At 43.4% G+C, this 286,227-nt stretch overlaps 2 protein-coding genes across 3 annotated transcripts; one reads left to right on the forward strand and one right to left on the reverse strand.

The window, feature by feature from the left end:
- Window positions 1–50,234: 50,234 nt before the first annotated feature.
- On the reverse strand, window positions 50,235–54,823 carry LOC138655562 (uncharacterized). The gene is made up of 6 exons (XM_069743606.1): window positions 54,712–54,823; window positions 54,084–54,138; window positions 53,775–53,981; window positions 53,534–53,680; window positions 53,329–53,445; window positions 50,235–53,089 (listed from the first exon to the last, which is right to left on the reverse strand). The coding sequence occupies exons 2-6, from the start codon at window positions 54,136–54,138 to the stop codon at window positions 52,209–52,211; spliced, it is 1,407 nt and encodes a 468-aa protein (XP_069599707.1). The 5' UTR covers window positions 54,712–54,823; the 3' UTR covers window positions 50,235–52,208.
- Window positions 54,824–74,795: 19,972 nt separating this feature from the next.
- Window positions 74,796–243,489, forward strand: RAP1GDS1 (Rap1 GTPase-GDP dissociation stimulator 1). 2 transcript variants are annotated; one of them, XM_069743607.1, is made up of 15 exons: window positions 74,811–74,977; window positions 152,782–152,889; window positions 169,899–170,021; window positions 171,784–171,909; window positions 179,065–179,211; window positions 188,893–189,021; window positions 189,434–189,559; window positions 223,924–224,067; window positions 233,271–233,402; window positions 234,495–234,629; window positions 235,742–235,867; window positions 239,222–239,361; window positions 241,184–241,310; window positions 242,488–242,616; window positions 242,866–243,489. In XM_069743607.1, exons 1-15 carry the CDS (start codon window positions 74,974–74,976, stop codon window positions 242,991–242,993), a joined length of 1,824 nt encoding a protein of 607 aa, XP_069599708.1. In that variant the 5' UTR covers window positions 74,811–74,973; the 3' UTR covers window positions 242,994–243,489. The 2 variants fall into 2 exon arrangements, with proteins under 2 accessions (XP_069599709.1, XP_069599708.1); XM_069743608.1 differs by lacking the exon at window positions 179,065–179,211 and having other exon boundaries at window positions 74,796–74,977.
- Window positions 243,490–286,227: the final 42,738 nt, after the last annotated feature.

Here is a 286,227-nt window from a genome sequence, read left to right on the forward strand (position 1 = left end):
TTTTTTTTTTTATTATAAATAGGCCACACAGGGATCGTTAGGTTAATGCATTGAGGCGGTAGGCCAGTCTGAACAAATGAGTTTTTAGGGCACGCTTAAAACTGTGGGGATTGGGGATTAATCGTATTAACCTAGGTAGTGCATTCCAAAGAATCGGCGCAGCACGTGTAAAGTCTTGGAGACGGGAGTGGGAGGTTCTGATTATTGAGGATGCTAACCTGAGGTCATTAGCGGAGCGGAGGGCACGGGTAGGGTGGTAGACTGATACCAGGGAGGAGATGTAGGGTGGTGCTGAGCCATGGAGTGCTTTGTGGATGAGGGTAGTAGTTTTGTACTGGATTCTGGAGTGGATGGGTAGCCAGTGTAATGACTGGCACAGGGTAGAGGCATCGGTGTAACGGTTGGTGAGGAATATGATCCTGGCTGCAGCATTCAGGACAGATTGGAGCGGGGAGAGTTTTGCAAGAGGGAGACCGATTAGTAGAGAGTTACAATAGTCCAGACGAGAATGAATAAGTGAAACAGTAAGAGTTTTTGCAGAGTCGAAAGTAAGAAAAGGGCGAATTCTAGAAATGTTTTTGAGATGCAGGTAAGAAGAGCGAGCCAGTGATCGGATGTAGGGGGTGAATGAAAGGTCAGAATCAAGGATGACCCCAAGGCAGCGGGCATGTTGCTTTGGAGTAATGGTGGAACCGCACACGGAGATGGCAATGTCAGGCAAAGGTAGGTTAGTAGAGGGAGAGAACACGAGGAGTTCAGTTTTTGACAGGTTTAGTTTCAGATAGAGGGAGGACATGATGTTAGAGACAGCGGTAAGACAATCACTGGTGTTTTCTAAAAAGGTCGGTGTGATATCGGGAGCAGAAGTGTATAATTGGGTGTCGTCAGCATAGAGATGGTACTGGAAACCAAATCTACTGATTGTTTGTCCAATAGGGGCAGTATACAACGAGAAGAGTAGGGGGCCTAGGACTGATCCTTGAGGAACCCCAACAGTAAGGGGAAGGTGAGAGGAGGAGGAACCAGCAAAACATACAGTGAAGGATCGGTCAGAGAGATAGGAGGAGAACCAGGAGAGAACGGTGTCCTTGAGGCCGATGGAGCGGAGCATAGTGAGGAGGAGCTGATGATCCACAGTGTCGAATGCTGCAGAGAGATCCAAGAGAATTAGCATGGAGTAGTGACCATTAGATTTAGCTGTTAGTAGGTCATTAGAGACTTTAATGAGGGCAGTTTCAGTAGAGTGTAAAGAGCGGAAGCCAGATTGAAGAGGGTCGAGAAGAGAGTTATCTGAGAGATAGCGGGTAAGACGGGAGTGGACCAGGCGTTCGAGGAGTTTAGAGATGAAGGGAAGATTAGAGACAGGTCTATAATTAGCGGCACAGTTTTGGTCGAGGGATGGTTTTTTAAGTAATGGATGTATGATGGCATGCTTAAATGAGGAGGGAAAAATACCGGAAGTGAGGGAAAGGTTGAATATTTTTGTTAGGTCAGAGGTGACAGCCGGGGAAAGGGACTGGAGGAGATGTGACGGAATGGGGTCACTGGTGCAAGTGGTCGGGCGAGAAGATGCAAGGAGCCTGCTTACTTCTTCTTCTGTAACTGCTTCAAAGTCAGAGAGTGAACTAGATGCAGTGGGGGAGGGAGGACAGTGCATGGTATGAAGAGATTGGGAGATGATTTGGGTGTTAATGGCCTGTATGTTTCTATAGGTGTGGAAAGTGGGGGTGACCTGAGCGGGATGGCAGTTCTTGATAGAGAATGAAAGAAGGTTGTGGTCAGAGAGCGGGAGAGGGGAGTTTGTGAAATCATCCACTGAGCAAAGTCGGGAGAAGACCAAGTCAAGGGAGTTTCCATCTTCATGTGTTGGAGAGTTAGTATGCTGCGAGAGGCCATGTAGGTGTTTTAGAAATAGAACTTGGTTGTGCCATTTCTTAGCCTTTCTTGTACTGAATGGCTCAATTCACATTACTCTCTTGTTCTGCTGCTTTGCACAGTTTTAAAATGGTGGAGTCAGGAAAATGAAAGTGTCAAGTCAACGTATCCAGTCGGGCATGTATCTACCTAGAGATGTATTATTAAAGAGTAAATCACTGCAGTACTGGGCAGAAGCGTCTAAGGAAGATCGATCAATTTGAATACTGAAAGCAGGAGCCAGCTCGCTGGGATTTGTGAAAGGTGTGGTCTTCCAGGGGAACATAATGCACATTAGCAAGTTACACATTATTATTATTATTATTTATTGTTATAGCGCCATTTATTCCATGGCGCTTTACATGTGAGTATATAAAAATGGACAACTTTGTAAAGTCTCTATAACATGCATGGGAGGAATCATGGAGCATTTTAATGCCTCTCTGGAGACAAGGCTTTAATAATGAATGAGCATCCTGTCAACAGCGCTGCAATAGTTTAAAAAGAGTGTGTTAATCAGTCAGGGCTTTATAAATGATAAATGTGACTAGCACCTGCTTCTCACTCGCTGACCACGCAGCAATTGTGGGCAAAACCCATCAAACAGTATTTGTCTTGAAATGTTACTGTATTCAGGATTATTTCTTATTCTACTAAGTGTTAAAGTCTTGCTTTACGAAAAATAAAAAAAAAACACATTTTTCTTAAGGCCATGGATGACTCGTAATGCTTTTTTTTTTTTTCAAAGTGTAGATGACTGGAAAAGTGAATCAAGGACAACACAAGCTTAGCAGCCATACAAGGAGAAAAAAATAATAAAATCAAGCACTAGAACAGTGACACAGACAGGCAGTAAAATCGCCAGAGAGGAGCATAAAAATATTGCTGATAAGCCGCTCTTCTGTCCTGTAAGTGGGATGAGAAATTGAAGTGTCAGGAAGATGTAACACTACGGTGATACTTAGTAATGCGTCACATTAGCTTGAATGCCAAAAATCAGATTAAACGCAAAATGCTGCAAGGCCTAGGGTATGGAGGATTTAATAAAAAGAGCAATTCCTATATTATGTCTAAAATGAGAATATAATGATCAGGGCCCTGTAAGGAGCTGTAAGGCTGAGTTCGCATGGCAGTACTAAGACTCAGGCCTGGTATGTCACAGGCTCCATGTGCAGCTCCGGAGTATTGGATCAGCACCTTCAGCACATGGGCAATGCACTGCCCTGTCTACCTAGTACAGAGTCGGATACCATGCTCTGCCACGCGGTCATGAAGGTATGGGCCATTTACATCATCATTAATACGTCTAGACAGCCCCCTGTCCCTGTCATTTCAACTGACTTTTCATAATACTCCGTTGTGTGTGTAAGACCCCATTACTGGGCTTTATATGACTTCTATCCTGAATGTTTCACAGCTTCCCCTCTACAGGATCTGTCCATGGAAGGATCCTAGCTGATATGGTGCCTCCTATTCACTCCATACAGGGACTTGAGGGATTTCCGCTTTCCTATCACTTTATATAACATCTTCAAAAGCAAAAGAAGCATGACGGACATTGTTTAGAGGTATTCCACAGGGTAGCCATGAATCAAGCACAAGAGTGAGATAAAACACTTACTAGAAAACTGCAGGACTGTCTAACTGCCTCTCTCACACTCTGCTCTTCCTTCCTCCTCTGGCTCTTTTCTGCATAGACTTCAATGGGCAGCTGTGCTCAGACCCCTAGCAGTCCATATTTTGAGCATGATGGACTTCAGCTGTATTCAGTTTCTGAATAAGTATAGGAGGCAGGCGAATAATGTAAGAGCAAGATGCATATTTCTTTGAGATATCACAAGTTTCTTATTTTTGCTTGTACTGTTGATATACATAAAATCATTGAAAGGACAGAGGCCATTTAAAAGGAATTGGTCACCAGGTTTTTGCGCTAAACCATTTGACAGCAGCATAATGTAGGGACAGAGACGCTGAATCCAGCAATGTATCACTAACGGATTACGGATTTGGATAAAAATCAGTTTTATCTGCTGCAGATCTACCAGTTCTATGAATGCAGAGCTAAGGAATATGGAGGACTAAATGGCATGTTTTTTTAATTAAATCTAGAGCAAGCAGCCCAATAAGTGACACATCACTGGAATCAGGGTCTCTATATTATGCTCATCTCAGATTAGGTGGCAAAGACCTGGTGACAGATTCACTTCAGGCTAAAACGACTTTTATACCTGAGGTTCCCTATCCCCAGACTGCAGGAAACCACTTGTTATTTGATGTTATTTGCTTATGCTACTTATTTGTGAAACATTAGATTTTAGGCATGTACAATGTTGTACTATTGTTATGTGTTTCTTTACCTTATGCACCAACCCTAAAACACAACTTTGCATTTACCACCATCATTTACAGTTTATTTACCAATTTTTTTAAAGCTATTAAAAAAAATGGATAAAAAGAAGGTGCGATTTATAGGCCAAAGTGAGAGGCTCAACCAATGGCAGGTAGAGTGCTCATGAAGTTCTACACCTAATGAAGAGAATTGTGTGCTTATTCATTTTTCCAATAAAATCTATATAATGCTTTTTTTTCGTTTGTGTTGACGCTGCAGACACTTCCTGTCTGGACCCCTTACATATTACCGCTGATTGTGAAGGGTCCCAGCAGCACGGGGTACCTTTAAAGGGAAACCATATGTGATATTTGCGCTAAGTTCACCTATATGCAGCCATAAATAGTTAAAATACTGGGAAATGTCATAAACAAGGTTCCCCATACAGGACTGTGATTAACAAGATGTGTTTACCTTAATATCAAAGGTCCAGTGCTGACATGCGGGAAGGTCCTTCACTCATGTGCTGTAAGGTTGGTATCTGAAGCCTTCTCTGAATCTCTGTTCCGGAAATATCCAATATGTTGCAGAGGAAATAGTAGTATAGGAGACGCTGTCCCGGCCGGTGACCAGCGTACTCCCCCAGAGCTTGGTAACTGCCGTGCACAGGCAGTGGCAGCCGCGTGTATAGAGCTGAAGCCGACAAGGTGCAGGACCTTGTGTGACGTCACAGTCACGTGATGTGTACACGTGACCAGCTGCAAAGCTACGGAGCTACGAATAGCACACAGGTCCAACTAATCCTACGCGTTTCAGAGTCACTGACTCCTTCATCACTGTACTCTGGGGGAGTACGCTAGTCACCGGTCGGGACAGCGTCTCCTATACTACTATTTCCTCTGCAACATATTGGATATTTTCGGAACAGAGATGCAGAGAAGGCTTCAGATACCAACCTTACATCACATGAGTGAAGGACCTTCCCGCATGTCAGCACTGGACACAGATTTCCTTTTCTTTGATATTAAGGTAAACACATCTTGTTAATCACAGTCCTGTATGCGGAACCTTGTTTATGACATTTCCCAGTATTTTAACTATTTATGGCTTCATATAGGTGAACTTAGCGCAAATATCACATATAGTTTTCTTTGATTAACCACTTCTGGGATGATTGGGAGTGATTTCGTCCATATATTTGCTGCTTATTCACCTGGAGCAACTAAGCAGCGCCGTATGGTTCATTTTTAGACATATTTATTACCTTTAACCCCTTAGTGACAGAGCCAATTTGGTACTTAATGACCAGGCCAATTTTTGCAATTCTGACCACTGTCACTTTATGAGGTTATAACTCTGGAACGCTTCAACGGATCCAGCTGATTCTGAGATTGTTTTTTCGTGACATATTGTACTTCATGTTAGTGGTAACATTTCTTCGATATTACTTGCGATTATTTATGAAAAAAACGGAAATATGGCGAAAATTTTTAAAATTTTGCAATTTTCAAACTTTGTATTTTTATGCCCTTAAATCAGAGAGATATGTCACGAAAAATAGTTAATAAATAACATGTCCCACATGTCTACTTTACATCAGCACAATTTTGGAAACAAAAAGGTTAAAAGTTGACCAGCAATTTCTCATTTTTACAACACCATTTTTTTTTAGGGACCACATCACATTTGAAGTCATTTTGAGGGGTCTATATGATAGAAAATAATGAAGTGTGACACCATTCTAAAAACTACACCCCTCAAGGTTCTCAAAACCACATTCAAGAAGTTTATTAACCCTTTACGTGCTTCACAGGAACTGAAACAATGTGGAAGGAAAAAATGAACATTTAACTTTTTTTTGCAAACATCTTAATTCAGAACCATTTTTTTTATTTTCACAAATGTAAAAACAGAAATGTAACCATAAATTTTGTTATGCAATTTCTCCTGAATACGCCAATACCCCATATGTGGGGGTAAACCACTGTTAGGGCGCACCGCAGAACTTAGAAGTGAAGGAGCGCCGTTTGACTTTTTCAATGCAGAATTGGCTGGAATTGAGATCGGACGCCATGTCACGTTTAGAGAGCCCCTGATGTGCCTAAACAGTGGAAACTCCCCACAAGTGACACCATTTTGGAAACTAGACCCCTTAAGGAACTTATCTAGATGTGTGGTGAGCACTTTGAACCCCCAAGTGCTTCACAGAAGTTTATAACGTAGAGCCGTGAAAATAAAAAATCGCTTTTGTTTACACAAAAATGATCTTTTCGCCCACAAAGTCTTATTTTCACAAGGGTAACAGGAGAAATTAGACCACAAAGGTTGTTGTGCGATTTCTCCTGAATACGTCGATACCCCATATGTGAGGGTAAACCACTGTTTGGGCGCACCGCAGAGCTTGGAAGTGAAGGAGCGCCGTTTTACTTTTTCAATGTTGAATTGGCTGGAATTGAGATTGGACGCCATGTCGCGTTTGGAGAGCCCCTGATGTGCCTGAACAGTGGAAACCCCCCACAAGTGACACCATTTTGGAAACTAGACCCCTTAAGGAACTTATCTAGATGTGTGGCGAGCACTTTGAACCCCCATGTGCTTCACAGAAGTTTATAACGTAGAGCCGTGAAAAAAAAAATTGCATTTTTTCTACAAAAATGATCTTTTTGCCCACAAATTTTTATTTTCACAAGGGTAACAGGAGAAATTAGACCACTAAAGTTGTTGTGCAATTTCTCCTGAGTACGTCGATACCCAATATGTGGGGGTAAACCACTGTTTGGGCGCACCGCAGAGCTTGGAAGAGAAAGAGTGCCGTTTTACTTTTTCAATGTAGAATTGGCTGGAATTGAGATCGGACGCCATGTCGCGTTTGGAGAGCCCCTGATGTGCCTAAACAGTAGAAATCCCCCACAAGTGACCCCATTTTGGAAATTAGACCCCCCATGGAACTTATCTAGATGTGTGGTGAGAACTTTGAATGCCCAAGTGCTTCACAGAAGTTTAGAATGCAGAGTCGTGAAAATAAAAAATATTTTTTTTTCCACAAAAAAGATATTGTAGCCCCCAAGTTTTTATTTTCACAAGGGTAACAGGAGAAATTGGACTGCAATAGTTGTTGTCCAATTTATCCCGAGTACGCTGATGCGCCATATGTGGGGGTAAACCACTGTTTGGGCGCACGGCAGAGCTCGGAAGGGAAGGAGCGCCTTTTTGGAATGCAGACTTTGATAGAATGGTCTGTGGGCATTATGTTGCGATTGCAGAGCCCCTGATGTACCTAAACTGTAGTAACCCCCCACAAGTGACCCCATTTTGGAAACTAGACCCCCCAAGGAACTTATCTAGATGTGTGGTGAGAACTTTGAATGCCCAAGTGCTTCACAGAAGATTAGAATGCAGAGTCGTGAAAATAAAAAATATTTTTTTTTTCACAAAAAAGATTTTGTAGCCCCCAAGTTTTTATTTTCACAAGGGTAACAAGAGAAATTGGACCCCAGAAGTTGTTGTCCAATTTATCCCGAGTACGCTGATGCCCCATATGTGGGGGTAACCCACTGTTTGGGCGCATGGCAGAGCTCAGAAGGGAGGGAGCACCATTTGACTTTTTGAGCGCAAAATTGGCTGTCGTGTTTGGAGACCCCCTGATGTACCTAAACAGTGGAAACCCCCCAATTCTAGCTCCAACCCTAACCCCAACACACCCCTAACCCTAATCCCAACCTGATCCATAATCCTAATCACTAACCCTAACCATAATCACAACCCTTACCCCAAAACAACCCTAATGTCAACCCTAACCATAACCCTAATCAAAACCCTAAATCCAACACACCCCTAATCCTAATCTCAACCCTAACCTCAAACCTAACCCTAATCCCAAACCTAACCCTAATCCCAAGCGTAACCCTAATGCCAACCCTAACCCTAATACCAACCCTAATCCAAACCCTAACCCTAATCCCAGCTCTAACCCTAACTTTAGCCCCAACCCTAGCCCTAACTTTAGCCCCAACCCTAACCCTAGCCCTAGGGCTACTTTCACACTTGCGTCGTTTGGCATTCCGTCGTTTTGGACAAGAAACGGATCCTGCAAATGTGCCCGCAGGATGCGTTTTTTGCCCATAGACTTGTATTGCCGACGGATCGTGACGGATGGCCACACGTCGCGTCCGTCGTGCACTGGATCAGTTGTGTTTTGGCGGAGCGTCGGCACAAAAAAACATTCAATGAAACGTTTTTTTGTACGTCGCATCCGCCATTTCTGACCGCGCATGCGTGGCCGTAACTCCGCCCCCTCCTCCCCAGGACATAGATTGGGCAGCGGATGTGTTGAAAAACTACAGCTGCTGCCCACGTTGTGCACAATTTTCACAACGTGCGTCGGTATGTCGGGCCGACGCATTGCGACGGCCCCGTACCGACGTAAGTGTGAAAGAAGCCTAACCCTAAGTTTAGCCCCAACCCTAACCCTAAATTTAGCCCCAACCCTAACCCTAAATTTAGCCCCAACCCTAGCCCTAACCCTAGCCCTAACCCTACCCCTAACCCTACACCTAACCCTACCCCTAACCCTACCCCTAACCCTACCCCTAATTTTAGCCCCAACTGCTGTTCTCCTGCCGGCCGGCAGATGGAGACAGATGGCGGGCGCACTGGGCATGCGTCCGCCATGTTCTCCTGCCGGCGGCCAGGAGGAGCAGCAAGAGGATCCAGGGACCTAGGTGAGTATGCTAGGGTCCCCGAATCCCCCTATTTCTCTGTCCTCTGATGTGCGATCACATCAGAGGACAGAGAATTACACTTTACTTTTTTTTTTTTTTGCGGTCGCCGGTAAACAGTTCATTACCGGCGATCGCAAAACAGGGGGTCGGTAATACCGACCCCGATCATGCTCTTTGGGGTCTCGGCTACCCCCGGCAGCCGAGACCCCAAAGATTCTCCCGGTGCCGGCCGGCGGGTGCACTGCGCATGCGCCCGCCATTTTGAAGATGGCGGCGCCCACCGGGAGACACGAGGAGCATCGGGGGAGCTAGGTGAGTATTGGGGGGCCACCTGGGACCCCTTTTCTCTGTCCTCCGATGTGCGATCACATCGGAGGACAGAGAAATTAAAAAGAGATCGCTTTTTTTTTTTTTTTTTTTTTTTTTTTGCGATCGCCGGTCAACGGTTAATTACCGGCGATCGCAAATGCGGGGTGGGTTAAAAAAACCCCGAATCATGTTCTCTGGGGTCTCGGCTACCCTCGGCAGCCGAGACCCCGGAGAAAATCGGCCTCTGGGGGGCGCTATGGACTTTTTCCACAGCGCCGTTAATTAACGGCGCTGTGGTTTAAGTACCCTTAGCGGCCGCCGTTAAAAGGCGTATCGGCGGTCGCTAAGGGGTTAAAGGGAACCTGTCACCAGAAAAAAAAAAACTCTATTAACCTGCAGATATGAGGTTAATCTGCAGGTTAATAGCATTATTATCCTGACTGGTGCCCGCACTTAGTGGAACACTGTGGAAAGAAAATTCAGTGAAGGCAGACTTTCCCTTTACTGAGATAGAAGTATATCCAGAGAAACTGCTGTCTCCTATGTAGACGAGAGGAGGGAGGTGCGAGGCAGAGCTCCTCCCATGTTAAAAAACAAAATGTTAATAACCACCAAAAATAATGGAAATGTCAAAACAATTTGCTGTCCAAATGGTCAATCTTTGATAACTTTTATTACAACTGCTTCAGTCTTGGAAATACGAGAAATGGCTAAAAGAAGTGACCTGACACCACTTCTGGCATATTGCATGATCCGTCCCCCTTTTTTTTCCTCTTCCTTGGAGCAGCACTCCTCCCATTTGGCACAGGCATTTTAATTAGCACGAGACTGCAAGAGTTGTTCCACATACTTTTGCTCTCAGTTCACAGTCTGAGGACATGGGGAAGGTGAGTTTTCTAGTCCCTTTCATTTGGTGTTGGCCATTGTTGCATTTGTGTTGTGCTTTGTGGGGAGGTGTGGCCTGGAGTCTTGGCGGCACTAGAACGCCCATCCTTCTGGTGCACGGTTGCTGTGGCTATGGTTGGTGCATGACGTCGCACCTTTATGGCTATAATAAGTTAGGCACCCATTGAGAGGTTCACCGTTATTTGGTAGAGGGATTCATGCAGGCTGATCAGAATGTTACACTAAGAACCTTGTAGTCAGTTTTGTAAATTTTTGCCTGATGGCATTAGATCAACGTATGATTTTTGGATGTAAGGCCCTTATCTTTTTCTACATCAATTCATCATGACTGGCGATATTTTTGCTGGTCTGGAAGCAGGGGCATGGTGGAGTCAGACGCTCCTGATTCATGTAGAGGTGGCCACTTCTTCATAAGTGAGGAGCGTTTGACGAGCGGTGTGCACCACTGTGCGCTATGCCAGAAATCGTGTAATATTTCTGATGTAAATAACGCCACAGCCCCTGCCGTGCCTATGCCATGCCTCAGGTCCACCAATTTTGGCAGAAATGAGAGGAACTGGTGTGCAAATGTCAACTGCTAAAACAATTTTATGCAAATGAGTTTTGTCAAAATTTTGCATATTTTCATAGCAATTTACACCAGAATTCTAGTGAAATTTACTTTGACGATTCGGGGCTATTCTATCCCCACATGAGGCAAATGGAGGTGTGGTTGATTAGCTGGGGCTGGGAGAGATCCTACCTTCCGTTTCCTCAATGCAGAGCAGAGAGGACCAATGCTGTTCAGCATCTGGAGAGATGATGCATACCGGGACTTGTGCAACCCAGACTTGTTTATTTGGAAATCTGAACATACAGCGTATTATTGGCAGTACATAAATTCTCCAGGAATGCAGGTGAACAAGGTGCAATAAGGTGCAGAACCAAGTGTGGCTGCAAGAGTGAGCAGCAAGAGGTCAAAAGCTGATGCCTTCCACAGCTCAGTTCAGGGGTGACTCTCCCACAGAAAGTGAAACTAACAAATTAAATGGCTGCCAGGAGGAAAAGGTGACCTCTGAACCAGAAGTGAAAGGCACGCCCATAAGAATTATTAATTAATAAACTGCCATACGGAAAAAGGCCATTAGGTGGCAGCAGGTGTCTTAGGCTCTCCTTTCCTAAGGACCTTCAGCTCCACCTCTCGGACCATACCGTGTTGATTAGGGAAAGTCTTTGTAATGATTCCCATAGGCCAGTCAATCCTTTGAACTTGTTGTTCCTTTATTAACACAATGTCTCATTCTATCAAGTTCGGTTTACTCCATCGCCATTTTCTTCTTCCTTGCAGAACCACGAGATACTCCTTTCTCCATCGATTCCAGAAGTAATCAGCGAGATATTGTACACGTTTCCACTGCTTCTGGTAGATGTTTGCGTGAGTAAACTCTCCACTGACTGTTAGCGGGTTCCCGATCTTTTGGGTAAGAAGAGTAGCTGGCACGAGAATGGTCGGCATTTCGGAATCCACGGATACTTGGACAAGGGGTCTTGAATTGATTATGGTGGAATCTTCAGCCAGAAGAGTAACCAAGGTCTCATTTGTATGTCTTGAAGAGTTTATGTCCATAAGCATAGAGTTTAAGATGTTGCGAGAGATCGCGATCATCATTTCCCAGGAACCTCCCATGTGAGAAGTAATAATAATAATAATAATCTTTATTTTTATATAGCGCTAACATATTCCGCAGCGCTTTACAGTTTTCCACACATTATCATCACTGTCCCCAATGGGGCTCACAATCTAGAATCCCTATCAGTATGTCTTTTGTAATGTGGGAGGAAACCGGAGTGCCCGGAGGAAACCCACGCAAACACGGAGAGAACATACAAACTCTTTGCAGATGTTGTCTCCTGGGTGGGATTAGAACCCAGGACCCCAGCGCTGCAAGGCTGCTGCGCTAACCACTGCGCCACCGTGCTGCCCGATGCGGAAGATTAAAGATCCAGGTGCAACCTTTCTGCCACTTGATCTTGAATTGGCTTGATGTCAATATTCAACTTTCGACATGCACCAATGAAGTTACTTCCGTGTTGAGACCTCAGCCGTTTCGTCAGTCCATATCTAGAAACTGCTGAAGAGCGTTGATCAGGCTGGATGTGTCCATAGATTCTACCACCTCTATGTGAACAGCACGGACACTAATGCAAGTGAATAGTACGGCCCAACGTTTTCTGTTGGCGTGACCACCTCGAGTTCTGCATGCAGATACCTTCCATGGTCCAAAGACGTCTAGGCCAACAAAGGTGAAAGGTGGTTCAGCACTCAGTCTGTCAGAGGGCAGGTCAGCCATTTGTTGATGCACCTGTTTTCCCTGGTTTCGCGACATTGCACACAGCGATGCAGTGATCCCGCTAGATGTCTTTTTATACCTATGATCCAGAATCCTGCAGACCGCAACATGCCCTCTGTGATCTGCCTGCCTTGGTGTTCGGTGTTTTCATGAAAGTGCCAGATAAGTCGATCGGTGATGTGTTGTTTACTGGGAATGATGCAAGGATATTGCTCTGAAACCCCAAGTTTGGCTCGATCTAATCAACCACCGACCCTCAATAAACCGAAGCTGTCCATCACTGGATTCAAATTGGCAATAGGGCTTTTCTGAGGGATCTCTTGGTTATGGCTTAAGCATTCCCATTCAATACACTCTGCTGGACATAACATATTATAAGAGACTTACAGTGAGAAATGTCCTCGGCAGAGAGCGGTTTATGGCAAACGTGTCAACCGTGACAGTCTTTGTCTCCATGCGAGTTGTGATAAGATTTAGCAACGTTGACTAACCTTGCAATAGTCTTAACAAGTTTCATCCAATTGGAGAAGCGTTCGAAGTGCTGGCAACCAAGGCTGGAGGTTGGCTTTGTGTTCGTGGCCAGAGCGTCTGGCTAGTGCGTCTGTCCCAGCGTACATAGGTCTTAAAAGGAATCGACTCCTGTTTGGTCCAAGCATACATTTCCTATGACTACCCACCCCAAGTCGAGTCTCTGGGCATAGGCGTGTAGTCAGGACCATTACATTGTTGACGGGCCTTATGTATCCTCAAATTGTCTCTGCCGAGCAGAAGTAGGATTTCAGCATCTGTGTCCATAGGTGGGATAACACTGGCTAGGTGCCTTAACTGTGGTTGGTGGAATGTAGCTTCTGGGGTAGGGATCTCATCCCTTTGGTCTGGTATTTGATCAGATTTGATTAGAGTAGGTAGGAGTATTTCTACGTCTTTGTTGATAGGAGAAGCAATGAAACCCTGTGCCCTTCTGCCGCTAGTCTTTTTGCAGCCCGAGAAAGTATTCAGAGTGTAGGGCGTTGCTGGTCCCTTGATTCCAAAGGCTTCAAAGAACTTAGGTCCAGCTAGGGATCAATTGCTCTGATGTCAATGATGGCATTTTTACTGCCTTCTGTTTGCCCTTCTGGATAGACTCTGATTAGGCATATCCTGGCACAGCATTTAGCACTTTGATTCTCCTCACATACCTCTGAGCATGAGCACGAAACAGCCATGGTGGACTTGGTGTGATTCTGTGGCTCCCCGCCATGGCTTGTAGCTGGACTAGAGGTAACTGCGACTGCTGGATCACTGGTGGCTGTGATTGGGTGCAAGGCTGATGGGTGTCTGTTGCTATGACACTCTTCACACTTAATGGCAGATTTACAGTCCTTGGTCATGTGTTCTGATGAGGCGCAGCACTTGAAACATACCCCAAGTTCGCTGAGGATTTTCTTGCGCTCCTGCATGGGTTTGGACCTGAAGCCTCTACATTTGTTCGGTGAGTGTGATTTTTGTGAATGGGACACTCACGATTGAAACTTATCCCTCGACGGAATAGTGAACTGTTTATCGACAGGTACTGCAGGTGGTGGCAGGTTAGTTTTTCTGATGCTTATACTGTTTCTTAAGTCCTTGCATCTATGTGTATGTGTGATGCTTTCATACCTTGATGACGGTGTTGCTGGAGTTGCAGTGTTAGACTCCAGGAAGTTGAGGCTAGGGTCATTCCTTATTTGGGCCTGTTTATAGATGAATTTACAGAACTGAATGGAGGAAAGGTGACGTCATGTGACCTTTTATACCTGGAGAGGCACACTGCCCGCTTCTCTTGCAGACTATATGGCAGCTTTGAGATGACTGGGTTCACCCCATGGGCAGTGTCCAGGTAGCACAGTCCAGACAGAGGAGGGTCTCTTTTCGCAAATTCCAGCTCCATAAGCAGATCACTTAAGTCCAGAAGCTTGTGGGCTTCCTTAAGGTTGATCCTTGGAACGTTCTGCAGTCTCTTGGATAGGACTTTTCTATGGCTTCAGTACTGCCGTAGGTTCTTTTGAGTCTCTGCAAGGCAGCAGCGAGACCTGCTTCGACTTGTCCCATATAGACGGTCCTAAGACTCTTGATACGGTTTGTGGATTCTGGTCCCAACCATTTGACCAGGAGGTCGAGCTCCTGCTCTGCGGATAAGTTGAGGTCAGCAATGGCGGCCTTGAAGGTTGCTTTCCAGGCTCTGTAGTTGTCTGCACGGTCATCGAATTTCAAGAGACTGGTGGTGATTAGCTCTCTGCTCACCATGAACCTGGCAAACTCGGACATGTTTGGTCCTTCAATCCTTGTTACAGTATTAGCTTGTGGTGCTCTTCGGGCGCATAAGCTGTGTGGTGTGAATTGTTCCCAGATAGAATGAGGTTGCTGCAGGGTTGAGCTGTGGCTTAACTTCTGGAGATTCCGATGACTGCTGCTTGAACTGTGGAAGCAGGTTGGAGTGCGCCTTGTGGTCGTCTTGCGGTGATGCCTGCTCCTTAGGGGATGCATCATGGCGTTGGTCTTAGGTCTCTGTGGATGACACTGGCACCATAAGATGGGCTGACTTGGGCTTTTACGCATTATCGAGTTGAACGTCACTGGAGAAGGCGTGTGCTGCAGGAATCTGTTTCTGCACATAGTTGCTGGTTCGACCAGCTTGGTCGTCTTCTTCCAGTGGTGGTAGGCAAATCGGGTCGAGGTTTTGCTTCAATGCTTTCTCGAGTATTTTTACTTCGGCTAGCGTGATTTCTTCCTCCATTTCTGTTTGAAGAATCTTTGCCCGAGCCTCTGATTTCTTTACTTCTGTGTCTGCTTTCTTGGCTTCTGCTTTGTTTTCAGTGTAGGAAGATCTTAACTTGGACCGCTCTGCGTTTAAACGGGCCTCTAGGAATCTGTCGCTGAGGGCTGAAGTACTTGAGCAGAATGATTTGTATGACCGAGCAAAGTGTTTGTAGGAGACCAACCTTTGTGATCTAGTTTCTTGCAAATGAGCTATACGGAGCTCTGCACGGCGGCGTCCCTTTTTCTGTCTGTGGAATCTGTTTTGCTTAACTCTGATGAGGCTTCATTGATATTAGAGTCTTTTAGGAAGGCAGCGTACCTTGCGGACAGTCTCTTGTATCTTCCGTGGTCCATGTCTAGTCGTCTTATAGTGTCCTGTAAACTCACTGCATCGTCTTTGTGGCATTGGACGCTTGACATGAGGGAGGCGACTCATTCTCTTAGGTTGTCCAGGTTGTCATTGAACTCATCCCTTGTGGAACGATAGTTCTCGAAGACCTTTAACGTTGGCTCAAAGGAGCATACTGGTCGTTCGTCTTGGTCTGTTGCAGGAGCGGGCTCTGCTTCCCGGTCTTCATAATGGACAGTATCGGGTTGCATTTGCTCTGTTTCGGCAGTGGGAAACTGTGCAAGGTCTTTTTTGGCCATTTTTATTAAAAGTGTGCTGTCTCTTTAAGAAACTGAACTTTTGAATTGGGGCTGAAAATCACAGTGCAGCTTAGTTAAGACGCCCTGATAAGATTACCAAGGTGTTTTTAGAGAATAGTGGGGTTTTGCAGTCCGACAATCTGCAGCGATGTGGTGTAATATAGTCTCTATGCACGATGCGGTCTGAGGTGACACTGCTGACAGTTTCTTAGCAGAGCAAAGCTGCAGTATGTGAGCAGGCAGAGCGCGGGTAAGTCGGTAGGGATATAAGGGTGATTCTGGCCGGGCTTCAAGGCAGCTTTAACTATTCTGCCCCATGAGGTGAATGGAGGTGTGGTTGATTAACTGGGGCTGGGATAGATCCTACCTTCTGTTTCCTCAACGCAGAGCAGAGGACCAATGCTGTTCAGCGTCCGGAGAGATGATGCATACCAGGACTTGTGCAATCCAGACTTGTTTATTTGCAAATCTGATCATAAGGCGTATGACTGTTAGTACATAAATTCTCCAGGAATGCAGGTGAACAAGGTGCAGCACCAAGTGTGGCTGCAAGAGTGAGCAGCAAGAGGTCAAAAGCTGATGCCTTCCACAGCTCAGTTCAGGGGTGACTCTCCCACAGAAAGTGAAACTAACAAATTAAATGGCTACCAGGAGGAAAAGGTGACCTCTGAACCAGAAGTGAAAGTCACGCCCATAAAAATTAATTATTAACAAACTGCCATACGGAAAAAGGCCTTTAGGTGGCAACAGAGTAACATGGAAGAATGGTACTATGCATAGCATAAAAATTAGTGATGAGCGAATATACTCGTTACTCGAGATTTCTTGAGCACGCTCGGGGGTCCTCTGAGTATTTTTTAGTGCTCGGAGTTTTAGTTTTTCTTGCCGCAGCTGAATGATTCACATCTGATAGCCAGCATAAGTACATGTGGGGGTTGCCTGGTTGCTAGGGAATCCCCACATGTACTTTAGCTGGCTATCAGATGTAAATCATTCAGCTGCGGCAAGAAAAACTAAAACTCCGAGCAGTAAAAAATACTCCGAGGACCCCCCGAGCGTGCTTGAGAAATCTCGAACAATGAGTATATTCGCTCATCACTAATAAAAATACAACACATAGAAAACTGAAGAGCATAACTTACGTAACAGCACAGGGGCCTTATGCTGCGTTCACTTAATGATTATTGCTTAAAGGGTTGTTCCTATGTCAGTCTTACATGGCCAAGACAGGATCAACAGCTTTTATGTCCTGGGCGCTAGAGGTAGGTAACGAAAAAAACAAATGCTGCTGACCTATTCGGTTTGAGAACCTCCCCCAAAAGTGAATGGATGCTTTGGAAGCAGCAAACTGAACTACAGCGGAGTTATAACTCAAGTTACAGAAATAGCGTAGCTTGCTGGGCTATACTGTTTATTTAACTCCCATTCATTTCAATGTAAGATACACAAAAGCATAGCACCGTTATATTCAGTTTCTGAAACCCATCCTCTAGTTGTCAGGACTTGGAAGCAGTTAGTCCCATCTTGGCCATGAAAGGCAGACATGGGAATAACCCTTTAACCCCTTAACCCCCAAGGGTGGTTTGCACATTAATGACCGGGCCAATTTTTACAATTCTGACCACTGTCCCTTTATGAGATTATAACTCTGGAACGCTGCAACAGCTCCTAATGATTCTGACAATGTTTTTTCATGACATATTGTACTTCATGGTAGTGGTAAAATTTCTTTGATATTACTTGCGTTTATTTGGGAAAAAAATGGAAATTTGGCGAAAATTTAGAAAATGTTGTAATTTTCCAACTTTGAATTTTTATCACAGAGATATGTCTCAAAAAATACTTAAGTAACATTTCCCATATGTCTACTCTACATCAGCACAATTTTAGAACCAAAATTTTTTTTTGTTAGGGAGTTAAGGGTTAAAAGTTGACCAGCAATTTCTCATTTTTACAACACCATTTTTTTAGGGACCACATCACATTTGAAGTCATTTTGAGGGGTCTATATGATAGAAAATAACCAAGTGTGACACCATTCTAAAAACTGCACCCCTCAAGGTGCTCAAAACCACAATACAGAAGTTTATTAACCCTTCAGGTGTTTCACAGGAATTTTTGAAATATTAAAAAAAAACAAAAAACAACATTTAACTTTTTTCACTAAAAATTTGCTTCAGCTCCAATTTGTTTTATTTTACCAAGGGTTACATCAGAAAATGGACCCCAAAAGTTGTTGTACAATTTGTCCTGAGTACGCTGATACCCAATGTGTGGGGGTAAACCACTGTTTGGCTGCATGGCAGAGCTCGGAAGGGAAGGAGCGCCGTTTGACTTTTTCAATGCAAAATTAACTGGAATTGAGATGGGACACCATGTCGCGTTTGGAGAGCCCCTGATGTGCCTAAACATTGAAACCCCCCACAAGTGACACTATTTTGGAAAGTAGACCCTCTAAGGAACTTGTATAGATGTGTTGTGAGAGCTTTGAACCCCCAAGTGTTTCACTACAGTTTATAATGCAGAGCAGTGAAAATAAAAATACTTTTTTTTTTTCTTCACAAAAATTATTTTTTAGCCCCCAGTTTTGTATTTTTACAAGGGTAACAGGACAAATTGGGCAACAAATTTTGGCGTCCAATTTCTCCTGAGTATGCTGATACCCCATATGTGGGGGGGGGGGACCACCGTTTGGGCGCATGGTAGAGCTCGGAAGGGAAGGAGCGCCGTTTGGAATGCAGACTTAGATGGAATGGTCTGCAGGCATAACATTGCGTTTGCAGAGACCCTAATGTACCTAAACCGTAGAACCCCCCCAAGTGACCCCATACTAGAAACTAGACCACCCCAAGGAACTTATCTAGATGTGTTGTGGGAACTTTGCATTATAAACTGTAGTGAAACACTTGGAGGTTCAGAGCTGTGAAAATAAAAAATCATTTTTTTTCCACAAAAAAATGGCTATTTAGCCCCCAAATTTTCATTTTCGCAAGGGTAACAAGAGAAATTGGACTCCAATCGTTGCTGTCCAATTTGTCCTGAGTAAGCTGATAACCCATATGTGGGGGGGGGGGGGAACCAACGTTTGGGCACATGGCAGAGCTTGGAATGGAAGGAGTGCCTTTTGGAATGCAGACTTAGATGGATTGGTCTGCAGGTCATGTTGCATTTGCCTTGCCCCTGATGTACCTAAACAGTAGAAACCCCCCACAAGTGACCCCATATTGGAAACTAGACCCCCCAAGGAACTTATCTAGATGTGTTGTGAAAATTTTATAATTTTAAAGTGTTTCACTACAGTTTATAATGCAAAGCCGTGAAAATAAAAAAAAAAATTTCTACAAAAATTATTTTTTAGCCCTAAGTTTTGCATTTTCCCAAGGGTAACAAGAGAAATTGGACCCCAAACGTTGCTGTCCAATTTGTCCTGAGTACGCTGATACCCCATATGTTAGGGTAAACCCCTGTTTGGGCGCACGGGAGAGCTCGGAAGGGAAGGAGCACTGTTTTACTTTTTCAAAGAAGAATTGGCTGGAATTGAGATCGAACATCATGTCGTGTTTGGAGAGCCCTTGATGTGCCTAAACCGTGGAAGCCTCCAATTCTAACTGAAACCCTAACTCAAACACACCCCTAACCCTAATCCCAACTCTACCCATAACCTTAACCACACCCCTAACCCTGACACACCCCTAACCCTAATCGTAAATGTAATCCAAACACTAACCCTAACTTTAGCCCCAACCCTAACCCTAGCCCCAACGCTAACCCTAACCTTAGCCCCAACCCTAATGGGAAAATGGAAATAAATACATTTTTTTATTTTATTATTTTTCCCTAAGGGGGTGATGAAGGGGGGTTTGATTTACTTTTGTAGCGGGTTTTTTAGTGGATTTTTGTGATTGGCAGCTGTCACACACTAAAAGACGCTTTTTATTGCAAAAAATAGTTTTTGCGTCTCCACATTTTGAGAGCTATAATTTTTCCATATTTTGGTCCACAGAGTCATGTGAGGTCTTGTTTTTTGCGGGACGAGTTGACATTTTTATTAGTACCATTTTCGGGCATGTGACATTTTTTGATTGCTTTTATTCCGATTTATGTGAGGCAGAATGACCAAAAACCAGCTATTCTTCAATTTCTTTGGGCGGGGGGGGGAGTTTATACCGTCCCACGTTTGGTAAAATTGATAAAGCAGTTTTATTCTTCGGGTCAGTACGATTAAAGCGATACCTCATTTATATCATTTTTTTATGTTTTGGCGCTTTTATACGATAAAAACTATTTTATCGAAAATGGTAGTTACTTACCGATAACGGTATTTCTCTGATCCCATGATGGCACCACGGAGAGAGGGGTCCGCCCCCAGGGACAGGAAACCTACAGGTGAAAAAGGGCGTACCTCTCTCCCACATCAGTTGGATTACAGAGCCTTATACAGAACTTCAGCTGCAACTCAAGTTAAATAGGTTAAGTTTAATTTGTGCAAATATTAAGAGGCACCGTGACTAAAATTAATTACTAGTACATTACAAAGTGCACACCTGTGTGAAAAGGGAGGGAATATACGGGTGCCATCATGGGATCAGAGAAATACCGTTATCGGTAAGTAACTACCATTTCCTCTATCCCCATGATGGCACCACGGAGAGATTTGCATAGATAGAAGTCTTAGGGAGGGACCACTGCCTCTAGAACCCTTCGCCCAAAGGTAGGATCAGAGGAGGTCAAGTCTAAATGGTCATGTTTGAAAAATGTAGACTGGGAAGACCGAGTGGACGCTCTACATATCTGTTGTATTGAAGCGCCAGCTCTCTCCGCCCAGGATGATGCCACTGCTCTGGTCGAATGAGCCTTTATATTCTCCGGGATGGCTGTCCCGCAGAATGAGTAGGATAGGGCGATGGTGTCTATTATCCATCTCGCTAACGTGGCTTTCGATGCTTTTTGTCCCTTCCGCGGACCCTGGAAGCAGACAGAGCCCTATCCTTCCTGCACTCCCTAGTGGCTGATAGATATTGGACCAGACATCTTTTTACATCTAGGGTATGCAGTGTTTTTTCCCTTTCATTTTTAGGGTTGGGACAAAAGGAGGGTAAAGAAATCTCTTGCGTTCTGTGAAATTGTGACGCTATTTTAGGGAGGTAACATAGTAACATAGTAACATAGTTAGTAAGGCCGAAAAAAGACATTTGTCCATCCAGTTCAGCCTATATTCCATGATAATAAATACCCAGATCTACGTCCTTCTACAGAACCTAATAATTGTATGATACAATATTGTTCTGCTCCAGGAAGACATCCAGGCCTCTCTTGAACCCCTCGACTGAGTTCGCCATCACCACCTCCTCAGGCAAGCAATTCCAGATTCTCACTGCCCTAACAGTAAAGAATCCTCTTCTATGTTGGTGGAAAAACCTTCTCTCCTCCAGACGCAAAGAATGCCCCCTTGTGCCCGTCACCTTCCTTGGTATAAACAGATCCTCAGCGAGATATTTGTATTGTCCCCTTATATACTTATACATGGTTATTAGATCGCCCCTCAGTCGTCTTTTTTCTAGACTAAATAATCCTAATTTCGCTAATCTATCTGGGTATTGTAGTTCTCCCATCCCCTTTATTAATTTTGTTGCCCTCCTTTGTACTCTCTCTAGTTCCATTATATCCTTCCTGAGCACCGGTGCCCAAAACTGGACACAGTACTCCATGTGCGGTCTAACTAGGGATTTGTACAGAGGCAGTATAATGCTCTCATCATGTGTATCCAGACCTCTTTTAATGCACCCCATGATCCTGTTTGCCTTGGCAGCTGCTGCCTGGCACTGGCTGCTCCAGGTAAGTTTATCATTAACTAGGATCCCCAGAAACCCTTCAAATATTTTACCAACAATAGAGGTTAGACTTACTGGCCTATAATTTCCAGGTTCACTTTTAGAGCCCTTTTTGAATATTGGCACCACATTTGCTATGCGCCAGTCCTGCGGAACAGACCCTGTCGCTATAGAGTCACTAAAAATAAGAAATAATGGTTTATCTATTACATTACTTAGTTCTCTTAGTACTCGTGGGTGTATGCCATCCGGACCCGGAGATTTATCTATTTTAATCTTATTTAGCCGGTTTCGCACCTCTTCTTGGGTTAGATTGGTGACCCTTAATATAGGGTTTTCATTGTTTCTTGGGATTTCACCTAGCATTTCATTTTCCACCGTGAATACCGTGGAGAAGAAGGTGTTTAATATGTTAGCTTTTTCCTCGTCATCTACAACCATTCTTTCCTCACTATTTTTTAAGGGGCCTACATTTTCAGTTTTTATTCTTTTACTATTGATATAGTTGAAGAACAGTTTGGGATTAGTTTTACTCTCCTTAGCAATGTGCTTCTCTGTTTCCTTTTTGGCAGCTTTAATTAGTTTTTTAGATAAAGTATTTTTCTCCCTATAGTTTTTTAGAGCTTCAATGGTGCCATCCTGCTTTAGTAGTGCAAATGCTTTCTTTTTACTGTTAATTGCCTGTCTTACTTCTTTGTTTAGCCACATTGGGTTTTTCCTATTTCTAGTCCTTTTATTCCCACAAGGTATAAACCGCTTACACTGCCTATTTAGGATGTTCTTAAACATTTCCCATTTATTATCTGTATTCTTATTTCTGAGGATATTGTCCCAGTCTACCAGATTAAGGGCATCTCTAAGCTGTTCAAACTTTGCCTTCCTAAAGTTCAATGTTTTTGTGACTCCCTGACAAGTCCCCCTAATGAAAGACAGGTGAAACTGCACAATATTGTGGTCGCTATTTCCTAAATGCCCAACCACCTGCAGATTTGTTATTCTGTCAGGTCTATTAGATAGTATTAGGTCTAAAAGTGCTGCTCCTCTGGTTGGATTCTGCACCAATTGTGAAAGATAATTTTTCTTGGTTATTAGCAGAAACCTGTTGCCTTTATGGGTTTCACAGGTTTCTGTTTCCCAGTTAATATCCGGGTAGTTAAAGTCCCCCATAACCAGGACCTCATTATGGGTTGCAGCTTCATCTATCTGCTTTAGAAGTAGACTTTCCATGCTTTCTGTTATATTTGGGGGTTTGTAACAGACCCCAATGAGAATTTTGTTACCATTTTTCCCTCCATGAATTTCAACCCATATGGACTCGACATCCTCATTCCCTTCGCTAATATCCTCCCTTAAAGTGGACTTTAGACAAGACTTTACATAGAGTAAGCCGGGTCAGTTTTAAGAATGACTGTCCTCGAGTATCTGAGTAAAGGGTGGGCATGCAGATAACACTTGTATATCGCTGACACGACGAGCCGAGGTTAGGGCCACTAGGAGTGTGGTTTTTAGAGACAAGATCTTTAAGGGAACTTCTGCCAGGGGCTCAAAGGGAGGTTTGGTTAGAGCATTTAATACAAGGTTTAGATCCCACGGAGGAGAATTGTGGAGGGGAATAGGCCTGGACCTATTTGAGGCTTTAATAAATCGCATGACCCACCGATTTCTGGCCAAATCATAATTATACAGTGCTCCCAAGGCTGCTACCTGAACCTTTAGAGTCCTTGTATCCAAACCTCTTTCCAAACCTTTCTGTAGGAACTCAAGGATTTTCTCTATTGGGATCTCCCCGGACGGGTCTGCGCCCGACACCGACATGAATTTTTTCCACACTTTCCCATATATTTTAATGGTTACGAGTTTTCTACTCTGTAATAGAGTGGACACTAGATTGGGAGAGAACCCTTTATCCCTTAGAAGCCTCCTTTCAAAAGCCAGGCTGTCATGTGTAGATTCTTTACATTGGGGTGAAATACCGGGCCCTGGGATAGAAGTTTCGGAGTGTCTGGTAGAACCCATGGACTTGATATGGACATTTTTCTTAGCCAAGAAAACCATATTCTGCGGGGCCAGAATGGGGCTATTACTATCACTGTTGCTTCCTCCTCCCGAATTTTCCTCAACACTAAGGGGATGAGCGATATCGGAGGGAACGCATAGGCGAGGTGATAGTTCCAAGGAATTGTTAGGGTGTCTAGAGCTACTGGGCTCCCCCGGGGATCGATTGAGCAGAATGTTTTTACTATGCGGTTTTGACTGTTCGCGAATAGGTCTATTTCTGGCAGACCCCAGAGATTCACGATTTGGTTGAAGACCGACTGGTTTAGTTCCCACTCCCCCTGCTTTAAGCGTGTTCTGCTCAGGAAGTCTGCAGTTTGGTTTTCTGAGCCCTTTAAGTGGAGAGCTGTCAAGGATTTTAGACTGTGTTCCGCTATGTGGAAGATGGATTTGGTTACCTCCATCAATGCTCGACACCTGGTGCCCCCTTGGTGGTTTAGATATGCAACCACTACTTGGTTGTCCGAAAAGATTTTTATGTGATGGGAGTGAAGGAGATATAGAAAGTGCGTTAGGGCCAGTTTTACCGCTAATAGTTCTTTCATGTTTGAAGAAGCTAGCTCTTGACTTTTGCTCCAATTCCCCTGTGCCACTTGATCGTCTATATGTGCTCCCCACCCCCAGGGGCTTGCATCCGTCGTTAGGATTTTCTCCGCCGGTAGTGCCCAAGGGACCCCCTTGGTTAAATTCCCTGGGTCTGCCCACCATACTAGGGAGTGTATCGTGTTTGATGAGATACTTAATTGCCCGTCTAAATTTCCGTGCAGAGATATGCCTGAATCTAAAGTCTCCCATTGTAGGTCCCGGGAATGACATTGTGCCCACTGCACGGCCGGGATACAGGCAGTCATAGAGCCCAGCAGGGACATTGCTTTCCTCAGTGTAGTGACTGGGGATATCGTCAACTGTAACACTGCCTGTGTCATTTTTTGAATCTTCCCCTGAGGAAGGTAACACTTCTGCGTGATCGAGTCTAGAACTATCCCTAAGTACTCCTGTACCTGGGATGTCACTAATTTTGATTTGGGTATGTTTAGCAGCCACCCTAGACTCGACAGTGAAGCCATGACCAGATCCAACTGATGTTTGCAATGTTGGAATGAGGTCCCTACCACGAGGAGGTCGTCCAGATAGGGAAATATTAGAACATTATTATTATTTATTATTATTTATTTATATAGCACCATTGATTCCATGGTGCTGTACATGAGAAGGGGTTACATACAAGTTACAAATATCACATACAGTAAACAAACTAACAATGACGGACTGATACAGAGGGGCGAGGACCCTGCCCTTGCGGGCTTACATTCTACAGGATTATGGGGAAGGAGACAGTAGGTTGAGGGTTGCAGGAGCTCCGGTGTTGGTGAGGCGGTAGCTCCGGTGTTGGTGAGGCGGTAGCTCCGGTGTTGGTGAGGCGGTAGCTTCGATAGTGATGAGGCAGCAGCGGTGTCAGTGCAGGCTGTAGGCTTTCCTGAAGAGATGAGTTTTCAGGTTCCGTCTGAAGGATCCGACTGTGGTTGATAGTCGGACGTGTTGGGGCAGAGAGTTCCAGAGGATGGGGGATATTCGGGAGAAGTCTTGGAGGCGATTGTATGAGGAGCGAATAAGTGTGGAGGAGAGAAGGAGGTCTTGGGAGGACCGGAGATCACGTGAGGGAAGATATCGAGAGATTAGTTCAGAGATATATGGAGGAGACAGGTTGTGGATGGCTTTGTAGGTCAGTATTAGCAGTTTGAACTGGATACGCTGAGGGAATGGGAGCCAGTGAAGAGATTTGCAGAGGGGGGAAGCGGAGGAGTAGCGAGGAGAGAGATGGATTAGTCAGGCAGCAGAGTGAAGGATGGACTGGAGAGGTGCAAGGGTGTTAGCAGGGAGGCCACAGAAAAAGATGTTGCAGTAGTCAAGGCGGGAAATGATGAGGGCGTGCACAAGCATTTTAGTAGATTGGGGGTTGAGGAAAGGACGGATCCTGGAGATATTTTTGAGCTGGAGGCGACAGGAGGTGGAAAGAGCTTGGATGTGTGGTTTGAAGGACAGGGCAGAGTTGAAGGTTACTCTGCATTCTGTTCCCGTATGTGGGCCATCACTTCTGACATTATTTTTGTGAATACCCGAGGAGCGACGGCTATCCCGAAGGGGAGAGCTCGGAATTGGTAGTGTTTTACTTCCCCCTGGATATTCACTGCCAGTCTTAGATATTTTTGATAATCTCTGTGGATGGGCACATGGTAATATGCGTCTCGTAAGTATAGAACAGTCATGAAATACAACGGAAAGAGTATTTTCACACAAGATTTTATTGTCTCCATTTTGAAGTGTTGAATCTCTAGGAAACTGTTTAATCTTTTGAGATTTATGATCGCTCTGTACGATCCGTCCGGTTTCCTGCGGAGGAAGAGGGGAGAATAGAAGCCCGTGCCTCTTTCCCGGTATGGGACTTCTTGTAATACCCCTTTCTGGACTAAGTTCAGAATTTCCTCCTGGAGAGCTGACTGTTCGTGTGACTGTTTCTGAGGCGTTATCATGAAGGAGTTGCCGGGAGGGATACGAAATTTGAGTCTGAGACCTTCTCGTATTATACCTAAAAAATCCAAGGACTGTTTGAAATTTTTTCCCAGGCTGGAAGAAACTCGGCTAGTCTCCCTCCGACCCGGGGAGTACCTTCATTGTGATTTTTTATTATCCGGAGGGGGGGGGGTTGTTGAACAAGAAGCCTCTGTTTTTGTTCCTTCTGTCTTCCCATCCGTCTTTATTCCCTTTTGGGGGTCTTCTCCGCATGAATTTTCTGTTCCGAAAGGAACGCCTATAAGACTGGTTGGGAAACCCGGGGAAAGATTTCTTCTTATCCCCCGCTTTGTCAAGGATGTCGTCCAATGTTGACCCAAACAGAAATTCACCTTCGCAAGGTATTGAGCATAATTTGGTCTTCGTTTGCAAGTCCCCCGGCCAGCACTTTAGCCACAGGGCACGTCTTGCGGCGTTTGAGAAGGAAGCCGACCTGGCTGCTAATCTCGCCGAATCCACCGATGCGTCTGCCAAGAAGGCTGCCGCCCCTTTCATCATGGACACTGATTTTTGGATTGTCTCTCTTGAGACTTTTTCCTTTAATTGGGAATCCAAGTGCTCGAGCCATACAAGTGGCTGCGATGGCTGGTTTTAGACCACCTCCTGCTGATTCCCAGGAGTTTTTTAAGAAAGTGTCAGCTTTTTTGTCCATCGGGTCCTTTAGGGTACCCATGTCCTCGAAGGGCAGGGCAAATTTTTTAGAGGCCTTTGCTATGGCCACATCCAATTTTGGTGCCTTGCTCCAGGATGAGCAAGCTGGGTCATCAAACGGGTATTTTCTCTTAGGAGTCAAGAGAACTTTTTTGTCCGGTTTTTTCCATTCTTTTTGATCAAAGAGTGAATTTTTTCATTTATCGGGAATACTCTTCTTTTCTTTTGTTCCAATCCACTGAACATTATATCCTGTGCCGTTCTTTTAGGACGTTCATCTACCAGGCCCATGGTTGTTCTGATGGCCTTTATCAGTGCGTCTGTCTCTTCGATAGGGAAACAACGGCGTTCCCCCTCTGAGGATAGTGAAGAGGTGTCGGATGATGAAGAGTCACTAGAATCAGACGTTTCACTCTCTGACTCATCTATACTAGATTCGGGAGACTTGTGGCTTGATCTGCGTTTTTTCTTCGAAGTTTTAATGCCTTTGAGGGCACTTTCCACATGACTTTTAATTAATGATTTTAGGTCTGAGGCGAACGTCGGAGATTCCTCCTGAATGGTTTTCTCTATGCAAGACCCGCATAGCTTTTTCTCCCAGGAGGAAGGTAGCTCTTCTAGACATATCGCACACACTTTGTGCTTTGACTTGCCTGTACATTTTCTTCCCTAGGAGAAAGAGTAACCACGTATTACATTAGTACTTTCACGTAGATCACTCACCCCTTGTGAATAAGAGATACCGTCTCTGGCCTCGGGACTATATCCACTGGATTCGTCACCGGTCGCATAGTTTTTTCAGAGACCCGGCTGCGTTGTGACCCTGGGCGTCCACTGCTGCTGCGCTGCTGAGAGGAAGCGTTTCCCTTGCGCTGATGCTGTGAGCGCTGGTGCCGCTGTACCTGCACTTGCTCAGGAGACAATTGTACACACTCCTGTGCATCTTGCTGCTCTTTGTCACTCATAGTGGCCTCCACGCTGCGTTTTAGCAAAGAGGAGGTTTAATCCACATATCCCCCTTGGAAATGCTCCATTTTAAATTTGCCGCCGTCGGAAGTGGCGATCTGCGCATGCGCGCGCGCTACTTCCGGTCCAGAGCACGGCGCCCCATAGGGAGGATATAAATCGGGGACGCCCGCGCGCTCTAGCGATCCGCCCCTGTCCTGCCGCCCCGTACTTCCGGTTTAGGCGGCCGGCATCTAGCGGTGCCATGTGCGCTTTAGTGCGCTCCTGCGTCCCCTCATGATAGCGTAGCAGCCGCTACCTCCATGTACCGCCGTCACCTGCCTCCTTCCTCCCCCTTTTTTTTTTTTCTCTCGGGGAAGGCAGGCTCGATCCTCTTCACTGCCTCCCCCCTACCACACTCACCCATAGGGCCCACCGACCCCAGCGGTGGTGCTTCAGGGCCGGAGAAAAAGGGGGGGAGAAAAAACCTGCTGGATCCAGCCGTGACAGGGCGCCCCCTGTCAGGAACCGACCGGACCAGCTCCTGTTGTGAATTCTGTGGCAGTGCTCCCTCCTGTGGTCACAAGTGGTACTTCGGCTGGTTCTCTCTGTGAGCTTCCGTTGGTGGAGGAAAGTAACATAGTAACATAGTTAGTAAGGCCGAAAAAAGACATTTGTCCATCCAGTTCAGCCTATATTCCATCATAATAAATACCCAGATCTACGTCCTTCTACAGAACCTAATAATTGTATGATACAATATTGTTCTGCTCCAGGAAGACATCCAGGCCTCTCTTGAACCCCTCGACTGAGTTCGCCATCACCACCTCCTCAGGCAAGCAATTCCAGATTCTCACTGCCCTAACAGTAAAGAATCCTCTTCTATGTTGGTGGAAAAACCTTCTCTCCTCCAGACGCAAAGAATGCCCCCTTGTGCCCGTCACCTTCCTTGGTATAAACAGATCCTCAGCGAGATATTTGTATTGTCCCCTTATATACTTATACATGGTTATTAGATCGCCCCTCAGTCGTCTTTTTTCTAGACTAAATAATCCTAATTTCGCTAATCTATCTGGGTATTGTAGTTCTCCCATCCCCTTTATTAATTTTGTTGCCCTCCTTTGTACTCTCTCTCGTTCCATTATATCCTTCTTGAGCACCGGTGCCCAAAACTGGACACAGTACTCCATGTGCGGTCTAACTAGGGATTTGTACAGAGGCAGTATAATGCTCTCATCATGTGTATCCAGACCTCTTTTAATGCACCCCATGATCCTGTTTGCCTTGGCAGCTGCTGCCTGGCACTGGCTGCTCCAGGTAAGTTTATCATTAACTAGGATCCCCAAGTCCTTCTCCCTGTCAGATTTACCCAGTGGTTTCCCGTTCAGTGTGTAATGGTGATATTGATTTCCTCTTCCCATGTGTATAACCTTACATTTATCATTGTTAAACCTCATCTGCCACCTTTCAGCCCAAGTTTCCAACTTATCCAGATCCATCTGTAGCAGAATACTATCTTCTCTTGTATTAACTGCTTTACATAGTTTTGTATCATCTGCAAATATCGATATTTTACTGTGTAAACCTTTTACCAGATCATTAATGAATATGTTGAAGAGAACAGGTCCCAATACTGACCCCTGCGGTACCCCACTGGTCACAGCGACCCAGTTAGAGACTATACCATTTATAACCACCCTCTGCTTTCTATCACTAAGCCAGTTACTAACCCATTTACACATATTTTCCCCCAGACCAAGCATTCTCATTTTGTGTACCAACCTCTTGTGCGGCACGGTATCAAACGCTTTGGAAAAATCGAGATATACCACGTCCAATGACTCACCGTGGTCCAGTCTATAGCTTACCTCTTCATAAAAACTGATTAGATTGGTTTGACAGGAGCGATTTCTCATAAACCCATGCTGATATGGAGTTAAACAGTTATTCTCATTGAGATAATCCAGAATAACATCCCTCAGAAACCCTTCAAATATTTTACCAACAATAGAGGTTAGACTTACTGGCCTATAATTTCCAGGTTCACTTTTAGAGCCCTTTTTGAATATTGGCACCACATTTGCTATGCGCCAGTCCTGCGGAACAGACCCTGTTGCTATAGAGTCACTAAAAATAAGAAATAATGGTTTATCTATTACATTACTTAGTTCTCTTAGTACTCGTGGGTGTATGCCATCCGGACCCGGAGATTTATCTATTTTAATCTTATTTAGCCGGTTTCGCACCTCTTCTTGGGTTAGATTGGTGACCCTTAATATAGGGTTTTCATTGTTTCTTGGGATTTCACCTAGCATTTCATTTTCCACCGTGAATACCGTGGAGAAGAAGGTGTTTAATATGTTAGCTTTTTCCTCGTCATCTACAACCATTCTTTCCTCACTATTTTTTAAGGGGCCTACATTTTCAGTTTTTATTCTTTTACTATTGATATAGTTGAAGAACAGTTTGGGATTAGTTTTACTCTCCTTAGCAATGTACTTCTCTGTTTCCTTTTTGGCAGCTTTAATTAGTTTTTTAGATAAAGTATTTTTCTCCCTATAGTTTTTAGAGCTTCAATGGTGCCATCCTGCTTTAGTAGTGCAAATGCTTTCTTTTTACTGTTAATTGCCTGTCTTACTTCTTTGTTTAGCCACATTGGGTTTTTCCTATTTCTAGTCCTTTTATTCCCACAAGGTATAAACCGCTTACACTGCCTATTTAGGATGTTCTTAAACATTTCCCATTTATTATCTGTATTCCCATTTCTGGTATTGCGGCTTCTGAGTTTCCTTCCTCAGGTGATGTGGTGAAGTCGTTAGGTGCTGCTCTATTTAACTCCACCTAGTGCTTTGATCCTGGCCTTCAGTCAAAGTTCTAGTATTGGACCTGTTTCCTCCTGGATCGTTCCTGTGGCCTGCTGCTCTGCATAGCTAAGTTCCTGTTTGCTATTTGTTTGCTGTTTTTTTCTGTCCAGCTTGTCTATTTGTTTTTTACTGCTTGCTGGAAGCTCTGGGACGCAGAGGGTGTACCTCCGTGCCGTTAGTTCGGTACAGAGGGTCTTTTTGCCCCCTTTGCGTGGTTTTTGTAGGGTTTTGTGTTGACCGCAAAGTTACCTTTCCTATCCTCGCTCTGTTCAGAAAGTTGGGCCTCACTTTGCTAAATCTATTTCATCTCTACGTTGGTCTTTTCATCTTAACTCACAGTCATTATATGTGGGGGCTGCCTTTTCCTTTGGGGTATTTCTCTGAGGCAAGGTAGGCTTATTTTCTATCTTCAGGCTGGCTAGTTTCTCAGGCCGTGCCGAGTTGCATAGGGAGCGTTAGGCGCAATCCACGGCTGCCTTTAGTGTGGTTGGAGGGGATTAGGGATTGCGGTCAACAGAGTTCCCACGTCTCAGAGCTCGTTCTTGTTTTTTGGGTTATTGCCAGGTCACTGTATGTGCGCTGACCTCTATGTCCATTGTGGTACTGAATTACCTTTCATAACAAGCTCCCTGGAATCCCACGACGAATCCTCACGTACGTGCTGTAGGTTCCCCGTCAGGGACAGGAAACCAACTGATGTGGAAGAGAGGTACGCCCTTTTTCACCTGTAGGTTTCCTGTCCCTGGGGGCAGACCCCTCTCTCCGTGGTGCCATCATGGGGATAGAGAAAAAATAATTATTTTTGGATCACTTTATTCTGAGGACTATAACTTTATTTTTTCATTGATGATGCTGTATGGCCGGTCGTTTTTTGCGGGACAAGATGACGTTTTCAGCGGTACGATGGTTATTTATATCAGTATTTTTGATTGCGTTGCTCCGAGGGTCTCAGGGAAGCATGTAGGGAGCCCCCTCCCTGTGCGATGCTTCCCTATGCCACCGGAGCACTGCGATCATGTTTGATCGCAGTGTGCCGGGTGTTAATGTGCCAGAAGCGGTCCGTGACTGCTCCTGGCACATAGTGCCGGATGTCAGCTGCGATAGTCAGCATATGACGTACTATCCCGTCACTGGGAATTAAGTCCCAAGTCACCTTGACGGGATAGTACATCATATGGGATTAAGGGATTCATATTTTCTCCCTGGTAAACTTTCCACATAGGGTGATAATTTTCAGAATGACTTTGTGCAGAAGGTTGAGGCAAACGTTTGTGATGGAAATCATGTGATAAAAGTGAAGATGGGAGATGTCATTCATTGTTTTGTCTTAGAAAATTGAGGATAATAAGTGATACATCCAGAGAACTAAAAAGAGTGCCACATCAGTAATTGATATGAATAAAACCATTAATAACATCTCAGACTGAAAAATTCATTATCAAGATGTCATGTCTTCTTCATGCAGAACAGAGGACACATTTGTTATTAAGAAGGGTTGCTGCTGGTATTGTCCACATAATTTTTTTTTTTCCATGTACGCTTCTCATCTTCTATAACTGCTGAAAACATCAAAGGGTCTTGCATCGGAATACCCAAAGGGGATTACCTGACTGTTAGAATTTTAGAAATAAACTTTCTGATAGTTATTAAAATGCATTTTAAAAACAGGATGTAAAACTAAAAAGGTTCGTTATCAAAAGAGTTGTCCGGGACTTACATATTGATACGCAATCCATGGGATAAGTCATCAATATGTGATCAGTGAAGTCCAACTTCCAGCAGTATGCAAGCGATGTCCTAGGCAAAAAATCACAGCTCTGTACATTGGCTGGTGATGAATAGTACAGTTTACCCATTAATCTTGTGGGAGCAAATATTGGCTGATCATGGGGATGCCGAGGGTGTCCTATGGGTGGGTCAATAATATGTTAATCATGTGTAAGGAAGTGAAGCACAAGAAGAGTCTGGGGGCGGTTACCTTCTCGGCTCTATGCCTGGAACCATTGAGCTGTGCTACATGTTCCCCAGGGGGTAGACTTAGAGACTGGGACAGGAAGGAGGCCGGGCAGAGAGCGGGAAAGGCAAGCGCGCAAGGAACAGAGCAGCGGTCAGAGCAGGGTGCAGCTGCGCTCCAGGAGAGAGAGAGAGAGAGCTCCCGGTCAGAGGACAAATACAGGGAGATTGCCCAGAAAGACTGCATCTTGTGAGTACATGAAAGCGGACTCTGCTGTGACTGGAGAGGGGCGCTTTGAGACCCGTGTAGAGACATTGGCCCGTGTAGAGACTGCAACCCCCTGGAACCCGCGGTATCAGTACAGAGACTGTGATTCCTGGTGAGAGACTTAATAGACTGACCATCGTTTTCCCGGGACAGGCTAAAGACTCAGAGCCTGTGCATATCACATTAACTCCCGAAACCCCAGGCAGCGGGCTCCTAGACTACTCAGCCCACGGACAACAGAGGGACGACAAGTGCCGCTGTTTCTCGGCGCCTACGTTGGAGAAGACGACCCTTAAATCAAGTCCTCATCAGACTGATAAGTGTTCTTTTCTCACGAAATCTTGCTTATTTCTGTTACACTGTTTGACTCCCATATTTTTGCACTGTTTTATTGCTAGTTATTTTCCATTGCTTCCTCCCTGCGAGGAGAACCTGATTCCTGTTATTAAACCCCTCAACTGTTGGGCTGTCTGTTCCATGGTGACATACTCAGTACCTGCATACTATTACACATGGACAACTCTTAAGTAGAAGCTAGCTTGGGTAAGGGGGAAGATGTCACTATCAGGCTCTGATGACTTAGGCCTCATTCAGAAGCCCATGAATTACATGTATGTGTTCGATCACTGTTTTTTCCCTCCATTAGTGTTCTGACTCCATGACTAAGTTGCAAGCGTAGGGCATGGTGAGACACCATTTCTAGGCTGTCTTTTAATCCGATCTCACACGTAGTGATGTCCTCAGATAGTTTTAGCTCAACTGTAAGAGGCATGTATGAAGATTCCAGAAGGCTTATTTTCCAGCTGAAATCTTGTAAATATGAACACATACAGCAGGTAAAGACTTTTCAGAATCAGGACTGCATACACATGAACTTCTAAGATGGCTGACAGATGGTGAATGTGGAAGAAGGGAGGTGGTAGTTCTGATGTCAGTAACATCAGAATGAGGAAGGGTGTTATGTTTGCTAATGACAGGTGTTATGAAGGCAATCCAGAAACACAGTGTGCTTCGCGATCAGAGCGCACACAGTGATCTGACAAATACCCAAAAATACAAGAACGAGCTCTGAGACGTGGAAACTCTGTAGACTGCACACCTGATCCTATCCTAAACACAACTAAAAGCGGCTGTGGATTGCGCCTAACAACTACCTAGGCAACTCGGCACAGCCTAAGAAACTAGCTAGCCTGAAGATAGAAAAATAGGCCTGACTTGCCCCAGAGAAATTCCCCAAAGGAAAAGGCAGCCCCCCACATATAATGACTGTGAGTAAGATGAAAAGACAAAACGTAGGGATGAAATAGATTCAGCAAAGTGGGGCCCGATATTCTAGGACAGAGCGAGGACAGTAAAGCGAACTTTGCAGTCTACAAAAAACCCTAAAGCAAAACCACGCAAAGGGGGAAAAAAAAAACCCACCGTGCCGAACTAACGGCACGGCGGTACACCCTTTGCGTCTCAGAGCTTCCAGCAAAACAAAAGACAAGCTGGACAGAAAAAAAAGCAACAAAAAAAACAAAAAGCACTTAGCTATACAGAGCAGCAGGTCACAGGAACAATCAGGAGAAGCTCAGATCCAACACTGAAACATTGACAAGGAGCAAGGATAGCAGCATCAGGCGGAGTTAAGTAATGAAGCAGTTAACGAGCTCACCAGAACACCTGAGGGAGGAAGCTCAGAAGCTGCAGTACCACTTGTGACCACAGGAGTGAATTCAGCCACAGAATTCACAACAGTACCCCCCCCTTGAGGAGGGGTCACCGAACCCTCACCAGAGCCCCCAGGCCGACCAGGATGAGCCGCATGAAAGGCACGAACAAGATCGGAAGCATGAACATCAGAGGCAAAAACCCAGGAATTATCTTCCTGAGCATAACCCTTCCATTTAACCAGATACTGGAGTTTCCGTCTAGAAACACGAGAATCCAAAATCTTCTCCACAATATACTCCAATTCCCCCTCCACCAAAACCGGGGCAGGAGGCTCAACAGATGGAACCATAGGTGCCACGTATCTCCGCAACAACGACCTATGGAATACATTATGTATGGAAAAGGAGTCTGGGAGGGTCAAACGAAAAGACACAGGATTGAGAACCTCAGAAATCCTATACGGACCAATAAAACGAGGTTTAAATTTAGGAGAGGAAACCTTCATAGGAATATGATGAGAAGATAACCAAACCAGATCCCCAACACGAAGTCGGGGACCCACACGGCGTCTGCGATTAGCGAAAAGTTGAGCTTTCTCCTGGGACAAGATCAAATTGTCCACTACCTGAGTCCAGATCTGCTGCAACCTATCCACCACAGAATCCACACCAGGACAGTCCGAAGACTCAACCTGTCCTGAAGAGAAACGAGGATGGAACCCAGAATTGCAAAAAAATGGAGAAACCAAGGTAGCCGAGCTGGCCCGATTATTAAGGGCGAACTCAGCCAACGGCAAAAAGGACACCCAATCATCCTGGTCTGCAGAAACAAAACATCTCAGATATGTTTCCAAGGTCTGATTGGTTCGTTCGGTCTGGCCATTAGTCTGAGGATGGAAAGCCGAGGAAAAGGATAGGTCAATGCCCATCCTACCACAAAAGGCTCGCCAAAACCTTGAAACAAACTGGGAACCTCTGTCAGAAACAATATTCTCAGGAATGCCATGCAACCGAACCACATGCTGAAAGAACAAAGGTACCAAATCAGAGGAGGAAGGCAATTTAGCCAAGGGCACCAGATGGACCATTTTAGAAAAGCGATCACAGACCACCCAAATGACTGACATCTTTTGAGAAACAGGAAGGTCAGAAATGAAATCCATCGAAATATGTGTCCAAGGCCTCTTTGGGACCGGCAAGGGCAAAAGCAACCCACTGGCACGAGAACAGGAGGGCTTAGCCCTAGCACAAATCCCACAGGACTGCACAAAAGTACGTACATCCCGTGACAGAGATGGCCACCAGAAGGATCTAGCCACTAACTCTCTGGTACCAAAGATTCCAGGATGACCAGCCAACACCGAACAATGAAGTTCAGAGATAAGTTTATTAGTCCACCTATCAGGGACGAACAGTTTCTCCGCTGGACAACGATCAGGTTTATTCGCCTGAAATTTTTGCAGCACCCGCCGCAAATCAGGGGAGATGGCAGACACAATGACTCCTTCCTTGAGGATACCCGCTGGCTCAGATAAACCCGGAGAGTCGGGCACAAAACTCCTAGACAGAGCATCCGCCTTCACATTTTTAGAGCCCGGAAGGTACGAAATCACAAAATCGAAGCGGGCAAAAAATAACGACCAACGGGCCTGTTTAGGATTCAAGCGCTTGGCAGACTCGAGATAAGTCAAGTTCTTATGATCAGTCAATACCACCACGCGATGCTTAGCTCCTTCAAGCCAATGACGCCACTCCTCGAATGCCCACTTCATGGCCAGCAACTCTCGGTTGCCCACATCATAATTACGCTCAGCGGGCGAAAACTTCCTGGAAAAGAAGCACATGGTTTCATCACTGAGCAATCAGAACCTCTCTGTGACAAAACCGTCCCTGCTCCAATCTCAGAAGCATCAACCTCGACCTGGAACGGAAGAGAAACATCTGGCTGACACAACACAGGGGCAGAACAAAAACGACGCTTCAACTCTTGAAAAGCTTCCACAGCAGCAGAAGACCAATTAACCAAATCAGCACCCTTCTTGGTCAAATCGGTCAATGGTTTGGCAATGCTAGAAAAATTACAGATGAAGCGACGATAAAAATTAGCAAAGCCCAGGAACTTTTGCAGACTTTTCAGAGATGTCGGCTGAATCCAATCCTGGATGGCTTGGACCTTAACTGGATCCATCTCGATAGTAGAAGGAGTAAAGATGAACCCCAAAAATGAAACTTTCTGCACACCGAAGAGACACTTTGATCCCTTCACAAACAAAGAGTTAGCACGCAGGACCTGAAAAACCATTCTGACCTGCTTCACATGAGACTCCCAATCATCTGAGAAGATCAAAATGTCATCCAAGTAAACAATCAGGAATTTATCCAGATACTCACGGAAGATGTCATGCATAAAAGACTGAAACACAGATGGAGCATTGGCAAGTCCGAACGGCATCACTAGATATTCAAAATGACCCTCGGGCGTATTGAATGCAGTTTTCCATTCATCTCCTTGCCTGATTCTCACCAGATTATACGCACCACGAAGATCTATCTTAGTGAACCAACTAGCCCCCTTAATCCGAGCAAACAAGTCAGATAACAATGGCAAGGGATACTGAAATTTAACAGTGATCTTATTAAGAAGGCGGTAATCAATACACGGTCTCAGCGAACCATCCTTCTTGGCTACAAAGAAGAACCCTGCTCCCAGTGGTGATGACGATGGGCGAATATGTCCCTTCTCCAGGGATTCCTTCACATAACTGCGCATAGCGGCGTGTTCGGGCATGGATAAATTAAATAAACGACCTTTAGGGAATTTACTACCAGGAATCAAATTGATAGCACAATCACAATCCCTATGCGGAGGTAGAGCATCGGACTTGGGCTCTTCAAATACATCCTGATAATCAGACAAGAACTCTGGGACCTCAGAAGGGGTGGATGACGAAATCGACAAAAATGGAACATCACCATGTACCCCCTGACAACCCCAGCTGGATACCGACATGGAATTCCAATCCAATACTGGATTATGGGTTTGTAGCCATGGCAACCCCAACACGACCACATCATGCAGATTATGCAACACCAGAAAGCGAATAACTTCCTGATGTGCAGGAGCCATGCACATGGTCAGCTGGGCCCAGTATTGAGGTTTATTCTTGGCCAAAGGTGTAGCATCAATTCCTCTCAATGGAATAGGACACCGCAAAGGCTCCAAGAAAAACCCACAACGTTTAGCATAATCCAAATCCATCAGATTCAGGGCAGCGCCCGAATCCACAAACGCCATGACAGAAAACGACGACAAAGAGCATATCAAGGTAATGGACAGAAGGAATTTGGACTGTACAGTACCAATGACGGCAGACCTAGCGGACCGCTTAGTGCGCTTAGGACAATCAGAAATAGCATGAGTGGAATCACCACAGTAGAAACACAGACCATTCAGACGTCTGTATTCCTGCCGTTCAACTCTAGTCATAGTCCTATCGCACTGCATAGGCTCAGGTTTAACCTCAGGCAGTACCGCCAAATGGTGCACAGATTTACGCTCGCGCAAGCGTCGACCGATCTGAATGGCCAAAGACAAAGACTCATTCAAACCAGCAGGCATAGGAAATCCCACCATGACATCCTTAAGAGCCTCAGAGAGACCCTTTCTGAACAAAGCTGCCAGCGCAGATTCATTCCACTGAGTGAGTACTGACCATTTCCTAAATTTCTGACAATATACTTCTATATCATCCTGACCCTGGCACAAAGCCAGCAAATTTTTCTCAGCCCGATCCACTGAATTAGGCTCATCGTACAGCAATCCGAGCGCCAGGAAAAACGCATTGACACTACTCAATGCAGGGTCTCCTGGCGCAAGAGAAAATGCCCAGTCTTGAGGGTCGCCGCGCAAAAAAGAAATAATAATCAAAACCTGTTGAATAGGATTACCAGAAGAATGAGGTTTCAAGGCCAGAAATAGCTTACAATTATTTTTGAAACTTAGAAACTTAGTTCTATCTCCAAAAAACAAATCAGGAATAGGAATTCTTGGTTCTAACATAGATTTCTGATCAATAGTATCTTGAATTTTTTGTACATTTATAACGAGATTATCCATTGAAGAGCACAGACCCTGAATATCCATGTCCACACCTGTGTCCAGAATCACCCAAATGTCTAGGGGAAAAAAAAAAAAAGTGAACACAGAGCAGAAAAAAAAAAAAAAAAAAATGATGTCAGAACCTTTTCTTTCCCTCTATTGAGAATCATTAGTTTGGCTCCTTGTACTGTTATGTTTGCTAATGACAGGTGTTATGAAGGCAATCCAGAAACACAGTGTGCTTAGCGATCAGAGCGCACACAGTGATCTGACAAATACCCAAAAATACAAGAACGAGCTCTGAGACGTGGAAACTCTGTAGACTGCACACCTGATCCTATCCTAAACACAACTAAAAGCGGCTGTGGATTGCGCCTAACAACTACCTAGGCAACTCGGCACAGCCTAAGAAACTAGCTAGCCTGAAGATAGAAAAATAGGCCTGACTTGCCCCAGAGAAATTCCCCAAAGGAAAAGGCAGCCCCCCACATATAATGACTGTGAGTAAGATGAAAAGACAAAACGTAGGGATGAAATAGATTCAGCAAAGTGGGGCCCGATATTCTAGGACAGAGCGAGGACAGTAAAGCGAACTTTGCAGTCTACAAAAAACCCTAAAGCAAAACCACGCAAAGGGGGCAAAAAAAAACCCACCGTGCCGAACTAACGGCACGGCGGTACACCCTTTGCGTCTCAGAGCTTCCAGCAAAACAAAAGACAAGCTGGACAGAAAAAAAGCAACAAAAAAAACAAAAAGCACTTAGCTATACAGAGCAGCAGGTCACAGGAACAATCAGGAGAAGCTCAGATCCAACACTGAAACATTGACAAGGAGCAAGGATAGCAGCATCAGGCGGAGTTAAGTAATGAAGCAGTTAACGAGCTCACCAGAACACCTGAGGGAGGAAGCTCAGAAGCTACAGTACCACTTGTGACCACAGGAGTGAATTCAGCCACAGAATTCACAACAGAAGGGCAAACCTCAAAAGAAAAAAAACCTTATTGCACAGCACCGAAACAGCAATATGTAACAAGTTCACAATGATCATGTAATACTGTCTGTATGATTCCAAATCATAAGATGACAATTAGTCTTCAGAAGTCAATTTTTGAGTCTAAAATATCAATACAAGTGTTAGGGGTCGAGTTCCCGCTTCTGCACAGGGGGAATCTCGAGCCACTTCCGCTGCGGTCTCCCATTCTTGTCCAGCCGCAGTGGAGCCTGCTCAGCAAGGACGTCGGTCCCAGCGCCTTGCTCATTCTCACTCTGTTCTGAGAGCTAGTGCTGCTTCTCCAGTCTCTGCCATTAAAGTCAGTGCTGGTCAGCAGCGAGCGGACTTCTCTGGGACTAAGTCCTTGTCTGCATGTACTGAGCATGCCCAGCGTAAGGTCTCCCGTTGGAGATCGAGGGTCATGTGCTCAGGCTCTGCAGCACATTCCATTGGTCCTCTTGGCAGGTCCTAGAAGGGCAAAAGTGCTGTGGCCACTTCCTGTGCTGCTGCTATATAAACTGCGCATGACCGCACGGCCATGCGCTAGTATTGTCAAACAATTGCTAATGTGTGTATGTTGTGAGTGCAAGTCGTCCTTGGAAACCCCTACCCTATGGAATGTCTGTTCGCGGAAGGTGTATGGCTGCTACCTAGCGCCCGACTTAGCCTAAAGCACTAAACACACATCTCAGCGTCCTGTAGCTGTGCCTGCCAGTACGGCGCCGTGCGCCTGCCTTGCGCTTTCCATACCCGAGTCTGGGTGGTTAGTGGCGTCCGTTAGTGCGGCATCGCTCGCACTCTGGTGCACTTATATTTCTTAAGGTACTCTACACACCCAGTTGCGGTGTTACGCCAGCAAGGGTCTAATCGGGCTCCAATCCCTTCTGGGGTTAAGTCCGCTGACCACTTGCTCGCGCACTAGTGCGGTACTGCGGTCCTGTGAATTAACAGGATCGCTTTCTTCACGCTGGGTGAGGTTTAACCCACGCGTGTATCCTTTAGTGTACCGCCATATTGTCCGTCTTGCTAGCTGCAGGGTCTTTTACCTGCACGGTGGACCTCGGACTGCGAACGCACCTAGTTTCTTACCATCTATACTTGGTGCGTTCCGCCAGTCCTTAACAACAAGTCTACAGGTCAATGACTAACAGCACATGGGTGCGATCCTTGTGCACACAGACAGAGGGCCCCTGTGCAAGGACAATATATGGGCCCTTTGCAGTCCAATAGCTCCTCATAATGCACAATTCCACCTGTTTTTTTGAGGTGATAGTGGACCCCTTACCATTGGTTGTGCCTGGCAATCAGACTGGGGCCTAAAAGGTACAGTATGTCCACCCCAGTGTGTGCGGTCTTTGATTAACATTGGTTAATAGGTAAGAAAAGCTTTGCCGTTTTTTTTCATTAATTCAAAATCATTGATGAAACTTGGATCCAAAACGCTGATGGAATATAAGTCCATATTTTTACAGACTACAAAAATCAGCTGTCTGAATGAGGCCTAATGATGTAATGTCTCTGCACGCTTCAAATTCACATTTCGTTTTTGTCACATTATTCCAAGCACGTTTGAAAATAATACAGCGTTTTGTAGTACCAGCAAAGTGAAAGACTTCTGAAATCTTATGCACGTTTATTTTTCCTTGCAGATTTGTACTAATGCAGTTTTTCAACTCTGCAGCAGGTCAACTCAACTTTCAGCGTTTTTGCAGTGTTTTTCACCTATTCAAATGAATGGGAAAGAGAAACAAGTCAAAACATGTAAAAAAATGCACGTAAAAGTTTAAGAAATAAAAAATAGAAATGGAAAAGCTGCTGTAAATACTGAAGGTGTGCCCATACCCTTAGGCTATGCGCACACGTTGCGGATTCGTGTGCGGATTATTTCGCACTGTTTTTTTAAAAAAATCCGCAGGTAAAACGCACTGCGTTTTACCAGCATTTTTTGTGCGGATTCCACCTGCGGTTTTACAACTGCAGATTCCTATTGAGAAGCAGGTGTAAACCGCTGCGGAATCCACACAAAGAATTGACATGCTGCAGAAAATTCAACGCAGTGTTTCCACACGGTATTTTCCGCAGCATGTGCACTGTGGATTTGGTTTCCCATAGGTTTACATGGTACTGTAAACCTGATGGAAAACTGCTGCGAATCCACAATGTGTGCACATAGCCTAAGGCTTCCCTGTATGGTTGGGAGTTTTGATGCTGTTCCTCTATGGAAGTCTTCAAGAAGTAGAAAATCCATAATCTATTAATTTAATAAAGGGGTTTTCCATAAGAGCAAGTTGTTATTGCGAGATCGGTGGGGATCTAACCATTGATATCCCCACAACGGAGGTCTTCTGCCCACTGTTTGAATGGAGCGGTGGTGGAGCATGTGCACTCCAATCATTCTAAATGAGACTGCCATGTTGGAGTAGAGCACATCTGCAGCTCGTACTGCTCGTACTGCAGGGTCTACGCCTCATTCAGATGTCTATGTTCTAGCCATGTCTTTCACGGATATATCATCTCTTACACACTATAGTCTATGAGGCTGTGTACATGTCTGTTTTTTCACGGACTGTGTTCACGCAAAACTCAGAGACAGGTCAATTTTTTTTATGGCATCACGGATGAAAAGTGCCAATACAAGCCTGTGGGTCTGTGAAAAACATGTACACGCAACTTACTGATGTCATCAATGTGCTGTCGAGGAGATGATTTGTCATTTATCCATCTGAGAAAAAAATCTGATAACACACTGATGGTAAAAACGGACACAGACCGTACATGACACACTGATCCAAAACACTAATATCACCGGAACCATTTTTTCACGTACATGTTTAAACACGGATTTTTGAATGAGGCTGTAATGTGTCTTTAGATCCTCTAGTCTTTTACACATCATTTAGTCCTGTATCCTACATGTTGTAATTTTACTTTATGTCCCAAGCAGCGTCGGACTGGAGCATCTTGGGCCCACCAGAGAAAATAATTCTTAGGGCCCACTATGTAGCTACATAGAAATAAAAGACCACCAATTGCGCTGTAAAACACGCTAATATCAGGGCATAATATAAGCTAGTACATGTCTTAATTATGTAGCAGGGGTTGGGGTAGCCCTCCCTCATAGAATATAAAGTAGCCAATTCATAGAATATAAAGTAGCCCCCTCATAGGGTACAATGCAGCCCCTCTCATATAGCATAATGCAGCCCCCTCATAGAATATAATGCAACTAGCCCCATATAGTATAATGTAACCCCCTCATAAAGGTATAATACATGCCCCCATAGAATATAATGTAGCCCCCTCATAGGGTATAATGCAAATCCCTTCATATAGTATAATACAGCCCCCTAGAATATAATGTAGCCCCCTCAGAGTATAATGTAGCAGCCCCCCGCAGAAAATAATATAGCCCCCTCAGAGTATAATGCTGCCCCCCTTATAGGGTATAATGCAGCCCTCCCTCATAGGGTATAATGCAGCTCCCCCCATAGGGTATAATTATCTAAGCGCCATTTATTTCATAGCGTTTTACATGTGAGAAGGGGTATACATAATAAAAAACAAATACAATGATCTTAATCAATACAAGTCACAACTGGTACATGAGGAGAGAGGACCCTGCCCGCGAGGGCTCACAATGTACAAGGGATGGCTGAGAATACAGTGGTCGAGGGTAGAGCTAGTTGTGCAGCGGTTTGGTCTATCGGTGGTTACTGCAGGTTGTAGGCTTGACGGAAGAGGTAGGTCTTCAGGTCCTTTTTGAAGGTTTCCAAGGTAGGCGAGAGTCTGATATGTTGTGGTAGAGAGTTCCAGAGTATAGGGGATGCACGGGAGAAATCTTGTATGTGATTGTGGGAAGAGGAGATAAGAGGGGAGTATAGAAGATCTATTACCTCATAGGGTACAATGCTGCCCCCCTCATAGGGTACAATGCTGCCCCCTATAGCTCCCCCATAGGGAATAATGCTGCCCCCCTCATAGGGAATAATGCTGCCCCAGACTCACTGAGATTGTATCTATATCTCTATCTATCAAAACAAAACAAAATACTCACCTCTCCTCTTCGCTCCCACACTGATTCCGGCGGTGGCTCTGCTTCAATGTCAGGAGCTGCGCTGCAGATGAAGTGACATCATCGTGCACCCACTGTGTCAGAGGCGAGGGAAATGATGGGAGAGGGAGCGTAATCTAATGCGCTCTGCTCCATTAATGCGCGCTGGGGGGCGACGGGTCCCCCTGGCTTACGGCCCTGCAGCTGCCAAGTGAGCTGGGGGTCCCTGAGGGAACACGGGCGGGGGCCCTGGTCTGCGGTTCCTGATAGCGGGCAGAGTTAGCTGCAGCATGTGGCAAACGCTGCCTGCTACTATAGTGAAATTAAGTCACTCCTCTCTACGCCCATGGGGGCGTGGGGAAGCGTGAATATTCATTTCACTTTAGCAGCGGGAACAGGCTTAGGCTTCCTGTCACCCGCTGCTGCTCCGCTGAAACCGGGGGCCCCATAGCAGCTGCATGGTGTGCCGCTATTAGCGACACCCCACTAGCTGGGGGCCCCTGGAGCAGCGAGGGCCCTAGGCAGCTGCTGGCCCTGTATGACAGCAAGTGTCAGGGCCTGGGCCCACCGGAGAATCCTCCGGTTCTCCAGTGGCCCAATCCAACCCTAGTCCCAAGACAATTCATGCTATAACTGTCTGTAAAGGCCGACTACATTGCGAGGTGCTGGATCTTGTACATCTGTGGCAACGTTACTGAATGAAAACCTGAATTTAGTGATTAAGCTGTGCCCCCAATACTTCACTGTGATGTTACTTCACTAACAAAGATGTTGTTTTTGCTCGCTTTCATATATATGAACATCTCCACATTTAAGGATTAAATATACCGACTATGAACTTGCAGTAAAAGCAAACTGTTGAGTCTCAGTGACTGGATGAACGTGGCACACTTTGAATAAGTAATTATGTTATAACAAGCAGTATGGCAGCTATAGAATTTGTTACGTTGGGTACAGAAAAGCCGGATTACTTATCGGTAATGTTCTTTTAGTGAGTCCACGACAGCACCCGCTTGAGAAAGGGATCCACCCATAGGAACAGGAAACCTACAGAAATAAAAGGGGGCGGTCCACCTCAGTTGGATTTCAGAGAACCAGAGGAACCGCCCCAGTATTAGGCATATGTAATATAAATTTGTACATCCAAGAATACTATCCTACTATCTAAATATCCATAATTTATTATGTGTATTATTTACAATTAACTTAGGGAGGGAAGTGAGTTGGTGCGGTCATGGACTCACTAAAAAAAAGAGCATTACTGGTAAGAGTAGTGTATAATAGCCATGATCCGTCAAACTCAATCTGACAGGTGCCCCGCCCCTATCAAAGTGTATCAAAATGTGTAACCCCTCCCCTCCCCTTGTCTGACGGCTGGTATCCAGCTGTCCCTCCTTGTTTGATTTCCCCTTTTGATATAGTTTAATATAGTTTAATTTGTTGTAGTTTTGATATTATTCCCGTATTTTGTGGAATAACACATGTTTATAATTATAGCCTAGTCGTGTATTTATTTTACACGTGGTTTATAACACCTTTCTCATTTGTTTTATAATAGATTTTATACGTATCCCCGAGTTTGATTCTGTAAGCTTTTGTTTTATTCACAGTGTATTCATATAGTGGAGAACTTAAAGCTGTTTATATGTGTCTCTACTGAACACTATGGTGAACATTAACTAAATGTTTATTTTCCCAAACAGAGAATCTGCTGTGGGTATTTGCAGTGTATTCATATAGTGGAGAACTTAAAGCTGTCTATTTGTTTTTGTAAATGGTGAACACTAACTAAATGGTGAACATTATCTAAATTAGGTTAACTGCGGTTCAGAGGTTCATAACACCTAGGTCAATTTATAGCACCTAGGTCAAGCAATTGTTGTTGTATTTGCGTACCCCATAAATGTTTATTCTCACAAACAGAAAAGTTATTGTGTCCTGAAGATGGCATCTGAGGTTATTTGTTTTTTGTATTAGCTTTCTCAGAAAACAGCTGTGTTATCTGAGGGTCAGATATTTTTGTACAAACTCATGCTGTTTGGTGATCTTTGTGAAGCAGAACTTTGTTTTATAACACATTTGTACTTGTATTGTACCTGAATTGATATTTGCTTTCTCTTTTTTGTGTCCTGAAGATGGCATCTGCAAAGTTATTTGTTATCTACTGAGGCCATTGCAAGTTGTGTTTATTCACATTGTAGCAGGTTTTATCCTTGTGGCTGCCTTATATACACAGAAGAGATATGCACCAATGTCACAACACAAGTTATAATATGACCCAATGTTACAACACAAGTAAGAAGCGGCGTGTTTTATACGAATAAAAACCAAAGACACGATATTGTAAAAAAAAAAATTTAAAAGATTTATTTCTCACAATAAAACAGCATCTCAAAGACATTTCAACACTATAAAAAATTCTTACAGGATATAAAAAGTAAAAACATTAAATAGTACAATGAACAATTACACTTCTTACAAAATAATTAATATAGCGTTACAAGGCGTGTACAGCATTTATCCAGTACATTCTTTACATCGTGAGCCACATGGTTTGTAGCAGCGGTAGAGACCTTTTTTTAGGTAGCAAAGTTCCACGTGTGGTACCTAATGACGGGGAATGTAAAGATTGAATTGTACGGGGTGACGCCGCTAACTTCAGCGGTGTAGATACAGAGCGTGTCTCACTGTTGGTAATTTTTAATTCATCTAAAAGCTTCCTAGTAGCGGGGTTACCCACAACTGTAGACGGCATATTTAGTTCGGCCATAGCCTGCATAAATGAATCCCAACCCGGTGGTAAATTTCTACTGTTCAGAGCATGACTCTGCGTTGTACTACGTACCAAATCCAGTAAGTTAGACCCTGGTATTACGGATCCTTTGAAAATAAATTCAGCATTATTATTCCATGCTGTGACATTTTTATTCTGCAGCAGCCTGTTTAGTAAAAATTCAGCATTCTTTTTATATCTTTGGTTTATATGTCCGACAATTTCAGCGATCTCATGATTTTTATCAGAGTCGGTATTTGGCAATTGCTGCTGACCAGGATCAGGAGGGCTAACGAGATTTAAAGCCGTTACTTCTTTTGAGCTGTGCCTCGTATGTACCAAGTAGCGTTGTAGCACAGCGCTATACATTTTAATTTTCACATCATCGGGAATGTCACGACGCTGTAAAATGTCGCTAATCTCACCATCAAGGCGCCGAATAACACTGTCGCGTATGTTATCTGTAGTACCGGGTCTTAGTTTGTCTAGCTCCTGTTTGGGTACTAGATACATTTTCGTTGTATGCTCCATTATCTTCCGGCGATCAGGCTTGTTATTATTGGGATTGCAAAAGCTAAAAGAGGACCGATAAACCCGCCGGCCTGTTTTAGTAGGCGCTTCTTTTTCTTTATGGGCTGAGACCTGTCGCTCAGGGTTCTTATAGCTTTACGCCACTTCTTTAATATACCTTTTTGGCGCTCTTTCAGCGGAATCCTGCCTTTTAAGATATTTAAAGCAATCTCGCCTATGGCTGTAATTAAATCATTGCTTGCATCGCGCAAAATAGACTTTCTGACAGCGGGGGTTGCTTTCACTAGGGTTTTTAAGAGAGCCCAGTTACGCCGGAGCCTCTCAGACATCTTTACATCACAACGACCACAGTGTAGAATGTCTGATACCTGGTAAAATTCACTTTTTAGAAGTTTTTTTCTTCTGAACATAGACAGCGGGCAGCGCGGGTGGAAACAACCCAGTCCTTAAACGCAGATCCTCAGGAGTATTAGCTCTCAAATCTACAAGCAAATACCCGTAAGGCTCCCGCGTGGCATCCTCAAAAGCTTCTAGGAAAAAACGTGTTTTTCCGGGATACATCTGACGAGCTAGAGTTAAAATTTGTAATTTATCTCGGGGGTTGTTAAAAAGCACCATGTACTTTGTGTTTAAATTTATCGTACGGCTTTTCTTGCCCTGACAAAATATGTTTTGCACCAGGTAGAAAATGCTGAGATTTCTGTGGTGCACATACTTGGTAAAGGCTTTTTCTATCTCACAATTCTCACTAGCACTCTCCATGAGATCATCAACAATCGCCAAATTCACCTTCTCCGGTGGGAATAATTCGTCATCTACGAATGTATTCGGCAGACCCTCCACAAATCTGGCGTGGGGAAAAGAGAGAGAGATTTCATCATATAGTTTTTGCCAACACGAATAAAACCATACAATATTATCAGGTTTCTGAGAAAAATTAGCTTCAATATTATATAGCAGCTGTTTTACAAAATAGCTCTTTCCAGAATTAGACGGGCCTGCTAGAATGCACGAGAACGGGTGTTGCAGACGCGTATCCATCACAATACTCGACTAATACCCAAAAGGTAATGTTGTGAAATCGTCTAATAGTCGCCGCTTTGTATAAACGCACTTTTGTGTTTTGCGTAATGGCCTTGTTTCAATATCCCAGTACTTTTTATTTCTCACAATGGACGCCTGCTGTACGACAATACGTTTCTGAGTTTCTGCGGCAGAATTGCGCGGGTAGTCCAGAACTAGATCTTTCAGACTGTTGAAATTAATAGATTGAGAGTTACCAACATTTAGTGTTATCCCCTTAACTTTTAAGACAGTTTTACCGGTGTTGAGTTTGTAGCCGTAAGTTTTGGGGCCCGCGGATACAAATTCTGTGATGTGTGTACCATCGGGTATTTCACTGGTCAGCTCCCCCAGGTAATCGCCTAAAGGCGGTTGCCACTCACCATCTCTCTGTACAAAAATAACTGAGTCTGTGTCGTGATAAAGGCACCTCTCCTGCAGCCGGTCCAGCAGCGAATAGAGCTCTAACCGAGCATACGCTGTTGTAAAACACGCTATAAAAATGTTTGTGTTTTTGTTGAGTGTGTGGTGGCCTTTTGCATATTTCCAGTTAATGGTTGCGGTGTCATCATCAAGGAAATGTAACATCGAAATGTCATAGTAAGGCAGGAACAAATACTTAAAAAGCTCATCTGGATCCCTAACAATGCTGGTACATGATAGATTAGATCTCTGAGCAAACTTTCCCCATAAAGAATTTAAGAAAAGCTTGGAGATCTGGCGCTTAGCAGGATTGACAGCTATATTTTCAGGCCGTAATTGGACACCTTCTTTTTCAAGAAAAGAGTCAATGTACTGCCGTTTCTTGGCGTCATCAGTGCACCAGCTAGGATAACCAGAGGCTTCCTGCTTATCCCTAAGATGTAATTTAATGTAAGGCGCAAACAGATCATCAGTGGTTTTAGGAAAATGCCATATTTCATAGATGTGAGCGATCCGATACCCTTTTTCTATCGCCATCTCGAGCTCTATAGTGCACCAGGTGCCTGTCAGCGCCCGTTCTTCATCACTGTGGGCACAAATATCTGCCTGGGAATCTGCAGCGCATGTGTAGCAAAGGGGAAACATTAATTTTTTGTTGAGTTTTACCGGTAGAACTGGAAAAAATAAATCTCTCGGCGGGTAGACCTTGACTCTAGCAATGCCAAAGTATTTTTTAATGAATCCAAAATTGTCGTAGATGATGTCTGGGTGGCCTACAGGGTATGTTTTAGTTTTGTTTACAAAGGGGTACAGACTGGTGAAATCGTAGTAGTGTAAAGTCTCCCCTTCTTCCAGATGGTGATAGAGCTTAATGGCGTTAGTTCGCCCGCCATAAAGCGCATCACGGGGGTCTAAAGGAGCGGGGAATTCCATCTGACGAAGAAATGTTTGAAGGTTAGAATCATTTTCAACCATTTCATTCCACTCATGTTCCCACATCAGTCTTACTGTGTACCCGCAACACTGTAAGTAACGCTTTTTAGCTAAAAAGGTGTAATATAACTGGCCGTAGGACGTGCTTGTGACCTTATTTGTGTCATTTTCATTATAGCACACGGGACAACCGTGGTAAAAACACCCCTGAAATTCAAAGGCTATGTGCTGGCCGCTAACATAGGCATAGCCATCTAGAAAATACTTCCCGACCTGTTTTTCACCGCCTCTCAAAGCGTGCTGTATGTCGATGTTCTCAGAGTGGGCTACATACATGAGCCACTGTATAGCGGGTGTCGAGTAGCGCTTTTTTGCCTTGTGATAATTATCACCAGGTAAAATGGCGATTGTCTTTTTTGGTAGAAATTTAAACCGGTACATTGTCATACACACCGAGGCCAGGGTGATGAGCTGAAAAGGATCAACACATCTGCGCACTACAATCTTTTGCTTTTGACGCTTACAGTATTTTTTAACATTTTTCTGCGTCATCTGCATAATACGCTCTCTATAGATCTCGCAGGCGTGTCTCAAAATTTCAACATCTTGTTTGCAATAAGATTTTAGCTCGGCCTTGAAGTCAAAAGTTGTATTTACCTGTGTCTCATACCACTCCAGGAACTCTACCTTCTCACCAGGTGACATGTACTCCACCCCATAATATTTTACATCAGGTATGGGGCCTACATAGTTTTGGTTTTCTCTGGTATTGAAAAAGTGTGGAAAATGCCCTTTGCCTCCTGAAAAGCCCATGGCCTGTGGTAATTTACTGAGTTTCATGGGGATAAAATTTAGAGAGTCTATGAACCTTATAGACAAATCGGGTAGCGACACACACAAGAGGCGGCCACCTTGGGTTATCAACTGTACTTGTAGTTTTTCAGAAATCAGTTCCTTAACAATAAAGTATGCATCATATCTTCCACCATTGTGGGCAATAAATGTATGATCTGAAAATTTACCGCTTGTAAAGAACTGTACAAAGTCATGTGTACAGGTATCGCCCTCAAACTCCCAGGAGGGGTGGCCATACAGCGTTGTAGCATAAATGTAATTCGGGATGTGCGTGCCTGTCTCCTGCATACATTCAAAATCATAAAAGATATAGCAATCTGACTCATCCTGTGCTACATACTTCCGCATGTAACAAAGATGGGCATCGAATTTATTTATATGTCTGCGACATACAGGACAGCGCAAACCATTACATTTATGCTCTGTTTCACTATTTCTGGGGACAAAAAGGTTGCATTTATCACAAAATGTTTTAAGTCTGCAGAATGCTGGGTCGCCTAATCCAAATTGTTTGTGATAATCTAGGCACACGCTCGAGCGGCAATAAACTCTGCAAACAGGACATCTGGGCTGTTGGTCGGCACCGCTTTCTATGCAATTCTCTCTCTGACATGCTTTACAAAAATACTGACAGGAGTGGTTGTTTTTGTGGTGAAACACTGAATTGCAGAGCTCACAAAAGTACTTAGCGCCGATAAAACCCTTCATATTTTTGATACCGTAGTAGTGATTATCATGGAACAATATGAATACGGTTTTGCCAATAGCTGTATTACCGCTCTCAAAGTAACGCCAATCGCCCTGACTATAGTACAGTACTTTAATGGTGACCCCCAAATATTTTTCAAATGCAGGGATGTCGCTAAAACTCACTAATTGATCATCAGGGATGCCCAGTGCTGCGTGTATGTTTTTAGAGCGGTTCAGTAAAACACCATCACTGACATCCGTGTCGTCCATCAGGGCGCACACACTGGCAGCCAAACACAGATTTGACTTGTAATTGTTAAAATCATACAGCCATTGTCTCTTTTGTTTAATGATCTGACTGCTCGCTATAGATTTCAAGCGCCTTTTTACACCACCGCGTCGGTTTTTAATGATGGTGACGACTAGCTTTAGCGAATTGGATGATATGCATTCACTGTTACTTTGAAGTGCGCGGGCAACAGCATTTAAAAAAGATTCGGAATTAAAATCTTCACGGGTTTGTTTTGTAGTGAAAATAGGGTCTAAAGTATCACCGGCATCAAACCTTAACTGTACAAAGTCGCCAGGTTCAATGTCCCTGATGATTCTATCCAGTAATGCCTGAATGCCTTCATGAACAATATTCAAGCCCTCTTCAAATGACCGTACACGCTCCAAATTTACAAATCTAAAATGATCTGTATGTATATGACCGTTGAAATTGCGGAGGGCCCTTTCATGATGATGGATGTGTTGCAAAAATACTGTATGATCGGGGCGCCGCACATTACCAGCAGCGTCAGCGTCTGCGGATTGTGAATTTTGTGTAGATGCCTGTGCGGCATCTGCAGAGCTGCCTGGACTATGTGAGTGCTGTTCTGACTCTTGTGACGACATCTGTGGTGACTGTAGAGGCATTGCAGGACACATGGCACCACGGCGCCTCCTAGAGCATAGCGCCCGTCTAGCGCTGACCAACAATTTTAGAGCCCTTTTTATAACTCTAGCCCTATTATACCTGGGTAGTGTTAGTTTAGGCGGTTTATGCATGCCGTAGCCGACCATATCTAGTCATAATGGGGTCGCTGTAGTTGTTATCTCGCCATCCAGCAGCAGGCTCCGAAGTGCGTATAGTTCGGACTTATTAGCCTGTGTTGGGTTTTGTGTTAATAATAATTTTTCAAAAGTATCGCAAAAAAACATTATTTTGGGGACCCAGCGTTTGTAGCGTAAGTAGCGGCCGATGTGTTCCTGAAATACAAGCATTTCAACGGGGTCCCAGCTGCGGGATTCATGCTGCAGATCTATAGCTGGCGCATGAATCCGTGGCTTTTTACACATTTTAAGCTCTTTACACCCCTTAACATCAGCCGGCCGCGACCTCTTTGACCGTTTCTTAACATTAACAGAGTTAGATACACAGACATGAGATATGTCACCCAAATTAGAGGATCCTGAGGGTCCGGCCCCAGAGGCATTAGCAGGCCCCGTTACACATGGCGCTGACGGTTGCATAGTGTGGGACATACGTATAATGAGCGGTTCTATGGATGGTTGCTTACCATCAGCGAGCTGATCAATCTCGCGATCATACTCTTCACGACTCATCGTTGCTGTTGCACCCACGGCGCAGGATGCGGTTGGTGACTCTGTAACATGTTTTGTTTTCCGCTTATGTTTTCGGGGTGCCTCGAGCACTTCTGGATATAGTGGCGCGGGGTCATTCACACGGATTGTCGATGGCTGACCGGTACTTGAATGGGGTATTTCACGATGGTCCGACGGTACAGGGTTTCCTGCGTCCTGCACCACGCAGATCGGTGATAGCGGATATGCTCTAACAGAACCATTAGCCGTCTGTATCGCCGGCCACGCTTGTGCTGCGCCATTCTCGGTGATCTGTAGCGGCTGTAGAGGTGCTGGAGGTGTTTTTCTCATGACTTTGCGCTTAGCTGTAGGAAAGATTATACATGTGTCAGATATGTGCGAGACCGTCGCAGGCCGCTGCGCATAGCTGCAGGAAAGATTATACGTGTGCCAGATATGTGTGAGACCGACGCAGGCCGCTGCGCTTAGCTGCAGGATAGATTATACATGTGTCAGATATGTGGGGGCCATGGATCTCAATGATGAAGCACGTGCATCATTGACTGTACAGAGACTGTGCATGTATACTAAAATATACACTTACGGGATAGCGATGTGTGGTGAATGATTGCCGTGGCGTCTTCTGCAGCTTCTGCGATGCTCTCCATTAGCTCCGGTATATTCTCTTTTGTGAAAATTCTTCTAGGCTTCAGTTTACAAGCTATAAATAAAGATACAGGCCTTAGTAGAGGCGTGGTGGATTTTCGCAGAGCGGTTGTGCAAAAAAAAACTTTTCATACGATTCTCACCTCTCCCTTTTTTGCCCCCCGGTCCGAGCTGTTTTTTAGGTGCTCTAGAATCAGGGCTGTTTCTCGGCGTGGGGGTCTGGTACATCAGTTCCTCAACAGGCGGCTGATTGTGTTCCGTGGTGGTTGGTTCTGGAAACATGTCGACATCTGTAAAGAATTAATATATATATTTACACGTCTAAATACTTAAAAGCTATATACACACACACACACATACATACACAGCAGTCACACAACGCACCTATGATGCCTTGAGTCAAATCCCACACAGCAGCGACACCTGCATTAGTGTTACTATACTCAGCTCCAGGTGTATCACACTCCAGAGTAGGCACGCTGAAGCCGTTTAAAAAATCATCGCTATAGTTGCTGATAAATTCATCTACAGCATCGGGGGTGTTCCTGGTAAATTCATCTAGATTATCGGGGATGGTCCTGATTAATTCATCTTAAACAAGAAAGAATAAACAATATAAAGATAATATATAAAAACAGCCCTTAGTTAGAATGGGACACTAACAGATACATGTATATAAATCTTGAAACATACCTATTACCGAATCCGCAACTTGACTGGAAAAAGCCGAAAAATGTTGGGATTCCATCTAAAATAAATTATCTGTGTAAATTTTATGCGCAATCTATATTATCCACACACCACTACTCGTCAAACTCAATTATATACCCCAACAAATAAACTGCTCCCCGTGTATAAATATTCTTATACTAAGCAAATCATGGGTAATACGGCTAAGTCTTTCTATATTAATTATGCGCCACAAATATGATTTATGCGGTAAAACTATATTACACAGCCCCACAAAATATACCGCTACTGTATAAATATGACTATAAATATGTCTATGTTAAACAACACACATGTAGTAAGTAAACGCTGCAGGCGCTAGTTAGGGCGTATTGACAGTTATTAACTACTGTATTACATAAATTATGTTATAATAGTTGTCCGCGGATAAGTCTTTCTATATTAATTATGTACCACAGAATATGTTTTATGCAGTAAAACTATATTATACAACGATACTAAATATGCAGCTATCCTCCAGTATAAAACTAACTTATTAGACAAATAACACCCTTAATTATGGTTTTAGAGATGCATAGTTAAATATAATTAAGCATTTGCGAATAATAACACAACTGTCTTATATACTTACATTTAGAATAGCTTGCTTTTTTTAGTCTGGTCGGACTTCTGGTGGTTGTCTGATGTACTTAGTGGGCCAGCCACCTGTATTTATCCTGAGTGTCAGAAACCAGCTCACCTGTTAACACCCAGAAACACGCCCAGTTACGCCCCCACCACACGCCTGCTGTTAACACCCAGAACACAACCATACATGCAATTAATGCATGCATTAACTCACGCATGATATATCCGGATTAAAACAGGAATTTTTATACAGCTGAATTTCTGAAAGAAGCAGGCTGTTGATTAACGAACCACAATCATTTTAATCAATCATGACGTCTAAATCGTATGATGCCATATTAGAAAAACAATATTTTACATGCCGCGCACCCGGCTCATTCTCGGGTATTGACAAATTATTTAGATCTGCAAGAGCACGCGGTATAAAGAAATCTGATGTTATTGCCTGGTTAAATAAGCAAGACACCTATACGCTACACAAGCCTGCTAGAAAACGCTTTTTGACAAATAAAATTTACGTCTCGGCCATTGATGCGCAGTGGCAGGCGGATCTCGTAAGTTTAATTGACTATTCAAGGGAAAATGATAATGTCAAATACATCCTGACGGTGATTGATGTTCTATCGAGATACGCATGGTGCGTAGCCTTGACAAACAAGACAGGCGCTAGTGTCGCCAGATCGTTCGAATTAATATTTCAAAATGATAAGCGCATACCGAAGAAACTGCAGACGGATCGCGGCAAAGAATTTATAAATTCATCACTCAAACAGCTATGTAATACGTACAATATTCATCACTTTTTTACAAACAATGATGTAAAAGCCGCTATGGTCGAGCGTTTTAATCGCACATTAAAAACCCGTATGTGGCGCTATCTTACGCATCATAATACCTTTAGGTATATTGATATTTTACCGGATTTGCTGCATAGCTACAACCATACGTACCACTCAACGATCCGCTGTAGTCCCGCGTCTGTGTCAGAGAGAAACGTGATGCAAATCTGGCGCAATATTTACAGTTCTACTATTACTAATAAACCGATTAAACCGTCTTTAACGGTCGGCTCTCATGTGAGAATATCGCGCTATAAATCGACCTTCTGTAAGGGCTATGAGAAGACGTACAGCGATGAGATTTTTTTAATCACCGGCGTCTCCAATAAATTTCATAAACCCCTTTATAAAATCAGTGATTTAGCCGGAGAGCCTGTAGAGGGGTCATTTTATAAGGAAGAGCTGCAAAAAATACCTATGGATGAGGATCGTGTCTACAGAGTAGAAAAGATTTTGAGAAAAAAACGTGTCAGGGGTGTGAGTCATTGCTTTGTCAAATGGCTGGGCTACCCCGAAAAATTCAATAGTTGGATCCCGGCCTCAGAGTTGACAGATATATAACCATGGAAGCGGGCTCATTTTTCGTGACATTACCCAGTAATTCGTCAATTAAAATCTACCCTGAAAACACAATATCGGAGTACAATACCAAGTTAGCGCGGGCCGTTCATCTTTCGGCAGATTATGAGGTTGCGTTAACGGAAATACAGTACCCCCATACGTGGAACACGTTTGATGCTTTTGAAGGGAGCTTCTACGCGGCTAAACACGGCGAACCTTTAGTACAGTATCACATAAAATCAGGATTTTACTCGTCCATTCCTAAGCTAGTTGGCGCGGTCAATGCCCGAATAGAAGCGCTGTATTTATCTACGCCTGCCTACAGAATACGGTATGATGAGCTACGCCGCGAGGTGATCCTGACCGACCCATCCCCTATACAGTTTACTCTGGGTACTAAGTTAAAATTTATTTTCGGCCTGCAGACCGTCGATGACTCCCCCGTTGCTTTAATGCCGTGGAATCGCCGCTTTTACCCCGATTCAAAGGCTGGTTTTTATTCGCTTTTTGTATACACTGATATAATTCAGCATCAACTTGTAGGTGACAGTTACGTTCAACTGCTACGAACCGTAGAAGTTAGCGGCGATGATAATGATATTGTCACGGTGCGCTACTCACGGCCCGATTACATACCGCTGTGCAAGCAACACTTTGACTCCATAAACATTACAGTCATGTCGGACCAGGGAACGCCGGTTAAATTCAGATACGGCAAGTGTATAGTGCGATTACATTTTAGACCTCGCCAGCATTGACACGATAAAATGCTGTCCCAAAGGGTGTATGGAGATCCTGCTGTTTATGCCCGCTACTATACTGCACAGTCGGGGCACGGTCTAGAGGGATTCCGCGGGAGCGAGTACATGTATGGCTCTGGACTGGCAGGACTATTTAAAGGTTTATTTCGTCGCGCCGTGCCGCTTTTCAGAAAAGGCTTAGAATTAGTAAAACCACACGTTCGGACGGCTGCCCGGAACATCGCTGCAGATGCCGTGACATCCGCATCGACTGCCCTTATGAAAAGGATAAATACGCCAACCCATCAAGACGGCTCTGGGATAATCTATGTCGCTAAAAAAGCCCAAAAAAGAAAGCGCCGCGTTTGCCCTCCTTTACCGCCGATGCTCATGAATAAAACTACATCCAAGAGACGCCCCCGTCAGAAACGAGTAAGACGCTCTGCGGACGACATCTTCTAATCAGTTACCATGGCTTTCCTGCATGACGCTTCTGTAGAGTGCGCAAAATCTGAACTGGATATTTTTGCCGTACCACCGACTCAAACAAGTATCGAGAAATCTCTATTTGTAGAAGTACAGCCTGTTGCTGCTCTGTCAGACAATGGACCGTTGGAGTTTTACATATCTGGTAGTGGTGATTATTATTATGATCTGAACAACACGCTACTGTACATAAGCTGTCGCATCGTGAAGCAGGATAATACGGCCATCGCCGATGGTGCGCGTGTGGCGCTCATAAACTACCCTCTAGCCACTCTTTTTAACCAGGTCGATATTACTCTGGGAGACCGACTTATCTCACAATCGGACAATCTCTACAGCTATAGAGCCTACATAGAGACCCTTTTAAATTACAGTTCACAGACGCTGGCATCGCAATTTACAGCCGGTTTGTTCTATAAAGACACTGCGGGGCATCATAATGACAGGCGCCTGGATGGCACAAATGCGGGATTTATCAAAAGAGCCAGTGCTGCCTCTCGCTCAAAACCCATCGACCTTTTGGGACCCATATTTGGGGATATATTTAACCAGCCAAAGTTAATATTGAACGGCCTTGACCTTAAGGTTAAACTGTCAAGAAATAAGGATACTTTCTGCCTCATGTCCGCAGAAGCCGAGCCGCTGAAGGTACAAATCTCGCAGGCGGCTCTCTATGTGAAAAGAGTGCAGGTATCACCGGCTGTCCGAATCGGCCACAGCCAGGCCCTCCTAGCAGCAACAGCCAAGTACGCTGTTGACCGAACATGCCTGAAAGTGTACAGCATCGCCGCAGGGACACGGATCACGAACCACGAGAACCTCTTCCTAGGACAGATACCAAAAACTGTTATATTGGGGTTTGTAGATAATGAGGGCTTCAGCGGTTCTTATACAAAAAACCCGTTGGACTTTCACCACTACCACGTCAATCACGCGGCATTATATCTGGATGGTCAGCAGATACCCGCGAGGCCTTATAATCCTAATTTTAATGCTGATTTAGCCATCAGAGAATATATGGCGCTTGCCCATATATCGGGCAAGCAAAAGGCTGATTGTGCCATGGCGATAGATCGTGAAGAATTTATGGCTGGCTTCACGCTATTTGCTTTTGATTTATCGCCTGATCAAGAGCCTGGAGGCCATTTCTCGCTCATTAAAACAGGTAATCTGCGTGCTGAAGTCCGCTTTGCGATAGCGACACCCCACACGATAAATATGATTGTCTTTGCAGTCAGCCACACCATTCTGGAAATTAATAACAGGCGAGAGATCTTGTACGATTTTAATTAAGCAACGATGGACAGTCTGCAGCTTACAGTTGTAGCGCGGACCGATAATTATACAGACCGCATATTCGCCGGTGTGTTTCCGTGTGATTTGCTGCCGGAAGAAAGAGTGACTCAGAGACCCGCGGCATATATTGTGAATACAGACCCGGCGAATCAAGCTGGTCGCCACTGGATATTAATCGTACTCTGCGACGATAAGACGGGCATATTTTTTGACAGTTACGGCTTCCGTGCGGATAATATTATCTTTCCACGCGCTTTTGTGACATTCCTGAACAAGAATTGTTATTCTTATTGTTATCAGAGCGCACAAATTCAAGATTTGTATAGCAGTGTATGCGGTCATTATTGCATATATGTATTATACCATATAGCGCGAGGCTTTCCATTTAAGAAGATTTTACAAAATTTTACGTCTGACATGCAGAATAATGATCGAGCCGTATCAGATTTTGTGACATCAAGATTTTCAGGCGCCGTTATTTGTTCATCGTGTCGTTATCAGATACAGCAAAGATGCATTTGTCAGCATCATGCTGTTAGCTAACTTAAAATTTGAGCTGTTGTTTTATCGTGAGAAATAAATCTTTTAAATTTTTTTTTTTACAATATCGTGTCTTTGGTTTTTATTCGTATAAAACACGCCGCTTCTTACTTGTGTTGTAACATTGGGTCATATTATAACTTGTGTTGTGACATTGGTGCATATCTCTTCTGTGTATATAAGGCAGCCACAAGGATAAAACCTGCTACAATGTGAATAAACACAACTTGCAATGGCCTCAGTAGATAACAAATAACTTTGCAGATGCCATCTTCAGGACACAAAAAAGAGAAAGCAAATATCAATTCAGGTACAATACAAGTACAAATGTGTTATAAAACAAAGTTCTGCTTCACAAAGATCACCAAACAGCATGAGTTTGTACAAAAATATCTGACCCTCAGATAACACAGCTGTTTTCTGAGAAAGCTAATACAAAAAACAAATAACCTCAGATGCCATCTTCAGGACACAATAACTTTTCTGTTTGTGAGAATAAACATTTATGGGGTACGCAAATACAACAACAATTGCTTGACCTAGGTGCTATAAATTGACCTAGGTGTTATGAACCTCTGAACCGCAGTTAACCTAATTTAGATAATGTTCACCATTTAGTTAGTGTTCACCATTTACAAAAACAAATAGACAGCTTTAAGTTCTCCACTATATGAATACACTGCAAATACCCACAGCAGATTCTCTGTTTGGGAAAATAAACATTTAGTTAATGTTCACCATAGTGTTCAGTAGAGACACATATAAACAGCTTTAAGTTCTCCACTATATGAATACACTGTGAATAAAACAAAAGCTTACAGAATCAAACTCGGGGATACGTATAAAATCTATTATAAAACAAATGAGAAAGGTGTTATAAACCACGTGTAAAATAAATACACGACTAGGCTATAATTATAAACATGTGTTATTCCACAAAATACGGGAATAATATCAAAACTACAACAAATTAAACTATATTAAACTATATCAAAAGGGGAAATCAAACAAGGAGGGACAGCTGGATACCAGCCGTCAGACAAGGGGAGGGGAGGGGTTACACATTTTGATACACTTTGATAGGGGCGGGGCACCTGTCAGATTGAGTTTGACGGATCATGGCTATTATACACTACTGGTAAGTAATCCGGCTTTTTACCCTTCGCCACGACAGCACCCGTTTGAGAGACTTCTAGAGATCCATCACCTGGGAGGGACCACCGTGCTGAGTACAGCTCTGCCAAAGGCTAAATCAGAAGATGAAGAAAGATTGAGTCTGCAGTGATTACAGAAGGTAGACGGAGTCGACCAAGTAGCAGCCTTACATATAGATTCAATTGGAACGTCTGTTCTCAGCCCAGGAAGATGCCATGGCTCGAGCTGAAGTGCCCTTATATCCTCCAGAGGATTTTCATTTTTCACGGAGTATGCCAGGTAAATCGCATCCCTGATCCAATTTGATAAGGTGCCCCTCATGACTCCATACCCTTTTTTGTGACCCTGGAAGGATATAAACAGCCCTGCAATGTCTCCAATCCCTAGATCTATCTACTTTATGACTGCTCTGTTCACGTGTAGGGTATGAAACTTTTCTTCTTCTGGAATGACCGGACCACTAAAGAAGGAGGGAAGAAAGATTTCTTGTGATCTATGAAACTTCGCTGTCACTTTAGGAAGATACGAGGGATCCGGCTTTAGTATTAAACTGTCCTGGGATATCAAAAATGGTGGGTCTCTGGATAGCGCCTGGATATCACTAACCCTTTTAGCAGATGTCAGTGCTACCAAAAGTGCTGTCTTCAGAGATATATACAGTGGGGCAAAAAAGTATTTAGTCAGTCAGCAATAGTGCAAGTTCCACCACTTAAAAAGATGAGAGGCGTCTGTAATTTACATCATAGGTAGACCTCAACTATGGGAGACAAACTGAGAAAAAAAAATCCAGAAAATCACATTGTCTGTTTTTTTAACATTTTATTTGCATATTATGGTGGAAAATAAGTATTTGGTCAGAAACAAACAATCAAGATTTCTGGCTCTCACAGACCTGTAACTTCTTCTTTAAGAGTCTCCTCTTTCCTCCACTCATTACCTGTAGTAATGGCACCTGTTTAAACTTGTTATCAGCATAAAAAGACACCTGTGCACACCCTCAAACAGTCTGACTCCAAACTCCACTATGGTGAAGACCAAAGAGCTGTCAAAGGACACCAGAAACAAAATTGTAGCCCTGCACCAGGCTGGGAAGACTGAATCTGCAATAGCCAACCAGCTTGGAGTGAAGAAATCAACAGTGGGAGCAATAATTAGAAAATGGAAGACATACAAGACCACTGATAATCTCCCTCGATCTGGGGCTCCACGCAAAATCCCACCCCGTGGGGTCAGAATGATCACAAGAACGGTGAGCAAAAATCCCAGAACCACGCGGGGGGACCTAGTGAATGAACTGCAGAGAGCTGGGACCAATGTAACAAGGCCTACCATAATTAACACACTACGCCACCATGGACTCAGATCCTGCAGTGCCAGACGCTGTCCCACTGCTTAAGCCAGTACATGTCCGGGCCCGTCTGAAGTTTGCTAGAGAGCATTTGGATGATCCAGAGGAGTTTTGGGAGGATGTCCTATGGTCTGATGAAACCAAACTGGAACTGTTTGGTAGAAACACAACTTGTCGTGTTTGGAGGAAAAAGAATACTGAGTTGCATCCATCAAACACCATACCTACTGTAAAGCATGGTGGTGGAAACATCATGCTTTGGGGCTGTTTCTCTGCAAAGGGGCCAGGACGACTGATCCGGATACATGAAAGAATGAATGGGGCCATGTATCGTGAGATTTTGAGTGCAAACCTCCTTCCATCAGCAAGGGCATTGAAGATGAAACGTGGCTGGGTCTTTCAGCATGACAATGATCCAAAGCACACCGCCAGGGCAACGAAGGAGTGGCTTCGTAAGAAGCATTTTAAGGTCCTGGAGTGGCCTAGCCAGTCTCCAGATCTCAACCCCATAGAAAACCTTTGGAGGGAGTTGAAAGTCCATGTTGCCAAGCGAAAAGCCAAAAACATCACTGCTCTAGAGGAGATCTGCATGGAGGAATGGGCCAACATACCAACAACAGTGTGTGGCAACCTTGTGAAGACTTACAGAAAACGTTTGACCTCTGTCATTGCCAACAAAGGATATATTACAAAGTATTGAGATGAAATTTTGTTTCTGACCAAATACTTATTTTCCACCATAATATGCAAATAAAATGTTAAAAAAACAGACAATGTGATTTTCTGGATTTTTTTTTCTCAGTTTGTCTCCCATAGTTGAGGTCTACCTATGATGTAAATTACAGACGCCTCTCATCTTTTTAAGTGGTGGAGCTTGCACTATTGCTGACTAACTAAATACTTTTTTGCCTCACTGTATTTTGGCTAAACAGAGTCCAATGGTTCACAGGGGGGCCCCGTCAAAGCATCCAGGACCAGATTCAGGTCCCAGGGAGGAATACGAGATTTATGGACCAGATTCATGCGTTCACATGCTTTGATGAACCGAGATATCCACCTATCTCCTGCTACATTATAAATGTAAAGAGCCCCTAGAGCAGATACCTGGACTTTTAATGTATTACTAGACAGGCCTAAATCTTTACTTCTTAGCAGGAATTCTAGGATAGGTGTTATCGGTACATCCCTAGAACAGGTGTCCATATAGAAACCTAAGAAATTTTGCCATGTTTTAGAGTAAATTTTTGTTGTAGAATGTTTTCTGCTCTGTAGGAGCATTAGTCCTTCCGAGAATCCTCTTGATCTTAATAACTGCCTCTCAAGTTCCAAGCCGTCAAGTGTAGATTCTCCAATTGGGGATGGAAGAATGGACCTTGAGAGAGCAGATTGGGGATTTAAGGACCCATTGGTCTGATATGGCCTGCAGCCAGGAGAACCATAGCCTCTTGGGCCAAAATGGTGCGATCAGGATTATTCTCACTCTCTCCTCCCCAATTTTCCTGATGACCAGTGGTAACAGTATTATTGGCAGGAAGGCATACGCTAGTCTGAATTGCCATAGCGTTTGAAAGACATCCACTATTTCCGGATGATTTGTCACGTTCAGGGAAGCGAATCTCTGCACCTGCTTGTTGTTTCTCGTGGCAAAAAGGTCTATTTGAGGAAGACCCCAAATGTCCACACTCTTCTTGAATATTTGGTGGTTTAGACATCATTCTCCTTGCTATAATGCATGTCGGCTTAGGAAATCTGCTTCTAAATTGTCCTTGCCCTTGATATGAAGAGCAGAAAGGGATAACAAATGATTTTCGGCTAAACCGAAAATTTTCTCTGAGGAAGACATTAGACTTTCTGATCTGGTTCCGCTTTGCCTGTTTACATAGGCGACTACTGTGGTGTTATCTGAAATGACTCAAAATGGTGCAGTGCATAACTCACCGCATTTAACCCTGCTGTTCTGTTCGGGTCATAGTGACCCGAACAGACTTTTTGAGGTCCTGTAGATTTTTTTCTGTAAGTCTATAAAACTTGAGACTCCTTGACTTTTCCTCATTTGGGGGGACCTACCTATGAGTATTTTTTTTTTTTCGTTTACTTTTTGCTACACGCAAAAAGTTACACTTGTTGTGTTCGGGTCATAGTGACCCGACATCATTTTTTACAGCTGTGAGGCCATATTTTCAGTGAAATAAAGGAGTTATAACCTCAGTTGGGTCTATTTATTGCATCTACTATTGTATATCAATTGATTTATTTCCTAAATTATTTCAATGGAGTCGTACACGCGCTCTACTGGGAGTATGCATTGAGATCTGCGCACCATAAAAATGGCTTTATATTGATTATTTTTGGTGCGCAGTCTATTCTAAAATGTAGAGTGCATCCGGAGAGATCACTAGGTGTGCACTACATGTGTATATTATGTGCAGAACGGACTGCTCAGAATGCGCTGTCTAAGACTTTTTTTTTTGTAACGCTGAGCTGTAAAGTCTTGCAAATAATTTTTTTTGCTAAGTAAGTCTGTCTTCCTGGCTTATCTGCTTGTTTTCAGAAGGGTTCTTATCTTCTCTGCTCTTATCAGTACACATATGCTAGCCCAGACATGTTACCTTTCAGTTTCTTTGGAGAGCAGCTGTGTGCTTCTACCCCCATGGCCTCTTCCGGCATCAAAAGAAAAAGATGCAGCTATTGCCCTTCTACTTGTGACAACAAGACGAGTATAACATGTTCTGGCTGTAAAACATTTCTATGCAAAAATCATGTGTATTGTTTTTCATGCAAGAATCCGTAAATGTATATGATTATGTAAATATATTCACATTGTAATGTTTATCTTTAATTTTTTATCACAAAATGTTTGATTTGATGGTTTTTTGTTTTTGTTTTGTTTTTTACAAAATATGTGTAGTTTTCTATTTTCGTTTTGCTCATTGGATGGATCTGTTTTTTCAGAATAAAAACAAAAAAAAAAAAAAAAGATTTCTAGTTCATTTTTCTTTTTACTACCAAACATGTTCACAAACAGTCTAGTAAGCAAAAAGTATAAAAAAAATGGAGTTAGAGTGTCTAAAATCAAGGCTTAATAAGCCGGGTCATAGTGACCCGGAACACTACAAGTGTATAGTAAATGCGAACAAAACAGCAGGGTTAACTCCTTTAAGTTTGATGAGTCTTGTAATTCTCTCATATTCCATTGACCTTGTGTGACATTTTTCATATGGGCACTCCATCCCGTAGGGCTAGCGTTCATAGTGATTTTACAGGAGGGTTTCACCACCCATTGGACACCTCTAGATATATGAGAATTATCTAGCCACCAAACCAGAGAGGACAAAACTTCTGTGGCTATTGTTATTATTCCTCCAAGATGACCCCGCAAACATTTCTCCTCAAGGAGGATCTGATGCTGCAACTTCCGGGTATGATACTGGGCCCATTGGACTGCCGGGATACATAAGGAAAGGGAACCCAATAGGGACATAGCCTCCCTTAGAGACATCCAGTGTTTGTCAATTGCCGCTTTAATTTTTTCCTTTATGAGTAATATTTTTACCTCTGGAAGTAGGCATTTTTGAATCGTTGCGTCTAGGTGAAGACCCAGAAAGAACCGCAAGGTCTGAGGTACCAGCCTGGATTTTTCAAAATTGATGATCCACCCTAATGTCCGCAAGGTCGAAATTGTGAAGTCATCAAGATATGGTATAATTATTGTGTACTTCTGACGTAAGAAAGTCATAACTTCTAACATCACTTTTGTGAAAACTCACAAAGCTCCGCCTCTTCTGGTTTGCTCCGGAAGTACCCATCACTTCCGGGACAGGAGCGCTTGCTGGCGGCATTATTCCTCAGCCGGCCAGCTGATATCGGCCTCCGTACACAGCGGAGGCTCCCCGCGATATCACGCGTGTTGGGACGGCCTCACCCGTATCCCGACCATGTGTCTACGTAGTAACGGGCGGCCCTCCCCGGACCCGGTACGCACGGAACCTTTTGCCAGATGAGAAGGGAGGTTGATGGACAGAACTCCCCCGACGCTGCCTCTCGACCGCAGCCCCTGCCGTTCCCACAGATACCGCACAGGCGACATTCACTGGCCCAGGTATCTTCTTTCCATAGGTCTTCTTCCTTCGGTTCCCATAGGAACAGGAAACCAACTGAGGTGGACCGCCCCCTTTTATTTCTGTAGGTTTCCTGTTCCTATGGGCGGATCCATCTCTCAAGTAGGTGCTGTGGTGAAGGGTAAAAATGGAGTTTAAGTTAGAAGTGGATCCATCACACGTCAACCACCAATGGCGCATTTTACTGGCAAAGATAGCACATACACACGGTATACCTGGTCCAATATACTAATTATGAAATGTGCAGCGTTATCCCGATTCCAGTCAATGCTCCACATCCACATTTGTTGTGGACACACAGAGAACTACCATGCCTCGCTTTCTCTGTAATGTAGAGGTTTGTTGTGTGGCTCAGTTCAATCACCTTCTCCATCTGAGAGATTGTGAAGGGGGCTGGCTTATAACATGAACTACACCATGTGTATGACTGTGTCAGTCATACATTTGTACCGGTCTCAAAAAGGCAAACACTGTCAAGATGGAGGCCAGACAGAAGAACGTGACTCAATTTTCCCCGTTAAAGTGAATGGCCCTTTGGGGGTTCCACTCAAATCTCATTTTCTGGGCATCAGACAGAAGACCTGACAAAGACACTGCCGCATGGCCCAAATGCAATGTGAACCATGGCCTTGGAGAGTCTCACATTCACTGATTCCAGTCCATTCTCCTGCGCACTAGCAGCTGAGTTTGGCAAGTTCAGCATTTTGGTGTAGATATGTTTTGCTCACCTCTTGTTGAATTTTATTGCAATATTGCGGCAGGAAAAAGTTTCGATATTTTTTTTTTACGTTGTTTACCTATCGGATTAATTTATTTTATATTTCGATAGAGCGGACTTTTATGAACAGATCAATAACAAATGTGCATTTTTTATTTTGAATAGTTACCGTATATTTTTAATAAGGCAAAGGGGGGTGATTTGAACTTTTGTGGTGGTTTGTTTTATTTTTTAAACATTTTTTTGTCCCATAGTCGGACTGGGGTGCCTAGGGCCCACCAGTGGAATTGACTCTAGGGGCCCACCCAATGGCTACCATAAATGGTTTTACTACTTCTTCATTTTTTTACCTCACTCACTAAAATGTGAGCCTTTTAGCAAACTATACAGTGTGCAAAAGAGAACTGTATTGTGCACTGCACTATATCAAAGTGTTTCTTGTTAAGCAACTTATTTATTGTATTTGATAATGGAATCTGTTATTTACAATCAGTAGTTTTTGCACACATGGACATTCCTTGTACTAGGTAACTACCTATCCAGTCCCTCAGCCAATTTACAGGTCCCCCACGACTTCAGAACCACCACAGTTGTGTCTGCACATATAAATACTCTGCCTAAGGCCGGGGTCACACTTGCGAGTGCAATGCGAGAAACTTGCGCATCAATACCCGGCACAGCCGCCGGCACTTGGGACCGGAGTGTGCGGCTGTATAGAAATATGTGGAACTGCACGCTCCGGTCCAGACTGCCGGTGGCAGCGCTGGGTATTGATGCGCGAGTTTCTCGCATTGCACTCGCAAGTGTGACCCCGGCCTAACAGTCCCTTTATTACTTTACATACAGTACAGACCAAAAGTTTGGACACACTCATTTAAAGATTTTTCTGTATTTTCATGACTATGAAAATTGTAAATTCACACTGAAGGCATCAAAACTATGAATTAACACATGTGGAATTATATACTTAACAAAATAGTGTGAAACAACTGAAAATATGTCTTATATTCTAGGTTCTTCAAAGTAGCCATCTTTTGCTTTGATGACTGCTTTGCACACTCTTGGCATTCTCTTGATGATCTTCAAGAGGTAGTCACCGGGAATGGTCTTCCAACAATCTTGAAGGAGTACCCAGAGATGCTTAGCACTTGTTGGCCCTTTTGCCTTCAGTCTGCGGTCTAGCTCACCCCAAACCATCTCGATTGGGTTCAGGTCTGGTGACTGTGGAGGCCAGGTCATCTGGCATAGCACCCCATCACTCTCCTTCTTGGTCAAATAGCCCTTACACAGTCTGGAGATGTGTTTGGGGTCATTGTCCTGTTGAAAAATAAATGATGGTCCAACTAAACACAAAATGGATGGAATAGCATGCCGCTGCAAGATGCTGTGGTAGCCATGCTGGTTCAGTATGCCTTCAATTTTGAATTAATCCCCAACAGTGTCACCAGAAAAGCACCCCCACTCCATCACACCTCCTCCTCCATGCTTCACGGTGGGAACCAGGCATGTAGAGTCTATCCGTTCACCTTTTCTGCATCGCACAAAGACACGGTGGTTAGAACCAAAGATCTCAAATTTTAACTCATCAGACCAAAGCACAGATTTCCACTGGTCTAATGTCCATTCCTTGTGTTCTTTAGCCCAAACAAGTCTCCTCTACTTGTTGCCTGTCCTTAGCAGTGGTTTCCTAGCAGCTATTTTACCATGACGGCCTGCTGCACAAAGTCTTTTCTTAACAGTTGTTGTAGAGATGTGTCTGCTGCTAGAACTCTGTGTGGCATTGACCTGGTCTCTAATCTGAGCTGCTGTTAACCTGTGATTTCTGAGGCTGGTGACTCAGATAAACTTATCCTCAGAAGCAGAGGTGACTCTTGGTCTTCCTTTCCTGGGGCGGTCCTCGTGTGAGCCAGTTTCTTTGTAGCAGTTGATGGTTTTGGCAACTGCACTTGGGGACACTGTCAAAGTTTTCCCAGTTTTTCGGCCTGACTGACCTTCATTTCTTAAAGTAATGATGGCCACTCGTTTTTCTTTCCTTAGCTTTTTTCTTGCCATAATACAAATTCTAACAGTCTATTCAGTAGGGCTATGAGCTGTGTATCCACCAGACTTCTCCACAACACAACTGATGGTCCCAACCCCATTTATAAGGCAAGAAATCACACTTATTAAACCTGACAGGGCACACCTGTGAAGTGAAAACCATTTCCGGTGACCACCTCTTGAAGCTCATCAAGAGAATGCCAAGAGTATGCAAAGCAGTCATCAAAGCAAAAGGTGGCTACTTTGAAGAACCTAGAATATAAGACATATTTTCAGTTGTTTCACACTTTTTTGTTAAGTATATAATTCCACATGTGTTAATTCATAGTTTTGATGCCTTCAGTGTGAATGTACAATTTTCATAGTCATGAAAAAAATCTTTAAATGAGAAGGTGTGTCCAAACTTTTGGTCTGTACTGTACATAAACAGAGCTTTAGAAAAAGAATTTGTAAAGTCTGTTTATGATATGTAAATGAGGGCTTCGACCAATCTTCTGCACTCCCGATCATGCTCAGTGCGTCTCCCTGAAGCGGGAACACATACACCCAACTTGAGAGGATCAACACAGTGAGGGGGAAGAAGCCGCGCATGAGTGAGGCAAGTATAGAGCTGGCAATGATGCCGGAGCTTGTAAGTCATGTTATCACATCCACAGGGGCATGATAACGTCTAAGTGAGCTGATTAGTTTGGGGTCACTAACGCCCCATTGACTTGTCAAAGCAATCATTTACATATCATAAACGGACTTTAGAAATACTTTTCTAAAGATCTGTTTATGTGTGTAATGTAATAAAGTGACTGTTAGACAGGGAATTTATATATGCAGACCCAACTGCTGGTGGTTCTGGGGTCTTGGGAGACCTGATGCCGGATGGATTTCGCAGGATCCGCGTGATGGCCAGATGCTCCCACTGACTAAGGCGAGACCACCTGGATCCGGCATTGAGCCGGCAAAACGGCCAAACCTCAGCATGGTGTGATGTCCAGCCACCTGTTTTGCTGGCTCATGACCGGCCTTCCATTATAGTCAATAGGAGCATCTGGCTGTATCAGGGAAGTGCTGGATCCTGTGGATTCCATCTGGCTTTTCCTAGACAGACAAGTCTGACGGATTTCACAACACAAGTGTGCATGTAGCCTTACAGTGTGAATGACTTTAGATACTGCGGGTTCAGATTCAACACCTGTCCCAGCATCTTCACTGCAGTAACAAAACTACAACTCCCAGCAGGCCCTGAAGGTTTGAATCTGACAGGACATGCCAGGAGTTGTAATTTTCAGGGGGGTAAGGTTAGCAATAGAATCTCTCAGTATGGTGGCAGTCCGGCTTGCCTGAAGCATATACCTCTCTCCTCAGCCAGGATCACACACAGTGAAAGCCTGCCGTCACACTCTGCAGACTGGAGGTGGGCCGCGGGGGTCCTCACTGTCTGCCTCATGATCGAGAAGCAGGGAGCAGAGAAAGTATATGTCAGGAGGCTAGGGGCCAGGGTCACACTGTCAACGGCACAGGATGCCCAGCAGGTCCACATACAGGGCCAGACTGGGACAAAAAAGCCGCCCTGCCACACAAACCCCACACACTACAACACTCCCCACCCCCGATCAGTGGATTTTGCTTTACTCGGTTCTGCCCCTCACCACTCTCTTAAAGGAGATATTTGAAGAGTCACCTGTGAATGGCGGCACAGTAGGTATGATCGACCACAGCTGCTTACTTGGTGCTGTACAGAGCGCTGATTCTCAGGATCATGGTGGTCAAAATGATTTTTTATCCACTTGTGTGCCGTGATCCAGAAAACTTGCTGGATGCAATGCAGCCACATTCCCTTACATTATAGCGCATTGGAGCTGCAGAATAATGGGATTATTGGCCGCACGCTGAATTATGGCCAAAGTTGCAGAGTAGCCCCAGCAAAATATTACCTCAGTGCAGTATAAGGGTATGTTCACACGTTCAGGATTTCCATCCTTTTTTTTTCCTGACTGTTTTTTAAAAAACTGCAGCTCTTGGCAGAAAACGCAGGTCCTTTTTTTGGTCCTTTTTTGGTCCGTTTTTTGATGCGTTTTTTGATGCGTTTTTTTGATGCAGTTTTCTAGCCAGAGTCTGTGTGTTTTCTAGGAATTTTTTTAGGGTTAAAATGGCTGAAAATACCCTAACCCTAACCCTACCCCTAACCCTACCCCTAACCCTACCCCTAACCCTAACCCTACCCCTAACCCTAACCCTACCCCTAACCCTACCCCTACCCCTATTCTAACCTTAGTGAAAAAAAAAAAAAAAAAATTCTTTATTTTTTTTATTGTCCCTACCTATGGGGGTGACAAAGGGGGGGGGGGTGTCATTTACTATTTTTTTATTTTGATCACTGAGATAGGTTATATCTCAGTGATCAAAATGCACTTTGGAACGAATCTGCCGGCCGGCAGATTCGGCGGGCGCACTGCGCATGCGCCCGCCATTTTGCAAGATGGCGGCGCCCAGGGAGAAGACGGCCGGACGGACACCGGGACGCCGGGTGAGTATAAGGGGGGGAGATTAGGGCACGGGGGGGGGCATCGGAGCACTGGGGGGGGCATCGGAGCACTGGGGGGGGCATCGGAGCACGGGGGGGCGGGATCGGAGCACGGGGGGGCAGCCACACTCCGCCCACGCACTTCCGCCCGCTCCCCGCACTTCCTGCTGCAGCGGTTCTGCACATCAAATCGCAGTAAAACCCGCAGATATATTTTTGATCTGCGGGTTTTACTGCGGTTTGGACCTCACAATGGAGGTCTATGGGTGCAGAACCGCTGCGGCTCCGGAAAAAGAATTGACATGCTCCTTCTTTTTTCCGGGAGCTATTCAGCGCGTCTTTTTTTTAACAATTTCCGGACCATGTGCACAGTGTGTCCTGTTTTCCATAGGGTACAGTGTACTGTACCCTGCATGGAAAACAGCTGCGGAACCGCAGCGGCAAAACCGCCGCGGTTCCGCGGTAAAAAACGCACTGTGTGAACATGGCCTAAGCGCTGCAATGCAATTCATATACAGCATCTTACTAAGGCCTCGCTCACACGGAAAGAGAAATGTACTGTACATGCTGCTGTCTGGAGGGAGCGCCGCATGTCCATCTCCACGGGCATCAGTGTACGCATAGTGGAGATGTGAGTCCTTGAAATCCCATCCACTATGCTGTAACATCTGCGCAAGTACACAGCATCCAACCCGCAGCATTTACTGACTGTGTGCACGTACCCTTAAAGGTTATAGTATATGACAGCGGATTAATATTAGTAATTCTAAATATGTATATTATGCAGAGGTCAGGAACAGAAACTGAGAGCAAAAAGCCCTTGTGCAAGAATTGTGTACGTGTCCCCACCTCTAAATAACACGTCATGCCATAAGAAGGTGGTGTATACACATAAGCACCATGCACCCACATCACACAAGCACCATGCACCCACATCACACAAGCACCATGCACGCTCGCCACACAAGCACCATGCACGCTCGCCACACAAGCACCATGCACGCTCGCCACACAAGCACCATGCATGCTCGCCACACAAGCACCATACACGCTCGCCACACAAGCACCATACACCCACATCACACAAGCACCATGCACCCACATCGCACAAGCACCATGCACCCACATCACACAAGCACCATGCACCCACATCACACAAGCACCATGCACCCACATCACACAAGCACCATGCACCCACATCACATCACACAAGCACCATGCACCCACATCACACAAGCACCATGCACGCTCGTCACACAAGCACCATGCACCCACATCACACAAGCACCATGCACCCACATCACACAAGCACCATGCACCCACATCACACAAGCACCATGCACCCACATCACACAAGCACCATGCACCCACATCACACAAGCACCATGCACCCACGTCACACAAGCACCATACACGCTTGCCACACAAGCACCATGCACACACGTTACACAAGCACCATGCACGCTCGTCACACAAGCTCCATGCACCCACATCACACAAGCACCATGCATGCTCGTCACACAAGCTCCATGCACGCTCGTACAGCAGCTCACATGAAACAAGTGCAGTGTACACAAATATACAGTACAGAATATAGACAGCACACATTCTAAACATGGCAGTAAAGTCACAGTATTACTAACCTCATCAGATTCTGTCTCCATTCCACCAAGATGCATCCTGCACTAAGGCCATGTTCACACAGTGCGTTTTTTACTGCGGAACCGCAGCGGTTTTGCCGCTGCGGTTCCGCAGCTGTTTTCCATGCAGGGTACATAACAATGTAACCCTATGGAAAACAGTCACTGCTGTGCACATGATCCGTAATTTCGTTTAAAAAGCCGCGCAGAATAGCTGCGGCAAAAAAGAAGGAGCATGTCACTTCTTTTTCCTGAACCGCAGCGGTTCTGCACCCATAGACCTCCATTGTGAGGTCAAAATCGCAGTAAAACCCGCAGATCAAAAATATATCTGCGGGTTTTACTGCGATTTGATGTGCAGAACCGCTGCAGCAGGAAGTGCGGGGGAGCGGACGGAAGTGCGTGGGCGGAGTGTGGCTGCCCCCCCGTGCTCCGGTCCCGCCCCCCGTGCTCCGATGCCCCCCCCCCCGTGCTCCGATGCCCCCCCCAGTGCTCCGATGCCCCCCCCGTGCCCTAATCTCCCCCCCTTATACTTACCCGGCGTCCCGGTGTCCGTCCGGCCGTCTTCTCCCTGGGCGCCGCCATCTTGCAAAATGGCGGGCGCATGCGCAGTGCGCCCGCCGAATCTGCCGGCCGGCAGATTCGCTCCGAAGTGCATTTTGATCACTGAGATATAACCTATCTCAGTGATCAAAATAAAAAAATAGTAAATGACACCCCCCCCACTTTGTCACCCCCATTGGTAGGGACAATAAAAAAATTAAGAATTTTTTTTTTTTTTTTCCACTAAGGTTAGAATAGGGGTAGGGGTAGGGTTAGGGTTAGGGTTAGGGGTAGGGTTAGGGTATTTTCAGCCATTTTAGCCCTAAAAAGCTTCCTAGGAAACACACAGTCTCTGCATAGAAAACTGCATAAAAAAAGGATAAAAAAACGCATCAAAAAACGCATCAAAAAAGAACAAAAAAAGGACCAAAAAAAGGACCTGCGTTTTCTGCCAAGAGCTGCAGTTTTTAAAAAAAACTGTCCTGAAAAAAAAAGGATGGAAATCCTGAACGTGTGAACATACCCTAAGAGCAGTGGGCCCTAATTGGTAAGCTCCGCCCCCACCATTGCTAAGCTCCGCCCCCAGGTCAGCAAATTTAAAGAAGTTATAATCCCCTTCTTAAAACTTTATGCCACATGCTTAATCACAGAGTCACTCACACAGCGGCAGGAGGAGTCGGGAGAGCAGAGTGAAGTTAGTCACCGACCATTTCTACTCACCACACAGCGGGAGCCGGGAGAGCACAGCGCAGCGTCACTAACAGAGCCGGGAAGCAGAGCTCGGTGCGTGTCACCGCCCACAAAGAACGCCATGGTCCTTATCCTGTGGCGACAGTGAGGGAGCCAGCGTCACCGTGGCCAGAGCCTGAGGTATCATGGTACGTGCGCGCAACACTGCAAAAACTTCGGATGCGGTTTTAAAGGGCCCCCTGCGACCCACCGGGCATTTACCCGCTACCCCGCCAGGCCAGTCACACCCTGAATAGTCCCCTTAGGGGACTTGAACCTGCAACCACCCGATGGGCTGCTATGTATAGTGCAAGCTAAGTCTGATAAGTGAGACTTATGTGCACACACTGTGGATCTGCAGCAGTTTTCCATGCGTTGTACAGTACCATGTAAATCAAAATCTGCAGTGCAAATGGTGCGGAAAATTTTCCGCAGCATGTCAATTCTTTGTGCGGATTCCGCAGCGGTTTACACCTGCCCCATAACAGGAATCCGCACAAAAACCGCGGTACTTCCGCAGTACACATGGTGCCGGCCCCCCATGGTTTGGCATCTCATGTACCGCGGTGAAACCAATGTCTTTTCACTAGCACATTTTTCAGAAGGCACCCTCCATGTACCAGTGTGAAGGGGCACATGACGAGCCCTCAGCAGTCCTGCATGGCAGTTTCCATACAAACCAATGCGTGAGGGCGTCTATAAAGCCCGCTGCCCGCTCTGCCATGCTCCAGCCATGCCTATACCCATGGCAGCAGCTGAACAGCAGGGTGGGGCTGAAGCTGGCCACTGTACCTGTGTAGTGCGCAGGCGCGCTCACAGCCCAAGCCACGCCCCTCCTCAGCACAGAACCTGGGAGCTCCGTAGCTCTCGCGGTGACTCGAGTATTAGCGCCGGGTGTCGCCAGGGTCCCCAGAGATCCCCTCCACAAGCAGCGGGAGGCAGAGCCCACCTACCACCGGAGCGACACAGGGACCGGGGGTGGCAGCAGCACGAGCATGGGTGAGTGCAGGAGACATGCACTGTATGACAGGCAGTGTGTGCAGGATGGGAGCCGTGTGTCTGCAGGCTGCTGTGTGTGTGTATGGCACCGATAGGGGGCGCTGCCTGCTCCCCGCAGATGGTACAAGACCCCAGCCCTGTGCTGCTGCCCCCACACTCCATGGTGCAGGACATGGGCTCCTTGCATTGCTGCTTCATTCATTTTGCCATATGTCCAGATCTCCTCACATGTCTGTACTGAGCCCCCCATTAGTGGGCGCAGAGCGCTCGCCCCCTCCTACCGAGGTGTCACTCACTCATCACGGGCTCCACTTTCCTATACAGATTCATACATATTATTGACAGGCTGCAGTACACATCACGACCACTAGGTGGCACACAGATGCATGGAAACCTCTCCTGACAGAGTATCCCCAATAATAACTATTACTATGGGCACCCGAGGGAGGGTGGCACTGCCAGCAGCAGTTATAGCGGGAGCACCACTAGTACCTTTATCTACAGTCAAAGGGCTAGGAATTATTTTCTTAATCTTCAGATTTTAATTTTTATAGTATGTGAGAATACAGTGAAAGATTGGTTGTTTTTTTTTAAACTAAAGTTCTTCTCACTTTTTTTTTTTTTTTGGCGTCTGTCGATGGGTTATGTCATCAGCTTGCAACATGTTAATTTTTCTTGCGGGTGAGCTGAGATTTGTGCAGATTTTCTCTGTAGAATTGCACTTAATGCCTAAGATCTACAAGTAAAATCCGCACATAGGTTTTTCGTTCCTTTCATGATTGTGACGTTGAAATTGTCAAAGCCAAATAGCAGGAATTGCCACAAATAAAGCCGCTTTCCTTAAACCTTGAAGTACTAAAAACTATACCAACAAAAAAACCAACCCGCAAGTAGCCTAATTTTAAAGGGAAAAGGCTGGGTAAAAAGCTGATGCCTGTAGCGGTTCCACACTTTTGTAGTTTTAGGGTATGTGCACACGTTATGGATTTTTCGTGCATTTTTTTCAGCTGCTTTCCGCAGCAAAAACGCATACATTAAGCATCCCATCATTTTTAATGGTTTCCGCAATTTTTGTGCGCCTGTTGCGTTTTTTTTCTGCAAAAAAAGCATGTGGGAAAAATACGCAGCATGTTCATTAATTTTGCGGATTTTCCACTATATTATTGCATTGGGAACTTCTGGGAAAAAAAAAACGCGAAAAATCAGGAACAAAAACACGAAAAATACGCAATAAAAAACGCAACAAAAACGTGTGCAGAACTCCTGCGGAAAACCTCCGTATTCTCTCATGAAATTTGTGCATATTTTCCGGACGTGTGCACATAGCCTTAACCTCCGAGCAGCCCTACATATGTATGTAGTCGAAAGGATCGGTGAAACTTCTGGATGCTAAGGCAATATCTGTTAAAAGGCGTTCTACAGCGTTCCTACCACTTTTTTTTTTTTTTTTTTTTCTTTTTAGTTTCCAAACATTTTATAGGTTGGAAAGAGCTGAAAATTGTCACCCATGGATTTTTCTCCCTTTGTGACCATAGCGGCCCATGACTCGGCGGTATTCTTTGCCGTATGAGATGGTGAGTCATTCGTGAAGATGATTTTGCTACGTATGGCATGGTTCTTCTTTTTGTAACCTGGAACATAGTGGTCAGTCAGTCGTCATTTTCACTCCACGGGGACCCTAAAGGGGCCTACTAGCAGTCTTCCCAATATTGCGTTCCAAAACTTGACAACGCCACCTCCTTGCAGACATCACAGACTTGTTGGAACATTGTGGCCATCCACTACTCCATCCATCAGTATCCAGGTTTGCAAGACACTCATCAGTACTAGACTATTTTAAAATTAGCCTTCGTGTGTATGGGCCCTCTACATCATTTTCTGTTTGTGAGCACGGTTTAGGGATGGCCAAATAGTAGGTTTATGTGTAACTAGAAGCCTCTGAAGGATCCTACACCTGGACATTCACAGGACTCAAGAGGCATCAGCGGCTTCAAATACCTGTTTGCTACTTTGTAATTGTATTTTAGCATGTACTCTCAATCTGATGAATTTGGATGACAGAAACCTTCCTCTTTATACCTTTATCTGCACAAACCTATTTGTGCTCTTTATCAGCCATAAATATATTCACAGTACAATGGTCACACTTAACTATTTGTGAGATATCTAATGTTTTCATACCTTGTCCAGGGCATTGCACTATTAGACAGCTTTTTTTTTTTCTTTCCCATATTGCTTGAATCCTATGGCTGCTTAATAACTTAGAACATTCTCCTTAAGTAGTTTTCCTTTAATTGAGCTCACCTGCAAACTAATTATCACAGGTGTTTGAGATCGGTTTCAGTGATCCAAAGAGCCCTGAGACACACAATGCCATCCATGAGTTTCTGTGAAAAATAAATAATTACATCTTCATGACACTTGAGTCCAATTTGCATAATAATTTGGAACGTGGTGTAGTAGCCACGCGAGGTATGTATACTGCACAGACGGCTCTAGTGGGTTCATACCACCTAAGTTCTGGAATATCGATGAAGGGTACACAATCCGAAACCTTAAAGGGAACCTGTCACCCCGAAAATCGCGGGTGAGGTAAGCCCACCGGCATCAGGGGCTTATCTACAGCATTCTGTAACACTGTAGATAAGCCCCCGATGTTACCTGAAAGAGGAGAAAAAGACGTTAGATTATACTCACCCAGGGGCGGTCCCGCTGCTGGTCAGGTCGGATGGGTGTCTCTGCTCCGCTCCGGCGCCTCCCATCTTCATTACAAGACGTCCTCTTCTGATCTTCAGCCACGGCTCTGGCGCAGGCGTACTTTGCTCTGCCCTGTTGAGGGCAGAGGATAGTATTGCAGTGCGCAGGCGCCGGAAAGGTCAGAGGCCCGGCGCCTGCGCACTGCAGTACTTTGTCTGCCCTCAACAGGGCTGAGCAAAGTACGCCTGCGCCGGAGCCGTGGCTGAAGATCGGAAGAGGACGTCTTGTAATGAAGATGGGAGGCGCCGCAGCGGACCGGAGACGCCCGTTTGACCTGACCAGCAGAGGGACCGCCCCTGGGTGAGTATAATCTAACATCTTTTTCTCCTTTTTCAGGTAACATCGGGGGCTTATCTACAGCATTACAGAATGGTGTAGATAAGCCCCTGATGCCGGTGGGCTTACCTCACCCGTGAATTTCGGGGTGACAGGTTCCCTTTAAGTGGTCTGAAGCCTACCATGCGCTATGTGGAGAGCTGTGCCTGTAGTGATGTTTGTACTTTGTGGAACTTTATAGTTTAATACTTTCAGACATTTGAAGTCGCATAAATGTATAAAGTTTAGGTATTAGTGCCTGTATGTTGAGTGGGATATTAATGTACATTTATACGAGTATACATTATTTCAGGCAAGTATCTATTCGGTGCCCATGATTTCAGTGGCTTTTCATTTAGTTTTGCTGGACTTTGGTAACTTTGTTAGTGATGGCAATGTGGAATTTTAAGAAATATATATATTTTTTTTAATACCCAATATCTGACTTGTATCTCAGATTTCACAGCTCCATTTTCCATTATGGAAAAAGTGAAAGCAAATTGCACTTCCTTGTAAGCAGTCTGTACGTCTTGTCATTGGCAGACATCATCCTCCTTTTTTTTTTTTTTTTTTTTTTGAGTATGCTTTTTGTGTATCCATCAACCATACGCTTACAGTCTTTCCTGTTTTTAATGCATGGCTCTTAGTGTTTCACAAATGTACCGTATGGCTACTCTGTGAATTAAATATTGGCAGTTCCCAGGACATGCAGGTACAGAGGCTACAGATCAAGTGGAAGAACTCCTTCATGCAAACATTGGTTCTTGATTATCTAAACATGTCCACTGATCCAAAATGATTGCATATGGCCCCTGTAAACAGGCATGTAAAGGCATTGTATGAGAACGTTCAAGCACACAAACGATAAATTGTCTTCATATGATGCTGATGTTTGCCCGAACTAAATGGCGCTAAAGGAGGCTAAGCATCTGCCCATGTAATAGGTGTCCTAAGAGCCAACATGAGAAAATCTAGTGGCACAGTTAATGGGAGATGTATATTGAATCTTAGGTATTTCTATAGATGGGGTTGTCCACTACGAGAGGACAACTCCTTCTTGATTAAAGGAAACCAGTCACCTGAATTTGGCGGGACCGTTTTTTGGTCATATGGGCGGGGTTTTCAGGTGTTTGTTTCACCCTTTCCTTACCCGCTGGCTACATGCTGGCCGCAATATTGGATTGAAGTTCATTCTCTGTCCTCCGTAGTACACGCCTGCTGTATATACTATATACAGGAGGAGATGACACGCAGCAGGTATATACTATATACAGGAGGAGATGACACGCAGCAGGTATATACTATATACAGGAGGAGATGACACGCAGCAGGTATATACTATATACAGGAGGAGATGACACGCAGCAGGTATATACTATATACAGGAGGAGATGACACGCAGCAGGTATATACTATATACAGGAGGAGATGACACGCAGCAGGTATATACTATATACAGGAGGAGATGACACGCAGCAGGTATATACTATATACAGGAGGAGATGACACGCAGCAGGTATATACTATATACAGGAGGAGATGACAAACATGTATATACTGAGGGGAAAATGAGGGGTGTAAGATGAAAATGTGTGAGTGCAAAATGAGAGGAGTGAGGGAAAATAGTGGAGTGATCGGAAAATGACAGATGTGAGGTTGAAATGACAAGTGTTAGGGGGGAAAATGAGAGGTGTAAGGGAGAAAATGAGATGTGAGGGGAAAATGAGAGAAGTGAGGTGCTGTAACTAACCACAGATATTTACTATGCCCAGGCAACGCCGGGCTCTTCAGCTAGTAAAATAATAAAGCTTGTACTCTCCTTCTGTGCTGGCACCATTCACGCAGTGTCGGCAGCTGCTCTCCTGTGGTGTTGTGTCCCCAATCAGCACTGGCTTCACTGTTTCCCCCTTCGGACAAATCGATCATGAAGAGAAAGTCTGGGCTGCAGCTGATCCCTGGCTTCCTCTTCATGTTGGATTTGCGGCAAGGCGGAGACAGTGATGCCAGCGCTGCCGCATCACCTCACGGGAAGAGAGACTGCCGACACCACGGGAACAGTGCTGTCACGGGAGACAAGTATTAGTTTCATTTTATCAGGGCCAACGAGGGGTATGAGTGGAAGTTGTCCAAGTAGTGGACAACTTCTTTAAAAACAGCCATACATCTTCGATAGTGGTCATCCCGCCATTGTTCACCAGCAGCTATTCCTCCAGTTCTGTCTGTGACTCATGCATGCTTGGTACAGCTGAACGTGCTTCTGTTTACCTTGAGAAGAGCGACAGCTCTGAGGTCAGCATATCTCCGTTGAGAATAAAAGGATTTTGGCATGTTGCAAACCAGTATGCCTAATCATTCTTTCCCCTAAGGGTATGTGTACACGCTTAGTAAAATTTGCGTATCACTTCTCCATCTCTTGGCAGGAAAAATGCAGCTTCAAAAAGGCACTAAATCTGCAACGTGGGCACACAGCCTAAAAATCTGCCATGTTTAGTTCACCCACAATAGATGGTTGCTTGGCCAGTTTGTGTAATGTACAGTTGTGGCCAAAAGTATTAACACCCCTGCAATTCTGTCAGATACTACTCAGTTTCTTTCTGAAAACGATTGCAATCACAAATTCTTTGGTATTATTATCTTCATTTAATTTGTCTTAAATGAAAAAACACAAAAGAGAATGAAGCAAAAAGCAAAACATTGATCATTTCACACAAAACTCCAAAAATGGGCTAGACAAAAGTATTGGCACCCTCAGCCTAATACTTGGTTGCACAACCTTTAGCCAAAATAACTGCGACCAACCGCTTCTGGTAAAGGTCAATGAGTTTCTTTTACAATGCTCTGCTGGAATTTTAGACCATTCTTCTTTGGCAAACTGCTCCAGGTCCCTGATATTTTGAAGGGTGCCTTCTGCAAACTGCCATTTTTAGATCTCTCCACAGGTGTTCTATGGGATTCAGGTCTGGACTCATTGCTGCCCACCTTAGAAGTCTCCAGTGCTTTCTCTCAAACCATTTTCTAGTGCTTTTTGAAGTGTGTTTTGGGTCATTGTCCTGCTGGAAGACCCATGACCTCTGAGGGAGACCCAGCTTTCTCACACTGGGCCCTACATTATGCTGCAAAAATTGTTGGTAGTCTTCAGACTTCATAATGCCATGCACACGGTCAAGCAGTCCAGTGCCAGAGGCAGCAAAGCAACCCCAAAACATCAGGGAACCTCCGCCATGTTTGACTGTAGGGACCATGTTCTTTTCCTGTAAACTCTAATGCCTTTGCCCAAAAAGCTTTACTTTTGTCTCATCTGACCAGAGAACATTCTTCCAAAACGTTTTAGGCCTTTTCAGGTAAGTTTTGGCAAACTCCAGCCTGGCTTTTTTATGTCTCGGGGTAAGAAGTGGGGTCTTCCTGGGTCTCCTACCATACAGTCCCTTTTCATTCAGACGCTGACGGATAGTACAGGTTGACACTGTTGTACCCTCGGACTGCAGGGCAGCTTGATCTTGCTTGGATGTTAGTCGAAGTTCTTTATTCAACATCCGCACAATCTTGCGTTGAAATCTCTTGTCAATTTTTCTTTTCCGTCCACATCTAGGGAGGTTAGCCACAGTGCCATGGGCTTTAAACCTCTTGATGACACTGCGCACGGTAGACACAGGAACATTCAGGTCTTTGGAGATGGACTTGTAGCCTTGAGATTGCTCATGCTTCCTCACAATTTGGTTTCTCAAGTCCTCAGACAGTTCTTTGGTCTTCTTTCTTTTCTCTATGCTCAATGTGGTACACACAAGGACACAGGACAGAGGTTGAGTCAACTTTAATCCATGTCAACTGGCTGCAAGTGTGATTTAGTTATTGCCAACACCTGTTAGGTGCCACAGGTAAGTTACAGGTGCTGTTAATTACACAAATTAGAGAAGCATCACATGATTTTTCGAACAGTGCCAATACTTTTGTCCACCCCCTCTTCATGTTTGGTGTGGAATTATATCCAATTTGGCTTTAAGACAATTCTTTTTGTGTTTTTTCATTTAAGACAAATTAAATGAAGATAATACCAAATTTGTGTTTGCAATCATTTTCAGGAAGAAACTGAGTATTATCTGACAGAATTGCAGGGGTGTCAATACTTTTGGCCACAACTGTATATGGCTACCCTAAAGGAGGTGTATTTCTGTCTGTTCCTGCATTGAAATCACCACTTTCTTATAACTCGTAGATCTTTAATGCAGATTTGGCCACAGGCTATTTCTTTTGCATTAAAATGAGGTAATATTTGTGAGACATGTATTGGTGACACGCGAATGGTTTTTGCAATATCTTCTTGTCCTTTTAAGGTGTTTTGGATAGGTAAGCACACTTCTTCAATATCACATGCTGTGCCGCATGCCACAATTTCTTCTCCTCTTGGAAACTTGAAGCTATTGATCCATAATATTCGACAGCTATGTGCATAGAGTACCGCCTGGTAAGAGAATATTTTCTAGCTTATGATAAAAGGATAGGGACAGAATTTTAGCGATCAATGATGGTTTTTTCACAAGTCAATTAAAAGATTTTAATACTTTTTTTTAAGCTCTTTAAAAAAAACAAACCAAAAACATAAGGGATTGTTTGAGCCTAAAATGTTGTCGACTTCTCTGTAGAATCCGTGCAGGTCCGACATTCATCACCAATTAACTTATATCTGTTTTGGAAGTGGTCAGATGTCAGTAGTGTACAGTTCTGTACATGGTTTACTAGCTACTGCCAAAACTGCAGCGTATTTCCTATTCAGATGAAAGCAGAGTGCTGGATTTAAGGCTAAATATGGCTGAGTGCTGCAGTTTATCAACCATTCAAGTCAGCGGTAATGCTTGGCAGCGGCCACTAAGCAATGTTTGAGGCTGTGGTATTCCGCTCCTTACACCTGAACGCTAATCATTGGTGGCTCCAGGTGTCAGATCCACCAATCTTGTGTGGATACCTATCCTACTGATGGGTCATCAATGTGTTAATTCCAGATAACCTCTTTAACCCCTTTCTGACATTAGACGTACTATCCCGTCGAGGTGGGGTGGGCCCCTATGACCACCGACGGGATTGTACGTCATACGCGATCGGCCGCGCTCACGGGGGGAGCGAGGCCGATCGCGGCCGGGTGTCAACTGCCTATCGCAGCTGACATCCGGCACTATGTGCCAGGAGCGGTCACGGACCGCTCCCGGCACATTAACCCCCGGCACACCGCGATCAAACATGATTGCGATGTGCGGCGGTACAGGGAAGCATCGCGCAGGGAGGGGGCTCCCTGCGGGCTTCCCTGAGACCCCCGCAGCAACGCGATGTGATCGCGTTGCTGCGAGGGTCTCCCTACCTCCCTCCCTGTAGCAGGCCCGGATCCAAGATGGCCGCGGCATCCGGGTCCTGCAGGGAGGGAGGTGGCTTCACAGAGCCTGCTCAGAGCAGGCACTGTGAAGCCTGCAGTGCTCTGAGACAGATTGGTGATCTGACAGAGTGCTGTGCAAACTGTCAGAACACCGATCTGTGATATCCCCCCGGGACAAAGTAAAAAAGTAAAAAAAAAAAAAAAATATTCCTAAATAATGAAAAAAAAGAAAATATTATTCCCATAAATACGTTTCTTTATCTAAATAAAAAAAAAACAATAAAAGTACACATATCTAGTATCGCCGCGTCCGTAATGACCCCACCTATAAAACTGGCCCACTAGTTAACCCCTTCAACCCCAGTTAACACCTTAAGAAGAAAAAAAAAAGAGGCAAAAAACAACGCTTTATTATCATACCGCCGAACAAAAAGTGGAATAACACGCGATCAGAAAGACATATAAATAACCATGGTACTGCTGAAAACGTCATCTTGTCCCGCAAAAAAACGAGCCACCATACAGCATCATCAGCAAAAAAATAAAAGTTATAGTCCTTAGAATAAAGCGATGCAAAAATAATTTTTTTTATAAAATAGTTTTTATCGTATAAAAGCGCCAAAACATAAAAAAAGATATATAAATGGGGTGTCGCTGTAATTGTACTGACCCGAAGAATAAAACTGCTTTATCAATTTTACCAAACGCGCAACGATATAAACACCTCCCCCAAAAGAAATTCATGAATAGCTGGTTTTTGGTCATTCTGCTTCACAAAAATCAGAATAAAAACCGATCAAAAAATGTCACATGCCCGAACATGTTACCAATAAAAACGTTAACTCGTCCCGCAAAAAACAAGACCTCACATGACTCTGTGGACCAAAATATGGAAAAATTATAGCTCTCAAAATGTGGTAACGCAAAAAATATTTTTTGCAATAAAAAGCGTCTCAGTGTGTGACGGCTGCCAATCATAAAAATCCGCTAAAAAACCCGCTATAAAAGTAAATCAAACCCCCCTTCATCACCCCCTTAGTTAAAGAAAAATAAAAAAAAATGTAATTATTTCCATTTTCCATTAGGGCTAGGGTTAGGCTACTTTCACACTAGCGTCGGATTCGGCCCGTCGCAGTGCGTCGGGTTGAGATTCCGACGCTAGCGTTTGATGCGCCGCACAACGGGTGCAGCGGATTCTTTTCTTCGGCGCATCCGCTGCCCCATTGTGAGGTGCGGGGAGGTGGGGGCGGAGTTCCACAACACGGCGCAACCGTCGCACGACGGTTGCGACATGTGTCAATACATCGCAATGCGTCGGTAATGTTACTCTATGGGGCAAAAACGCATCCTGCAAACAACTTTGCAGGATGCGTTTTTTCCCCCTAAACGACGCATTGCGACGTATTAAAAAAACGCCAGTGTGAAAGTAGCCTTAGGGTTAGGGTTGGGGCTACAGTTAGGGTTGGGGCTACAGTTAGGGTTGGGGTTACAGTTAGGGTTAGGGTTTAGATTACATTTACAGTTGGGATTAGGGTTAGGGGTGTGTTTGGATTAGGGTTTCAGTTATAATTGGGGGGTTTCCACTGTTTAGGCACATTAGGGGCTCTCCAAACGCAACATGGCGTCCGATCTCAATTCCAGCCAATTCTGCGTTGAAAAAGTAAAACAGTGCTCCTTCCCTTCCGAGCTCTCCCGTGTGCCCAAACAGGGGTTTACCCCAACATATGGGGTATCAGCGTACTTGGGACGAATAGGACAACTTTTGGGGTCCAATTTCTCCTGTTACTCTTGGGAAAATGCAAAACTGGGGGCTAAAAAATAATTTTTGTGGGAAAAAAAAGATTTTTTATTTTCACGGCTCTGCGTTATAAACTGTAGTGAAACACTTGGGGGTTCAAAGTTCTCACAACACATCTAGATGAGTTCCCTGGGGGGTCTAGTTTCCAATATGGGGTCACTTGTGGGGGGTTTCTACTGTTTAGGTACATTAGGGGCTCTGCAAACGCAATGTGACACCTGCAGACCATTCCATCTAAGTCTGCATTCCAAATGGCGCTCCTTCCCTTCCGAGCCCTCCCATGCGCCCAAACAGTGGTCCCCCCACATATGGTGTATCATCGCACTCAGGAGAAATTGGACCCCAAAATTTGTTGCCCAATTTGTCCTGTTACCCTCGGGAAAATACCCAAAAAATAATTTTTGTGGGAAAAAATTTTTGTTTTATTTTTACGGCTCTGCATTATAAACTTCTGTGAAGCACTTGGTGGGTCAAAGTGCTCACCACACCTCTAGATAAGTTCCTTACGGGGTCTACTTTCCAAAATGGTTTCACTTGTGGGGGAGTTTCAATGTTTAGGCACATTAGGGGCTCTCCAAACGCAACATGGTGTCCCTTCTCGATTCCAGTCAATTTTGCATTGAAAAGTCAAATGGCGCTCCTTCACTTCCGAGCTCTGTCATACGCCAAAACAGTGGTTTACCCCCACATATGGGGTATCGGTGTACTCAGGACAAATTGTACAACAACTTTTGGGGTCCATTTTCTCCTGGTACCCTTGGTAAAATAAAGCAAATTGAGCTGAAGTAAATTTTTTGTGAAAAAAAGTTTAAATGTTCATTTTTATTTAAACATTCCAAAAATTCCTGTGAAGCACCAGAAGGGTTAATAAACTTCTTGAATATGGTTTTGAGCACCTTGAGGGGTGCAGTTTTTAGACTGGTGTCACACTTGGGTATTTTCTATCATATAGACCCCTCAAAATGACTTCAAATGAGATGTCCCTAAAAAAAAAAAATGGTGTTGTAAAAATGAGAAATTGCTGGTCAACTTTTAACCCTTATAACTCCCTAACAAAAAAAATTTTGGTTCCAAAATTGTGCTGATGTAAAGTAGACATGTGGGAAATGTTACTTATTAAGTATTTTGTGTGATATATCTCTGTGATTTAATTGCATAAAAATTCAAAGTTGGAAAATTGCGAAATTTTCATAATTTTCGCCAAATTTCAGTTTTTCTCACAAATAAACGCAGGTACTATCAAAGAAATTTTACCACTATCATGAAGTACAATATGTCACGAGAAAACATTGTCAGAATCACTGGGATCCGTTGAAGCGTTCCAGAGTTATAATCTCATAAAGGGACAGTGGTCAGAATTGTAGAAATTGGCCCGGTCATTAACGTGCAAACCACCCTTGGGGGTAAAGGGGTTAAGGGTAAGTTCTTGCAAGTTGGATATACAGTGCATTTTACAAAATTTAATCCACATACGACACAAATCCACAATGTAAATTGACCGAGACCCATAAAACTCAATTTGTAAAGTCCAGAAGGGCAGAATCTACTCTCCCAGTTTTGTCATTTCTCAGATATTTTGCTTGTCAATCTGTTTGGGTGTTTTGAGAAAAGCTTCCTATGCTGGTTTTGCTTTATCCTTCCAAATATCTGTTAATTACAGGTTATACGATTAAAAGGAGCATTAAAAGGCATCTTAAAATCACCAAATATGTAGTGGTTTTTTTTTTTGTTTTGTTTTTTTAGACACAATTGCTGAATGCTGGAATATTAAAGCTTCAGAAACAAAAATCCATATAGTCGTTACAGGGCTACGTCTTATGTAGCTATAGCGAGCTGCGAGAAAAGTGAAAGGCGCTGTGCAACCAGTTCTCCAGGCATCAATGATGGTGGCGGAATAAGTTCTGGTGTTGGAAATATTGTTATTATAAGAGATGTCTGGCTGATAGAAAAGTCTCTCTTAAAATATCTAAGCAGTAAAAATGTCCCATCCTTTGTAAATATGGCAGAACACCAGCTATACAGTGGAGACACACTCATACATGTGCCAGACTGTCTTTTGCCAGCTGTTTCATATGGAAATATACTTGTAAGGTTCTAGGCAGCCATCTCATTGGCTTTAGCAGGTCCAGTGGTTTTCCTTCCTCTCCAGATGTTTATTGGGGCTGTGTTCCTTGTGATATTCTCTATTCCAACTTCATGACCACTAGGATAAAGATAAGTACGGTATATCCAACATAGATTTTTGAAGGAAACTCATTAATTTCATGTAATGTCCTGAAGTAAGGAGAATAAAATAAATGTTGCCGCCTTCTCTTAAAGAAATGAAGGGTTTTCTTCTTGACAAATGGTCTAAAACTTAATTTATGTCTGGAAATTTTCCATGCGACAAAAACATAGGAACAGCACAACACTGAGTAATATGAGAAGATGCACCAGAATAAAGGCTTCTGGCAACCATCCATTATTGCACCCGACGCTATAAGCCCAGGAGGAGGACCGTTGCCAAGCCCTTCACTGGCTTCCTATTGTCCAGAGGCTCCAGTTAAAAACCCTAACTATGACGTGCAAAATCATCCACAACCTGTCTTCTCCACACATCTGTGACATGGTCGTCCGGTACTTACCTACATGCAACCTTCGATCCTCTCAAGACCTCCTTCTCTACTCCCCTCTTATCTCTTCTTCCCACAACCACATACAAGACTTCTCCCGTGCTTCCCCCATACTCTGGAACTGTCTACCACAACACATAAGACTTTCGCCTACCACAGAAACTTTCAAAAGGAACCTGCAGTGACCCGCCGCACAACCAGCTCTACCCTCTCCTAGTGTATCCTCACCCATCCCCTGTAGACTGTGAGCCCTTGCGGGCAGGGTCCTCTCTCCTTCTGTACTTGTGTGTGCATTGTATTGCTCATGTTGATTGTACTTGTCCCCTTTTTCATATGTAAAGCGCCATGGAATAAATGGAGCTATAAAAATGAATAATAATGTTATGCTTCCTCATATACGTCCTTCTACTAGTCTCAAAATCAATGAAGGCTAAAATGGAGGTTTATCATCTTCAGTTATGAGTTTTACTTTTGTCTTGGTTGCACTGATAGCCTGGAGATAACATGGGTAACACCATGAAGAGGCCTTCATGAAAGAACATCACACTGATCCTAATCACAGGATTATGGTGTGGGGGTAACCTAATGTATGGTTACTGGGCTTCTCTAGTCTATATTCCAGATACACTAACAGCTCAGAAGTTTATTGATTTGGTGATAGAAACAGTTCTATGACCATTTCTCTGGAGTGTCTCAGGAGCCTTCAATAGCAAAAGGAGCTGCCCGCTGCGGATCTTGATGATTTTGTGTACCCAAGTGCATTCATCAGACAGCCACCGACAAAATGCCAACTTGTGTAGGGGCAAGTATTTCTGCACGTGGCGCTCATACTATACGCTGAATAAGTCAAGATGTTTTGAAAATTTTGTTTCTATTTTTTTCTTAGTTGCAGTTTCATTGAGTAGTGTAATATATAAATATTAAGATCCGCAAAACATTGTATCACAACCACAGCTATAAGCTGGCCTCCCTGTGCTCCCTCATTGTCAATATCTGGTAAATGGATGCTAATAGCTTTCTGACTTCTCGTTAGCTATAAGTTTAGAAGAAAATATATAACCCGGTAGCATACTTATACTCTAGGTATGGGGAATCCTGTCGTAAATGTAAATTGTGGTTTAAAGTTTTCCTTTAAGTACAGTGTTTTCTAGTTAGAGGCAACACACATACAATAGCTGTGATCTTCATACTCTAATTCCCAAACTGTTTTGAAATCTGTTTTGCTGAGCATTGGTCTGCACTGACATCTCCTCTCAAGCTTCATAAGCAGAGATTACATCTTTATCCCTTTTAATCTTTTTTTTTTTTTTTTTTTTTAACAAGCTAGCAAGACATCACATTGGATGTCTGCAAAATTGTATTCAGCAACTAAAGCTGCCTGCATATGGGCACACTGAGAGTCATTGTCCAAGATGACAGACCATGATGCCATATATTGTTCCTTCAGGGCTGCTTCACACACCAATATAATGTTGGTTGTATTTTGTCAGCCATATTAATATTATCCCGACTGGGTCTCCTAAACTGAAATAACATCATGCGTATGCTTGATACTTTTAGGTTTTTTTTAATTACCGTACTTTAATTGATGCTATTTTACTACAATTGCAAAAAAAATAAAATCACTGACCATATGAACATAGTATATGATTTATGAAGGGAGTCGAGAGAGTGGCTTTCACGATATTAAACTGTATAGAAAATGCAGCTATTGATCAGGAATATGGGTCAGAGGTGGACCTACACCTTTCGTGGCTATGTACCATAAGACTTAGGGCTACACAGCGACTTTAGCCGTGAACAACGTTCACTTGGTGTTACTCCTAACTGTTAACCTTCTTGCTGAAGCTGACCGCTGAGGGTTGCAGCCCCCAGCGGTGAGTTTTGCCTGGCTGGTTATCAAAAATAATTTATTTACAGTGCAGGAGCGGCCAATGAATACTCCCATCCGCTGCTCCTGCTCTCACTGTTATTAGCGGTAGCAAGTGTCAGCTGATGGGAGCTGTAGTCCCATCAGCTGCCACCAGTGATCGGAGGTAACCTCTGACATCACTGACGCTGCGCTCCCAGCAGCTCATTCACCAGTAGTTCTCAGCCTGGACAGTCGCGTCTTGGCACCGTCCAGTTTGAAAACTATTAATCCCCCAGACATGGATGACGGCATGGGCCAGAACGACTGACAGGTATGGTATTTTGTTGTTTTTTTTTTTTTTATTTTAGTTTTATTACAGGAGAACTAGGGCTTCTGTGGAATTAGGAATTAGGTGAGTATAACTGTGTTTGTCATTTTTAAATAAAATGGAAAACTGTGTTTAGTCTTAGTTCTGATAAAGTACTTTATTCTGGCTGTGTCTTTATTTACCATGTAACTTTAGGATTTGTAATGGATAGGTTCTTATAGATGCCTCTCCATTACTAAGCCGTGTGCTTGATGTCACCTGACAATGCAAAGGTGACATCAACCCCACAGATATGAACACCACTTGCCACCGCTACAGGGCAAGTAGGAAGAGCCGTACAAAGCGCCAGATATCAATGGCCTCTTACCAGCCTGAGAATGCCAGCCCCCAGCTGTCTGCTTTAGCCAGGCTGGTTGTCAAAATTGGGGGGGACCCCATGCCGTTTTTTTTTTTTTTTTAAATAAAAATAAGATGTGGGGACCCCTCTATTCTTGATAACCAACCTTGCTGAAGCAGACAGCTGAGGATTGTAGCCCCCAGCTGTGAGTTTTGCCTGGCTGGTTATCAAAAGTACAGGGGAACCTGTGCTTTTTTGAATTTATGTATAGCGCAGGAGCCGCTGATGAATACTTCCATCCGCCTCTCCTGCTCTCACAGTTATTAGCTGTAGCAAGTGTCAGCTGATGGGAGCTGTTGTCTCATCAGCTGGTACCAGTGACCGGAGGTAAACTTTATACCTCCGATCACAGCTGAGCGCTCATGCTGTCTTCTGACAGTGTGGAAATCGCGGTTCTCTGACCGTGCTGTGTATTGCAAATTCGGGGATCTTGAGCCGAACCGAACATGGAAATATTTGCTCATCTCTAATAACGACCCTGAGGGTACTGTGACAAGTCACCAAAGGTCCATCTGCGTCGGGTTTTTTTCAACTTGTTTGTTACAGTACCTATGGGTACACTATGGCATGTATTGCACTGCGATGTAGCAGCGACACCTGGTGAACTTTGATTGCGCTCCAGAGTCATTGTGCAGCCTCAGCCTAAGCTTTTCTTTATCAGGTTTATAACTTTAGAACTATATATACTGCTAATGCTCATTATATTAGATGTTCAAAATGTCATATCTCCCTTTTTTTTAATGTTCCCTTCTAATTGAAAGCTCTGATGGTCCCGGCCAAGGTCCATGTCGATGAGTGATGGAGCTCCTGCTTTGTATTAGTCTGGTGTGTCTGCTTTGTGTCTCAAGAGCTTTACAGCCTCAACTTGTGTATGATAAAGATCCACTTCGGTTTCTACAGCCACAACTTGTGTGTTCTACAGATCCACTTTGGTTTCTAGCAATGATTTAGCCATTGGAATTGGCCCATTGACTTTGCTGTAAGCAAACCCTTTTTGGTTGATTGTATTATTAATGCTATTAATATACTAATAGGATTAATCACAATAATAATTGTTATATTCTAGTGCCGGCAATGCTAGAAAAGTAGTGTGTACAATATTCTAGGCACTTCTTTAGGCTTTAAATCAATCTTATTTATTCCAAACGTCAAGACGGAGCACTAATGCTGATGCTTATGTGTATCGAGCCATCCCAAGGTTATTAGTCATGACTATGATTAAAGGGACACTGTCACCTGAATTTGGAGGGAACAATCTTCAGCCATGGAGGCGGGGTTTTGGGGTTTTTGATTCACCATTTCCATGTACTACGGAGGACAGAGAATGAACTTCAATCCAATATTGCAGCCAGCGGGAAAGGAAAGGGTGAATCAAAAACCCCAAAACCCCGCCTCCATGGCTGAAGATTGTTCCCCCCAAATTCAGGTGACAGTGTCCCTTTAAGGTTTTGCTTCCGGAACTGCTGGGTTATTCGCAGTCATCGAGAGAACTCTTGAATAACTCCTATTAAAGGGAACCTGTCACCCCCAAAATCGCGGGTGAGGTAAGCCCACCGGCATCAGGGGCTTATTTACAGCATTTTGGAATGCTGTAGATAAGCCCCTGATGTATCCTAAAAGATGAGAAAAAGACGTTAGATTATACTCACCCAGAGGCGGTCCTGCTGTTGGTCCGGCGCCTCCCATCTTCATCAGATGACGTGTAAAGGTCCCACAGAAACATTACATAGCTGTCGAATGAATTGTAAGACTGACTGCTTTCTCCCCAAACGCAGGATTGCTTGGCCCTCACTATGAGGAAGCCCCCAACAGATGACTCTGGTCCGCAATTTATCTGGAGAATAGAAGGACCTAAAAACAGACACGTAGATGCCAACTATCTGCCTGTTCTACCCTGCTCCAGCTCAGAGCAGTCATTGACTGCTTCTGTTGGTGACTCAACTGCTCCATGCCAACAGAGCAGCTCTTCCTCGTGAAGACTTCTTTCGACAGGGCGTCCCTGTCGATGTCATGCTGTTTGACAGCCGGCTACCCTCAGCTATGCAGCAGGGTGTCATCTGTCAATCCGCATGAAGTTGGCAGTCACACCCTGTTGGTAAAGTTAAAGGAAAGCCGCTGCTCTGTCATGACATCAGAGGAAGCCGCTGAATCACCAGTAGGACTGGTCTTTGACCGCTATGTGCCAACAGAGATTTTCACTGGGCACAACAGATAGGTAGTTAGCAACTATCTGCCTGTTAGTTCTTAGGCCTATAGTATAAAAAATTACATAGTCCTGGATAACGTCTTCTGCACATTTATGGCAGCCTGCATTGGAGGCACTATTCTTTGGATACAAATAATGCATTGTTCTGAGGATTACCTGGTACTTATGATAAGATTCCCTCCATACTAATGAACATTAATTGATGATGTCACCTACTTCCGTGTAGCCCTTATTTCTCTCATTGTAGTACAGGCATTTTATGTTTTTTTTCTCTTTTAGCTGCTTTTGAATTGGATTTATAAAGTAGTCTTTGCATTTGCTTTGAAGTAATCTGGGAAGAATGCCGGGCATCTGCTGTGTCGGGCACATTTGGTATAATCCTGCCAACATTACAAATGATGAAAAATGCTCATAGTCAAATATAGTCTGCTCATTGCTATTGAATGCACAGGGTATCACAACACCATATTTTGGATACTTGCATTCTCTAGTACTCCATGACATTTCTAGTTTTACCCAATCTAGAAGCCTGCTTACTTCTCAGTCTGTGAACTGAGAGCACAAATGGGGAGAACCCCTCTTGCAGTCTCCTGCCAAATGGGAGGAGTGCTGGTCTGAGTAAAACAAAGGAGGGGACAGACCAAGCATTATGCCAACGCTGTAGAAAGACATGGCCTCACGTTCAAAAATCATGTGTTGCTCTATTGTCGCCAGGCAAAAATTTACAAAACAGAACTCGAGGTTCTTAGTTTAACATTCTGACCAGTCTGAATGAAGCCCACTTCTATGTCTTGGAGAACCTCTCAGTGGGTACCTAACTTTACTCTTTTATGGAAGGAGTTTTCTAGCTCCTTTCACTTGGTGTTCATGTTGTGTGGTGGCCATTGTTGTGCTTGTGGGGTGGGGTGACCTGGAGTCATGGGACTCGGCCTTGTAGCATGGGTTCTGTGGGGCACCAGGATGCCCGCCCTGCTGGGGCACTGTCACTACAGTGGGTGGTCAGCCCACGGCGCCACATCTTTTAATGCTATAAAAAGTTAGGTACCAACTGAGAGGTTCGCCGTGACGTGGCAGTGTGCTTCATATTGTCTGATCAGAATGTTAAACTAAGAACCTCATGTTCAGTTTTATACATTTTTTTTTTTTTTTTTGCCTGGCAGCATTAGATCAACAGATGATTTTGGATGTGCTGTCCATGTCGTTCTATACAGCATTGGTAAATTATGCTTTTACATTGTCATAGATGTTTTTCTGTTGACTCTTATTTAAACGATCCCTAATATTTCTACTACCAGGAATATACTGTAACTAGATGGTGGCCGGATTCTAACGCATCGGGTATTCTAGAATATGTATGTATGTATATAGCAGCCACATAGTATATAGCACAGGCCACATAGTATATAGGAGCCATGTAGTATATAGCAGACAAATACGTGGCCTGTGCTATATGGTATGTGGCTGCTATATACATACATATTGTAGAATACCCGATGCGTTAATACAGGCCACGCAATATATAACAGTGGCCACGCAGTATATAACACAGCCACATACTATATCACACAGCCCACGCAGTATATAGCAGCCACGCACTATATAACACAGGCAACGTAGTAAATAACGCAGACCCCCAGTATATAACACTGGCCACGTAATGTATAGCACAGCCCACGCAGTATATAGCACAGCCCACATAGTATATAACACTGCCTATGTAGTATATAGCAGCCACGCGGTATCTAACACAGCCCACGTAGTATACAGCAGTGTGGGCACCATATCCCTGTTAAAAAAATAATTAAAATCAAAAAGTTATATACGCGAGACCGCTAAGTCTTCTGGGTAATTTCGCAATGCATCGCCGGGAGCGAAAGATGGCGGCTGGCGCGTTTGGCTCGGCGGACTACGGAGGGTGAGAATAGCAGGCTTTTTGTTTTTTTATTATTTTTAACATTACATTTTTTTACTATTGATGCCGCATAGGCAGCATCAATAGTAAAAAAGTTGGTCACACAGGGTTAATAGCAGCGGTCACGGAGTGCGTTACCCGCGGCATAATGACTGCGGGGAGTAAGGAGCGTCTATTTTCTTCCAGACTGTGCCCGTCGCTGATTGGTCGTGGCTGTTTTGCCGCGACCGATCAGCGAATTGGATTTCCATGACAGACAGAGGCTGTGACCAATGAATATCCGTGACAGAAAGAAGGAAAGACAGAAGTGACCCTTAGACAATTATATAGTAGATAATATTTGGAGCCAGACATATCTGAATCGGTCAGAGGAGGGCCTCCTGAAGAATGGAAAGTAAAAGACAGGAAATGAACTATGGGGTGTGCATTCTTGTAGTCTCCTTTTCCATAAGAATTATCTGTAATAAAAATGTAATATAGAATTTTCCCCATATTATGAATTTGTCTGAGATAACCAATGCACATAATGACCAAAGCAATACACTTGTATAGGAATACCAGAGATAACCTGTTACGTCACTTTCTGTCTGGGTCTGTATAATAATCTCTGGCTTATTGATCAACGCTTTCTAATTCTTAGAAAGGGAAATCTATATTAAAGTACCTATTAGTTGGCTTATTGCATGTCAGAAATGTGCGCCATCACCTTTTTGTCAAAACACACCATCTTTCAGTCAAGCTCACATATTTAACAAGCCACATAGTCATTGAAAGTTTATAGTGTAAATTGATCCAGAATTTAACCACGTAGTGTAAAAATAAGGCTGGTTTCACACTTGCGTTTTTGTCTGCTGCGTTTTTTTGTGTATGCGTTTGGTCGCGTTTTGCAACGCATGCGTTTTTTTACTGCATGCGTTTTTTTCTAAAATGCTACTTGTAGTATTTTTAGAAGCGTTTTTTGGACCAAAAAAAACGCATGCGTTTTCATGCGTTTTTTTTTTGTGTCAAAAAATGCATTGGAGTCAATGGGGACGCATGCGTTTTTTGGTGCATGCGTTTTTTGCGTTAAAAAACGCATGCGTTTTTTTTATTAAAAACCCTGAAAACACACTAATATGCCACCACCCAACGTAAAGGTGATAAAGGGATCCTAACCCTACCCCTAACCCTAACCCTAAGGGATCCTAACCCTACCCCTACCCCTAACCCTAAGGGATCCTAACCCTACCCCTAACCCTATCCCTAACCCCTTTATGGTTAGGGGTAGGGTTAGGATCCCTTAGGGGTAGGGTTAGGGGTAGGGTTAGGATCCCTTAGGGGTAGGGTTAGGGGTAGGGTTAGGGTTAGGATCCCTTAGGGGTAGGGTTAGGGGTAGGATCCCTTTAGGGTTAGGGTTATGATCCCTACCCCTAACCCAACCCCTACCCCTAACCCTAACTATTTCTGTTTATAGTGGGTTTTTTACTTTTTTTTAATGATTGGCAGCTGTCACACATTTCTCAGCATGCGTTTACACCACATGCAAAAACGCATGCGTCAAAAAAACGCAGCGTTTACATGCGTTTTTTCACCATGCGTTTTTTTGCGTTTTTTACCGCAAAAACGCACCCAAAAAAACGCAAATGTGAAACCAGCCTTAGAATACATCCTATCCATCAGCTCCTGGCACAAATAGAAGACCGTGTTTAAAAAAAAAAAAAAAAAAGCACAGGTAGAATGCAGTACAGAACACACAGTACTGGTAGAGGGCACATCTGTGAATCTGTGTAATTGAACACCGGGATGCCATATATTTGTATTTAGGCTGGAGACTCTAATGTGCAGGTGGGCACATGAATCTAAGGGCATGTGCACACGATCAGGAATGGCTCAGTATTTGCACAGGATTTGACGCAGGTGAAATCTGCATCTGAGGTCACTGGCAGGTCACCTGGGTTTTTACATGTGTTTTTGATGTGTTTTTTTTTACATGCATTTTTTTCATTGCATGCATTTTTTTTTGTCAGTTGAAATAAAGCTAATTTAAAGGGGAACCTGTCACCCCGTTTTTTCAGTAGGAGATAAAAATACCGTTAAATAGGGCCTGAGCTGTGCTTTACAATAGGGTATTTTTTGTCCCCTGATTCCCTACCTATGCTGCCGAAATACCTTACAAAAGTGGCCTTTTTCGCCTGTCAATCAGGCTGGTCAGGTCGGATGGGCGTGGTCACAGCGCTGTTTCTCCCCCACATCTTGCTTATGTTCCCGTTGGTGGCGTAGTGCTTCTCGCATGCGCAAGTGCCGAATGCACTGCGCAGCTGTAGAAAAAGAGCGCGCTCGCCGCTATTCAGCGGTTTCTCGGTGGGCGCGGCCATCTTCCTAAGGCCACGCGTGCGCAGATGGAGTCTCCTGCTTCCCGGGGCTTCAGGAAAATGGCCGCGGGATGCCGCGCGTGCGCAGATGGACATCGCGGCGGCCATTTTCCTGAAGCCAAGTTCGAATTTCTCTTGAGAAAGGCAATAGCCGAAACGCGCGTCGGGGGGGACAGGGGTGAGGTGCCAGTCCACGCCGGGATTCTTTCTACACTGACTGGTATGTATATTAGTTTTACTCATTGTGTATGTGCTCTTTTATACAATCCTCTGGACCTGTGTGTTTAATGCAGGTGTTTGAACTTTATTTACTTGCACAGTCACTTTGATTTTTCTGTGATACCTGTCTCTGTTACAATGTGGATATATTTATACTGTAGGCACCTGTCCCCTGTTCATGTAGGTGCGTGCTGAGTACAGCATGGGGATTATTTCCCCCTGTCGTTTTTAAACCTGGAATTATCATTAATAAAGTTTGTTCTACATATTTATCTGGACTTTATGCTGCTTCCTTTCTATTGGTTTTTGTCGATTTGAGTGCAGTGGTCCAATATGGTCCTTTCTTTGGTCCCATTTTTTCTGGATTAAATATACCCTATTTGGGTTCTATTACGATGCTGGTGACCACACTGTTCCACCTTAGTGCTCAGCCCCAAAATAGCAGCCCGCAGCCACCCAACATTTGACACATCTAAAAAATGTGCCAATTGTGTCACTTTTCCTGGCTCTTCCCACTTGCCCTGTAGCGGTGGCAAGCGGGGTAATATTTGTGGGGCTAATGTCACCTTTGTATTGTTAGGTGACATCAAGCCCACGGGCTAGTAGTGGAGAAGCGTCTATAAGACGCTTATCCATTACTAGATGGTGGCCCGATTCTAACGCATTGCGTATTATTATTATTATTATTATACATTTTTATAGTGCTATTTATTCCATAGCGCTTTACATGTGAATGCGGGGCAAATATAGACAAATATATTAAACATGAACAAAAAACAAGGCACACGGGTACATAAGGAGGGAGGACCCTGCCCGCGAGGGCTCACAGTCTGCAGGTATTCTAGAATATGTATGTATGTATGTATGTATGTATGTATATAGCAGCCACATAGTACCGTGTTTCCCCGAAAGTAAGACCCTGTCTTACATTAATTTTACCCCAAAAAGGCCCACCCTGTCTTACTTTCGGGGGAGGTCTTACATTAGCCGAAAAAAAAATGACAATTTCTTTTTAACCAATAAATCAACATTTATTAACATGCTGAAGAGTCGGTCATCACCAAACAGTAGAATAAAACAAATGTAGCGTATCAAGAATATCTTGTTACTACCGTACACACTACGGTACGGTACTGTACGGTAATTGCCGTATACCCTCTGCCTGCATACCATAACAGTGCCGTATCCCACTGCACACAGCCCCATACCCCATAACAGTGCCGTATCCCACTGCACACAGCCCCATACCCTATACAGTACATGTTTCCCTACTTGGTTTTTAAATGCTGGACGTTTTCCTCTGCGGTGCGGCTGTGGGTGCGGAAGGCCTGTGCTGCAGGGAACGCTGTGCCAATCAGCAGGGAAACAGCGGTGACGTGGGGCTGGGGCGGCCAATTACAGCTCGAGCTGCTGGGCCAATCAGCACTCGAGCTGATTGGCCAATCAGCGCTCGAGCCGGGGGCCGGCGGTGACGTGGGGAGCAGGGGCGGCCAATGAGCTGTTGAGCTGGGCGGATTGCGGGGTTAACACGGCGAGTTAACCCCATGAGCACTGGACCCGCCCAGCTGCACCTGAGGACACCTCTGGAGCCTGGGGACCCAATGGGGGACAGCGGCGGCCCAAAGGTAAGGGCCTTACATTTCACAGCGGCCCCCCCAACCCTGCCTTACATTCGGGGGAGGCCTTACATTGGAGGACCCCCCCGAAACCCCCACCCTGTCTTACTTTCGGGGGGGTCCTACTTTCGGGGAAACAGGGTATATAGCACAGGCCACATAGTATATAGCAGCCATGTAGTATATAGCAGACGAATACTACATGGCCTGTGCTATATACTGTGTGGCTGCTATGTACATACATATTGTAGAATACCCGATGCGTTAATACAGGCCACGCAGTATATAACACAGCCCACAGAGTATTTAGCAGCCACATAGTATATAACACGGGCAATGTAGTATATAACACAGGCCACGCAGTATATAACACTGGCCACGTAATATATAGAACAGCCCACACAGTACATAACAGCCCACATAGTATCTAACACTGGCCACGTAGTATATAGAAGCCACGCGGTATATAACACAGCCCACGTAGTATTTAGCAGCGTGGGCACCATATCCCTGTTAAAACAAATAATTAAATTAAAAAAGTTATATACTCACCTGCCGGGATCCAGCGAAGCTCTGGCGATGCGCGCGCGGCAGCCGCCATCTTCCGTTCCCAGGATGCATTGCGAAATTACCCAGTTGACTTGGCGGTCTTGTGAGACCGCTAAGTCTTCTGGGTAATTTCGCAATGCATCTCTGGGAAGGGAAGATGGCGGCAGCCGTGCGTGCGTCGGCAGACTACGGAGGGTGAGAATAGCAGGTTTTTTGTTTTTTTATTATTTTTAACATTACATCTTTTTACTATTGATGCTGCATAGTCAGCATCAATAGTAAAAAGTTGGGGACACAGGGTTAATAGCAGCGTTAACGGAGTGCGTTACCTGTGGCATAACGCGATCCGTTACTGCTGGCATTAACCCTGTGTGAGCGGTGACTGGAGGGGAGTATGCGGGCGCCGGGCATTGACTGCAGGGGAGTAGGGAGGGACTAATCGAACTGTGCCCGTCGCTGATTGGTCACGACAGGCAGCTGGCGAGACCAATCAGCGACTTGGGATTTCCGTGACAGAAAGAAAGAAGGACAGACAGAAAGACGGAAGTGACCCTTAGACAATTATATAGTAGACTAGTCTTATAGTTTTATGGTAAATAAAGACACAGCCAGAATAAAGTGCTTTAATTGAAAGAATGACACTGATTCCTTTTAATAGATCTTAATTAATCCATACTGCATCGCCTATTCCACAGACTCCCTTGTTCTCCTGTAAGAGAATTAAAATAAAAAGGCAACAATATCCTTACCTGTCCGCAAGAAGATATACCGGTACATACAGTCACACGACGAGACCAGCTCTGCTACATCTGGATGCCTTTGGCTGAACGGTGGCATTATGCCACCAGTCAGCCTAAGGGTGGTTTCACACTTGCGTTTTTGTCTGCAGCGTTTTTTGCACAAAAAAAGCATGCGTTTTTTTCCCTATATTTAACATTGAAAACGCATGCGTTTTTTTGTGTATGTGTTTGGTCGCGTTTTTAATCGCATGCGTTTTTTTTACTGCATGCGTTCATTTTCAAAAATGCAACTTGTAGTATTTTTGAGAGGCGTTTTTTGGACACAAACGCATGCGTTTTCATGCGTTTTTTGGGGGGGTAAAAAAACACATTGGAGTCAATGGGAACGCACGCGTTTTTTTGTGCATGCGTTTGCATGCGGTTTTATTAAAAAAAAACATAAAAACACACTGATAAACCACCCCACACCATAAAATTGATAAAGGGATCCTAACCCTACCCCTAACCCCAACCCTAACCCTACCCCTAACCCTAATCCCTTTAAGGTTAGGGGTAGGGTTAGGGTTAGGATCCCTTTAGGGGTAGGGTTAGGGTTAGGATCCCTTTAGGGTTAGGGTTAGGATCCCTTTAGGGTTAGGATCCCTACCCCTAACCCTAGCTCTTTCTGTTTATAGTGGGTTTTTTACTTTATTTTTGATGATTGGCAGCTGTCACAAATTTATCTGCATGCGTTTAAAAAACGCAAACGCATGAAAAAACGCATGTAAACGCGTCAAAACGCCACGTTTTTTTCACCACATGCAAAAAGGCATGCGTCAAAAAAACGCAGCGTTTGCGCGCGTTTACATGCGTTTTTTCACCATGCGTTTTTTTTTTAAAACGCATGCGTTTTGAAACGCAAGTTTGAAACCAGCCTAACATCCAGAGACAGCGGAACTTGAACATGATCACCGGAGATAACTCGATCACGTTCACTGCAGTTCTTGCGACAAGCTGTTCTTGAGAACTTGGATAGTGACCGGATCTGTCCCCGGCGGTCACATACAAGGCAGTTCCCATGGTCAGCTCAGCTCATCGCGAGCACTGCATTGTAGATGTCGTACCTGCTTTCAGCTGGAAGTACGTTATTTAAATTGGCACACATGCGTAGTAAGCTGCGTTACTGCACTTAATGCGAATGTGACTAAGAAGGTAATGCGGTTTTACTACATCTAATGAAAGAAGTGTATGGGAAATTTACGCAGCGGAGATGGAGCGTCTCCACTACATAAAGACATACTGCGGTCTGGAAAGACTCGCCGCATAGTGGAGATGGGATTTCTTGAAATCCCATCCACTATTCCGTAACATCTGGTCGCTGCGGATGTGCACAGCGTCCAACCCGCAGTGTTTACGGACCGTGGGAACATACCCTAATCTAAGAAGTTTGTTAGGTAAAAATAGCTGCGGTTTTTCACTAAAGCAACAAATATACCTCTGCTCGAGCACTTCAGCAAATTCTTGGAGCCATTTGCTGTAGTCTGGGCATCTTTGCACACTACAACATTTACTTTCAGTACTGTCACAGATACATGGTACCAAAGAAAAAGCTTCCTATAGGGCAACAAGGAATGATTTCAATCCCTGCCTCACTCACCAATGTGTGTAATATTATCTGGGTTTTGGCAAATGTGCAACTGTCATCCTTAATATAAGTTTATCTGTGCAATTTAGATATATGTGCATGAAAAATGTGCCGAATATGGCTAATTATATATACAACTAATATCTTACTGCTGTATCCGTTCTCCCCGCTTATGTGTTATTTGGTTTGAGGCAACCCTTTTTATCTGTTGTGTTTGTCATATTTTATATTTCGAAATAAAGCATTTTGGATTTTATTGACGTTTCTGGGACTCTCTTGATCTATATTTTGCATAATTGTGACATGATCTATATGATATATCAGTGTACGCAGTGTTGCCTACTCCTGGTATGAGGAAAATGGACTTGTGTATTATGCTTATTAAATCTAGCAAGCATTACAGAAAATGGAATACTGATGGCAGAAGTCTGATGCATGTTGCATCGGGAGAGTGATTACATGTAGCATGTTTAGCAAGCAGTATAGTACACCTAGTACTGGTAGTGGGCAGTACAATATGTCGCACAGGGGGACGGCGTAATGTGGCATTTGGAGCAAGCAGTACGGTAAATATAGTACTAGTAGCGGACAGTATGCTACATATTGAATAGTGATTACATATAGCATCTTAGCAAGACGTACAGTACAGATAGTACTGGCAGAATGGCTTCTACCTGGACGTGTTGTGCAGGTAAATAGCACGACATGTAGCGGCCAGTATACTAGGTGTCACTGGTGGAGAAAGACGTTCATTACATGTAGTACAGGTAGAGAATAGTGATGCGTGAACATACTTGGATAACTTGATTTTTCAGCATTCTCTAGTGTTATCTGAGTATTTGTGGCGTGCTTGAATAATATGTTAGAGTCCCTGCAACTGCGTATTTTGCTGCTGTTAGACATCAGGGACAACAGCTGTGTTTCATGCAGCCGCAGGGACTCGAACATCCTATCCGAGCACAGTGAAGACAATCCAATAACACTTTATGGGCTTGCTGCCACTTGCGATGCAATCAGACTAGTGCAATCTGATAAAAATCGGATTGCGCTTGCCCCAATGTTTCTCTATGGTGCAGCTCATATCTGCCATTATTTTCTCATGCCGATTCTGCATGCGAAAACGATCTCCATTGCACCCGAAAATCAGATCACATGCACCCATAAGTCTGTGGTTGCGTTTTAAACATCGCAGTACACTCAGATATTACCCGAGTGCGGTGCGATTCCCACCAATGCCGGCAGCAGAGGCGATGGAGAAGTTAGTTTCTCCGTCCTCTCCGCCACTGTGCTGTGATTATCTCCTGCCAGAGGATCGGAGCACGGCGCACCGACATTCGACTGAGCTGGATCCGAGGGTCATAAGCATATCACATCCAATGCTCTTGCATGAGAGACTAATCGGATGTCATACACTAATGTCATTCCGAGCACATTCACTCATCACTAGTAGAAAGTAGTAAATATTGCACCAATAGAGGGCACTACTGCAACGGTATAGGGTACCATAGCACAGGGTGGGCCATTTATATGGATTCACCTGGGTGGGCCATTTATAAAGTTGCATTCAAAAATGGCCGACTTCAAAATGGCCGCCATGGTCACTACCCATCTTGAAGTTTTCCCCCTCCCATATACTAATGTGAACACAAACAGGAAGTTGATATCACCAACCATTCCCATTTTATTTAGGTGTATCCATATAAATGGCCCACCCTGTACATGTTGCACTGGTTGGTAGAGGACACTAAATTACAAGATGTCGCACAGGTAGGCCACGCTATATAAAATCTGGCACAGGAAGATGGCGCTAGAGGACACGTCTCATATTCACTTAATAGTCGTTGTTGCCAGACGAGGGGTAAAGTACATTTTCTCCATGGTATAGTCTGACAAATCATAACACCCTAAAACACATAGCAATATCCATGTAATTTTTCCCTTTAAGTCCATGATTTCACACTGTGACAGTAGTACACTTAGCTTGGTGCTGCTACCACGTCTTGTGATGTAAGTATACGTTGTTTTGTGTCCCTGGTACTTACTGCAGCTTTCTACATTTCTTACTTATTGCACACAGCCTGTACCCCCGCCGTAAGCCAGTGTCACAGCATAGATCAGCTGTGATTATAGCTTTTTTCCCATTTTAAGCCTTAAAAGCAAGTAAGATCAGTGTGGCTTAATAAAATAGAACATGGGCCGGTAACGCTGCTAGAGCTATATACTGGGAAAAAATGTTCTTTCCTCCCCTGTGTCAGCAGCATTCTCGTCACGATTTCCTTTCCTTGCTTGACTTCACTAACGAGCTCCGTGGGGTGACTTGTCTCCATTATTGTATGAAATATGCTGCGTGAGCTGTGTCTCCTAAATGTACTACCTATTTAGGGCAGCATAGTGGGGGGGGGGGGGGAGAGCTCTATTCTCCTTTTGGGCAAGCCTGATGACCTGGTTGGAAATTAAGTGGCTAAAAGCATATTCTTTTCCTGAGCATTAATGGCATTGGCACCAGATAGAATATTCTGTTTTTTACTGAGCCAGCAAAATTAAAGGGCACCTGTCACCCCGAAAATCGCGGGTGAGGTAAGCCCACCGGCATCAGGGGCTTATCTACAGCATTCTGTAATGCTGTAGATAAGCCCCCGATGTTACCTGAAAAAGGAGAAAAAGACGTTATATTATACTTACCCAGGGGCGGTCCCGCTGCTGGTCAGGTCGGATGGGCGTCTCCGGTCCGCTGCGGCGCCTCCTATCTTCTTTCCATGACGTCCTCTTCTGATCTTCAGCCATGGCTCCGGCGCAGGCGTACTTTGCTCTCCCCTGTTGAGGGCAGACAAAGTACTGCAGTGCGCAGGCGCCGGGCCTCTGACCTTTCCTGCACACTGCAGTACTATCCTCTGCCCTCAAGAGGGCAGAGCAAAGTACGCCTGCGCCGGAGCCATGGCTGAAGATCAGAAGAGGACGTCATGGAAAGAAGATGGGAGGCGCCGCAGCGGACCGGAGACGCCCATCTGACCTGACCAGCAGCGGGACCGCCCCTGGGTGAGTATAATATAACGTCTTTTTCTCCTTTTTCAGGTGACATCGGGGGCTTATCTACAGCATTACAGAATGCTGTAGATAAGCCCCTGATGCCGGTGGGCTTACCTCACCCGCGATTTTCGGGGTGACAGGTTCCCTTTAATTGGTTGTGGCTATCGTATGTCTGTTTGCCAGCATGTTCTGACGTATGTCTCCACCATGTTGAGAAGGCTAGTTCACTGTGCTTAGATCCTAAAATATGCCACCCACAGCAGCACTGGTGCTGGGCTCTGCCACGAGTGGTCCAGATGGTGGTGCTGAATGGCTGGTGCTTGGTAACCATTGATTTGAGTGTTTGTGCCCATGTCTGTTTCCGCTGGAAGGGTGCACCTTCCTGATTTTAGCTCATTTCTACTTGTACGTTCTCGCCTGTCATGAGTAGTTTTCTGTCTTAATTTGCCGTTATGTGTTCTTAATCTTTTTAATAAGTTCCCCTGTTGGTTTAATTGGGTCTTTAAAGGATATAATCTTGTTAAGTGCACAAAATGTCAGCATTACATGAAAGATGCTGACGACCGTCATCCAATATGTGACTTCTAAAATCACCTTATTTAGGCTACGTTCAGACTAGCGTTGCGCGCCGCTGCGTCGGCGACGCAACGCACGCAAAAACGCGGCAAAACGCACGCAAAAACGCTGCGTTTTGCGACGCGTGCGTCGTTTTTTGCCGAAAATCGGACGCAAGAAAAATGCAACTTGTTGCTTTTTCTTGGTCCGACGCTTGCGGCAAAAAAGACGCATGCGTCGCAAAACGCAACAAACAAAAACGCATGCGTCTCCCATGTTAAACATAGGGGCGCATGACGCGTGCGTCGCCGCTGCGTCGCCCGACGCACACTAGCACAACGCTAGTCTGAACGTAGCCTTAGAGGTGTACAGAGGTTCCTAATAAGAAGCTCATGCGAATAACTCTTGGGGTCTGTTCACGCTTTGTTTTCCGAACAAATTTGCTCATTACTATCACGAAACAAATGCGGCCCGAATATGGGATATTCGAAATCATGATCGGAAACACAAGCAACATTTTTTAAAATCGATAACATTCGGTAAAAATTGCGGGAAAATATTTGCGGTGCCACAAAAGTATTTTCAGCACTTTAGCAAGGATAACGGTGGTGTATTTGCTTTGTGTTTGATGAGGGGAGGGGGTTTGCAGAGCTCAGTCACGGCATTGCTGTAAACGGTATTTTTTTTTTTTTCCTACCTGTGTGTGCACTTTGCGGCTAGCCAATCAGGGCGCATGAAGCACCCACATTGTCCTGACACAACAGCTTGTCATTGGCTGATGAAATCACATGTCCCTCTCCATATAAATAGTGGACATCTTGTTTTAAAGCCATTTTGACACTGTAACAGCTCAGAGAGGCTGCTCCTGACATTGACACTGTTAGCAGCAAGATTTTTGCTAGTTAGCTAGGCGGTTATATAACAGTCAGATAGTGTGGCTGTTCATTTTACCTTTCAGCATTTTTGTTTTCCACAGACAAAGCCAGCAGGGCATATATCCTACAAGTGTGTTGTGAACTGCTTCTATTGTGCTCCATGCATGAATATAGCATTCTAAATCATATTTTTTCACTTGCTAAATGTGAAACAGCCTGCTGTATCCCACCTTGTCATTTAGTGCTGTGGTGATCTGAAACTGTTTGCAGACCTAAGGCACACAAAATTTTTTTTTTAATTTTTCAGTTGCAAAAAGTTTGACAGCCTGCTGTATCACACGCTGTCATTTTGTTGGGTTGAAATTAAGCTGTAGAGGTCTGATCCGGAGACAACAAAAAAAATCTTCTGTTCCTAATGTCATAAAGTAGGGGACCTGACTTTCAAATAGTTTGTAGCATCTAGTGTGCTATAGAGGCCTTATCCAGAGGCCACCAAAAAATTCTTGTGTTCCTAACATCATACAGTGGGGGGGACATCTGACTTTCAAGTTGTTTGTAACATATCTTATTTGTCATACAGGCCTCATCCACACTCAAACAATTCTTCTGTGACTAACACGACACAGCATGCCATGTTTCACCTTTGAATTTACTGTCGCTGAAATTCAGCTGTTTGCAGAGGTGGTGCAGAGTTTAAAATCTATTTTTTGTTGCTAATACTGTGCTCCAACCACACTATCTGAGCAACATAACTGGGGAAAAAGCGAGGTCGTGGTGGAAGGTGAATTAGGCTTGGTGTTCAAGGTGTACATGGGGTAGGTGGTAATGTTTGTGAAAGCATTAGTGAACCAACAACTTCACGTCCTATGCAAAGACAACTAACAACTTCTGTTACTGGACGGGCTACTCCACTACCTTTCTTTGAAAGACACACAGCGGTAGCCTTGCTGGAGGCCCAGAAAGAGCATGTGCTCAAGTGGATGGCAAGTGCAGCTTCAAGTGGTCGCTCCTTCTCTTCCTCAACATCACACCCAGTACAGTCCACAGATGTGGCACCCAAATTCCCCTTGCTTCCGCATCCCCCCCCCCCCCCGCGTCCAAACTCTCCAACCGTACAACTGACTGTATGGAACCACAGATGGGTGAGTCTGAAGAGCTGTTCACACATTGTATGCCATGGTCATCAGAAGTGTACTCAAAAGCTTCACAGAGTCAAGAGGAGTAAATATGCACTGATTCTCAAAAAATTTTTCCGCTTGAATTCGGGGCAGGACGAAGTAGGGTCCAAACAGCATCCTGACCCTCTTCATCAGACTTTAACCCCTGGTGAGAGGTGAAGAGTTATGGACAGCTCTCCACGCCGAGTTTGATCAATGGCTGTATCTGCTGAACCTGCGGCAAGGGAAGTCCGTGTCCAATAACGGTGCAAGCATGGTGGCGGCACTACGGCGAGGCAAGCTCACACATGTGCCTTTCATGGCTCACGTCCTCAACTGGTGGTACAGCTTTTTCTCAGCCACCATCCTGGCCTGGGTGAGCTGCTCCAGAAAGCATGTAAGCTGTGTGCTCCTTTCCACCATTCGCAACCCTCAGGTCTTTGACATGCATCGATGCAGTGATCTGTCCATTCCAGCTAACAGGTTGATCTGCGATCTACTGACAAAGTGGAATTCCACTCTGCTCATGTTGCAGCGCCTGTGGCAGCAGCAATGAGCCCTGACGCAGTATGTCATGTCATATAGCCTGGGCCAACGCAGTACGGACATGGCGCATATTGCGTTTATGGAGTGGGCGCAGATTAACCCCTTCATGACCCAGCCTATTTTGACCTTAATGACCTGGCCGTTTTTTGCAATTCTGACCAGTGTCCTTTTATGAGGTAATAACTCAGGAACGCTTCAACGGATCCTAGCGGTTCTGAGATTGTTTTTTCGTGACATATTGGGCTTCATGTTAGTGGTAAATTTAGGTCAATAAATTCTGCGTTTATTTGTGATAAAAACGGAAATTTGGCGAAAATTTTGAAAATTTCGCAATTTTCACATTTTGAATTTTTATTCTGTTAAACCAGAGAGTTATGTGACACAAAATAGTTAATAAATAACATTTCCCACATGTCTACTTTACACCAGCACAATTTTGGAAACAACATTTTTTTTTGCTAGGAAGTTATAAGAGTTAAAATTTGACCAGCGATTTCTCATTTTTACAACGAAATTTACAAAACCATTTTTTTTAGGGACCACCTCACATTTGAAGTCAGTTTGAGGGGTCTATATGGCTGAAAATACCCAAAAGTGACACCATTATAAAAAATGCACCCCTCAAGGTGCTCAAAACCACATTCAAGAAGTTTTTTAACCCTTCAGGTGCTTCACAGCAGCAGAAGCAACATGGAAGGAAAAAATGAACATTTTAACTTTTTAGTCACAAAAATTATCTTTTAGCAACATTTTTTTTATTTTCCCAATGGTAAAAGGAGAAACTGAACCACGAAAGTTTTTGTCCAATTTGTCCTGAGTACGCTGATACCTCATATGTGGGGGTAAACCACTGTTTGGGCGCACGGCAGGGCTTGGAAGGGAAGGAGCGCCATTTGACTTTTTGAATGAAAAATTGGCTCCACTCTTTAGCGGACACCATGTCACGTTTGGAGAGCCCCCGTGTGCCTAAAAATTGGAGCTCCCCCACAAATGACCCCATTTTGGAAACTAGACCCCCCAAGGAACTTATCTAGATGCATATTGAGCACTTTAAACCCTCAGGTGCTTCACAAATTGATCTGTAAAAATGAAAAAGTACTTTTTTTTTCACAAAAAAATTCTTTTCGCCTCAGTTTTTCATTTTCACATGGGCAATAGGATAAAATGAATCCTAAAATTTGTTGGGCAATTTCTCCCGAGTACGCCGATACCTCATATGTGGGGGTAAACCACTGTTTGGGCACACGGCAGGGCTCGGAAGGGAAGGCGCGCCATTTGACTTTTTGAATGGAAAATTAGCTCCAATTGTTAGCGGACACCATGTCGCGTTTAGAGAGCCCCTGTGTGCCTATGCATTGGAGCTCCCCCACAAGTGACCCCATTTTGGAAACTAGACCCCCCAAGGAACTTATCTAGATATGTGGTGAGCACTTTGAACCCCCAAGTGCTTCACAGACGTTTACAACGCAGAGCCGTGAAAATAAAAAATCATTTTACTTTCCTCAAAAATGATGTTTTAGCAAGCAATTTTTTATTTTCTCAAGGGTAACAGGAGAAATTGGACCCCAGTAATTGTTGCCCAGTTTGTCCTGAGTACACTGATACCCCATATGTGGGGGTAAACCACTGTTTGGGCACACGTCGGGGCTCGGAAGGGAAGGAGCACCATTTGACTTTTTGAATAAAAGATTGGCTGGAATCAATGGTGGCGCCATGTTGCGTTTGGAGACCCCCTGATGTGCCTAAACAGTGGAAACCCCTCAATTCTAACGCCAACACACCCCTAACCCTTATCCCAACTGTAGCCGTAACCCTAACCACAACCCTAACCGCAACACACCCCTAACCACAACCCTAACCCCAACACACCCCTAACCCTAACCACAACCCTAATTCCAACCCAACCCTAACCCTAAGGCTATGTACCCACGTTGCGGATTCGTGTGAGATTTTTCCGCACCATTTTTGAAAAATCCGCGGGTAAAAGGCACTGCGTTTTACCTGCGGATTTACTGCGGATTTCACCTGCGGATTCCTATTGAGGAATAGGTGTAAAACGCTGCGGAATCCGCACAAAGAATTGACATGCTGCGGAAAATACAACGCAGCGTTTCCGTGCGGTATTTTCCGCACCATGGGCACAGCGGATTTGGTTTTCCGTAGGTTTACATGGTACTGTAAACCTGATGGAACACTGCTGCGGATCCGCAGCGGCCAATCCGCTGCGGATCCGCAGCCAAATCCGCACCGTGTGCACATAGCCTAATTCTAAAGGTATGTGCACACGCTTCGGAAAACGCTGCGGATCCGCAGCAGTTTCCCAGGAGTTTACATTTCAATGTAAACCTATGGGAAACAAAAATCGCTGTACACATGCTGCGGAAAAACTGCACGGAAACGCAGCGGTTTACATTCCGCAGCATGTCACTTCTTTCTGCGGATTCCACAGCGGTTTTACAACTGCTCCAATAGAAAATCGCAGTTGTAAAACCGCAGTGAAATGCGCAGAAAAACCGCGGTAAATCTGCCATAAATCCGCAGCGGTTTAGCACTGCGGATTTATCAAATCCGCTGCGGAAAAATCCGCAGAGGACCAGAATACGTGTGCACATACCGAAACCCTAACCCTAACCCTACCCCTAACCCTAACCCTACCCCTAACCCTACCCCTAACCCTAACCCTACCCCTAACCCTAACCCTACCCCTAGTTCTAACTCCAACCTTAGTGAAAAAAAAAAAAAATTCTTTATTTTATTATTGTCCCTATCTATGGGGGACAAATGGGGGGGGTCATTTACTGTTTTTTTATTTTGACCACTGTGATAGATTATATCACAGTGATCAAAATTCACATTGGAACGAATCTGCCGGCCGGCAGATTCGGCGGGCGCACTGCGCATGCGCCCGCCATTTTGGAACATGGCGGCGCTCGGGGAAGAAGACGGACGGACCCCGCCAGGATCGGTAAGTATAAGGGGGGGAGATCAGGGCTCAGGGGGGGGAGATCAGGGCTCAGGGGGGGGAGATCAGGGCACGGGGGGGCGTCGGAGCACGGGGGGGAGGGATCGGAGCATGGGGGAGAGTGATCGGTGTGCGGGCGGGTGGATCGGTGTGCAGGGGGGGTGGATCGGTGTGCAGGGGGGGGTGGTTCGGAGCACGGGGGGGGGGGATCGGAGTGCGGGGGGGTTTGATTGGAGCACGGGGGGGTGTGATTGGAGCACGGGGGGAGCGGACAGGAGGACGGGGGAGCGGAGCACAGGACGGAGGGGAGCGGGCCACAGATCGGGGGGCTGGGGGGGCGATCGGTGGGGTGGGGTGGGGGCACATTAGTATTTCCAGCCATGGCCGATGATATTGCAGCATCGGCCATGGCTGGATTGTAATATTTCACCATTTTTTTAGGTGAAATATTACAAATCGCTCTGATTGGCAGTTTCACTTTCAACAGCCAATCAGAGCGATCGTAGCCACGAGGGGGTGAAGCCACCCCCCCTGGGCTAAACTACCACTCCCCCTGTCCCTGCAGATCGGGTGAAATGGGAGTTAACCCTTTCACCCGATCTGCAGGGACGCGATCTTTCTGTGACACAGCATATGCGTCACAGGTCGGATTGGCACCGACTTTCATGACGCATACGCTGTGTCACAGGTCGGGAAGGGGTTAAGAACTTCTGCACAGTTTTGAAATGGCTACTAAGATAGTTAGCCGTCATCAGCATCACTATTCGGGTTATCTATATGCTGGAGCAGACTTTGAATAGCCTGCGAGAGGAGATGGTGGTCCCAGAGGAGGATGGGGAAGGGATAACATTGTCTCTAGGTTTGTCTGTTGTCATACAGGCAGATACCAAGGGAGGGTGGATTATTGCGATCGAGGAGAGCAGGTGATAACAGACAAACTGTTATCGAAGGTGTAAGATCCGAGGAACAAATGGAGGAGGAAGAGGTGATGTGCGAGCAACTGTCAGATGAAGAGGATAATCCTCCCCTCTCTGTTGTTTTGTGGTTGGCGGGAGGGGACGGAGGAAACTAACCTCATTGTTACCCAGCCACCAACACAGCATGGGCTTGGACCTCATGAAAGAGCCCAACATATGAGTGCCTTCTTGCTGCACTATCTTCGACATAATGCCCGTATAGTTATTATTAGGATGGGTTGCCACTCTGTTAGATCCATGTAATAAAACCAAATGTTGCCAGATGATTCCCGCCCTAGAAAGGGACCCGCGAACACTGGAATATCCAAGCACGCTTTTACACAACCTTAAGGCTGTGTGCACACGTTGCGTTTTTTTTCGCTATAAAAACGCATAAAAAATGCATACATATGCATCCCATCAATTATAATGCATTCTGCAATTTTTGTGCACATGATGCGGTTTTGTCCGCAAAAAAACGCATCGCGGTTAAAAAAACGCATCATGTTCATAAATTTTGTGGATTTTTCGCGTTTTTCCCGCTATTTAATGCATTGGAAAGCTCTGGGAAAAAAAACACGAAAAAAGAGTCAAAAACGCATGCGGATTTCTTGCAGAAAATGTCCCTTTTTTTTCAGGAATTTTCTGCAAGAAATCCTGATGTGTGCACGTACCCTAAGGCTATGTGCACACGTTGCGGATTAGCCACAGGAATTTCTGGTGCGGATCCTGCCTCTGCTGGCAGAAAACGCAGCTGCGGATTTTGTGCGGATCTGCTGCGTTTTTTTTGCTTTCTTTTGTGGATTTGCTGCGGTTTTTACCCCTGCGGATTTCTATAATGGAATGGGTACAAAAACACTGCAGATTCGTAAAAAAGTGACATGCTACTTCTTTTAAACCACAGCGGATTTTCCGCAAAGTGTGCACAGCTTTTTTTTTTTTCTCATTGATTTACATTGTACTGTAAATCAATTGCGGATCTGCAGAGTTTCTGCACCGCAAAAACGCTTTGGATCCGCAGAGAATCCACAACGTGTGCACATAGCCTAAGAGAGTTTTTCTCCAAGACAGCAGTGAAGCACCCAGTTCACATCGCAGCTCTACACTTCCAACCTCCTTCACCTCAATTTGTCAACGCCAAGACCTTAGCACCAGCAGTGGTGTAAGTGGTAGAAGCAATTTCTGTGAGTTTTTTTTTTTTTTTTTTCAGACCCACTCATGTCCCAGCACAACAGAGTCTAAGTCTTAAATGTGGTGAACGAATGGAGACGATGGCGCAGGAGTATCTATAACTGAATATCAATACCATCAGGGAGGGTTTGGACCTTTTCACATTTTGGTCTTCCAAAATGGATGAGTGGCATGAGCTCGCCTCACACGTCTTGGAGGTTTTATCGTGCCTGGCAGTGAGCGTTCTCTCAGAACGTGTCTTCAGCACTGCTGGTGGTGTCCTGAATGATAAGTGCAATCGGCTGTCCCCTAAACGTGTAGACTAACTTTCATAAAGATGAACAAATCATGGATCGCCAAGAACTTTTGCAGCGCAATCGCAGATTATACAGGCTAGGTGATATTGCATTTTTTAGTATGATGCATTAATGTCATGTAACTGCACTCTGTTATATCTTTAGTGTGGCTGCTCCTGCTGCTGATGTTAACACAAATTTGTGGAAATGTGAACACTCCTGGTTGGGTGTCCATCTGCTGGATTGGGTGTCGTTGACCTATCAGTCCCTATTATACTATTTCTACTCTCGTGAAATTTATGCCATTTCTGTGATGTAAGGCTCTCATGTGTTTAAATGTGAACACTCCAGGTTGGGTGTCCATCTGCTGGACTGGGTGTAGTGGAAGACCTGTCGGTCCCTATTATACTATTTCTATTGTGGTGAAATTTATGCCACTTTGGTATTGTCTGCCAATATTTTTCTTTTAAATTTGAACACTCCTTCATGCGTGTTGCCTGTAGCAGTAGGCCTCAGAGACCGTCAGGCCTCCACTTCCTTGGACTCAACTACCCATGTTACTATCCTTAAATTTTTCTGACAATGGTAGTCTAAAAAACTGAGATTTGTTCCACCTGAGTGTGGCTCAGCATGAAAGCAGGTAGAGGTGTTGCATGTGATATCAAGGCTCCCAGCACCGCAGTCTTACACCAGTCCCTCACCCACCTCGTCTTACTGTGACGTTCAATTGAAAGCCGTAAATGCTGTCCCAGATCCAGATACCTCATGCCTGGCTGACTTGCTGCAGTGCCATGCTAAAATTTGTACTGTGGGTGAATTGAGGCCACTTTCCTGGTGTCTGTCCCTCATTTGATGTGTTTTGGCAGCATTTGGGGCCATTATAAGGTGTTGTGCATGCGTTTGTTCTTGACTCCGATTGACATGAATGGCTTTCGCCGAATATTCAACGTATTAATCCATGAAAATTGCAAATTCGGCGATCGTAAACCGAACATTGAAATATTCGCTCATCTCTATTCACACTGTCTTTTTCTTACTTTTTTGACATAGAAAATACACTAAAAGAAAAATACTGAAAAAAATGCTCAAAATAATGAAAACATGAATAGCAGGTTGTTTCTATGCAGAAATGAATATTTTCAGTCTTTTGAGGTTTAAATGCTTCAGACTTTCAAAATATGACAAGTAACGTGCATTCTTCTGACATTTACACTCCATGCTCTAGCGTTTTGTTGATTCTCTTGTTGATATCAAAACGTCCGTAAAAAACGTGCAAAAACGGCTGGAAAAACATACAAAAAACAACAACAACAAAATAACACTAGCAAAACACCCATCAGGTTTACAAAACTCCCGAAAAAGAGGAGCGTTTCTTGAAGCATGCTCTTCTCGACAAATGCTCATATTTATATGACCACTTGAAGAAGACAGTGTGCGCATACGCTTAAGGTACGTGCACACAGTTTTATTTTTAGGCATTTCAATCTGCTTCAGGAAACTTCTTTTGGGGAGTTTTTGGAATAGGTGTTTCCTGAAATGATTTTGAAGCGTCGCCTAAAGTTTCGAGTGGTTTCCATCAGGAGCCTGTTGTAAAAAATGACATGCACTTTCTCTTTATCCTATAAGGTGTTTTTCAAATCCTGAAGCAGAAAAAAAAAACGCTCAAAACACTGAACGGCAAAGTGGTATTATAATAGACATGAATAGGAACAGTCATTCAAGCATTTTTTAATCTTTTTTTTTTCAGGCATTTTTATTTCTTTTTAGCAGACTAATTCCAGAACTCCTAACAAAATCTCCATATGCGTATATGATTATTCCCCAATTATTCACAACTTGCTTTTCCCACACCAGTATTGATGACAAATATGTCTTGTAAGGACTGGAGTATATTTTTCTTATTTATACCACTTATAAATTCTTGATAATTGTGACTCTTGTTTTTGGCGATGCCCACTCTAGGTGAAGCGCTGTCCAATTTTCACAAGTTTAGCACAGTCGACTGAAATAGGCCAAACAGTTTTAACAAGGCATTAGTTTCCTAGTGGGCTATATGAAAACGAATTGTTAGATCACTAATGACAATCATTTTTAGGCTTGATTCACTCATGGCATTTTTCAGCGTTCTTCCCTCAGTTTGGCATTTTTAACAGAAAAAAAGTGATCGGGAGAATGCTACTTTACAGTCTCTTGTAAATTAATGAAAAGTCTGCATAATTTGTGTTTCTTTTTATGCGCCATGCTCAGAGTATAGCACTTTAACGGTGCAGCAAAAACGCTTGTAAAAAATGGCATGATGAACATTTTCATTGTTTTTAAGGGACTTCCAAAGAAAGTCAAGTAGCATACTCTATTTCTGTCAGTTCCATAGACAATGAAAGAAGTGGTGAACGACCTTGCGCACGTCCACTCCATTCAAGATGGGCCAGTTCTTCAGATCCGCAGGTCCATGTTTGAGATTGCTGAACACTGCCTTTTTTTTTTAGTGAGTTACACTACAGATAAGGGATACCTTTTTGGATCTTGAGTATACCCCTTAAAAGTAACCTTTTTAAAAGAGGTCTTGCATCAGTATGTTACTTTTTTTTTTGCCTTTTTCTCATGGATTCAGTAGTGCCATCTACTATATAAAGCTGTGTGTGTGTGTGTGTGTGTGTGTGTGTGTGTGTGTGTGTGTGTGTGTATGTATGTATGTATGTGTGTCCGGGATTGGCATCTGCACCGTCGCAGCTACAGCCACAAAATTTTGCACAGTCACACGTCTGGACCCCGAGAGCGTCATAGGCTATATTGTGAGGCGAAATTTTAACCCCGCGCTTTCCAATTCACCAAACAATTTTGCCCCTATCTACATAATGGGGAGAAAGTGAAATGAAAAGTGTTGGAGGCGTCGCAGCTACAGCCACAAAATTTTGCACAGTCACACGTCTGGACCACGAGAGCGTCATAGGCTATGTTGTGAGGTGAAATTTTAACTCCGCGCTTTCCAATTCACCAAACTATTTTTCTCTGATCGCCCATGACGGCACCACGGAGAGAGGGGATCCGCCCACCAAGGACAGGAAACCTACGGATAAAAAGGCGGTACCACTCTCCTGCATCAGTTGGTTTCCTGTCCTTGATGGGAGACCTACGGACTTACCAGTTCATAGTAACATAGTAACATAGTTAGTAAGGCCGAAAAAAGACATTTGTCCATCCAGTTCAGCCTATATTCCATCATAATAAATACCCAGATCTACGTCCTTCTACAGAACCTAATAATTGTATGATACAATATTGTTCTGCTCCAGGAAGACATCCAGGCCTCTCTTGAACCCCTCGACTGAGTTCGCCATCACCACCTCCTCAGGCAAGCAATTCCAGATTCTCACTGCCCTAACAGTAAAGAATCCTCTTCTATGTTGGTGGAAAAACCTTCTCTCCTCCAGACGCAAAGAATGCCCCCTTGTGCCCGTCACCTTCCTTGGTATAAACAGATCCTCAGCGAGATATTTGTATTGTCCCCTTATATACTTATACATGGTTATTAGATCGCCCCTCAGTCGTCTTTTTTCTAGACTAAATAATCCTAATTTCGCTAATCTATCTGGGTATTGTAGTTCTCCCATCCCCTTTATTAATTTTGTTGCCCTCCTTTGTACTCTCTGTAGTTCCATTATATCCTTCCTGAGCACCGGTGCCCAAAACTGGACACAGTACTCCATGTGCGGTCTAACTAGGGATTTGTACAGAGGCAGTATAATGCTCTCATCATGTGTATCCAGACCTCTTTTAATGCACCCCATGATCCTGTTTGCCTTGGCAGCTGCTGCCTGGCACTGGCTGCTCCAGGTAAGTTTATCATTAACTAGGATCCCCAAGTCCTTCTCCCTGTCAGATTTACCCAGTGGTTTCCCGTTCAGTGTGTAATGGTGATATTGATTCCCTCTTCCCATGTGTATAACCTTACATTTATCATTGTTAAACCTCATCTGCCACCTTTCAGCCCAAGTTTCCAACTTATCCAGATCCATCTGTAGCAGAATACTATCTTCTCTTGTATTAACTGCTTTACATAGTTTTGTATCATCTGCAAATATCGATATTTTACTGTGTAAACCTTCTACCAGATCATTAATGAATATGTTGAAGAGAACAGGTCCCAATACTGACCCCTGCGGTACCCCACTGGTCACAGCGACCCAGTTAGAGACTATACCATTTATAACCACCCTCTGCTTTCTATCACTAAGCCAGTTACTAACCCATTTACACACATTTTCCCCCAGACCAAGCATTCTCATTTTGTGTAGCAACCTCTTGTGCGGCACGGTATCAAACGCTTTGGAAAAATCGAAATATACCACGTCCAATGACTCACCGTGGTCCAGTCTATAGCTTACCTCTTCATAAAAACTGATTAGATTGGTTTGACAGGAGCGATTTCTCATAAACCCATGCTGATATGGAGTTAAACAGTTATTCTCATTGAGATAATCCAGAATAACATCCCTCAGAAACCCTTCAAATATTTTACCAACAATAGAGGTTAGACTTACTGGCCTATAATTTCCAGGTTCACTTTTAGAGCCCTTTTTGAATATTGGCACCACATTTGCTATGCGCCAGTCCTGCGGAACAGACCCTGTCGCTATAGAGTCACTAAAAATAAGAAATAATGGTTTATCTATTACATTACTTAGTTCTCTTAGTACTCGTGGGTGTATGCCATCCGGACCCGGAGATTTATCTATTTTAATCTTATTTAGCCGGTTTCGCACCTCTTCTTGGGTTAGATTGGTGACCCTTAATATAGGGTTTTCATTGTTTCTTGGGCATTTCATTTTCCACCGTGAATACCGTGGAGAAGAAGGTGTTTAATATGTTAGCTTTTTCCTCGTCATCTACAACCATTCTTTCCTCACTATTTTTTAAGGGGCCTACATTTTCAGTTTTTATTCTTTTACTATTGATATAGTTGAAGAACAGTTTGGGATTAGTTTTACTCTTCTTAGCAATGTGCTTCTCTGTTTCCTTTTTGGCAGCTTTAATTAGTTTTTTAGATAAAGTATTTTTCTCCCTATAGTTTTTTAGAGCTTCAATGGTGCCATCCTGCTTTAGTAGTGCAAATGCTTTCTTTTTACTGTTAATTGCCTGTCTTACTTCTTTGTTTAGCCACATTGGGTTTTTCCTATTTCTAGTCCTTTTATTCCCACAAGGTATAAACCGCTTACACTGCCTATTTAGGATGTTCTTAAACATTTCCCATTTATTATCTGTATTCTCATTTCTGAGGATATTGTCCCAGTCTACCAGATTAAGGGCATCTCTAAGCTGTTCAAACTTTGCCTTCCTAAAGTTCAATGTTTTTGTGACTCCCTGACAAGTCCCCCTAGTGAAAGACAGGTGAAACTGCACAATATTGTGGTCGCTATTTCCTAAATGCCCAACCACCTGCAGATTTGTTATTCTGTCAGGTCTATTAGATAGTATTAGGTCTAAAAGTGCTGCTCCTCTGGTTGGATTCTGCACCAATTGTGAAAGATAATTTTTCTTGGTTATTAGCAGAAACCTGTTGCCTTTATGGGTTTCACAGGTTTCTGTTTCCCAGTTAATATCCGGGTAGTTAAAGTCCCCCATAACCAGGACCTCATTATGGGTTGCAGCTTCATCTATCTGCTTTAGAAGTAGACTTTCCATGCTTTCTGTTATATTTGGGGGTTTGTAACAGACCCCAATGAGAATTTTGTTACCATTGGAATTCCGGGGCCAACCAGTCCGACTCAGGCAGCTGGGGTCCCTCTGCCTCGGCTAGGGTGGTGACCCGAAGCGCCACCGCTGGGAGCCAGTGGGCCGACAGGGTGTGCGGGGGAGGTGACAAGGAGTTTGCGGTCACCTCCCCAGGTAAGATGCAGCAGCGGCAACATCCAGGGGGGTCCCTCTGTGGTTGCGGGAGGTGCAGCGCGACCCTCCCTAAAACAAGCATCAGTCTGCACGCTGCACTGCCATCGGGCGTGCAGAGTAACGCGCTATAGGGACCGGGGGTGCCGGTCAGCAGCGCCATATCTGCTTCCTGGGCGCCATCTTGAAAGTTCGGCGCATGCCCGGGATCTAAGCTGGTCTCGCGAGGTTAGGACGCTTCCGCGCAGGCGCCGGCGGATCGCCGCTCGGGCGCTTGGTGCGGTCTGTGCGAGCGCCGGCGGGGCTTCCGCCCTGGCGCGGTCTGCGCAGGCGCCGGCGGGGCTACCGCTCGGGCGCTTGGCGCGGTCTGCGCAGGCGCCGGCGGGGTTGCCGCTCGGGCGGTCTGCACAGGCGCCGGCGGGGTTGCCGCTCGGGCGCTTGGCGCGGTCTGTGAGCTCATGCGGGCGCCGGGCTTGATGCGTAGGCGCCGGCGTTCGGCGCTCCTCGCCGTGGAGCAGGCGCTACTGCGCAAGCGCAAGAAGAAAAAAAAATGCGGCGGGAGGGTTTAAATAAGAGAATCCACATCCTCCCAGTGGCTCTGCAATAATAGGCAGGAGCCTCAAGAGCTAATAGTTGCCGCAGCGCCAGCTCAGCTCGAGTATCAAGGCAGCATCCGCAGACCAGCAGCAGTATGAGCGACCCGGCATCACCTTTGCCCGAATCACCTCCACCTGTAGCGTCGCCGCAGCAGCAGCAAAAAAGGCGACAGCAGAAAGGGCACCAGGACACCAGCAAAGAACGCCAAAGGTCCCAACACAGTAAGGAGTCCAGTACGGCGTCGGGGAAAAAGCCAGAGGCAGAGAATCCCCAACCGGTATTTATGGGTCCTGGAGGTGGTAAGTGGATCTTCGTGAAAGTCAGAGACAGTAAGATTGTTATTTGTCTCTTTTAGGGGAGGAAAAGCGTAGGTAAAACTAAGCACAAAATTTGTGCCATCTGTAGAGAGGATCTTCCACCTACCTGGGAGAAGAGACTATGCAATACTTGCATTCAGCACACTGTATCTGAAAACCTTCCTGGGTTTGCAACAGATCTAAAAAGCCTAATTAAGGAGCAAGTGGAGGACACCTTTAGATCACTAAAAAGTGGGAAAAAAAGGAGAAAGACCAGACACAGGTCTCCATCTCCAGTCTCAAAATCCGACAGCGATAGTGAGAGTTCAGTGTCCTTCTCATCTTCATCATCTACTTCTTCCTCGGGGGGACATAACTGTTTCCCACTAGAGGATACCGATGGCCTCATTAAAGCTGTGAGAAGTACCATGGGTTTGGTAGACTCCCACCCTAAAAAATCGGTACAAGACATCATGTTTGGGGGCCTGGAACAGAAAAAGAGAAGAGCTTTTCCGCTTTACGAAGCAATAGCAGCCTTAATTAAGAAAAAATGGAAGAAACCCATGAGAAAGACCCTTTTAACTCCGAAAAGGAAATACCCCTTCGAGGAGGAATCCTGCTCCTTTTGGGAGAAGGCCCCCAAATTAGACGTAGCAATTGCTAAAGCCTCAAAAAATATTCGCTCTCCCGTTTGAGGACATGGGGGTCCTAAAAGACCCTATGGACAAGAAGGCAGATGCCTTTCTCAAAGGCTCCTGGGAGGCAGCGGGAGGAGGCCTGAAGCCGGCAGTAGCAGCAGCATGTACTTCACGCTCCCTGATGATTTGGCTGAACCAACTAGAGGGTTAATTAAAGGGGAAAACTTCCCGGGACTCAATGCTCAATACATTACCAGTAATGAGGGGGGCCGCGGCTTTCATAGCTGACGCCTCGGCCGACTCCATCAGGCTATCCGCCAGAGCAGCAGTGTTTGCTAATGCGGCCAGGCGCGCCCTCTGGCTTAAGAATTGGCCAGGCGACCTGCAAACGAAAACAAAACTGTGTACCATCCCCTGCGAAGGAGAATTTCTGTTCGGTTCCACCTTAGATGACATCTTGGAAAAAGCAGGGGACAAGAAAAAGTCCTTCCCCTCTCTGGGTCTCCCCTCTTATAGGAAGCCCTTTCGGAACAAGAGGTTTTTCCGTAAGAACCCAGGGAGAGGCCAGGGGAAATGGGAAGATAAGAAGATCAAAAATAAGGGGTTTATCTTTAACAAAAACCTCAATGACAACAAAAAACCTTCACAATGAAGGTTCGCCCCAGGTGGGAGGGAGATTATCTCTCTTTCTCCCAGCCTGGGAAAAGATTACCTCCAGTCGATGGATACTAAACATCATAGAATCAGGACTGAGGTTAACATTCAAGAGGTGCCCTCGTCCCTCTTTCAAGATAACATCCACAAGATCCTCGGCAGAAGAGCAGTTGGCGCTAGAAAACTAGGTTGTCGGGTTAGTAAAAAAAGGAGTACTCCTGGAAGTTCCCCCTCAAGAAAGAGGGCAAGGGTACTATTCCCCTCTATTCCTGAGAAAGAAGCCAGACAGTTCCTTCAGGACCATTATCAATTTGAAAAACCTAAACAACTACCTAGAGGTTCAAACATTCAAGATGGAAACGATAAAGTCATCTATCAAAATGCTGTTTCCTCAATGCTTCATGGTGGTCCTGGACCTGAAGGACGCATATTATCACGTCCCAATACACAAGGATCACCAAAGATTCCTCAGAATGGCAGTCCACATCAAGGGAGTCCTAAACCACGTCCAGTTCTCAGCTCTACCATTTGGCCTGGCAATAGCCCCAAGGGTTTTTACAAAGCTGGTCGCGGAGGTAATGGCTCACCTCAGAGAAGAAAACACCCTGATCGTACCATATCTGGACGATTTCCTGGTGATAGGCTCCTCCCCGCAACATTGCAAGAATCAACTAGATTTAGTGATTCATTCTCTAAAGGATCTGGGTTGGCTAATAAACCTAGAAAAATCCAGACTGGTGCCTTCTCAGATTCAGGAGTACCTAGGTCTCACTCTAGACTCCAAAAAAATGGAATGTCTGCTCCCAGAGAGCAAAATACAAAAGATAAAAAGTTTAGTATTAAGAGTACAATCTCTCCCCTCCATAACACTTCGTCAGGGCATGTCCCTATTAGGCTCTATGACATCTTGCATCCCTGCGGTCCAGTGGGCCCAACTACATTCAAGAGATCTCCAATGGCAGCTACTGTCAGAGCAAATCCTTCTAGGAGGGCATTTAGACGGGCAGTTAACATTGTCTCCTCGCACCAATCACTCTCTGACTTGGTGGACGTTGCAGGAAAATCTTTCCCAGGGAGTCCTAACTACGGACGCAAGCCCCTCAGGGTGGGGGGCTCATCTGGGCGACCTAGTAGCCCAGGGCATTTGGTCCCTTGCAAACAATTCCTCCAATATGAAGGAACTCCTGGCAGTAAAATTTGCCCTTCAGGAATTCTTGGGAGTCCTTCAATCTCACCATGTAAGGGTGATGTCGGACAATCGGGTGGTAGTATCTTACCTAAATCACCAGGGGGGTACCGTTCCAAAAATCTAATGGAAGTGACCAACTCAATCCTTCAAATAGCCGAGAGCAATCTTCTATCCCTGACAAGCCTGCACATAAAGGGAGTAGACAATAACAAGGCAGACTTCCTCAGCCGGTCCAGCCTAAAACAGGGGGAATGGGAACTAAATCCAGTAATATTTACCCAGATCACACAAAAATGGGGTGTTCCCAAAATAGATCTCTTTGCGAGCCATTTAAACAATTAAGTAGCCTCCTTTTGCTCCCTATCTCCCCTGGGGAACCCAGTAGCTGTGGACGCTTTCCTGATTTCTTGGGGTCACCATCTGGTCTATGCCTTCCCTCCTCTCATTCTGATTCCAGCAGTGCTGAGGAAGATTCGGGAGGACGGGGCGTTGGTCATCTTAATTGCCCCGTTCTGGCCGAAGAGACCTTGGTTCTCATGGATGAGGAAGATGTCAATATCCGACCCTTGGGTATTACCAGACCTCCAGGATCTGTTGTCACAGGGCCCAGTCTGTCATCCACGAGTCAAGAACTTGCACTTGACAGCTTGGCTCTTGAGAGGAAAATATTAGAAAGCAGAGGGTTCTCTTCGGGGTTAATCTCAACTCTGTTAAAAAGTAGGAAGCCGGTTACAGCAAAACAGTACGGCAAAATATGGAAAAAGTTTCTGTCTTCTTCAGGTGCAAAAATAGGGAAAGAGATTCCCCTTAATTCCATATTAGAGTTCCTACAAAAAGGGTTGGAGATGGGTTTAGCCACTAGTACCCTAAAAGTTCACGTGGCGGCATTGGGAGCATTATTCAATTTTGACTTAGCTTCAAATAGGTGGGTCTCTAGATTCATCAGGGCGGCAGGAAGATCGAGGCCTCTGCCAGTAAAAGTGGTTCCTCAATGGGACTTAAACTTGGTCCTTAAAGCCCTGACTAGTCCTCCATTCGAACCATTACACGAATCTACAATAAAAACGCTATCTCTCAAAACAGCTCTATTAGTCGCCCTCACTTCGGCCCGTAGGGTTAGCGACTTACAGGCTCTCTCAGCCAACCCTCCTCACACACAATTTCTAGAGGATAGGGTCGTTTTAAAAACAGACCCAGCATATCTCCCGAAAGTGGCTTCAAAATTTCACAGGTCTCAAGAGATATCTCTCCCCATCTTCTGTCCCAACCCTAAAAACAAGGAGGAACAAACATTACATACACTAGATGTAAGAAGGTGTCTCTTACATTACCTAGAAGTCACTAGAGAGAGTAGGGAGGATTCCTCTCTGTGTTTCCAGGGTCCCCGGAAGGGGAAAAAAGCATCTAAAGCCACCATAGCAAGATGGATCACAGACGCCATCAGTCTCTCATACACGGCAAGTGGGATGTCCGTTCCCGGGGAGGTTAAGGCTCACTCAACAAGGGCAGTAGCAACTTCCTGGGCGGAGAAGGCCGGAGCTTCCATTGACCAGATATGTAGAGCTGCTACCTGGTCCTCACCATCCACATTCTATAGGCACTATAGATTGGACCTAATCTCCTCTTCAGACCTTACTTTCGGTAAAAGGGTTCTAGAGGCGGTGGTCCCTCCCTGAATGTACTATCTATGCAATTCTCTCCGTGGTGCCGTCATGGGCGATCAGAGAAAAATATAGTTCTTACCGATAACGGTATTTCTCTGAGCCCATGACGGCACCCGTACATTCCCTCCCTTCACTTATGGGTGCGCACATTAAAAGAGTGCCAGTCTATTTATAATCTATTTATAGTTTAAAGTCACGCGGTATCTTATTATGCTAAACAGTTAAAATTTACAAATGCCTTAGTAGTCTCCCATCGTTCTCTATGTAAACAACTGATGCAGGAGAGTGGTACCGCCTTTTTATCCGTAGGTTTCCTGTCCTTGGTGGGCGGATCCCCTCTCTCCGTGGTGCCGTCATGGGCTCAGAGAAATACCGTTATCGGTAAGAACTATATTTTTCCCCTATCTACATAATGGGGAAAAGTGAAAGGAAAAGTGTTGGAGGCAAATTGACAGCTGCCAGATGTGAACAAGGGGGACTTAAAGAATGAGAGCGATGGCGCAAAAGAGTATATACCAATCAGTTGCTAAGGTGGGGCCCGACATGAGATACTCACCACACATGGGGATATGAACACACACACAAAATGCGCCACACACTACCACGTGCTTGAACACATATACCACCCTCAGCACACATTTCACCACACATACACCAACCTCGCCACATAAAAGTCGAAACACAAAAGTCGCCGCTCAAAACTCGCCACACGCAAAACTCGCCACATGCAAAAACTAGGCTCACGCAAAACTCGCCACAAGTGCAAAACTCACCTCATGGAAAACTCGCCACACGCAAAACTTGCACACGCGGAAAAATTGCCACATGCACAAAAATTTGCAACACATGCAAAAGTTGCATCACACACAACTTGCACATACTCAAAAGGCACCAGACATAAAACTCACCACGCGCAAAACTCGCCATGCGCAAAACTTGCTGCACACAACTTGCTACACTAACCTGTCACATGCAACTCAACACACAAAAAGTTGCTACACGCATGTTGCCACACAAAACTCAACACACACAACTTGACAAACGAAACTCGCCCTAAAACACACACAAGTCTGGTATTAGCCTTCAAAAATAAAAATCTGATTAATAAGCAGACAAACTACAAGAGCAACAAATGTACCATATAGGAAATACAGCAGCTGTCAGTCACATGACCTGTCTATTATGTGTATGTGTGAGCTAATATATACTGCCAGGGGGAGGGCTTCCTGTTGGCTGGGGCTTTATCAGGCTGCCAATTTATCTTACAAATACTGAGGTAAAAATACTGAGCAAATAACGAGGTCTAATACAGGAGATCACACAGGTATCTATAATATAACGCTGGGAGCGTCACTCTGTCCGAAGCCTCTATAGACTGCGCAAGCGCCGGCGCAGTCTGGGCCTCACAGAGCGACGCTCCCTGGAGATCGCGGTATGCGTAAGCACTGAACGCATACCGCGATCTCCACCGGAGAGTCAGGGACCGCCAGGAGGGAGGGTAAGTATACTCACCTTTCCCGGTTCCAGCGCTGCTTGCGGCTCCGTCTCCCGGCTCCTCTGCTCCCGGCTCCGGAGGGCGCGGACTGCGCAGGCGCCGATTCCTGCTGCCGGAATCGGCGCCTGCGCAGTCTGCGCTTTCCGGCGCCATTTTCTTGAAGACACACTCCGGCTCCACTGCAGGTGTGTCTTCAAGAAAATGGCGCCGGAAAGCGCGGACTGCGCAGGCGCCGATTCCCGCTGCCGGAATCGGCGCCTGCGCAGTCCCCGCTTTTTGGCGCCATTTTCTTGAAGACACACCTGCAGTGGAGCCGGACGATAGGCGAGTATGGTATTTTTTTTTTTTTTATATGGCAGCAGCATTCGGGGGCATACACACTGGAGCGGGGGGCATATAATACAATGGTGGCGCAGGATGGGAGCAGCACATGACAGAACGGGCGCAGGATGGCAGCAGCACATGACAGAACGGGCGCAGGATGGCCGCAGCACATGACAGAACGGGCGCAGGATGGCAGCAGCACATGACAGAACGGGCTCAGGATGGCCGCAGCACATGACAGAACGGGCTCAGGATGGCCGCAGCACATGACAGAACGGGCGCAGGATGGCCGCAGCACATGACAGAACGGGCGCAGGATGGCAGCAGCACATGACAGAACGGGCGCAGGATGGCCGCAGCACATGACAGAACGGGCGCAGGATGGCAGCAGCACATGACAGAACGGGCGCAGGATGGCAGCAGCACATGTCAGAACGGGCGCAGGATGGCCGCAGCACATGACAGAACGGGCGCAGGATGGCAGCAGCACATGACAGAACGGGCGCAGGATGGCAGCAGCACATGTCAGAACGGGCGCAGGATGGCCGCAGCACATGACAGAACGGGCGCAGGATGGCCGCAGCACATGACAGAACGGGCGCAGGATGGCAGCAGCACATGACAGAACGGGCGCAGGATGGCCGCAACACATGACAGAACGGGCGCAGGATGGCAGCAGCACATGACAGAACGGGCGCAGGATGGCAGCAGCACATGACAGAACGGGCGCAGGATGGCAGCAGCACATGACAGAACGGGCGCAGGATGGCAGCAGCAAATGACAGAACGGGGACGCAGGATGGGAGCAGCAAATGACAGGATGGGAGCAGCAAATGACAGAATGGAGGCGCAGGATGGGAGCAGCACATGACAGAACGGGGGCGCAGGATGGGAGCAGCACATGACAGGATGGGGGCGCAGGATGGAGCAGCACATACCAGGATGGAGACCATATACCAATATAAATGCTCGCCACCCGGGCGTAGAACGGGTTCAATAGCTAGTATACTATATACAGGGGAGATGACACACAGATATATACTATATACAGGAGAGATAACACACAGGTATATACTATATAGAGGAGGAGATGACATACAGGTATATACTATAGACAGGAGGAGATGACATACAGGTATATACTAAATACAGGAGGAGATGACACACAGGTATATACTATATACAGGAGCAGATTACCTACAGGTATATACTATATACTGGAGGAGATGACATACAGGTATATGCTATATATAGAAGATGACATACAGGTATATACTATATACAGGAGGAGATGACACACAGATATATACTATATACTATATACAGGGGAGATGACACAGGTATATACTATATATATATATATATATATATATATATATATATATATATATATATATATATATATATATATATATATATATATATATAGGGCTTCCTGTTGGCTGGGGATTTATCAGGCTGCCAATTTATCTTACAAATACTGAGGTAAAAATACTGAGCAAATAACGAGGTCTAATACAGGAGATCACACAGGTATATACTATATACAGGGGAGATGACACACAGATATATACTATATACAGGAGAGATAACACACAGGTATATACTATATAGAGGAGGAGATGACATACAGGTATATACTATATACAGGAGGAGATGACATACAGGTATATACTATATATAGAAGGAGATGACATACAGGTATATACTATATATAGGAGGAGATGACATACAGGTATATACTATATATAGGAGGAGATGACATACAGGTATATACTATATACAGGGGAGATGACACACAGCAGGTATATATTATATAGAGGGGAGATGACATACAGGTATATACTATATACAGGAGATTACATACAGGTGTATACTATATATAAGGGAGATGACAAACGTATATACTGAGGTGAAAATGAGAGGTGTGAGTGCAAAATGAGAGGAGTGAGGGAAAATAGTGTAGTGATCGGAAAATGACAGATTTGAGGTCGAAATGACAAGTGTTAGGGGGGAATGAGAGGAGTGAGGGAGAAAATGAGAGATGTGAGGGGGAAAATGAGAGGCGTGATGGGAAAATAAGAGAAGTGACATGCTATAACTAACCACAGATATTTTCTATGCCCAGGCAACGCCGGGCTCTTCAGCTAGTAAATAAATAAAGTTCTAGTTTTATCTGCGTTATAACATCCATTGTTGTGAACACAAGTCATAGCAACGACAGTGGGTGTTGGGTGAAACTGTGAATACAATGGGTGATGAGCACTGAAAATATAATGGGGTGTATACTGTTGTGAGTTCTGTTTTTGGGCTCCCTCTGGTGGTTACTGATGGTACTGGGTGACTTGTGTTCTCTGCGGTCTCTGGTGTCCACCTGTTCCATCAGGTTATGGGAGTTTCCTATTTAACCTGGCTTTTTTGTCATTTCCTCGCCGGCTATCAATGTAATCAGCGTGTCTTTTTACCTCTGCTCCCTGCGTCTGTTATCTTCAGGACAAGCTAAGTTTTGATTTTCCTGTTCCACGTTTTGCTTAATTTTTGTCTTAGTCCAGCTTGCAGATATGTGATTCCTTGCTGCTGGTTGCTCTAGTGGGCTGAAATTACTCCTCATGTTCCATGAGTTGGCACATGAGTTCAAGTAATTTCAGGATGGTTTTTTGGAGGGTTTTTCGCTGACCGCGCAGTTCACTTTTGTATCCTGTGCTATCTAGCTTTAGCGGGCCTCATTTTTGCTGATTCTATTTTCATAACTACGTATGTGCTTTCCTCTCATTTCACCGTTATTACATGTGGGGGGCTGCTATTTCTGTGGGGTGTTTCTCTGGAGGCAAGTGAGGTCTGTGTTTCTTCTAATAGGGGAAGTTAATCCTTCGGCTGGCGCGAGACGTCTAGGAATCATCGTAGGCACGTTCCCCAGCTACTGCTAGTTGTGTGTTTAGGTTCAGGATCGCGGTCAGCTCAGGTTCCATCACCCTAGAGCTTGTTTTGTTTTTGTGCTTGTCCTTTTGTGATCCCCTGCCATTGGGATCATGACAGTATAGCCGGCCCCAAAAAAAAATTGGTCATCGTTTTGGCTGAAGTAGGAGGAAAAGTAGTCTGAGGAAGTTTTTTTTTTTTTTTTCCCTCCTCAGTGTTTGCTGCCTAGCCTTAATTGCAGCTTGGCTGCTTCTTTCCTCCTCTTAATCCTTGAATGGCTCTGACCTCAGCTGTTTATCATGGACGTCCAGAGTTTGGCTTCCAGCCTTAATAATCTTGCTGCTAAGGTTCAAAATATACAAGATTTTGTTGTACATACGCCTATGTCTGAACCTAGAATTCCTATCCCAGAGTTTTTTTCTGGAGATAGATCTAGTTTTCTGAATTTTAGGAACAATTGCAAGTTGTTTCTTTCCTTGAAATCTCGCTCCTCTGGAGACCCTGCTCAGCAGGTCAAGATTGTTATATCTTTCCTGCGGGGTGACCCTCAGAATTGGGCATTTGCATTGGCACCAGGGGATCCTGCGTTGCTCAATGTGGATGCGTTTTTTCTGGCATTGGGTTTGCTCTTTGAGGAACCTAACCTAGAGATTCAGGCAGAAAAAGCTTTATTGGCTCTCTCTCAGGGGCAAGATGAAGCAGAAATATATTGTCAGAAATTTCGGAAATGGTCGGTGCTTACTCAGTGGAATGAGTGCGCTCTGGCTGCAAAATTCAGAGATGGCCTTTCTGAGGCCATTAAAGATGTTATGGTGGGGTTCCCGGCGCCTACAGGTCTGAATGAGTCCATGACTATGGCTATTCAGATTGATCGGCGTTTACGGGAGCGCAAACCTGTGCACCATTTGGCGGTGTCTTCTGAACAGGCACCTGAGATAATGCAATGTGATAGAATTCAGTCCAGAAGTGAACGGCAAAATTATAGGCGGAAAAATGGATTGTGTTTTTATTGTGGTGATTCAGCTCATGTTATATCAGCATGCTCTAAACGCACAAAAAAGGTTGATAAGTCTGTTGCCATTGGTACTTTACAGTCTAAGTTCATTCTCTGTGACGCTGATTTGTTCATTATCATCCATTTCCGTCGATGCCTATGTGGATTCAGGCGCTGCCCTGAGTCTTATGGATTGGTCATTTGCCAATCGCTGTGGGTTTAGTCTGGAACCTCTGTTAGTTCCTATTCCTTTGAAAGGAATTGACTACACCTTTGGCTATGAATAAACCTCAGTACTGGACACAAGTGACCATGCGTATGACTCCCGTTCATCAGGAGGTGATTCGCTTCCTGGTACTGTATAATTTACATGATGTCTTAGTGCTTGGTCTGCCATGGTTACAAACTCATAACCCAGTCCTGGACTGGAAAACAATGTCTGTGTTAAGCTGGGGATGTCAGGGGGTTCATGATGATGCATCTCCGATTTCTATCGCCTCATCTACTCCTTCTGAGGTTCCGGTATTTCTGTCTGATTATCGGGAGGTTTTTGAGGAGCCTAAGCTAAGTTCGCTTCCTCCTCACAGGGATTGCGATTGTGCTATAGATTTGATTCCTGGCAGTAAATTCCCTAAAGGTCGTTTGTTCAATCTGTCAGTGCCAGAGCATACTGCTATGCGGAATTATGTTAAGGAGTCCTTGGAAAAGGGACATATCCGTCCATCTTCGTCCCCTTTGGGAGCAGGTTTTTTTTTTGTGGCCAAAAAAGATGGTTCCTTGAGGCCTTGCATAGATTATCGTCTTTTGAATAAGATTACAGTCAAATATCAGTATCCTTTGCCATTGTTGACTGATTTGTTCGCTCGCATTAAGGGGGCTAAATGGTTCACTAAGATTGATCTTCGGGGTGCGTATAATCTTGTGCGGATAAGGCAGGGTGATGAGTGGAAAACCGCATTTAATACGCCTGAGGGCCATTTCGAGTATTTGGTGATGCCTTTTGGACTTTCTAATGCTCCTTCTGTCTTCCAGTCTTTTATGCACGATATTTTCCGTGAATATCTGGATAAATTTATTATCGTGTATTTGGATGATGTTTTGGTTTTTTCTGATGACTGGGAGTCTCATGTTCAGCAGGTCAGGAAGGTGTTTCAGGTCCTGCGGGCCAATTCTTTGTTTGTAAAAGGTTCTAAATGTCTCTTTGGAGTCCAGAAGATTTCTTTTTTGGGGTATATTTTTTCCCCTTCTACTATTGAGATGGATCCCGTCAAGGTTCAGGCTATTTGTGACTGGACGCAGCCTACATCTCTTAAGAGTCTACAGAAGTTCTTGGGCTTTGCTAATTTTTATCGTCGCTTCATAACTAATTTTTCTAGTGTTGTTAAGCCTTTGACGGATTTGACTAAAAAGGGTGCTGATGTTACTGATTGGTCTCCTGCGGCTGTGGAGGCCTTTCAGGAACATAAGCGCCGGTTTTCTTCTGCTCCTGTGTTGCGTCAGCCAGATACGTCGCTTCCTTTTCAGGTTGAGGTTGATGCTTCCGAGATCGGAGCGGGGGCGGTTTTGTCGCAGAGAGGCTCCGATGGCTCAGTGATGAAGCCATGTGCGTTCTTTTCTAGAAAATTTTCGCCCGCTGAACGGAATTATGATGTTGGTAATCGGGAGCTTTTGGCCATGAAGTGGGCATTTGAGGAGTGGCGTCATTGGCTTGAGGGTGCTAGACATCGTGTGGTGGTCTTGACTGATCACAAAAATCTGATGTACCTTGAGTCTGCCAAGCGTCTGAATCCTAGACAGGCTCGTTGGTCACTGTTTTTCTCCCGTTTCAATTTTGTGGTTTCATACCTGCCAGGTTCAAAGAATGTGAAGGCGGATGCTCTTTCTAGGAGTTTTGTGCCTGACTCCCCTGGAAATTTTGAGCCCACTGGTATCCTTAGGGATGGGGTGATTTTGTCGGCTGTCTCCCCAGACTTGCGACGTGCTTTGCAGGAGTTTCAGGCGGATAAACCTGATCGTTGTCCGCCGGAAAGACTGTTCCGGATAATTGGACCAGTAGAGTCATCTCCGAGGTCCATTCTTCTGTGTTGGCAGGTCATCCTGGAATATTTGGTACTAGAGACTTGGTGGCCAGGTCTTTTTGGTGGCCTTCCTTGTCGAGGGATGTGCGTTCTTTCGTGCAGTCTTGTGGAGTTTGCGCTCGGGCTAAGCCTTGCTGTTCTCGGGCCAGTGGATTGTTGTCACCTTTGCCTATCCCGAAGAGGCCTTGGACGCACATTTCCATGGACTTTATTTCGGATCTCCCTGTCTCTCAAAAAATGTCCGTCATATGGGTTGTGTGTGACCGCTTTTCTAAGATGGTTCATCTGGTACCCTTGCCTAAGTTACCTTCCTCCTCTGAGTTGGTCCCTCTATTTTTTCAAAACGTGGTCCGTTTGCATGGCATTCCGGAGAACATCGTTTCTGACAGGGGATCTCAGTTTGTGTCTAGATTTTGGCGGACGTTCTGTGCTAAGATGGGCATTGATTTGTCCTTTTCGTCTGCATTCCATCCCCAGACGAATGGCCAGACGGAACGAACTAATCAGACTTTAGAAACTTATTTAAGGTGTTTTGTTTCTGCTGATCAAGATGACTGGGTTTCCTTTTTGCCGCTTGCCGAGTTTGCCCTTAATAATCGGGCTAGTTCTGCTACCTTGGTTTCTCCTTTCTTTTGTAATTCGGGGTTTCATCCTCGTTTTTCCTCTGGTCAGGTGGAGCCTTCTGATTGTCCTGGAGTGGACATGGTGGTGGATAGGTTGCATCGGATTTGGAGTCATGTGGTGGACAATTTGAAGTTGTCCCAGGAGAGGGCTCAGCAGTTTGCTAATCGCCGTCGCCGCGTGGGTCCTCGACTTCTTGTTGGGGACTTGGTGTGGTTGTCTTCTCGTTTTGTTCCTATGAAGGTCTCTTCTCCTAAGTTCAAGCCTCGGTTCATCGGTCCCTATAGGATCTTGGAAATTCTTAACCCTGTGTCATTTCGTTTGGATCTCCCGGCATCGTTTGCTATTCATAATGTGTTCCATCGGTCGTTGTTGCGGAAGTATGAGGTACCTGTTGTTCCTTCGCTTGAGCCTCCTGCTCCGGTGCTGGTGGAGGGTGAATTGGAGTATGTTGTGGAGAAGATCTTGGATTCTCATATTTCCAGACGGAAACTCCAGTATTTGGTCAAGTGGAAGGGTTATGGTCAGGAGGATAATTCTTGGGTGATTGCCTCTGATGTTCATGCTGCCAATTTGGTCCGTGCTTTTCATAGGGCTCATCCTGGTCGCCCTGGTGGTTCTCGTGAGGGTTCGGTGACCCCTCCTCAAGGGGGGGGTACTGTTGTGAGTTCTGTTTTTGGGCTCCCTCTGGTGGTTACTGATGGTACTGGGTGACTTGTGTTCTCTGCGGTCTCTGGTGTCCACCTGTTCCATCAGGTTATGGGAGTTTCCTATTTAACCTGGCTTTTTTGTCATTTCCTCGCCGGCTATCAATGTAATCAGCGTGTCTTTTTACCTCTGCTCCCTGCGTCTGTTATCTTCAGGACAAGCTAAGTTTTGATTTTCCTGTTCCACGTTTTGCTTAATTTTTGTCTTAGTCCAGCTTGCAGATATGTGATTCCTTGCTGCTGGTTGCTCTAGTGGGCTGAAATTACTCCTCATGTTCCATGAGTTGGCACATGAGTTCAAGTAATTTCAGGATGGTTTTTTGGAGGGTTTTTCGCTGACCGCGCAGTTCACTTTTGTATCCTGTGCTATCTAGCTTTAGCGGGCCTCATTTTTGCTGATTCTATTTTCATAACTACGTATGTGCTTTCCTCTCATTTCACCGTTATTACATGTGGGGGGCTGCTATTTCTGTGGGGTGTTTCTCTGGAGGCAAGTGAGGTCTGTGTTTCTTCTAATAGGGGAAGTTAATCCTTCGGCTGGCGCGAGACGTCTAGGAATCATCGTAGGCACGTTCCCCGGCTACTGCTAGTTGTGTGTTTAGGTTCAGGATCGCGGTCAGCTCAGGTTCCATCACCCTAGAGCTTGTTTTGTTTTTGTGCTTGTCCTTTTGTGATCCCCTGCCATTGGGATCATGACAATATACTACCCCTAAAGAGATTTAACACTATTCATATGTGCCATTTAGCTTGGTGAAAGCTAGCATTGAAGCAGGGGGTATCAGGCCTCTGCGTTGGGTATTTATCTGCACTCATTGAGTCTGAGGATCTGCTGCCTATAAAGCTGCTGTATGTAGGCCCATTACCTTCCTGTGTATAGACATCCATTTAGCTATGTCTGTAAATTCTCAGGACGTTAATGCGTGAAGATAAATATACGGTACATGCCACATCTATAGGTCACTGTTCTTTAGCGGTTAAAGGGAACATGACAGCTGTTACATGCTGCCCAGTCCACCATGTAGTAGACGCTGGCTGTATGATTCCAGCCAGATTTGTTTTAATATGCATGGAGTGATAGGTCTCTCCCTGCGAATGCATACAGGGAGAGACCTGTCACTCAAGGGGAATGGGCGGGGAGATGCCGCCAGGTTGTCTAGTCTCCAGCGCGGCTTGGTCCCTTCAGCCATGCAGCTTTTTAGAGGTAAACGTGCATGGCTGAACTCATACAGCCAGTGTCTGATACATGCTGTCCGATTCCATGAGCATAATGTAAAAGCTGTCGGGTTTCCTTTAATTCTTCTATTCCAAATGTCTTTACCGTAACTCGCTATACTGTACAGTTATGTATTCTCCATTGCTGTTGCCAGAGGCACAAATTCTGCCGCCACAGCTTCCATTTGTCCGAGCTGTGGCAGCAGAGATCATTCTGACGTGCAGGATAAAACAAATGATAGATATTATCAGTGTATTTTGTGTAGTGTATGTTTATCATTCTATTAAAGCAATGACAAAATGTCACTGTCATCGTCCCGATGGCATCTATTAACAGGTCTTAAAATAAATGTTGCTTTCAAAAGCGTTTTGGGGACATTTTCTATGTATTAAAAAAAATCGCATAATCTAGTATTTTTCATTGTGGCCACTGAGTTTAAAGGAACCTGTCATGAGTATTTCACTATAACTAATGATGATTATGTCCAAGCACTTTGATGTTGATTAAATCATGATTTGATGGCCAAAAACGCCTAAAGTTATTTCTACAATGTGATTTGGTAGAGTGTATGGCCCCACATGCCTGTATGCACACTCTCAACAACATCTGGGCACGTTCTTGCCCTGGGGGATCTCCTCCAAGAAATGAATCCAGGCATCAGTCTGCTCCTGGACAGACTGTGGTTATACTTCTTAGCGTCGGCTGTACTGATATATAATGTCCCATAGGTTTTCAGTCGATTTCAGGTCTGGGGAACATTGAGGCCAGTCGATGGCATCAATACCTTCGCCATACATGAACTGCCTAGTGCCTACACACACTCTTACCAGGTGAGGCTGGTCGTTGTCCTGTACCAGTAGGTACATAGGGCTCACTGCTCCAGTGTAAGGTCAGACTTCTTCCTAAAACCTGTCAGCAATCAAATTGCTGTTGCCTATCACATGGAAGACCCTCCAAGGAAATGCCACCCCAAGACAATCCCTGACCTACTGCTGCAACCCCTGGCAAAAATTATGTAATCACCGGCCTCGGAGGATGTTCATTCAGTTATTTAATTTTGTAGAAAAAAATCAGATCACAGACATGGCACAAAACTAAAGTCCTTTGAAATGGCAACTTTCTGGCTTTAAGAAACACGAAAAGAACTCAAGAACAAAAAATGTGGTAGTCAGTAATGGTTACTTTTTTTTTAACCAAGAATAGGGGAAAAATTATGGAGTCACTCAATTCTGAAGAAAAAATTATGGAATCACCCTGTAAATTTTCATACCCAAAAATAACACCTGCATAAAATTAGATCTGCTCGGTAGTCCGCATCTAAAAAGGAGTGATCACACCTTGGAGAGCTGTTGGACCAAGTGGACTGACATGAATCATGGCTCCAACATGAAAATTGCATGTTCTCTCAGGCAGTCATCTTTGTAAATCTCATTGGAACGGCACCAAACAAAAGATCCAGCATCATCACCATTGCAGATTTGCGATTCATCACTGAATATGACTTTCATCCAGTCATCCACAGTCCACGATTGCTTTTCCTTAGCCCATTGTAACCTTGTTTAGCTTTTCTGTATGTAAATGCCATTTTCTCCAGGCAGTTTCTTACAGGTCAGTCACAGACATTGACTCCAGTTTCCACCCATTCGTTCTCCATTTGTTTTGTTGTGCATTTCCTGTTTTGGAGACATGCTTGAAGTTTCCGGTCTTGACGCTTTTTCTTCCTTGGTCTACCAGTATGTTTGCCTTTAACAACTTTCCCATGTTGTTTGTATTTGGTCCAGATTTTAGACACAGCTAACTGTGAACAGCCAACATCTTTTGCAACATTGTGTGATGATTTACCCTTTTTCAGAGTTTGATAATCCTCTCCTATGTTTCAATTGACATCTCTCCTGTTGGAGCCATGATTCATGTCAGTCCACTTGGTCCAACAGCTCTCCAAGGTGTGATCTCTCCTAGATGCGGACTAACGAGCAGATCTAATTTTATGCAGGTGTTATTTTTGGGTATGAAAATGTACAGGGCAATTCCATAATTTTTTCTTCAGAATTGAGTGACGCCATCATTTTTTTCCCCTATGCTTAGTTTAAAAAAAAAAAAAAGTAACCATTACTGACTACCACATTTTTTGTTCTTGATTTCTTTTAGTGTTTCTGTTCTGTCTTCCTCCACGTAGGATGCTGTGTGGATTCCAACATACGGCTAAACCTTCATCCACATCCCAGTAAACAGACTGTGTTGATGCTTAAGTCTTATTTATTAGGGTGATGATAACCAAAACTATAACGTTGAACAACAATGGTGGACAGTATTCATAGTAGATGATCGAATAGTGAATGATGTTGATGTACAGAGTGGATGTTCAGTGAATAATCATAGTGGATGACTGATCATAGTGGATGACTGATCATAGTGGATGACTGGTGAAAAACTGTAAAGAATAACAGCATTTCAGTATATGCACATACAGGGTGCAATCACATAAATAACTGGGACATTACAGCAAGAATTATACAGAGTGCATTACACAGTAATTCTAACAGCACTGCCCTATTCTATACAAGAATGCATCTATCTACATGCAGAGTACACCTGAACCTAACTGCAAGCTGCAAAGCACATCTGCCTAACTATATGTGACTATAGGAGCTGCATAAGGCTTAAATACTAACACAAACATAAGATGCATTAAACCTTTATAAACGTACCGAGATCCGTTAGGACAGGGGTAAGAAAGTAAGCGAGACAGGAGCACGTGTGCCTCTCTGCAGATCTCAGGAAAAATGGCTACTGAAGCTTGTCTTCACAAGAAGAATGTGGGCGGAACTAACCCATAAGACATTGCTCTTAGGAGGGAAAGGTTGGTAAACAACATGAAAAGTAGGCAACTGATGACCTCCAGTGGCCACAACTTGAATAACATGATAATTAACTCTTTGCACATTAAGATGGGCAGAACACTCCCCGCTTGGCGTCAACAGATGCCACAATTAGGTTCTTTTGGGGAAAATAATAATACAAGCTCGGTAACGGGTCTGAGGAACAGTTTGTTTTCTCCAAGCTTGCACACTCTGACCTCTACTTTCCGCACTTTCCCATCTTTACTGGGCAGGGTCTTAATGACTAGGCCGAGTGGCCACTCGTTCCGATGTGACTGACTGTCTTTGACGAGTACAACATCGCCAGATTGAATGTTTGAGCGGTCTTTCTGCCACTTTGTCCTGCTTTGCAGAGTGGAGAGATACTGTTTCCTCCATCTATTCCAGAAGACGTTGGACACGCTTTGTACTTGCCTCCATTGTCGTCTGTAGAGGTCTTTGTCATTGAATTCTCTGAGTGGAGCTTTCGGGACACAGGTTTTCTGTGTGAATAACATTGCAGGAGTAAGGATGGGTGGATCTCCAGAATCACTAGAAAGTGCTGTCTTGTAGGACTGGGTTACAAGAAATAGACAAGCTATAGCTCGAACAAGTGACTTCCAGGTGGAGAACCTGCTGAACCGGTGAGATTCGAGGTGGCAGCTTGAAATCTCTGTATGTAGAGCAGACACTTGAGGTCGGATCTCTTCGTCTGCGTCTGGACCCACTAGTTCGAAAGTTTCAGGCCTGCTGATGTGGGACATCGAACGGTACAAAGAGGTAGGGCCTGTGAACCATGAAGTGTCCTTCAGATGACTGGGTGCAACGGATCTAGTCGTGTGGTCCGCAGGATTGTGGTTAGTAGGTACGTAGTGCCACTGATTAGGGTCGGTGGATCTTCTTACCCGAAGTACCCGGTTGCTGACGTAGATGTAGAAGCGTCGTGTCTCGTTACAGATGTACCCCAGTACCACCTTGCTATCGGTGTAGAACTCTGCATCCCCGATCTTCAGGCCCATCGCATCCGAGACCAGCTCGGCCAACTCAACTGCGAGGACAGCAGCACAGAGTTCCAGTTTGGGTATCGTTTGTTCACAAAGTGGCGCCAATTTCGTCCGGCTCATAACGAACCCAATATGGCATTGTCCGCTTACGTCTGTGGATTTGAGGTACGCTACTGCTGTAATCGCTTTGACTGATGCATCACAGAAAATACAAAGTGTTTGCATTTTGACCTCTGTGGATGGCACAGGAGCATACGGTCGTTTCACACGAAGGTTGGTCAGGGCTTCAAGAGACTTCCTCCACTCTGCCCACAGGTCAGCCTTTCCCGCTGGAAGTGGATCATCCCAATCAGTAGTGTCTTGGGTGAAGTCCCTGAGCATCAGCTTTCCTTGGATGGTTACTGGAGCTACGAACCCCAAGGGGTCGTATAAACTATTCACGAAGGAAAGAACTCCTCTGCGCGTGAAGGGTTTCTCATCCTTGCTGATCTGAAAGGTGAAGGTATCTGTCTTCAGGTCCCACAGCAATTCAAAGCTCCGCTGCATAGGAAGGGTGTCGATGCTGGGGTCTAAATCCTTTAGATCGCTGGAATAGTCTTCAGAGGGAAAGGCTTCCATCAACTCTCGGCTGTTGGAAGAAATCTTGTGTAACCTTAGGTTAGACTGAGCGAGCATGTCACGAGTCCTCTTTAGTAGACTGATTGCGGCCTCACTTGTCGGTGTGGACTTCAAACAGTCATCCACGTAAAAATCCTTTTCCACAAAGGACCTGACGTCCGAGCCATACTCTTCTTCACCCTTTTTGGCAGAATGTCGGAGGCCGTAGATTGCGACCGCTGGGGAAGGACTGTTCCCAAAGATGTGTACCCGCATCCGGTACTCTGCGATGTCTTCGTCCGGGTCGTTGTCACGGTACCAGAAGAACCTCAGGTAGTTTCTGTGTTCCTCTTTGACGAGAAAACAGTGGAACATCTGTTGTATGTCGGCCATAAATGCCACTGAATCTCTACGGAAACAGAGTAATACTTCCAGAAGTCTGTTGTTGAGGTCTGGGCCCGACAGTAAGACATCATTCAATGACACGTCTTCGCATTTGGCACTTGAGTCGAATACCACTCTAATTTGACCTGGCTTCTTAGGATGGTACACTCCGAAGATGGGCAGGTACCAACACTCCTCTCCGTGTCGAAGTGCAGGTGCAATTTCTGCGTGGTTGTTCTGGAATATCTTTCCCATGAAGGTAAAGAAATGTTCCTTCGTCTCAGGTGACTTCTGAAGCTTGTGTCTTAGGGAGATGAATCTGCTGTAGACCAATTCCTTGTTGTTGGGTAGGCGTCTCTGAGGTCGAAATGGTAGAGGTGCGACCCAACTATTCGCCGTATCCTTGACTATTTGTTCGTCCATGATGTCCAGGAATATCTTGTCTTCTATAGACATCGCTACCTTGTTGTCTTCCTTCGTCCTGTGGAAGACTGTACATCCTATGTGGTCTTGTTCACCTTCACAGGCGTGGTCTTCGTTGATAGGAACTGAGAAAGGGCAAGGTAGGGGAGTGCTGCTCGGTAGTTCCTTTACCAGCAGACTATTGTGACACGGCTGGAAGAGAGATGGACGTCCATTTTCTAGTGTGCTGGTAAGCATACTGTTGACTGAGACCGGCTTGTGTGCTCCTCCTAGACAGACATCTCCTACAATGACCCATCCAAGGTCTTGCCTCTGCGCGTATGGAGCATTCAGTGAGCCGTTGATATATTCTCTAGTCTTGTGGACTCGTAGTATATCTCTTCCCAGAAGTAAAGCTATTGGCGCTTCTGGTTCCAACTTAGGTATCAGGTGGGCTATACGCTTCAGGTGGGGGTGATACGTTGCCACCTCTGGTGAAGGTATCTCAGACCTGTTGTCAGGAATCTGGTTGCACTCCAGGATGGTCGGTAGTGACAGACAGGTCTGGCCATCCATGGACTCCACTTTGTATCCGGTTGCTTTCCTCCCCACCGTCTCGACGGTACCTGAACATGTCCTAAGGGAGTAGGGAGAACTGGGGCCTACAATGCTGAAGTTGTCAAAGAAGATGGACCTGGCTAAAGACCTATTACTTTGGTCATCTAGGATTGCATATATCTTGAGCGCTTTGTCTCTGTGGCCTGTTGGATAGACTCGGACAAGGCAGATTTTTGAGCAGGATCTTCCTCCCTTGAGTCCCTTACAGATCTCCGTACATTGAGAGGTGACCGCAGGGGTGTCTTCGACGGTGTTCTTCTGTTTCTCATCGTGCTCCTCTGCTTGTGACAACACTCCTGGAGGTGGTCCAGGATGCAAGGCTGTATTGTGATCTGTGCTGCTGCATTCTGCACATTTCACGCTAGATCCACAGTTCCTGGCGAAGTGAGAGGTCGTAGCACAGCATTTGAAGCAGATGTTGTTTTCCTTGAGGAAACCTTTGCGATCCTCTAAAGTCTTCTCCCTGAAGGCTCTGCACTTTAGTAGAGGATGTGGTTTCCTGTGTAGAGGACACTGCTTACTGACATCCTGAGGTTTGCTCTCTTCCGTAGGGGGCTTAGTTGTCTTGTGTGGAGGACCTGTGGAATCAATATCAGTTTTATGGACTGCCACGGGTGTCTTACTGGGTTTGACACCAGGGGTAGTGGAACATGACAGAGTGAAATCAAAACTAGGGTCATTTCTGATCTTGGCTTGCTGGGTGACAAACTCAACAAATACAGTAAAAGGAGGGAATGGTACGTTATGAATTTGTTTATACCGTGAACCATGTATAATCCACCTTTCTTGAAGATTGTAAGGAAGTTTTTGTACTATTGGATTGACACCCCTAGCAGTGTCTAAGAATGCCAATCCAGCCAAGTGACCTTCCTTCTGGGCGACCTGTAACTCTATCAATAAATCACTCAATGCTCTAAGTCTTTGATAACCCTTGGGCCCTATCTTAGGGAAATCATCAATTCTTTTGAATAAAGCATTCTCTATTACTTCTACGGACCCATAGCATTCGTCAAGTCTTTCCCACACTTTACGTAAACCTATGTGTGGGTATTCTATGTTAATGTCTCTTAGTCTTTTAACATGCTCGACCGATTCAGTTCCAAGCCACTTTACCAGGAGATCTAACTCCTCACTACTAGAAAGGTCCAGTCCCTGAATGGCGTTCTGGAACGAAGCTCGCCATGACCTGTAGTTTTCGGCTTTGTCAGTGAACTTTACAAGTCCTTTTGTTACCAGTTCTCGGCGGGCAAAGAACTTTGCCAAGTCTATGGTGGCTTGATCAGTGTTGGTACGAGCCGGTATGTTATAGCCATGTCTAGTGTGTGGTGCATCACCATACCTGTGAGACGCTCTTGGCTTCGGACAGTCTGCATAGTACCTTTCTGGTGAAGAAGATGTCTCTTTAAGGTGAGGTGGGAGCTGTACCTTCTTCTCAGTGGAACGATAGCTGTGGCCGACTCCTCTGTGTTGGACGTCTTCTTGTTTGTAGTAGCGAAGTTCGGGGTTAGATCGATGATAATCGGCGTAGGCTGATCGTTGTAGTCTGTCGAGGGTGTTGTCCATGCTGGAGTGTCGATGAACGTACTCTGCGACGCGCTGAGCTGGATCTTGCTGCTCTAGATCTGTTCCAAGAACGTTGCTGCGTCCCTCATAATCAGGATCCTTCATGGCTTCCAAGTACTCTGCCTTAGCTATTGCAGCTGCTGCCTCTTTGTCTACCATAAGTCTTTCTAGAGACACTTGCAGGCGCGCACCTTCTGCTTCTTGCTCTGCCCGCAAACGTGCGGTTTCAGCCTGCAAACATGCATTTTCTGCTGCATGCTCTGCTTGTCTCAGCTTTAGATGCATTTCTTTCTCGGCGAAGGAAGACCTCGCTTTGGCTGCTTCAGCTTCAGCACGAGCGACAGCGGCCAGCTCTGCTAATGATGACCTGTTAGAGCTTGCTCGTGACCTCGTCTTGAGTGAGGATGTGCTGTTTCGAGACATTGTGCGCTTAGCTGCGTACTGCTGAGTGTTTTGGCGGGAAACTGAGTCTAGGTGCGGTGAGCTTCCGCGTGGCGGGAATGATGTAGCTCCTCTTGGCGAGCTGCAGTATAGTCCTGCGGCTGTATGGCGGCTGCTGTGATACCCGAATGCGGAGCAGTGTGGGTGTTAGCGGTTCCGTACAGTCTGAACAACTACAGCCTGCGACCGGCTATCAGTTTCACTGAAGGCAGCTAATCTGTTCTTACTTTACAATCACCGCCTGCGACTGGCGGTCTCGTTTTTCACTGTTCTGTCTTCCTCCACGTAGGATGCTGTGTGGATTCCAAAATACGGCTAAACCTTCATCCACATCCCAGTAAACAGACTGTGTTGATGCTTAAGTCTTATTTATTAGGGTGATGATAACCAAAACTATAACGTTGAACAACAATGGTGGACAGTATTCATAGTAGATGATCGAATAGTGAATGATGTTGATGTACAGAGTGGATGTTCAGTGAATAATCATAGTGGATGACTGATCATAGTGGATGACTGATCATAGTGGATGACTGATCATAGTGGATGACTGGTGAAAAACTGTAAAGAATAACAGCATTTCAGTATATGCACATACAGGGTGCAATCACATAAATAACTGGGACATTACAGCAAGAATTATACAGAGTGCATTACACAGTAATTCTAACAGCACTGCCCTATTCTATACAAGAATGCATCTATCTACATGCAGAGTACACCTGAACCTAACTGCAAGCTGCAAAGCACATCTGCCTAACTATATGTGACTATAGGAGCTGCATAAGGCTTAAATACTAACACAAACAGAAGATGCATTAAACCTTTATAAACGTACCGAGATCCGTTAGGACAGGGGTAAGAAAGTAAGCGAGACAGGAGCACGTGTGCCTCTCTGCAGATCTCAGGAAAAATGGCTACTGAAGCTTGTCTTCACAAGAAGAATGTGGGCGGAACTAACCCATAAGACATTGCTCTTAGGAGGGAAAGGTTGGTAAACAACATGAAAAGTAGGCAACTGATGACCTCCAGTGGCCACAACTTGAATAACATGATAATTAACTCTTTGCACATTAAGATGGGCAGAACAGTTTCTTAAAGCCAGAAAGTTGTCATTTGAAATTACTTTAGTTTTGTGCCATGTCTGTGATCTGCTTTTTTTTTTCTACAAAATTAAACAACTGAATGAACATCCTCCAAGGCCGGTGATTCCATAATTTTTGCCAGGGGTTGTACACCTGTCATGCTAGATGACAGGTGTTGGAGGCAGTATATCGTTCATCATAGCATCTGCAGACTGTCTCACATCTGTCACACGCTATAAGTAAGCCTCCTTTAATCAGTGCAGAGAACTGGACACTTGAGGACATGCCAATTCAGGTGTTTGGTGAATGCCAGTCGAGCTGTACAGTACTGTGTGTTCTCGGGCAATGGACCTACAATGTAATATTTGTATTCTTCATTTTATTTACTGTTCATTTCATTCTGTAACTGAAATTGTAACATTTTTCAGCCTGGTTGGTATCATTTTGCTTTCATCAAAAAATTTTTATTTTGGAATAAGAAATGCAAAGGAATTTTGCATTTAATCATTATTTGAAAATGTTTGCTGGATTTATGTTTCTGGCTCTTTGAATTGGCTCTAGCTGTCTTTTCAAAGGCGGATTGATATCACTTGAGAAAAGTATTGTACTTGGAGGCCTCACTTTTCTTCCACAGTCTGTGGACTAGCATATTAAGTAGGTAAAAATGGACCAGAAACATTTTGCAGAAGAGCAGGGAAGTGTGCTTTTCATGGTATAACTGCATATGGCATCACAGGTTTTCCGGTAGAATGAGTCTCCACCTGTTCTCCATGTCTGAGCTGAGGCTTCCCTGCTGTTCTCAGAAGGGATCAGTGACCATGATAAAGGCATGTTGGTTCTGCAAGTCCCTTGTCTACCAGCACCAGCTCACTAAATGTACTAAATGTGCCAACGTGACAGAGGAGCAGCTAGTCTATATACAGTGGGGCAAAAAAGTATTTAGTCAGTCAGCAATAGTGCAAGTTCCACCACTTAAAAAGATGAGGCGTCTGTAATTTACATCATAGGTAGACCTCAACTATGGGAGACAAACTGAGAAAAAAAAATCCAGAAAATCACATTGTCTGTTTTTTTAACATTTTATTTGCATATTATGGTGGAAAATAAGTATTTGGTCAGAAACAAAATTTCATCTCAATACTTTGTAATATATCCTTTGTTGGCAATGACAGAGGTCAAACGTTTTCTGTAAGTCTTCACAAGGTTGCCACACACTGTTGTTGGTATGTTGGCCCATTCCTCCATGCAGATCTCCTCTGGTGGAACTTGCACTATTGCTGACTGACTAAATACTTTTTTGCCCCACTGTATTTGGGCACTTGTTTTTTTTTACACCTTGATTGTTCTGCTGTGGTTTAGTCGTTCATTTCAATCTGTACATGCCAAAGTATTCACATACTGTTGTATTTGAAAAACTGGTACAAAATCTCAACATGCAGAAGTGCATAGCTATACTGTGACTCCATTATTTCATATAGTAAAAACTAAAGTATAGGCCACTCCTAGGAAACCACCATAACTATCCCATCATAAACATGTCATGTCGAAAATGGTATCTGACCTGCAGCCAGGATGATATAGAGCAGGAGGAATAAAGCAGAGTGATACAAATTTTACTGAAACTTTTCCCACAAAAATGTCTATTAGCACGGATGTTTGAATGAGCCTTAAGGCTATGTTCACACTTTGCGGATTTTGCTGCGGATCCACAGCGGATTTGACCGCTGCGGATCTGCAGCAGTTTCCCATGAGTTTACAGTACAGTGTAAACCTATGGGAAACAAAAAACGCTGTGCACATGCTGCGGAAAAAACCGCGCGGAAACGCAGCGGATTACATTCTGCAGCATGTCACTTCTTTTCTGCGGATTTTCACCTGCTCCAATAGGAAACTGCAGATGAAAATCCGCAGAAGAAACCGCAGTAAAAACCGCGATAAATCCGCAGTAAAAACCACGACGGGTTTTCACTGCGGATTTTGGAATTCTGCTGCGGAAAAATCCACAGTGGAATCCGCAAAGTGTGAACATAGCCTATTACTGAATCTTTCCCAACAAATCTACTGTATATATAATTCTCCTCAGCTTCTCCTCTGTATATGTAGTCGAATCTGTGGACAACATGGAACAATGTGTCGGGTTCCCTTTAAATCTCATCTGTTGTCTTCTGTGGAATCCGCTATGAAGATTTCACAATAACACTAGGGAGACGAAGCTGAGAAATCCATGAGATGACTAGAAGATGAGCCTTATTTAAGCCTGACCATGGCATCATTTTGGTCAGTCATAGGCTGATTTCCTCCAAAACAATCATTGGTCATTTTGGAATATTTTAGCAACTGAAACTAAAGTATGTATGGACACGATGGTCTGATTATGACTGATCATTCACCTTTTTAATTTGTTTTTACATACATTTTTTTTTTTTAACAATATCCACCTCTCTGCCAATTTAGTCTGGTATGTTGGTGGTCTGATCATTTAAATAAATGATCCAAAAGAATATTCCCCCCCATAACAAATATAATGGGGGTCTTATGATAACACAACGCCCCCTCCCCCTTTGTGTATTGTATAAGGGTATGTTTCCACGGTCCGTAAATGCTGCGGGTTCGACGCGCGTCCAGATGTTACAGCATAGGCTGTAACGCATCCTGCAAAGTTGCCCGCAGGATGCTTTTTTTGCACATAGACTTGTATTACCGACGCATCGCGACGTATGGACACACGTTCCATACGTCGTGCACTGGATGCGTCGGTCGTCACAAAAAAGTTCAATGTAACTTTTTGTGTGCGACGCATCTGCCCGGAACTCATAATGGGCAGCGGATGCGTCTGAAAACTGCATCCGCTGCCCACGTTGTGCACTATTTTGTACAACGTCCGTCGGGCCAACGGTTTGCGACGGCCCCGTACCAACGGAAGTGTGAAAGTAGCCATAGTGGAGGGGATTTCATGAAATGCCATCTCCACTATGCATTAAAAGACGCCCCCAGCTCCATGTGTAAACGGACATGCGGCGCTTCTATCCAGACCGCAGCATGTCTATTTAAGTTGCGGACACGCTCAGTCGCCGCAGCATAAATTTTCCATAGACTATCATTTAGATGTAGTAAAATTGTATCATCTTTATAGTCACATGCGTAGTAAGTGCGGAAACGCAGCTTACTATGTATGTGTACTAATTTTAAATAATGTATTACCTTGTTTCAGCCGGAAGTTCGCGTACACTGCAGTTCTCGCGATGAGATCAGCTGACCGCAAGAACTACCATGCACGTGACCACCGGGGCTATCTCCAGTCACTAGCAAAGATCGCAGTGCAGGTGACCGCTGGTCATCTACAGACTCTGCTATGTCTGGATATCAGGCCGGATGGTGGCATATTGCCACTGTTCAGCCAAAGGCATCCAGATGCAGCAGAGCTGGACTAGTCGTGTGACACTTGGTAATTGGGATATGTCGGACAGGGAATATTTGTGTTGATTTATTATTTAATTTTTTTTCAGGAGATCGAGGGCGTCGGGGATTAGGCGATGCAGTAAGTATTGTTAATAAAGATCTAAAGATTATTAAAGGACTTTATTCTGGCTGTGTCTTTATTGACCATATAACTATAGGATTACTAATGGATAGGTATCTTATAGACACCTCTCCATTATTAATCCGTGGGTTTGATGTCACCGGACAATACAAACGTGACATCAACCCCACAAATATTACCCCACTTGCCACCGCTACAGGGCAAGTGGGAAGAGCCAGGTAAAGTGCCATAATTGGCGCATCTTTTTTAACAGAGATAGGGTGACCCCACTTTTTTTTTTTTTTTTTTCTTGGAGTGGATCCCACTATTTTTGCTATCCATCCAAGGTAGACAGACTGCTGCGGCCGAGTATTCAGGCTGGTAAGGTTCATGTATATTGGATCCTTACGAGCCTGAATTACCAGCCCGAGTAGTCTGCTTTACTCTGGCTGGTTAACATATAGGGGGACCCCGCGCTATTTTTTATTTATTTAATAAAAGTGAGGGGACCCTCTCTGTGCTTTCCTCCACTTCCTGTGTCATTTATTTCTGGCGGTGTCACAAGATTCACTGTTATGTAAATTGGCACACATGCGTAGTAAGCTGCATTACCGCACTTAGTACGCATGTGGCTAGAAAGATAATGCGGTTTTACCGCATCTAATGAAAGTGTATTGGTAATTTACACAGAGGAGACTGAACGTCTCTACATAAATTGACATGCTGCGGTCTGAAAAGAGGCGCAACATGTCCGTCTCTGCGGGTGAGCCTCGGGCATCTGTGAATGCATAGTGGACATAGGATTTCTTGAAATCCCATCCACTATGCTGTAACAGTTGGACGCTGCAGGTTGGACATTGAGGATGTACGCAGCGTCCAACCTGCAGCGTTTACGGACCGTGTGCCCATAGCCCAATATATCTGCAAACTGGAAATCCCTTTTTCCTTCCCAGAAGCCAACTTTCAATTCGCTTTATTTTAAGTGACAAATAAACGCATGTAAAAAACGCATCAAAATTGCAGGTGACCTGCCAGTGACCTCAGATGCAGATTTTACCTGCGCCAAATCCTGAGCAAATATTGAGCCATTCCTGACCATGGAAACATACCCTTATGGTGTATGGCATAGTTTTCATCTGAGGTCAAAAGATCAAATATCAGTCAGCTGTGAATTCACGAGCAGGTTGTTGTTCCAGTTTACACCAGTTTTTTGGGGGGTCTTTTTATTTAAATCTGATTGGTTAACTTGAAAAAGTGCAGGATGATTTTGGTCTATAAATATCCCAGTTTTCTGTCATTAAACCTGCAAAAGAGCAAAGCACCCGCCCACCCTCCATCTTTCTTCAACTTTATTTTATTTTGTCATGATATTTATTAGTGGATTTGGTCTTTGGCTGCGTGGATTTGGTCTTATGGTTATGATATAGTTACTATATATTCATTTATGGTTATTTATAAAAATTGAATCCGTTACTCTTAATAAACATGGCCTTTTCTCTATCCAACATTGGTGTCCTGGTGTGTTCTTTCCGTCGGGTATGTCTGAATGTGTGACCACTTCAGTGCAGTTGTGAGCAGAGCCTTGTTTTACCATCAGCAATATATAGCGATTGCTAGTAAGGCTGGGTTCCCATTTTTATGCTGCCTTATGGGAACGCGCTTAACGGACAGCGTTGCACGGCGAAATTAACGCCGTGCAACGCGTCCGTTAGCGCGCCCATTCACGGCAATGGGAACGCGCAGCACTAGCGCGTGCCATGTTCGGCACGCGCTAGCGACGCGCCGGTGTTTCCTGGCGCGCCGCGGACGCTGCTCGCAGCGTCCGAGGCGCGCCCGCGGTCCGTTCCCCGCTCTCGCAGATCAGGGATTTGCGAGAGCGGGGACGTTACCGCGGCCCCATTAAAAACATTGCGTTAGCGCAACCCGCTAGCGCTAAACGGGTTGCACTAACGCAATGTGACCCTAGCCTAAGACTCCCAATGCTGAACTGTTCTCATCAGTGCCGATGTGACTGCGTATAACCTTGGATGGCAGAGACCCTTCTTGTGTGTTCAATCCTTGGGGTATAAATTAAAGTTAATTAATACACCCATGTTTCTGCTTTCACTCTTGAAGTTGTCGTTGGAGGAGGATATCGCTTGTATGCTGAAAAGGACATTTCAGATACAGTTTCTGAATAAACATGGCCATGGTAACTCCACATGACGCGTATTCTGATATCCAGATGAGATTCTAAAATAGTTGGTGGAGCTTCAGCCGCCATAATCCTCTGATCTGTAGCAAACTACAGTACAATCACATTGTCATCTTATGTCCCAGTAGGCATTTGTTGTGTCTCCACAGGCTTTAAGTAAGGTGTTGGCATAACAACCGGGCACTACGCAGTCCTAATGGATAAGGCTGGCTTCACCCATGTGCTGCACAATAGCAATTGTCTTCTGTTTATCTGTAGAAGACGGGCAGTTCTTGCTCACAAATCACAGTCACCTAAATAAACGCTGTTAATCTGCAGGTTACTAGTGTTTATTATGCTGGCTGGCGTCTGCATGTAGCCAAATGCTGGGGGGAGAAAATGAACTTTATTGCCCCCACAGCCTCTCGGTATAAATCACGGCGACACCAGCACTGGTTTAGTCACTACTCTGAGTATACAGAGCGACGGCCGTAACTGCGCCCCTGGTCCTGACTAATACACTGGCTCTACATTGAGGTCAGCTGTCAGTCTGGCTCCGGGGGTGTATTTGTATTTACTTGGACCGGTGACTGAACCAACGACGGTGCCGACTCTGTGCAGGAAACGGGAACTGCTGGGGAGAAAAGTTATATTTTTTTTAATCCCCAGTATCATTTACATCAATAAGTTTGATGTGTCGCATGACCCTTTTCCCATTGAAAAAAATAAAATTGGATCCAAAATGGCTGACTTCAAAATGGCCACCATGGTCACCACCCATCTTGAAAAGATTTTCCCCTCCCATATACTAATATGCCACAAACAGGAAGTTGATATTACCAACCATTCCCATTTTATTTAGGTGTATCCATATAAATGGCTCACCTAGATGCCATACTGTACTCTGGCCAGTAGAGATCCTAAAAGTTCCATATTGACTAGTCATATAGAGCAAGGAGGTGTATAAATCTGCAAAGGAAGCAGCAGCTTATAACCACGCAATGCTGTATGGATGGGGGCAATAGTGATATGCTCTATATCTTCTTTTGTATCATCCTCCTAGGAGATATATATATATATATAGACCAATATAAAAGTAAAATGATATAACAACCAGAATTGGACAAAGCTTTTAGCTTCTCACCCCCTATGTAAAGTCTGTAACTGAGCCCCCTAACCACAATTTGCCTTTTATAATAAAGGACCCCCTCAGGCACCAGGTATACTTGTTGCATCTGTTAGCTCTTTGTTTCTATAGCTACAGCCCCATTCCAGAAAAAAAAATAATTGGGTTGTCAAACCAAAATTGTCTGCTTCTTCAAGAGGTTCTTGATAACCCACTTGAATTGGTAATGCATTAATAAAACAGCTGAAATAGGCGCAAAACTGTATTTATTAAGATCACGAGTGACTGCAACAAAAGCTGATGGAACAGGGAAACATGACGTGCCGTTTCCTATTGTCTGTTATCGGACCTAATCTATTGTGCATTAATCTGATGGATGAGTGTGACACAGGAGTGCATGAGCCCTTGAGGTCTTCTAACAACCATGTTTTATCAATCTGATTTCCCAGTAAATGAACAATCGCCTCTTATCTGCAGAATCCTCACTGTTGGGAGAGCTGGTTTCCGAATGAACAAATGCAATTCACACTCCTAAATGTGTTTGTATACAGATAAAAGCTTTCTACTTTCATCTAAATCGTCATTAATTTCATCAAACTCCTTTCTTCACAGTTTCTATGACATGTCTACTATAAAATTAAAAATGTGCCAGGTTTGTGCAGGTGGATCTACTCCCAGGTGCATTGCTGGATAATAGTACTGCCAAACTAAAACCGTATGTTGGATATCTAAAGAAAGAAGGAATACGGGGTGCAGCGTAGTGTAGATATCCTTGTGCATTAATCACAGTAAACTACCAGAGGCATAAAGTAGTATGCTCATAGTATGAAAACATTGATTAGGCCAAAATATGTTAAATCCGAGTTAACTGGACCAAAATTTGTAGACAGCCTTAATCCCTTACTGCTGACACTAGTAGGACAATCTGATTGATCTTAATGTTTGCCCCCCCATGCAAATAATAAAGCTTATACTTCCGTTCCCGCGCCATTCCAGTGGTGTCAGCACTTGCGTTCTCGGGACTTATGTGCAGTTGTTATGAGACAGGAGCCATGCCCCCAATCACTTCTGGTGTCACTGTGTCCACCTTTGGACCTATAAGTAATCAAGAAGAGGAGTGAGAGCAGCCACAGCCCTCAATTCCTCTTGGTTATGTACGTGTCCGAATACAGAGACAGTGACTCCATAGGTGATTGGGCGCTAGGCTCACCTGTCATAACCGCACGTGAGCCTCAGGAACGCGAGTGCTGACACTGCTGGAACAGCACTTGCACGGGAGGTGAGAATAAGCCTTGTTTGTTTTCACTGGGGCATCGCAGACCGGAGGCAGGCGGTGAGGTCGGGGTATCACTGACAGAAGGTGGGCGGAGGGGCCGGGGAATCACCGTCCTGAGGCAGGCGGAGGGACTGGGGAATCACTGACCGGAGGCAGGCGGCGAGGACGGGGTATCGCTAACAGAAGGCAGGCGGAGGGGCCGTGGAATCGCCATCCGGAGGCAGGCGGAGGGGCCGGGGAATCACCGACCGGAGGCAGATGGCGAGGACGGGGTATCACTGACAGAAGGCAGGCGGAGGGGCCGGGAATCACCGACTGGAGGCAGGCGGCGAGGACGGGGTGTCACTGATGGAAGGCAGGTGGAGGGGCTGGGGAATCACTGTCCGGAGGCAGGCGGAGTGGCTGGGGAATCACCGTCCGGAGGCAGGAGGAGGAGCCGGGGAATTTACCGACTGGAGGCCGGGAAATCACAGACAGGGAGAGGGCATATACCACAGAACTTCTTCGCGAGTGGTACTAACCAATCAAAACACAGCCACAGGGGAGAAAAAACAAACATCCATAGAGAAGTTCTGTGGTATGCGCCCAGTTGGTTCAATGGAAAGTTTGCATCTTTATATGCAGGTGCCATAACTTTGGAACGGAGGAGCATACAAGAATAAGAAAAACAGTTTCAGAATCGGTGGAACTGCGGCAATTCAAGAAGACTTTCGTTTTCAATTAAAAACAAGTGAAAGGGTTCACTTTATTTAACATGTCTGATACTCTGCTGTCACAGGAGATAATCTTGTTCGAATGGAGCATGCTAGCCTGTGGGAGAATCCGGTAGAATGGCTGTCAGCTCGACAAACGTTTGTCTGACAACTATCTCTTATAATTAACATACAGCCAAGATGCTAGTCAGAAGCTACAGTGTAGGAAGGAATAGTAACGAAGCAGCAAATGGAAACCTTTACAAGGTGCAGTTGGAGAATGCATACTAACATCATGACCTAGATTACTTTTTCTTCTTGTGAAGATTTCCATATACTTAATTATAAGCATTTTTGCCATGTTTCTAATGTAAAGGCAGTGTAGCTACCCAGTAGACCTGCTGTCGGCATTGGTATTATGTTTTTAGTTGAGCAGTGTCTCTGTATGGGGTGGTGCAGGTCATTTGCTCTTTCTTAGGGATATCCTGACCACTGCCAATCAGAGGATTGTCATTTCATGGGTGTTCTTCATCAGTTCTGATCATATGAACTGCACATGTGTAACATCAGGTTATTGGGCTGATTTTGTTCCTGTTTTATTGCTTATATTGCAGATAATTTAAGTGACACCTTGGAGAAATTGAAGCTAACTGGATCTGACTGCGCAGCTGACAAGTTAGATGGATGTTTGGATTGTCTGCTCCAGGCACTTGGTCATAACAGTAAGTCCCCAAATCATCTTTCTTATAATTACATGGTAACAAATGTGATAAAATTGATTTGCTGTTGATGCTCTGCACATATACCTGATAGAACGGGATATGTGTGGTTTGCAGGAGAGATGGAAATCTTCAGGCAAGAACTACTTTGTGAATTGTAAGGAATATAAATCACTTTCTTTGTAGACTGGTTTCAGTTGTAACAGTATAACATAGTTTAGTGTTCCACCTGGATGTCTAAGGCCTCTTTCACACTTCAGTCTTTTGGCGTCAGTTTGAAACTGCCATTTTCGTCAAATAGCGGATCCGCCATTTTTTTTTTTTTTTTTTGGGCGGATCCGCTATTTTCCCATAGACTTGCATTAGCGACGGATTGTGGCGGATGGTCGTCCGTTCCATCCACAATGTGACGGATCCGTCGAAATTTGGCGGACGTCGTCTAGACATTAACTGGCATTGCAACGTTTTTTGTCTGCGCCGAAATGGCGGTTTGCGACGCATCCGTCGCGTCTGCCATTTCCTAGAATGGCCGCCTATGGCAGACGGATCCGTTGTGACCGTCATTTGGCAGATCCGTCGCCCCAATTTTTCAATTGAGCATGCTCCAAAAAGTAGATATTTTTCAGATACACGGATGTGTAAAAAAAACGGATCCGTTAGAACCGTTTTCTCAACAGTTTTGACGGATCCGTCGATTTGTCAAGATGTCGGAGCAGACTGACGCCAAACAACTGAAGTGTGAAAGAAGCCTTAGAATGCATTTTTTATTTCAGTTATTAAAATTAATGTTTTTTACTATGATCCACTAGTGCAACTCTTGACTGTGTAAACCTGACTCGTTTAGACTTTGGATTTAAAAGCGTCCCTTAGCTGACAGTGTCCAAAATATTGTCAGGAAAACAGGATATTGATCATGACCTTTTTAAAGAGGTAAATGAGGATATAGTAAGATGGTAAAAACAGTAGAGTCGAAAATTAAAGATTAAAGGTTACATGTAAACATTCCATACATTAAACATATAAATAAATATACACTGCAAAACATACTGTAATATAAAATGTATGTGGAGAAAGCAATAGACCTAGTTATCCAATCCATAGACAGAGTTATCCAATCAAATGTAGATATGTTCTTATTTTAACACTATTTGATAGCATTAAAATAAGAACATACCCGTATATACTCGAGTATAAGCCGACCTGAGTATAAGCCGACCCCCCTAATTTTGCCACAAAAACCTGGGAAAACTTATTGACTCGAGTGTAAGCCTAGGGTAGGAAATGCAGCAGCTGCCGGTGAATTTCAAAAATAAAAATAGATGCTCCATACAGTTCATTATTTCCCCATAGATGCTCCATATAAAGCTGTGCCACATATAATGCTCCATACTGTTCATTATGGCCCCATAGATGTTCCATAGAAAGCTGTGCCATATATAATGCTCTGCACCGTTCATTATGGCCCCATAGATGTTCCATAGAAAGCTGTGCCATATAGAATGCTCTGCACCGTTCATTATTTCCCTATAGATGCTCCACATAAAGCTGTGCCATATATAATGCTCTGCACCGTTCATTATGGCCCTATAGATGCTCCACATAAAGCTGTGCCCCATATATAATGCTCTGCACTGTTCATTATTGCTCCATAGATGCTCCATATAAAGCTGTCCAATATATAATGCTGCTGCAATAAAAAAAAAAATCACATACTCACCTCTCTTGCTCAGGACGCCGGCGCTTTCAATATTTACCTGCTCCTAATGCGGCTCCGTCTCCAGCATTGACGCTCAGCAGAGGGCGCGCACTGACTACGTCACCGAGCCCTCTAACCTGAGCGTCATAGCCAGAGGACGCTGGAGACGGAGCCACATCGGAGCGAGGAGCAGGTAAATATCGTGCAGCGCTCCCCGTATGCTTACCTGCTCCTGGCGCGGTCCCTGCTTCTCCCGGCGCTGCTTCTTCCTGTATTGAGGGGTCACAGTTACCGCTTATTTTCAGTCATGAATATGCGGCTCCACCTCTATGGGAGGTGGAGCCGCATATTCATGACTGTAATGAGCGGTATCATGTGACCGCTCAATACAGGAAGAAGATGCAGCGCTGGAAGAATCAGGGACCGCGCCGGAGCAGGTAAGTATAATTAGACAGCCCCCGCTCTCCCTCCCCTGCCGACCCCCGGGTATGACTCGAGTATAAGCCGAGAAGGGGACTTTCAGCCCTAAAAAATGGGCTGAAAATCTCGGCTTATACTCGAGTATATACGGTATCTATCTATATTTGATTGGATAACTAACCAAAAATAAAATTGTACGGTCATGGTCGAAAGTATTGGCACCCTTTTAGTTGTTCCAGAAAATGAAGTAGTTCTCCCATTAAATTACCGTATATACTCGTGTATAAGCCGAGACCCATAATTTTGCCACAAAAAAAAATGGGAAAACTTAATGACTCGGGTATAAGCCTAGGGTGGGAAATGCAGCAGCTACCGGTAAATTTCAAAAATAAAAATAGATACCAATAAAAGTAAAATTAATTGAGACATCAGTAGGTTAAATGTTTTTTTGAATATCCATATTGAATCAGGAGCCCCATATAATGCTCCATACAGTTTATGATGGCCCCCATAAGATGCTTCATACAAAATACGCCCCATATAATGCTCCATAAAGGTTGATGGCCCCATAAGATGCTCCATAGAATAATATACCTCATATGCTGCTGCGATTTAAAAAAAAAAAAAAAAAATTACCTCTCGTCGCTGGGGGCCAGGTGGTGGTGTCGCCGCTGGCTCAGGCCCCCGGCACTTGCGATATTCACCTGTCCCCGTTGCACCGCCGCGCGCCGCTGTCTCTTACGGGTCTCTGCAGTGACTGTTCAGCCGAGGGCGCGCACTAAACACGTCATCGCGCTCTCTGACCTGAACATCACAGCCAGAGGACGCGGAAAACAGAGCCCAGCAGTGGAATGGGGACAGGTGAATATTGCATGGCTTACCCTCTCCTGTCATACTCACACCATCCTGGCACTCTCTCTGCTTCTCAAATGGTCTTTGGCACCTGCAGCTCTTCCTGTGTTCAGCGGTCACATGGTACCGCTCATTAAAGTAATGAATATGTTCTCCTATGCGAGTGAAGTCGCTTACATATTCATTACTTTAATGAGCGGTACCACGTGACCGCTGAACACAGGAAGAGCTGCCGGCGCCACAGAGCATCTGAGAAGCAGGGAAGTACAGAGACTGCGTCTGAAGGGAGTGAGTATGATGTGACAGCTGCCAATCCTGCCGCTCCCCTGCCGATCCCCTGGGACAATGACTCGAGTATAAGCTAAGAGGCGCACTTTCAGCCTAAAAAAATGAGCTGAAAATCTCAGCTTATACTAATTATTACACTTATTTGTGTGTATTAGAACAACACAAAAGAGGGAAAAAAAGCAATTTGGACATAATTTCGACAATACCTTAAAAATGGGCCTGTCAAAATTGTTGGCACCTTTCCAAAATTGATTCAATCTTTGCAGTTTGTGTGTGTGTGTGTCACACTAAGCATGTGGAACGCCCACCATGGCCTAGGGTTACTCAGTCCCACATACAGTCCTTAAAGGGGATGTCACGTTGGCGGCGACCCGGCCCGTGGCCCTGTGCGCCCAAGTAAAAGGGGAGTATGTGAATAAAGTTTGTGTTCGTGACGCCACCTGTTCTCGGTCAGAGGTGACCGACGCTGCTTAAAGAGGTCCACTGGGGTGATGTTGTGGCAGCTAAGATGGTATGGCTTCCCACAGGTGAAGCTGGGTCCCCAGGGCTCCCGGTGTATAGATGAGGATGGTGGGCGGTATAGCAAGAAATGGAGGACACAGGTTTACAGTCTCTGTACCTGGTTTACTGAAGGATTCAGGCAGCCACAGTCCAGGGTACCGGATCACAGGTGCAGGTATGGTCCGGCCGGCTTGGAAGCGAGTTGGGAGTCCCCCTTACCAGGTGGGGTTAGAAGCCTTCCTCCTAGCGCTGTGGTGTAGGCACTTGCTGCTTTAAGCCCGTCACAAGGTCCTCACGTGTTCTCTCTGTCCTCCAGGTTGGTAGGACACTACCCGTACGACAGTTAGCTCGAGCCTTTTTACAGGGTCTCTATCTTGACCCGGGCTCTATACGCTACTGTGTCCTCAGGTGTAAGGGCGGACAGGTGACATAAAATCCAGCTGTCCTGACGGTTTCTGCTGTGACACTTGGGAGTACGACACAACCCCGGTCTTCCGGCTACCTATGTCTGCGCTCAGTCGCAGCTATTCCCCTAGTTTTTCGCTCTCCTGCGCATCTCTTTCCCTCCACGCTCTCTACAGCTTGTTCAGCATTCTCTTCTCTCTTTCCTTTCAGGAGCTGCAGCACCCTCATGGCTGCACGGCCCCTTTCTCATACGTTCTGCCTCAGACTGCTCCAGTCTGCTGTCTGGCACTCACTGACTGACTTGACTTTCCCTCCAGACCAGAATATATATAGGGGAGCTCCCCCTTCTGACCTAGAGTATGAACATGTTGTATGCTTGTGAAACCTCATAAAGAAGATCCTTCCTCGCTTCCAAGCGTGACATCACTCTCCCCGTGAGGAAAGCAATGCCACTGTGACAACCAGGAACTTGGGGTGTCACACATGGAGAAGAGAAAGATGAGAAGAGAACTGTCTCTGAGGTGTTGAGAAGCAAAATTGTTGCAAAATATCAACAGTCTCAAGGTTACTAGTTCATCTCCAGAGATAATGTTTCTTTGTCCATGGTTCGCAACATAGTCAAGTTTACAACCCATTGCACTGTAGCTACTCTCTGTGGACGGCAGAGAAAAATTGGTAAAAGGCTGAAAGACAGGATAGTCTGGATAGTGGACATGCTACCCCAATCAAGTTCCAAAGAAACTCAAGCTGTGCTGAATGAAATGAAACACTATCACAGGAGACATAAAATAGCTAGGCTACAGTTTGCCAAAATGTACGTGAGTAAGCCAAAATTCTTCTGAAAAATCGTCTTGTGGTCAGAGGAAACTAAGATAGAGCTTTTTGGTAAAGCATATCATGCTACTGTTTTAACGAAAAAGGAATGAGGCCTACAGATAAAAGTGCTGGATAGTTCTGAAGTGACCAGCAATGAGTTTGGATCTAAATCCCATTGAACACCTGTGATGAGATCTTACAATTGCGGTTGGGATAAGGCACGCTTTAAATATCAGAAACCTGGAGCAGTTTGCCCAAGAAGAGTGGTCCACAATCCTATTTGAGAGGTGTAAGAAGGATGGGCAACCAAACATTATGTTAAGGGTGGCAACAATTTTTTCCGGCTCATTTTTGGGGTTTTGTGTGAAATTCGGGTCCGAAATGCATAGTCCCAATAGAAATATTTAACTTCCCCTGTGGTCCTCGTCCTTTTGGCAGCGCTCACCAAGTCAGCATTATTTTTCATTTCCCACATGACCATATTAGAGTCTAGGTGCCCAGGGCTTTGCGGACATAGCTGCAGCCATTAAGGTACCTTCACACATAACGATATTGTTAACGATATCGTTGCTATTTGTGACGTAGCAACGATATCGTTAATGAAATCGTTATGTGTGACAGCGACCAACGATCAGGCCCCTGCTGGGAGATCGTTGGTCGCTGAAGAAAGTCCAGAACTTTATTTCGTCGCTGGACTCCTGCTGACATCGCTGGATCGGCGTGTGTGACACCGATCCAGCGATGTCTTCACTGGTAACCAGGGTAAACATCGGGTAACTAAGCGCAGGGCCGCGCTTAGTAACCCGATGTTTACCCTGGTTACCATGCTAAAAGTAAAAAAAAAACAAACACTACATACTTACCTACAGCCGTCTGTCCTCCAGCGCTGCGCTCTGCACTCCTCCTGTACTGGCTGTGAGCCGGAAAGCAGAGCGGTGACGTCACCGCTCTGCTTTCCGGCTCCCAGCCAGTACAGGAGGAGAGCAGAGAAGCAGAGCGCAGCGCTGGAGGACAGACAGCGGTAGGTAAGTATCTAGTGTTTGTTTTTTTTTACTTTTAGCATGGTAACCAGGGTAAACATCGGGTTACTAAGCGCGGCCCTGCGCTTAGTTACCCGATGTTTACCCTGGTTACCGGCATCGTTGGTCGCTGGAGAGCGGTCTGTGTGACAGCTCTTCAGCGACCAAACAGCGACGCTGCAGCGATTCGGATCGTTGTCGGTATCGCTGCAGCGTCGCTTAAGGCCCCTTCACATTAAGCGACGCTGCAGCGATACCGACAACGATTCGGATCGCTGCAGCGTCGCTGTTTGGTCGCTGGAGAGCTGTCACACAGACCGCTCTCCAGCGACCAACGATGCCGGTAACCAGGGTAAACATCGGGTAACTAAGCGCAGGGCCGCGCTTAGTAACCCGATGTTTACCCTGGTTACCATGCTAAAAGTAAAAAAAAACAAACACTAGATACTTACCTACAGCCGTCTGTCCTCCAGCGCTGCGCTCTGCTTCTCTGCACTCCTCCTGTACTGGCTGTGAGCCGGAAAGCAGAGCGGTGACGTCACCGCTCTGCTTTCCGGCTCACAGCCAGTACAGGAGGAGTGCAGAGCACAGCGCTGGAGGACAGACGGCTGTAGGTAAGTATCTAGTGTTTGTTTTTTTTTACTTTTAGCATGGTAACCAGGGTAAACATCGGGTTACTAAGCGCGGCCCTGCGCTTAGTTACCCGATGTTTACCCTGGTTACCAGTGAAGACATCGCTGGATCGGTGTCACACACGCCGATCCAGCGATGTCAGCAGGAGTCCAGCGACGAAATAAAGTTCTGGACTTTATTCAGCGACCAACGATCTCCCAGCAGGGGCCTGATCGTTGGTCGCTGTCACACATAACGATTTCATTAACGATATCGTTGCTACGTCACAAATAGCAACGATATCGTTAACAATATCGTTATGTGTGAAGGTACCTTTAATGTGAAGGGGCCTTTAGTCTTTCTGTCCACTCCCTTGTCAGTATTGTGGCTGCTGCACCACATATCCAGGGGAGTGTAAAAACTCACAATTTTCTATCTTGTCTTGGGTGGTTGATCGCACTCGGATCACTTTTTCCTCTTCCTTCTCTTTCAATAAATCTATAAGAAACAGTGACGTTAGAGAACAAATAGACCCACCATACCCCTGTGATACAGATACAAAATTGGTTCGAACATATGAAAATATGAAAATAATGTTATATGTAAAGTCTACCATTGCTGAAATTAGAAATGGGTTTTCGCTGTAGACCCAAATACTAGAGCTGGTCAGAGAATGAAGAACTACTGTTCAGGAGGAAAATGGCTATTAACACTACTGTACCCGGCATATCTCCAATTCTGTGACCTCACCGATACAGCTCTTCTGTGCAGCTACACTCTTATAAACTGCTGACTTTAGTTATGTTCCTTTCATTCTATGGCAGACCATGGTACTTTTAGGTTAGTAAGCAAATGTCTGTGGTTTTGTGCTTTTTATGGAAGAAATGACTAAGTCTGAAAGTAGAATATATTCAGGTATAAAAATAATTAAGACTAGTTTTGAGCATATCTATAACAATATTATGTCTTTCTTTAGTCATATTGTTCACAGACAAAAATGTATTTAAAGCCTCACTCCAGCTTTTTTTTCACCTCTGGAGTGGCACTATAAATGTTAGTCCCCTTACCCCGGTCATATACTCCCCCCACTTACCAGTTTATTGACACTGTTCTGTGCTCCGATCGCGCGGCGCCATCTTGTGACAGTAGCTTTTGCCTTGCTGGATGTCAGAAACTACGTCACAAGCGCTCAATAAAAGTCTGAGAGCCAGATCCCCACCACTCCTTGAACATTGGAGCTTCGGGAAGGTCACTTTTTGCCGGAAACGAACCGGAGCAGTGGCGGAAACAGATGAAAACGCCAGAGGGGTGAGTAAGAGGGGACTTGCGTTTTAAAGTGGTGCTTTACAGGGATCTCTTCATCAGAAATAGACTCCTATTGTAGCTCCTTTTTAGTTATACCTATATATAATCAAGTATTGCAGTCTTTGTTTCTGTATGCTGCATATACATCCTTGCAGGCTATACACATTTCACTTTACAGTTGCTGTGAAGTCCTTACTGTTCTCGGCAATAATAACTATCTCTAGAAGATAGAAGAGGTGTCCATATTCAGCACAGAAAAGTTGGCTCTAATAAATCATTTTAATTGGTTTGTCGGATGGTTGTGTAAAAACATCTTGTGCTAAGATCATCTAAGAGCATGTGATCATTTAGCAGGTCGTGCAACCCCTTAAAGGCAATCTGTCAGCAGGATTTCACCCCCAAAGAATGTATATGTGCATGTAGCTGTATCAAAGATAGTCTAAAAATGCATAAAATTGATGGGAGTTCTTCTTTAAAAAGAATGCATCCCTGTCCCTGCTTTATCCAAAGCGCCAGGACTAAATCCATGCAGCATAGCTATGATTGCTCAGCTTTCTCTTTACATAGGTAACAGCAGATAATCTAACACTCTCCTGCCCTATTTATTAATCTTTCACATTATTTCAGTGAGGACACTTTATTTAATAAGCGTGAACGAGATGCATTGGCTCATATGTGTATCTGGATTTTATCATGGCAGATTACTGAAGGTAGCGCACTGCTCATATTGGGTCATTGTATCAGATCTTCATTTTGGCTTCTTAGTTGACTTTTTTAATGTTCTGCTGAGTTAATATAAGCTTAGCAGGAGAGCTGTCCTTGTACATTTACCCTGTTTTGGTACCCATCTGATGGGTTATTGTGTCGTGGCGTATGTCACTTGGTTTTGGCAGAAGGAAACTGTACATGAAATACTTTTGCCAAGTCATTTCTAGTGTTCAGTCTAAAAAATGTAAAGGGTTTGTCGCCTTTAAGAAAATCTGGTGCCCCAGGGAACAGTTTACTTAAAAAAAATAAAATAAAACCTAGAAATATAAAACCTCTTTACTCCCTAATCCTCTGGTTCAGAGCTAAAGGTACTGTCTCACAGTGGCACTTTGGTCGCTACGACGGCACGATCCGTGACGTTCCAGCGTCGCTCCATTATCGCTCCAGCGTCGTAGACTGCGGTCACACTTCGCAATGCACGGCGCTGGAGCGATAATTTCATGACGTATTTGCGATGTAGAATCCGCAGAGGAGGTGGAGAATATCGTGCACACCTTTGTTACACGATGCGATCATGCCGCCACAGCGGGACACTTGACGACGAAAGAAAGTTTCAAACGATCTGCTACGACGTACGATTCTCAGCGGGGTCCCTGATCGCAGGAGCGTGTCAGACACAGCGAGATCGTAAGTATATTGCTGGAACGTCACGGATCGTGCCGTCGTAGCGACCAAAGTGCCACTGTGAGACGGTACCCTTAGTCTCTGCCGCTGCCCTGATATCACTTCGAAGATTTGTCAGCCAATCATTGAACTCTGCGGCTCTGCCCTTGTAGATAGACATCCCACTCGGAGCCGCTGAGCTCACAGATTGGCTGCCATGCTGGACCCTACCGCTATCACTACTAGGAACAGTGGCACAGACTCAGCGGAGGACCTGGGGAAGGTGAGTAAGACAGTTTTGTTTTTTATTACAAACTGCATCTGGGGCCAGAATTATCTGAAAGGGCATAATCCCTTTGTTAGCCATACATGACTACTGCTTATAAGTCACTTGTCCTCTCTCTTAAGACCAGTTTTATATGTTAATCACTCACTGTCTGAGTACTGACCAATATACAAAAAAAAGTCGTGCCAAAGCATTGTCTAATATGAAATACATGAAATATGAATAGCAAAATGGCTTTTGAACATTTGGAAAAATATTTGAGAGACGCTTTGCACAGAATTTGGCCAATTAGTGTGAGCCCATACCATAGTCAAGGTGGTATCATTAATCTGATGGGTCTCTGACCTCCCTGTCCAAATGTGAACACTTACCAAAGGCTAATGTCTGTATGCATGGGTGAATGTGGACACCTCTTTCAGCAAAGCCTACATATGGGTTGACCGGAACCAAGTGTGATTAGATGTAATTAAAAACCATATGGTGAAGGGAGGAGTGCTCAGTCAGTAAGCTAACATAGAAATGACAGAAAAACGACTGGCACATCCAAACTAGTGTGAATAGGTGCATACCAGGAGCAGCTATGAAATACATGAAATATGAATAGCAAAATGACAAAACATCTCTCAAATATTTTTCCTAATGTTCAAAAGCCATTTTGCTATTCATATTTCATATTAGACATGCTTTGTCACGATAGAGTGCAACCTTTTTTTTGGAGGTACTATTTCTATGGAAATGGACTTGTAACCTTGAGGTTGTTGATATTGTTCAACAATGTTGGTTCTCAAGTCCTCACAATTCTCTTCTCTTTTGGTTGAGTCAACTTCTCCCCTTTTTATCAGATTTCAAATGACATTTTTATATTGACTACACCGGTTAGTTGCTACAGGTGAGTTTGAACGAGCATCACGTGCTTTAAATAAAGCTGGTTACCCACAAAAAATTTTTTTTCATTTTTTTTTTTCTGTTTGTTTTGTTATTTCAATACACACAAAGGAAATAAGCTCGTGTATAGCAAAACATATGTAATTGCAATAATTTTCTTTGAGAAATACTTCATTTTCTGGAACAATTTCAAGATTAACACTTTCGGCCATGACTGTACTCTACCGTTCAAAAGTTTCGGGTCACCGAAACAATTTTGGGTTTTCCATGAAACTCATGCTTTTATTGATCAAACTAGATGGTGACCCGATTGTAACGCATCAGGTATTCTAGAATATGTAATTAGTTTATTTATGAAGTTTTCAGAATAATGCAATTTATACAAAGGATTCGGCCGGCCGCGACCAATTAGCGAAGCGTGGTTCAAATTCCGCGCCAATTCGCGGGCAAACTGCGACTGTTGCTGATTGGTCACGCCCGGCCGTGACCAATCAGTGAAGCCAGGTCCGGCTCCAGGTTTTTGAGGGCTCCGGGCGAAAGTCTGTGGGCCCCCCTCTTTAACACATACTACGATTCATGATGCACAGATACAGAAAAGAAATATAGCACAGCCCACGTAGCGTATAACACAGCCCACGTAGCGTATAACACAGCCCACGTAGCATATAACACAGCCCACTGTTATGAAAGGCAATTCAGTACTACAATGGACATAGCGGTCAGAGCACATACAGTGATCTGACAATAACCCAAAATCATAGAACGAGCTCTGAGACGTGGAAACTCTGCAGACCGCAATCCCTAATCCTCTCCAAACAACACTAGAGGCAGCCGTGGATTGCGCCTAACTCTGCCTATGCAACTCGGCACAGTCTGAGAAACTAACTAGCCTGAAGATAGAAAATAAGCCTACCTTGCCTCAGAGAAATACCCCAAAGGAAAAGGCAGCCCCCCACATATAATGACTGTGAGTAGAGATGAAAAGACAAACGTAGAGATGAAATAGATTCAGCAAAGTGAGGCCCGACTTTCTTAACAGATCGAGGATAGAAAAGGTAACTTTGCGGTCTACACAAAACCCTAAAGAAAACCACGCAAAGGGGGCAAAAAGACCCTCCGTACTGAACTAACGGCACGGAGGTACACCCTTTGCGTCCCAGAGCTTCCAGCAAAAAAATTAGACATGCTGGACAGAAAAAATAGCAAACAAATAGCAAAGAAGAACTTAGCTATGCAGAGCAGCAGGCCACAGGAATGATCCAGGGAAAAGCAAGTCCAACACTGGAACATTGACAGGAAGCCAGGATCAAAGCATTAGGTGGAGTTAAGTAGAGAAGCACCTAACGACCTCACCAGATCACCTGAGGGAGGAAACTCAGAAGCCGCAGTACCACTTCCCTCCACCAACAGAAGCTCACAGAGAGAATCAGCCGAAGTACCACTTGTGACCACAGGAGGGAGCTCTGCCACAGAATTCACAACAGCCCACGTAGTATATAACACAGCCCACGTAGTATATAACACAGCCCACGTAGTATATAACACAGCCCACGTAGTATATAACACAGCCCACGTAGTATATTGCCCAGACACGTAGTATATAACACTGCCCATGCACTATATAACCCAGGCCATGTAGTATAGAGCACAGCAATGTAGTATTTTGCCCAGCTACGTAATATATACCACAGCCATGTAGTATATGGCATAGCCCACATAGTATATACCACAGAGATGTAGTATATAACACAGCCCACGCTGTAACTAACACAGCCCACGTAGTATATAGCAATGTGGGCACCATAACCCTGTTAAAAGAAAGAATTAAAATAAAAAATAGTTCTATACTCACCTTCCGTCTGTCCCCGGATCGAGCCCAGTCGTTTACCGATGCTCCTCGCTCCGAAAACTGCATTGCGGTCTCGTGAGATGATGACGTAGCGGTCTCACGAGACCGCTATGTCATCATATCACGAGACCGCAATGCATGGACCGTCGCGAGGAGCGGGAAAGGCCTGGGCTAGATCCAGGGGCCGACAGAAGGTGAGTATATAATTTTTTAAAATTTTTTTTTTAATGATTTTTAACGTTAAATCTTTTTTCTATTGATGCTGCATAGGTAGCATCAATAGAAAAAAGTTGGTCACACAGGGTTAATAGCAGCGTTAACGGAGTGCGTTACACTGCGGCATAACCCGGTCCGTTAACACTGCCATTAACCCTGTATGAGCGCTGACTGGAGGGGCATATGGAGCGGGCACTGACGGCAGGGGAGTAGGGAGCGGCCATTTTGCGGCCGCACTGTGCCCGTCGCTGATTGGTCGCGGTCAGACGGCCACGACCAATCAGCGACTTGGGATTTCTGTGACAGACAGAAAGACGGAAGTAACCCTTAGACAATTATATAGTAGTTGACTTGCCAAATGAATTGAAAATCTAGTCCAGACATTGACAAAGTTCGAAAAAAAGATTTTTATTTGAAATAATAATTTTCTCCTTCAAACTTTGCTTTCGTCAAAGAATGCTCTCTTTGCAGCAGTTACAGCATTGCAGACCCTTGGCATTCTACCAGTTAATTTGCTGAGGTAATCTGGAGATATTTCACCCCATGCTTCCAAAAGCCCCTCCCACAAGTTGGTTTGGCTTGATGGGCACTTTTTGCATACCATTCGGTCAAGCTGCTCCCACAACAGCTCAATGGGGTTGAGATCTGGTGACTGTGCTGGCCACTCCATTACAGATAGAATACCAGCTGCCTGCTTCTTCCCTAAATAGTTCTTGCGTAATTTGGAGGTGTGCTTTTGGTCATTGTCCTGTTGCAGGATGAATTTGGCTCCAATCAAACGCTGTCCACAGGGTATGGCATGGCGTTTCAAAATGGAGTGATAGCCTTCATTATTCAAAATCCCCTTTACCTTGTACAAATCTACCACTTTACCTGCACCAAAGCAACCCCAGACCATCACATTACCTCCACCTTGCCCGACAGGCCGTCAGGCACTTTTCCAGCATCTTTTCAGTTGTTCTGCGTCTCATAAATGTTCTGTGTGATCCAAACACCTCAAACTTGGATTCGTCTGTGCATAACACTTTTTTCCAATGTCTGTGTTCTTTTGCCCATATTAATATTTTCCTTTTATTAGCCAGTCTCAGATATGGCTTTTTTTTTCCACTCTACCCTGAAGGCCAGCATCCCGGACTCACCTCTTCACTGTAGACGTTGACACTGGTGTTTTGCGTGTACTATTTAATGAAGCTGCCAGTTGAGAACCTGTGAGGCGTTGATTTCTCAAACTACAGACTCTAATGTACTTGTCTTGTTGCTCAGTTGTGCAGCGGGGCCTCTCACTTCTCTTTCTACTCTGGTTAGAGCCTGTTTGTGCTCTCCTCTGAAGGGAGTAGTACACACCGTTGTAGGAAATCTTCAGTTTCTTGGCAATTTCTCGCACTGAATAGCCTTCATTTCTAAGAACAAGAATAGACTGTCGAGTTTCACATGAAAGTTCTTTTTTTCTGGCCATTTTGAGAGTTTAATGGAACCAACAAATGTAATGCTCCAAATTCTCAACTAGCGTAAAGGAAGGTCAGGTTTATAGGTTCTCTAATCAGCCAAACTGTTTTCAGCTGTGCTAACATACTTGCACAAGGGTTTTCAAGGGTATTCTAACCATCCATTAGCTTCTTACACAGTTAGCAAACACAGAGTACCTTACATAAGAACACTGGAATGATGGTTGTTGGAAATGGGCCTCTATACACCTATGAAGATATTGTATTACAAACCAGACGTTTGCAGCTAGAATAGACATTTACCACATTAACAATGTATAGAGTGTATTTCTGAATCGTTAAATGTTGGCTTCATTGGAAAAAACTGCTTTTCTGTAAAAAATAAGTAAATTTCTAAGTGACCCTAAACTTTTGAATGGTAGTGTATACAGGTCCTTCTCAAATAATTAGCATATAGTGTTAAATTTCATTATTTACCATAATGTAATGATTACAATTAAACTTTCATATATTATAGATTCATTATCCACCAACTGAAATTTGTCAGGTCTTTTATTGTTTTAATACTGATGATTTTGGCATACAACTACTGATAACCCAAAAAACCTGTCTCAATAAATTAGCATATTTCACCCATCCAATCAAATAAAAGTGTTTTTTAATAACAAACAAAAAAAACCATCAAATAATAATGTTCAGTTATGCACTCAATACTTGGTCGGGAATCCTTTGGCAGAAATGACTGCTTCAATGCGGTGTGGCATGGAGGCAATCAGCCTGTGACACTGCTGAGAAGTTATGGAGGCCCAGGATGCTTCAATAGCGGCCTTAAGCTCATCCAGAGTGTTGGGTCTTGCGTCTCTCAACTTTCTCTTCACAATATCCCACAGATTCTCTATGGGGTTCAGGTCAGGAGAGTTGGCAGGCCAATTGAGCACAGTAATACCATGGTCAGTAAACCATTTACCAGTGGTTTTGGCACTGTGAGCAGGTGCCAGGTCGTGCTGAAAAATGAAATCTTCATCTCCATAAAGCATTTCAGCCGATGGAAGCATGAAGTGCTCCAAAATCTCCTGATAGCTAGCTGCATTGACCCTGCCCTTGATGAAACACAGTGGACCAACACCAGCAGCTGACATGGCACCCCACACCATCACTGACTGTGGGTACTTGACACTGGACTTCAGGCATTTTGGCATTTCCTTCTCCCCAGTCTTCCTCCAGACTCTGGCACCTTGATTTCCGAATGACATGCAAAATTTGCTTTCATCAGAAAAAAGTACTTGGGACCACTTAGCAACAGTCCAGTGCTGCTTCTCTGTAGCCCATGGTTCAAAAGTGGCTTTACCTGGGGAATGCGGCACCTGTAGCCCATTTCCTGCACACGCCTGTGCACGGTGGCTCTGGATGTTTCCACACCAGACTCAGTCCACTGCTTCCTCAGGTTCCCCAAGGTCTGGAATCGGTCCTTCTCCACAATCTTCCTCAGGGTCCGGTCTCCTCTTCTCGTTGTACAGCGTTTTCTGCCACATTGTTTCCTTCCAACAGACTTACCATTGAGGTGCCTTGATACAGCACTCTGGGAACAGCCTATTTGTTGAGAAATTTCTTTCTGGGTCTTACCCTCTTGCTTGAGGGTGTCAATGATGGCCTTCTTGACATCTGTCAGGTCGCTAGTCTTAGGGTTCCGTCACACTATACCATTTCGATCGCTACGACGGTACGATTCGTGATGTTCCAGCGATATCGTTACGATATCGCTGTGTCTGACACGCAGCAGCGATCAGGGATCCTGCTGAGAATCGTACGTCGTAGCAGATCGTATGGAACTTTCTTTCATCGCTGGATATCCCGCTGTCATCGCTAGATCGGTGTGTGTGTGACACCGATCTAGCGATGCGATCCAGCGATGCGTTCGCTTGTAACCAGGGTAAACATCGGGTAACTAAGCGCAGGGCCGCGCTTAGTAACCCGATGTTTACCCTGGTTACAAGCGTAAAACTAAAAAAAAAACAAACAGCACATACTTACATTCTGGTGTCCGTCAGGTCCCTTGCCGTCTGCTTCCAGCACTTTGACTGCCGGCCGTAAAGTGAAAACACAGCACAGCGGCTGTGCTTTCACTTTCACTTTACGGCCGGCAGTCACAGTGCGGGAAGCAGAGACTGCAAGGGACCTGACGGACACCAGAATGTAAGTATGTGCTGTTTGTTTTTTTTTTAGTTTTACGCTTGTAACCAGGGTAAACATCGGGTTACTAAGCGCGGCCCTGCGCTTAGTTACCCGATGTTTACCCTGGTTACCCAGGGACCTCGGCATCGTTGGTCGCTGGAGAGCTGTCTGTGTGACAGCTCCCCAGCGACCACACTACGATTTACCTACGATCACGGCCAGGTCATATCGCTGGTCGTGATCGTAGGTAAATCGTATAGTGTGACGGTACCCTTACCCATGATGGGGGTTTTGAGTAATGAACCAGGCAGGGAGTTTATAAAAGCCTCAGGTATCTTTTGCATGTGTTTAGAGTTAATTAGTTGATTCAGAAGATTAGGGTAATAGGTCGTTTAGAGAACCTTTTCTTGATATGCTAATTTATTGAGGCAGGTTTTTTGGGTTATCAGGAGTTGTATGCCAAAATCATCAGTATTAAAACAATAAAAGACCTGACAAATTTCAGTTGGTGGATAATGAATCTATAATATATGAAAGTTTAATTGTAATCATTACATTATGGTAAATAATGAAATTTAACACTATATGCTAATTTTTTGAGAAGGACCTGTATATAGTAGGGGAAAAGTCATGGAATTATGAAAACCACAGGATGGATAGACATGTTAATGATTTGCAAAGGAAAAAGGAATGGAAACAAAATTTTCAAAACATCTTGATTCAATATCGGTGTGAGCTGTCTTTAAATCCATCTTAAGGAGCTGCTCCTGTATTGGTGTAATGCCAAGACAAGTGCTGTCAGCATGGCGCCTAGTCTTCTAGTATGAAGAATTGTATTAACCTAGCAGAATATTGATGTTTTTTTTTCTTTCAGATGTACAGAGCAGTGAAAAAATCCTTCAGAGCGGGAGTCTTCAAGTCTTTGCAAGTCTTTTGAATTCACAATCTTCATGCACAGCAAAAATAGCTCACATCATAGCCGAAATAGCAAAAAATGGTGAGGTTTTCCAAGAGAACTTTAACTGCTGGAACATCTTCAGTTTTTCACCTCATTTGTCCGTATGTTTTCATTCATTTTCATTTCATTTTCTTATGTAGAGATAGTTATTTCAGTTTACCTTTAGTTTATGACACTGACGTTTTATTCATCCACCAAACTTCTGTATTTTCCAATATTTTGTCTTGGCCGGAGCCTCAGTCACATTGTATTCTATTTGCGTTAATTTAATTAAGGGCATTTTTATTGTTACTGTACTTATGCACATGATAGGATGTAGAACATATACCAATAGAAATGCTCGCCATCAGGGCGTAGAACGGGTTCAATAGCTAGTATAATATATCGACATAACACAGCAGCCAAAAAAAATATAGTAGTACCTCCATATAATGCCTTAAGCTCTGCACAATGGCCTCGCATGTCTCCGGAATCACAACGCTCAGGAAAGGTCTGGAAACAGCGGCGGAAAACTGCAAATCCTGAAGAGACCTTCCTGTTGCCAGGAACCGCAGTGTCACCGCCAACCTTTCCTCCACGGGCACGGCTGCACGCATCGGCATATCACGCCTTTGTATGAGTGGCGTAACAGCAGACAGTATTATTTTGAAGGATTCCTCGGACATCCGAAGGTAGTTTCGGAAATCATGAGGGTTATTGTCACGTAACTCTCTTATGAGACCCATGTGTGACAATGTGGATCTTTTCTGCAGCCAGCTCCGGGTCCACATGCGACGTTTTCGTTTAGGACGTCTCTCCTCTTGGAGACGTGCTGCCTCAAACACCAGGGCAGCAGCAACAACAGAACTCTCATCGGAAGTGAGCATAGTTCCTAAAAAGAAAACAAACGTACAATAAATACACGTGCTTACAAAACAATGTTCTGACCATTGATCTAATAACTATATATGTTACTACTGGTATTAAATGGGGCAGTCAACCATCTCGATCTGTAAAAGGATTAATTAATTGGGCCACGCTACAGCTGTGTACCTGAGGTTCTCAGGCCTACCCTACTCAAAGGAACAATCGACCACACTCCAGCGTTTATCCCCGTTGAAGCGCAACATATGCTACGCTGTAGCGTTATACATACCTTTTGCGGTAAAAGTCTAGTAGTTAAAAGTCCAGGGAATCCAGCGAATTTAGGAGTTCTGTTTACAGCACGTGCTACAGAGAGAAATGAATAGCGCGCTCGAGAGCTCCGGTTTTATCCGCTGGGAACAATAGTCCTTTGTCGAATGAGCGCACAGTATTGTACCGCCCAATCAGCACACGGGAGGTGGAGAATTCAGCGCTCCTACGTAGCCAGCTCCTCCGCCCTTTACATCGTATACAATATCGTGCACACCTTTGTTACACCATGCGATCATGCCGCCACAGCGGGACACTAGACGACGAAAGAAAGTTTCAAACGATGTGCTACGACGTACGATTCACAGCGGGGTCCCTGATCGCAGGAGCGTGTCACACACTGCGATATCGTACCTATATCGCTCGAACGTCACAAATCGTGCCGTCGTAGCGATCAAAATTGCACTGTGTGACGGTACCCTTAGTCTAGCTATACAGCTTGATTTATATCCTAATTCAATGAGGGACTGAATCATCTACATTAAAATTTAAAGAACCCTCAGCCATAAACTAGTCATTGATTTCTTCCTCTTCTGTTGTACTCTTAGACATTGCCCACATGGATCACCTTTAAAGTTTCTTCCTGTTAATGTAATTTATAAATGGGCATCGTATATTTCATTTTCAGAACAATTGCGCATCCCATGTGTGGACGCAGGACTGATTCCACCTTTGGTGCAGCTCTTAAATTGCAAAGATCAGGAAATCTTGTTACAAACTGGTCGTGCCCTTGGAAACATTTGTTACGATAGCCGTAAGTACATCATGTTTGATTCCTATAGTAATTATTTGTGTCAGTTTTAGATGTACCAAGCCCGAATTAAGTTCCAGTGACCTAGAGATCCAGTGAGAATCCCATCAGAATGTTAATGATTACTTCACTGTGCATAGGTGATAAGATATATTATCACGGGGGGCTCAGAAATTGGGGTTGGTACACATACTCAACCACTGATCCATTCACTTATAGGGTTTACAGAACTGTTTTTATACTGGCAGCAAGGGATCTGCAGAGAGATATGTATAATTGGAGAATGATCAAGAATGGTCTGTGCTACTTTACAATTGTAGAGCCCTCATTCAATAATGCTAAAAAGAGTGAATAAAATAGGCCGTGTGTGCGGAATTTTATCAAGACTGGTATTTCATGCTAAAAACCCCACTGGCACAAGATTTGCCTAATTTATTAAGAGTCCCACCTCCATCCATGGTCTACTTTTACACTAGAAAATTGACCTACGAGCTGGAATCCATTTCTAAAGGAACATTTTAGAACATTTGCTGAGTGGTGATTGGCCACACATTTACAAAAACGTCTGGCAGTGCTGACTACAGGTAATGGTAATACATTCTGTACTGTTTGGCTAATTGAAGGGAACTTGTCACTAGGTCTCCCCAGTATAATGTAGGACCAGCCTCTTGTATGAATGTCTTCCATTCCCTAGGCAAGGCACAAAAAGGACATTTTGTTATACTCTCAGACAGCGCGGTCTGGTCCGATGGGCGTCTTGGATCTTGATCGCCATCCTCTTTCTTTGCTTCGATGAAGCAGAGAAAAGTGCGGCTGCACAGGAGCGCGATGGAGGATGGTGTGCGGATGACATGGGTGCGTCATCGATATAAAGCAGTGAGAGAGGACAGTGGTCTTAAGAAGAGAGGACGCGCTGGATCAAGATCCGATACGCCCATCGGACAGGGTCGCGCCATCTGTAAGTATACCAAAAGCTCTCTTATGTACCTTGCATAGAGAACTGGGGACATTCATACAGCTTATTAGAATGCTGTAAAGCTGGTAACAGGTTCCCTTTAAATGGGATATTAAAGGGCTTGTCCTCTACTTGGATATATCCCTTCTTAAATACTAAATTCTCCAGTGTAAAATAAAAATAAGTTCTCTTCTGCACTGGCACTTTTCCTATGGTTTGTGTGGCATTGGCTGCAGTGTTCACGTGGCATGATGGGAGTGTGAGCAAAGCCGCTTATCATCCACCGAGTGACTGCAGTGTTCACATGACACAACGATGCCACAGGAGATCCGGTGCGGTGAGGGAGGGGACTATATGCTACTCTTACTCTACATTGGGGAATATCGTATTTAAGAACCACTTTACGGGGCAGAATTTCTTCTGGTTTGGTAGTAGGTACCAACATGAACAGTAAGTGGTGCACATGGCTTGGACATATTAACCCACTCTGTATTCTTCATGTCTTGTTTCTACGTGTTTGAGTGTTGGTGACTACTGCATGTGATCTAATCTATTTGCTTCCACGTGTATTCTCTGCGTACTTCTAGCGGCTGCACTTCTGCTGATGAGTCTCCTCCGTTCCCTTGCATGGACCTGGGCTGCACCGCATCTAATCTCTCTTCTCCCCACTGAGACCAGTATGTTACTTCACGTAGCTGGATGTTCGTCAGGGCACAGTGCGGCTTTTGTGAGCGTTTCACGTGCACAATGCCCACTGCGATGCCAGGCGCTGTGACTATTTTCCTCTTCCTTTCCAGGGCACACCTCGCCGTTCCTACCGTCTGCGCACCGCTCTTGTCTGTTGTGTTTTAGGTGATGGTTGCTAAATAATTCAGCCCCAGGCTTTTGCTTTTAGCAGCACTTTAAACGCTTTCAGATACGGCACTGAGAATTCTTTTACCTCGGGTACTTGTGTAAATGAATGCCGATGATATTCTGACTTTTTTAGTTATTTTTGCCTGTGGTCTCTTATTTGGAGGTTTGGGAAGAGCCGTTAGAGCAGTGTGGCAGTAATTTGGGATGACCACTTAGAGCTAGACTAAATGCTACAAATTTATGCTGTCACAAATGTAACCACACTTGTGTCTAACTTCATGACACTGCATTTAAGGAAATAAAGCACATTTTCAGCCACGTTCCATTTTAGATGAAGCCTACCCACTTAGTAAATCAGTCACAGTTCTGTAGGTTTATCTGCAAGGCTTCCAAATCCTAGAGACAGGTGATGTGGCTACTATGGAGACTTTAGAGAGAGGGGGCACAAAGGGTGGTTGGAAATTGGCGCAGGTGTCATCAGAGGCTCTCATGTTCGGGGAAGCAAAATCCGCACCGAAATGAAAGGTCCGCTTTGATTTCCTCTTTATAAGCCACAGTTTCTAGGGTTGTAACTTTCTCATCTATTCTCCACATTCTGATAAACGTTAACTGTTCCACATAAAAAATAGCCGATCTACTATACATTACTATTAGGATCTACCAGCCCAGAGTGTACAGTATATGATAAATGTATAGCTTTCCACTTCAGAAACAGATTGTATGGAACGTTCGTGGGCCCTGTAAGCCTGCTATTCTTTACCCATTACTGAGCACTTCGTTTTTCTATATAAAATAAGTTACAACAGATACTTTGTCTTGCACCCATATAGTTTAATAAGCTCCGTGATCTTTAGGCACATGTCACATTGTACTGACTTCTGAAACGCTCTCAGAAGAACTTCCATTTTTCTGATACTTGAGGATAAGCTTTACTTCTACAGCATTTGTAGTAGATTGAAGTGTTCACCATGTAAAATAGGTAAAAATAAATAAACCATATAACAAGCTCTAAAAGGTACATAGCTCTTTCACAAGATATAGCCACAGCATCTGTGGTTGTGGATACAGAGTTATTTTGCACACACATAATCTGACTTCAATTTTCCCAGTTCGAGTTAATTTAGTTAAAGCACTTAAAAAACATTTACATTAAATTCAGTAATGGGATTTTTTAAGTCCAAAACCTTGCAATTGCTGTTCCCTTTCACTAGTTAAAATGAAGATTTTTGGTACTCGCAGTAAAATCTGTTTCTCGATAGTCTTCATTGGGGGACAGAGAGAACCATGGGGTATTCTGCTGCCACCTGGAGGCTGACACTATTATTACATTCTACATGGAAAATTGGCTCCTCCCCAGCAGACTATAGCTTGATATTCTGCTGCCACCTGGAGGCTGACACTATTATTACATTCTACATGGAAAATTGGCTCCTCCCCAGCAGACTATAGCTTGATATTCTGCTGCCACCTGGAGGCTGACACTATTATTACATTCTACATGGAAAATTGGCTCCTCCCCAGCAGACTATAGCTTGATATTCTGCTGCCACCTGGAGGCTGACACTATTATTACATTCTACATGGAAAATTGGCTCCTCCCCAGCAGACTATAGCTTGATATTCTGCTGCCACCTGGAGGCTGACACTATTATTACATCCATACACTGTTATTACATTCTACATGGAAAATTGTCTCCTCCCCAGCAGACTATAGCTTGATATTCTGCTGCCACCTGGAGGCTGACATTATTATTACATCCATACACTTTTATTACCTTCTACATGGAAAATTGTCTCCTCCCCAGCAGACTATAGCTTGATATTCTGCTGCCACCTGGAGGCTGACACTGTTATTACATTCTACATGGAAAATTGGCTCCTCCCCAGCAGACTATAGCTTGATATTCTGCTGCCACCTGGAGGCTGACACTATTATTACATCCATACACTGTTATTACATTCTACATGGAAAATTGTCTCCTCCCCAGCAGACTATAGCTTGATATTCGGCTGACACTGTTATTACATTCTACATGGAAAATTGGCTCCTCCCCAGCAGACTATAGCTTGATATTCTGCTGCCACCTGGAGGCTGACACTGTTATTACATTCTACATGGAAAATTGGCTCCTCCCCAGCAGACTATAGCTTGATATTCTGCTGCCACCTGGAGGCTGACACTATTATTACAGTCTACATGGAAAATTGGCTCCTCCCCAGCAGATTATAGCTTGCCTGCTGGCATCAGGCTCCCTCAGTTTAGTAAGAAAGCAGTAGGAGAAGCAAAAAAACATTAAAGCATTATGAAAAATAATTCAAAGGAAAAAAACATACTGTAAATGCACGCCAAAGCGGGCAACTAAGGGTTGGTGCTATGTTCCTCATTGAAGAATATCGAGACCAACTTGTGAGCGCAGCTTCTGAGTGATTGGACATTAGGAGCTCTCATTGCAAGTCTATCAGGTCCAGAACAAGGCTCTCATAGACTTCCATTGATTAGTGACCTTTGGCTCACTCACTGACATCATGGAGCGGCCGGCAAGTCACAAACTGCAAGAGACGGACTGAACAGCAGCAGAAACAGATGAAAATGGCAGCTTGGTCGACTTTAATGTGTATGGAGTCATTTATCTGTTGTTGCCTATTTTACCTGCTAGACGATAGTTGGACTCTCTGGTTTTGTAAGGTGATTGCATTATTTCTAATACCAAGCATAGCTTCCAGTGACCAGCGTGATTGGCGAACAGTGCTGTGGATGCCGTATAAGCGGACTCCGAATCACCTCCTGCATATAAATCCCAGCCAGAACACCCTGGTCATGTAAGCCACTGTAAAGGGATCATATACAGAGAGAGTCTGGACATGTTGTTAGGACCTGGGTGTTCAATGACTACTTTGGTAGAAAGGACTAGAGGATAAAGAAAAGGATACAGAGAATAAAGGGAAAATGCATGCAACATAGTAAGTAAAGCTAGATGTGTTAGTGGTGACACAATTACTAATGAGAAGTGCCCAAATCTAATAAAGGAAGCCTGGAACATGGAGCTATTCCAGAAATAAGTCAGGCGTGCATATGCCAAAATTCACATTAATTAAAAGGAGGAGTATTTTAAGTTGCTATGATCTGCATTAAATTAATCACAATGTCACACACATTGCATAGTAAGAACACAAGCTGCGTAGCGAACCCTTTTTCTTACTTTTGCCATTTATTAGTAGTAATACATGTATGTTAGTAGCTTTCACAAATCAAAGTAGCACTGCTGAATAATGTGGGAAAGAAGCAGCCAACAATAAGATGTTCCCATGCAAGCATGTGATGGAGAATACAGAAATAATAATGTGCACTGGAAGGGCTTGGCATAAGGAAGCTGAGGCAGATGTCAGCAGGCAGAATGCCCTGTTTTCATGTCCCAAATTTGATGCCGATTTTTAGTTTTAGAATATACCTGTATAAGATCGTCTTCTGATTTAATAAATTATAGACTCCTGACTGCCGCTAGGGTGAGCTAATCACTTACGGATTTTTTATAGTTAGTGTTGAACTCAATTGGAGCTTCATTTACAACCAGAATTATTCAAAGCTCTTGCAAATGAGGTTTATTGGCAAAATTTACTGACATTCTGCCATTTGCAATATACCAGACAAGAACCATATAAATGGCTCAACAGAACAAAGGGCTTCTACAAATTCAACACAAAATGCTACTTTATTAACCATCCTTTATGACCAGCCTCTTTAGTACTTAGAATAACACCTTTGCCTGGCTGTTATGAGCTGATGCAAACGTAATTCATAGCCAGACATCAGATTTTTCATGAATATGCTTTGGTTGTCAAGAGAGTGGGCCCAAAAGTTAAGAACAGAGATCACTCCCTTGCACAAACAAGGAAAAGAATACAAGGATACCAAAGATGTTGAATGTTCTTAGACATACTGTTAGAAGTATAGTTTACAAGTTCTAAGTTTAAGAAAAACTGCTACACTATCAGGACATGACAGATAGGTGACTACCGACTGCCACCAGATTCGTCAGGAGACAAGTGGTCAAAAACCCTTGAATGATGGCAGCAAAATTTGTCGGCATTAGGCACTGTGTGTAGTGTTTGTACACTAGAGCACATATTAAACACTGAAGGTCTTCATGCTTGGTCTCCAAGACGTATATCTTTGCTGACTCAAAAGAACAAGAAAAGTCGTTAATTTTCTCAACGCATACACACGTGATCAAAATTGTTGGTACCCCTCGTTTAATGGCAGAAAAACCCCAAATGGTCACAGAAATAGCTTGAATCCGACAAAAGTTATAATAAATTTACAATCTATGAAAATGAACAAATGAAAGTCAGACATTGCCAACAATTTTGACCACATGTGTATACATTTGGAAATTTAGGGTTTCTAATTTGTGTGTAATGAAAATAACTTGAACATTTCATGCCATTGAATTAGAGATATTCCTGGAAGAGGAAGAATGAAGCATAAGCTGAAAAGAGCACCCTGCCTTTAGTAAAGCAGGGTGGAGGCTTGGTGATGCTCTGGGGGCCATTACTCATGTGGAATGGGCTAAGATTTCTCACGAATACTGCCTGAATCTGGTGTCTGGCTATGAATCGAGTTTACATCAGGTCATAACAGCCAAAGGTGCTCTACTAAGGCCTAAATACGCTGGTCCTGAATAGGGTTGAATAATCCTGACATAGCAGTAGACAATAGTGTTTTGTGTTGAATTGAGAAAAAACACTTGTTACAGTGACATGTAAAAGTTTTGTCACCCCTAGTCGAATCTACTGTTATCGTGAACTGTTTTAAGCAAGTTGAAGATAAAAAGATCTCTAAAAGGGATCTAAATATATATATGTGTAATTTTTTAACATTTTAAAAATTGCAGAAAGGAAAATGGGCTAATACAGAAGTTTGGGCACCCTTGTAGATTTGTGTGCTCAGATAACTTTGACCATGGTTTCGGACCTTAGTTAGCTTGTTAGGGTAATGGCTTGTTCACTATCATCATTTGGAAAGGCCAGCACTAGTCAGGTAGTCACTGATGGCCAAAGTTGCGCTGCATAATGACTTGATGTTATCATGAATATCACACACAAGCTTTGTGCATTATATATTTATTAGTGACCTGTGCTCCACGGTAATATCCGGTATATTTCAGAGGGGGCATTTACTATTATAGTAGGACCTTTTAGCAATGCTTTGTAAGATTCCTTCTTTTTGTTATCAGCTGGGACTTATATAAGATTGATGCCCCCCCATACATTGTATAGTGTGTAAGTGGAAGGGAGGGTGGTTGGGATGCTTTCTATTGTTTTTAATGTGCCTTTTTGTTTGTTTCCAGATGAGGGCAGGCGAGCAGTTGACCAAGCGGGTGGTGCACAAATTGTAGTTGACCATTTACGGTCAATATGCGCATTAACAGATCCAGCAAATGAGAAGCTCATGACTGTCTTTTGTGGCATGCTGATGAACTATAGCAATGAGAATGGTAAACTAACCGCTTTATCCACACAATAAAGGCAGCTCCGTCCTGTAGAAGCAACCCTCACCAAATGTGGTTCAGTAATGTATATTGTAGATGACTGAATAGAAAGAAAGCCCTGTGCATTCCCTGATGCCATAGCCGTGCACTCCAGCAAGCGGAGGTCGAAGGAAAAGAACATCATTATCTTTTCCAAAATCTGGTATAGAAATGTGGGAGAGACGCAAAGTGTTAACTACAAGATAATTCAACCACTATGCTTTTAATTCAAGTTTCCACATTGTTCTGCCAGATGGATGTGCACTGAGTCTCCGAAGCAATCTGTTCCGTGCCCGGCTGTTCTGTAGGGATTTTTATATGGGTATTCAAATCTCCTTTTTTTTTTTTTTTTTAATGTTCTAATTATTCCCTTACCCATCGTGTTACTATTTCCTTTAGGTGGAGCAAGCCCGCATTTATATTGTTTGCACTGTAAGATCACATTGCCTCTATTGATTTCTTACAGACATTTTCCATTATTAGAGGAATTACATTAAAAAAATGGGTTATTATTCCAAGACACTGTATTTTCTTACTAGGAGCAAATGTATACATGGCATTATTACCTGCTAGCCATATTTACTGTGAATTCCAATATTTTGTCAGTGGCATCAGTGTATTCCTTTGTGTTTCATAATCCGTTCATATAAACATACAAAATTAAGAAAATGTAGACACATTTTGGCAAAACTCTTTAGCTAATAGTTGGTCAAATGTAGACCAGATCTAGGACAACTAGAATGTACGGCTGAAATCTGTTCCTTGCACTCATGACTGCAGCAAAGTTCCTTCAAGTAGTATGTGGCTTTACACGGTGTTGCCCATTTAGTTCTAAAGATACGTCAAGTGTCCAGAGGATGATCCCCCAACTATGATCTTGTTGTAGTATATCCTGGCAATGTCCTCGGACTCTTCTTTTAAAGCGTAGCTCCAGTTTTTGGTAATACTTGCCTCAACCCATTTAGAATGCTACAACTTGCTTCGTACCATCTGACAACAGTGAGTGTTTGTCATAAGATCCCTTGGAGCAGCTCTCCGATTTGGAATAGTATTCAGCCAATCTACTCAAGAATGGACTTTTGAGGTTTTGTTAAAGAAAGAAGACCTTCCATTAACTTGTTTCTCTCACTTAGACTGTGTGTGTTAATGTACTCTCCTACCACCGTCTTCTCCATTATCTAGTGCTTCTCTTCTCCGTGATATCACCGCTCTTCAGGCTCTCCTACTCGCACTATGCATGAGCCTAAAGTCTCTTTACAATGTGAGTCTAAGGAGCCTCGTTCTGACACTCCATAGACTTGCGTTGTGTGTGACCTGGAGAATCTGAGGAGAGCTCTTCAGACTCTCCAGGTCACAGTATGCTCTACGTGACCCAGAAAAGGAGCAGAACCGCGCTGGATACTGGAGACGACCGTATATTAGCACGCACACTAAAGTACATACAGACTATTAGAGTATTAAGTTTCTTATAGTAATCTTAGAGTTAATTTTCTGCTAGAATATAAAATAAAATGTAGTTTTTTCTTCTTTTCTAGACCTCTTAATAAAATTAAAGTCTGCCAAGTCTAGTGATTGATGGTTACGTGTCATAGGGCTAATTAGGGGACTTCCTCTGTTTTCTGTCTCTTATCCTACTTCCATAAATCTTGTTCCTAAAGACATTTATCCCAAAGAACGCTGAGATTTATGGCTGCTTTTCTTATTATGTTTTGGTTAATAATACGTCTGTTACGTTGAATATAACCCTGTTTGTACCCATGTACATTATATAGCCAGAAAATTCTAGTACGATATATAAACGCCTGTATACACATGGATCAGAGCATGATTTAACCTCACCACTTGTCACTGTGAGGTAGTTTTGCTCTCCAACATATACACAGATTTAGTTAAAAAAAAAAAAAAGTTCATGGAAGGGCTTCTTTAACATGTAGCCTGTGAAAACAAGAAAACCAAATTTGTTTTACCATTAGTGCACTTCAATACTGCAATATAGTGGTGCTGTATATTAGTGCACTTCAACACTGCAGTTGAGTGGTGGTGTATATTAGTGCACTTCAACACTGCAGTGGAGTGGTGGTGTAGAGTAGTGCACTTCAACACTGCAGTGGAGTGGTGGTGTATATTAGTGCACTTCAACACTGCAGTGGAGTGGTGGTGTAGAGTAGTGCACTTCAACACTGCAGTGGAGTGGTGTAGAGTAGTGCTGTTCAACACTGCAGTGCTGTGGTGATGTAGAGTAGTGCACTTCAACACTGCAGTGGAGTGGTGGCGTAGAGTAGTGCTGTTCAACACTGCAGTGGAGTGGTGGTGTAGAGTAGTGCTGTTCAACACTGCAGTGGAGTGGTGGTGTAGAGTAGTGCACTTCAACACTGCAGTGGAGTGGTGGTGTAGAGTAGTGCACCTCAACGCTGCAGTGGAGTGGTGGTGTAGAGTAGTGCACTTCAACACTGCAGTGGAGTGGTGGTGTAGAGTAGTGCTGTTCAACACTGCAGTGGAGTGGTGGCGTAGAGTAGTGCTGTTCAACACTGCAGTGGAGTGGTGGTGTAGAGTAGTGCACTTCAACACTGCAGTGGAGTGGTGGTGTAGAGTAGTGCACTTCAACACTGCAGTGGAGTGGTGGTGTAGAGTAGTGCTGTTCAACACTGCAGTGGAGTGGTGGTGTAGAGTAGTGCACTGCAACATTGCAGTGGAGTGGTGGTGTAGAGTAGTGCACTTCAGCACTGCAGTGGAGTGGTGGTGTATGTCAGAGCTGTAAAATAGGGCTGTGTATGAACACTATATATCCATTACACTGGTGTTCTAGTGAAAAGCTATAATACGGTTTTTCATTCTTGGGATTTGTGGGGATCCAAGAAATCAGACCCCCACACGATTAAGATCTATTAATCTACGCAGTGTTGATTGCTATTTTTTTTATTTTTGTGTGGTCATGTTTTAGTTTGCTCGGTGAACTAATGCTCAGCATGCGAATAAATATAAAATAAGCCATTTGCAATACATACTATAAGTAGTTTAATATTATTCACTGTATTTCTAGTGTGTATTACATATTGCATACTTTGTTTATTTTGCAAGGTGAATATTAGTATCAATGCACGTTAGAGAATTATTTTTGTTTTGATTTTGTTATATATAGTTCGTTACCTATGCATGTATATACTTCTAGTTCTGATCTATTACATTTATTTTCATTAACAGATTTTGGGATTGCTGTAAACAACCCATACATTAACACATTACCACAGGTGGCATGTTATGTTTTATAATTGTCTTTATAGAGTAGACTCCTTACCCTACAGTTGTGGCCAAAAGTATTGACACCCCTGCAATTCTGTCAGATAATACTCAGTTTCTTCCTGAAAATGATTGCAAGCACAAATTCTTTGTTATTATTATCTTCATTTAATTTGTCTTGAATAAAAAAAACACAAAAAGAATTGTCCTAAAGCCAAATTGGACATAATTCCACACCAAACATAAAAAAGTGGGTGGACAAAAGTATTGGCACTGTTCGAAAAATCATGTGATGCTTCTCTAATTTGTGTAATTAACAGCACCTGTAACTTACCTGTGGCACCTAATAGGTGTTGGCAATAACTAAATCACACTTGCAGCCAGTTGACATGGATTAAAGTTGACTCAACCTCTGTCCTGTTTCCATCTCCAAAGACCTGAATGTTCTTGTGTCTATCATGCGCAGTGTCATCAAGAAGTTTAAAGCCCATGGCACTGTGGCTAACCTCCCTAGATGTGGATGGAAAAGAAAAATTGACAAGAGATTTCAACGCAAGATTGTGCGGATGTAGGATAAAGAACCTCAACTAACATCCAAACAAGTTCAAGCTGCCCTGCAGTCCGAGGGTACAACAGTGTCAACCCATACTATCCGTCGGCGTCTGAATGAAAAGGGACTGTATGGTAGGAGACCAAGGAAGACCCCACTTCTTACCCCGAGACATAAAAAAGCCAGGCTGGAGTTTGCCAAAACTTACCCGAAAAAAGCCTAAAACGTTTCGGAAGAATGTTCTCTGGTCAGATGAGACAAAAGTAGAGCTTTCTGGGCAAAGGCATCAACATACAGGAGAAAAAAAGAGGCATTCAAAGAAAAGAACACGGTTCCTACAGTCAAACATGGCAGAGGTACCCTGATGTTTTGGGGTTGCTTTGCTGCCTCTGGCACTGGACTGCTTGACCATGTGCATGGCATTATGAAGTCTGAAGACTACCAACAAATTTTGCAGCATAACATAGGGCCCAGTGTGAGAAAGCTGGGTCTCCCTCAGAGGTCATGGGTCTTCCAGCAGGACAATGACCCAAAACACACTTCAAAAAGCACTAGAAAATGGTTTGAGAGAAAGCACTGGAGACTTCTGTGGTGGCCAGCAATGTGTCCAGACCTGAATCCCATAGAACACCTGTGGAGAGATCTAAAAATGGCAGTTTGGAGAAGGCACCCTTCAAATATCAGGGACCTGGAGCCGTTGCCAAGGAAGAATGGTCTAAAAATCCAGCAGAGCATTGTAAGAAACTCATTGATTCATTGATGGTTACCAGAAGCGGTTGGTCGCAGTTATTTTGGCTAAAGGTTGTGCAACCAAGTATTAGGCTGAGGGTGCCAATACTTTTGTGTGGCCCATTTTTGGAGTTTTGTGTGAAATGATCAATGTTTTACTTTTTGCTTCATTCTCTTTTGTGTTTTTTCATTTAAGACAAATTAAATGAAGATAATACCAAAGAATTTGTGATTGCAATCATTTTCAGCAAGAAACGGAGTATTATCTGACAGAATTGCAGGGGTGTCAATACTTTTGGCCACAACTGTAACTTCACTGACCATAGAAGTGTTGTGTTAAGTATTTAAATATAAGATGCAGCATAAGCTTTTATGAAAATATTAGAGATTTTTGTGCATGCCTTGTATATACCCACTTGAGTTGATGTGTCTGCCTCCTGCTGCTGATATGTTTCCTAGTGATTCCTATCCAGGAAAAAACCGTACTGGTGAGATCCGAGGTCTATGTTCGTGTGCCGTACGTATGTGACATCCGTGTATCCATTTGCTGTCCATATATAACATCCGTGTGCCGTCCGTGTGAAACGTACCGGCGACTGGTAAAGCAGTGCAGTTCGCAATGATCCTGGGTGCCAGCTGCTGAAGGCAGCTCTCATCATTGTCACCTGGTCTTTCTGAGATTAGTGCGGCCAGGCTACAATTATGGAAGTTGTGTTGAGCATCCACTGTGTGCATCCTGTGTAAAATGAAAAATTAAAGTAAAAAATTGTGTGGTAATTTTCGTGTAATTTTCATAACCAGTAGATGAAAAACCCCATATCTGGGAGCTGATGATAAAATTCAGAGAAAAGGGACAAAAGACTCCCAGGCTATTAATAACAGCTTACAGCTGTGTGCTTTGCTTTGACTAGTTTACGGGGAACCCCAGAAAAAAATGACATAAGGTCCCTGTGGTGGTAGCAAGTGGGGTAATAGGTTTGCGGTTGATGTAAGCTTTGTATTGTCTGGTGACATCAAACCCAGGAGTTAGTAATGGAGAGGCGTCTATAAGATTCACCTATTACTAACCCCATAGTAAGGTTCCAAATAAACAAACAGCAAGAATAAAAATTCAACACCCTTTTTTACACATTTATTAAAAAAAAATTATACTCACCTTTTATACCCCAAAACCATTGAAGCCTATGTCCCCGTGTAAAAAATGAAAAAAAAAATAAACAACCGTATTCCTCACCTGTCCAGCAAGAAGATAATCCATACTGTCCCATACCGTAATCCACCTGTCCTCTGCTAGATCTGGATTTCAAACTGAATGGTGGCATGATGCGACCGTTCATGATAAAATGCATGAGACCCTGTCACTGAAGGTGCGGTTCCCACTGGCTCAGTGAGATGCTTTTTTTCTTTCGGGAATATAACAAAAAAAAAAGTATTTTGCTAAAGATCTCTCATATTGCTCATGTATTTTATTGCTGTTGAAGGTGGGCTGCTTTTCATTTCATCTGGGGCTTACATTTGACAGCACGTTCGCAGTGTACAAAAACGACTTTTAAAAACTTGGTATATGTTGGACAAGATTTTAAAAATGTTCCTAAATATACTGAAATAAATATATGTATGTATATATATAGTTATCTTGCCCATTGCAATTCAGATACACGTAGGTGAATGAAGCTTTGTTGGTGTGAAGTTATTGTGCAGGGACAGCTGCTGCATCAGGGGTCACTTGTTTTTGTACCCCTCAGTCAGTAAGGCTACTATCACACTAGCGTCGGCCTGTCGCAGTGCGTCGGGCCAAGGTACCGACGCATCCTGTGACAACGCAGCACAACGGGGGCAGCCGATGCATTATTACAACGCATCCGCTGCCCTATTGTGAGTTGAGGGGAGGAGGGGGCAGAGTTCCGGCCGCACATGCGCGGTCGGAAATGGCAGACACGACGCACAAAAAAACGTTGCAAGCAACGTTTTTTGTTCTGACGGTCCGCCACAACACGACGCAACCGTCGCACGACGGTTGCGACGTGTGGCAATGCGTCGCTAATGTTAGTCTATGGGGAAAAAACGCATCCTGCAGACAACTTTGTAGGATGCGTTTTTTCGCCAAAACAACGCATTGCGGCGTGCATCGTACGACGCCAGTGTGAAAGTAGCCTTAGTGATGGCAAGCCTCTGAAGTGTCCTGTACAGTAGTTTACAAATTACTTTATTTTTATGGATTGGTTAGTGTTTTTGTCTTCTCTTCTTTGCATATAATAAATACAAACTTCTGATTTTTGGGTTGTAATCACGGTGTAAGGAAATGAAATAAAAGCAATTCTTACGATGTCCCCAGTTTCACTTACATTGCCCCTGTCACCATCACTCTAAATTGCCTTTCACTGCTCTATTGCTCTATCCTGGAAACTTGCTGAAAATGATTGGCCATTGTGCCTGTATTTAGAAATCCTAATATTCTTGTGTGTATATATGTGTGTATGTATATATATATATATATATATATATATATATATATACATACATACACACACACACACACACACACACACACACACACACATATGCAAATATACACTCACAAGAATATTAGGGTTTGTACATATAGGCACAACGGTCAAATATTCTTGTGTGTGTGTATATGTATGTGTGTGTGTATATGTATATATATGTATATATATATATATATATATATATATATATATATATATATATATATATATATATATAGTTAGGTCCATATATATTTGGACAGAGACAACATTTTTCTAATTTTGGTTATAGACATTACCACAATGAATTTTAAACAAAACAATTCAGATACAGTTGAAGTTCAGACTTTCAGCTTTCATTTGAGGGTATCCACATTAAAATTGGATGAAGGGTTTAGGAGTTTCAGCTCCTTAACATGTGCCACCCTGTTTTTAAAGGGATCAAAAGTAATTTGACAGATTCAATAATTTTAAATAAAATGTTCATTTTTAGTACTTGGTTGAAAACCCTTTGTTGGCAATGACTGCCTGAAGTCTTGAACTCATGAACATCACCAGACGCTGTTTTTCCTCCTTTTTGATGCTCTGCCAGGCCTTCACTGCGGTGGTTTTCAGTTGCTGTTTGTGTGTGGGCCTTTCTGTCTGAAGTTTAGTCTTTAATAAGTAAAATGCATGCTCAATTGGGTTGAGATCAGGTGACTGACTTGGCCAATGAAGAATATTCCACTTCTTTGCTTTAATAAACTCCTGGGTTGCTTTGGCTTTATGTTTTGGGTCATTGTCCGTCTGTAGTATGAAACGACGGCCAAACAGTTTGCTGCATTTGGCTGGATCTGAGCACACAGTATGGCTCTGAATACCTCAGAATTCATTCGGCTGCTTCTGTCCTGTGTCACATCATCAATAAACACTAGTGACCCAGTGCCACTGGCCGCCATGCATGCCCAAGCCATCACACTGACTGCGCCGTGTTTTACAGATGATGTGGTACGCTTTGGATCATGAGCTGGACCACTCCTTCGCCATACTTTTCTCTTTCCATCATTCTGGTAGAGGTTGATCTTTGTTTCATCTGTCCAAAGAATGTTCTACCAGAACTGTGCTGGCCTTTTTAGATGTTTTTTGCAAAGTCCAGTCTAGCCTTTTTATTCTTGATGCTTATGAGTGGCTTGCACCGTGCAGTGCACCCTCTGTAGTTACTTTCATGCAGTCTTCTCTTTATGGTAGATGTGGATATTGATACGCCTACCTCCTGGAGAGTGTTGGTCACTTGGTTGGCTGTTGTGAAGGAGTTTCTCTTCACCATGGAGATTACTCTGCGATCATCCACCACTGTTGACTTCCGTGGGCGCCCAGGTCTTTTTGCATTGATGAGTTCACCAGCGCTTTCTTTCTTTCTCAGGATGTACCAAACTGTAGATTTTGCCACTCCTAATATTGTAGCAATTTCTCGGAAGGGTTTTTTCTGTTTTCGCAGCGTAAGGATGGCTTGTTTCACCTGCATGGAGAGCTCTTTTGACCGCATGTTAACTTCACAGCAAAACCTTCCAAATGCAAGCACCACACCTCAAATCAACTCCAGGCCTTTTATCTGCTTAATTGAGAATGACATAACAAAGGGATTGCCCACACCTGTCCATGAAATAGCCTTGGAGTCAATTGTCCAATTACTTTTGGTCCCTTTAAAAACAGGGTGGCACATGTTAAGGAGCTGAAACTTCTAAATCCTTCATCGAATTTTAATTTGGATACCCTTAAATGAAAGCTGAAAGTCTGAACTTAACTGCATCTGATTTGTTTTGTTTAAAATTCATTGTGGTAATGTCTATAACCAAAATTAAAAAAATGTTGTCTCTGTCCAAATATATATGGACCTAACTGTGTGTGTGTGTGTGTATGTGTATATATATATATATATATATATATATATATATATATATATATATATATATATATATATATATATATATTTCACGCATAATAGACCCTATTTATTTTTAGACTGCGAGTTACATTTTTTGTTATACATTAAACCTTGGAATTCGATATGGAGATCAGTGTCTTGGTTTTTAGAGGTGCATTTACATGTACGGTGAATGATAACCAACTCTAAACCTTTAATTACCGTATATTGTGAGAAGAAGAAAAGTGAAATCCTTATGCTTGGTTCACATCAGCCTTTGAAATTGTGGGGGCTGCAGCAGCATGAGGGGATATGGGACACATGCCTCTCCTGCCCCACTCGCCTATGCTCCTGTATTTGATGGTTAGGTTTACCAGAAACGGGACACCCTGGAAATCCGTTTACAGTCACATAAAACAGTCCACAGCTCACGGATTTATTTTTGGCTTATAGTATATAGTTTTTTTACTTTGTAGTATACAGTCTCCGAGTACTTGTCTTGCACACTGTCTATGCGTCTAGATCCCTTTAGTGAAGTGTTATTGGATGTGGTATTTAATGACCGCGTTAATGGTATTCAACGTTTAACCATTTCTTTCACATTTTATTCTTTCATATTTATGGCAGTAGGTACAAAACTCCTTGGTATGGAACAGTTTTCCGTTTATTTCTTTTAGTGTGTGATCAATCAGCATTTTAAAAGAGGGAAGATTAAATCATGTTATCTGGCTTCCTTCTAGATTCTCTGCAAGCTCAGCTCATAAATATGGGAGTGATTCCTACATTAGTGAAGCTCCTTGGAGTTCATTCTCAGAACACTCCTTTGACAGAAATGTGCCTTGTTGCCTTTGGTAATTTAGCGGAGCTTGGTAAGTAAGCTAAAGCTGCATACGCTAAACAATATGATATATATTTGGGCTGTTTCAATGCATCCAACATATAAGAAACTCAAAAATGGTTGACAAACTTGCTGTTTGCTTGGTATTATTGACAAATGATGATGAGCGGACCCATGGATGTTTGGGTTCATCTGGTTCGACCAGGGTACCAGAACTCTACCCGAGCTTGAATCAGAACCCAAACCCCATGGAATTCAAAGGGAACCCGAATTTTGGTGCCGAAAAGTGGTCTCTTTCTCTCTGTCTGTCTCCTCCCTGAACATCAAACACTAGTGATGAGCGAGTGTACTCGGAAACCTCTCCCCACCGTCTCCATTTTCTTTATACAAGTAATACATCTCAAGAACAGGGTTTTTTTCACCTTGTTTTTTTTCTCTTTTAGAATCAAGTAAAGAGCAGTTCGCTTCTACAAATGTTGCAGATGAACTTGTTAAGCTTTTTAAAAAGCAAACGGAGCATGAAAAGAAGGAAATGATTTTTGAAGTCCTTGCTCCTCTGGCAGAAAATGGTAAGAATAATTGATTCTGAATGATTTCTCAAACGTAACCTGTTTTTAAAGTGATAATGAACCATTGTAATTCTCCTCTATTCTAACCTGCCACCAGTGTCTTGTGCATGTACTTCCAGACAGCTGGGATCACTTCCAGTTCTATCCTGCTTCTTAAGGGCATAGCTAATTATAAGAATCAGATTAGTAACATAATGGAAAAGTATGTGTTATGTTTGCCAAGTGGTGAATTTCCTGCTCTTCACTCTAAAATATAAAATGTGCTAAAAAATAGGTCTGAATAATGACTTGTTTAATGCAGACACACCATCTGTTTCCACGTGTAAGTGATACACAGCATAATACCATGGGGGATGGAATGTTTCCGCCCCTGAGGAAACACTTCTTATATTCCTACTGAAGTTTATACTGTAATTCAAATGCAGTATTTGATTCCGGATGACATTTTTGATCCGAAGCATCAGGCTGTAATATGCCTTCCATCTGATGGGTTTTGCTGTGTTTTTTTTTTTTTTTTTTTTTTTTAAGAAGGCCCACCCATTAAAACCAAGGAGCACTTGGGTTGAAAAAGATTTATAGATACTCACTTATGGACACATAGTGTTATCATTGGAAATATATAGGGCAGTGTTTATGACCGCATTTGGGTCATTTTTCAGGACTTAGTGTAGTCTGATGATTATAGCCATTGTCGGTATATCAAGATCTGTCACGGCTCTTCTCAAATCTTGACCTATTGTGGTATTTGAGGACTGCAGTTGAGAAACCCGATCTTTAGAGGCTCAGTATTATTATTCCATTATTTTGTTTATAGAATCTTCGATATATTTATTATAAGTTTTAATTGACAAGCAAATACACCATTATATTAATTAGATTATTGTTCTCCATCCCTTTTCTAGACATGTGATTCTTGAATATGTTTTTGAGTAGTCCTTTCTTGTTCTACATAATTAAAGGTCCACTACTGGACAACCCCAGCATAAAAGGAACCTGTCAGCTGGTTTTCGGTCCATCGGTCCATCTGTGTAAAGCATGTAAAATGTTGATAAGGTCTTTAACTTTGTACTATAAGTTCATGCCTTCATTTTCTAGAAATCCATTAATGAATGTTTATGCAAATTAGCTCACAAGTGCAGGGGGCTTAGCCTGCACATATAGCCCTTCGGCCTCTGTTCCTCTTTCTCCTACTGCCACTGGTCTCTTGTCAGTGACTCACATGTCACTCTTCTTGATGACCTGCAATCCCACCAGAAATATTGTGCAGGCACCGTCATTCACGAAATCGCATGTGCAGATCAATAGTTCGGTTCTCGCAACTTCATCAGGGCTTTACTGTGGATGCATGGCCCCTGGGAATGACTGCGCCTGCGCAAGATCTTGGGTGGTGAAGTAGGTCACAGAGAAGAGTGACCTGTAGGGCACTGACAGGAGGCTGGCAGTGGGAGGAAATGGGTGGAGAGAGGCGAGGGAGCTAGAAGTGCAAACTTATTTCTGTAAATATTTGTCTATGGATTTCTAGAATCCTGGTAAATTGATTTATAATACAATAGAATAGACATACATACAAAAATAAAATTGTTGGCACTTTTTCGTTAAATTAAGAAAAATGTACAATGGTTACTGAAATAACTTGAAACTGAGTATCATCTAATCAATATACTTCTAGAAAAGATTGAAAATAATTTGACCATAGAAACATGTTAAACTAAGGTGTGTCCTGTAATTCGCGTCCAAAGGTGTTTTACAAACTATTTAAAGGGTGAAAGGTAGTAATTGTGCTATTTGGTATTATGGTGTGTACCACATTAAACAAGGACCAAAGAAGGAGAGAGTAGTCTCTGGAGATTAAAAAGAAAATTATAGACAAACATATTTAGGTAAGGGCTATAATATAATTTCCAAACAGCTTGATGTTCCTGTTACTACAGTTAAACAGATTATTCAGAAGTTTAAGGTCTATGGGACTGTAGCTAACCTCCATGGTCATGGCCACAAGAGTAACATTTTTAACAAATTGAAGAAATCACTAATACGAATGATAACCACAGAGATTAGGGATGAACTTCAAGGTCAAAGTACATCAGTTTCAGATTGTGCCATCCCTCATGGTCTTGACCAAAGTGGACTTCATGCAAGAGAGACTGAAATTTACCAGAATGCATTTTAACAAGCCAAAAAGCAACAGCAAGAGTGTCTTTTGGACAGATGAGGCAAAATTGCAAATTTTTGGCTAGTCGCAGCAGCTCCTAGTTCACAAATGCAAAAATTAAGCATACAAAGGGAAGAACATTGTACCTACTGTGAAACATGAAGGAGGCTCAGTTATGTTTTAGTGCTGCTTTGCATTATCTGGCACAGGGGGTCTTCAATCGGGGCACACTGAAATCTCAAGACTATCAAATCATTCTGGAGGTAAATGTACTGCATAGTGTCAGAAAGCTTGGTCTGAGTTACAAGTCATGAGTCCCACAACAGGATAATGATCCAAAATGCAGCTAAAAACATACAAGAATTGTTAAGCTCAAAGTCTTGGGCTAATCTGAACTGACCTTCTATGAGCCCTGATCTAAATCCTATCGAACATCTGTGGAAGGACCTGAAACTTTCAATATGGAGAAATCCCTTTTCAAATTTGAGGCGATTAGGGGCACGAGGAATACCTAAGGTGAAAATTACTTTTGTCAGTTTCAATGTCCATTGTGGGTTTTTCCTTACTATGACGAAAGGGCACCAACAATATTGTCCATGTTTGTAATCAGCAATTCAGCTGCGCTGGTCTTGCAAAGTCATTGCCACTATTTCCAGCGGTCACGTGTCCGCAGCTGCCAATCTGTCCTGACAGAATCTTGATCAGCTGCAGCCAAACAGCGCCTGATAATTGGCTGCAGTGGACACTTGTTGCACCATGTCACGTCACCCGCTGGAAATAGCAGCCACCAACATCGCAGGAAAGGCGCCATTGTCAGAGGCAAATATCCACTGTTTTTATCTTAATTGGGGTACTGAATTGGTTAAACAGTGGTTGCCCAGTGATGGGCTACCCCTTAAATAAAACAAAATTTTGTCTTTTGTAACTTGTTTAGTTCAGAAATTATGTTTCCATTGACCCAGAGCCCTCATTGTTACCTTTCTACACTTCGTTTAGATCACAGTAACAGATTCTGTCTTTCCATTGTGGGGAAGTATGAAGTGTGCTGTGAGGTTTCTTCTTTCTTTGTGTGTATTGTGCACTACCTGTTCCTAACAGTTTAATTGCTTGTAGCACATGATCGACAACTCGCTACCAACTACTGTGTTATGACTTGTCTGAAAAGCCAAAGTGACCTTTCTGTAAGGGGCAGGATTCCCGCTGGCATCACTCCAACTGAGATTCTTCACAGAGGTTGTTAGCACAATAGAAGAAATGCAATTTGCAACCAGAAAGAAACTATGATGTGTTACACACAAAGCCCTGTACATCCCTTATCTGTGGTATGGATGTAGCGTATATTGAAAAGATACAGCGACATTATGCAGTACAGTTCATCATGGAAACCCTATGCTGAATGTATCATTGCCTATTGGAAAGCAGAATGTACACTGATCAGCTACAACATTAAAACTACCTGCCTAATATTGTATTGGGGAAGGGACCGATGTAATATGGAAAAGAAAATGGCATTAATTAGGCAAGGTTTTCCATTGTTCTATGGTCCAGATCTGTGGGGCATTCAGAAAACCCACTGTCCGGCTCTGCATCCCCATACACAGCCGGCTACAATGTGTTTTATGTTTTGACCCTTTTCTATCATACTCGGCATTAATGTTGTGGGATTGGCATAAAAGGGCTAACCTTTGCTGTCCACAGTCATGAATGAGCTTTTGGCACCCTGTCCCTACTTCACCAGTTTTCTTTTTTTTTTTATTGCTTTTCTTAATAATTTTTTTATAACTATTTACATATAAAAATCAGGTATTGTAACATAGATAAGCATATTAATATGCATAATAATAATAATAACCTGAATGAAAGATGAGAGAGGAATGTAGAGGTAAAAATACAAACATAACTGTACTTTTATGTAAAAGGGAAGAGAGATACAATAGGTAGGATAATACAAAACAAATGAAAAATTAAGAGTAACCATAACAATAAAATTTACAGCAACATCGGCATAAATAAGTATTTAAATAAGTTATCTAATATATAAAGCTGAATGTGTGTGTGTGTATGTATGTATGTCCGGGATTGGCATCTGCACCGTCGCAGCTACAGCCACAAAATTTTGCACAGTCACACGTCTGGACCCCGAGAGCGTCATAGGCTATGTTGTGAGGCGAAATTTTAACCCTGCGCGTTCCAATTCACCAAACAATTTTGCCCCTATCTACATAATGGCAAAAAATGAAAGGAAAAGTGTTGGAGGCGTCGCAGCTACAGCCACAAAATTTTGCACAGTCACACGTCTGGACCCTGAGAGCGTCATAGGCTATGTTGTGAGGTGAAATTTTAACCCCGTGCTTTCCAATTCACCAAACAATTTTGCCCCTATCTACATAATGGGAAAAAATGAAAGGAAAAATGTTGGAGGCAAATTGACAGCTGCCAGATGTGAACAAGGGGGACTTAAAGAATGAGAGCGATGGCGCCAAAGAGTATATACCGTACAGTTGCTAAGGTGGGGCCCCGACATGGGATACTCACCACACACTGGGATATGAACACACACACAAAATGCGCCACACACTACCACGTGCTTGAACACATATTACCCTCAGCACACATTTCACCACAAATACACCAACCTCGCCACATAAAAGTCGAAGCACAAAAGTCGCCGCCACGCGCAGAACTTGCCACATGCAAAAACTAGGCTCTTGCAAAACTCTCCACAAGTGCAAAACTCACCTCATGGAAAACTCGCCACACGCAAAACTTGCACACGCGGATAAATTGCCACATGCACAAAAGTTGCAACACATGCAAAAGTTGCCTCACACAAAACTTGCACATACTCAAAAGGCACCACACATAAAACTCGCCACGCGCAAAACTTGCCATGCGCAAAACTTGCTGCACACAACTTGCTACACTAACCTGTCACATGCAACTCGACACACAAAAAGTTGCTACACGCATGTTGCCACACAAAACTCATCTCACAAAAGTCGCTACATGCATGTCGCCACACGCAACTCAACACACACAACTTGACAAACAAAACTCGCCCTAAAACACACAAGTCTGGTATTATCCTTCAAAAATAAAAATCTGATTAATAAGCAGACAAACTACAACAAATGTACCATATAGGAAATACGGCAGCTGTCAGTCATATGACCTGTCTATTATGTGTATGTGTGAGCTAATATATACTGCCAGGGGGGAGGGCTTCCTGTTGGCTGGAGATTTATCAGGCTGCCAATTTAGCTTACAAATACTGAGGTAAAAATACTGAGCAAATAACGTGTGAACGAGGTCTAATACAGGAGGAGATGACACACAGATATATACTATATACAGGAGAGATGACACACAGGTATATACTATATAGAGGAGGAGATGACATACAGGTACATATATATACAGGAGGAGATGACACACAGGTATATACTATATACAGGAGCAGATGACCTACAGGTATATACTATATACAGGAGGAGATGACATACAGGTATATGCTATATATAGAAGATGACATGCAGGTATATACTATATACAGGAGGAGATGACACACAGATATATACTATATACAGGGGAGATGACACAGGTATATACTATAAACAGGAGGAGATGACATACAGGTAAATACTATATATAGAAGGAGATGACATTCAGGTATATACTATACACAGGGGAGATGACATACAGGTATATACTATATACAGGAGATGACATACAGATGTATACTATATATAAGGGAGATGACAAACATGTATATGCTGAGGTGATGAGGTGAAAATGAAAAGGTGTGAGTACAAAATGAGAGGAGTGAGGAAAAATAGTGGTGATCAGAAAATGATAGATGTGAGGTTGAAATGACAAGTGTTAGGGGGGAATGAGAGGTGTGAGGGAGAAAATGAGAGATGTGAGGGGGAAAATGAAAGATGTGATTGGGAAAATGAGAGGCGTGATGGGAAAATAAGAGAAGTGAGGTGCTATAACTAACCACAGATATTTACTATGCCCAGGCAACGCCGGGCTCTTCAGCTAGTCTAATATATAAAGCTGTGTGTATGTACTGTATGTATGTATGTCCGGGATTGGCATTTGCACCGTTGCAGCTACAGCCACAAAATTTTGCACAGTCACACATCTGAACCCCGAGAGCGTCATAAGCTACGTTGTGAGGCAAAATTTTAACCCCGCGCGTTCCAATTCACCAAACAATTTTGCCCCTATCTACATAATGGGGAAAAAGTGAAAGGAAAAGTGTTGGAGGCAAATTGACAGCTGCCAGATGTGAACAAGGGGGACTTAAAGAATGAGAGCGATGGCGCCAAAGAGTATATACCGTACAGTTGCTAAGGCGAGGCCTCGACATGGGATACTCACCACACACGGGGATATGAACACACACACACACAAAATGCGCCACACACTACCACGTGCTTGAACACATATCACCCTCAGCACACATTTCACCACACATATAGCAACCTCGCCACATAAAAGTCAAAACACAAAAGTCGCCGCTCAAAACTCGCCACGCGCAAAACTCGCCACATGCAAAACTAGGCTCACGCAAAACTCGCCACAAGTGCAAAACTCACCTCATGGAAAACTCGCCACACGCAAAACTTGCACACGCGGAAAAATTGCCACACGCAACTCAACACACACAACTTGACACATGAAACTCGCCCTAAAACACACACAAGTCTGGTATTATCCTTCAAAAATAAAAATCTGATTAATAAGCAGACAAACTACAAGAGTATCAAATGTACCATATAGGAAATACGGCAGCTGTCAGTCACATGACCTGTCTATTATGTGTATGTGTGAGCTAATATATACTGCCAGGGGGGAGGGCTTCCTATTGGCTGGGGATTTATCATGCTGCCAATTTAGCTTACAAATACTGAGGGAAAAATACTGACCAAATAACGTGTGAACGAGGTCTAATACAGGAGGAGATGACATACAGGTACATAATATATACAGGGGGAGATGACTTACAGGTATATACTATATACAGGAGGAGATGACATACAGGTGTATACTATATATAGGAGGAGATGACATACAGGTATATACTATATACAGGAGGAGATGACATACAGGTATCTATATATATATAATTGCCTAAGGGTTTTTCCGTCTGTCTGTCTGTCTGTCCTGGAAATCCCGGCTCTCTGATTGGTCGAGGCCGCCAGTCTAATTGACACTTCTATATTGATCAGTCCTCCTGACACTTCTGTATTGATCAGTCCTCCTGACACTTCTATATTGATCAGTCCTCCTGACACTTCTATATTGATCAGTCCTCCTGACACTTCTATATTGATCAGTCCTCCTGACACTTCTATATTGATCAGTCCTCCTGACACTTCTATATTGATCAGTCCTCCTGACATTCTATATTGTTCAGTCCTCCTGACACTTCTATATTGATCAGTCCTCCTGATACCTCTATATTGATCAGTCCTCCTGACACTTCTATATTGATCAGTCCTCCTGACACTTTTATATTGATCAGTCCTCCTGACACTTCAATATTGATCAGTCCTCCTGACACTTCTATATTGATCAGTCCTCCTGATACCTCTATATTGATCAGTCCTCCTGACACTTCTATATTGATCAGTCCTCCTGATCTATATATATAATTGCCTAAGGGTTTTTCCGTCTGTCTGTCTGTCTGTCCTGGAAATCCCGGCTCTCTGATTGGTCGAGGCCGCCAGGCCTCAACCAATCAGAGACCGGCACAGCATCGACATTGAAATCCCGCGTCTCTGATTGGTCGAGGCCGCCAGTCTGATTGACACTTCTATATTGATCAGTCCTCCTGACACTTCTGTATTGATCAGTCCTCCTGACACTTCTATATTGATCAGTCCTCCTGACACTTCTATATTGATCAGTCCTCCTGACACTTCTATATTGATCAGTCCTCCTGACACTTCTATATTGATCAGTCCTCCTGACATTCTATATTGATCAGTCCTCCTGACACTTCTATATTGATCAGTCCTCCTGACACCTCTATATTGATCAGTCCTCCTGACACTTCTATATTGATCAGTCCTCCTGACACTTTTATATTGATCAGTCCTCCTGACACTTCTATATTGATCAGTCCTCCTGACACTTCTATATTGATCAGTCCTCCTGACACTTCTATATTGATCAGTCCTCCTGACACTTCTACAGGTCCTTCTCAAAAAATTAGCATATAGTGTTAAATTTCATTATTTACCATAATGTAATGATTACAATTAAACTTTCATATATTATAGATTCATTATCCACCAACTGAAATTTGTCAGGTCTTTTATTGTTTTAATACTGATGATTTTGGCATACAACTCCTGATAACCCAAAAAACCTGTCTCAATAAATTAGCATATTTCACCCATCCAATCAAATAAAAGTGTTTTTTAATAACAAACAAAAAAACCATCAAATAATAATGTTCAGTTATGCACTCAATACTTGGTCGGGAATCCTTTGGCAGAAATGACTGCTTCAATGCAGCGTGGCATGGAGGCAATCAGCCTGTGACACTGCTGAGATGTTATGGAGGCCCAGGATGCTTCAATAGCGGCCTTAAGCTCATCCAGAGTGTTGGGTCTTGCGTCTCTCAACTTTCTCTTCACAATATCCCACAGATTCTCTATGGGGTTCAGGTCAGGAGAGTTGGCAGGCCAATTGAGCACAGTAATACCATGGTCAGTAAACCATTTACCAGTGGTTTTGGCACTGTGAGCAGGTGCCAGGTCGTGCTGAAAAATGAAATCTTCATCTCCATAAAGCATTTCAGCCGATGGAAGCATGAAGTGCTCCAAAATCTCCTGATAGCTAGCTGCATTGACCCTGCCCTTGATGAAACACAGTGGACCAACACCAGCAGCTGACATGGCACCCCACACCATCACTGACTGTGGGTACTTGACACTGGACTTCAGGCATTTTGGCATTTCCTTCTCCCCAGTCTTCCTCCAGACTCTGGCACCTTGATTTCCGAATGACATGCAAAATTTGCTTTCATCAGAAAAAAGTACTTGGGACCACTTAGCAACAGTCCAGTGCTGCTTCTCTGTAGCCCAGGTTTATGGTTCAAAAGTGGCTTTACCTGGGGAATGCGGCACCTGTAGCCCATTTCCTGCACACGCCTGTGCACGGTGGCTCTGGATGTTTCCACACCAGACTCAGTCCACTGCTTCCTCAGGTTCCCCAAGGTCTGGAATCGGTCCTTCTCCACAATCTTCCTCAGGGTCCGGTCTCCTCTTCTCGTTGTACAGCGTTTTCTGCCACATTGTTTCCTTCCAACAGACTTACCATTGAGGTGCCTTGATACAGCACTCTGGCAACAGCCTATTTGTTGAGAAATTTCTTTCTGGGTCTTACCCTCTTGCTTGAGGGTGTCAATGATGGCTTTCTTGACATCTGTCAGGTCGCTAGTCTTACCCATGATGGGGGTTTTGAGTAATGAACCAGGCAGGGAGTTTATAAAAGCCTCAGGTATCTTTTGCATGTGTTTAGAGTTAATTAGTTGATTCAGAAGATTAGGGTAATAGGTCGTTTAGAGAACCTTTTCTTGATATGCTAATTTATTGAGACAGGTTTTTTGGGTTATCAGGAGTTGTATGCCAAAATCATCAGTATTAAAACAATAAAAGACCTGACAAATTTCAGTTGGTGGATAATGAATCTATAATATATGAAAGTTTAATTGTAATCATTACATTATGGTAAATAATGAAATTTAACACTATATGCTAATTTTTTGAGAAGGACCTGTATATTGATCAGTCCTCCTGACACTTCAATATTGATCTGTCCTCCTGACACTTCAATATTGATCTGTCCTCCTGACACTTCAATATTGATCTGTCCTCCTGACATTCTATATTGATCAGTCCTCCTGACACTTCAATATTGATCAGTCCTCCTGACACTTCTATATTGATCAGTCCTCCTGACACTTCTATATTGATCAGTCCTCCTGACACTTCTATATTGATCAGTCCTCCTGACACTTCTATATTGATCAGTCCTCCTGACACTTCTATATTGATCAGTCCTCCTGACACTTCTATATTGATCAGTCCTCCTGACACTTCTATATTGATCAGTCCTCCTGACACTTCTATATTGATCAGTCCTCCTGACACTTCTATATTGATCAGTCCTCCTGACACTTCTATATTGATCAGTCCTCCTGACGCTTCTATATTGATCAGTCCTCCTGACGCTTCTATATTGATCAGTCCTCCTGACACTTCTATATTGATCAGTCCTCCTGACACCTCTATATTGATCAGTCCTCCTGACACTTCTATATTGATCAGTCCTCCTGACACTTCTATATTGATCAGTCCTCCTGACACCTCTATATTGATCAGTCCTCCTGACGCTTCTATATTGATCAGTCCTCCTGACGCTTCTATATTGATCAGTCCTCCTGACACCTCTATATTGATCAGTCCTCCTGACACTTCTATATTGATCAGTCCTCCTGACACCTCTATATTGATCAGTCCTCCTGACACTTCTATATTGATCAGTCCTCCTGACACTTGACGATGATGTCATAAAGGACGTAGATATCCCGCGTCTCTGATTCAGCGACGGGCACAGTATCGACGTAGATGTCATAATGGTTGCCATGGCGACGATGATGTCATAAAGGTTGCCTCGACCAATCAGCGACGGGCACAGTCTGCCGCGAATTCTGGAATCATCATTGTCCATATACTACGGGGACATGCATATTCTAGAATACCCGATGCGTTAGAATCGGGCCACAATCTAGTATACTATATAAAAGAGAAGATGACACATAGGTATATAGAGGAGGAGATGACATACAGGTATATACAGGGGAGATGACATACAGGTATATACTATATAAAAGAGAAGATGATACATAGGTATATAGAGGAGGAGATGACATACAGGTATATACAGGGGAGATGACACACAGGTATATACTATAGGAGGAGATGACATACAGGTATATACTATATATAGGAAGCGATGACACAGGTATATACAGGAGGAGATGACACATATATACTATATACAGGAGGAGATGACATACAGGTATATACTATATAAAAGAGAAGATGACACATAGGTATATAGAGGAGGAGATGACATACAGGTATATACTATATAGAGGGGAGATGACACACAGGTATATACTATATATAGGAGGAGATGACATACAGGTATATACTATAGGAGGAGATGATATACAAGTTTATACTATATACAGAAGGAGATGACATACAGGTATATACTATTTATAGGAGGAGTGTTGTGAATTCTGTGGTCAAGCTCCCTCCTGTGGTCATGAGTGGTACTTCGGCTGGTTCTGTCTATGAGCTTCCTCTGGTGGATGTGAGTGGGGCTGCGGCTTCTGAGTTTCCTTCCTCAGGTGACGAGGTTAAGTCGTTAGGTGCTGCTCTATTTAACTCCACCTAGTTCTTTGTTCCTGGCCTCCAGTCAATGTTCCAGTTTTGGTCTTGCTTTCTCCTGGATCGTTCTTGTGGCCTGTCTGCCCTGCATAAGCTAAGTTTTGCTTGTGTTACTTTTGTTTGCTATATTTTTCTGTCCAGCTTGCTATATTGGTTTTTCTTTCTTGCTGGAAGCTCTGAGACGCAGAGGGAGCACCTCCGTACCGTTAGTCGGTGCGGAGGGTCTTTTTGCCCCTCTGCGTGGTTGTTTGTAGGTTTTTGTGCTAACCGCAAAGCTATCTTTCCTATCCTCGGTCTATTCAGTAAGTCGGGCCTCACTTTGCTAAAATCTATTTCATCTCTGTGTTTGTATTTTCATCTTAACTCACAGTCATTATATGTGAGGGGCTGCCTTTTCCTTTGGGGAATTTCTCTGAGGCAAGGTAGGCTTATTTTTCTATCTTCAGGGCTAGCTAGTTTCTCAGGCTGTGCCGAGTTGCATAGGGAGCGTTAGGCGCAATCCACGGCTACCTCTAGTGTGGTATGATAGGATTAGGGATTGCGGTCAGCAGAGTTCCCACGTCTCAGAGCTCGTCCTATTTAGTAACTATCAGGTCACTTTGTGTGCTCTTAACCACTAGGTCCATTGTGGTTCTGAATCACCTGTTCATAACAGAGGAGATGACATACAGGTATGTACTATATACAGGAGGAGGTGACACGTATATACTATATACAGGAGGAGATGACCTACAGGTATATACTATATAAAAGAGGAGATGACACATGGGTATATAGAGGAGGAGATGATATACAGCAGGTATATATATACTATATACAGGGGAGATGACATACAGGTGTATATACTATATACAGGAGATGACATACAGGTATATAGGAGGAGATGACACAGGTATATACTATATACAGGAGGAGATGACACATAGATATATACAGTATAAAGGAGAAGATGACATACAGCACGTATATACTATTTACAGGGGAGATGGCATACAGGTATATACTATATACAGGGGAGATGACATACAGGTATGTACTATATACAGGAGGGGGCATACTAGTGTATACTATATATATATATATATATAAGGGAGATGACAAACATGTATATACTGAGGGGAAAATGAGAGGTGTGAGTGCAAAATGAGAGGAGTGAGGGAAAATAGTGTAGTGATCGGAAAATGACAGATGTGAGGTCGAAATGACAAGTGTTAGGGGGGAATGAGAGGAGTGAGGGGGAAAATGAGAGGTGTGAGGGAGAAAATGAGAGATGTGAGAGGGAAAATGAGAGGCGTGATGGGAAAATAAGAGAAGTGAGGTGCTATAACTAACCACAGATATTTGCTATGCCCAGGCAACGCCCGGCTATTCAGCTAGTATATTTATATATAGATATTTCTTCAGCAAGAGTAATGTTCCATAAAGTCTAACCATGGTATGTATATATATATATATATATATATATATATATATATATATATATATATATATATATATATATATATATATATATATATATATATATATATATATAATATAATTTTTTTTTTTTTTTTTTTTTTCCCCCCCCCCCAAGAATTAACAAGTGCTAATCTATATTCGTAAGAGTTACAGTACAGACTAAAAGTGGTGGGTGCTTTGCTGGTGACACTGTTGGGGATGTATTCAAAATTGAAGGCATACTGAACCAGCATGGCTACCACAGCATCTTGCAGCGGCATGCTATTCCATCCTGTTTGTGTTTAGTTGGACCATCATTTATTTTTCAACAGGACAATGACCCCAAACAAACCTTCAGACTGTGTAAGGGCTATTTGACCAAGAAGGAGAGTGATGGGGTGCTATGCCAGATGACCTGGCCTCCACAGTCACCAGACCTGAACCCAATTGAAATGGTTTGGGGTGAGCTGGACCGCAGAGTGAAGGCAAAAGGGCCAACAAGTGCTAAGCATCTCTGGGAACTTCTTCAAGATTGTTGGAAGACCATTCCCGGTGACTACCTCTTGAAGCTCCTCAAGAGAATGCCAAGAGTGTGCAAAGCAGTCATCAAAGCAAAAGGTGGCTACTTTGAAGAACCTAGAATATAAGACATATTTTCAGTTGTTTCACACTTTTTTGTTAAGTATATATTTCCACATGTGTTAATTCATAGTTTTGATGCCTTCAGTGTGAATTTACAATTTTCAGTCATGAAAATACAGAAAAATCTTTAAATGAGAAGATGTGTCCAAACTTGGTCTGTACTGTATGTAAAGATATCTTTATTATAATATCTTGAAGAATGGATACAGAATTTTTTTCCAATGTGAATCGACAACTTTTTTTTTTTTTTACCACCGAAAGATAAGCATCAAGATGGTTCTAAAATCTGGTTTTATACTCTGTCTATGGTAGGAAAACCGTATTGTGGAGTAATCATCATCTTGCTCCCAATAATTTTTTCAATTGAATTGGTTATTTCTCTCCAAAGGTACCGTATATACTCGAGTATAAGCTGACCCGAGTATAAGCCGAGACCTCTAACTTTGCCACAAAAAACTGGGAAAACTTAATGACTTGAGTATAAGCCTACTGGTAAATTTCAAAAATAAAAATAGATACCAATAAAAGTAAAACTAATTGAGACATCAGTAGGTTGTGTTTTTGAATATCCATATTGAATCAGGAGCCCCATATAATGCTCCATAAAGTTCATAATGGGCCCCATAAGATGCTCCATACAAACTACACCCCATATAATGCTCCATAAAGTTCATAATGGGCCCCATAAGCTGCTCCATACAAAATATACCCCATATAATGCTCCATAAAGTTTATGATGGGCCCCATAAGATGCTTCATACAAAAATATGCCCCATATAATGCTGCACAAAGGTTGATTATGGTCCCATAAGATGCTTCATAGAAACATTTGTCCCATACAATCCTACACAAAGGTTGATTATGGCCCCATAAGATGCTCCATAGAATATTATGCTCCATACAATGCTGCATAAAGGTTGATTATGGCCCCATAAGATGCTCCATAGAAAATGTGCCCATATAATGCTGCATAAAGGTTGATTATGGCCCCATAAGATGATCCATAGAAAATGTGCCAATATAATGCTGCATAAAGGTTGATTATGACCCTATAAGATTCTCCATAGAATATTATGCTCCATACAATGCTGCATAAAGGTTGATTATGGTCCCATAAGATGCTCCATAGAAACATTTGCCCCATATGCTGCAGCTGCGATAAAAAAAACATAATCACCTCTTGTCCTGAGCAGGAGGGGACACCGGCACTTGCGATATTCACCTGTCCCCGTTCCACTGCCGCTCGCACACTAAACATGTCATCGCGCCCTCTGACCTGAACATCACAGCCAGAGGACGCGGAAGATGGAGCGGCACGTGGCGATGGAGCGGGGACAGGTGAATATCGCAATGCTCACCCTCCCCCGTCATACTCACCCTCCCAGCGCGGTCCCTGCTTCTCCGATGGTCTCTGACGCCGGCAACTTGTTCCTATGCTCAGCGGTCACTGGTACCGCTCATTAAAGTAATGAATATGAAAATTTTCTTGAAAATATTAAAGTTCCCAAAAATCTCCCAACAGCAATTGGAAACTTTAAATCTTCACATTTAAGAAATTTTTAAATGCTGCATATACTCAAGTATACATCGACCCGAGTATAAGCCGAGGCACCTAATTTTACTTAAAGGGAACCTGTCACCTGAATTTGGCGGGACTGGTTTTGGGTCATATGGGCGGAGTTTTCAGGTGTTTGATTCACCCTTTCCTTACCCGCTGGCTGCATGCTGGCTGCAATATTGGATTGAAGTTCATTCTCTGTCCTCCATAGTACACGCCTGCACAAGGCAAGATTGCTTTGCGCAGGCATGTACTATGGAGGACAGAGATTGAACTTCAATCCAATATTGCAGCCAGCATGCAGCCAGCGGGTAAGGAAAGGGTGAATCAAACACCCGAAAACTCCGCCCATATGACCCAAAACCAGTCCCGCCAAATTCAGGTGACAGTCCCTTTAAAAAACTGGGAAAACTTATTGACTCGAGTATAAGCCGGGTTTGCATTGTCCCCAATCCCTATTCGGGTATGCATGGTTCCTCATCCCAGTCCTTGTCTGCATGGCTTCGTATCCGGATCCTTATCTGCATGGCTTCTTATCCCCATCCTTGTATGCATGCCTTCTTATCCCATCCTCGTATGTATGGCTCCTTATCCCCATCCTCGTATGTATGGCTCCTTATCCCCATCCTCGTATGCATGGCTCCTTATCCCCATCCTCTTATGCATTGCTTCTTATCTCCATACTCATTATGCATGGCTCCTTATTCCCATCCTCTTATGCATGGCTCCTTATTCCCATCCTCTTATGCATGGCTCCTTATTCCCATCCTTGTCTGCATGGCTTCTTATCCCCATCCTCTTATGCATGGCTCCTTATTCCCATCCTTGTCTGCATGGCTTCTTATCCCCATCCTTGTATGCATGACTTCTTATCCCATCCTCGTATGTATGGCTCCTTATCCCCATCCTCGTATGCATGACTCCTTATCCCCATTCTCGTATGCATGGCTCCTTATCCCCATCCTCTTATGCATGGCTCCTTATTCCCATCCTCTTATGCATGGCTCCTTATTCCCATCCTCTTATGCATGGCTCCTTATTCCCATCCTCTTATGCATGGCTCCTTATTCCCATCCTTGTCTGCATGGCTCCTTATTCCCATCCTTGTATGCATAGCTCCTTATCCTCATCCTCGTATGCATGACTCCTTATCCCCATTCTCGTATGCATGGCTCCTTATCCCCATCCTCGTATGCATGACTCCTTATCCCCATTCTCGTATGCATGGCTCCTTATCCCCATCCTCTTATGCATGGCTCCTTATCCCCATTCTCGTATGCATGGCTCCTTATCCCCATCCTCTTATGCATGGCTCCTTATTCCAATCCTCTTATGCATGGCTCCTTATTCCCATCCTCGTATGCATGGCTCCTTATTCCCATCCTTGTATGTATGGCTCCTTATTCCCATCCTTGTATGCATGGCTCCTTATTCCCATCCTTGTCTGCATGGCTTCTTATCCCCATCCTTGTATGCATGGCTCCTTATTCCCATCCTTGTCTGCATGGCTCCCTATCCCCATCCTCTTATGCATGGCTCCTTATCCCCATCCTCTTATGCATGGCTCCTTATCCCCATCCTCGTATGCATGGCTTCTTATCCCCATCCTCTTATGCATGGCTCCTTATCCCCATCCTTGAATGCATAGCTCCTTTATTCCCATCCTTGTATGCATGGCTCCTTATTCCCATCCTTGTCTGCATGGCTCCTTATTCCCATCCTTGTATGCATAGCTCCTTATCCTCATCCTCGTATGCATGACTCCTTATCCCCATTCTCGTATGCATGGCTCCTTATCCCCATCCTCGTATGCATGACTCCTTATCCCCATTCTCGTATGCATGGCTCCTTATCCCCATCCTCTTATGCATGGCTCCTTATCCCCATTCTCGTATGCATGGCTCCTTATCCCCATCCTCTTATGCATGGCTCCTTATTCCAATCCTCTTATGCATGGCTCCTTATTCCCATCCTCGTATGCATGGCTCCTTATTCCCATCCTTGTATGTATGGCTCCTTATTCCCATCCTTGTATGCATGGCTCCTTATTCCCATCCTTGTCTGCATGGCTTCTTATCCCCATCCTTGTATGCATGGCTCCTTATTCCCATCCTTGTCTGCATGGCTCCCTATCCCCATCCTCTTATGCATGGCTCCTTATCCCCATCCTCTTATGCATGGCTCCTTATCCCCATCCTCGTATGCATGGCTTCTTATCCCCATCCTCTTATGCATGGCTCCTTATCCCCATCCTTGAATGCATAGCTCCTTTATTCCCATCCTTGTATGCATGGCTCCTTATTCCCATCCTTGTCTGCATGGCTCCTTATTCCTATCCTTGTCTGCATGGCTCCTTATTCTCATCCTTGTATGTATGGCTCCTTATTCCTATCCTTGTCTGCATGGCTCCTTATTCTTATCCTTGTATGTATGGCCCCCATGAGAAAAGCAGATTTTTATTTTATTTTTTTAAACATCCTACTTGCCTTCCCTGCGTGCCCTTGCATCATCTCGTTCCGGCTTCCAGCAGCTCCTGCAACCGGACGATCACGTGGCCCTGCTCATTAACATAATGAATATTCACCTCCACCCAGCCTATGGAAGTGGAGAGAGGTGAATATTCATTACCTTAATGAGCAGGCACCCGTGATAGCCCAGCAGCTGCTGGAATCTGGTGGCTGCGGCTGTAACTCTGCACGCTACAAGAGAAATGAATTGCCAGTGAATATTCATTCCCCTTTAGCTGCGGGCACAGGCTTTAGCCACAGCTGCAGGCTCCCCCTCCCCCACCATAAACTGGGACAATGACTCGTGTATAAGCCGAGGAGGGCATTTTCAGCACAAAAAATGTGCTGAAAAACTCGGCTTATACAAGAGTATATACAGTACATTTTCAAATGAGTTGTAAAAATTACGCAAGATTATTAACCCCTTTTCTAACTAACGTTTTCAACTGTGCTATGGAGATAGGTGAATTTCCTGAAGAAATGCTACAAACTGCAATTATTGTAATTCCAAAACCAAAAACAACCCAGAATTAGTCACAAGCTTCAGACCCATATACAAAATACTAGCAAATAGATTAAATAAGGCTAGTTTCACACTAGCGTTTATCCGGGCTGCGGAGGGATGCGGACTTCCTCCGTGAAGCCCTGCCCACTGTCACGCCTCTTCATTCAGAACAGCCTTCGTCTGCATGCGGCGTGCGCACCCTATCTTTAACATTGGGTACAAAGGCCATGCCGCTGTATGCGGATGCCACCGCATGCGCCGTTTTGACGGTGCGCGAACGCAACATGTTGCATTTTCGTGCAGATGCCACACCGTCTAAACAATGCATGCGGCGGCATCCGCATACAGCGGTATGGCCTGCATACCCAATGTTAAAGATAGGGTGCGCACGCAGCCGTAGGCGGAGCTGAGCGAAGAGGTGCGGCAGTGGGCGGGGCTTCACGGAGGAAGTCCGCAGCCCGGATAAACGCTTGTGTGAAACTAGCCTAACATAGGAGGGCAAACGACAGATGGAACAAGGTCACTCAATAACAGAACATCTGGAAAAAAGAAAAATCCCTTCTATGTAAAAAAAATATTAGACTATTCAAGATGATTTAAAGAATTTCTCTAAAATATTTATTTTCTTGGATGGTATTAGTGTTTAAAAGGTGTGAACTCCTGAAAGTTTTATGTTTTTAGGGAGGTTCCTTTACTTTTCTCCCTTAAATATATTAACCCCTTTCTGACATGGGACGTACTATCCCGTCGAGGTGGGGTGGGCCCCTATGACCATGGACGGGATAGTACGTCCAGCGCGATCGGCGGCGCTCACGGGGGGAGCGCCGCCGATCGCGGCCGGGTGTCAGCTGTTTATCGCAGCTGACATCCGGCACTATGTGCCAGGAGCGGTCACGGACCGCCCCCGGCACATTAACCCCTGGCACACCGCGATCAAAGATGATCGCGATGTGCCGGCGGTGCAGGGAAGTATCGCGCAGGGAGGGGGCTCCCTGCGGGCTTCCCTGAGCCCCCCGCAGCAACGCGATGTGATCGCGTTGCTGCGAGGGTCTCCTCACCTCCCTCCCTGCTCGAGCCCCGGATCCAAGATGGCCGCGGATCCGGGTCCTGCAGGGAGGGAGGTGGCTTCACAGAGCCTGCTCAGAGCAGGCACTGTGAAGCAGCCTGCACTGCTATCAGATCGGTGATCTGACAGAGTGCTGTGCACACTGTCAGATCACCGATCTGTATTGTCCCCCCCCCTGGGACAAAGTATAAAAGTAAAAAAAAAAATTTTCAAATGTGTAAAAAAAAAATAAAAAAAAATATTCCAAAATAATGAAAAAAAAAAAATATTATTCCCATAAATACATTTCTTTATCTAAATAAAAAAAAACAAACAATAAAAGTACATATATTTAGTATCGCCGCGTCCGTAACAGCCCGACCTATAAAACTGGCCCACTAGTTAACCCCTTCAGTAAACACCGTAAGAAAAAAAAAAAAAAAAAAAACTAGGCAAAAAACAACGCTTTATTATCATACCGCCGAACAAAAAGTGGAATAACACGCGATCAAAAAGACAGATATAAATAACCATGGTACTGCTGAAAGCGTCATCTTGTCCCGCAAAAAACGAGCCGCCATACAGCATCATCAGCAAAAAAATAAAAAAGTTATAGTCCTGAGAATAAAGCGATGCAAAAATAATTATTTTTTCTATAAAATAGTTTTTATCGTATAAAAGCGCCAAAACATAAAAAATGATATAAATGAGGTGTCGCTGTAATCGTACTGACCAGAAGAATAAAACTGCTTTATCAATTTTACCAAACGCGGAACGGTATAAACGCCTCCCCCAAAAGAAATTCATGAATAGCTGGTTTTTGGTCATTCTGCCTCACAAAAATCGGAATAAAAAGCGATCAAAAAATGTCACGTGCCCGAAAATGTTACTAATAAAAACGTCAACTCGTCCCGCAAAAAACAAGACCTCACATGACTCTGTGGACCAAAATATGGAAAAATTATAGCTCTCAAAATGTGGTAACGCAAAAAATATTTTTTGCAATAAAAAGCGTCTTTCAGTGTGTGACGGCTGCCAATCATAAAAATCCGCTAAAAATCCCGCTATAAAAGTAAATCAAACCCCCCTTCATCACCCCCTTAGTTAGGGAAAAATAAAAAAAAATGTATGTATTTCCATTTTCCCATTAGGGTTAGGGCTAGGGTTAGGGCTAGTGTTGTGAATTCTGTGGCTGAGTTCACTTCTGTGGTCACAAGTGGTATTGCAGTCTCTGGGCTTCCTCCCTCAGGTGTTTTGGTGAGCTCGTTGGCTGCCTTGCTATTTAGCTCCACCTGAGTCTGTCTTCCTTGCTCCTTGTCAATGTTCCAGTGTTGGATCTGAGCTACTGCATCTTTCCTTGGGCCTGCTGCTCTGCTAGATAAGTGCTTCTAGTTTGTTTTCTGTTTTTTCTGTCCAGCTTGCTATTAACTTTTGCTGGAAGCTCTGAGAAGCAAAGGGGTGCACCGCCGTGCTGTTAGTTCGGCACGGTGGGTCTTTTTGCCCCTTTGCGTGGTTTTCGTTTTAGGGTTTTTTGTAGACTGCATAGTTCTCTTTGCTATCCTCGCTCTGTCTAGAATATCGGGCCTCACTTTGCTGAATCTATTTCATTCCTACGTTTGTCTTTTCATCTTGCTAACAGTCATTATATGTGGGGGGCTGCCTATTCCTTTGGGGTATTTCTCTGAGGTAAGTCAGGCTTGTATTTCTATCTTCAGGCTAGTCAGCTCCTCAGGCAGTGCCGAGTTGCATAGGTAGTGATAGGCGCAATCCACTGCTGCTTATAGTTGTGTGAGGATAGATCAGGTACTGCAGTCTACAGAGATTCCACGTCTCAGAGGTCGTCCTATTGTTTTTGGTTATTGCCAGATCTCTGTATGTGCGATGATTACTGCACGCTGTGTTGCCTGATTGCCAGCCATAACAGGCTAGGGTTAGGGTTAGAGCTAGGGTTAGGGCTAGGGTTAGGGCTACAGTTTGGGTTGGGGCTAAAGTTACAGTTAGGGTTTAGATTATATTTACAGTTGGGAATAGGGTTGGGATTAGGGTTAGGGGTGTGTCAGGGTTAGAGGTGTGGTTAGGGTTACTGTTGGGATTAAGGTTAGGGGTGTGTTTGGATTAGGGTTTCAGTTATAATTGTGGGGTTTCCACTGTTTAGGCACATCAGGGGCTCTCCAAACGCGACATGGCGTCCGATCTCAATTCCAGCCAATTCTGCGTTGAAAAAGTAATACAGTTCTTCTTCCCTTCCGAGCTCTCCCGTGTGCCCAAACAGGGGTTTACCCCAACATATGGGGTATCAGTGTACTCAGGACAAATAGGACAACAACTTTTGGGGTCCAATTTCTCCTGTTACCCTTGGGAAAATACAAAACTGGGGGCTAAAAAATAATTTTTGTGGGAAAAAAAAGATTTTTTATTTTCACGGCTCTGCGTTATAAACTGTAGTGAAACACTTGGGGGTTCAAAGTTCTCACAACACATCTAGATTAGTTCCCTGGGGGGTCTAGTTTCCAATATGGGGTCACTTGTGGGGGGTTTCTACTGTTTAGGTACATTAGGGGTTCTGCAAACGCAATGTGACGCCTGCAGACCATTCCATCTAAGTCTGCATTCCAAATGGTGCTCCTTCCCTTCCGAGCTCTGCCATGCGCTCAAACGGTGGTTCCCCCCAACATACGGGGTATCAGCGTACTCAGGACAAATTGGACAGCAACTTTTGGGGTCGAATTTCTCCTCTTACCCACGGGAAAATACAAAACTGGGGGCTAAAAAATAATTTTGGGGGGAAAGATTTTTTTTTTAATTTTCACGGCTCTGCGTTACAAACTGTAGTGAAACACTTGGGGGTTCAAAGCTATCACAACACATCTAGATGAGTTCCTTAGGGTGTCTAGTTTCCAAAATGGTGTCACTTGTGGGAGGTTTCTACTGTTTAGGTATATTAGGGGCTCTGCAAATGCAATGTGACGCCTGCAGACCATTCCATCTAAGTCCTCATTCCAAATGGAGCTCCTTCCCTTCCGAGCCCTCCCATGCGCCCAAACAGTGGTTCCCCCCCACATATGGGGTATCAGCGCACTCAGGACAAATTGGAGAACAAATTGTGGGGTCCAATTTCTCCTGTTACCCTCGGGAAAATACAAAACTGGGGGCTAAAAAATAATTTTTGTGGGAAAAAATTTTTGTTTTATTTTTACGGCTCTCCATTATAAACTTCTGTGAAGCACTTGGTGGGTCAAAGTGCTCACCACACCTCTAGATAAGTTCCTTAGGGGGTCTACTTTCCAAAATGGTGTCACTTGTGGGGGGTTTCTACTGTTTAGGTACATTAGGGGCTCTGCAAACGCAATGTGACACCTGCAGACAATTCCATCTAAGTCTGCATTCAAATGGCACTCCTTCCCTTCCGAGCCCTCCCATGTGCCCAAACAGTGGTTCCCCCCACATATGGTGTATCATCGCACTCAGGACAAATTGGGCAACAACTTTTGGGGTCCAATTTCTTCTCTTACCCTTGGGAAAATAAAAAATTGGTGGCGAAAAGATAATTTTTGTGAAAAAATATGATTTTTTATTTTTACGGTTCTACATTATAAACTTCTGTGAAGCACTTGGTGGGTCAAAGTGCTCACCACACCTCTAGATAAGTTCCTTAGGGGGTCTACTTTCCAAAATGGTGTCACTTGTGGGGGGTTTCAATGTTTAGGCACATCAGTGGCTCTTCAAACGCAACATGGCGTCCCATCTCAATTCCTGTCAATTTTACATTGAAAAGTTAATCGGCGCTCCTTCCCTTCCAAGCTCTCCCATCCGCCCAAACAGTGGTTTACCCCCACATATGGGCTATCAGCGTACTCAGGACAAATTGTACAATAACTTTTGGGGTCCAATTTCTTCTCTTACCCTTGGGAAAATAAAAAATTGGTGGCGAAAAGATAATTTTTGTGAAAAAATATGATTTTTTATTTTTACGGTTCTACATTATAAACTTCTGTTAAGCACTTGGTGGGTCAAAGTGCTCACCACACCTCTAGATAAGTTCCTTAGGGGGTCTACTTTCCAAAATGGTGTCACTTGTGGGGGGTTTCAATGTTTAGGCACATCAGGGGCTCTCCAAACGCAACATGGCGTCCCATCTCAATTCCAGTCAATTTTGCATTGAAAAGTCAAATGGCGCTCCTTCGCTTCCGAGGTCTGCCATGCGCCCAAACAGTGGTTTACCCCCACATGTGGGGTATTGGCGTACTCAGGACAAATTGTACAACAATGTTTGAGGTCCATTTTCTCCTGTTACCCTTGGTAAAATAAAACAAATTGGAGCTGAATTTCATTTTTTGTGAAAAAAAGTTAAATGTTCATTTTTATTTAAACATTCAAAAAATTCCTGTGAAGCACCAGAAGGGTTAATAAACTTCTTGAATGTGGTTTTGAGCACCTTGAGGGGTGTAGTTTTTAGAATGGTGTCACACTTGGGTATTTTCTATCATATAGACCCCTCAAAATGACTTCAAATGAGATGTGGTCCCTAAAAAAAAATGGTGTTGTAGAAATGAGAAATTGCTGGTCAACTTTTAACCCTTATAACTCCCTAACAAAAAAAAATTTTGGTTCCAAAATTGTGCTGATGTAAAGTAGACATGTGGGAAATGTTACTTATTAAGTATTTTGTGTGACATATATCTGTGATTTAATTGCATAAACATTCAAAGTTGGAAAATTGCGAAATTTTCATAATTTTTGCCAAATTTCCGTTTTTTTCACAAATAAACGCAGGTACTATCAAAGAATTTTTACCATTGTCATGAAGTACAATATTTCACGAGAAAACAGTGTCAGAATCACTGGGATCCGTTGAAGCGTTCCAGAGTTATAACCTCATAAAGGGACAGTGGTCAGAATTGTAAAAATTGGCCCGGTCATTAACGTGCAAACCACCCTTGGGGGTAAAGGGGTTAAAAGTCTTCAGGATCTGCTAAATAAATTTATATGGAATAAGGGTAAAGCAAGAGTATCAAAAATTACTCTTATGAAAAGCAAGTCTGCAGGAGGACTTGGACTTCCCAACTTAACAGCATATTATTATACTAACCTAGTTAAACAGTCAGAATTGGTTTAACAATAGTTATGCAGCAGCTTGGGTAGACTATGAATCTTCCTTAAGTGGAAAAATTCCATTAAACTCTTATTATTCTTTTTACTAAAACCTAAACTTCCATGGCCAGATTCACAGAGCATTTTTGCTTCCTTGAATGCTTGGAAAAAAATTGCAGATATACCAAACAAAATTCAGTTGAAACTGATTACAGTAACCTAATAACTAGCCAAAACATCTTGTCATCATGGAATGAGGTGGGATTAAAATATATAAAAAAAAAAAATCCAGGATGAAATTACCGGTAACTTCATCCCTTTACTTATTTATTCAAATACAATTAAAATATAAAGTTCCAGAATATGATTTAACTCGCTACATTTTGCTGAGGAAGAATATCAGAGACCTGCTTGAATTTAACTATTCCTTTCCTGAATACATCGGAAGTTTAATATGTAATCCTAAGAATGAATCTTCTTGGAAAACAAGAAAAATATATAACATTTTTAATCAAGATTACAGACTTCAAAACCATTTACAAATGAATAATTGGGAAAGAGACCTAAAAGAGGGCTTTCTTTATTGAACAGTGAAAACGATTTATCATTCACATATTCAGCAAATCTTTGTTTCCCTCTCAACTAATCCTTTAAAATAGAAGAGCTAAAGCTTTTTCCAATCAATCATCTGACTGTTGACTGGATTCATACATTCTGGTATTGCCCCAAAATAAATTACCGTATATACTCAGGTATAAGCTGAGATTTTCAGCCCATTTTTTGAGGCTGAAAGTGCACCTCTTGGCTTATACGCGAGTCATTGTCCAAGGGGGTCAACGGGGGAGGGGAAGCGGCAGCTGTCAAATCATACTCGCCTGCTCCCTGCACGTCTCTACTTGTCTCTGCTTCTCCGGCGCCCGCAGTTCTTCCTGTGTTCAGCGGTCACGTGGTACCGCTCATTAAAGTAATGAATATTTACATTTAGTTGGAGAATCAAAGAATTTTCAGCTAGGTTACATACACTACTTTAGTATTTGTCGAATTCGTCTGCAATTTTTTAGGATTGGTACTATAAGTACCGTCATGTTTTTTAATATTATTGATTCTGCTTTTTAATCTCGATTGTTTTACTCTTAAAGCCATAAGCTTAGCTGGTTTATTAATAGTGGCATAAAAATTATATCTAACTGTTTTAATATATTTACCATAATCTTTAAAAAGTGTTTCTCCATTCTATGCTTAATTTTAAGATTACTGCATTCCCAGCTCAAATGTACAATCTTGTTGTTGTTGTTTTACTTTATTTTTAATTTCAGTTTGAAGTTGGTTTATTGTTTTTCTGGATTGTTTCAAGAAAAATAGTTAACAAGATACTTGTTTCCTTTCATTGGAGTTTTGTTGAAAGACCACAATTTACCTACTTTTATCAACTTCATATATGGACAAGCAAACTTTGGAGAGTAATTTATAGTACAGAAGCGACCAAAAGTTTTGCTCTTTTTTTTTTTTTTTTAAACTGTGCTTACTTCTGTCTGGTTGCTGTGATTAGTGATGAGCGAGTGTTCTCGTTGCTCGGTGACCTCCGAGTATTTATGACTGCTCGGAGATTTAGTTTTCCTCGTGGCAGCTGGATGATTTGCGACTGTTAGACCATTTGATTACATGTGGGAATAACCTAGCAACCATGTACTCAGGTAGTAGCTGTAAATCATTCAGCTGAGGTGATGAAAACTAAATCTCCGAGCACTAACAAATACTCGGAGGTCACCCGAGCATGCTCAGGAAAACCCGACAACGAGTACACTCGCTCATCACTAGTTGTGATGCCATTTTCCTACTGATTAATTGAAAGTATATATATATCATTAGAAGAAGGAGTCACAAAACTGTCATATAGTCTATAAAAGTTAACAAAATTTATTAAACAATATACCATTAAAATATATACATAAAATCCAAAAATGTACATCATGATACAGTAACACTGTGAATGGTGGAACTAGGTAACACCTATATGCCACACTACCACACCAAAGGGTTAACGACCAGAGATCACAGGTTCAAGAGGCATAAATAAATAATTCCAATGTGGAGTCCCACTAGGGGCTATCTAGCATGCATAAATAGAGCATCAGATAAACGACTGGATCTCACCCATTATGGTCGCGGTGTGTGTGTGGCACAGCCAGCCCCTACGCGCGTTTCGCGTGGGCTTCTTCGGGGGGGCCGTGAAACGCGCGTAGGGGCTGGCTGTGCTCTCTGTGATCTCTGGTCGTTAACCCTTTGGTGTGGTAGTGTGGCATATAGGTGTTACCTAGTTCCACCATTCACAGTGTTACTGTATCATGATGTACATTTTTGGATTTTATGTATATATTTTAATGGTATATTGTTTAATAAATTTTGTTAACTTTTATAGACTATATGACAGTTTCGTGACTCCTTCTTCTAATGATATATGCATCATATATGGGAGTTCTTCTGTCCAGCTTTGGACACATTTGTTGCTCTGCTCTGATGATTTAACTGATTAATTGAAAGTGTATGAAGATGTCATGCAAGATGCTAATTTTAACCAACATGCATTATTATATAGGTATGATAATTTAATAAAAAAAAACAAAAACCTGACTGCCAAAAGTTTTGCATATACTATTTATTGATCACAACATCTACTATATAATTGTCTAAGGGTCAGTTCCGTCTGTCTGTAACGGAAATCCCAAGTCGCTGATTAGTCGCGGCAAAACAGCCACGACCAATCAGCGATGGGCACAGTCCGGCGGCAAAATGGCCGGTTCTTACTCCCCACAGTCAGTGCCCACTCCGTACTCCCATAACCCGCCCCCCACCCCCCCAGTCAGTGCTCACACAGGGTTAATGGCAGCGTTAACGGACCACGTTATGCCGCGGTGTAACGCACTCTGTTAACGCTGCTATTAACCCTGTGTGACCAACTTTTTACTATTGATGCTGCCTATGCAGCATCAATAGTAAAAAGATCTAATGTTAAAAATAATTTAAAAAAAATAGTTAAATACTCACCGTCCGTCGGCCCCTCGAATCCAGAACAGGCCTTTCCCGCTCCTCGCGATGCTCCGGTGACCGCTCCATGCATTGCGATCTCGCGAGATGATGACGTAGTGGTCTCGCGAGACCGCTACGTCATCATCTCGCGAGACCGTAATGCACTCTTGGGACCGGAGCGCGCGAGGAGCATCGGTAAACTCTTCGCCTGGATCCGGGCCACCCATCCATCCTGCGTACACTGGCTATGTACCTATGCCGATTGATTTACATCTATTTTTTCCCATGCTATAGCACTGTTCTAATATTTGTTCTTGTAGCTATGGACATTTGTTATAATAAGGCATACTATTATACTACAGCAGGTTCTGGGTTGGTTTCCTGGCCCGTTATTTATGGCCATTAGGATTGCATGCCTATTCCCTTATGTTGCATCACTGTATTTTATCTGGTGGTTTTAATGTTGTTTAATAAAATTTACTATTTTATGGGACTTCATAGCTGCTTGGTTTTCTTGTTCCTTTGGATTATTATTGTTGGCAGCTGGCCCCTATATGTCCTTGATGCATATTTGCTACTTATTAGCTCGATTGTGATACATCCTCAAGTTATGTATATTCATTTAATATGCTTGCTTCAATACTATTATGCCACTTTCCAAAATACCTGCAATTACGTAAATGCATTATTTTCCAAATTGATCTATGTTGAAGAAAAATGACTTGCAACCTTTTATAGATTTAAAATTCTGTCTTTTTCAAATCCGTTTATGATCAATTTTCCTGTGTTGCCATGGTTATAAAAGTTGAATACTTTTTCTGCTCCTGATTTCTGCAAAATGCATGAACACTTCTCTTACAGCTTGTTGTACGGTTTCAATTGAGTGACTCATACAGAAATATCCTGGAAAAGTGACACAAAGAACATCTACATTAATTATGCAACAAATTAAAAGGTTGGAATACTTTTTAAGCTAATTTTTACCTGAACTTGGTTCTGAAATTTTATACAGCCTCTTTAAAATAGTTATTGAAACTCTAAACTCTATTATTGCACCAATTGGGTCCAAATATTAGTAAATTGCAATAGTCAAAACAGTGTTTCAAAGAATAGAATCTCATCCTAGAGGTGGCATCCTACAGGTTTATGTAAAGAGCTTGTATGTTCTCCCCGTGTTTACGTGGGTTTCCTCCGGGTTCTCCAGCTTCCTCCCACACTCCAAAGAGATACTGATAGGGAATCTAGACTGTGAGCCCCACTGGGGACCGCGATGATAATGTACGTAAAGCGCTGTTGAATACATGGTGCTATATAAGCAAAGCATAATAATAGTTTCCTATGGAAATGGGAACATTAAGCAGTAATGGTGAGGTCCACGTCAGGATGAAGGGCCTCAGGAGCAGTTCTTATTGACCAGTAATACCATGTCTTTGCTCATATTGATTAAGTTCCTCCAGTTGACGTTCACTCACAAAGTTGATCAAATCTAAATAATACCAAGAAGTGTTTAAAATGTTTAAATTGCAGAAGAGTGTAAGCTGTCTCAATGGCCACAACCAATACCCCTTCAATGGGGCAGCAGAAACAAAGGGAGAAAAACAGTTTATCATATGCCTAGTGTTCACAATTGACAGTAATGTACACCAGCAAGCCATTATGTCACAATTACAAACTTACACTTTGAGGGTCCCTCTTGGACCACCAAAAGAAGTTTTAAGCTGTTAAGTAATGGCCTTCACAAGACCTGTAGATGTGTCTTTTTTATCAGGCACGAAAACATTAGCAGCAGTTCTTCAAAGTCCTAAAATTTGTCAGGTGTTTCCTCTATAGTTGAGCACATAAACTGCATCAGACTGGGTTACTGACATTCCATAGTTGCTGGTTTATTCCATGTCCTTCTGCCCACAAGACATGTCATTTTAGAGATGATCTAACACTTTCCTTTCCGTTAACACAATTTGACAGTTATCAAAGACGCTCAGATCCATACATTTGCCCGTTTTTGTTTTTTCCTTTTCAACACAAAAAAATTACTTGTTGCCTAATATATCCCACTCTAAATTGGATGTGATTGTTAAGAGATAATCATTGTTACTCACTTGACCTGTTGGTGGTTTCATTGATCACTAGTGACAAATATCTATTTTCTAAAATAATCTAACCCTCCATGTGACCAGCTGAACATTATTGAAGAGAATCTGTCCTTTGCCATAAATATTGTAGGGATTCAAGCTTTCTAGCAGCAGGACGGGGTACATACAGGACCTTGGTTTTGGTGCAAACAATCTGGGGTCTATTTCCTCTGATAAACTCCAAAAATGTTAATGAAGTGGATTTTCTTCAGCCAAAAGAAAAAAATTCAGTATCAACAGTCATTTCTCATTTGAGGCACTGTACAATTACGCGGTCTTATTTTCATGGCAAGTCATGCACTACTACGGCTTCAGGCACCTTCTGCCCACCTTTAGAACTTTCACTTCAGCTCCACTTCCTCAGACCCACCTGTGCCAACTCAACTGTCTTTTAGAAGACCTGTAAGGCGCTGACTGGAGTGTATGTGAGAGACCATTCCCACTTGGTCCAAATCCAGGACCCAAAATCTGGTCCATTAAACCAAAAACCTCTCGGTAATCTACCTTTACTGGAACCTTCGATTCCAAGACTTGAGTTGCCAAGGCCAGCCACTTCAGTGAGCCATACCTGCCATCCAGGATTTTACTCCTGCTCCTTTACAATAAGTATTTACCTGGTGTAAATTCTTGACTCCTGAATCTGGGGTTGTTCTTTTTTTTGGTTCTTCACTTCACCATTCCTAATATATGGTTTTTCCTTGCATGTTTTTTTAGCCAAGGAATCCTGGTAGTTCCTTATTCTGTCTTCCTGAGGGCCATGCCCCCATGGCTGAGAAGACTATTTTTATTTAACAGGAAGAGGGGGCCATAAGTCAGGAACGGAGAGACGCATGCACAAAATAATAAATAATACCAGATTCAGGAGAACAGCTTCATTTATGTCAGTTATAAGACTACATATTTGTGACAGATTTTCTTTAACTTTACTGAAAATGTACTTTACCCAAACTGTAAAACTAGCGATCAGCCAGTCAGTATCTTCCCTGAAATTAGCAATCATTTTCATGGAAAGAAGGCTTTTTGAATGTATTGTCAGCTGTCCTAGGTTTATGCATGTAACACGGTAAAATTATTCTCATTAAATTTAATTTGGTTTGCGTCGAACTCTGTAAAGTACGGTATATGTACTGAATATTATCTGTGGGAATAAAACCGGCTTTTCTGTGGGGGATAAGTCTGAGATTTCTAGGCACGCTTGGCATCAGACAGGCGGATTGTGTGCATGTCAGCTGTTCTGTGTTGGAAAAGCTTTGCCATTTAATATGCACTTAAGGCAACATCTGTTGCACAAAATAATCATCGTGACAAGTGACTGCCTCTGGAAGGTTGATGTTTATTTAAGGCGCTGTGTGGGTGTTGTGTTGAAATGCATATTGGTAATCTACATACTATTAACATTTGATGCTCTCTTCTATGCAAAGTTCTGGTATAGTGGAGGAGCGCTGCCAGGGTGGGGTACACATGACACTTACCTGAATGCAAAGGGTGAAACCTCCTGCGAATGTTTATAGCGCAACCATGAATGCACAGAAATAGTGCATTTATCTTTCACACTTCCGTTTTTTACTTTTGGTCACAATCCGTCAAAATGTTGAAGTCAATAAATCAATATATATACCGTATATACTCGAGTATAAGCCGAGATTTTCAGCCCAAATTTTTGGGCTGAAAGTGCCCCTCTCGGCTTATACTCGAGTCACGGTCGGCGGGTGAGGGGAGAGAGGCGGTCGCATACTCACCTAGTCCCGGCGCTCCCCTACCCGTCCCACGGTCTTCTGTGCCGCAGCTCTTCCCCTGTTCAGCGGTCACATGGTACCGCTCATTAAAGTTATGAATATGGACTCCACTCCCATAGGGGTGGAGCCGCATATTCATTTCTCTAATGAGCGGTAACGGTGACCGCTGACAGAGGAAGAGGCTGCGGCACCCGGAGACCAGCTGTCCGGGGGAAGGAGCCAGGGACGCTGGAGCAGGTAAGTATGTCATATTTACCTGTCCGCGTTCCACCCGCCGGGCGCCGCTTCGTCTTCCGTGTCCTCTTGCTCTGACTGTTCAGGTCAGAGGGCGCGATGACGTACTAGTGTGCGCGCCGCCCTCTGCCTGAACAATCAGTGCGGAGAGACGCCGAGACGGGACGCTGAGGAGCTGCAAGCAAGAGAGGGGAGTATGTAATTTTTTTTTTTTTTAATTGCAGCAGCAGCAGCAGCATTCTATATTGCACAGATTTATGTGGAGCATCTATGGGGCCATAATGAACGGTGCAGAGCATTATATATGGCACAGCTTTATGTGGAGCATCTATGGGGCAATAATGAATGGTGCAGAGCATTATATATGGCACAGCTTTATATGGAGCATCTATGGGGCCATAATGAACGGTGCAGAGCATTATATATGGCACAGCATTATGTGGAGCATCTATGGGGCCATACTGAACGGTGCAGAGCATTCTATATGGCACAGCTTTATGTGGAGCATCTATGGGGCCATACTGAACGGTGCAGAGCATTCTATATGGGGCAGCTTTATGTGGAGCATCTATGGGGCCATACTGAACGGTGCAGAGCATTATATATGGCACAGCTTTATATGGAGCATCTATGGGGCCATACTGAACGGTGCAGAGCATTCTATATGGCACAGCTTTATATGGATAATCTATGGGGCCATAATGAACGGTGCAGAGCATTATATATGGCACAGCTTTATATGGAGCATCTATGGGGCCATAATGAATGGTATGGAGAATTCTATATGGCACAGTTTTATATGGAGCATCTATGGGGCCATAATGAAATGTATGGAGCATTATATATAGCACAGCTTTATATGGAGCATCTATGGGGCAATAATGAAATGTATGGAGAATTCTATATGGCACAGTTTTATATGGAGCATCTATGGGGCCATAATGAAATGTATGGAGCATTATATATAGCACAGCTTTATATGGAGCATCTATGGGGCAATAATGAAATGTATGGAGAATTCTATATGGCACAGTTTTATATGGAGCATCTATGGGGCCATAATGAATTGTACAGAGCATTCTATATGGCACAGCTTTATATGGATAATCTATGGGGCCATAATGAACGGTGCAGAGCATTATATATGGCACAGTTTTGTGGAGCATCTATGGGGCAATAATGAAATGTATGGAGCATTATATATAGCACAGCTTTATATGGAGCATCTATGGGGCAATAATGAAATGTATGGAGAATTCTATATGGCACAGTTTTATATGGAGCATCTATGGGGCCATAATGAATTGTGCAGAGCATTCTATATGGCACAGCTTTATATGGATAATCTATGGGGCCATAATGAACGGTGCAGAGCATTATATATGGCACAGTTTTGTGGAGCATCTATGGGGCAATAATGAAATGTATGGAGCATTATATGTGGCACAGTTTTATATGGAGCATCTATGGGGCCATAATGAAATGTATGGAGCATTATATATAGCACAGCTTTATATGGAGCATCTATGGGGCAATAATGAAATGTATGGAGCATTATATGTGGCACAGCTTTATATGGAGCATCTATGGGGCAATAATGAAATGTATGGAGAATTCTATATGGCACAGTTTTATATGGAGCATCTATGGGGCAATGTATGGAGCATTATATATAGCACAGCTTTATATGTAGCAACTATGGGGCCATAATGAACGGTATGGAGCATCTATTTTTATTTTTGAAATTCACCGGTAGCTGCTGCATTTTCCACCCTAGGCTTATACTCGAGCCAATAAGTTTTCCCAGTTTTTTGTGGCAAAATTAGGGGGGTCGGCTTATACTCGGGTCGGCTTATACTCAAGTATATACGGTATATTAGCCTTATAAAGATTAACGATTTTAATATAGGGTTTTTGTCTGGCACCAAAAGCCAGTTTTCTCTGCTGCAGATCTAGCAGAGCTCAGTTGTTCTGTGTATAACCACCCCCACACCAAAGCTGTAAACATAGTGTAATGACTGAGAGCTGCTTTGCAGTGCTGGGGGCTTGGCTGGACTAGGATACACAAGGACAGTTGTCCTGTAATGATGATCTCCTGCAGCTAAAACACTGAATGTATTTAAACAACAAAACGCAGCTCTGTATGTGACACATCATGTTAATCTGGGTCTCTGCTCATACATCATGGTGCTCCCAGATTTTCTTTTGTTACCCAATTCTAGGGATGCTTGTAAAAGAATCAAACAAGCCATACTCCCCACTGAAATACATTGTTGGTCTAATGGGCCAGAATTGATGACGTCCTAACCATCAGTAACCATTGGAAAAACCCAATATTGGTAAACGTAGTCCACGTCTAAGTATTACATTTCGGTCAAAACTATGAAAGTCATAAAATACATGGTTTTCAAAAGAGCATGGTGAACATTCTGGCAAGAAAGTGCTGATTATAAGGCGGACAACCCGCTGTGGGAGTAGCGCTAATGAAAGGTTCCAATCTGAGGATCTTGATGTTCTCATTTGTGGTCCAGCAGATTCCGATATAAAATATGACTTTTTTTCATAGGCATCCTGACACTGTGATAACTTAATAAATAAAAAACAGTCTTTAAAGCTTTCTTCCAAGAACGTAATCAGCTATAATTCATCTATTTGACTACAGGCTATCACAGACAGAAATCGTGACAGCCTTGAAATCCTAGAACATGCCTAAAAGTGGAATTTCACTTTAATTAAAAATCTCGAAGACGTCTAGTGTTATCGCTCAGCTAGTTTGTATCTTGACGTTAATAGTATGTGCTATTGTTTTTTCGTAGATGCTATAAAGCTTCAGCTGGTGGAGGCTGGTCTTGTGGAGTGTTTACTTGATATAGTCCATCAAACTGTGAATAGCGAAAAGGATGACGATATGGCGGAGCTGAAAACTGCTTCTGACCTAATGGTCCTTCTGCTATTAGGTGGTAAGTACACATAGAATTTGTGACATGTCAAGAGTCTGGGAAGATAGGTGCTGAATGCGAGTTGACCTACATTAGGTCCAGAAATATTTGGACAATGACAGAATTTGGGATTTGAATTCTGCATGCTGCTATTTGTGATATATAATGAAATAACTGAGATTAGACTTTCAGGTTTAATTAAAGGGGTTTAACAAAAATATCATGTGAAACCTTTGGGAATTTCAACCACATATCTACAAAGCCTTTAATATTTTAGGGGCTCAAAAGTAATTGGACAATTTAATTTTACCATAAATAAAATGTTCATTTTTAATACTTTGTAGAGAAACCTTTGCACACAATGACTCCCTAAAGGTTGGAAACCATGGATGTTACCAAATGCTGGGTATCATCCTTTGTGATGCTTTGCCAGGCCTTTACTGTAGTCTGCAGCTGACTTTAGTAGTTGCTTGTTTGTGGGGCTTTCAAGTTTTGTCTTAAGCAAGTGAAATGCATTCTCAATGGGGTTGAGATCTGGTGATTGACTCGGCCATGGCAAAACATTACACTTCTTTGCCTTAAAAAAAAAAAAAAACTCACGGGTTACTTTTGCAGTATGTTTTGGGTCATTGGATGGTACTTCACAGTAGAGATAGACAATCAAGCTTGCTGCTTTTCCTTTAATTTGACCAGAAAGTATAGCCCTGTATACTTCAGAATTCATCCGGCTGCTTCTGTCTTCAGTCACGTCATCAATAAACACTAGTGACCCAGTGCCATTGTAAGCCATGCATGCCCATGCCGTCACACTGCCTCCACCATGTTTTACAGAGGATGTGGTGGCTTTTGGATCTTGAGCCGTTCCTAGCCTTCTCCATCTTTCTATGATTATGGTACAGATTGATCTTGGTTTCATCTGTCCAAAGAATGCTTTTCCAGAACTTGGCTGGCTGACCCTTCTATTATTAAGGCTGATTAATGGTTTGCACCTTGTGGTGAACCCTCTGTATTTGCTCTCATGAAGTTTTCTCTTCTTGATAGTCTTAGACACTGAAACACCTTCCTGGAGAGTGATCTTCACTTAAATGGATAATATGAAGGGGTTTTTCTTCAACATGGAAAGGATTCTGTGGTCATCCACCAGTGTTGTCTTCCATGGAAGTCCAGACATTTTTGAGTGCCCAAGCTCCTCAGTGTGCTCTTTTTTTTTTTCTTTCTTTTTTTTGCAGAATGTGCCAAACTGTTGATTTGGCCAATCCTAACCTTTCTGCTATCTCTGTGATTGATTTGTTCTTTTTTTCAGCTTAATGAAGGTTGATTTCTCTTCCATTGAGAGCTCTTTTGACCGCATGTTGTGGATTCACAGCAACAGTTCCGAATGCAAATGCCACACCTGGAAACAGCTACAGACCTTTTTACCTGCTTAATTGATGATAGATTAACAAGAGAATAACTTTTGCAACCCAATAAAGAGCTTTTGAGATCATTTGAGAGGCAGCTACATATCAAAGAGCTGTAAATCCTATACCCTTACTCCAATTAGGATGCAAATACCCACAAATTACAGCTGAGAGTCTGCACTTTAATCACACATTGACTATATAATTGTACCTTGAATTTGTTTTGGTAAACGACTAAAATGCCAAAACTTGTCACTGATCAAATATTTCTGGACCTAACTGTATGTACATCGTGACAACAGATCCTTCTGTCCATTTATTTATTTCCATGGCTCTGTATGCTCTAGTGGAAGCCTGGCCAATACATAAAAATACAGTTGCAAAATATAAACGTAATAGCATGCAGTAAATTCCCCTTATAATGACAGATTGTATTAAAGGGGTTTACAAGTTTACTATCGCTATATCGATGATATTTTACTGATCGATGGGTGTCCCAGCGCTGAAACCCGGACTGATCAAGAAATCGGGGAGCTAACTTCTGGTAGGGAGAAAACAACTCTAGTAAAGGCTCTTAGAAATTAGTTGTGAGGGCTGGAAACAGTAGCCAATAGGCTGCACTATGCCCTCTCCTGCCTGTCCGCCGCCACACACTGTCACCACTATCTGCATCCTTGGGATGTAGGCAGTGGTGAATGCATTGGTGGAGGAAACGGCTGATGTGATCATCATTTTATTACTTCATCTGTGCACCGCAGAGAGTCAGTGCATCGGAGAGAGACGAGGCAGAGTGCCGAGGGAGCAGGAGCACGGTGAGTATGTGGTGGTTTTTTTTCTCCATGTGTATGGGATGTTTGGCTGAACATGGAGAGGCTATGTGGGTCTCATACTGATCATGGGGAGACTATGTAGGGGCTCATCTCCTGTATATCGGAGGCTGTTTGGGAATTCTGTATATACAGTGAAGGAATTAATTATTTGATCCCTTGCCGATTTTTTTTTTTTTTTTTTTTTTTGTTTGCCCAGTGACAAAGACATGAACAGTCCATAATTTTAAGAGTAGGTTAATTTTAACACTGACAGATAGAATATCAAAATTAACATTCAGAAAATCACATTGAATACATTATATAAATTTATTTGCATTTTGCAGTGAGAAAGAAGTATTTAATCCCCTACCAACCATTAAGAGTTCTGGCTCCTACAGACCAGTTGCACGCTCCTAATGAACTCGTTACCTGCATTAAAGACAGCTGTCTTACATAGTCACCTTTATAAAAGACGCCTGCCCACAGACTCAATTAATCAGTCAGACTCTAACCTCTACAACATGGGCAAGACCAAAGAACTTTCTAAGGATGTAATGGACAAGATCATAGACCTGCACAAAGCTGGAATGAGCTACAAAACCATACGTAAGACTCTGGGTGAGAAGGAGACAACTGTTTGTGCAATAGTAAGAAAATGGAAGGAATACAAAATGACTGTCAATCAACATCAATCTGGGGCACCATGTAAAATCCTACCTCGCGGGGTATCCTTGATCATGAGGAAGGTGAGAGATCAGCCTAAAACTACATGGGGAGAACTTGTTAATGATCTCAAGGCAGCTGGGACCACAGTCACCAAGAAAACCATTGCTAACACATTACGCTGTAAAGGTTTAAAATCCTGCAGTGTCCGCAAGGTCCCCCTGCTCAAGAAGACACATGTGCAGACCCATCTGAAGTTTGCCGATGAACACCTGGATGATTCTGCGAGTGAATGGGAGAAGGTGCTGTGGTCAGATGAGACAAAAATGTAGGTCTTTGGCATTAACTCAACTCGCCGTGTTTTGAGGAAGAGAAATGCTGCCTATAACCCAAAGAACACCTTCCCCACTGTCAATCATGGAGGTGGAAACATTGTGTTTTTTGGGGGTGTTTCTCTGCTAAGGGCACAGGACTACTTCACCGCATCAATGGGAGAATGGATGGAGCCATGTACCGTAAAATCCTGAGTGCAACCTCCTTCTCTCCGCCAGGACATTAACCCCTTTACCCCCAAGGGTGGTTTGCACGTTAATGACCGGGCCAATTTTTACAATTCTGACCACTGTCCCTTTATGAGGTTATAACTCTGGAACGCTTCAACGGATCCCAGTGAATCTGACATTTTCTCGTGACATATTGTACTTCATAACAATGGTAAAAATTCTTTGATAGTACCTGCGTTTATTTGTGAAAAAAACGGAAATTTGGCGAAAATTATGAAAATTTCGCAATTTTCCAAATTTGAATTTTTATGCAATTAAATCACAGAGATATGTCAAACAAAATACTTAATAAATAACATTTCCCACATGTCTACTTTAGATCAGCACAATTTTGGAACCAAAATTTTTTTTTGTTAGGGAGTTATAAGGGTGAAAAGTTGACCAGCAATTTCTCATTTCTACAACACCATTTTTTTTTAGGGACCACATCTCATTTGAAGTCATTTTGAGGGGTCTATATGATAGAAAATACCCAAGTGTGACACCATTCTAAAAACTACACCCCTCAAGGTGCTCAAAACCACATTCAAGAAGTTTATTAACCCTTCTGGTTCTTCACAGGAATTTTTTGAATGTTTAAATAAAAATGAACATTTAACTTTTTTTCACAAAAAATTTAATTCAGCTCCAATTTGTTTTATTTTACCACGGGTAACAGGAGAAAATGGACCCCAAACATTGTTGTACAATTTGTCCTGAGTACGCCAATACCCCACATGTGGGGGTAAACCACTGTTTGGGCGCATGGCACAGCTCGGAAGCGAAGGAGCGCCATTTGACTTTTCAATGCAAAATTGACTGGAATTGAGATGGGACGCCATGTTTCGTTTGGAGAGCCACTGATGTGCCTAAACATTGAAACCCCCCACAAGTGACACCATTTTGGAAAGTAGACCCCGTAAGGAACTTATCTAGAGGTGTGGTGAGCACTTTGACCCACCCAGTGCTTCACAGAAGTTTATAATGCAGAACCGTAAAAATAAAAAATCATATTTTGTCACAAAAATTCTTTTTGCCCCCAATTTTTTATTTTCCCAAGGGTAAGAGAAGAAATTGGACGCCAAAAGTTGTTGTACAATTTGTCCTGAGTACGCTGATACCCCATATGTGGGGGTAAACCACTGTTTGGGCGGATGGGAAAGCTCGGTAAGGAAGGAGCGCTGTTTGACTTTTCAATGCAAAATTGACAGGAATTGAGATGAGACGCCATGTTGCATTTGCAGAGCCCCTAATGTACCTAAATAGTAGAAACCCCTCACAAGTGACACCATTTTGGAAAGTACACCCCCTAAGGAACTTATCTAGATGTGTGGTGAGCGCTTTGACCCACCAAGGGCTTCACAGAAGTTTATAATGGAGAGCCGTAAAAATAAAACAATTTTTGTGGGAAAAAATTTTTATTTTTTAGCCCCCAGTTTTGTATTTTCCCGAGGGTAACAGGAGAAATTCGACCCCAAAAGTTGTTGTCCAATTTGTCCTGAGTACGCTGATACCCCATATGTTGGGGGGAACCACCGTTTGGGCGCATGGGAGGACTCGGAAGGGAAGGAGTGCCATTTGGAATGCAGACTTAGATGGAATGGTCTGCAGGCGTCACATTGCGTTTGCAGAACCCCTAATGTACCTAAACAGTAGAAACCCCCCACAAGTGACCCCATATTGGAAACTAGACTCCCCAGGGAACTTATCTAGATGTGTTGTGAGAACTTTGAACCCCCAAGTGTTTCACTACAGTTTATAACGCAGAGCCGTAAAAATAAAAAATCTTTTTTTTTCCCACAAAAATTATTTTTTAGCCCCCAGTTTTGTATTTTCCCAAGGGTAACAGGAGAAATTGGACCCCAACAGTTGTTGTCCTATTTGTCCTGAGTACGCTGATACCCCATATGTTGGGGTAAACCCCTGTTTGGGCACACGGGAGAGCTCGGAAGGGAAGAAGCACTGTTTTACTTTTTCAACGCAGAATTGGCTGGAATTGAGATCGGACGCCATGTCGCATTTGGAGAGCCCCTGATGTGCCTATACAGTGGAAACCCCACAATTATAACTGAAACCCTAATCCAAACACACCCCTAACCCTAATTCCAATGGTAACCCTAACCACACCTCTAACCCTGACACACCCCTAACCCTAATCCCAACCCTATTCCCAACTGTAAATGTAATCTAAACCCTAACTGTAACTTTAGCCCCAACCCAAACTGTAGCCCTAGCCGTAGCTCTAGCCCTAACCCTAGCCCTAATGGGAAAATGGAAATAAATACATTTTTTTTATTTTTCCCTAACTAAGGGGGTGATGAAGGGGGGTTTGATTTACTTTTATAGCGGGTTTTTTAGCGGGTTTTTATGATTGGCAGCCGTCACACACTGAAAGACGCTTTTTATTGCAAAAAATATTTTTTGCATTACCACATTTTGAGAGCTATAATTTTTCCATATTTTGGTCCACAGAGTCATGTGAGGTCTTGTTTTTTGTGGGACGAGTTGACGTTTTTATTGGTAACATTTTCGGGCACGTGACATTTTTTGATCGCTTTTTATTCCGATTTTTGTGAGGCAGAATGACCAAAAACCAGCTATTCATGAATTTCTTTTGGGGGAGGCGTTTATACCGTTCCGCGTTTGGTAAAATTGATAAAGCAGTTTTATTCTTCTGGTCAGTGCGATTACAGCGACACCTCATTTATATCATTTTTTTATGTTTGGCGCTTTTATACGATAAAAACAATTTTATAGAAAAAATAATTATTTTTGCATCGCTTTATTCTCAGGACTATAACTTTTTTATTTTTTTTGCTGATGATGCTGTATGGCGGCTCGTTTTTTGCGGGACAAGATGATGCTTTCAGCGGTACCATGGTTATTTATATCTGTCCTTTTGATTGCGTGTTATTCTACTTTTTGTTCGGCGGTATGATAATAAAGCGTTGTTTTTTGCCTCGTTTTTTTTTTTCTTATGGTGTTTACTGAAGGGGTTAACTAGTGGGCCAGTTTTATAGGTCGGGCCGTTACGGACGCGGCGATACTAAATATATGTACTTTTATTGTTTTTTTTTTTATTTATTTAGATAAAGAAATGTATTTATGGGAATAATATTTTTTTTTTTTCTTCATTATTTAGGAATATTTTTTTTTTATTTTTTTTTACACATTTGGAAATTTTTTTTTTTTACTTTGTCCCAGGGGGGGACATCACAGATCGGTGATCTGACAGTGTGCACAGCACTCTGTCAGATCACTGATCTCACTTAGAGCACTGCAGGCTTCACAGTGCCTGCTCTGAGCAGGCTCTGTGAAGCCACCTCCCTCCCTGCAGGACCCGGATCCGCGGCCATCTTGGATCCGGGTCTGGAGCAGGCAGGGAGGGAGGTAAGACCCTCGCAGCAACGCGATCACATCGCGTTGCTGCGGGGGGCTCACGGAAGCCCGCAGGGAGCCCCCTCCCTGCGCGATGCTTCCCTGCACCGCCGGCACATCGCGATCATCTTTGATTGCGGTGTGCCAGGGGTTAATGTGCCGGGGGCGGTCCGTGACCGCTCCTGGCACATAGTGCCGGATGTCAGCTGCGATAGGCAGCTGACACCCGGCCGCGATCGGCGGCGCTCCCCCCGTGAGCGCCGCCGATCGCGCTGGACGTACTATCCCGTCCGTGGTCATAGGGGCCCACCCCACCTCGACGGGATAGTACGTCCGATGTCAGAAAGGGGTTAAAAATGGGTCGTGGCTGGGTCTTCCAGCAAAGCAATGACACAAAACATACAGCCAAGGCAACAAAGGAGTGGCTCAAAAAAGAAGCACATTAAGGTCCATGGAGTGGCCTAGCCAGTCTCCAGACCTTAATCCCATAGAAAACTTATGGAGGGAGTTGAAGCTCCGAGTTGCCAAGTGACAGCCTCAAAATCTTAATGATTTAGAGATGATCTGCAAAGAGGAGTGGACCAAAATCTCTCCTGACATGTGCGCAAACCACATCATCAACAACAAAAAATGTCTGACTGCTGTGCTTGCCAACAAGGGTTTTGCCCCCAAGTATAAAGTCTTGTTTTCCAGAGGGATCATATACTTATTTCTCACTGCAAAATGCAAATTTATAGAATTTATACAATGTGATTTTCTGCGTTTTATTTTGATATTCTGTCTCTCAATGTTAAAATTAACCTATCCTTAAAATTATAGAATGTTCATGTCTTTGTCAGTGGGCAAACTTACAAAATCAGCAAGGGATCAAATAATTATTTCCTTCACTGTAGGGGGCTCTTATGGTATATAAGGGGCTGTGTAGGGGCTCTCCATTATATAGGGGGGGTGTCTGTGCTCATACGATAATAGAAGGGGCTATGTGCCCACTCAAACGATATATAGGGGGAAGTCCGCATACTTAATTCTGCTCAATATTAAGTGGTACAATTAACATTAACATAAAATAATTATAATATGTTAGTATTAATATTGATCAGGATTAATTTCTTCCTATTGGTTCGGCCCTCCACATCAGTCACGGGCTCTTATGTGGACCCTCGGGGAAATTAATTTCTCACCGCTGCTCTAGTCTGATAATATTTCATAATAAGGAGATAGTTTGAGATGGTTAAAAGTCAACAACATTAGAATATATTCACAAGTAGCAGGATTTTTTCCGACATTTTTGAGACTGTCATATATCTCTCTTGGCCCTTTTTCTTTTACATTTACAAGCAGCACTATTCAGATATACTGAAGGGATTTTCAATCTCATAAACTTTTACATCAAACCTGGCATTAGTAAATATAATTTAAATACTAAGTATCATGAATAAATGATATATCGTTTAAATTAGGTTTTTGCTTTAAATGTTTTTGTTGATATTTTTTTTTTCTTTTTAAATTGTTGGCTTTTTTATTTTTCAGAACAATCTGTGTTACAAAAAAAAAAAATTGCAGTCTTGTAATTTTCAGCCTTGCCACTGTGGCTATTTTAGTGTCATGTTTCCTATACAGATCGTGATATATTAAAAAAAAAACCTTTGCCACTTAAAAAAAAAAAAAAATGCACATGGACAGGTTATCCATTACCTGGACAACCCTTATTTAAATGAATTAGTCCCCTTTGTAAAATAAAAATAACATATACTCACTGGCACCATTCCAGTGTTTTTGGTGCTTGGTCTCTCGAGCATGCGTAACACTGTTGTGCCATGAGAGCCCTACAACCAATCAGAGTCTGCTATTGGCCTGATGTGTTCTCACTTCCTCCATTTAGTGGACACTGATTGGCTGGAGGGCTCATGTGGCATAACAATGTCATGTGAGCCCTGAGAAGCCTAGTGCATTGCTGAAATCGTCCTAGCACAGGCGGTCGGTATATGTTATATGTATTTTAAAAGGGGGTCTTAATTTAAAAATGGGTAGCCATGTAGTAGGGAACCCCTTTAACATAAAAACCCGATTAAAACAGTTATTTTCTGATGACACATTCCCTTTTAAGAGGTGGTTGATGGCGTGTAAAATAAATTGTCTCTAAAGGAAAAGGTTCTTAACTGTACAGTTAGTTTGTGTGACGTCCTGTAAGTCCGAAAAGCCTCCAATAGAGTATAAATTACTGCGAACACTACAGCTATCCATAGGTACAAAATTGGCTGCAGCCTTCGGAATGTGTGTTTTGATTCTCTCTAGATGCATTAGGCCTATGGGAAGTTATTCTGAATAAATAGTAATTCAATGTATTGTATTTTTGTAACAGTTTTTCCTAAATGTCCATGAATTGCTGTTTGTGTTGAGAGTTTGACTTGTTTTTGTTTGTTTTTGTACAGATGAGTCCATGCAGAAGCTTTTTGAAGGTGGAAAAGGCAGCGTCTTTCAGAGGGTTCTGTCCTGGCTTCCATCGCACAATCATCAGCTACAGTTAGCTGGCGCCCTGGCAATAGCCAATTTTGCTAGAAATGGTAATCACCTTTTAGTTTTGTAAGGCTGAGTTCACATCGGCAGCATGTATTCCTTTATGTTTCATCACATGAGCAAAAACATAAATTTCAAGTTGTAATGGGCCATCAAATGTCAGACACCAATGGGGGTCTTTACACCCCGACTGACCTTTAAAGGGACTCTGTCAGAATGAGCACTCGGTGCTTCATGGCGGGGTCAATCATTTAAATACACCTTCCCACCTGTTTGGTTTCCATTTATCTCCACCCGCCTCTGGCTCCATGAAGCCAGAGATGTCAAGCAAAGAGCAGGGTGGAGATTGAGGGAAGCTATATTTAAATTAAAGGTCCCACCATGAAGCACCAAGCTGTGGGACTTGGTTTGGACAGTCATTCTGTGCTGGCAAAGTCCCTTTAAAGGGAATCTTTAACCAGGTTTTTACTGCCCCTTCTGAGAGCATCATGATGTAAGGACAGATACCCTGATGTTTCACTTACTTTTCTCCTTGCTGCAGTTTTGATAAAATCAGTGTGTTATTTGCTGCAGGTCTACCAGTTCTGAATCGTGAGCTCAGTATAAGTCCGATCACATCACTGATTAATGGCTTTTTGTGTGCACTGTGCATAGGCAGAAAGCTGCTAATCAGTGGTGTAGGGTGGGTTATACACCCAGTGGTTGTGGTGTGAATTGCCGACTGTTTTTGGGTTTGTTTGTGTGTCATAATATTGTACTGCATTTGTTTTGTGAGAAATTGGAGCAAAGCAAAGATAAGGCTAGGATGTATTCTCTGCTGTAAAGTCATGCCTGAGCCGGTATGTCACTCTCCACAGTCTTAGCCTCTCACCTAGCCAAATCAGATCTCATACTTTGCACTGATTAGGGGCAACACCCCCCGAAACACCATGTCTGCAAATTCAGATTCTGATTTGGCTTTTATCCGAAGTCATATTTTAAGGCTCGTTAAAGGGTCCATAGTGACTTGTAAGATCGCTGCCTCCAACAGGTGGCGCTATAGAGTTCAAGTCCTCTTCCTCTCTGAAGATGCAATTTGCATACTTGCTAGTACTGATTTAAACCCATTCCTGTAAATGTTGCCTGCAATCTGTTTTTAGATGGGAACTGCATTCATATGGTGGACAACGGCATTGTTCAGAAGCTCATAGATCTTTTGGACAGACATGTGGAAGAAGGCAATGTAACTGTACAGCATGCTGCTCTTAGTGCTCTAAGAAACTTGGCCATTCCTGGTAAGTAATACAAGTGCTGACGTCCATCAGAATGGAATTGGTATTTGCATTGAACAACATTTCTATTGCAAGTCTCTCCCAGTACAAAAAATGCTATGGATTTTATTATGTTCTTACAACCAAGATGTGTAAATTGTCCATTGTTGAAAACTAGTCCTCAAGTAGGTGTATTCTGATTATCCTGTTGACATTCAATCTGCGTAATAGAAGTGATTAAACAGAAACAGGTTTTTTTTTAATTATCCTCCAAGTAAAAAAACTTTTTGTAATATACTTTAACTTTCTGCTCAAAATACCATGCTACAATATGCTGCGCAGTTCTTGTTCCTTTAGAAGCTCAGGTCAACTGCTGCTCAGCAAAGAATCAAGCCCTGTATTCCGAAAATCCGATTTTGTAATGTCCTATGTCTGAGTGCTGTTGGCAGGGAGCAAAGAGGCTAAAATGAAGGAAAGTCTTATATACAGGCTGTTTGAGTATGGTTGAGGATCTTGCTGAGCAGCAGTTGAAAGTAGCTTAAAGGAGCATAAACTGCATTGAAACAGCATTGGATTTGGGAGAGACAGATGCAAGATAAGTGAGTGAAGTATATTACAAAAATTCATATCTTTATAAGGATAAATAATTACAAATATTTTCCCATCCATATATGTAAATTGTATACCATTGTACATTTAGTTGATGTACTGAGATTTCCCATCAATCAAGTTCAGGATTTTTCCATTGCTTCATAAAGCCACAAAATCTGTGTCAGGGCCGCATGTCAAAGATTTCTAATGGGCCCCTGTCATTAGGACCCCAGGAAGCACTTACTGACCTTGCTGTATGAGCATTAAAATAAAATTGCTTTTGTGCGGTGCTAAGAACAGCAATTTTCTTCTGTGCTTGAGCCTTTGTTGAGCGAGAGATTTTATTAAAAGATACAGCACAAGGTGAAAAACTAAAGCAGAAAATGACATGTACAACTAAAGGTAAACTGGGCTATTATTCTGACACATAATTACCAGCCAACATGAACCAGCCGGTGCCCTTTTACATATCTATATGTAGACCACATGAACATTCTCACATAATAGCTTGTGTTACGACATTTTCGTTTTTATCTTTTTCATAGTTGTGAATAAAGCAAAAATGTTGTCCGCTGGAGTAGCGGAAGAAGTGCTGAAGTTTCTGAAGTCGGAAATGCCTCCAGTACAGTTTAAATTACTGGGAACACTACGGATGTTAATAGATGCTCAAGGTAAGAACAAGCTGTAGAGGGTGCCGATATGTATTTCATTAATAATGTTTTGTTCTGCAAATTTGTGTAATATGATTCTAATGTCTGTTAAAGGGAACCTGTCGCCAGGTTTTCACAATATAAACTACAGCCATCACTTTTTGAGGCCTCTTGTAAATCCCCTCTCATAGCACAAAAAATACATATACGGTAATTATACCTCCATACGGTGCAGTCTGGCCCAATGGGCATTCTTGATCTTTGTCTGGTGCCTCTTCTCTCATCGCAATCGTCGTCCTCCTGCTTCCCCCAGTCGCGCTCCTGAGCAAAGCACTGTACTACACATGCGCCAATTTTACTTCTGGGTCATGTGCGCTCTTTGGCTTTCCCAGCATATGTGCATTACAGTACTTTGTTCTGCCCTCGCCACGGCAGACACAAGTGCACAGTAGCACGATTTTGGTACACTGTGTGGATGACATAAAGCGCGTCATCCACATGAAGCAAACAGGAGGACGGCAGTTGTGAGAAGGGAGGAGGCGCTGGGTCAGACCACACTGCGTGTGGGTATAATAGGTCTTTTTTGTGCTATGCATAGGGGATTGAGGATATACTGTACATACATCTTACTAAAATACTGTAAAAGTTGCCTTAAAGATGGTGGCTGTATTGTTTGATGGGAGAGGTTCAAAAGCCATGGAAATCTACCAGTAATTAAAAAGCAATCCTGCCGCTTAGTGAAAATTAATATCCGCTAGTTCAACTGATGGCCTAAAAGTGTCATATTACCAGAGTGCCACCCAAGAAACATCTCGTGATGGGTAAAACCATTGAGCCATCTCAAGACCTTCACAACCTTAAAGGGAACCTGTCACCCCCAAAATGGAAGTTGAGCTAAGCCCACCGGCATCAGGGGCTTATCTACAGCATTCTGGAATACTGTAGATAAGCCCCCGATGTGCCCTGAAAGATGAGAAAAGAGGTTAGATTATACTCACCCAGGGGCGGTCCCACTGCGGTCCGGTCCGATGAGCGTCGCGGTCCGGGGCCTCCCATCTTCTTACGTTCACGTCCTCTTCTAGTCTTCACGCTGCGGCTCCGGCGCAGGTGTACTTTGTCTGCCCTGTTGAGGGCAGAGCAAAGTACTGCAGTGCGCAGGTGACGAGCCTCTCTGACCTTTCCCTGCGCACTGCAGTATTTTGCTCTGCCCTCAACAGAGCAGACAAAGTACGCCTGCGCCGGAGCTGCGGCGTGAAGACAAGAAGAGGACGTGATCGTAAGAAGATGGGAGGCCCCGGACCGCAACACCCACTGCAGCGGGACCACCCTTGAGTGAGTATAATCTAACCTCTTTTCTCATCTTTCATGTTACAACGGGGGCTTATCTACAGCATTCCAGAATGCTTCAACTTCTATTTTGGGGGTGACAGGTTCCCTTTAATGTTACAAAACATGCAGCTGATGGCATTGGTTACTTTTGGGGCCATAATCTGGAAGTGGAAAGAACATAATTCCATCATAAACCGGCCACAACCAGGTTCTCCGAGCAAGATTTCAGATAGAAGAGTGAAAATAATTATCAGAAGAGTTGTCCAAGAGCCAAAGACCGCCTGTTGGAGAGCTACAGAAAGATATGGAATTAGCAGGTACAATTATTTCAAAGAAAACTATAAATAATGCACTCAACCTCCATGGCCGGTTTGTTCGCTCACCTAGCAAAATTACATTGCTGAACAAAAAGTATCTTCAAGTTTGTTTAAAGTTTGCTCTACAACATTTAGTCAAGCCCGTAACATTCTGAGAGAATATAGTCTGGTCAGATGAGACCAAAATTTAAGTCTACACTCTAATACACAGCATGTTTGGAGGCCAAAAGCTTCTACATATCACCCCCAAAACGCCATACCAACAGTGAAGTTTGGAGGTGGGAACATCATGGTATGGGTGGTTTATCAGCCTTACGGCTTTGACAAGCTTCATATAATTAAAGGATGGGTGAATGTACCAAGACTTTCTTGATAAAAATCTGCTGTCATCTACAAGGATGCTGAAGATGAAACAAGGACATTTCAGTATGACAATTATCCCAAACACAGCCAAGGAAACTCTCTCAATTGGATTCAGAGAAAAAATAAAGCTGGTAGAATGGCCCAGCCAAACACCTGACCTGAATCCAGTAGAAGATTTATGGAAGAAACTAAAGCTCAGAGTTCATAGAAGGCGCCCATAGAACCTTCAGGATTTGATGAGTATTTGTGTGGAAGAATTGGGTCAAAATAATACCTGAGCAATGCATGCGACTAGTTTCTCCATACAGGAGGCATCTTGTAGCTGTCATCACTAACAAAGTCTTTTGTATGAAGTACTAATTACATTTTAGTAATTGTGTTCAATACTTTTTCCCTGTCATTTCTCATTATTACACATAACGTAATTTGACATCCATAGTTTGATTTCTGCCTGTGTGGATTGGATGGGTTGTTACCGACATCTGGTGAAAATTTCATGTCAATGGCACCTTTAAGAAGTATAATTACTTAGACAATTGGTGACGTGTTCAATACTTATTTCACCCGCTTTATATAATCTATATATATTATAAATACATGCTGTGTTGCAATGTGAAATGATGTGTCAATGTTAGAGCGGTGTGTGTTACAATGCTGTTCAGCGGCAATGAACTACAGGGCTTTGGTGGTGAAACTTGTCAGGATTAATACTGAGTTTTATGTACAATGCAAAGTTTTGAGACCCTATCAACAAAATGGTAGCTGTATGTGTGCCATTGAAAACTGTGTGGGGTAAATTTTATAATCTCTCAACTTTGTGTATGTATGTATCTAGAAAGTTCTGAGACTGGCAAGGCACATACAAAATGGTCCACATGCAAAAAATGCGGCGGAAATGCATAAAATACGTAACGTGAGCACACAACCTTATAGTCATATGATGTATCGCCAAATTTGCTCCTTTTTAATATTTGCGCTTCATTCTCTATATGCTTACAACACTATTTAAGTTGTTTTTTTCTTTTTTAAGGTTTTTTTTTCTTTCTCAACCACTTTGCTTATCACGATGTTGTGGGCAGAGTTTTTTTTTTTTTTTTGCACATCTCAATCCAGGCCCTGCAGGGAGTAAGGGTTTTGGTGGAGTTTTCAGTCTGGCACATTTTTGTGACTTTTTAAAGGATGTGTTACGTTTGGTACGGGAAAGTTGGAAAAAAAATGGTTGAGGATAAAAATAAGTAGCATTTTGATTTTGTGCCAAATTAATGAAAAATAAAACAAAGTCCTTGTCAAATGCCACGAGATATAGAAAGAAAAGTGACTTGAATCAATTGCAAGTGATGATTTGGGCCCTATATCTTTCCTTTAGCTGAAGCCGCTGACCAACTGGGGAAGAACACCAAACTTGTTCAGCGCCTTGTAGAGTGGTGTGAAGCCAAAGACCATGCTGGGGTTATGGGGGAATCGAACCGGCTGCTCTCAGCTCTCATACGGCACAGCAAATCAAAGGTTGGTGAACACTTCAACTGCGGGAAAAGCTAAAACCACTAAAGAAATAACTTGTGAATGCTGTCGGATCCGCATTGCACAGAAACGAAAGTGGAATGCTAGTTGTGAAGAAACAGGAAATCATAAATTTTCTGACATTCGTAGAGTAATATTTCAGTTAGCAACTTGAGAAACTAGTAACTTACCATCCAAAAATGGCCCAGACTTGTAGTTAACATGTACTTGCAATATTACCAACGTATGAGGTACCAGCAATCCTGAATCAGGCCTCCCACAAAAGGGTTAATTTACGGGAACTTGCCGCATATTTTCCTGTGAAACGCAATGGCATTTCAGTGACAATTTTCTTTAAAGATTTGGCTAAGGACTATTGCCGAAGACGAGACAACTCAAGCACCACTCACGTCCCGCCTCTTCCCAGTGCTGCAGATGATTGACAGGTCTCTCCCTTGTGTGTACATAGTGAGAAAACTGTCACCTGCAGCGGTACTGGGAAGAGGCGGCCAGGGATGAAGACGGTCTGGTCTGGTTCCCAGCTGTGGTCTCCTGCCAGATCTTTTAAATATACTTTACCTGAAAAGTCACAACGTTTCACAGAAAAATATACCAGGCTCTGATTCATGTTGCTTGTGGTTTGGGCAGCAAGAATCCGATATCACATCTACTATATAATTGTCTTAAGGGTCACTTCTGTCTTTCTTTCTGTCTGTCTGTCTGTCATGGATATTCATTGGTCGCGGCCTCTGTCTGTCATGGAAATCCAAGTCGCTGATTGGTCGTGGCAAAACTTCCACGACCAATCAGCGACGGGCACAGTCCGCCGGCAAAATGGACGCTCCTTCCTCCCCGCAGTCAGGGCCCGCTATTAAACCTGTGTGACCAACTTTTTACTATTGATGCTGCGTATGCAGCATCAATAGTGAAAAGATCTAATGTTACAAATAATAATAAAAAAACAAAACATTATTCTCACCCTCCGACGTCCTGTCCTCTCCTCGGCAGTGCAAGAGGCAGGTTGCGGGCCAAGGATGCTATGCGAGAAGGACCTGCCATGACGTCAGGTCCTGCGCTCATACCAACCCTGGGACCAGAAGCTGCCGCTTGCACCGCACACAGGCGCCAGGACTACAAGGGGCCTTCGGAAGGTGAGTATATACAATGTTTATTTTTTATTTTAAGTCTTTTTTAACCTGTTACATACGTGGCTGGGCAATATACTGCGTGGCTGGGCAATATACTACGTGGCTGGGCAATATACTACGTGGCTGGGCAATATATTACGTGACTGGCCAATATACTACGTGACTGGGCAGTATACTACGTGCCCGTGCTGTATACTACGTCGCTGTGCAATATACTACATGACTGGGCAATATACTACGTGACTGGGCAATATAGTACGTGGCTGGGCAATATACTACGTGGCGGGGCAATATACTACGTGGGCTGTGCAATATACTACGTGGACATGCATATTCTAGAATACCCGATGCGTTAGAACCGGGCCACCATCTAGTTACCTATAATTGTTCTACCGGAGGTTCAGGGATGTAATGAGAAAGTGTTCCCCATCACATTGCTGTTCTTCTAGGGTGCCCTATTGATAGCAGGCAAGGTTCGGGAGCCCATAGTAGTCATTTGGGTTCTTCTCCATCTGTAATAAGGTAATGCTCTGATGGTGCTGATGTGTGACACTTCTGGCAGACGGCTGTACCTGACTCCAACTTTCTTATTAGTTTATATTTGACCATTAGAGACTTAGAATGATGACAATTTCATGCAAATGTGTTTTCTTTTATTGCTTGATTTCTCTCTGCCATAGGATGTAATTAGAACCATTGTCGAAAGTGGTGGCATCAAGCACTTAGTCACCATGGCAACCAGCGAACATGTAATAATGCAGAATGAAGCACTTGTTGCCCTGGGATTAATAGCAGCGTTAGAATTACGTGAGTATTTTAAAGGATATGTTCCTTGTTATAAACTTACTGATGTATTGTGGCTCCTCACACAGTTTGCTGTGCATTATCTGGCTCTCTTACCCATCGATTGTGCATTATTGGGCTCTCTTACCCATCGATTGTGCATTATTGGGCTCTCTTACCCATCGATTATGTGCCTTACATTGCTTTTTTTATATTGGGATAGCTTTGTGTGGAAAATTGTTTCATATTAATCACAAGGGATTTCTAACCTCAAAGCAAATTTATCAGGATTTCTGCCTATGCACAGTGTACACAAAAAGCTGCCACACCGTGGTATGGGTGGGGTTTTACAGTGCTCAGCATTCTGATAAATGGTAGATCTGCAGCAGATAAATCAGGGATTCTGTCAAAATTGCAGCAAGCAGCCCAATAAGTGACATGTTGCTGGAATCAGGGTTTTCCCCACACGATGATTAAGGCTACGTTCACATTTGCGTTGTGCGCCGCTGCGTCGGCGACACAACGCAAATAAAAACGCACCAAAACGCACGCGAAAACGCTGCGTTTTGCGACGCATGCGTCGTTTTTTGCCGAAATTTGGACGCAAGAAAAATGCAACTTCTTGCGTTTTCTGCGCCCGACGCTTGCGGCAAAAAAAACGCATGCGTCACACAACGCAGCACAATGCATGTCCATGCGTCCCCCATGTTAAATATAGGGGCGCATGAGGCGCCGCAGCGTTTCCCGACGCTGCATCGGGAAACGCTAATGTGAATGTAGCCTTAGTGCTCAGTAGAAACCCAGCCTAAAAATCACAGCATATAGAGCCAGCTTAATATGAGCTGGTACATGTTGTTGTTATACATTGCTTATATAGTGCTAACATATTCCACGGCGCTTTACACACATTATCATCGCTGTCCCCGATGGGGCTCACAATCTAAATTCCCTATCAGTATGTCTTTGTAGTGTGGGAGGAAGCTGGAGTGCCCGGAGGAAACCCACGCAAACACGGGGAGAACATACAAACTCCTTCCAGATGTTGTCCTTGCTGGGATTTGAACCCAGGACCCCAGCGCTGTAACCCTACAGTGCTAACCACTGAGCCACCGTGCTGCCCTCACATCAGTGGTCTCTTCATTGCGATGATAAAGAGAAGTCGTTGTCTTGTTTCTGACTCTCTTCCATCTGTCTGTTCTAGAAGGCGCAGAATGTGAGCTGGAAAATGCCAAGCTCGTCCAGGTCCTGCACCGGCTCTTATCAGATGAGAGGAGCGCTCCAGAGATAAAGTACAATTCTATGGTTCTGATCTGTGCGGTTATGGGCTCCGGTAAGTCATATCCCATGGCATGATACATCGTCATCTGTTCCTTATACGATGCTGATATTTATTACAACTTTGGCCTGGTGTTACGAGGTGGTGCCGTACCTCCCATTTCTGAATCCATCTGCCTCATGGCGACCGTACAACACCCGGCAGGTGGAACACACGTCTTTGTATTTCGCAAACTTGTCCTTGTCACACAGTGTTTCCTGGAATCATTGAATATTTGAAATATTTCTTTCTTGTGTTTCACAGAGCCCCTGCATAAGGAAGTGCAAAGCCTGGCATTCCTGGACGTTGTGTCCAAACTACGCAGCCATGAGAACAAAACGGTCGCCCAGCAGGCCTCGCTAACAGAGCAGAAGCTGACCGTCCAGAGCTGAGGGTGCTCGGCCACGTCGTCCATCCTGCTGACTCCATCGTCTCGTGTGCTCTGCCCCAGCCATGTCCCCTCCAACTGTAGCACTCGTGCATGTGTTATGTCGCCACAGAAACAGATGAACTGCTGTAGGTACAGTCGTAGGCACAGAAAGGTGAAAACTAAGTCAGTCTCTTCATACCGTCTCCCTTGTGTACTTGTTGCTTCCCTCTATGGGGAATATGTGCATGTTGTAGTCCTCTAAGGTAAAGTGATACTCACTGTCCCCGTAACAACCCTGACCTGCATACTCGAGTATTACTAGTCTGGACAATACAGGAAACTGCCAGTTCTTTTTGGAATTGGATTATCATACGTAGTCACAACAGCTCCATTTTTGGTGCTTTGGTTGCAGGCTAGGAAGGGATTATATTGCCACTTATTCACTAGTTTTGCCTGTTGCTGTCATACTTGTGGTACAATGCCCAGAGTCCACTAATAAAAATACCTGTGCCCTCTTATTTCGTGTTTGTGCTTCCTCACTTGCTTTTCCGACAGTTCTATTATATGAAGATTCTTCCCTGGGGCTCTTGAGGTCGAATTCGACCATGGACAGTATCTGAATGGAGTTTGTATGTCCACATCCCCCATCCTCCCAGTTTTCAAGTTTTCTTCCCAAGCATTCTATATAGTTATTTGGCTTACAGTTGTATATAGGGAAGTAATAAAATGAGGGTCCCACCAAGGACTAGGACCGATGTGAATGGTGACACACTCTGTAGAGCACTATGGCATATGTTAATGCCATATACCGTACATCAGCATTTTAAGCATTTATTTCTATAGTGCCCACATTTTTCACAATATTCTGTAAATCACAACATTTAGTTTCTACCACAAAGGGGTTTTCCATAATTAGAATTGTACGCCATGATCATTTTTGTAGGAATTCTGTTTTACTCTACTGTATATTCTTAGTCTGGAAAATATCCTTGGTGAGAATGTACAAACTCTGCCATATGTATAGATCATTGCTCCACAGTTGTACCTATTGTACATGGATATTTTGGCACATGCCACCTTCTACAGTGCCTTGCGAAAGTATTCGGCCCCCTGGAACTTTTCAGCCTTTTCCCACATATCATGCTTCAAACATAAAGATACCAAATGTCAATTTTTGGTGAAGAACCAACAACAACAACTTAATACTTTGTTGCGCCACATTTTGCTGCGATTATAGCTGCAAGTCACTTGGGGTATGTCTCTATCAGTTTCTATCAAGAGACTGAAATTCTTTCCCATTCTTCCTTGGCAAACAGCTCAAGCTCAGTGAGGTTTGATGGAGATCGTTTGTGAACAGCAGTTTTCAGCTCTTTCCACAGATTCTCGATTGGATTGAGGTCTGGACTTTGACTTGGCCATTCTAACTCCTGGATACGAATATTTGTGAACCATTCCATTGTAGATTTTGCTTTATGTTTGGGATCATTGTCTTGTTGGAAGACAAATCTCCGTCAGTCTCAGGTCTTTTGCAAACTCCAACAGGTTTTCTTCAAGAATGGTCCCGTATTTGGCTCCATCCATCTTCCCATCAATTTTAACCATCTTCCCTGTCCCTGCTGAAGAAAAGCAGGCCCAAACCATGATGCTGTCACCATCATGTTTGACAGTGGGGATGGTGTGTTCAGGGTGATGAGCTGTGTTGCCAAAAGTTCGATTTTGGTTTCATCTGACCAGAGTACCTTTTTCCACATGTTTGGTGTGTCTCCCAGGTGGCCTGTTGCAAACTTTAAATTACACTTTTTATGGATATCTTTGAGAAATGGCTTTCTTCTTGCCACTCTTCCATAAAGACCAGATTTGTGCAGTGACGACTGATCCAGAGTGATCATGGGCCTCTTGGCTGCATCTCTGATCAGTCTTCTCCTTGTTTGAGATGTAAGTTTAGAGGGACGGTTGGGTGTTGGTAGAATGATACTCCTTCCATTTCAATATGATCACTTGCACAGTGCTCCTTGAGATGTTTAAAGTTTTGGAAATCATTTTATATCCAAGTCCAGCTTTAAACTTCTCCACAACAGTATCACGGACCTGCCTGTTGTGTCCCTTGGTCTTCATGATGCTCTCTGTGCTTCATACAGAACCCTGAGACTATCACAGAGCAGGTGCATTTATATGGAGACTTGATTACACACAGGTGGATTATATTTATCATCATTAGGCATTTAGGAGAACATTGGATCATTCAGAAATCCACAATGAACTTCTGGAGTGAGTTTGCTGCACTGAAAGTAAAGGGGGCGAATAATATTGCACGCCCCACTTTTCAGTTTTTGAATTTCCCCAAAAATGTAAAATAACCAATAAATTTCGTTCAACTTCATAATTGTGTTCCACTTGTTGTTGATTCTTCACCAAAAATTTACATTTGGTATCTTTATGTTTGAAGCATGATATGTGGGAAAAGGTTGAAAAGTTCCAGGGGGCCGAATACTTTCGCAAGGCACTGTTGTCAGCAAAGACTGACACATTACTATCAATCCCATCCATTTCCTGTCATTTAGCCAATTCCTTACCCATCTGCATATAGTTTCCCCCTGTCCTTGCTTCTGTAGCTTCAGTATAAGGCTGTTCTGTGGGACCATATCAAATGCCTTTGCTAAGTCCAGATAAATCACATCAGCCGCATTACCAGCATCCAGATTTGTAGTTACCTCCTCATGGAAACCCAACATGTTAGTTAGACACAACCTATGAAAGTCAAGTTTCATGAAAGATAATTTGCTCCAATTTGTGGCTTTAGTATTCTATGTATATTTAGTGCCATTGCTTATCCAGATGTTTTAGGCAGATTCATGAAATGAGAATTTTTACCATATTTTTGTTTTTGGGGCACATCTCTCTCCAGTCCCCTACTGAAGTAAAGTTTTTGGTGTAGTTTTCAGTCTGGTGCATTTTTATACTGACATGCAACTTTTTAATGGGTTTTTGACTTTTGCTGCTGAAACCAGTCAAATGCAAAAATACAGAGCATTTCTGCTTTGCGCCAAATTCATGTACGGCTTGTGCCATTTTGAAGAATTTGCAATAAGACAGCAACAAATACCAGAAGTCAAAAAAGAAAAGTGACTTTAAGAAATCGCACATGATGAAATTGGGCCCCTGTTCTTATCAGTCCTGGCTGGCTTTTATTACAGAAACCACAATGTATGTTTCCCTTGTAATATGATTAAATCTATGATGATGGCCCTGAATAGACCGAGTGAGGCAGATGATAGAAGAGAAAAAGTGGGCTCTCTAGTACAGAAAACCCCATAGTATTCTTAAAGTTAGTCTATAGAAGCCACAAGGGGCATCTCTTGTTCTGGAGAACCTGCCCTTTTCTTCATTATGTAGACAATCCATTGATTCTTCTGGTTGGCACTGCAGGGAAATTGAATACTTAGGCCCTGATTCATCCAAGCTATTATGTGAAACTCTGAAAAATCGCAAAAAATGTACGCAGTTGTGCAGAAATGTTGTGACTTTCTGCATTTTCATGCCAGCTTCCTCCAAAAATAGGTGGAGATTGATTGGAATCTGGGCATTATGGGGCACCGCGATGCCTGCACGTCAAATTCACCATTCAGTGTGCAATATGCCAGAAATCTTACTCCAGTCTGACTGGAGTCAGACTGGATTTGTGGCGAGGCGCACGTCACTTTTCAAACACTTCTGATTCATTAAGAGACGTGCATCTCTTAACGAATCCGGCACCTCTGACTCCAATACACCTCCTCATCAAGACTGGCATAATCAACTCCTGTCTAGTGACCTCGGACCTTACTGCCATGTTCTCCCTCACATTATAGCCAAAGCCCCAGAGGGAGAACACTGTATAAGCTTATGGTCAAGGGACCCTTTTAACAAGAAGGGATTGTGCAAAGCAGAGAACCATTTTACCCTTATGTCTATATAGACCACTACGATTCAAATAATACACTTGCGCTACATGATCCATCTAACTGAAGCCGTGTTATAGGTAGGATAACCCAAAAATATAGAGAAGCATTTTATCAATCTGGCAGCTGAATTCATGGGATAACACATACAATATATATATATATATATATATATATATATATATATATATATATATATATATATATATATATATATATATATATATATATATACTAGATGGCAGCCCGATTCTAAAGAATCGGGAGTCTAGAATCCATATATACTTTATTTATTCAAATGTAAGAATAATACAATTAATAAATAATAGTAAGAAAGAACAAAAAATGGCTGCACTCACCAGCTCTTGACAATTCTTGTTATTTAAGGTACAGTTACACAGGATCCATGAACATGCTTATGAGGGGAGGGATGAAAGACATCAGACGACAACTTTGCGTGTTGTGGCAAATGCCACAACAACGGTTCTTTGCTTAAGAACAATAATGTAAATAATAAATAATATGTATCAATAACTATGTATATTGGTATGTTCTATGACATTTTTAAATATTTCATTATTATGTGGAAAGGCTCTTAGTACCCATACTGGCGCATACTTGTGTGCCCATCAGGTATTTTCACAGTAATTTTACATCTGATGGGTTGGTATGAAACGTTTTTAATCATCTCTTGGGCTTAGCTAAGCCTTCATTTTAAATAATTCTAATAGGTACAACAGAAATAAAAGCCTTTTTGTGTACCCAAATTTTTTGTGTTTATTTTTACAGAAGTGTAAAATTTAAGAAATCAACGTTCATAGTACACCGATGGGCTAATATAAGCATGCCCATCAACCACATCACGGTAGCCTTTGAACTGATGGGTCCTAACTAACTGATTCCTATTTCTTAATACTCAGACCTCTTTCACATCTGCATGTTTCTGATATTTGCAGAAGTAATGTTAAAAACAATACAACTTCCACACTTGGCACCAAAGAACTGACCTACAACACACTTTCAGCAAGTGCCATGCAATGTAGATGAAGCTTGGAGTTAACGTGCAGTAAATGCAGCAAACGCGGCTTCGGCAATTGCATTAAATGCAGCCACAACAAAAACACTGGTAAGTGGAGATTTTGTGGCGAAAACAGCAGAAACCACATGTGCCGCACCTGCCGCAAGTGAAGTACAAATTCCGTATACATTGCATGCAACTTACAGCCAGAGTGGCGTGGGTCAGCCCTTAGGCAGGAAGTGCAGAAATAGCCTTTGTTCCACCATAAATTCTCCAAATAGCAGAAAAATGTTGATGTGAAAGCAAAATCTCTATTCTTTCCCTATCTATCTAAAAATGTACCTATCTATATATCTATTTCTATGTACAGAACACACCTGAAGATAGAGATGTGTGTGAACAGCCATCCCACCCGTCTCTTACCTGTTCACAAAAACAAAATGAAATCTCTCAGCAGCTATACTGCTGGAGCTTCAAATACAGGTTCCTATCACCAAATACAGGCATTTGAATGATACACATCTTACATCTTGTACTTAATGTGTGTTCTACTTACCTATAAAAATATGTATTGATATATCATATTTCTAAATTTATGTAGATATGATATAGCGTTATTAACCCTATATGCTAATGAGTACGTATGTTATATACGTATTTCCTACATAAGTACTTAAAATCTATATGTCTATGGCTACACTAATTTTTATTTATTTTTATTTTTTTCCTTATCTCTACACATAGAATTTGCCTATTGCTGTCTATGTTATTAGAAAAACTGAATAATGAAAAAAAAGAAAATTAAGTTTAAACTAAAATATTTTTGTACACAATATTACGTGTGAAGACTTTAGTACTATCAGCCAATAATTGTCCTTGAAGTGGTGTATTAACCACTTTAACCCTCACATTGCAACATTGCTTCACCCTGGAAAAAGCAACATACAATTGACCATGGGCAAAAGCAGGTTCTGGTAGATAAATGGCAACTCGATGGAGGGTCTGGCCTTGAGATTTATTTATGGTCATTGCAAATGCGGGCTTGATGGGAAATTGTCTCCGTCTTAATTTAAAAGGTAATCCAGTCTCTGATGGACACAAATCAATTCGTGGAATGAATACCACATTTCCTGCTGCTGACCCACTAATTACTTTAGCCAGTATGATATTGGCATGTAAGGCAGTGACAATGAGCCGCGTACCATTGCAGAGACCTTTGTTCGTGTTCACATTACGTAATAACATGACAATGGTGCCAATTTTAAGTTTCAGCCGATGTGAAGGCATACCAGTTGGTGTTAGTGAATTCAAAAACTCAAGTGGGTATTGATCGAGGTCATCAGCTTCATCAGGATCGATGGAATCATCACTGATATATTCAGTATAGTCACCTATCAATAAATCCATGACTTGGGAATTGACTTTCTCAACGTCCTCATTTTTTGGACATAAAATTGCATGAGATGCAGCTGTATTTATACTTTCGGTGTCATTCACATCAATACAAAGATTATCTCCAAAAATTTCAATTATTAAAGAGCCAGTACATACCATGTCTGGAGGAATTTCAATTACATCATCTCCAAGGTTATGTTCATTAGATAGTTCACCATTTCCCAGTTGAAGCAACCAACTGCTGTAGTGAGGATCAATGGAGCGCATGTTGTTAATAAGTGGCAGGCGAGTAAAATGTTGCCAGTGTTGTGAATATTTTATACAGCTCTCTACAACATCAGTTCTTGTCACATGAGGGATGACAGGAAGACATTGTCTAAAGTCGCCTCCAAAAACAATCACTTTACCTCCAAACGGTGTTTTTTCTTTGTGAGCTACATTTGTTGTCATGACATCACGTAAAACTCTATCAATGACATGCAATGCATATTTGGATAGCATTGTGCACTCATCAATAATAAAAAGTTTAGTGCTGTGCAAATCTTTTGCTGCATCGGTATCATTCTTAATCCTGGAAACAGATGTTTCATTCACAGGAATTGGAATCCCATAAAGAGAATGAATGGTTCGTCTACCTTGTAGCAAGTTGGCGGCAATTCCAGTAGCGGCAGCAGGTGACACAATGTCTCCTTGTCCTCTTAGCTGATGTAGGAGTAGATGATATAGGTACTTTTTTCCGCTGCCACCAGGACCATCAAGGAAAAAACACTTTGCTGTAGAATTAGTGTCTTCTAAAGCTTGAGTGATAGCATCAAAAGCAAAAAGTTGGTCCTCATTTAGAGTAGCTTTCATTTCAGCAGCTGCTGATAACTCATAATCTTTATCATACTGTGGGAGGAGGTGTTGTTTCTTGACTGGACGTGGCAAATTAAAATCAATATAAGTTTTGCCATGAGCTTTAAGAACATGTTGGACATCTGTCATAGCATAGCCTTCACAATTGACACACTCCAGAGTGTCGGAGTGGTATGCATGGCAGTAGTCTTCTACAAAGTGTTCCTTAAATTCATCCCATAAGTCCCGAGGTTTAGCTGGAGGACCAAAAATACAAATGTAGGCAAACATGTCACGTAGCTCTGCTGGCATGTTGAGAATACTGGCATCAAGTAATGTATTTCTCCACAGACTATCATCAAATAGTAAGCCAAGAGCTAATGCCGCATCTTTGAAGGTTTCATGTGTGACTCCGTGTACAGTTTTTATGCTGTCAAAACTGGTTGCACCTTTGACATGTAACAATAACAATCTTAAATAGTAGCGTTCTTGGTCTTTCACACTGACAGTATACATTCGTCCAATCACAGAACCACCTGCTCGCTTTCTAACTTCCCAAGAACCTTCTTTCCAAACATAGTTTTCGGGAATTTCACGGTATAAATAAATATGAGCATGATGGTCGTTCTGATTAAGCTTGAAGTAGGCCATAAGTGTAGAATTTTGATGGAGCTTTTGTTTGATGTTTCCAATAGAGTCATCCTCATGAAAATAGAGTGGCTGAGAATGCGGTAGATGTACAGCAAGGCGAATGATGCTATGAGATTGTTTATGCATTGGATATGAGAATATTCGCCAAGCTGCCTCTGGTGCACTGACATATCTTGAATCCATGAATTGGTGTGTTTCATCATGTTGGATGTTAGTCTGGCAGATTTCAAGATTGGCTTTATCATGTCCTTTGTAGACGTATTTAAATAAATATTTCACAGCCTGAATGGAACCACAAACTTCGACATTTATATGGCACTTGTATTTTAATAGCAGGAACGGATTATGTGGAACCACCCACGAATTATCAATCATGTTAGAATGGTGTTGAAAAGATGGGCCAAAGTGTCTGCGGTAAGTAGGATAGGCGTCCTTAGCTATGATGGTTCTTGGTTGCAAATCTTTAGGGAAACCTTTTGTACACTTCCCCAGATCCATACAGGGAGAATTTGGGTTGTGTTCTCCACACGGACCATGAATCATATGTTGGAGAACAATTTTATGGAGCTGAGGGTAGTGGGTAGGATTGGGAATTTCAGCCCACACTGTATTGTCTATGTCCTCCTCAGTCCTTAATTTGGAGTTGCTGTCCAGAATAATCAAAATGTGAGCGTGTGGAAGGCCACATTTTTGAAATTCAATTACATGAACCATAGCGCAAACTTTCCCAAATAATCCATTGTTAATGTCTTTTAAGAGTGCTTCCAGTTTTATTTTGAAAACACGTGCCACCAAATCAGGTCTATGTTCCACACGCTGCCAAGGTTCCAAATTCTCAGTAATCTCATTCCATTTCGGATTACAGGTCATGGTGATGAATAGATCAGGATGACCATATTTAGTCACAATAGCCATGGCATCCTGGTACCGCTGCTGCATATTCCTGGGACTGCCTTCAAACGAAGATGGTAAAATGACCGTTTTTCCAATGGGGATGCCCTTCTCAATGGATTTTTTCTGGAGATGTTCCTGGAGTACACAATAATCCTCTACTTTCAAATCCTTTTGGTGTTGACGGATATAATTTAGGCGATTTGCCTCGATTTTCACATAAGCATCCACTAAGTACTGCTGAGTGAGTTTGCCACCATTCAGGAGTGGATTAAACTGATTACGGACAGACAGCACATAGCAGTAATATTGCAGTTGTGTAACTCTGCGTGGACTTTGCCCTTGTTGCTTGAGGCCATCATGCCAGCCCTGGTCTCCGTAAGGGAAAAATAAAGGATAGAGTAAAGCATCTAAATTACTGTGTAGAATGCTGACCTGTTGTGTTCTTGGCGCCAAAGGATTTTTGGGGTCCGGTTGTAAATGTATTAAAATATCACGATTAAATGGTGGCTCTCCATTGTCATTTTCAAATACGACAGCAACTTCATTGACAGTTGGATTATTATATCGGCGAGGGTCTTGATTCCGATCTTGTTTAAGGGCCATGATGATATTTGGCATGAGAGTGCCATTAGCTTCAGCTTTAAGATGTTCTTCATGTTGCACATCTCGTAACATTTTGTAGGCAGCAACAAAGGGATTCACATTGTCTAACTGAAGAGCAATTATACTCATCAAAGTGGGATGACATTTTTGATTTTGTTCACAGTTTAAACGTTGTTCATTCGCGGTAGCGGTATCCAAAATATACAGTTGGGCATAAGCTGGAACTTGATCATCACTGGGATGTAGAGTTCCAGTACGATTATATATTTGTCCATGTATACGGAAACAGTAAGGGCCATGTCCAGGTGGAGGGGATATATTGGCACCCATGGAGGCGAAAGCAAATGAGCTGTTAATACTACGAATATTTTCCATGAGATTCTTACTGAACTCACTCTCCCCTGTCAGCAATCGTTTAAAGACCTCGGGATATTGGGGTATAGGTATATGCACTTTACTCTTGTGACAACACAGAGTAAAATTTTTATCTGCTGGTATCTCAGCATTAAAATGTAATGCTTGACAATGTTCACATAAATAGTTCATAGGACCACAGGAGTGTTCTACTATGGTACTGTCATCATTAGTAAAACCTGTAGGATGTTGAGGTACAGGTTGTGATAACGGAGCATTGGAATGTTGCTGTAAGCCAACATATATAAAGCGTGGACCTGGTAGAGGATCTTCACTGTCCACAGATTCAATCACTGAGGAGTTGGAAGGTGTATCGTGGTCAGAGTTTATTAATATGGAGGTGCAAGCGGTTTTTTTGCGCCATTCACGGCGTGCACCAGCTGCATTTGGTAATGGTTTGTTTGTTGCCTTAGAAGAGTCAGGTGTGAAGCATGTCTTATAAGCAGACTTAACAGTGTGCAGGCGACGGCGTTTATCATTTGGAGTGTCAGTAGGACAGTGTTTGCGCTTCCGTGCAGATTTACCAACGGTTAAAGGAGCTTCAAGCTGCACACATTCTATGAATGGAGACAAAGAAGCTGTATTGTGGGCAGAATCTATGACTGAGGATGTGGAAATATTATGTTTGCAACGTTGAGAGCGTGCAGCAGCAGCTTTATTACTTAATCGATTAGTTTTGTCCTCAAAAGACTCATTAGTAATGCGTTTATTGCAAGCAGCATTAATAGTGTCCAGGCGCTTAAGTCTGTCCTCTGTAGTCTCGTTAGCACGCTGTTTGTGCTTACGTGCGGCATCGGCGGCTTTTTGCTCAGCGTCATTGGTATACTTATTATCAGACCTGATGTTACGTGCGCCATCAGCAGCTTTGGGCTCTGTGTCATTAGTATACTTAACAGTGTCCAGGCGCTTGCATCTCTCCTCTGTACTCTTGTTAGCACGCTGTTTGCGCTTACGTGCGGCATCGGCGGCTTTTCGCTCTGCATCATTACCATACTTTATATCAGACCTGATCTTACGTGCGCCATCAGCAGCTTTGGGCTCTGTGTCATTAGTATACTTAACAGTGTCCATGCGCTTGCATCTATCCTCTGTACTCTTGTTAGCACGCTGTTTGCGCTTACGTGCGGCATCGGCGTCTTTTTGCTCTGCATTATTAGTATACTTTCTATCAGACCTAATCTTACGTGCGCCATCAGCAGCTTTGGGCTCTGTGTCATTAGTATCCTTACTATTAGAGCTCATGTTGGCTAAGCTAAACAGCTTTAAGCGTGGTGGTGGCAAACAACAGGTTAATAAGAGGCAGTGTCAGGTAGTAGGAAAATAGCCAGTTAATAATAGGCAATAGTTCTTTGCAGGAATGCAGATATTAATAAATAGGCAGTTTATATTGCAGAGAAATTGCTGGGCAATAATGGACAATGTCCTTATGTGGCAAATAATAGAGCAATATACCCAATGTGGCAAAGAAGAGGTTAATAAACGGCAGTCTCTCAGTATAACAGTCAGTGAATAATAGGCAGTATATGGAGAAAACACCAAACAAAAGTTCAAAATTGGTGTGAAAATGTCACTGAACCACTTCACAACTAAATATATATAGTTTTGGTAAATGGTATTATCATTTTTTTGACAAAATTCGGCAGGAGCTTGAAGAGCAACGTCACTGGGCCCGCCTCCACGCAGTAGAAACTTGCTGTGAGGTAAAAATTCAAAAATCACACCAAAATGGCGGACGGAGTGTGTCACAGTACGGCACGTTTCTGATTGGTCGCTCGCAGCAGGCGGCAACCAATCAGACACTGGACACTGTTGACGTCACTTATCTCCGGACATTAGCTCCGGACATTATCTCCGCACATTAGCTCCGGACATTAGCTCCGGACAAAGCCACGGAAGTTGGCACAAATTGCAGGAAGTAGTATTCTAGGCAATTATATATTAGATATCTAATATATAATTGCCTAGAATACTACTTCCTGCAATTTGTGCCAACTTCCGTGGCTTTGTCCGGAGCTAATGTCCGGAGCTAATGTCCGGAGCTAATGTCCGGAGCTAAGTGACGTCAACAGTGTCCAGTGTCTGATTGGTTGCCGCCTGCTGCGAGTGACCAATCAGAAACGTGCCATACTGTGACACACTCCGCCCGCCATTTTGGTGTGATTTTTGAATTTTTACCTCACAGCAAGTTTCTACTGCGTGGAGGCGGGCCCAGTGACGTTGCTCTTCAAGCTCCTGCCGAATTTCGTCAAAAAAATGATAATACCATTTACCAAAACTATATATATTTAGTTGTGAAGTGGTTCAGTGACATTTTCACACCAATTTTGAACTTTTGTTTGGTGTTTTCTCCATATACTGCCTATTATTTTTGTTCTTTCTTACTATTATTTATTAATTGTATTATTCTTACATTTGAATAAATAAAGTATATATGGATTCTAGACTCCCGATTCTTTAGAATCGGGCTGCCATCTAGTATGTATATATATATATATATATATATATATATATATATATATATATATATATATATATATATATATACACATATACTAGCTGAAGAGCCCGGCGTTGCCTGGGCATAGTAAATATCTGTGGTTAGTTATAGCACGTCACTTCTCTTATTTTCCCATCACGCCTCTCATTTTCCCAATCACATCGTTAATTTTCCCCCTCACATCTCTCATTTTCTCCCTCACACCTCTCATTCCCCCCTAACACTTGTCATTTCGACCTCACATCTGTCATTTTCCTATCACTACACTATTTTCCCTCACTCCTTTTCATTTTCACCTCGCACCTCTCATTTTCACCTCAGTATATACATGTTTGTCATCTCCCTTATATATAGTATACACCTGTATGTCATCTCCTGTATATAGTATATACCTGTATGTCATCTCCCCTGTATATAGTATATACCTGCTGTGTGTCATCTCCCCTGTATATAGTATATACCTGTATGTCATCTCCTATATATAGTATATACCTGTATGTCATCTCCTATATATAGTATATACCTGTATGTCATCTCCTCTTGTATATAGTATATACCTGTGTGTCATCTCCCCTGTATATAGTATATATCTGTGTGTCATCTCCTCCTGTATATAGTATATACCTGTATGTCATATTCTATATATAGCATATACCTGTATGTCGTCTCCTCCTGTATATAGTATATACCTGTAGGTAATCTGCTCCTGTATATAGTATATACCTGTGTGTCATCTCCTGTATATAGTATATACCTGTATGTCATCTCCTGTATATAGTATGTACCTGTATGTCATCTCCTCCTCTATATAGTATATACCTGTGTGTCATCTCTCCTGTATATAGTATATATCTGTGTGTCATCTCCCCTGTATATAGTATATACCTGTGTGATCTCCTGTATTAGACCTCGTTAACACGTTATTTGCTCAGTATTTTTACCTCAGTATTTGTAAGATAAATTGGCAGCCTGATAAATCCCCAGCCAACAGGAAGCCCTCCCCCTGGCAGTATATATTAGCTCACACATACACATAATAGACAGGTCATGTGACTGACAGCTGCTGTATTTGCTATATGGTACATTTGTTGCTCTTGTAGTTTGTCTGCTTATTAATCAGATTTTTATTTTTGAAGGCTAATACCAGACTTGTGTGTGTTTTAGGGCGAGTTTCATTTGTCAAGTTGTGTGTGTTGAGTTGTGTGTGGCGACATGCATGTAGCGACTTTTGTGAGATGAGTTTTGTGTGGCAACATGCGTGTAGCAACTTTTTGTGTGTCGAGTTGCATGTGACAGGTTAGTGTAGCAAGTTGTGTGCAGCAAGTTTTGCGCATGGCGAGTTTTGCGCGTGGTGAGTTTTATGTCTGGTGCCTTTTGAGTATGTGCAAGTTTTGTGTGAGGCAACTTTTGCATGTGTTGCAAATTTTGTGCATGTGGCAATTTTTCCGCGTGTGCAAGTTTTGCGTGTTGCGAGTTTTCCATGAGGTGAGTTTTGCACTTGTGGCGAGTTTTGCGTGAGCCTAGTTTTTGCATGTGGCGAGTTTTGCACGTGGCGAGTTTTGAGCGGCGACTTTTGTGTTTCGACTTTTATGTGGCGAGGTTGGTGTATGTGTGGTGAAATGTGTGCTGAGGGTGGTATATGTGTTCAAGCACGTGGTAGTGTGTGGCACATTTTGTGTGTGTTCATATCCCCGTGTATGGTGAGTATCCCATGTCGGGGCCCCACCTTAGCAACTGATCGGTATATACTCTTTTGCGCCATCGCTCTCATTCTTTAAGTCCCCGTTATTCACATCTGGCAGCTGTCAATTTGCCTCCAACACTTTTCCTTTCACTTTTCCCCATTATGTAGATAGGGGAAAAATAGTTTGGTGAATTGGAAAGAGCGGAGTTAAAATTTCACCTCACAACATAGCCTATGACGCTCTCAGGGTCCAGACGTGTGACTGTGCAAAATTTTGTTTCTGTAGCTGCGACGCCTCCAACACTTTTCCTTTCATTTTTTTCCCCATTATGTAGATAGGGGCAAAATTGTTTTGTGAATTGGAACGCGCGGGGTTAAAATTTCACCTCACAACATAGCCTATGACGCTCTCGGGGTCCAGACGTGTGACTGTGCAAAATTTTGTGGCTGTAGCTGCGACGGTGCAGATGCCAATCCCGGACATACACACATACAGCTTTATATAGTAGACTAGCTGAAGAGCCCGGCGTTGCCTGGGCATAGTAAATATCTGTGGTTAGTTATAGCACGTCACTTCTCTTATTTTCCCATCACGCCTCTCATTTTCCCAATCACATCTTTAATTTTCCCCCTCACACTTCTCATTTTCTCCCTCACTCCTCTTATTCCCGCCTAACACTTGTCATTTCGACCTCACATCTGTCATTTTCCGATCACTACACTATTTTCCCTCACTCCTCTCATTTTGCACTCACACCTTTTCATTTTCACCTCACGACCTCGAAGACTGTGCCGGTCGCTGATTGGTCGAGGCAACCTTTATGACATCATCGTCGCCATGGCAACCATTATGACATCTACGTCAATACTGTGTCCGTCGCTGAATCAGAAACATTGGATTTCTACGTCCTTTATGACATCGTCGCTGTGCCCGTAGCTGATTGGTCAAGGCCTGGCGGCCTCGACCAATCAGAGATGCGGGATGTCTACGTCCTTTATGACATCATCGTCGCTGTGCCCGTCGCTGATTGGTCAAGGCCTGGCGGCCTCGACCAATCAGAGACGCGGGATTTCCAGGACAGACAGACAGACAGAAAGACAGACAGACGGAAAAACCCTTAGACAATTATATATATAGATATCTGTGTGTCATCTCCTGTATATAGTATATACCTGTATGTCATCTTCTATATATAGCATATACCTGTATGTCATCTCCTCCTGTATATAGTATATACCTGTAGGTAATCTGCTCCTGTATATAGTATATACCTGTGTGTCATCTCCTCCTGTATTTAGTATATACCTGTATGTCATCTCCTCCTGTATATAGTATGTACCTGTATGTCATCTCCTCCTCTATATAGTACAGTATATACCTGTGTGTTATCTCTCCTGTGTATAGTATATATCTGTGTGTCATCTCCCCTGTATATAGTATATACCTGTGTGATCTCCTGTATTAGACCTCGTTAACACGTTATTTGCTCAGTATTTTTACCTCAGTATTTGTAAGATAAATTGGCAGCCTGATAAATCCCCAGCCAACAGGAAGCCCTCCCCCTGGCAGTATATATTAGCTCACACATACACATAATAGGTCATGTGACTGACAGCTGCTGTATTTCCTATATGGTACATTTGTTGCTCTTGTAGTTTGTCTGCTTATTAATCAGATTTTTATTTTTGAAGGCTAATACCAGACTTGTGTGTGTTTTAGGGCGAGTTTCGTTTGTCAAGTTGTGTGTGTTGAGTTGTGTGTGGCGACATGCATGTAGCGACTTTTGTGAGATGAGTTGTGTGGCAACATGCGTGTAGCAACTTTTTGTGTGTCGAGTTGCATGTAACAGGTTAGTGTAGCAAGTTGTGTGCAGCAAGTTTTGCGCATGGCGAGTTTTGCGCGTGGTGAGTTTTATGTCTGGTGCCTTTTGAGTATGTGCAAGTTTTGTGTGAGGCAACTTTTGCATGTGTTGCAAATTTTGTGCATGTGGCAATTTTTCCGCGTGTGCAAGTTTTGCGTGTGGCGAGTTTTCCATGAGGTGAGTTTTGCACTTGTGGCGAGTTTTGCGTGAGCCTAGTTTTTGCATGTGGCGAGTTTTGCGCGTGGTGAGTTTTGAGCGGCGACTTTTGTGTTTCGACTTTTATGTGGCGAGGTTGGTGTATGTGTGGTGAAATGTGTGCTGAGGGTGGTATATGTGTTCAAGCACGTGGTAGTGTGTGGCGCATTTTGTGTGTGTGTTCATATCCCCGTGTGTGGTGAGTATCTCATGTCAGGGCCCCATCTTAGCAACTGATCGGTATATACTCTTTTGCGCCATCGCTCTCATTCTTTAAGTCCCCCTTGTTCACATCTGGCAGCTGTCAATTTGCCTCCAACACTTTTCCTTTCACTTTTCCCCATTATGTGGAGAGGGGCAAAATTGTTTGGTGAATTGGAAAGCGCAGGGTTAAAATTTCACCTCACAACGTAGCCTATGACGCTCTCAGGGTCCAGACTTGTGACTGTGCAAAATTTTGTTGCTGTAGCTGCGACGCTTCCAACACTTTGCCTTTCACTTTTTTCCCCATTATGTAGATAGGGGCAAAATTGTTTGGTGAATTGGAACGCGCGGGGTTAAAATTTCGCCTCACAATATAGCCTATGACGCTCTCGGGGTCCAGACGTGTGACAAAATTTTGTGGCTGTAGCTGCGACGGTGCAGATGCCAATCCCGGACATACACACATACACACACACACACACATACACACATTCAGCTTTATATAGTAGATATATATATATACATACTGCATTTTCTGGTGTATAAGACTACTTTTTAACCCTTGAAAATCTCAAAAGTCGGGTATCGTCTTATACGCCAGGTGTCGTCTTATAGGGCAGGTGCAGAGTAATCTGCGGTCGCCGCATATTGTGGGGAGAGCGACCCCAATGACAAGGAGAGGGGGTTCCTCACCGGGAAGGTGTAAGTGAAGCAGAGGCAGAGAAGGAGATAATAGGATACAAGGGCGAGCCAGATTAGTGAAAGAGGAGTGTTTTTCTAGGCACAGCACCGCTCTCTCTTATTTGCATAACCCTGGCATCCCAGACGCTGACAGTTTGCTTCACTTACACCTTCCTGGTGAGGCGCTCCCTCACCTCGTCATCGGGACCACTCCTGTTATGATCAGGTGACCTTGGAGCAGCATGAAAACTTTCACTGGAGTAGGTGGTAACTATACTGACCGCAAACCCTGATCTTAACACCGCAACTAGAAGTAGCCGTGGGGTGTGCCTAACAAAACCTAGACACCTTGACACAGCCGGAGGACTAAATTCCCCTATAGATGGAAATAGGAATTCTATCTTGCCTCAGAGCAGAACCCCAAAGGATAGGCAGCCCCCCACAAATATTGACTGTGAGTAGTAGAGGAAAAGACACACACAGGCAGGAAACAGGATTTAGCAAAAGAGGCCACTTCTCGCTAAATAGGAAAGAATAGGACAGGATACTAAGGCCTCTTTCACACTTCAGTTATTTGGCGTCAGTCACTACCGACATAGTGACGGATTGACGGATCCGTCACAATTGTTGTAAAAACGGTTCTAACGGATCCGTTTTTTTGACGGATCCGTTACTTGGGGGTTGTCTGGGAAAAGTATCTTCTTTTTGGAGTATGCGCAATTGAAAAAACGGATTGGGGCGATTGATCCGCCGAAAAAACGTTTGCGGCGGATCCGTCGCCCATAGGCGCCCATTCTATGGAATGGCGGACGCGACGGATCCGTCGCGATCCACCATTTCGGCGGTGACAAAAAACGTTTCAATGTCCGTCTATTTTCAGAAAACGTCCGCCAAATTTCGACGGATCCGTCGCATGGCGGATGGAACGGACGACCATCCGTCACAATCCGTCACTAATGCAAGTCTATGGGAAAATAACGGATCCGTCAAAAAAAATTGACGGATCCGTTATTTGAGGAAAATGGCGGTTTTAGACTGACGCCAAATAACTGAAGTGTGAAAGAGGCCTAAGCGGTCAGTATTAAAAATCCTTCCAAAATTAACCACAGCAGAAAATACAAAAACTCCACCATCTAACTAAAGATGCGGAGCGTATATCTGCAAATCCAGAGAATCCAACAAGACTGAGAAAACACTGAAACAGTCTAAACTGGACAAGAGAAAAACTAACGAATAGCACAGAATATAAGCACACTGCATGTGTGCCACAGAAAAAGAAACAGACACTTATCTTTGCTGAATTGGCAGCTAAGCAGGAGAAGCCAGAAAGTGATCCAACACTTCACAAGAAACATTGACAACTGGCAAGGACTAATGAGTCCTGCAAACCTAAATACCCCAGTCAGAATTGCAATCAGCAGATACACCTGTCCAAGACTGCAGCCCAGGGACAACTGCATTACAACCTACAACCACCAGAGGGAGCCCAGAAGCAGAATTCACAACACACTCCCCCCCACTATATACAGGTCCTTCTCAAAAAATTAGCATATAGTGTTAAATTTCATTATTTACCATAATGTAATGATTACAATTAAACTTTCATATATTATAGATTCATTATCCACCAACTGAAATTTGTCAGGTCTTTTATTGTTTTAATACTGATGATTTTGGCATACAACTCCTGATAACCCAAAAAACCTGTCTCAATAAATTAGCATATTTCACCCATCCAATCAAATAAAAGTGTTTTTTAATAACAAACAAAAAAACCAACAAATAATAATGTTCAGTTATGCACTCAATACTTGGTCGGGAATCCTTTGGTAGAAATGACTGCTTCAATGCGGCGTGGCATGGAGGCAATCAGCCTGTGACACTGCTGAGATGTTATGGAGGCCCAGGATGCTTCAATAGCGGCCTTAAGCTCATCCAGAGTGTTGGGTCTTGCGTCTCTCAACTTTCTCTTCACAATATCCCACAGATTCTCTATGGGGTTCAGGTCAGGAGAGTTGGCAGGCCAATTGAGCACAGTAATACCATGGTCAGTAAACCATTTACCAGTGGTTTTGGCACTGTGAGCAGGTGCCAGGTCGTGCTGAAAAATGAAATCTTCATCTCCATAAAGCATTTCAGCCGATGGAAGCATGAAGTGCTCCAAAATCTACTGATAGCTAGCTGCATTGACCCTGCCCTTGATGAAACACAGTGGACCAACACCAGCAGCTGACATGGCACCCCACACCGTCACTGACTGTGGGTACTTGACACTGGACTTCAGGCATTTTGGCATTTCCTTCTCCCCAGTCTTCCTCCAGACTCTGGCACCTTGATTTCCGAATGACATGCAAAATTTGCTTTCATCAGAAAAAAGTACTTGGGACCACTTAGCAACAGTCCAGTGCTGCTTCTCTGTAGGTAGCCCATTTCCTGCACACGCCTGTGCACGGTGGCTCTGGATGTTTCCACACCAGACTCAGTCCACTGCTTCCTCAGGTTCCCCAAGGTCTGGAATCGGTCCTTCTCCACAATCTTCCTCAGGGTCCGGTCTCCTCTTCTCGTTGTACAGCGTTTTCTGCCACATTGTTTCCTTCCAACAGACTTACCATTGAGGTGCCTTGATACAGCACTCTGGGAACAGCCTATTTGTTGAGAAATTTCTTTCTGGGTCTTACCCTCTTGCTTGAGGGTGTCAATGATGGCCTTCTTGACATCTGTCAGGTCGCTAGTCTTACCCATGATGGGGGTTTTGAGTAATGAACCAGGCAGGGAGTTTATAAAAGCCTCAGGTATCTTTTGCATGTGTTTAGAGTTAATTAGTTGATTCAGAAGATTAGGGTAATAGGTCGTTTAGAGAACCTTTTCTTGATATGCTAATTTATTGAGACAGGTTTTTTGGGTTATCAGGAGTTGTATGCCAAAATCATCAGTATTAAAACAATAAAAGACCTGACAAATTTCAGTTGGTGGATAATGAATCTATAATATATGAAAGTTTAATTGTAATCATTACATTATGGTAAATAATGAAATTTAACACTATATGCTAATTTTTTGAGAAGGACCTGTACTTCGACCGCAGATTGCTCCGCACCCACCCTATAAGACGACACCCGGCATATAAGACAACCCCTGGCTTTTGAGAAGATTTTATATTTTAACTGGAAAAGTTGGGGGTCGTCTTATACGCTGGAAAATACAGTGTATATGTATGTGTATGTATATATGTATGTATATAATATATATATATATATATATATATATATACACACTTGTAATGTCTTCACATCCTGTTCCGTCCGGATCCCAGAATTCCATGCGGCCGAAGTTCACCGACCTCCATGCTGGGACACCCAAGTGATGGGTGTATCAATATGGAAACTGCTGGTGGTACCAGCCTCTTGCGCGGTACCACCAGCGGAACACCGTCGCAACACACACACGCTGTATACGCCGTACGCACCACACACACACTGTATACGCCGTACGCACCACACACACACACTATACGCCGTATGCACCACACGCACACGGTATACGCCGTACGCAGCCTCTTGTGGGGTACCAACAGCGGGATCAGCCGAATGAGTCACTGACCGCCGCCCTCTTTGTACAGGAGGAGCGCATAGCACATGGGGTAGACAGGTCAAAGAAGAGAAGCACAGTAAAACCAAAAACACTCTGTTGCAAAAAAAAATCACAGTGGACAGCAAGTGCTAGTAAAAAGATGGAAAAAACAGGGTATTTGGTTGATATGTTTTTTGCAAAAAATGTATATTAAGCCACTCTACCAAACGTCAAGGTATACCCATATAGAGCAGTCCTAACTGATGTATGTAATCCCTATCTGATGCATTTAAAACCTCTCTTGGTGGTGTGAACATGTCTCTACGAGCTTGTTCACTGTGCGTGCAGCTCATGCGTTCTGGTTTTCCAGGTCAAAGAAGAGAGTATTGACGGGAGAAGTCAGCACATGGGGAAAGAGAGAGTGGATAGGTGGGTGAGCACATGGGGGAGAGATTCTCAACGCTGCAAAGCCTGCCCCCAGCAGGCCTCCATCTAGTTAGATACATAAGCAATATTCCTATTGTGGGTTTCATTGGTTCCTGACATTAGCATTTTATGATCAGTTTATTTCATTGTTTCATGTTGTAACATTTTCTTGGAATGAGATGGGGCTAATCATTTATCCTATGTATTTTCATTTGTATTCACATCCTCAGTTTGTGTTGTATTTACATTTATATTCTAATCTGACCCTGTTCATAAATTGTAACAAATCATTTTTCTACTTTTGCTAAGGTAAAAAAAAACATATGTTTGTTTTTGCATGCAATGGCCATTTTCATCTTATATTCCACAAAGAATTGAGGTCAGGTGTGGCTTGTGCTTTTGAAGTCTGACTTTGGGGTAAGGCTAGCAGCCATACACCACTGCCCTCTGGTGGCAAATGTGCAGGATGCAGGAAAGCAGGAGAACGAATATACACTACCCAAAAATTAGGGGAATACTTAAGTTTCACAGCATAATTCCAAGTCTATTAAACTTTAGGGCTATCAGTCTGTCAAGATAGGAAGCATAAGTGACGGTTAATTAATTTGACCTTCTTTGGTGCAAATAAAAGTGACACTAGATGCACTGGAGAGACAATAATTTTGATAGTGTCCTTATAGTCCTTATCAAAATGTTAACCCATACATCACGCTCAGAAGCCTCTCACAAAGCCAAATCAGATCTCATGCTTTGCACTGAGGAGGGGCAACATTCTGAAACGCGTGTCTGCAAATAGAGACTCTGGTATGGCTTTTATCCTGAGTCATATGGCAAGACTCTTTCTAAAGGGTCGATATTTACTTTTTAAGATTGCTACTCCCACTAGGTGACACTAGAGTTTAAGTTCCTCTTCCTCTCAGAAGAGACAATTTGCATATTTCGCTATTGGTAGCATGAGGAAGTACCTGCAGCACATTCAGGTTGCACAGGAAGTCTTGTTCCTCCTGGATGGTACATCTATTAGTGCCATCATAGGAACATTTGCTGTCTCTCCCAGCACAAAGCATTATAGGGCCTTAGAAGTGCCCCAAACTAGCAGAAAAATCTTTACCTTTTCCTTTGTGCAGATGGAAAAACAAGAGGAGCATTTCCAGAACCTTACAAAATGACTTCCTGAGGGTTACTGTTGTGTATACATCTTGCCAAACTGTTAAGGTACCTTCACACTCAGCAACTTTACGAGAACGACAACAATCTGTGACGTTTCAGCGTCCTGGATAGCGATCTCGTTGTGTTTGACACGCAGCAGCGATCTGAATCCCACTGTGATATCGCTGGTCGTAGCTAGAAGTCCAGAACTTTATTTGGTCGTCAGGTCGGCGTGTATCGTCGTGTTTGACAGCATGGCTACCACAGCATCTTGCAGCGGCATGCTATTCCATCCGATTTGCATTTGTGTTTAGTTGGACCATCATTTATTTTTCAACAGGACAATGATCCCAAACACACCTCCAGGCTGTATAGGGGCTATTTGTCCAGTAAGGAGAGTGATGGGGTGCTACGCCAGATGACCTGGCCTCCACAGTCATCAGACCTGAACCCAATCGAGATGGTTTGGGGTGAGCTGGACCACAGAGTGAAGGCAAAAAGTCCAACAAGTGCTAAGCATCTCTCGGAACTCCTTCAAGATTGTTGGAAGACCATTCCCGGTGACTACCTCTTGAAGCTCGTCAAGAGAATGCCAAGAGTGTGCTAAGCAGTCATCAAAGCAAAAGGTGGCTACTTTGAAGAACCTAGAATATAAGACATAGTTTCAGTTGTTTCACACTTTTTTTGTTAAGTATATAATTCCACATGTGTAAATTCATAGTTTTGATGCCTGCACCATGTATCCTGGGATTTATATGCCACAGCACCATGTATACTGTGATGATATATCGCAACACACTGTCCCCTGTGATGTATATGCCGCAGCCCCATGTATCCTGTGATGTCTGTCCTGCAGCCCCATGTCTCCTGTGATGTCTATATAGCAACCTTGTGTTTCCTGTGATGTCTGTGGCGCAGCCCCATGTCTCCTGTGAGATATATATATATATATATACAGTGCCTACAAGTAGTGTTCAACCCCCTGCAGATTTAGCAGGTTTAATAAGATGCAAATAAGTTAGAGCCTTCAAACTTCAAACAAGAGCAGGATTTATTAACAGATGCATAAATCTTACAAACCAAAAAGTTTTGTTGCTCAGTTAAATTTTTATAAATTTTAAACATAAAAGTGTGGGTCAATTATTATTCAACCCTTAGGTTTAATATTTTGTGGAATAACCTTTGTTTGCAATTACAGCTAATAATCGTCTTTTAAAAGACCTGATCAGGCCGGCACAGGTCTCTGGAGTTATCTTGGCCCACTCCTCCATGCAGATCTTCTCCAAGTTATCTAGGTTCTTTGGGTGTCTCATGTGGACTTTAATCTTGAGCTCCTTCCACAAGTTTTCAATTGGGTTAAGGTCAGGAGACTGACTAGGCCACTGCAACACCTTGATTTTTTGCCTCTTGAACCAGTCCTTGGTTTGCTTGGCTGTGTGCTTTGGGTCGTTGTCTTGTTGGAAGATGAAATGACGACCCATCTTAAGATCCTTGATGGAGGAGCGGAGGCTCTTGGCCAAAATCTCCAGGTAGGCCGTGCTATCCATCTTCCCATGGATGCGGACCAGTTGGCCAGGCCCCTTGGCTGAGAAACAGCCCCACAGCATGATGCTGCCACCACCATGCTTGACTGTAGGGATGGTATTCTTGGGGTCGTATGCAGTGCCATCCAGTCTCCAAACGTCACGTGTGTGGTTGGCACCAAAGATCTCGATCTTGGTCTCATCAGACCAGAGAACCTTGAACCAGTCAGTCTCAGAGTCCTCCAAGTCAGAGGTCCCCAACTCCAGTCCTCAAGGCCCACCAACAGGTCATGTTTTCAGGATTTCCTTAGTCTTGCCCAGGTAATAATTGTATCACCTGTGCAATGCAAAGGAAATCCAGAAAACATGACCTGTTGGCGGGCCTTGAGGACTGGAGTTGGGGACCTCTGCTCCAAGTGATCATAAGCAAACTGTAGACGAGCCTTGACATGACGCTTTGAAAGTAAAGGTACCTTACGGGCTCGTCTGGAACGGAGACCATTGCGGTGGAGTACGTTACTTATGGTATTGACTGAAACCAATGTCCCCACTGCCATGAGATCTTCCCGGAGCTCCTTCCTTGTTGTCCTTGGGTTAGCCTTGACTCTTCGGACAAGCCTGGCCTCGGCACGGGAGGAAACTTTCAAAGGCTGTCCAGGCCGTGGAAGGCTAACAGTAGTTCCATAAGCCTTCCACTTCCGGATGATGCTCCCAACAGTGGAAACAGGTAGGCCCAACTCCTTGGAAAGGGTTTTGTACCCCTTGCCAGCCTTGTGACCCTCCATGATCTTGTCTCTGATGGCCTTGGAATGCTCCTTTGTCTTTCCCATGTTGGCCATGTATGAGTGCTGTTCACAAGTTTGGGGAGGGTCTTAAATAGTCAGAAAAGGCTGGAAAAAGAGATAATTAATCCAAACATGTGAAGCTCATTGTTCTTTGTGCCTGAACTACTTCTTAATACTTTAGGGGAACCAAACAGAATTCTGGTGGGTTGAGGGGTTGAATAATAAATGACCCTCTGAAAAGACTTTTCACAATTTAAAAAAAAAATAAAGAAATAACATTCTTTTTTGCTGCAGTGCATTTCACACTTCCAGGCTGATCTACAGTCCAAATGTCACAATGCCAAGTTAATTCCAAATGTGTAAACCTGCTAAATCTGCAGGGGGTTGAATACTACTTGTAGGCACTGTATATATATATACTGCAGCACCATGTATCCTGTAGGGATATATATGTTTCCCCTTGAGAAAGCGGCATTAGACGCGCGTCAGGGTATTCGGGGCATCCACACCCGGTTTCTGGACCCTCCAATTTCTACCTGTTGGTAAGCAGTGTTCGTCCTTAAACTTTTTGGAATGATGTGACACTTTACCTCTGGACGATTTTTGCTTGCCTTCTGAATGTGATATACTATGGCACTCGCACTTTACATGATGTAACCTATTTCACAAATCGGGCAGGTGCAATTGTGTGGGTCCCATCCTTTCTGTGTCTTTGTTTCCTGCAACTTTTTTTTGTATACATTTGATGACTTTTGTTATATTTTTTCACTGGATTTCTTGATTTATTAATAAATTTATTTAAAACAAGAGGGGATTATAGGGAGAGAAATGGGAAGCGCAGACTTCTGAGTGTAGTAGTTAGTTTCCCAAGGTGTGTACTCAGTGTGAATCCACTCACCTTTTTGGTGTCTTGATATACTGTGTATAGATCCAATCCATGGATCACTCCATTCCTCTTTCCTCTCAGTTTGCTGCAAAAGATCTGGGAACTGATGAGCGCACTGAACAGTGCTTTCATAGGCGATAACACTTTGTGAATGTTTTTCCCAGCAATATGTGCTCCTGAAGGATGATGATGGAACTCGATATTCTGATTCAAGGATGATTTTTATTTCAAATTAAAATACAACCGGTTTTGACTTCTTAGAGTCTTCCTCAGGTATAATGTCATGTCAGAAAAAAAATCTGGTCTCTCTAAAAGAAGGAGGATTTTAAAAAAGAATACTGAACGGAATATAGAGAATAGTACGATTAAATTATTCAATTTATCTAAACATCAACTCTCTAAGGCTGAAGAAGCAATTCTATCTAAAGGTCTAGGCTTCTGTCCCACACAAAGAGCCAGGCCTTTTGATTTATTTCTTGATCTAAATAAGTATGTCCGCAAATTACCGTATATACTCGAGTATAAGCCGAGATTTTCAGCCCATTTTTTTGGGCTGAAAGTCCCCCTCTCGGCTTATACTTGAGTCATATACCCGGGGGTCGGCAGGTGAGGGGGAGCGGGGGCTGTGTAGTTATACTTACCTGCTGCGGCGCGGTCCCTGCAGTCCCTGGCTTCCCCGGCGCTGCAGATTCTCCCTGTACTGAGTGGTCACATGGCACCGTTCATTACAGAAATGAATAGGCGGCTCCACCTCCCATAGGGGAGGAGCCGCATATTCATTGCTGTAAATGATCGGTAACTGTGACCGCTCAATTACAGGAAGAAGCTGCAGCGCGGGAGAAGCAGTGACCGCGCCAGAGCAGGTAAGGGGAGCGCAGCGCTGCGCTATATTTACCTGCTCCTCGCTCCGGTGCGGCTCCGTCTGCAGCGTCCTCTAGCAGTGACGCTCAGGTTAGAGGGCGCGGTGACGTAGTCAATGCGCGCCCTCTGCTGAGAGTCAGTGCTGGAGACGGAGCCGCACGAGGAGGAGGTAAATATTGAAAGCGCCGGCGTCCTGAGAAGAGAGGTGAGTATGTGATTTTTTTATTTTATTGCAGCACCAGCAGCATTCTATATGGCACAGCTTTATATGGAGCAACTATGGGGCAATAATCAACGGTGCAGAGCATTATATATGGGGCACAGCATTATATATGGAGCATCTATGGGGCCATAATCAACGGTACAGAGTATTCTATATGGCACAGCTTTATGTGGAGCATCTATGGGGCCATAATCAACGGTACAGAGTATTCTATATGGCACAGCATTATATGGAGCAACTATGGGGCAATAATCAACGGTGCAGAGCAATATATATGGGGCACAGCATTATATATGGAGCATCTATGGGGCAATAATCAACGGTACAGAACATTCTATATGGCACAGCTTTATGTGGAGCATCTATTGGGCCATAATGAACGGTGCAGAACATTCTATATGGCACAGCATTATATGGAGCAACTATGGGGCAATAATCAACGGTGCAGAGCATTATATATGGGGCACAGCATTATATATGGAGCATCTATGGGGCCATAATCAACGGTACAGAGTATTCTATATGGCACAGCTTTATGTGGAGCATCTATGGGGCCATAATCAACGGTACAGAGTATTCTATATGGCACAGCATTATATGGAGCAACTATGGGGCAATAATCAACGGTGCAGAGCAATATATATGGGGCACAGCATTATATATGGAGCATCTATGGGGCAATAATCAACGGTACAGAACATTCTATATGGCACAGCTTTATGTGGAGCATCTATTGGGCCATAATGAACGGTGCAGAACATTCTATATGGCACAGCATTATATGGAGCATCTATGGGGCCATAATCAATGGTGCAGAGCAATATATATATGGCACAGCTTTCTATGGAGCATCTATGGGGCCATAATGAACGGTATAGAGCATTCTATATAGCACAGTTGCATATGGAGCATCTATGGGGCAATAATGAACGGTATGGAGCATCTATTCTTATTTTTGAAATTTACCGGTAGCTGCTGCATTTTCCACCCTAGGCTTATACTCGAGTCAATAAGTTTTCCCAGTTTTTTGTGGCAAAATTAGGGGGGTCGGCTTATACTCGGGTCGGCTTATACTCAAGTATATACGGTAACACTTATTAGACACTTTGCCATAATGGATCGAACAGCAGGGTGTAAAGACAAGGATGAAGTAAAAACTATTGAAAAAGCAGATATGATTCCATCCAGTAAAAGTATACATAAAAATGTCTGTCCCAAATCTAATTTTAACCCCACCCACCATCGAGGCAGTCATTTGGACACTTTTTATACTTTAGTATCCGAGGAATTTCGGGGATTAAATAAGACTGGAAAAACTATACAAAAAGGGAAAATAGATAATACGAGTTCTGTAGGTAGAAACAGACTAAGTAATAAAAGAACCATTCAAAAAATGAATATTTCAAAGGAAGAAAAAGAAGCTTTAGAAAAACTAAAGAACAATGAAAAAATTGTGATTCGAGGGGCAGATAAAGGAGGGGGTATTGTCATTCAGGACCGAGAGGACTATTTGGAGGAAGCATATAATATATTATCGGATGTAAAATACTATAATAAATTTATTAGTTTTATTAGACCCGATCTCTCCTATTTTTCTCCTTTTGATCTATGTATCCTGGGATTTATATGCCACAGCACCATGTATACTGTGATGATATATCGCAACACACTGTGTCTTCTGTGATGTATGTGCAGCCCCATGTTTCCTGTGATGTCTATCCTGCAGCCCCATGTCTCCTGTGATGTATATATCGCAGCACCATGTATACTGTGGTGTATATATCGCACAATGGTGGTGTTCAAAACAAACAAGTCCCCATGTGGCCATTTTGACAAAAAAAATTAAAAAGTTATGGCTCTGGGAAGAAGGGGAGCAAAAAATGAAAATGCAAAACCAAAACTACCTCTTTAAGGTGTTAAATTAAGATCTATGTTACTACAGTAGGTATTAGGTATCACCACAGACTGTGCAGGACCTCACTGATACCTGAGCCAGGCCATGCAGGAGATCCTCAAAACACCATCTACCATCTCATCAGGATAATGCCAAATGGTTAGAGTGCATACAATCTCATTGGCTCCATACACACTACTGAGTCTTATTAAGAAAGTCACGCAGATTGGTTCCAATTGTGATTTCACTGTTTTACTTTGAATTTCGTGGTAATTTGTAATTAAGCTTTAATTTAGTTTATAACTTTTGGTTCTATTAACTGTTCTATTGACTCATTCATCTGGGCTGGGAGAGCCTCCTACCAATCCGTGCACTGCCTTCCGATCTCCGTCCAATTTATGCCGCCGTCTGACTACGCATTAAATGTTTTCAACTTGAATCTTTCATTAATCGAGATCTGATGTGATTTAAATTTTCACGTAATATTTTTGACCAGTGTATTATACAGTTCAGAAACTTCCTAATATTGTGTAGGTCTCCCTTACAGCAGCCAGAAGGTAACCTCATAAGGTCACTAGTATCTAACACTAAGATATTAGCATATCCTTTAAGCTGCATTTTCTTTGAAACGCTCAATTCACAACTGTCTTGCCATGTAAACAGGCTGCTGATAGACCAGCAAAACACTCATTTCGAGTGGAGTGATCTTTTGAGCAGAGTATTGTTCTCGGTGGTGCCTCATCCTGTGTAAACAAGACTCACACTGCAAAGTACCATCACTGCCTATGTGCGCTGATCAATCTATTACAAATAGCTTTGACCGGCCTGTGTAAACAGATATTTCAAACAGCTGATTTGTAAAGGTTTATGGATTGGTGGTCGTACTGTGCCGTTGGTTGGTCCTTGTAAACTGACCCTTACGTACTCTAAATTGTAAGGTGGGCTCCATGGATCAAATGTATTTGAGATCTGGGAATTTTTTAGCAAAGTCAATACCTTGAACTATTCGTCATGTTCCTCACCCTATTCCTGAACAATTTTTGTTATGTGGCATGACACATTACTGACAGACCCGTTATCAGGACACATTCTTGTCCTGAAGGGAGTACTTGGTCTGTGGTTTTTCTGGTGAAACAACTGTTTAACTGCAAGATTCAGTGATTGCAGGAAAACAATGGAAAGACCAGCACCACAGGGCTACTACGGTTTAAAGCTACATAAGAAATCAGACTTAAAGGGAGTCTGTCAACATAGAATGGCTGATCAATCCAAGTTCAGCTGCTTTGTGCACCGTGATCTGGACAAATATTTAAGTGCACATTCCTACGGCCTTGTTTTCCCTCCTTGATTCCCTGCTTTGGCTTTACAGAGCCAGAGAAGGGTGGAGAAAGTTGGAAAACAAACAGGTGGGTAGGTGCACCTAAATGTTTGGCAACGCCATGATGCACCTTGGACTTACTTTGAACATTCATACTGTGCTGACAGTCCCTTTAAGTGCACCTGCTTGTTTCTCCTCTGTCTCCAAACCACCTCCCCCCCACCCTTTCTCCTTTCACTGACAGCTCTGGCTTCATTTTTGTCCTCTTAATCTATAGAGGGAAAACAAGTAGGTGGGAAAGTGCACTTAAATGTTTGGCCACGCCATGATGCACCTTGGACTTAGTTTGAACATTCATAATGTGCTGACAGTAGCTTTTAAGTGCACCTGCTTGTTTCTCCTCTGTCTCCAAACCACCTACCCCACCCTTTCTCCTTTGACTGACAGCTCTGGCTTCATTTTTGCCCTTCTCGATTTATAGAGGGAAAAGAAGTAGGTGGGAAAGTGCACTTAAATGTTTGGCCACGCCATGATGCACCCGGCGCCTATACTTGGTTTGATTAGTCATTCTGTGCTGACAATCCCTTTAATGTTATGGCTGCTTAGTGTGTGTGTTTGTATCATACCCTGAGATATTTCTATTTCATATTTGAAAGATTGAAAGACCTAATTTGGCTGCAAAGTGAAAACTCTAGTACTTACACAGCCTGTTTCCCAAGAACAATCACACTGGATCAGTTTTTCAGTTTCTAATAAAACATTATAACTCGTTGGGGACCTTGTTTTATGGCTATTGCACGGATAAATTACTTGTTTAGAAACCTTGTCAGCAAAAAGTTTAAGCTTGCTGAGCGATCATGTTTTCTTATTTCACCAATATGAGAACAGAATACCCCAATGAAAGGTTACTTGCCATCTGTGTCATATTTTAGGGACACCCAATGCTGCATATTGTAAAACTCTTGTATTGCAGAGCAAAATAACTTGATATTTTCACCAGTTTGACCTTTGATAGAAAATAATCATATAAGCCAGACCTGGGCAAAGTGCCATCTGACCGTCTAACTGTTCCTGTCCGGCCTGCAGGCCGAGATAATCAAAGGGCTGAGAATTGTGGCTCGCGAACTACACCATGTGGCCATCTTCCACCACTATCTGCATCCTCACTGATACAAGTGGCAGAGCCAATTTTGTACTTAATGACCATCCAATTTTTGCAATTCTGACCACTGTCACTTTGAGGCTATAGCTCTGGAACACTACAACAGATCTCACTGATTCTGAGATTGTTTTTTCGTGACATACTGTACTTTGTTAGTGGTAACATTTCTTTGATATGACTTGTTTATTTATGAAAAAAATGGAAATTCGGAAAAAAAAAGTTTCAATTTGGTAGTTTTCAAACTTTAACTTTTTGTACCCTTAAATCAGAGTAATATCGCACAAAATAGTTAATAAATAACATTTCCCACATATTTACCTTACATCAGCACAATTTTGGAAAAATAATTTTTTTTTTGTTAGGCCGTTATAAGGGTTAAAAGTTGACCAGCGATTTCTCATTTTTCCAACAAAATTTAGAAAACCATTTTTTTTTACCGACCACCTCACATTTGAAGTGAGCTTGGGGGGTCAATATAACAGAAAATACCCAAAAGTAACACCATTCTAAAAACTACACCCCTCAAGGTGCGCAAAATCACATTCAAGAAGCTTATTAACCTTTCAGGTGCTTCATGATAACTAAAGCAATGGCGAAGGAAAAAATGAACATTTTACTTTTTTCACAAATTACTTTGGAACCAAACTTTTTTATTTTTACAAGGGTATCAGGAGAAAATGAACCCCAAAATTTATTGTACAATTTTTCCTGAGTACGCTGATACCCCGTATGTGGGGGAAAGCCAATATTTGGAAGCATGGCAGGGCTCAGAAGGGAGGGAGCACCGTTTGACTTTATGAACGCAAAATTGGCTGGAATCAACAGCGGGCACCATGTCGTGTTTAAATACTCCCTGATGTACCTAAACAGTGGAAACCTCCCAATTCTAACTCCAACCCTAACACAGCCCTAAACCCAAGACACCCCAAATCCCAACCATAACTCCAACACCACAACCCCAACCCTAGCTATAACCCTGGCCTCAACCCTAGCCCCAACCCTAGCTCTAACCCCTTCTCTAACCCCAACCCTATCCCAAATGGAAAAAAATACATTTTTTTTATTTTATTATTTTTACCTAACTAAGGAGGGTTTGATTTACTATTTAGTTTTTTTTTACTTTGATCACTGTGATAGGGTCTATCATAGTTATCAAAATTAATAAATAGAAAAAAATCTATTGTTGCCGGGTGCAGGCTGGCAGATCTAGGCTGGTGCACTGCACATGCGTCCACCATTTTCTTCCCGGAAGAAGATGCCGAAGGCCAGGGGACAGGACCAGGGGATGCTGGAGGTACTGGGGGGGGCTCGGAGGACCCCATTTCTATCTCCTCTAATGTGCTAGATCATATCCGAGGAGAGAATTAAATGGGAAATCTGACTTTTTTTTTTTTTTTTTGCGGTTGTCGTTATTCCATGAATAACGGCGATCGCAACACTGGGGACAGTAAAAACCGACCCGAATCATGTTCTCCGGGGTCTCAGCTACCCCCAGTAGCCGAGATCCTGGAGAGATTTTCAGACGCTGGGGATGCTATAACCTTATTTCTCAGCACCATTAAAAAGTGGCGCAGAGGAATAAGTACATTAACTGCCGCTGTTAAAAGGTGTATCGGCGGTCATTAAGGGGTTAATATTAATATAAAATAAAACAGGTCTGCAAGGGTAACATTGTTTGAAAAGTAAGATTTTGATATACTTTTGATCGCTGAGCTCAGTAAAAATATTGAAAACATTCCATCACGTACAGTTTTTTCACAAATATTGGCTCCATAGGCTTCAAGTTGATCCCTTTGCGTGACCTTTGGTGGATAATTTTGGTGTCAGTAGATTGATTAGAAATTAATGGACGCTGTGCTGTGATTGGCGGCTGTGGGTAGAAAAGACTCTCAATCCAGCTGCCAAACCCAATGTGGTGGCATCCATAGCATCCAATCATAGCATATCTTTCATTATACCTCATCAGTATAAGAAATAAAAGCTGCGCTGTGATTGGATGTTATGGGCAGTAAAGACAGATTTATTTTTTTTTGCTCACAGTTCATAACAGTGTGGTGGTGTTTATAGCAACAAATCAGAGCACAGCTTTCATTTTACCTCAGCAGTATAAGAGCTGAAAGCTGCACTGTGATTGGTTACTATGGGGGCAAAGGCAGATTTTCTTTTAGACAGAGTTCATAAGAGTGTGGTGTCGTGCTTACCTCGATTTCTTTCAGTATCTAGCGTTGTGGTGGATTAAGCTTTGTAATTCACCCAACAACGTTTGCAACATTTACGGTTATTTTGTAGTGCAGAAACAATGAAGGAACATTACAGACTTTATTAGAAACCTGTGTTATGAGTACTTTGATGTAAAACTAGATTATCTGGAAAAGTCGTGTGCTCCACATGTAATGTGTTCTGTTTCTTTAGAAGAGCTACAGCAGTAGTCTAAAGGGAGGAAAGAGAGCTTTAGTTTTGGTCTGCAGAGTACCGCGAAATCATAGAGATAACTATTACTTTTGTACGTGCAACGTGGAGAGTTCAACCTTAAAATAAGAAGGAAATTATATACCCGGACCTCCTGTCAGCGATTCACCCTGTGCCTCACGGTCCAGGAATACCTGTCCCTTCACCTCGGAAAAACTTGAAGATACAGATTCAGAACACAAAGAGCAGGATTCTGATGAAGACTTTCATGCTAGTCATAAGGAGCCACAGCTTTTTCCAAAGCTCAATTTAACTTATTTAGTTAGGAACTTGGACCTTCCTAAACATTCTGCAGAACTTTTAGGCTCTAGACTAATGTAAAAGAACCTGCTAGCTCCTGGTACCTGCATTTCATGGTACAGAAGCAGAAAGAAGAAATTCCTTCCATACTTTTCTCAAGACAGTGCAGTAGTGTATTGCAGTGATGTTCTTGGGCTAATGGAAAAATTTAATATTGAGTACAATGTGAGCAAGTGGAGACACTTTATTGACTCCTAAAAAAAAAAGCCTGAAAGCTGTGCTACTGCACAATGGCAGCAAGGACTACTTTCATGAAAACCTTTGTACTGTTGGCAAAGAGCAAGGAGAAAAATGTCATCAGGGTATCAAGGAGAGGGAACGACAATACCAAGGTAGATGGAACGTGAACATGATGGGGGACTACTGTTGGATGCCTACAGAGAAGATTCGCATTCCTTCTAGAAGAGAAAAAATATCAGAAGATTTGAGGAGAAAAAGAAAAGGTGCAAGAATTCCCAATAAATTTGCAAAATGAATGTTCATTTCATCTTTATATATAATATTGTGTACATTTTTGGCTACAATAAAGATTTTTCTTGTTCATCTCGCTTGTACGTAATTTCAAGTGTGTTTTTTGCAACATCCATATGGGCTGGTTAAAAATGTAGTGTTATTTGAAAATAGTGTTTTTTAAATCAGGACATGAGAATCAGTCATTGGATTTGAAAATGTTCATAAACCAAAATTTAGCATTCCAGTGTAATTATAACAAATGTTAATATTTAGGCAGAATTAATTTCGGCATATTGGTTCGGCCCCCCACAACAGTCACGGTCTCTCATGTGGCACCTCAGGAAAATTAATTGCCCACCCTTGCTGTAAACCATGCAATGTGAACAGCACAAGTATTCAGGGTTTTATGACCATTTTGATTTCACATGAAAACAGTGGGCGTCGATTCATTCGCACACGTCATATCTGCTGAAATTTTGAGTGGTAGTTGTTTAGTTGTACAATTTTACCGAACAAATCTGTTTTATGTTAATGTTTTGAATCTTGGCAACTTTATTAAATACATGAAAACTATACAATTACACAAGTAGTGTTAAAAAAAATGTAAGTAATAACTTTCACGTGAAATGTTATTTTCAAGCGTGGAAGTTTTCCTCTATCCATAGGATAAGGGAAAGCAGATGCTATACCGTGGCTCTCTATGGCATCTGATTTTTATTTTTTGCTCACCCAAAGACTTGAATGGGTAAGTCTCTTCCAATTGACGGAAGACACTCGAATATGCTGACATTTTTCTGACACCCATATTCGGTCTGTGAAAAAAAATCACTCATCTGCACTGCGCTATTAAATAATATTGATCTGATTCCTGTCCGTATTTTTCACAGACAGCGCTCTGACTGAAAATGTGTCTTTGAATACCATTGGCAGAAGTAACATGGTGGTCAGACATGCAGATATAGATGCGTAGACCAGATGATTGTTATTTTTGGCTTTGCCTGTTCGTTCACATTAGAAGTCTGGGCATTCTTCACCTGCACGTGTGTAGTACTCGTCGTTGATGCATTCGCACAGGAAAAACATTTAAATTAATGTTTTATTTCAGTTCAAAATGGAATTGTGGGAGTGCAGCATCGCGTCACTTGGAGCAGAATGCTGTTTGAGAGGGAAGGGGAGCCTATAAGCACAGAGGAAAGATGGCATTTCTGCTATGTGGTTGTAGGTGACTGTCAGTCCATTGTTCAGGATATCTTCAGCTCTGCATACAGAATTATGTATTTTTACTTCTCTCACATCACAAAGTAACAGGACAAGTACATATACAAAACTGGAGTACTAGCCCTTTCAGGCCGGTTTCACACGTCAGTGGCTCCGGTACGTGAGGTGACAGTTTCCTCACGTACCGGAGACACTGACTCACGTAGACACATTGAAATCCGTGTGCAGTCCGTGTGCCGTGCAGGAGACAGCGCTACAGTAAGCGCTGTCCCCCCCACGTGGTGCTGAAGCCGCCATTCATATCATCTCTCTAGCAGCGTTCGCTGGCGAGAAAATATGAAAAATCTTTTTTTTTTTTTTTTGTGTTTAAAATAAAGATCCCTGTCCCGATTACAGTCATGAATAAGCGGCTCCACCTACCATAGGGGTGGAGCCGCATATTTATGACTGTAATGGGCGGCCCCACGTGACCGCTCATACAGGAGAAGCTGCGGCCAGGACAGGACGCTGCGAGAGAGCCGTGTGAGTATTTTATTAACAGCGGGCAGGCGCACAGGGGGTGGGAGGGGGGCTGGGGACAGGGATCTTTATTTTAAACACGGAAAACAAAACAAAAAATGGATTTTTCATATCTTCTCGCCAGCGAACACTGCTGGAGAGAAGATATGAATGGCGGCTTGAGCACCAGATGCAGGGGACAGCGCTTATCTCTAGCGCTGTCTCCTGCACGCTCCGTGTGGTACCCAGTCGGCAGACGGGCGGCACACGTGTGCCACACGGATGGCCTACGTGAGCTCACAGACACGGATAACTCCGGTACCGGAATTATCTGGACGTGTGGGACAGGCCTAAGGGCTTGTGCACACGTTGCAGATTAGGTGCCTTTTTACCATGCAGTTTTTCTAGAAAAATCTGAAGCCACAGCTGATGCCAGCAAAATGATTGAGAAGCCTGACTAGTCCTGCACCGTTGAGTATTTTTGACTTGCAGATTTGGTGCAGAAAATAATCTGCAGCGTGTCACTTCTCTGCGCTATTTTGCCAGTGTTTTTCACCATTGACGTCACTCAAATAAATCAAAAACAAAGGGCAAAATGCATAAAAAATGTGCATTTTTGCAGCGCCGATTATCCTGCCAAGTAATGCAGAAAATTAACTCAACGTCTGCCCAAAACCTCTTTATACCATGTTTTCTGGGAATCTTAATTATCCTGTGTAGGCTAAGAATGTAGTCCTTTGTTTGCCAAGTAAATGCTCCATTTGTAAACTCCTCTATGGGTTGCGGAGATTTAAATATTTATATTGAAATGCCCTTAATTTAATTTGGCAAAACTTAACATTGGCATTATCAAGTTTTTTTCATGAATGCATGTTTCTAACCTGAACAGGAAAAAATCACTTCCAACATAACTATACATATATGCTAGCCACCTTAGGGAGAGACCCAAGTTGGGCTAAATGTAGCGGGACGAAAGAGACCGAAAACCTCTACTTAAAGCATCCACTATGTATTTCCAACATAACTGTGAGCCAGTTATTACAGTTTTAGGTCAGTAGGTGGCAGCACTGTAACCTGAGTTTACAGAAGATTTCTTTATTCTTTTTATAAGAACAGTTTGTAGCTTACACACATGGCAGTGAGTTCTTGGTTATTAGGTAAGACTAGTTTAAACAGTTATCTGCAAAATAAGTTAGGATAGGGGATAACTTGCTGATCCCTGTGGTCCAACTGCTGGCACCCGCAGCTATTCTGAGATCTGGGCTTTTTGACACCAAGAATGGGGTTCTGTAGCCTGAATAAATCGGAGGTGCACATGATTGGCTTTTGTTCCATTTATTGTCTATTGGTCCTTTCCTGGTTTGTATGTGCCCCATCCTGTGTTCCTTAATCGTATATATGCACCCCTCCAATTCTTCTGTGTTACTTCCTGGTATATACGGCATACGGTATATCCAGAGGTGTAGCTATGGTTTTGGTTCAGGTGGGTGAAACTTCTGAGTGGACCCCTAACCAGGTATCTCTGATTACAACTATGGTGGCACATTCCTGGATCAACACCTGGTTGTCTAATGGTTAGACTGAGACCTGGAGAGGTGTACAAGCCACAGTGTCTTGCACTCACTGAGAAATTTGGTGGAGGATGGATGATGATCTGGGGAGGCTTCGTCAAGGCTGGAATTGGGCAGGTTAATCTTTGCAAAGGACGTAGGAATCAAGCCGCATACAAGGTTATTCTGGAAAAATGTTCCCCAACTCTGACGACTGGTTTTTCCAGCAGGCCAATGCGCCATGCCACACAGCTTGGTCAATCAAGGTGTGGATGAAGGACCACCACATCAATTTCCTGTCATGGGCAGCCCAATCTCCAGCCCTGAACCCCATTGAAAACCTCTGGAATGTAATCAAGAGGAAGATGGATAGTCACAAGCCCTCAAACAAAAAACTGCTTAACTTTTTATACCAGGAGTGGCATAAGGTTACCTTAAAAGCAGCGTCAAAGATTGGAGGAAAGCATGCCAAGACACATGAAAGCTGTGATTAAAAATCATGGTTATTCCACAAAATATTGATTTCTGCACTCTTCCCGAGTTAAAACATTAATATTGTTGTTTCTAAATGAATATGTTTTTTTTTTTTGCATTATTAATGGTCTGCAATAGGGTTGAGCGACTTTTCTTTTTTTAGGATCAGGTCGGGTTTCACGAAACCCGACTTTCTCAAAAGTCGGGTCGAGTGAAATCGGCCGATCCTATAGAAAAGTCGGGGTCGGCCGAAACACGAAACCCAATGCAGTGCAATGGGATACTAATGGTTCCCAGGGTCTGAAGGAGAGGAAACTCTCCTTCAGGCCCTGGGATCCATATTAATGTGTAAAATAAAGAATAAAAATAAAAAATATTGATATACTCACCCTCGGACGCGCCCTGGTTCTAACCGGCAGCCTGTGTTCCTAAAAATGAGCAAGTGAAGGACCTTCGATGACGTCGCGGCTTGTGATTGGTCGCGTGAGCGGTCACATGGGCGGTCACGCGACCAATCACAAGCCGCGACATCATCGAAGGTCCTTCACTTGCTCATTCTTAGGAAGGAAGGCTGCCGGTTAGAACCAGGGCGTGTCCGAGGGTGAGTATATCAATATTTTTTATTTTTATTCTTTATTTTACAATTAAATATGGATTCCGATACCGATTCCCGATATCGCAAACATATCGGAACTCGGTATCGGAATTCCGATACCAGATCAGAAGATCGCCGACCTCATGGCCGACCCCACACAGGGGTCGGGTCGGGTTTCATGAAACCCGACTTTGCCAAAAGTCGGCGACTTCTGAAAATGGCCGACCCGTTTCGCTCAACCCTAGTCTGCAAGCAATGCATTTTTTGTTATATTGACCATTGCTCAATTTTCAGAAAATAAATACATTTATTGTTTGGAACGTCAGAGACATGTTGTCAGTAGTTTATAGAATAAAAGAACAATTTACATTTTACTCAAAAATATCCCTATAAAGAGAAAAATCAGAGAAACTGAAAATTTTGCCATGGTCTCTTAATTTTTGCCAGAGCTGTATATACATGGAACAGTACCACTCCTCCTGTTCTGTATATATCCACTGCACAGTACCACTTCTCCCATCATATATATATATATATATATATATATATATATATATATATAGGGAACATAAAGGGAACACTTAAACAACAGAATATAACTCCAAATAAATCAAACTGTCCACTTAGGAAGCAACACTGTTTGACAATCAATTTCACATGCTGTTGTGCAAATGGAATAGACAGATGGAAATTATTGGCAATTATCTAGACACCCTCAATAAAGGAGTGGTTCTGCAGGTGGGGACCACATGCCACATCTCACTACCAATGTTTTCTGGCTGATGTTTTGGTCTCTTTTGAATGTTGGTTGTGCTTTCACACTCGTGGCAGCATAAGAAGGACTCTACAACCCACACAAGTGGCTCAGGTAGTGCAGCTCATCGAGGATGGCACATCAATGCGAGCTGTGGCAAGGTTTGCTTTGTCAGCATAGAGTCCAGAGGCTGGAGGCGCTACCAGGAGACATGGAGGGGGCCGTAGGAGGGCAACAACCCAGCAGCAGTACCGCTACCTCAGCCTTTGTGCAAGGAGGAACAGGAGGAGCACTACCAGAACCCTGCAAAATGACCTTCAGCAGGCCACAAATGTGTGAAGTAAAATATTCCACTGACTGTTTTTAAAAAATATTTTACCTCACAAAATGTATTCTCTGCGATTTCTGCTGTAATGTCAGTATTGTCTTTTGCTTCCTCCGCTGCCCAGGAGCGGTGTTATACTCGGTACATGGTCAAACACACAATTTTTAAAATGAACTTTTGTTTGTGAGAAAACCCCTTTAAAAGCAAATATCAACGCCAACATGGCTTCTCATGAAAAGTACACCAATGAAAGGAAAGCAGCAAAGGCACAACGTCGAAAACAACAAAGGGCAAATGAGACTCTTGAGGAGCAACAGCATCGCTGGGACAAAAACAACGCATATACTGTAAGCATAGGCATCAACCACATGAGTCCCCCTGATGCAAAAGTCATTAGATTATCACAGGATGCCATTAGGCAACAACAGCGCCGCATGCCTGCCCCCATCGCGACATTACCGCCCTCCCGATGCGATAGCATCGGGCCTCCATCTAGTATAATATATGTAAACACTGTACAGTACCACTTCTCTTATCCTGTATATATACACTGCACAGTACCACTTCTGTCCTGTATATATACACTGCACAGCAACACTTATCCTGTCCTGTATATACACTGTGCAGTACCACTTCTGTCTTCTGCCTTTTTCAAGTACCACTCCTGCTGTACTGTATATATGCACTGCACAGTACCACTCCACCTGTTCTGTATATACACATTGCACAGTACCACTCCTCCTGTCCTGTATATATACAATGCAGAGTACCACTCCTCCTGTCCTGTATATATACATTGCACAGTACCACTTATCCTGTCCTGTATATACACTGCACAGTGCCACTCCTCCTGTCCTGTATATATACTGCACAGTATCACTTCTCCTGTCCTGTATATATACACTGCACAGTACCACTCCTCCTGTCCTGTATATAAACAGTGCACAGTACCACTTCTCCTGTCCTGTATATATACACTGCACAGTACCACTTCTGTCCTGTATATATACACTGCACAGTACCGCTCCTCCTGTCCTATATATATACTGCACAGTACGACTTCTCCTGTCCTGTATATATACATTGCACAGTACTACTCCTGTCCTGTATATATACATTGCACAGTACCACTCCTGCTGTACTGTATATATGCACTGCACAGTACCACTCCACCTGTTCTGTATATACACATTGCACAGTACCACTCCTCCTGTCCTGTATATATACAATGCAGAGTACCACTCCTCCTGTCCTGTATATATACATTGCACAGTACCACTTATCCTAACCTGTATATACACTGCACAGTGCCACTCCTCCTGTCCTGTATATATACTGCACAGTATCACTTCTCCTGTCCTGTATATATACACTGCACAGTACCACTCCTCCTGTCCTGTATATAAACAGTGCACAGTACCACTTCTCCTGTCCTGTATATATACACTGCACAGTACCACTCCTCCTGTCCTGTATATATACACTGCACAGTACCACTCTTATCCAGTATATATACACTGCACAGTACCACTTCTGTCCTGTATATATACACTGCACAGCAACACTTATCCTGTCCTGTATATACACTGTGCAGTACCACTTCTGTCCTGTATATATACACTGCACAGTACCGCTCCTCCTGTCCTATATATATACTGCACAGTACGACTTCTCCTGTCCTGTATATATACATTGCACAGTACTACTCCTGTCCTGTATATATACATTGCACAGTACCACTCCTGCTGTACTGTATATATGCACTGCACAGTACCACTCCACCTGTCCTGTATATACACATTGCACAGTACCACTCCTCCTGTCCTGTATATACACATTGCACAGTACCACTCCTCCTGTCCTGTATATATACAATGCAGAGTACCACTCCTCCTGTCCTGTATATATACATTGCACAGTACCACTTATCCTGTCCTGTATATACACTGCACAGTGCCACTCCTCCTGTCCTGTATATATACTGCACAGTATCACTTCTCCTGTCCTGTATATATACACTGCACAGTACCACTCCTCCTGTCCTGTATATACACATTGCACAGTACCACTCCTCCTGTCCTGTATATACACATTGCACAGTACCACTCCTCTTGTCCTGTATATATACAATGCAGAGTACCACTCCTCCTGTCCTGTATATATACATTGCACAGTACCACTTATCCTGTCCTGTATATACACTGCACAGTGCCACTCCTCCTGTCCTGTTTATATACTGCACAGTATCACTTCTCCTGTCCTGTATATATACACTGCACAGTACCACTCCTCCTGTCCTGTATATAAACACTGCACAGTACCACTTCTCCTGTCCTGTATATATACACTGAAGACACAAAAGAGAATAGTAAAACCAAAAACACTCAGTTTGAAAAAATGTTGCAGAAATCCGCAAGTGCTAGTAAAAGATGTAAAAAACAGGGTATTTGGTTGATACGTTTTTTGCAAAAAATGTATACTAAGCTGCTCTACCAATCTTCACGGTATACCCTTATCAGAGCAGTCCTAACTAATGTATGCAATCCCTATCTGATGTATTTAAAAACCTGATCATCTGTATATAACTTGTGTGAACAGGGTTCAGAGAGGAAAAATCCATGTGTGCATACAGGGTAGAACAGCTTTTGTGCAGATAGCCCAAGAGGAGTGGTGGAACTCCCCAGTCTTGTAGACACAAGAGAACAATTATGGAAACAGGAACACATGGGCTACTTGCACAGTGAACAAGTCTGTATGATCATGTTCACACACCACCAAGAAACCTGAAGACACAAAAGAGAATAGTAAAACCAAAAACACTCAGTTTGAAAAAATGTTGCAGAAATCCGCAAGTGCTAGTAAAAGATGTAAAAAACAGGGTATTTGGTTGATACGTTTTTTGCAAAAAATGTATACTAAGCTGCTCTACCAATCTTCACGGTATACCCTTATCAGAGCAGTCCTAACTAATGTATGCAATCCCTATCTGATGTATTTAAAAACCTGATCATCTGTATATAACTTGTGTGAACAGGGTTCAGAGAGGAAAAATCCATGTGTGCATACAGGGTAGAACAGCTTTTGTGCAGATAGCCCAAGAGGAGTGGTGGAACTCCCCAGTCTTGTAGACACAAGAGAACAATTATGGAAACAGGAACACATGGGCTACTTGCACAGTGAACAAGTCTGTATGATCATGTTCACACACCACCAAGAAACCTGAAGACACAAAAGAGAATAGTAAAACCAAAAACACTCAGTTTGAAAAAATGTTGCAGAAATCCGCAAGTGCTAGTAAAAGATGTAAAAAACAGGGTATTTGGTTGATACGTTTTTTGCAAAAAATGTATACTAAGCTGCTCTACCAATCTTCACGGTATACCCTTATCAGAGCAGTCCTAACTAATGTATGCAATCCCTATCTGATGTATTTAAAAACCTGATCATCTGTATATAACTTGTGTGAACAGGGTTCAGAGAGGAAAAATCCATGTGTGCATACAGGGTAGAACAGCTTTTGTGCAGATAGCCCAAGAGGAGTGGTGGAACTCCCCAGTCTTGTAGACACAAGAGAACAATTATGGAAACAGGAACACATGGGCTACTTGCACAGTGAACAAGTCTGTATGATCATGTTCACACACCACCAAGAAACCTGAAGACACAAAAGAGAATAGTAAAACCAAAAACACTCAGTTTGAAAAAATGTTGCAGAAATCCGCAAGTGCTAGTAAAAGATGTAAAAAACAGGGTATTTGGTTGATACGTTTTTTGCAAAAAATGTATACTAAGCTGCTCTACCAATCTTCACGGTATACCCTTATCAGAGCAGTCCTAACTAATGTATGCAATCCCTATCTGATGTATTTAAAAACCTGATCATCTGTATATAACTTGTGTGAACAGGGTTCAGAGAGGAAAAATCCATGTGTGCATACAGGGTAGAACAGCTT

This window comes from Ranitomeya imitator, chromosome 1 (assembly GCF_032444005.1).
Source record: "Ranitomeya imitator isolate aRanImi1 chromosome 1, aRanImi1.pri, whole genome shotgun sequence".
NCBI lineage: Eukaryota > Metazoa > Chordata > Amphibia > Anura > Dendrobatidae > Ranitomeya > Ranitomeya imitator.

Coding starts and splice junctions, on each gene's coding strand:
- LOC138655562 (XM_069743606.1), bottom strand. CDS start 54,138: ATGGAATCCCAACATTTTTCGGCTTTTTCCAGTCAAGTTGCGGATTCG. Junction 53,681..53,774: donor TTTGACTCAAGGCATCATAG/GTGCGTTGTGTG, acceptor AATTCTTTACAG/ATGTCGACATGTTTCCAGAA. Junction 53,446..53,533: donor GGGGGGCAAAAAAGGGAGAG/GTGAGAATCGTA, acceptor CTTTATTTATAG/CTTGTAAACTGAAGCCTAGA.
- RAP1GDS1 (XM_069743607.1), top strand. Junction 171,910..179,064: donor AAACATTTGTTACGATAGCC/GTAAGTACATCA, acceptor GTTTGTTTCCAG/ATGAGGGCAGGCGAGCAGTT. Junction 233,403..234,494: donor AGCCAATTTTGCTAGAAATG/GTAATCACCTTT, acceptor ATCTGTTTTTAG/ATGGGAACTGCATTCATATG.